The following is a 271,356-nucleotide window of genomic DNA, read 5'->3' on the forward strand; positions in this document are numbered from 1 at the left end:
TCTTACCAATGGCAAAACAAGTCAAAACGAAGGTTGAAAGAGTCTCAAAAGCATGTTGTATCTGCTAGTAGCAAACTGTGAGTCATATTATTTTTTTGATCCTCTGCAAGAGTACAAAATGGGAAATAATTTTAGATTCTAATAGTGTTTCTTTCCTGTTACTTAGAGTTTTGACTTTATAATTAAAATTCTCAACTTTCTCATTTGTCACATAAGTATCTTATCCATATCTTGAATGTTAGTTAAGTCATGACCATCTCCTGGGAGGGGCTCATCAAACACAAGGTCACACCAAGGCAAGCCGTATGATATGTATTGAATAGCAGTTCACAGGAGCCAAATCCAATGAAGAGTGGAAAAACCCAAACCCAATTCAAAGTAAGTGCTGGTATCCATGTGAGATAATAGAGGTCACTGATGATCAAAATTAATACATCTTAACAAAATGACAAAATAATTAAACAGTGCTTCTGCATAAATATAGGAACATGATTAAAAAATAATCTTAACCTAGGCACTATTACTGAATTCAAAACAGTGCAAGCCAACACATATATATAATTACAGATTATATCTGTCTAGCCTTTATACCAAAGAATTGGGAAACAGGCACCAAGAGATACCAGAAACCTAATGATAAGTTTCAGCAGCTCTACTTACCCCAGTACTTTCCTTACAGTAAGAGACCATGGAGAAGCTGAAGTCTGTTTGCTGGCACGTTAGGTGGCCATAGTATCTTGTATAATTCAGAGTTCAGCTAAGAGAGATGAAAATCATTTCCAAACCATACTAACTGTTGAGACTGTGAATTTTACCCTAATTCTACCCAAATACAAACCACCAAATAGGCTACCATAGATTCATAGATGCTGACAAAAGACACAAGATTCCTGGGTCCGAAACAAAGGATAGTTTACTAAGCATAGCTGTATAGACAGTATCAGCATTTGTGCTGGTACCCTGAGCCCCAGTTACCATAGGGTGATATGAAGAAGGCTGGGTGATTATACACATGTAATGGGGGCGTGATTCCAGAAAGCTTTGGAAACCGAAATCTTTTATAATGGGCAATAAACCTAGTCAGATTATACCCTGGAGGGAGACATATTTATTATACTGAAGAATAAACAGACTTGACCTTGTTCCAGGTAGAGACATTACCTCAGTCATCCAAGGCTGTTCACTACACCGTCTTTGAAAAGGTAATCTGAAATAAAATTAGTTGGTGCCCTCTGCTTAGAAGATGTACAGAAACTTAAGAGACCCATGGAGAATTATGTCTCAATACTGACCAGGCAGGAAAATTCCATTCTGAGTCATAATTCACACAGTTCTTCCTTTAAAATCTCCAATTGCGGGGGCATCTGGGTGCCTCAGTGGGTTAAGCCTCTGCCTTCGGCTCAGGTCATGATCTCAGGGTCCTGGGATTGAGCCCTGCATCGGGCTCTCTGCTCAGCAGGGACCCTGCTTCCCCCTTCTGGTGCCTCCCTCTCTGCCTACTTGTGATCTATCTCTCTGTCAAAAAAATAAGTAAAATCTTAAAAAAAAAAAAAAAGAATTTGTTTTAAAAAAAACCTCCAATTGCACAGCACCATCTTCCTTAGAAATTCTCTACATATCACTCCAGTCCCAAATTGTCCTATTTTTCTTTTATGCTCCCCAGTGGCTTTTCCATACTGAGTCTACTCCTCCTCAGTCTGTTTTTGCTCTCCTGCCTGAGCTATTCACTCCCTGCCCCAGATCTTAGGTTCACCCTTGACACAGGCGTTTAGCTCATGCCTTCTGGCAAGATGCTCCCACAGATAAACCTACCAGTAGACTTCCTAGTTTGTACTGGGACTCTGGTACTGGCCTGATAAGGAACTCCCTCCCCTCAGAGAGCACATTTTAATATGAAATTGACTATTTCTAAGGCTGGTGACTGGTGTTGACCAGATAATTATTACAGGCAACTGGGATTAGGTTTGGCCTCCTCTAGCCTTTATTTTTCCTTTAGTGAATTTTCTAGGGAAGGAGTAGAGTCATCCTGTGCATATGCAATTTTGGTTAATGCTATTTACAATAGTCTTTCAGTCTGCAAACCCAATATGTTTCCATAGAAACAGATCTCCATCTGAAATGCATCCAATCAATTCTGAAATTATCATTCAAAACACCTTCATAAATTGGAATGAATCCAACAGGTACCTAGAATGTCAGTATGTAGGAGTAAGTTGCTTTTATCCTTTTATTTAATTATTTTAAAGATAAGAAATGCAGAAAGGAACCCACCATAGATATAGACAAATATACAAAGATAGTCACTCTAAGTAAGAACATTTCTTCTTGATTATTTTATTCTTGAAATGGCTTTAAACTAGAGCAACATATGCCATTCAGAAATGGCAAGATAGTTTCAAATGACTAAACAGAATGTGATGGCTCATTTAAACAGCATTATTCTTCTTGGCAAAAACAAAAACAAAAACAAAAACAAAACCCTGCAAATTTATTTATTGGAAGGATTTCAATTTTTAGAGTGGATTTTTTAATACTGTCTTGCACCTCTTGCCTCCTTGAAATTATTTTTGCCAACTTAATATTCCCAAATGGAAAATTATTAGGAGTTATATAATCCATGAAAGGGGAGTCACAGGTCTATAATAAGAATCCAAAATTTCCAAGTTTTAGGGACAATATCAGAAACTTTTCTCCCATCAAATTTATGACAAGAAGAATAAAAATAAAATTAGTAACCATCAGTAAGATTAATCTATCCCAAACGATGATTAGTTTGGCACGGGTAATAAAATTTAAGTGTTTCCCAAATCTCTTCGTGGAGTCCACATTATTTTATTAAAACATCACCAGGAGAACATTAGTAGAGTCTATCAACAGCATTGTTCAACAGAACTTTCTGCAGTGATAGAAGTATATCGTGCTGTACAATATGGTAGGCACTAGCTAGTGAGCACTTGAATGTAGCTAATTTGACTAAAAAGCCAAACTTTTTAAAAAAAAGGTTAACTAATCTAAATTTGAATTATGACAAAAATTTAAAAAGCTAGTGGCTTCCGACAGCACACCTTTGTAACTTAATACTCATAGTTTATACTCAAGAGTTGGAGTCAAATTTACAAGGTTCAAACTCTGGCTTCCCTACTTTTTCTCTGTTACTCTTCTCTTCCACCTTGTTGGGTTGATATGAAGATTCAGTATGTTATACTACTTGCTATATAAATTTTAGCAATTATTGTTGTATCTCACTTCCATAACTCACTAGCCTTATATTCAAGTTTCCAACCCCACAGAACCTGGATTATTTCATCTGCAAAATAGGATTAATACTTCCACTGCATGGAATTGGTTTGGGGATTAAAAGAAATGATGCAATGGGACACCTGGGTGGCACAGTCAATTAAGTAATCCAACCCTTGATTTCGGGTCAGGTCATGATCTCAGGGTTTTGAGATCAATGAGCCCTAGATTAGCCTCCATGCTGGCCGTGGAGCCTATTGAAGATTCTCTCTCTCTCTCTCTCTCTCTCTCTCTCTCCACTCCCCCACCCCCCTGCCCCTACCCCTGTTCACACATGCGCTCAATCTATCTCTCTCAAAAATGTTCCACTAAAGGGTTTAGCACATGCCTATCACATGGGCGCATGCAATACATATTAGATGCTTTGTTAAATTATCATTGAAAAAATATTTTAACATCAGAAATTTTTGTAAATTGTGGGAGATACTAGAGAAAACAGAGACGATTATAATGATTTAGACTGGATGAACCAGTTCAAATTTGTTCACCAGCAAAATTTAAGACTATAAACCCAGAGATTCCACAAAGATTCAAAAAACACATGAGATTCATCAACACATTCTGCCAACTTTTTCTCAGTTGTAGCCTCATTAGTAAAAAAACATATTTTTTTCTTTTTCATATGTATTCACTTTGTCTTAGTATGTATTACTCTGTCCTTATTTTCAGTACATGGTAGCACAGGAAAGTCAGGTAGAATAAATGTATCATTGCAGGAAATTCTGTTTCAAATTATTCTAAGAATATCATTCTAAGATATTCAATGACATACCCAGCTCTAAAAACAACATATTTATAGTCACAACTTTACACATCTCAAAAGATTTCTTAACACAGTATTCAAATAAATCAATAATTCCCACACATATATTAACTTCCTCTCTATTTATATCTTAAATACAGTACCAAATGATAAAACACCTAAAACTTAAGAGTTCAGAGAAATTTTTCACCCATTATAAAAATGTTTCTTGAAATATTACACAAAGACATGGAGTCTGGAAAAATGTGAATTGGAATGCTGGTAGTTGTGGCTTAAAACAGTTTTATTTTATAAATGGACCTGGTGTGCTCGTCTCATCATTTTTCTGGCATCTCAACAGCAGACAAGGAAAGTTCTTGTTTGTCCAGCAGTGTCTCTTTGGTGGAGTTTAAGTAGGTCAGAGCAAGAAGCAAAAAGCTTTCCTTTCATTGAGAAATTAAACTCAGAACCTCCTTTATATTTAAAACTACTTTCACTGTACAGTTGCCCAAAAACAAACATGTAGCAGACCCTTTGCTCCCAGGTGAATGTGCTTACACATTCTGAAGAGACAACATACCTTCAGTGTTGGGACTGAAGATTTCCTGGAATATTTGGACTATGTTGACCACAATTTGGGAAACTGCCCATCTGATATCAAAGACATGGCAATATGTGCTTGTATATACTTGTACTCCACCATGGCTGTCCAACCAGCAGCCTCCCCTTAATGAGTAGTCCACCTCTGTCAGAAAAGGTCATTTGGCCTTTGATCTTTGGCCTTTGTACTTTGAAGTACAGATTGGAGTAGGAAAAGGGGGGAAAAAAAAAAAAAAGAAAGAAAGAATGACCAGAATTAAATTTAGAGACATCAGGAAGATGACCCAAATCTAATTTTTCCAAGTCCTCCAGACTGGCTTTCTAGCATCTGGACTTGTCTGTCAGGAGGGCAAAGATCACATTTGGAATAACGATTTTATTGATCTGAACTTTCAACTAACACCAACAACCATGATAAAGATTTTGATAATAATACCTACTTACATGGGGTGCATGGGTCGTGTAGTTGGCTGAGCGTCTAACTCTTGGTTTCAGCTCAAATCATGATCTCCCAGTCCTGGGATTAAGACTCGGCACGGTCTGCTTTGGAGTCTTGCTCCCTCTTCTTCTCCCTCTGGCCCTCCCCACTCATGCTTGCTCTCTATCTTAAATAAATAAATAAAATCTTTTTAAAAAATAAAAATAAATAATATTTAAATACCTTATTGTGCTGGCATGTATCATGCAGATAGTAACTGGGGTCTCCTTAGTCCTTGAGTTCTAGATAAAATTGCCCTGGTTTGTACAATTCCAAAGCCCTTCCTAGGACTTTGATGATTTGGGGGTGATTACGTTCATGAAGTCTCCTCTACTCTTGGATTCTTGCATCCATGGAATGTGTCTCTGCTACTAGGCATCAATTTAGACAGAAAATACAAACCTCTCATCAATTTCCACCATTCATGTGATTAGTAGAACTGACTGGAGGTCTGTGTTGGAATTGGGGACCGGGGGCACATATGGAAAAAGGTTATTTCTCACATCAAATCTATCATCACCTTCCTGTTCTCTCAAGTTGTCTCTGGATCCTACCATCAGGCAGTGTGACCTGTAAACCTAAGATAATTAAGGGACAGCTGGAGAGGGATGACTACTACAGGCAGGTGACACTAGGAGAGACTGTTTGACACCAACAAAATTCTAAGCAGTGGTCATGATTCTTAAACCTCTGTGAAGCCAGAGCCTTAATTTCCTTCACTGTGGAGTAAAACTGGATGTGCGGCTCAGACCATTTGTGACCTAGATTAGGAAATATTAGTATAGCACCCTATGGGAATGATAAGAAGGAATAAAATTAAATGGCCATAAACCTAGGTAAGCCAAAAGACAAACTCTTCACCTCACACTGCCCCAGGTAATCATGGCATCATTAAGAAAAGTCGCTTCCACACAGGACTGAGTCATGTTCTGGGGTGGAGTTCAAATGAAATCCTCCAAGAAGTACCAGCATATCCAAGCATCAACTACTGCATCTTTGAGGAAGACATAAATGAGAAAAATGGCCAATACACAGAGTGGGGGTGGATACTTCACTTACCAGACCACAGTCTTTATTTCACCACCAAAAACAAAGAAGAAAAGAAAAGAAAAAAAATGGAAAGCTTTTAGTTATTACTGCAGCGTAAGTCCAAATTCTTGATAAGGAGTAAAATTTTAGTTTAAGATTTATCTTCCCATTGAAACATGTTGTGTGAACTACTTGATACTGGCTTTTTCAAATGCTAAATTGCTTTTATTTCCCACTATAGTAGGGTTTTGGAAAGAATCCCATTTAGAAAGCAAGCCATTAGGGCAGGGAAAGGAGTGTTAACACACAGGAATCAGTACATGGATTTAAGAGAGCCTGGTAACCTTGATTTAAGTGCTAAGCTAAATATGGTTTCTCATCATATTTCTGTACTTGTGAGCCAACACCGCAGAAAAGCAAACTGAAATGAATGAATTTCTTTGATTAATTTTCTAGTACAAGACAGTTTAAACATCACATTGGTGATGTAATTTAAATTATAGCAGATGGAAATGGCAGAGTCCTTAAATAGATTCCTGCACACTCTCTCAGGATTCAGAAGTCTCTTATTTAAGTACCATAGCCTATCTTAACGTGATTTACTTGTTGATATCTGCTACGCATAATGAGCTGCCAGATTAGAGGGCGTATGACTCAGGTGATCCAGATTAATAATGCCAAAGGAAAAAATAAATATACTATTCCTACAAAATATTTTATGGTGGTTTAACCAGGGAAAGGTCTACCAGACACCCTAACAGGAGTTCTCCAAGTAAATAGTTTTGGGGATTTGATGTTATTATTTGATGTTTGATCCTTACTCGGACACTCATAATAAGATACTTGCAATACGAAGCAAGCATGCTAGGACTCCTACCACTGCAGAACTAAATTAAAACACTTACTTAACATAAACTACAGTTCAGTGTTGGTCTATGAAGTCACCATATCTCTCTACTCTCACTCTGTCAAACTCATTCATGGTGATTAAAGATGAAGGCAACTCTTTTCCTCCTCAAGCTTCCTTACCTAAGTTTACCTCCCTGGTTCAAGCCAGAGAAGTTCTTCTGGGTCTGTAAGGCTGCTGAGCATTTGCTCAGTACTCCCGGTCACCAGCCTATGTAGTTACTCTGAAACCCGAAGGCCATAAACCATGGAATGCTTTCCAATCTCCTTTAGCTCCCTATTTTCTCTAGAAAATCTCCTATTTTCTCTTTAGTTTGCCTCCCCTCTCTTATTCTTACCCATGCATTGACAGATTTGTGGGATTATGTTCTATGATAGACAGAATAATGGTTCCCCAAGGATTTTCACCCGCTCATCCCCAGAACCTATGAATGTGTCATGTTATATGGCAAAAGAAACTGAAAATGTGATTCAAGTTATGAATCTTAGAATGGAGAGATTATCCTGGATTTTGAAGGTACACCCAGTCCAGTCAGTGGAGAAACTAAAAGTAGAGAAATTCCTCCAGCTGGAGTCAGAGAGATGCAGCAGGAGACAAAAGAAGTCGAGGAGGCATGATGCAGAAGGGGAGGTCAGAGAGATTCAACACCTGAGAAGGTTTTGACCCACCATTTCTGGTTTTGAAGAGATCTGTTTGGCAGGAAGACATAGAGAAAATGCCAGATGTGTCTATAAAACCTTTTTCTAATACCTTAGGAAGTATAAAAGGTCAGAATATTCAGTTGCCAAGTGCTATTTGAAGAGACTAAAGGTGTGATAGATCCCTTCAGCCATATCATCAGAAGCCCTAGAGATGAGATTATCCAAGAAAGACCTATGTATGGGCACCTGGGTGGCTCCATCAGCTAAGCACTGCCTTTGACTCAGATCATGATTGCAGGGTCCTGGGGTTGAGCTCCGACTCAGGAGTCTGCTTCTCCCTCTCCCACTGCCCCTCCCCCTGCCAGTGTTCTCGTTCTCTCTCTCTCTCTCTCTCCCCCCTCTCTGAAATAAATAAACAAATAATAACAATTAAATTTTTTTAAAAAAGACCTGTATAGTGAATCCCCATGACATACATGGGAAACTCATGAGGCTCCTGAGAGTATTATGACGGCAGAAATACTGCTACTGAGGCAGAGAGAGTACAAAATGAAAAGAGATTGTTAGGACCCTACAATCCCACTTGCAGAAAACAGGGTGTTAAAACTACTCAGTTGCAAACATGTGCTACCTTTCGTGAAAAGGGAAGCATGACTCAGAGGAAGCAACCAAGAGCTGAGAAACACAGAAGATTATTTTCCCTGGACCTCAATATCTAATGGAGTTTGTATGGCTGTATTTCAAAAGTATTTGGGACCAGTCATCCCTTTTATCTTTTATATATCCTTTTATCTGTCCATTTCCCCTTTTTTTGAACCAGCATGTCTGTAACTATAATCCAATGTCTATTACATAATCTCATATTTAGGATAAAATAACTTGTTTCTTTAGTTTCACAAGACCAAAGATGAAAAGGAATTGTGCTCCGAGAAGAATTTTACCCAGAGTTTCACTCATACCTGATTTAGATAGATTGGGTGATTCGGTCTGGAATTTTAGAGTTGTTGAAATTCTGCACTTGAATTAATACTGTAATGGGACGAGATCTTTGGGCATCTTGGAATGGGCTGAATGTATTTTGTTATGTGAAATGGACATCAATCTTTGAGGGCCAAAAGGTGGACTGTGGTAAGCAGAGTAATAAACTCCCAAAGATTTTCTTGCTCTAATTTCCAGAACAGTGTTGCTTAATAGCAAAAGGGAAGACATAATTTCTGCGTCAATGTGATAATGGTTATGGACATTAAAATAATGATATTGTCCCAGAGTATTCAAGTGGGCCTAATGTAACCACTTGAGTGCTTAAAAGTAGAAGGGGAAAGACGATGAGGTCATCAGAGCAAGAGAGCAGGAAAGAAGCAAGAAAGATGAGACAAGTAAGAGAGGACTGAATCCCCTGTTGTTGGCTTTAAAGTTGAAGAAAGGAGGCCAGAGGCCAGGGAATGTAGCCGGCCTCTAGAAACAGAGAACAGCCGTGGTTAATAAGCAGTAAGGGCGTAAAGACCTCAGCGCTATAACCACATGGAACTGAATTTTGCCAACAACCTGGATGAGCCTGGAAGCAGATTCTGCCTCAGAGACTTCAGGTAAAATCCTAGGTTAGCCAACACCTTGATTTCAGCCTTGCGGCACCCACAGCAGAAAAACCAGCTGAGCCGAACAGACTTCTGAGTAACTTAACTGAGGAATCATATATTTATGCTGTTTTAAGCTGCTGAGTTAGTGATGGTTTATTGGTAACCATAGACAACTAATACATATTCCCTTACATGATTAGATTATTATTAGACTTTGATCCTCTCTGCTTTTCTAGTAGTATACTAACAATGCCTCCACGCCCTCGTGTTACTTTCAATCAAAAGATTATCTTAAATAATCTTGTCTTTCACGGAAGTCATTTCAAAAATTTGGTTTGTACCTTGCGCTGAAAGTTAAAACACTCTCTTTCATTTTGGTGCTGCTTTTTATTTTATTTTATTTATTTATTTTTTTGGTGCTGCTTTTTAGAAGAATCAATTTGTAGATTTAAGATCTAAAATGTACCTATCCAAAATTAGTCAAATCACGAGACTGTAGTACTCTTAAGAATTTCTCCTTTGGGTTGTAAATGGTGAGTTTGAGTTCCAGAAGATTAAAGTGGGGTGCTGAAAGAGAGTGAGCAGCTAAATCGAGAAGTAGGAGTTCTAGACCAAGTTTGATACCAAATAGCTAGGCAGCCCCTCACAAATCTGTTTACCTCTCTGGTCCATTTTCTTACTTGTTAGAATAAAAGGGGTGAGAAATCAGGAAGGCTTCCATAATTAGGTACCCCTTCAATGAAATCTGAAGTACTGGTAGGCATTAATAAGGCAAGTGGGGTGGGGTTAGGTGCGGGGAGAACAAGAGTCCAAAAGGTTTCGCATATCCGGTTCTTTATACCACATTCTATAACACTTTCCTGATGAATTCAAGGAGCAAAAAAACAGAGCCCAAATGGCCTATAAATTGGTTTAGAAGAATTCACACCGCTTACTGGCAGTGTTATCTCTGCGGAGGGTTCAAAGGAAAGAGTGAGAGCTTCGAGAAGTTTTTATTCGAGTCCTGGCTCTGCCACTTATTAGCTGTGTATGTTTTTAGATCCTTCAGTTTCCTTATGTGTAAAGTGTAAATGTTGTGCAAGCGTTGCTTAGGAGAGATCTTGGCACATTTAAATTCACTGAAGCCCTGAATCGCAGTGTGCTAGTATTTGGAGATGGGGCATTTGGAGGTAATTAGGTTTAAGTGAGTTCATGATGGTGGTGCCCTCATGATGGGCTTAGTGCTTTCAGAAGAAGAGACACCAGGAAACTTGCTCTGTCTACCACATAAGCACCCAGTGAGAAGGCTGCCATCTGCAAGCCAGGAAGAAAGTTGTCCTCGGGAACTGGCCATGCAGGCACCGTGATCTCAGACTTCCAGCTTCCAGAACTGCGAGAAAATAAATGTATCTTGTGGAAAACACCCAGCCTGTGATATTTTGTCATGGTAGCCTGAGCAGATTGACATAATAAGTAAGAATTTTAGTTTTTGTTCTATAACTGCTATTTTATTGAACTTTTATGTGATAATACATTAATGTACTATTTTATAATTTAAAATGAATAAAGCCAAATCAAAGGGAAAAGGCCTATAATTCCTTTGAATGATACCTTCAGATATCTCTTAAACTTCAGAATTGGACAAGCTGTAGGTTGAAGAGCCATCAGTGAAAGACATCAATGGACAGTTTAATCAATATTCACTCTCAATTTGTAAGAGGTCTCATTGATCTACTTGTCAACTTTAAAGTGATATAATTAACAAGTGCTGCAGGGAAAAGATCCTTCAGACAATATCAAAAACTCAAGAGAGTACTGAAAGGTGGCTCTTCTGATGACATTTAGAAATATATATAAAATTCAGCTATTACTTAAAAGGATGACTTTCTGAAAAAGGAGTGCTCAAAAATTTAACAAAATTCAGAGCTTGGAAGTCATCTGTGGAACTGCTAATATAGTACTGGATAAAATGTTTGAAAGAGAAATTATAAGCTGCCAAATTAAACCTCTTTTTAAAAAAAGACAACCGTATGCCTGTTACCAGAATATAACTTAAAATATAATTACTGCAGTCTTAGAGCTTATGATTTAGTGGGTCAGACAGATATTAATTAAACAATCAAATAAATTAGGATACAATTGTGAACAACAATTTGGAATTTTTTAAGTTTTAGTTTTAATTCCAGTTCATTAACATACAGTGTAATATTAGTTTCCAGTGTATAATTTGGTGATTCAACACTTATATACAATACACTGCACTCTTCACAAGTGCCCTCCTTAATCCCCATCACCTATTTCATCCATCTCCCCCCTCCACTTGCCCTCTGGTCACTCTCAGTATGGTTCTCTATAGTTAAGGGTTTCTTTCTTGGTTTGCTTTTCTCTTTCTTTTTTTCCCCTTTGCTCGTTTTGTTTGTTTGTTTCTTAAATTCCACATACGAGTGAAATCATATGGTATTTGTCTTTCTCCGACTGATTTATTTTGTTTAGCATAAAACTCTCTAGCTCTCTCCACATCATTGCAAATGGCAGGATTTCATTCTTTTTTACAGCTGAGTAATATTCCATCATATATATATATATATATATATATATATATATATATATGTATATATATATTCTTCCTCTTCTTTATCCATTCATCAGTCTATGGATGCTTGGGCTGTTTCCATAATTTGGCATGTAGATAATGCTGCTATAAACATTGGGGTGTGTGTGTCCCTTTGAATTAGTATTTTTGTATTATTTGCATAAATACCTAGGAGTGCCATTGCTGGATATTGTAGGATAGTTCTATTTTTTTTTAAAGATTTTATTTATTTATTTATTTGACAGAGATCACAAGTAGGCAGAGAGGCAGGCAGAGAGAGAGAGGAGGAAGCAGGCCCCCTGCTGAGCAGAGAGCCAGATGCGGGGCTCGATCCCAGGACCCTGGGATCATGACCTGAGCCGAAGTTAGCGGCTTAACCCACTGAGCCACCCAGGCGTCCTAGGATAGTTCTATTTTTAACTTTTTGAGGAGACTGTTTTCCAGAGTGGCTTCACAGTTTGCATTCCCAACAGTGCAAGAGGGTTCCCCTTTCTCCACATCCTTGAGAACACTTATTGTTTCTTGTGTTGTTGGTTTTAGCCATTCTGTCAGGTGTGAAGTGATATCTCACTGTAGTTTTGATGTGTATTTCCCTGATGATGACAATGTTGAGCATCTTTTCAGGTATCTTTCGGCCGTTTCTGTGTCTTCTTTGGAAAATGCCTATTCATATCTATTGCCCATTTTTAATCAGATTATTCATTTTTTGGATGATGAGTTTTATAAATTCATTATGTATTTTGGATACTAACCCTTTATCAAATACGTCATTTGCAAATATCTTCTCCTATTCCATAGGCTGCCTTTTAGTTTTGTTGATTATTTCCTTCATTGTTCCAAAGCTTTTTATCTTGATGAAATCCCAGTACTTTATTTTTGCTTTGGTTTCTCTGAGGCATATCTACAAAGAAGTTGCTACAGCCAATGTCAAAGAAGTTGCTGCCTGTATTCTCCTCTAGGATTTTTATGGGTTCAGGTCCTCATTTAGGTCTTTAATCCATTTTGAATTTATTTTTGTATATGATGGTCCACTTTCACTCTTCTGCACATTGCTCCAGTTTTCTCAACACCATTTGTTGAAAAGACTATCTTTTCCCCATCGGATATTCCTTCCTGCTTTGTCAAAAATTAATTGACCATATAATTGTAGGTCCATATCTGGGTTCTCTCTTTTGTTCCATTGATCTATGTACCTCTTTTTGTGTCAGTATTACACTTTTTTTTCAATGTCTTTCACTAATTTTTATTTTATCTTTAAAATGAGAAAGGTAATGTAAAATTTTGTTCTAACGGCCCATGGCTCTGAATAAGAAAAAAGGGTAAGTTTTATCACCTGAAGCAGATTACCTTCAGACAGGCTGAAATCCAACAGCATTGATGGTACTTTGCCACTTGTGTGTTTGCTTTAGTCTTTTGTAGACTCCCCTCCCAATTTTACATTTTTTAAATTAACATATAATACGTTGTTTCTTTCAGGGATACAGGTCTGTGATTCCTCAGTCTTACACAATTCACAGTGTTCACCATAGCACATATCCTCTCCAATGTCCATCACCACAGCACCTCATCCTCCCACCCTCCTCCACTCCAGCAACACTCAGTATGATTTCTGAGGTTAAGAGTCTCTTATGCTTTGTCTCCCTCTCTGGTTTCATCTTGTTTCATTTTCCCCTCCCTTCCCTTATGACTCTCTGTCTTATTTCTCAAATTCCTCATATCAGTGAGATCATGTAATAATTGTCTTTCTCTGATTGACTTATTTCACTTAACATAATACCCTCTAGTTCCATCCATGTCATTGCAAATGGCAAGATTTCAATTTTTGATGGCTGCATAGTATTCCATTTTGTGTGTGTGTGTGCGTGTGTGTGTGTGTGTGTGTGTGTATATACATATATATACCACATCTTCTTTATCCATTCATCTGTTGATGGACATCTAGGTTCTTTCTATAGTTTGGCTATTGTGGACATTGCTGCTATAAGCTTTCGGGTGCATGTGCCCCTTCTGATCACTACATTTGTACCTTTAGGGTAAATACCCAGTAGTGTGATTACTGGGTCATAGGGTAGCTCTATTTTCAACAGTTTGAGGAACCTCCATGCTGTTTTCCAGAGTGGCTGCACCAGCTTGCATTCCCACCAACAGTGTAGGAGGGTTCCCCTTTCTCTGCATCCTCACCAGCATCTGTAATTTCCTGACTTTTTAATTTTAGCCATTCTGACTGGTGTGAAGTGGTATCTCACTATGGTTTTGATTTGTATTTCCCTGATGCCGAGTGATGTGGAGCACTTTTTCATGTATCTCTTGGCCATCTGGATGTCTTCTTTGCAGAAATGTCTGTTCATGTCCTCTGCCCATTTCTTGGTTGGATTATTTGTTCTTTGGGTGTTGAGTTTGATAAGTTCTTTATAGATTTTGGATACTAGCCCTTTATCTGATATGTCATTTGCAAATATCTTCTCCCATTCTGTCAGTTGTCTTTTGGTTTTGTTGACTATATCCTTTGCTGTGCAAAAGCTTTTGATCTTGATGAAATCCCAATAGTTCATTTTTGCCCTTGCTTCCCTTGCCTTTGGTGATGCTTCTAGGAAGAAGTTGATGCAGTTGAGGTCAAAGAGGTTGCTGCCTGTGTTCTCCTCAAGGATTTTGATGGATTCCTTTCTCACATTGAGGTCCTTCATCCATTTGGAGTCTATTTTGTGTGTGGTGTAAAGAAGTGGTCCAGTTTCATTCTTCTGCATGTGGCTGTGCAATTTTCCCAACACCGTATCTTGAAGAGACTGTCTTTTTTCCATTGGACTTTCTTTCCTGCTTTGTCAAAGATTAGTTGACCTTAGAGTCGAGGGTCTATTTCTAGGCCTTCTATTCTGTTCCATTGATCTGTATTTGTGCCAGTACCGTACTGTCTTGATGATGACAGCTTTGTAATAGAGTTTGAAGTCTGGAATTGTAATGCCGCTAACTTTGGTTTTCTTTTTTAACATTTCTCTGATTATTTGGGGTCTTTTCTGGTTACATATAATATTATACTGTTTTGATCACTACAGCTTTCTAATATAACTTGAAGTCTGGAATTGTGATACTTCTAACTTTGTTTTTCTTTTTCAAGGTTGCTATAGCTATTTGGGGTGTGTGTTGGGGGGGTTTCATACAAATTTTAGGATTGTTTGTTGTAGCTCTGTGAAAAAGGCTGTTGGAATTTTGATAGGGATTATGATAGATTGCTTTGGGTAGCAGAGATATTTTAACAATATTGGTTCTTCCAATCCATGAGCATGAACTGTCCTTCCATTTTTTTGTGTCCTCTTTAATTTTTTTTTTGTTTTACAGTGTTCACTTTTTCACTTCTTGCATAGGTTTATTCCTAGATATTATTTTTTGTGCAGTTGTAAATGAGACTGATTCCTTAATGTTTTCTTCTGTTGCTTCATTATTGGTGTATAGAAATGCAACAGATTTCTGTACATTGATTTTGTACTCTACAACTTTGCTGAATTTGTTTATCAGTTCTAGCTTTTTTTTTTTGGTGGACTTTTCTACATAGAGTTTCATTGCATCTGCAAATGGTGATAATTTGAGTTCTTCCTTGCTGATTTGGTTGCCTTTTATTTCTTTGCGTTCTCTGACTGCTAAGGCTGAAACTTACAGTGGTAAGAGTAGATATCCCTGTCTTGTTCCTGACTAAAGAGGAAAGGCTCTCAGTTTTTCCCCATTAAGGATAATATTAGCTGTGGGTTTTTCATATATGGTCTTTATTATGTTATGGGATGTTCCTTCTAAACCTACTTTGTTGAGGGTTTTTACCACAAATGGAGGTTGTACTTTGTCAAATGCTTTTTCTGCATCTGTTGAAATGATCATATGGTTCTTATGTTTTCTTTTAATAATGCGAGGTATCACATTGATTGATTTTCAAGTATTGAACCACCCTGGCAACCCAGCAATAAATCCCACTTGATCATGGTGAATGACTCTTTTAATGCATTGTTGGATTTGGCTTGCTAGTATTTTATTGAAAATTTGCACATCCATGTTCATCTGGGATATTGGCCTGCAGTTCTCTTTTTTTTAGTGGAGTCTTATCTAGTTTTGGTATTGGGTAATGTTGGCCTCATAGAATGAATTTGGAAGTATTTTTCCTTTTCTATTTTTGGAATAGTTTGAAAAGAATAGATATTAACTGTTCTCTAAGCATTTGGTAGAATTTGCCTGTGAAGCCATCCAGCCCTGGACTTCTGTTTGTTAGGAGTTTTTTGATTACTGAATCAATTTCTTTGCTGATTATCAGTGTGGTCAAGTTTTCTATCTCTTCCTATTTCAGCTTTGATAGTTTATATGTTTCTAGGAATGTATCCATTTCCTCCAGCTTGTCTGATTTGTTTGTATGTGTTATTTTGTAATATTCTCTTACAACTGTTTGTATTTCTGTGGTGCTCTTTATTTCTCCTCTCTCATTTATTATTTTATTTTGGGGGGTCCTTTCTCTTTTCTTTTTGATAAGTCTTGCTAAAGGTTTATCAATTTTATTAATTTTTTCAAAGAACCAGCTTCTGGTTTCACTGATCTGTACTATTACTTTTTAGTTTCTGTATCATTTATTTCTGCTCTAATCTTCATTATTTCCTTCCTTCTGCTGTATTCAGGCCTCATTTGTTCTTTTTTTGTAGCTCCTTTAGATAAAAGTTTAGATTGTTTATTTTTTTTAATATTTTTTATTTATTTATTTGACAGGCAGAGATCACATGTAGGCAGAGAGGCAGACAAAGGGAGAGAGACGTGGAAGCAGGCTCCTTGCTGAGTAGAGAGCTGGATGCGGGGCTCGATCCCAGGACCCTGGGATCATGACCTGAGCCAAAGGCAGAGGCTTTAACCCATTGAGCCACCCAGGCGCCCCTAGATTGTTTATTTGAGATTTTTCTTGCTTCTTAAAGTAGATCTGTACTACTATATACTTCCCCTTGGAACCCCTTCCTTTTGCTGCATCCCAAAGTTTCTGGACCATTGTATTTTCATTTTCATTTATTTCCATGTATTTCTTTGTTTCTTCTTTGATTTACTGGTTGAGCCAGTCATTGTTTAGTAGCTTGTTTTTTAGCCTCCATGTACCTGTGGTCTTTTCCATTTTTTTCTTGTGGTTGACTTCTAGTTTCACAGCAGTCAGAAAGGTGCATGGTATGACTCCAGTCTTTTTGTGTTTGTTGAGGCGTGTTTTGTGACCACTATGTGATCTATTCTGGAGAATGTTTCATGTGTACTTGAAAATAATGTATATTCTGTTTTTTAGGATGGAATGCTCTAAATATATCTGTTAAGTCCATCTGGCCCGGTGTGTCATTCACAGCCATTGCTTCCATGTTTGTTTTCTATTTTGATGATCTGTCCATTGATGTGGACTACTATTATTGTATTATTATCAGTTAGTTCCTTTATGCTTATTACTAATTGTTTTGTATATTTGAGTGCTCTAACTTGGATTTTATTGTCTATCCCCTCTAAGCAATTTGTCCATAGTACTTTTTACTTATTCTTATTAATCTTGTTTGCTGAGATCTTAAATCAACCTTTCCATCTACTCTATGTAAAGAGTTATACACAATGAAGAAATTATTATATAGAGCACAAAACACTGGTTTGAAAATCAGTTCAGTCCAGCTCTGCCACTAATTAAGTAAATTTGCAGAGTTCTCTAGACTCTGTAAAATTAAGTGGTACCATAGATGTCCCAGTAGAGTCCTCCAATTTTAAAATCATATGACAGGGGTTCCTGGGTGGCTCAGTTGGTTGTGTCTGCCTTTGGCTCAGGTCATGATCCCAGAGTCCTTGGATCAAGCCCCATATCGAGCTCCAAGTCAGGCTCCCTGCTTATCAGGGAGCCTGTTTCTCTCTCTCATTCTTGCCTGCTTGTGTGCTCTCTCTCTCACTCTCTGTGTCAAATAAATAAAATCTAAAAAAATTAAAAATAAATTATATGATAAATATCTTTTCAATCCCAACATTATTTTGGATCCCAACAATTTGCTATTTCATAACAAATAAAAGCTGTGTCTCCTGTCAGGGAAAATGGACTTAAAATTATTGATGTATAAACAATTCATACAAATAAGTAGTAAGTAAGAAAAATTTTAAGAACACAATAAGCTTGGCTTTAAGAAATATATAATAAGAATGTTCAGTATAATAACAAAGGTTCAGTTGTGACTGGAAGGATGGCTTATGCTGTGCAATGCTGAAATCTTTTTCCCCATAGGCCTTTAAAAACAAAGCAGATTCCAAATTACAGTGGGATGGCTTAAGAAATAGGAAAGCTGAGATAACATAACAACCAGCTTTCAACCTTCTGAACATTTCTGAGACATTTTCTTCATACCTAAAGTACGTTTTCCATAAAGGAAGAGTTCTTTTTAATTATCCAGGGACATACATTATTAATTAAATTCTTTCTTTGAATCATAATTTGCACTAAAATCCCCAGAAGTAAAAAACGTGTATGAGAATTTGGAAACTCCACTCAAGAGGTCACTGCAAGGACATTAAAGGGCATTTACTTTGTTTAGATGTGATGTGCTTTATTAGGGCTGATTCACCCTTACTGCAATACTCTGGGGGAATTAAACACATTAATCTAATTATGAGATTTTCACAGAACTCTTGGAAGAAAGGCATTCACCAAATTTCAATTATTTTTAGAAGATCCATCTTTGAATTTAATTTAAAATGTGATTAAGTTCCCTTTTCTGTTATCTAAACTAAGGCAAAGGCATTGTTTAAGTTTATTCAAAGACAAAAGAATAGCATTATTAGTGTTTGGTTTCTTCATGTAGCTTACATTTAACAAAAAATTGTCACATAGTTTTCTTTATATTTAATGATATTATTTTCTCACCTAAATACAGGTTTAATATTGGACAGTCTTGAATCCAATAAGGTATAAACATTACACATTTTATATTTTCCCAATCACTGCTTTCAAATCTACTTGGTCAAATTTCTTTTTCCCGACCCTTAACAGCATCTCAGGCAGACCCTATAGCTTTCAGGTCACTCTGAATATTTTAAAAATCTAGTCCAGGCTAGGATACTTAAAATTTTCACCTTTTATGTAGAGTTTTTAACCTTGCCTTCCAAAGTCCTGGCCAATACATGTAATGTGTCAAGGTCATAATCTGCTTTTATACTCCTTCAGAAAGGTGAGAACAGAAACATGCTACTGAGGAGAGGGGGATGGTACCAAGCCCGTTACTGCTCATTGCATATTTACCTGCTCCTAGACATTTCCTACCCCTCATGCATCAAGTTGGGGAATACAACTAGTAGCCAAGTGAAACATAAAGGGAAATGAGATGGCTCTTCTGGTCTGCACAGTTAACATTAAGAGTATCTTCTAGGGGCGCCTGGGTGGCTTAGTGGGTTAAAGCCTCTGCCTTAGGCTCAGGTCATGATCCCAGGGTCCTGGAATCAAGCCCCGCATTGCATCGGGCTCTCTGCTCAGCAGGGAGCCTGCTTCCTCCTCTCTCTCTGCCTGCCTCTCTGCCTACTTGTGATCTCTGTCTGTCAAATAAATAAATAAAATCTTAAAAAAAAAAAAGAGTATCTTCTGTATGTATGTATACTCTCTCCTTTGGCTCTGTGGCTGAAAACAAAGGATTCAAGTGTAACATGGTACAGTTGAATTAGATGTTGCTTGGGTCTCTGAGTCGTCATGAAGAGAAGTAGCCTGCCCAGCCTGCATCAGATTGTGATGTAACGGGATATACATCCTTCCTTTACTAAGCCACTGAGAGTCCAGGATTTATTTATTTATTTATTTTTTTACCACAACGTAATCTATCATGTATCCTTTTTAATGCAAAGATAGACTGGAAGGTGAGGCAAAAAGAGTAGGCTGCGCTGGCTCTGACCAAAGAAATGAAGGAGAAAGAGTAAGTACATGCAGTGACAGCAAACTCACGTGGGCTTGTTTGCACACTGGTGAGAAGGAACCAATAAAGAAATTGGCAGTGTAAGGAAGAGAGTATATCATAGGTGGGCCGCTTTTTATGAAGGGAAATGAAAGACTAGGATTAATACCACAAGGGAAGAAATAAATCTGGAAAGGAGTGTTTGCTCAATGAAAAGAGAAAAGGAGAAAACAAAAAAATTAGATGGAAAAATTATTAAAATTTGCAGAAAATCTAGTAAGAGAAAAATGGACCACTTTTGCTGTCTTCTGATAGAGGTATAATCAAGGGAATTTCCAAACGACCTGAGCTTGTATTAACCTTCTCTCACATACTTAAATTTATTCAGCTTTATCCCCACAGACCACACTTAATGCCTATTCTTAAGGTACACCAAGCCTGATATCTTCTAAATCTTATGTGCTTTTAATGCATTTCTGGGCAGAGTTACTCATGCTCCTTGCACACTAGCAATATCATAAATTAGAACTGGGAATTACTGAGGTATGAGTTTACCAACCTGAACTAGATGAAAGTCTAACAGAATTAAGCACAGGTTTTATAGGAAGGTATTTTGTTTGAATTGAGACCCAAACAGAAGAAAAAGTTGTATTTCACTTGAAAAAAAAAGCTGGAAAAAAACACAATTTACAGAAAAGTGTGATGTGCTTTGTATTAAAGAGACTGGCAGGGTTCAATAGAGGGAGGGAAATGCGCCAGATCTAAAATTCTGGTAGGTTATAAAATACCCCTCTTCCTATTTCTGCTCTCTCCCACTAAATTCCTAAACCAGTAATGACCAGGTCAGTGGATAATTGGACATAGAAATTTTCTGTTCCCAAGAAATGAGTCAATAGATTTGAAAATACTAATTTATTTCGTATGTGCAGGAATCACTCTCTAAAATCAAGGGATAATTATCATGTCTTGTCTTCAAGAGATCAGTCTTTAACTTCTTCAAGGGTCCTATTTTAAGAGCACAGAATAATTATTTAGTTGGCCCCTTCATATAACTGGTAATCAAACCCTCTACCTTCCTTTCCAATATCTCTTTTTAAAATTTTTTAAATTTATTTTCAGCATAGCAGTATTCATTGTTTTCGCACCAAACCCAGTGCTCCATGCAATCCGTGCCCTCTATAATACCCACCACCTGGTACCCCAAACTCCCACCCCCCGCCCCTTCAAAACCCTCAGATTGTTTTTCAGAGTCCACAGTCTCTCATGGTTCACCTCCCCTTCCAATTTCCCCCATCTCCCTTCTCCTCTCTAACTCCCCGTGTCCTCCATGCTATTTGTTATGCTCCACAAATAAGTGAAACCATATGATAATTGACTCTCTCTGCTTGACTTATTTCACTCAGCATAATCTCTTCCAGTCCCGTCCATGTTGCTACAAAAGTTGGGTATTCATCCTTTCTGATGGAGGCGTAATACTCCATAGTGTATATGGACCACATCTTCCTTATCCATTCATCTGTTGAAGGGCATCTTGGTTCTTTCCACAGTTTGGCGACCGTGGCCACTGCTGCTCTCTCTTATACCTGCCCACAGTGTATTACACTCTCTAAGCCTTTCATCACCTTATATCCAGATCCTCTAGGTCTTCAGATCTCCCAGTGTTCCAGTCTATCCTAGATGCCTTCTTAAAGCACTGTTTTTACCATGTCATTCTCAGAATTAAAACTTGCAGTTCCTCCCCATCGTGTACAGTAGAGAGGTTATTTACCCAGCATTTGGGGATGGGCTTCAAGGGGATTTTTGAGAGCACTGAAATTCTGTGCAAACTTTTTTTATGCTATATGTTACTTTGCTGGTAAAATACTCAGTTTTCTCATATCCTATGGGAACCCCTAAAAAAGGTTGAGAATTACCAATATAGAGAGCAAAATCCGAACCCAATGACCAGCATACAAGAAGTGAGAAAAAGCCTGCCTTTCACTAGTGACCCCTACGTCAGATCTTCTGTTGGGTTAGTTCTCATTCTATTCATTCATTTATTCATTCACTCAATGAACATTCCTCAAGCACTTTTAAGACCCAAACATGATTACAGACACAGAGGATGTATAAGTGAAAGAACAGTTTCATCCTTAAAGTTTTTCTAAGCTCTCATCAGAACACACCTCTTGTGCAGGAGGGGAATTAGGTCTTGAGCAGGCCTAGTATTTCAGGAATTGAAACAAGGTATGAGGGGCACCTGGGTAGCTCAGTTGGTTAAGCCTCTACCTTCAGCTCAGGTCATGATCCCAGGGTCCTGCTCTGCAGGAAGCCTGCTTCTCCCTCTCCCACTCCCCCGTTAGTGTTCCCTTTCTCGGTGTCTCTCTCTCTCTCTCTATCAAATAAATAAAAATTTTTAAAAAAGAAGAAGAAACAATGTTTGAGAGTGGGTTAAGAGAAACGGCCCTTAGCTGTCAAGAACAAAAGGAGAATAAAAGTAATGTTCGAAGAAACCTCTAACACAATTCCAAAGGGGAGTGCTGGATAAAGAAGTGAGAATCAAGCAGTAGCAGACGCCAAAGCTCAGCCAAGCTATGGAATTAATGAATTCAAGAAGATAAACAGAAGATGGAACCAGTGAAAAGAGACTCTGGAGTGCCCGTACTTACAGCCGGGTTCCTTACTATGTCGCCTCCAGATGTGGCAGTGGGAGAGGACACAGAAGGATGCCGAGAGAGTCCTAGGAGCTTTACGGTGGTGTCACACACAAGCTGACCCTTCAAAGAGGAGCAGGATATTGTCAGGTGGACAGGGGGGAAGGCAGGATAACCCATAAAGGGAGCATTAAATGCAAGGGCTCAGAAACTTGACACAGCATGTTTTGAGGAACAAAAAGTGGTTTAGTACAAATGGAGGTGTGGGGTAAATTATTTAGAGATGATGCCTAGTAACCCTGGTATGTAGACATTTGACCTTCCAAAAGAAAATTAGATTTGTGATCCAGAATGTCAGAACGCTCAAATCGAGCCCCTTGATTTTACGCAGCAAGAAACTCGGGTTTGGGAGGATATTTGCCTCACCCAAGTTAACTGACGGCAAAGTCAACACCGCATTTCTCACCTGCCAGTTTAAGTTTTATTTGATGTATGCCCCACAGCCAGCTCTATAACCTGATCCAAACCATTTGGACTTCTACCAGAATTAGACATTCAGAAGAAAAGCCACTGATGACTATAAAGTCAGAGGGTGGGTGGGGAAACTTTCACTTTAGTAGTTTATAATACTGAACAGCTTCGGAGATTCTAATAATAAAAAAAAATAGTAAGACGGGAAAAGGGTGAGGTAATCCTGTCATCTCTGTCCATATCAGAATTAGGGCCTAGCATTGTGTCTGGCTTCTAGTCCATGCTGTGGTGGTAAATGTTTAACAACCAGCATTCAGAGCAGGAAGGGTGGAGGTTCATTTATAGGGTTTTCCAATTTCGGTGACGTAAATACTTCCTTCGTGGCCAATCTTAAGCTACCCATGTGATGTAACTGAGATGCTAACAGTTAACTCTTAGGAGTCAGTACAAGCTGGCTGAAAGATACCACTACTAGAAGATGACAATAAACACCTAATAAATCCATCAACCGGCAATCACTCCCATAGAACCTCCAGCCTTCAGTCAAAGTTGAGCCAGGCCTGCCCATTTGTGTCAGACAAAATAAAATAGTTACTCTATCTCACTAAAAATGGTACACTTAATAGAAAAATATAAAGAGATGAAACCCTGCCTTTCTCGTACAATAGTACTAACCTACTCCTCCCTACCTCAGCTCACTGTCTTCAACTTGACCTTGCTCCCAGCAGTGGTGCTGACCATCACATTTCCAGGAACAAGTGTGACAAAAGCATTGGCCAGAACTAATGGAGAGATTCTCTTTAAAGTACTTAAATTGGGGGCGCCTGGGTGGTTCAGTAGGTTAAAGCTTCTGCCTTTGGCTCAGGTCATGATCCCAGGGATCAAGCCCTGCATCGGGCTCTCTGCTCAGCAGGGAGCCTGCTTCCTCCTCTCTCTCTCTCTCTGTGCCTCCTTGTGATCTCTTTCTCTGTCAAATAAATAAATAAAATCTTTAAAGAAAAATAAAATAAAATACTTAAGTTGTCTAGACTTGATTCTGAAGTCATGTTGAGATTAGGCAGATGGAAGTCATGCATAAATCAATGCCAAGTGTGACACTCAGAGAGAAATACCAGGTGATGAGAAGAAATGGAAACTTGGTGACATTCCCAAAGCAACCGATAGAGAAGCAGAGGCTCCTTAATTACTATTACATCACTTCTGGTATTGCACCTTTAATGTGGCTAAAGCTGAATAATAAGTTCTGGATAAAATACTGCAGTTTGTTGTCTCCCCTAGGAGATGAGCCATTCAGTTCCCAGCCATGCTAAAGTGGGTATTTGAAAGATCCTTTAAGAGAAGTCATTCCAAGGCTAGAGAATCATGCTGGGATTTCCTATGTAGGCTTTCACCACTCAATCAGCCTACCTGGCACTTCTGTAACACTCATTGAGAGGTTTTCTTGTTCTCCTAGTTTTTCCCTTGTGCTCTCATCTCCCAAATTGATGTTGAGTGAATCAGCCCACACTGGCAGCTCTCTGCTGCCCTCTTCTGTCACTAAGTGGTAATGACTCTAGTGGCCCCATCTTTTGGACAAGAATTCAAGGTCACTAGAAATCTTCTCCCTCAAAACTGGTTATTCTCCGTTCTTTACCTTCCAGCTTCAGTATGCTTCTGTGAACTCTTGACACCTCTTTCTGCTTTTTACTCTGGCTTCAGAGACAATTACCTTTCGTGGATTCTTTCATAATTTCTGTGTTGACACTTGTGAGTTCTTCCCTAAATTTCCACTTTTTTCTCATTTTTCTTTAAAGATTATATTTATTTATTTGACAGAGAGAAGGAAAGCAAGCATAGCAGGGGGAGGGGCAGAGGGAGAGAGAGAAGCAGGCTTCCGACTGAGCAGGGAGCCCATTGCGGGGCTCAATTCCAGGACCCCGAGATCATGACCTAAGCTGAAGGCAGATACATAACTGACTAAGACATCCAGGGCTCCCCCCAACTTATTTCTCATTAATAATGGATATCTTCAAAGAGATAATTCAAAATATCTGCTTCTTTTAACCCATATTGACTCCTAAAAGAAAATCACCCCCTTAATCATTTTCAAACAGCTTTATCTGAAGTCACAGTTTTCTATTACAAGACCTAACATTTCTACATTTATATTAGAAGACCTAACATTCCTGTATTGTTCCCTCCTTTTCTTTTCACAATCTTTATTTATACAGATTTCTAGGATAAGAGTTAATTGTTTAGCTAGCTGGTGTGGCCCTGGCATTCAAATGGCTAGAGTATAAGATCCAGACCTCTCGGGGACAAATTATGTAGATCTTTCCGAAAAAAATAAAATATAATTTACCATGTGGATTTCCAGCAAATTTCTGAAAATTCATCAAAACTAGAAAAATAGTGGGTGACCACAACTCAAAATCAGGAAAATATATACACAAACCGAGATGATAGGGAAAGTAAGGCTATTGTCTTGGTGTGGGCATTGGCAAAGGGTTTGCTATGGAAACTCCTGCCCTAGTTCATGTGGACATAAATTGAGGTTTGCAGCAAGAAAAGATGGCTCTTACCTCCTGGAATGCTGCTGAGTCCAGAAATATTGAGGACAACTTGACAACTTCTTTAAATTCTGTCTCAGTCCTAAAAAGCTAGTGATCTACAATTACAGGATTGTGGAAAACATTAGTGATAGTAGAACATAGCAGCACTTAGTCAATGGCATTTGGACAGAAAGAGGACGTACTAACCATGTCTTCTTTATTTTTTTTTTAAAGATTTTATTTTTTTTTTATTTATTTGACAGAGAGAGATCACAGGTAGGTAGAGAGGCAGGCAGAGAGAGAGAAAGAGGGAAGCAAGCTCCTTGCCGAGCAGAGAGCCTGATGCGGGACTCAATGAGTCATGACCTGAGATCATGACCTGAGCCGAAGGCAGCGGCTTAACCCACTGAGCCACCCAGGCGCCCCCTAACCATGTCTTCTTTACTGGCCTCTTCCCTCCTTTCCCTACACAACCCTCATGTACAACTTTGTAATTTACAAACACAGACACATGCTAATTATTCTATTTTCTAAAGTGCTGGGAAGATTCGGTCTGTCAATATCAGTTCCAAAACGGATGATCTATCCAGGATTAAGTTCTAAGCTTCTCCTCTCTAAATTCATCCATAATAATAAGATTTTGGTTCATTTGAACATAAATGCTGCAGCTGAGTATCAGAATGCAGGATTTATTAAAATCCCTACCCAAGTTATTACTGAATGTGTTGCCCACATGTCTGATATGACTTTCCTAAAAGTAAATTAACATTTATTGAGAAGTGAGCTAAAATGAGTCCACAATGTAAATGAATCACTTCATTTCTATTTTAAATAATTGTACTTCATATTACCTTTTAAACTAACCTCAGGCATTTCCTTTTTAATAAAGAAGTATCTTTCAAATCAGCCTTCCAAATCACATTTTATACTGACATATTTTATGAAAGTAGACCACTCTGAAGTAAGCATAACTTATTATGAGTAATGTAATATGCCTACAATAAATCTGCTTTAAATTTTCTTTATCATAATGTTTCCAGTAGATAAAAACATTACCAACACTGGACTTCATATATTCTAAAGAATGCGGCATCTCTATTCTTGATTTTTTTAAAGATTTTATTTATTTATCTGAGAGACAGACACAGCGAGAGAGGGAACACAAGCAGGGGGAGTGGGAGAGGGAGAAGCAGGCTTCCTGTAGAGCAAGGAGCCTGATGCAGGGCTCGATCCCAAGACCCTGGAATCATGACCTGAGCCAAAGGCAGACACTTAACAACTGAGCCACCCAGGCACCCCTCTATTCCTGATTTTCGATGTGATAAACATAATTTCACCCATAATATAAATAACCCATGAGATAGAGATTCATCCCTCTGTACATGTGGGAAAATATATTCAATCAATTAAATCTCAGTTTAAAAGAATGAATGTAACCAACATTTAACATGTAGTATGTATCAGAACTCAAGACTGAATGTAGGTAATAGTACTGACAGAAATTAACAGATTCTTCATTTATCTTCTATTTATACAAACAGATATTATGCAAACAGATATGTGCTTATAAAATCTAGTTTGCCTCAATTATAAGTAGCTAGGAGCGAGTAATAAATTTGTATGTCTTGAATTTACAGGTTTTAGATTTCAGGCAGTCGACACCAAGATTATAAAAGAATGATAGAGTCATAAAATCCTATGTAAACACATAGTTCAGTGCTTTGAATTCAAAAGTAAACATAAAGGTTAGTCATTAATTTGCTGATGGTTCTGAAAATTTCTTGACTATCTACCAACATCTGTAGGTTTAAAGCTGTGTTGAAAACCGTATTTCTTCAATATGGCCACTAGATGGCAGGTCTTGGAGACTCGGTCTTGGCCTACAAGTAGTTGAAACAAAACAGGAAACAAAATCTTTATGGGTAATGGTAGGCATAGAGGAATATAGTTAATAGTACTTTGGGTCAAAGAAGAAAAAAAGAACTAATCATGAGTCTTCCCTTATGCCAGATTTAGGTTTCCCACATAAAGATTTCAGGATACTAGAATTTTGCAACTAGGCATACATGGCACTGGGGGAAAAAAGTGGTGGTGAAAGGTAAAAATGTTTTCCCTGAAATTTGTCTGTTTTTCACTAAAATAAATATTACAATAGAAGAGCAATAATGGGAATCTATAGAGGTTAAAACCTATGGCTCTCCTCTCCACTCACTTGGGAATGAACACAGAAAAATAGAAGTATGCAACTATTAGGAATGTACTCCTACAGATTAATAAATTAGTCGAATTTCGATTGAAGCCAACTGGAGACATATTGAGCTATTTAGGTGTCTTTAAATCCAACTTCTTATTTATAAATCCCAACAGTAAATTTTATTCCAAACATTTTAAACATCTTTCTTGAAATAAAATTCACATACCATACAATTCAACCACTTAAAGTGTACAGTTCCGTATTTTTCAGCACCGTCACAAAATTATACAACCATCTTCCCAAACTAATTTTATAACATTCTGTCCCCTTTAAAAGAATCCTTGTAGCAACTGGCTGTCAATATTCACCCCTTTACTATTCACCTCAGTAACTATTAATTTACTTTGTGTGTCTATAGATTTGCTTATTCTGGATTTTTCTTATAGATGGAATCACACAGTATGTGGTCCACTGTGACTGGCTTCATGCCAGTTTTTAAGGTTTTAATGTTTTTAAGGTTTATTCATGTCTCATATATCAGAACTTCATTCCTTTTTATGGATGAAAATGTTCCATCATATGGATATACCACGTTTTCTTTATCCACTCATCAGCTGATCAATATTGAGGTTATTTCCACCTTTTGGTGATTGTGAATAATGTTACCATGAACATTGCCATACAAGTATCTATTTGAATCTCAGTTTTCAAATTTTGGGTTACATACCTAGGAGTGGAATTACGGGGTCATGTAATTCTATGTTTAGCTTTTTAAGCAACTGCCAAACTGTTTTCCAGGGTGGCTGCACCCTTCCCACCAGCAATGTACAAGTGTTACAAGTGTTACTTAATGGAGGTTGGTTGTTTGTTTCTTAATAGCCATCCTAGAGTATCTGAAGTGGTATTTCATCATGACTTTCATTCATTTCATTTTTTGTTTTCAAAAACCAATTTACCTATCTCCAACTTCATTTTGATTTGAAAATGTTACTTATGAATTTAAAAATTATCAAATTTTATAAGACATGACACTGCTAAATCATGAAATTCTTATTTAAATCTATTCATTTGGCTCTTGATAAAAATTATTATTAAAAAACTTGTTAAGAAGACCACCCATACTAAGATAGCATGTAACTAACTGGTCAAATTTTCTCACAAGTGCTGTTTTTCAAATTTGACAGCCATCTGTTAAAGGTAATAGCAGATGACACACAAAATGCTGCATGAATTTATTTAATAGTGATAAACAGGGGTGCCCAGGTGGCTTAGTCATTTAAGCATCTGCCTTCAGCTCAGGTCATAATTCAGCGTTCTGAGATGGATGGAGCCTCCTGCCCGGCTCCCTGCTCAGTGAGGTCTGCTTCTCTCTCTCTCCCTTGCATCCTACCCCCCACCCCAGCTTGTGCACGGATAAATAAATAAATAAATAAATAAAATCTTTTTAAAAAAAAAAAAAAGGTGATATACAATGTGGTGTGGACACCTACTACCATGCATTATTGAGGACTGTACCAATCACCTACATCAGCTAAGCCGATGTAAATTTGCTGCCTGGTCGAAGGCCGCAAATTTAGTCAGCTACTTAATCTGGATTCAAACTGAGATGTCTGACTTTCACAGGCAGTTTTGCTGGCCTCTGCATTGTGTCCTGTGGAGGCGATAGGATCGTATTCAATTTCCCAATGGAGATTTAATATCTATGTCTGTAGACCTACATAACACCGAGGAAGCCCAGAGACAGTAAGACTTCCTATTGCAAAATGTGTGCCCGCCCAATATCTTAATACCAATACACGTATGGCTGTAAGAAATGGAACAGAATGTGAAGCATGACAGTATTCATTCATTTGTCCTTTCCTTTATTCATTCCTTCAGAAGCATTTAGAGAGGGGTGATCCTATGTTACCCAACGCCCTAGGCACTGAAGACACATCAAGGAACAACAAAAACCTCTGCACTGGGGGACCTTCCCTGTAGTGGACAGACACAGAGAAGAAAGACAGGAACCTAAAAACAAAATAAGCTCATTTTTCACCGAGAAAGAAAGAAAAGAATTCAAAAGAGTGATGAAATAAAGAGCTGTGGCGAGGTGGGGGCTACACTGGCTCAGAGAGTCGGACGAGATCTCTCTGTGAAGGTGACATTTACACGTGGGCCCAAAAAAGACGAGAAGGAGCCAACGATGTCAAGATCTGAGAAAAGAGAGGGCCAGGCGAAGGGAACAAACAAAGCAAGTGAAAACACATGGAGATGAGGACTAGCAGCTGCTGCCGGAGGAGGCGGATGGCTGCAGACGTTGGAACGGAGGGGATGGCAGTGAGCTGCGGGCGGTGATTCCGAGGTACAGGTGAGCCCAGGTCGTGCAGGCCTGTCGGCCATGATAAGGAGTTTGGGCATCAGTCTAATTGCAGGAAGTAGACTGTAGAGGATTTTAACTAAAATAATAATAACAATAATAACAACGACAACAACATGACCAATGGATATGGTAGAAGTGATTAAATCCAGGATATATTTTAGAAGTAGAACCAGAATATCTTGCTGAGATATCACACAGTACAGATAACAGAAAGAAAGGAGCTACATTTATGAAATGGTCTTAAATTATAAAATACAATTCATACTTGTTTTTTGTAAAACAGAAAAGAAATGTAAATTTCCTAAAAGAGTTGAAGTTAAAATAAGAGGAAAAACTCTGTTTCTCACTTTTCCCCTCTGGAGGAAGATTTAAATTTTCCATCACTACCTCAGACTGTGCATTCCAACAATTTTAATCACACCGCGCCTCTGCCAGGAATGACACACAGTTTATTATATTTATTGTGCTATGTATGGAATATTGCTCTAAGTAAAAAAAAGGATAAACTACTTTGCCATAATCACCAAAGGGCTTTTCATTTAAATAGTTATGTGTGTTCCTGGTGGCCGACTTATCTAGGGATAGCTGCTCCATAGTCACAGCCTCTGTCTCTGCAAACTACTTGACCTATAATCCCCGCCAGGAACCAGGCTGACTCCCATGTTTGTACCATGTAATTTCATTCCCTAACCCCAAGATGTATGTGACTGGACCAAGATTACCCATGGCTGGCTAATTTATTGGCAGAGGATTGATAGAACAAAGACAAAAAGAGCCCACTTGAGGTATAGCTTCTGGAACTGAAAGGCCATAGAGAAAGAGCTTGAAACCAAACCACAGCAAAACAAAGCCAAGAGCATACTATAGTTATTGGAGAGCAAAAACGGGGAATTAGTGGGCTGGAGAGAGGGAAGGTGAGGCTAGTATGAAGGCAGTAGAAAGCAGCAGACCAAACACAGAAACAAGTGTGCCTGTAGACTCAGAAGTCAAGAATCCTTTGGTTTGGGTGGGTATCTTACAACTAGAATTCCTGGCTGAGACACTCCCATACTCCATTTAAAACATGATGCTATTTACAAATACTTGGCTTTCACTTAACTTTTTTAAGATTTATTTATTTATTTTTAGAGAGAGAGCAAGAGAGCGGGGTTGGGGTGAGGGGTAGGAGGGTTAGAGGGAGAGGGAGAGGAAATCTCAAGCACACCCCATTGCTGAGTGCAAAGCCCAACACGGGGATTAATCTTATAACCTGAGGTCGTGACCTGAGCCCAAACCACGAGCTGGACGCTTACCCAACTGCATCACCCAGGTGCCCTTCACTTAATTTTTTTTTTAGGAACAAATCTACTGCAAGGCCTGGCTTTAGGATGGCCACTGGTGGATATTGTTTACCAACGATCTCTCTTTTCCATTTCAAAGAAACAATGGTTCTGTCTCAGAGTATGAGTCTTTTGAGATAGCGTCAGACTACTGAGGTCATGAAACCCTCAGTGATTCTAGGAAAGGGAAGAAAGTTAAAAATTACGGCTCTTTTTCCCCCAAAACCCTTAACTGATGTTATTCCATGCCACTTAAAACTTTCATGATGGCCACAGAACTAAGAGTGAAAACTATACCAAAGGCATTTGTTTCTTCAGGTCAGTTTTATTTGATCTAGACCTAGTTTGCTCGCTGAGATTAGAATATGTTTGGTGATAAGGTGTAGTATATGAGACTTACAGGTATATTATCACATTGTGCTATATCATGGGGCCAAAAAAAATTAAAAAGTGAATGGCTATCACTAGAAATATGTGGAACCTGATAAGGAAAAGGAAGTCTGGAATGGGACAAAGTCCATAGATAATTTTAATCAAATGGAGCAAAACTCAAGTAAGAAATATTCTGGGCACCAAAAGATCCGAAATAGAAACAAGGACAATGTGAATATTTTTAATTGTATATTCCCACCCATATTATATTCCTGTGTATATCCTATAAATCACTTTGCCATAATCACCAACGGGCAATAGCCGTGACTGCCTCTAAAGTAGCCATCAGGGACCAGGAAAAGTCAGAAGGAACTTGAACTTTACCCAAAATGTCTGATTTTGTTTTTTTATAAGAGAGTATGTTCTATAATTAAACGTTTTCTAATTATATAAATTTAGAAAAATATGGGGGCGCCTGGGTGGCTCAGTCCTTACCTGCCTGCCTTCGGCTCAGATCATGATCCCAGGGTCCTGGGATTGAGCCCCACATTGGGCTCCCTGCTCAGCAGGAAGTCTACTTCTCCTTCTCCCATTCCCCCTGCTTGTGTTCCCTCTCTTACTGTATCTCTCTCTGTCAAATAAATAAATAAAATCTTTTTAAAAATGTACAAAGAAAGGCTTTAAATGAAAAAACTTCCTAAAATCATAAGAACTATGCTAATGTGAAAACAGTTGCAAAAATCCTGGATGCAATGTTGCTCCATTTGCCAATGTACGAATCTATGGAAATTGTGGCTAAAGGCTTACAAATTCATACTACCAAATTCTGACACAAAACTTTTTTTTACAGGGCACCTGGGTGGCTCAGTGGGTTAAAGCCTCTGCCTTTGGCTCAAGTCATGATCCCAGGGTCCTGGGATCGAGCCCCCCATGGGACTCCCTGCTCAGCAGGGAGCCTGCTTCCCCTCTCTCTATGCCTGCCTCTCTGCCTACTTGTGATCTCTGTCTGTCAAATAAATAAATAAAATCCTTAAAAAAAAACCAAAAAACTTTTTTTTACAAGTCCCTCTAACCAATTGTTTCATTGAAATGGGAAGGGATGAAATCTACTGCTAAATGAGTATGCTGCATTAATTAGGAAATGCGAGACTCCACTGGAGTTTCAGTGTTCAACAAAAGATGAACAGTTCTGAGCTCTTTCTCACCCAACATTGGTAAAATCTGAAAAGATGTCCCTGTGAAAAAGCTGGTAAGAGATCAACTAAAGTGGCAGTGCTGATGGAGGACCCTCACTCAAAGCTTTAATGCTTTATGCTTCTTGGGCAGTAAGTTAGCAGTGAACAATCAGGATACAATGGATGGTCGGTAAGTTGTTCAAAGAATTGCTGGTAAGAGCACTAGCCTAAAGCTGAAATACCAATCTTGTCATTTTTCAATCACCCTGTTCACGCCACCTTGTTATTTAACACATAACTGAGATTTCTAACATCAAACTAAAAATTTCCCCAACCCTTTATCAGAATACTAATCATACTTTCAAAACATAATTTTAAAAAGAGAAGAAAAAAAAAGAGATGATAAGAAAAAAGAATAGTGAGAAATTTACTTGCTAGGGTGCCAGATATCTCAAAGCTTTCCAAAAGCATGACCTAATCTAAAATGTTCTAGACGTAAAAGATAAAGTCATATTTATTTCCATTAACCTTGTAAACATCTTACCTACCTCACTGAAGGTGTTTAGAAGGAAAATCTGGGAGATGAGATCATGATTTTCAGGCTAAAATAAAACACCATCTGAAAAACACCATGAAATGTTACAAAATTTTTCAGAATGTCTAAGACAAGGAATATAAAAGGAAATTTCCTTTGGAATTCTTACCTTCTGTTTTTAAGGAATGAAACACAAATAAAGACAATTTTTAAAAGCACTCTTTTTTTTTTTTCAGTGTGCTTTTGTGTACACCACCAAATCACAATTAATAGGATAATGGACTTCCAATTGACTTCCCATTAATAACTGCAGTTTTGTATACATCCGTCCATTCCCTTAGACAGTGCCCATGAGCCCCAAGCCATGCATTTGCATGGTGGCTGGAGATAGCCTAGGAGCAGTGCTACAAGCACCAAAGAGGGTAGATCTCACTGGATTCTGGGAGAATTAAACTCATGATCCTGACATCTGTTAGGTTATATTTCACTTATTTGTGGAGCATAAAAAATAACACGGAGGACATGGGGAGATGGAGAGGAGAAGGGAGTTAAGGGAAATTGGAGGGGGGAGATGAACCATGAGAGACTATGGACTCTGAAACACAATCTGAGGGTATTGAAGGGGCGGGGGGTGGGAGGTTGGGAGAGTCTGGTGGTGGGTATTATGGAGGGCACGGATTGCAAAGAGCACTAGGTGTGGTGCATAAACAATGAATTCTGCTATACTAAAAAGAAATTAAATTTTTTAAAAAGGTTATAATCAAAGGAGTTTATAACCAATAACTGCTTAAGTAAGAGCTGTTTTCAAAAATAATGATGGTATGGGGGTGCCTGGGTGGCTCAGTGAGTTAAGCTCTGTCTTCAGCTCAGGTCATGATCTCAGGGTCCAGATCTCAAGCCCCGCATCGGGCTCTCTTCTCAGCAGGGAGACTGCTTCCCCATCTCTCTCTGCCTGCCTCTCTGCCTACTTGTGATCTCTCTCTCTCTCTCTCTGTGTCAAATAAATAAATAAAATCTAAAAAAAAAAAGAAGAAGAAGAAGAGTAGAAGAATGATGGTATAAATAGTATTTCAGAAAATAAAAGTGTATTATTCAAGACTTGGATAGTAAATAGTATAGAATAAATTTCTGTTTTCAAATCATGTCCAGAATAATTTCTTGTTGTTGTTTTTAAGTTTCAGATAGCTTTTGGTGATATAATCTTGAATGTATTTTTTAAACCTAAAGCTTTGTTTTTGTGTATTTTAAAAGTCTATCTTTTCAAAAAATAATCTGTTTCAAAAATCAGTTTATAAGACTCTGTGAGTTAAAAATTCATTATTATGGAGAACCATAATAAGCTAAATGCAGTGGCCAGAAAAACCAGGAGGAGGAACTGTGTTGTTTAATTATATGTGCTAACTGGTGTATGCTATGGCACCCAGATATTTGGTTAAGTGCCAGTCTGGATGCTGCTGTAAAGGTATTTTTTAGATGATATTAACATATACAGCAATGAACTTAGAGTAAAGCAGATTATCCTATATAATGTGGGTGGGCCTCATCCAATCATATGAAGGCTTTAAGAGAAAACAGACTGAGGTTCCTCAGAGGAAGATGTAAATCTGTCCGCAGTCTGCCTTTGAACTCTAGTTGCCACATTAAGTCTTACCTGGGTTTCCAGCTCCTGGTCTACCCTGCAAATTTGGACTTACCAACTTCTACAGTCATGTGAGCCAATTCTTTCAGATCTCTCTCTCTTTCTTCATTTCTGTTCCTTTGTTTCTGTCTCTCTCACTACACACACACACACACACACACACACACACACACACATCCTACTCATCCTCTTCTGGAGAATTCTAATACAGGAACCAAAAAGAAACACTTCCTCCCTTGTCTTAGCAGGTTTTTCCTCCTAGAAAAAAAAGGGGGGGGGCCTGGGGGGACAAAAAGACAAATACCTATCCTATGATTACTTTTAAATATCTACATCTCCATGAAAAAAGTGAAGACAAAGATTTTGGATTCATTTTTCCACAAATGCTTGTAGGGTATCCACTCCAGAGCAAGGCCCTGCACTGCCCCTGTTCTCCTACAGAATGCAGCATAGAGTGAAAGGGACAAAACCTCAGTCTTTGTGGAGTTTGCTGTCTAGTAGCAAGATGCAGATGATAGACAAATAAATACAAAATGGAGGAAAACTCAAAAGACTCCACTCCAAATCTTCTAGAACTCATACAGGAATTCAGTAGTGTCAGGATATAAAATCAATGCACAAATCAGTTGCGTTTCTATACAACAATAACAAGACAGAAGAAAGAGAAATTAAGGAGTCGATCCCATTTAAAATTTCACCCAAAACCATAAGATACCTAGGAATAAACCTAACCAAAGAGGCAAAATATCTGTACTCAGAAAACTACAAAATACACATGAAAGAAATTGAGGAGGACACAAAGAAATGGAAAAACGTTCCATGCCCATGGATTGGAAGAAGAAATATTGTAAAAATGTCTATGCTACCTAAAGCAATCTACACGTTTAATGCAATCCCTATCAAAATACCATCAATTTTTTTCAAAGAAATGGAACAAATAATCCTAAAATTTATATGGAACCAGAAAAGACCTCAAATAGCCAGAGGAATGTTGAAAAAGAAAGCCAAAGTTGGTGGCATTAGAATTCCAGACTTCAAACTCTATTACAAAGCTGTCATCATCAAGACAGTATGGCACAAATACAGATCAATGGAACAGAATAGAGAGCCTAGAAATAGACCCTCAATTCTAAGGTCAACTAATCTTTGACAAAGCAGGAAAGAAAGTCCAATGGAAAAAAGACAGTCTCTTCAAGATACGGTGTTGGGAAAATTGCACAGCCACATGCAGAAGAATGAAACTGGACCACTTCTTTACACCACACACAAAATAGACTCCAAATGGATGAAAGACCTCAATGTGAGAAAGGAATCCATCAAAATTCTTGAGGAGAACACAGGCAGCAACCTCTTTGACCTCAACTGCATCAACTTCTTCCTAGAAGCATCACCAAAGGCAAGGGAAGCAAGGGCAAAAATGAACTATTGGGATTTCATCAAGATCAAAAGCTTTTGCACAACAAAGGATATAGTCAACAAAACCAAAGACAACTGACAGAATGGGAGAAGATATTTGCAAATGACATATCAGATAAAGCGCTAGTATCCAAAATCTATAAAGAACTTATCAAACTCAACACCCAAAGAACAAATAATCCAACCAAGAAATGGGCAGAGACATGACAGACATTTCTGCAAAGAAGACATCCAGATGGCCAAGAGACACATGAAAAAGTGCTCCACATCACTCGGCATCAGGGAAATACAAATCAAAACCATGGTGAGATACCACTTCACACCAGTCAGAATGGCTAAAATTAAAAAGTCAGGAAATTACAGATGCTGGTGAGGATGCGGAAAAAGGGGAACCCTCCTACACTGTTGGTGGGAATACAAGCCGGTGCAACCACTCTGGAAAACAGCATGGAGGTTCCTCAAAAAGTTGAAAATAGAGATACCTTATGACCCAGCAATCACACTACTGGGTATTTACCCTAAAGGTACAAATGTAGTGATCAGAAGGGGCACATGCACCCGAATGCTTATAGCAGCAATGTCCACAATAGCCAAACTATGGAAAGAACCTAGATGTCCATCAACAGATGAATGGATCAAGAAGATGTCATTCATATATATATATATATATATATATATATATATATATATATATATATACAATGAAATACTATGCAGCCATCAAAAGAAATGAAATCTTGCCATTTGCAATGACATGGATGGAACTAGAGGGTATTATGCTGAAGGAAATTAGTCAATCAGAGAAAGACAATTTTCATATGATCTCCCTGATATGAGGAATTTGAGAGGCAATGTGGGGAGCTTCAGGGGGGTAGGGAAGGAAAAAATGAAACCTGATGGGATTGGGAAGGAGACAAACTGTAAGAGACTCTTCATCGCAGAAAACAAGCAGGGTTACTGGGGGGAGGGGAGTAGGGAGAGGGTGGTGGGTTATGGACATTGAGGAGGGTATGTGCTATGGTGAGTGCTGTGAAGTGTGTAAGCCTGATGATTCACAGACCTGTACCCCTGGGGCATATAATACATTATATGTTAATTAATAATTAAAACTAAATAAATAAATAAATACACAATGGATTAAATGGTGTAAGTGTTAGGAAGAAAAGTAAAGCAGAAAAGGAAAATAAAGAAGACGGTTGCTATTTTAAATGTAGTATGCAGGGATGGCCAAAAGTATATCAAGCAGAAGGGGGCTCCAAGCTCAGGAAAGAACAAATGCAAAGGTGCAGGGAGGACATGTGCCTGGTATCTTCATAGAACAAGAAGGCCAGTGTGGCTGGAACACAGTCATCCAGGGAGAGAATCATGGAAGATTAAATCTTTCTCGAGTGAGGTGGAAAGCTATTAGAAGATTTAGACAAAGGAGTGATGTGATGTGACATGATTTGGAACAACACTCTGGCTGCTTTATGGAAGATAGATTATAGTAGGGCAAGTGAGGACTAAGGGAGGCCTTTAAGATGCTATTGGTGACTACAGTCCTAACGTAGGAAATATGCAATCCCATCAATACATGGACAGCAGAATTCCAAATTAGAGATGGCTCTTTTGGAAATACCAAGGTTTGAAGGCTACCATTGATTATGGCATGGAGGGATGATCAAGGCTTATGCATAAACCAAAGTAAGCATTCTTGGAAGTTCCTTGGCAGGGGATAGGCTGGAGGATCCATCTGAGACGCTGTAATTACCCGGACTACATTTATAATCACAGTTAAAAGTGCTTGAGATGTTCAAGATTCACAGCTATAAAGAAAGGGTGTGGGACCAAAAGGGACATAGTGTGCTCTGCAGTCTAAAAAAAGGGAGCAATGGCTTTCCTACTGTGTCTCTAGAATTATCCCAGATAGGCAAAATGTTGGCCATGTTTTCACATTCAGTCTGTCTTCTTGGCACATATATCCTTATAACACAGATGATGCACCAGGCTGTCTTGGCAACAGCCATTATGATCACCCACCTTAGTCTTCTTGCACTGACTCAATGCTCAGTAACAACCAGATTACAATGTAGCTTCCCATGGAGATGTTCCTATGAGGTGTATTCTTACACTAGTGATTATGAACTTTAAATTCTGCTTGACATTTATGCTTTTCAGTATCAGTTAATAAACAGGTTCAGTGTTGTATTTATGTTAATGTTCTAAGTCTGACTGATAGGAATCAATATTCTTAGATCTGAATGCTCAGAAAATTTCAGATTTTTGTCTTGCTAAACTGAGAATCAGACTCTAAATCCATGGCAGTGCTGCCCTGAGAGGTAGCCTCTCAGATTATTTGAGTTGTTCTTTGACAAGAGAATAAGAGTTTATTAGGTGAAGAACTCAGGAGGAAAGCTAAAAGAATGAAATGTGCAAAACCAGAGACAGGAAATGAAGGTTTGTGTTTATATCATCATTTAACATAAATAAAGCAGAGATTGAGTATCTAAACAGTGTTAGGAGAGAAGTTTGGAAAACTTGTTTGGGGTGAGAATATCCCTTGAATGACATAATGAGAAGTCTGTATTCTTTCCTAAGGCCAAGGAGAATAGGAGTTAAGGGTAAGCAGAAGAGAAATACTGAGGAGGGGAGCCTGGGTGGCTCAGCTGGTTAAGCATCTGCCTTTGGCTCAGGTGATGATCCCGGGGTCTTGGGATCAAGCCCCATGTCATGTTCCTTGTCCAGTGGGGAGCCTGCTTCTCCCTCCCTCTTTGTCCCTTCTTCACAGCTTGTGCTGTCTCACTCTAGTACTCTATCCAAATACACAAATAAGATCTTTTGAAAAGGAAATATAGAGAAATAGAGATACGTTTTAGGAAAAAATGTCTGGTGATGGTGTGGAGGATTAAACCAGAGTAGAGAAAGACTGGATGAACTGTGATGAGTTAGGACGACTCTCAGTGGACAACCACATGGACCTGAATAAAGGCAGGTGCAATGAGTACAGAGAGGATAGACAACAAACAAGAAAACACAAAATAAGCCACATGTGAATATTAATGGAGAAGCAAGGATAGATTTTGCTTAGCCAAATAACTGGAAAGCAAGCTCACTCATTGAGATAGGCAACGGAAATGGAGATGCAAGTTTTAGAAGGGGTATATTGAGTTCAGTTTTAAACATGTTGATTTTGAAATGTTTGTGAGTCATTCAAGTGTAAATGTCCAGAAAGCAATGGAACACAAGTCCATAGTTCAGGAAAGATACATAGACATAAGCTGTAACTTTGGAATTTGCTATACAATAAGCAAACTGAGAGATGTCAATGAGTTAGAATTTGACAGTGGTGTGGACAGTTCAGGATGTGAGGTGTAAGAAGATTAAGAGTGACATTCCAGATCCTTGCCAGGACCATCTCAGTGGGGTGATGAGGGCAGAAATAAAATTGCAAAAGCAGTAGGTGAACACAACTCTTTCAAGACATTTGGAAGACAAGAAATCAAATGGCAGCTTGTGAGGGAGGAACAAAGAAAGCTGAAGACTAAAGACTCTGAGTCTATTTCTTCTTCCTAATTCCCTCAATCCAATTAGCAAATATGTCCTATTGATATTTCATGCACATTCTTTTCAAGACTGACCCTTTCTCACTCTTGGTTGTTTGTCAAGCCTTCTTGGTTTGTCTCTGATCTGCTTCCAATCCTCTGAACTACTCTTCCTGCTTCTTTTTGCTCTTCTCTCTGGCTGTACACAATACACTGGCTGCCAGACTAATCTTCTAGAATATGATTCTCCACTTAAAAAACTTCGGGGATTCCTCATTTTCTCTAATTTGCACTTCAGCCTGACGTTTGACATTTGATGAGAATTGGTCCTCCCTATTCATACTATACCCACCTCCTACCCTGCTTCACCCAAGATAGACGTATCAACTATTCTCCTGTTTAAGCATTGAACGTAATTTTCCTTCTAACTGGTATATCATCTGGCTTTTCTCAGGTAATAAATCCCACCTGTCTTCAGGAATCATGTTAATTTCCAAGTCTTTATGAAAAAGGAGGAAAAAGAGGTAAGAATAATTACTAAGAAATTTTATCTTATTACCTTTTTGGTGGGCTGGAAAGAAGGAAAAGGGGAAATCACTTAAGAAAATAAATAACAACGTCTGTATTAATGTAGCGATCAATAACCACACAATTTTGAAAATAGTATCATTCTTAAATATGCATTTATATATTTTCAGTATTTAAGTCACTGATTTACCCCAGATTATAATGTCTTGCTTTCACAGTACCATAACAATTGCTGTATTTAAGGATTTCTAGTCTCCTACGGAATACATAGGTGAATAATTGCTCTTTGACAGGTTTTGGACCCAGTTTTGCAACTCAACCACTGAACAAAAGTACCCTGGGAATGTCTCAAAAATACATTCCTGGAGATTCTCTTCCCACTTCAGTTGGGGGCTACATACCCTCAACTATAAATCTCTGCTTTGTCAATCTTCTCACTGATGAGTGAGCAGGTAGCCTCAGGTAGGAGTTTGAGAACCACTGCAGAGTATGTTGAGTTGGAAGAGTCAAATCTGTTATGAAATGGCGGGTTGGTTATTCCCAATGAAAAAGGAAACACACAAAAAAATGGAAACAATTAGTTGGGTGACTTCAATTCTTCCGAATATAAAGAATATCCCCCAGGAAAGTATTAAATGGTATAAGGAGATTTTTCCTCCTAAAAAGTCACATAAGAATTTGAAAAATATGTAAGGAATGCAATATCAAAGTAAAAATAAATCAGCCAACAGACTGTCTCCAATCTGTTGGATGACATATTTAGCATATTTTATAATTAAATAAGCTGACTTTTAAAGTTGTTTTGAGAGTCCAAACAACTACTTTGTTATCCTATTATGACTGCATGGCTCTCTATATTTCTTGTCAATCATACTGAAACTTCTGTGTTCTTTAGACGGAAGCTGCTGCTTTTTCTTGTAACACTGTATTAATACCACTTAATGACACGGTACAATTCCATAGAGGCAGTCATCTTTTTATTCAGTTTATGAACACCAAATAGTCCCAAGCTGTTTTGATGACTAGTACCTTAGACCTGTCTAATTGTCGTTTTACTCCTAGCAATGATAGTTGGCATCTTAAACTTTAATGACTTTGTGTTTATTTTTATTAACAAAAGAAAATAGAACTCTTTGAAATAAGTAGGAACTCAGCTCTGATGAAAGATACTTAGGTACCAAAGCTGAAATCCTATCCAGGGATTTTTAAAATCAGAGTCACGTCCCATCACTTGCTTCATTAGCCGTCACTCATGGACAGTGTCAGAATCACTTGGGGCTCTTATCAAACATACGGATTTCCACACTGAGAATTTTCATGAGGTCCCAAAAAATCTGCATTTAACATAAGAACTCAGGATGGTCCTTGAACTCCAGTTTGAAAATTACTAACCAACCACCTCACTTCGGCATAATGAAACTGAGCCCAGGAGGTTAAATTACTTACCCAGGGTCACATAGCTAGATAAGGACAAGCAAGTGTGGAACTGAGGTAGCCAAAGCCCCAGCTCTGTGCTCTTCCCACCCTGACAGCCACTCTGACTCCCCTCCCCCTGAATTTCCTCAGCAGGAGCATTCACCTCTCCAGCCCTCCCATGAAGAAAAGTTCACACACAGTACTCTCTAGGTGCTGTAGAAGTTACCAATGTATAAACAGTAGAAGAAAGGCTGCTCTCATAAGGGGAGTACAAATTGTGCAAGCACCAATGGAACATTACAGCAAAATGTCAAGAGCTTGGTGAGACAAAGACTACCATGATACAGCAAGTTTACTTACTTACTCACTTAATGTAATTGTAATCACAAAAATAATAAAAACACGATTAGATAACGGACAACTAGATATATCTAAATTTGATAACTAAATCCCAGAAAGGCTACACCTTGAATTTACCTATCTTTCTGAATTTCAACTTATTCTCTGTGAAAATACATCCTATGCTAAACCTACAAACTAGGCAGGATTATCCTGAGTACAGCAACATTATATGAACAATGTTTCATGCAGTCCTAACACATGGTAGTTACTGGATAAATGTTACAATTATTTAAAATATTACATGGTGGACTCCTACCACAGGGAGATGACAATTACATACATACCAAAGTAGAGTCGTTGATGCTTCCCATCACCAGAGCACCGTAGAAATTAAAAACATAGCAGAGTGAAGATAGATTTAGGAGATTTAAGGGAACACTTATGTATAATAACAGGGATGGAGCTAATAGAATACAATATTGAACAAAAGCAAGACAGAGTAACATAAACACTGTGATTGTAAACATTAAAAATAGGCAAGACTAAACTGTATTTGGGGAGAATGCATAGTTAGGAAGCAAAACCATGAAGCAAAGCAAGGAATTAATGAAAACACCAAGACAGTGATTCCCTCTAAAGGGTACAGAGGGACTTGCCATGAGGAAAGACACAGAAGGGACTTCTGGGATGACGGCTACAGTGATTTGTTTTGTTTTTGTTTTTGTTTTGTTTTGTTTTGTTTTGTTTACCTAAGTGGTAGCTACATGAGTATTCCTTTTCACATAATTGTCTATTTTTGTGTTTCATGCATTTTTTATTTTACAGTAAAAACTCTTAAAGGTTTTTAAAAGACAACTTTAGTAGATAAGACCAAAAGGAGGCACTAGACATTCTTATTATAGACATTTGAGTTGTCTCTCCACATGAACTACTAAGATAATATAGTACAGCTGTGCAACAGGTTTATGTAAATATTTATTTGTGTACTGGCCCACACAATTCACCCTGAAGGTGTGAAGTTTAATTGGAAGGCATTTGATCAGAGGTTGCCAGGATCCATGCAACGCAAATATATAGCCAATCTAATTCCATATGACTTACTAGTTGAATGCTGATTCTATTCCTCATCAACAGAGTCTTAAAAATAGTCATGTTTGCTTGTTCCAACAATGCTTTTGGTCAGTTTCTATGGTTCCCAACTCCATAAGGAGAAATAATATATGTCCTAAAGGGAAAGATGACTAATTTTCTGAACTTTACAAGGGCAAAAGTTGTTGTTTTGCTACATGGGCTAAACACATCGACAGCAAAAACAAATGCAAGATATTTTCAGACTAAACTAAAACTTTAGCTGAGACATTAGAAGATGAAAAAATAGTCAATGGCACTGGTTTACTTGAATTGACTAATTCCATCTTGACACCTAGACGAGACTGTTTTGGATGTGGTTGGTGCCCATGGTGCTGTATCATTTGCTTTAAGTTACAGAATAGCTAGAAACCTAAAATAAAAACAACTTGGTCACAGTGTTAATGACGACTGCTTCCAAACAACTGAATATAAATGTTTCTAATTTCCTGTGGTTTCTTATGAGAAGTCAGAAAATGGACCTGACTTAATAATATGTTACTTGAAAATTAATTAAATAATCACATTTACTTTAATTAAATCTGTCATATAAACAAATCAGTACAATTTATATGCACAATTTAAAGAATAATAAAGAAAACACCCATGTACCTACCACATAGAATATAATAAAATCTTTGTTTCCCTTTCTCCCCCATAAAAGAAAACAAACTATTCTCAACACCCAAAGAACAAATAATCCAATCAAGAAATGGGCAGAGGACATGAACAGACATTCCTAATTTTATAAATATCACTCCATGCTTTTCTCTGCAGTTTTGCCACATGTATGCAGTATGTATCATTATGCACTTTTTTTAGTTTTACACTTTTTTAAAGATGTGTTTATTTATTTGAGAGAGAGAGGGAGAGAGCTTGAGAGGCAGTAGGGTGGGGGAGGAGCAGAGAGAGTGGGAGAGAGAGAGAATCTCAAGAAGATGCCCTACTGAGTGCGGAGCCTGAAGCAGGGCCCAGCCTCAAGACCCTGATCGTGACCTGAGCCAAAACCAAGAGTTGTATGCTCAACTGACTGAGCCATCCACGTGCCCCCTAGTTTTACATGTTTTTACACATTATATAAATGAAATCATGTGGTAGCATTCAATCAATTTTCTTTCTTCAGCATTATATTTTTTAGATTTACCATGTTGATAAATGTATCTATTCATCATTTACTTTCTTTTTTTTCAAAGATTTTATTTATTTATTTGAGATAGAATGAGAGTGAGAGAGAGAAAGAGAGAGCACACGCATGGGGAGCAGCAGGCGGAGGGAGAAGCAGATCCCCGCCAAGCAGGAAAGCCGATGCGGGGCTCGATCCCTGGACTCTGAGATCATGACCTGACCTGAAGGCAGAGGCCTAACCAACTGAACCACTCAGGTGCCCCTTCATTTATTTTCAATGTTTATATTCAATTGTATGAATATGTACCATAAAGTACTCCTTTTTGTATTCATGCAGAAGGCATTTGGGTTGTTTCCAGTTTGAGTTTTTCTTTTGTTTTTCCTATTAAAAAAACAATGCTATAAACATTCTTAGACAGGTCTCTTGCTGCCCATGTGCAAAAGTTTCCTATGAGTCAGTAACTAGGAGTGGAATTCCTAGATCATAAGTATGCATATCTTTAACTTCAGCAGATAATGCCAAGTTATTTTTCCAAAGCGGTTGTACAAGTTTATGTTCTTGAGTGTTTGAGTTTACTTTTTGATCCCATTTATTCAGTTACAAATAAAGAAACAGTATGTACTTTCCTTTGTAGATTCTCTTGGTTCCAAGTATCAGAAGCAGCCTTTAAAAGGAGAAATTGATTGGCTCACATAACCACACTGTAAAAAGGTTAAAGGTAGAGTTGGCCTTGGGTGTGATTGCAGGTAGAAATGTGAGTTTCATCAGGACTTCTCTAACTCTCATTTCTGCTTCTCAGTGGTTGTGCTGGCCTCATTCTCTCAGAACATCTCTCCACCAAGGAAGGGACATATTCCCTTCCTTCCAGTTTCTCCTCAGCTCTAGATTGAAAAATCCTGACAAGATCTATGATGGGGTCAGCCTCAGTTTCAAGACCATACTTTAAATTAATGACCACTGTGGCCAATGGGTGAGGCCCTCTGATTAAGTCACATAGCCATTTACGTGGCCAGAGGATTAGAGGCTTTGTGGAGGCCACATAAGGCACAGCTCTCTCTCCACTGACCGAGGCATCACCTGTGGAGGCACCACAGGTATGAGATGTGAGATTGGGAGGTATCTGAGAGGTTGAGCCTGTCCTCCTTGACATTGAACTTTAACCAGAAGGACTGTTTGAACTATAGGGCCAGAGTAAGTTTTAAATATCATAGGCTTAAATTTTTTTTTATTACTTATCAGAAGCTGAAAGCTTCAAATAGATCTGAATTGTTATAGACAGAAACAGATAACATATGTTCAGCCTAACTGAGCTGTGGAATAACACTATATGGCTTTTAAATTCCTGCTTCATTCTTCTGGTTTAGGCAGTGCTAACACAACTTTCTCTCAGCCTCTCCTGGCTCCATACTCTCTTGTCTCCACTTGATCCCCTCTCTGGCTCAGCTTTGGCATCACAGAGCCTTGGCTTCAAGATACCTTGTAGAGTCAGCATCCACGCTACCTGGGAATGAGAAGAACAGTGCATCCGATGGTGTCATTATTTCCCCCACATTATTTCCATGGACACCAGCCTGACTTTCCTCTCCCAATGCCCCCCTGAAGGCTTTCTCTGGCCACCAGTGGCCACTCACTCTGAACACACTGAAGGTTACAAATGCCAAGGATTTAATGCCCTTTGGAAGCAGTCCTCAACCAATGACCATATGTGAGACAGTGGATAGATACTTTAGCTCTGTCACCTTTGGTGTGGGCTAACCTGAGGTATGCATTCTAAATTATTCCCTAGAGTCCCTCAACAGGATTGGACTCCAGTTGTCCACAGTGGTAACTTGATTTATCATGCCTATATGAGGAGGCCTCTACAAAATCCCAATAGTAAGAGGTTCAGGGAGCTTCCAGGTGAGTGACACATCCACACTCGGAGCCTATAACATCACATCTCCACAAACAGAAGCTCTGGTGCTTGGGATCCTCCCAGACCTCATCCTACATATCTCTTCCTCTGGCGTTCAGCTCTATCCTTTATCATAGCCCTTAATAAACTGACAAATGTAAGTAAGCATTTCTCTGAGTTCTGTGAGCCACTCAAGCAAATTCACTGAACCTGAGGAGGGGGTCATAGGAATCCCCAATTTGTATCCAGATCGGACAGAATTTTTGGGTAACCTGAAGATCGATGACTTGTGGCTGCCATCTGAAGTAAAGTCTTGTGGGACAGAGCCCTTTACCTGTCAGCTTGAACACTGTCTCCAGGTAGGTCCCATCAGAACTGAGCTAAAGTGTGGGATACTCAGCTGGTATCCTAGAGAATTGCTTGATGCCTGGAAAAACTTCCACATGTTTGGTGACCAGAAGTGTCAGAAGTGAAGTGTTTGGAACAAGTAGTAAAGGGGATACACAGGAGAAGGGAGATCTGGGTTTTTCCCTATAAAGGAGGAAAACAATTGCATTCTTCTGCACAACACTTTTACTGGCTTTCTTCTCTTTCATTTAATTTCTCCAATAACCTTTTGGTGTACCCTGGAAACACATCCCACATAAATTCTCCTATACCCAAATCCTTTCCTTGCTTCTGCCTCTGGAAGGCCACAGATTAAGTCAACAGGGACACTAAAACTTAAGAGCCTCTAAATATGTGATCCTGTTTTGCTTAAGTTGATGGCCCGGATTTCTGCAGAGGATTCTGAGAGAGAAGCTTCTCTCAGAATCCTAAGTAGGAAACGGAAGCAAGAGCTATCTACCTCTCCCCCTTCTTGTTACCCTCATTTAACTAATGCATGCAAAATTAGGACACATGTTTCACTATCCCCCCCCCCTTCTCCTCTCCGTTCCATGCTGGAAAACAGGCAGTTTTTTTTTTTTTAACTTTCTCTGTACCATATATTCCTTCTACTGTTCTACTGTCAGGAAGCAAGCCTCCTGTGTGTAGATCATAAAAAATTTCACCATCATTGGCTGAGAGGTATCCTTTCTATATCACATGAGAAATCTAAGTGCCAGATCATCCAGATTCAGTCCTTGGCATGTTAAAGGGGAGGATTAAGGAGTTTATAAAATTTTCCCTCAAAGCTTGTTATATACAATTTTTTAATTTCAGAAACTATCGCTGGTTTTCATCTTTTATTCTTTCCAAGACATCCGTTTCCCTGATAGAAACATAGACACCGACGAAAAAGTACAAAGAAAAGGAAGCCAAAGTCAAACAAAGAACACAGAATTTCAAGACCTTGCCTAGAAAATAGGTCAATATCAAAGGAATAGTTCTCCCAGGATTCAAAGAAACTAAATTACTTAGTTTCTGTTGTTCTAAGTTCTTAGATTTTTCCTCATCACAATTCTTCAGTTTTCAGTGTACTATTTCCTGTTATGAGATTATTCAAAGTAGTTTATTTTTTATTGTTGGTTTTCAAAGAGAGGCAGCCTGACCAGTAATGCCTTTCTAAAACTTGCCATTCCTTAAAAAAGAAAAAAAAAAGAACCCAAAAGACTAACAGATTAAAAAAGAGGCGAAGAGAGAACAAAACAGAAATGAAAAGTGAGTTTATGGACCTCAGGTCAGGAATGAATAGAAGAATAAAATGAAACTATTAGAGGGGTGAACTTGTGGGAATCAACAAAAAAAATAGATATGGATTCAAAAAAGAGGACAGGCTTGAGGAAATGCCAAAATGAAACAGAAAAGAACAAAGACATAAAGTTATAAGAAAGAAGATGGCAAATACAGACAACGTACAAATCATCACTCTTCTGAAAGAAAAGAATATGTTAAATGCAAAAAAATTCAAATATATATGGTCATACCTTATTTTATTGAGTTTTGCCTCATTGAGTTTTGCAGATAGTGCCTTTTTTACAACAGAAAGCTTTCTGGTTGGGACGCCTGGGTGGCTCAGTTGGTTAAGCGGCTGCCTTTGGCTCAGGTCATGATCCCAGCGTCCTGGGATCGAGTCCCACATCCGGCTCCTTGCTCTGCAGGGAGCCTGCTTCTCCCTCTGACTCTGCCTTCCACTCTGTCTGCCTATGCTCGCTCTCGCTTGCTCTCTCTCTGACAAATAAATAAATAAAATTTAAAAAAAAAAAAAAAAAGAAAGCTTTCTGGCAACCCTGCCAACGTTGAACAAGTCTATCGGCACCATTTTCCCAATAGTATTTGTTCTCCTCCTATCTCTGTGTCACATTTTGGTGATTCTCTCAATATTTCAAAGAATGTTTCATTATTATATTTGTTCTAATAATCAGAGATGGTGACTTGTTGAAAGCTCAGATGATGGTTGGGATTTTTAGCAATAAAAAAGGCAGCTTGGCTTTTGTCAAAAGGAAGATGCTCTTTCTACTGCAAGAGAGAGAAAGCTGTGAGGATGTTGTGTGTGGAAGCAGTAAGTTTGTAGATGGCAGTTAGTAAAGCTGAAGTTTTTAGTTTTGTCTACGCTGCTTTAGTTTTGTCTATGAAGTAAGAGTAAGGCCTTCTATGGCCAAATATGGGAAATTGGTACACAGCGAAGGTTAGCAATAGAGGATGACAGGCTGGTAGCCAGAGAAGGCCCTGTCCCCCGCTACCCCCAAAAAGACCACATTGAGGATACAGAAGACGTTGAATGAAAAGCATAAGCCAGAGAATTGCAAATATTAAAAAAAAAATTTTTCACAGGATTTTCTTTTCCCCTAGCAGCTCTTCCAGTATTCCGAACACAGAAACAAGATGGTTAGACAGATACAGGATGGAGAACTTGAGGTAAGATGTGACAAGCAAAATTTATAACTTGGCTACTTTTGCCAGAGTACAAAGTAGGAAAAATTAAATTTGTTCCATTTCAAGATTTACCTATCAGAGTAGTGTTGGTTTATGGTACAGAATGCCTGTACCCTGTCTCATGCCTCTATTGTCCAATGAAAGGATTTTAATCCTATAATAAAATCTCTCATAGCATACAATGAACACTATTTCCTAGAATTTTTAAAAACAAATAAGAAGGAAGTTTGAATATGCTGATTAACATGCAAGCCAGTTATTAGAAAAGGAAAGCATAGTTGAAAGATTATTGTTTTAATATCCTTTCAGCTATCTAAAAGATTACATAACTGATTATATAATAAGCTATATAAAGTACAAGGCTTAGTCAGAGAAACATGTCTCATACCTGACTTTTCATACTTAGTGTAAAAGTCTGGAGAATCTTTTTTATCCCCTATCTGATTGTGGTTTGAAACTCGTACCTCCAGCAAAACAGACATGTTAGAATCAATTATTTCAACTAGTTCATGTAGATAAATGCATTTTAGTTCAATTTTAACATTCAGTAGCAGTCAGTAGCATTCATGTATTGTTTTACTACAATACATAGGCAATCCCCTCATTGATCTTTTCAACAAATAATTTATTAAATACCCCAGACATCATCCACAAAGCAACATATGGCATTGGGATTGACAATAAAGCTGGCCAATAGGTAGAATTGGTACTTGCCCTCTTTTCAAAGTGTCAGCTGTCAGTATAAAAGTACCTCGAAGAAATGGCCAGTGAATGAGGGACAAGACAATTTATTGAATGGCAATGAATCAAACCGAGGAAAACAAAAAAGGAGAATGAAGAATAGTGGTAAGGAAAGAAGTAGTAGAATGATCAGGTGTATGTTACAAATAAAATTTTCAAGGCAAATTCTTCAGAATAATCCAGCTGTGAACAATGAGTCTTCTAGGAGCTGCCACTGGGCTTTAGTTTCTCATACACTTCCACTATCCCTGGAATGGTAGTGCAGATGTAACCCCTCTCCCCACTTTTATTTTCTCTCAAAACAAAAGAGGTCAATGAAGAAAAGTTAAAGGCTGCATGAGAAAAAGTTTATAATAAGACAACATGGGACGCCTGGGTGGCTCAGTTGGTTAAGCAGCTGCCTTTGGCTCAGGTCATGATCCCAGCGTCCTGGGATTGAGTCCCACATCAGGTTCCTTGCTCAGCGGGGAGCCTGCTTCTCCCTCTGCCTCTGCTGCCACTCTGCCTGCCTGTGCACTCTCGCTTGCTCGCTCTCTCTCTCTCTCTGGCATATAAATAAATAAAATCTTTTTAAAAATAAAAAATAAATAAAAAATATAAAAGACAACAGAGGAGTTCCGTGTCTCAAGGAAGAAAAGGGAAATACAGGTCTTGACATCACACAGACTATAAAGATAATAATTAGAATTAGAATTGATAGGGAAAGAACTTTATTCCTTAACACTTTTCATTATGGCATGGTTTGTATGATATAGATAGATATAGATAGATAGATAGATAGATATCTAGATAGATAGATAGATAGATAGATATAAAATTACTTTCAGCATCCTCTTCCCACCATCATCTAGATCAGATGTGGGTAGGAATGATTTTCATAATTTTATTCTTAGTAGATATCCTATCCCATAAAAACCAATGGCTCTCTGATAACAAGTGCATATATGACATCTCTACTCATGACAGTAGGATAAACTTTCTAATTTGACTAATGTAAACTATGACACGGATGTCTTTTATAGTCTACAATAACCCATTCATCTTTACTAGTTATATTTTTCTATATTTTCATTCTTTGCTACTATTACTTGAATTTAAGAAAGTTGCAATGCAAAAAACAAAAATATGGTTTGCAATTATATTTGAGGAGGAGAGTACTAAAATTCTATTGATACTTGGCAAAAGATTAACTCATAGTTGCTTGCATGACCTTATTTGATGCCTAGTAAACTACACTGGATTCCTAAAACTCCCTCTACTTAATCTCAACTTCAATTATACATGCTATTTTAATAAATTATTCATTTCTATTGTTCTGAGTTCTTAAGGTTTTCCACATCACAATTCTCTGGCTTCCCCTGGCTTATTTCCTGTTATGAGATTATTTAAAGTAGTTTGTTTTTATTGTTGTTTTTCAAAGAGAGGCAGGTTGACCAGGGGTGCTTAGGGATGTTTCACAATGCTGGTTCTTTCCTGTATACACACACCCACACCCACCTACCCACATACACACACACACACACACACACACACACACACACCCCTTAGGTACGATGAAGCTGCCAAATATTTAAAGTCTTCAAATCACCCTTTCTGGTTCTTTTTTCTTCCTTTTGGGAGTACCTACTGCCCTTCAATTATCCTACATCCTGCACTCTCTCCTCTTTCTTACAAAGAGCTGGATATCAGTCACAACTCCTCATACTGTTGAGTTACAGTGTCCTACTTCTGCATATACTGGGTACAAAAGCAAAGAGAAGAGGTAAGCTTGCCCCTTAGCTTGGTAGCCTCAATCCTCCTGGAACACCAGTCCTCTTTCTTACAAGTTACATCCTGTCTGTAGACAGACTGGCCCAACAACAAAGCTATATCCATCGAAGTGAAACTTGCCACAAAGGGTGTGTGTTGGAGCAGAAGGGTGTGGGGGAAGGGAGGGAGTTGAAATAAGAGCATGGATTCTTTAAAGAGATAAAATCCAACCTATCAAAATTCTATATATACTCAGGCAAAACTTTGTGATTATTTTTTAGTGATAACAATATCAGCATATTCTAGAAAAGATAAACTTGCTAAAACATCATTAAGTGAGGGGCGCCTGGGTGGCCCAGTCATTAAGTGTCTGCCTTCAGCTCTGGTCATCATCCCAGGGTCCTGGGATGGAGCCCTACATTGGGATCCCTGCTTGGCAGGAAGCCTGCTTCTCCCTCTCTCACGCCCCCTGCTTGTGTTACCTCTCTCTATCAAATAAATAAATAAAATCTAAAAAAAAAAAAATCATTAAGTGAGAGATGTATAATTAAATGTTATTGAGAAAAAATTATTTTGAGGTTATTTCATACATTTAAGTTTAATGAAGTCCTGACTATCTAGAACCACTACCAGCACACATTAAGTAAACATGAATTAGGTGACTGGGTGGTACTCAAATATTTTAGATTGTTCATTCCTTATTTACATTTGGTTTTATGTGCAAGAGTGTTCGTCTCCCTGATTCAAAATGCAGTGACTTTTAATGGTGCGGAATCATTTTTTCTAAGGCTGCAGGATAATTTATTTTTGAAGAGCTGAAATTTGCTAATATTTCAAAGCATCATTTATTTTTTCAGGGAAAGAACTAGAAAGACTGGTTCCAAATTTAAAATGTCAAATCTGGTAGTTTAGCATTCAAAAATGAGTAACTATATGGAGTTTCCAGTGATATTTTAAAATTCATGTTCTGGCTATATGTACCAGGATTTTTTTAGGCAAAATCATAGTAAGCATACCAAAGTGAGCTGACAGTCTTCATTCCAAAATGTTCCCTCATATGGTTTCTGAACCATATGGCAGAAATTTGATACAGATGACTAAATTTGCTGTCATCTTTAATTATTGTTAATTGTAAAACCAACAGAGAGCGCTAAACTTTAAACACCCAAACCTTAGAAACAAAACTAACATTAAGCTATATAGAAGTACCCTCTCAAAGTACTCTTTTTCTTAAAAAAGTAAAAATAGCTGTGCCTGGATGGCTCAGTCAGTTAAGTGTCTGCCTTTGACTTGGGCCATGGTCCTGCGATCTTAGAATTGAGCCCCACGGCAGGCTCCCTGCTTGGCAGGGAGCCTGCTTCTTCCTCTCCCTGCTGCTCCCCCATCTTGTGCTCTCATTCTCTAACAAATAAATAAGTAAAATCTAAATAATAATAATAATAATAAAAGTTAAAAGCAAAGGTCAGAGATGAAGGGAAGAAACAGATACTGAGTGAGACTAAATGCCAGCCAGATTTTCTGGGCTAGATGCTTTACATACCTCAGATCATGTAACAATATAGTTAGATAGGAAATGTTCTACAGCAGAGGTGTTTAATTTTTCTAAAGTAGCGTGAATCTTGACTCACATGTTCATAATGCAAAGATTATTTGCTCTGCCCTATGTTCCTCTTGCACAAGATTTTCTCTCTTTTATAAGTTCCATTTCTTGATTCATCACCTGCCTCTGGGTTGTTGTGGTACAATCTCCAAAAGACTGGTTTAGTACTAATGAGTCATGTTCTCTTCCCAGTCAAGTGAGCAGGATATCAAAGCCTCTTTATCTTTCTGGGTGGATACAGAGTCATTAAGCATAAATATGTCCTTTGCCAATAGACTCGTGGGTTGGGTTTAGTTATTAACTTGGCGAGCCTCCACCCAGCTAACTATTCTAGGAAATCATTTGATGAGTCAGGTGTTTTATATTCATATTTCAGCAAATCAGTAATCTCCCTAAATACTGCTGCTGAAGGCTGAACGCCCTGGAAAGTTTACCATCATGGCTTCCTTAGTGAACTACCAACCACAAAGGCTACCAGACCAAAACATGCATTGTCAACAGAATCATTTTTTGGTTTCTTTTAAACAACATTGTCTGTTTGTTATAAAAGGTCAATAAAACTTTGTTCATTTCAATTTGATGAGGCTGTTGCAAAGCATAAAATAGTGTCCTAGCTTAGGGAGTGTAGAAGTGGGAAATTGGAAGTGTGGGTCTATGATGATTAAATGTGACCCCAGATTGAGAAGTTCCTCTTCCACCTGGAAGAAAAACAGCACTGGGAGCGTGTGCCCTTCTTTCCACTAAAAGAAAAGACTAGGCCCACAGGTATGTTTTCTGTAGAGCAGCCTGTGGTGTGACAACACCAAGTGATACAGATTCTGTGCCATTTCTCCCTCCAGCCAGGCATACACTTGATTCAAAGAAGAGCCTGGAGGGGTGGCGGGTGGGTGAGGCTTTGAGGAGACACAACAAGTTGGGCACCTCCTTTTTCACAGAAGCAAATATGATCAGTTCTTACCTACTTGGGAGCTGAGGACACCCTTAATCCATAAAACACCATAAGAAATATTTCATTTCCTAAATTCAAGGACATAAAGGAATATAATCTTCTTTAGGAAAAAAACTCTGCTGAAATCAAATGAGTCCATTTTGTATTGAATACTTACCATGCAGTTGGTGCTGAGCCAACAAAGCACCTTACACACTTTTGCTCACAGCAAAGCTCACCATAAGTCCGTAAAATAGCCATTATTCACCATTTCAAAGAGGAAGAAACTTAAGACAATAATTTGCCCAGAGGTCCACAGTTGAGCCAAAAATTAAGCCAAAGTTAAGTTTGTTTATTTTTAAGAGTCAGAATTATTGTAAGTATATTATATTGTCTATATAGTAACTAAATAAAACTAATGTAACTAGCATGCAGCCTGCATAATCTTATAATCAGTTTGTATTATATATATAATAACTTGTTTTGATATAAAAATTTTACCATTTATATTTTTTAAAAATCACTAGATGATGAAATTTTCAAAGTAAACATTCTATGACAAAGAGAAATAGCTCTGTCAAAACATAGCTGCAATTCGTAACATGAGCAGCATCAAGTATCAGTTTCAAAAGACAAAGTGAACATATTTGTCAAAGATGTGTTGTAAGGACTTAGGTGTTCTTCTTTATACTTCTCTCTATATTTTTATGTGTTTGATATATTTTACATAGAAATATGTTTATAAAAAACAGATCAGTACTTAAGCAGAATTTCTGACCATTATCCTTTCTTTGACTATGCCTCAAGTAACCTTATGCTCTGACTTTGTGTCTAAGCTCACAGACATAACCAAAAAGAACAGAAAAGAATATGTGTGAGGTAAAAGCCTATCTTAAGTAATTTTTTTTCTAGGAAGATATAAGACTCAGGGTCAGATGATTTTTAACAATAAATCCTTTTAAAATCCCATGCAATATAAAAACAACAAAACTTCGAATTTATTTTACAAAGTTAGTACAAACCTGATACCAATAGGTGAAAAATGCAAAGAAAAGGACAAAAAGGGCATAAAGGAAAAGAGATAAACAAAAAGGAAAAGAAATTAAACACAATACATTTATGAATATAGATGAAGACAAATGTTAAATAAAATTATGGCAAATTAAATTTAAAAACACAGTAAAAGAAAAAATCAGCCTCCACTAAGGAATTTTTACTCTCATGAGATGGAAGGAAAATTTAATATAAATGGCTAGACATATAACACATGGCATTTATGGGTCAAAGGAGAAAATTAAAATAGAAATCAAAAGGGCACAATGGAATATTACTCGGTCGTAAAAAAAAGAAAGAAAAAAGAAAAGAAAAGAACGAAATCCTACCATTTGCAATGACATGGATGGAGGTAGAGAGTATTATGTTAAGTGAATTTAGTCAAAGACAAATACCATACGATTTCACTCATGTAGAATTTAAGAAACAAAATAGATGAACATAGGAGAAGGAATTAACCTTTATTTCTATTGGATAACAAGTAGTAGTTCTCTAGAAAAACTGGCTCAAGCTACCTTAGTTAAACCCCCTTCCTGATTCCATTTGCTCCACCTGCCCTTTTGTTTTTTATGCTAGTATTATTATCATTCCAGATGCAGAGTTTGTAAACCTATCTAAGATTTCTTAGATAGTTACCAAAGAATTTTAATCATAACCATGATAGCATAATAAAATTTGCATTTTAGGAAAATCACTCAGAAGGGGTAGGATGGTTTGAAGGAGCATAAACTGAAGCAGAAGACATTTAGAGTAAACTAAAAGAAGAGGAAGAAGAAGGAGAAGGAGAAGAAGGAAAAGGCAGAGTAGGGGGAGGAAGACAAAATGGAGGAGGGCTAATATGGGGCCTTGTTATTCTCATTGAAATACAGTTTTTCTTTCCTTCTTTTTTTTCTTCTTTTTTAATTTAAATTCAATTAGGCAACAATAGAGTGCATCATTAGTTTCAGATGTAGTGTTCAATAATTTATCAGTTGCACATAACTCCCAATGCTCATAACCCAATGTTCACGTGTCCTCCTTAATGCCCATCACCCAGTTACCTCACCCCCCAACCACTTCCTCTCTAGCAATCCTGTTTGTTTCTTATAATTAAGAGCCTCTCATTGTTTTTCTCCCTCTCTGTTGACTTGCCATTCAGCTTTCCCTCCCTTCCCCTACTGTCCTGCCCTGTTTCTTATATTCCACATAGAGTAAAACCATATGATAATTGTCTTTCTCTGATTGACTTATTTCACTCAGCATAATACCCTCCAGTTCCATCCAGATCTATGTAAATGATAAGTATTTATCCTTTCTGATGGCTGACTAATATTCCGTTGTATATATGACCACATCTTCCTTACCTGTTCATCTGTCAATGGACATCTCGGCTCTTTCCACAGTTAGGCTATTGTGGACATTGCTGCTGTGAACACTGGGGTGCAGGTGCCCCTTCAGATCACTACATTTTTGTCTTTGGGGTAAAGAGCTGGTAGTGCAATTGCTGGGTCACAAGGTAGCTCTATTTTTAACTTCTTGAGGAACTTCCATACTGTTTTCCGGAATGGCTGTACCAGCTTGCATTCCCACCAACACTGTAAGACAGTTCCCTTTTCTCTGCATCCTCCCCAACATTTGTTGTTTCCTGTCTTGTTAATTTTAGCCATTCTGACTGGTGTGAGCTGATATCTTATAGTGGTTTTGATTTGTATTTTCCTGATGCCAAGTTATGTGGGACATTTTTTCATGTATCTGTTGGTTATTTGTATGTCTTCATTGGAGAAATATCTGTTCACATCTTCTGCCCATTTCTTAACTGGATTATTTGGTTTTTGGGTGTTGAGTTTAATAAGTTCTTTATAGATCTTGGATACTAGCCCTTTATCTGATATGTCATTTGCAAATATTTTCTCCCATTCCATAGATTGCCTTTTAGTTTTGTTGACTATTTCCTTTGCTGTACAGAAGCTTTTTATCTTGATCAGGTCCCAATAGTTCATTTTTTCTTTTATTACTCTTGCCTTTAGAGATATGTCTAGCAAGAAGTTGCTGCAGCTGAGGTCAAAGAGCTTGCTGCCTATGTTCTCCTCTAGGAGTTTGGTGGATTTGTCTCATATTTAGGTCTTTCATCCATTTGAATTCATCTTTGTATATGGTCTGAGAAAATGGTCCAGTTTCATTCTTCTACATGTGTCTGTACAATTTTCCCAACACCATTTATTGAAGAGACTGTCCTTTTTCTACTGGATATTCTTTTCTGCTTTACTGAAGATTAGTTGACCATAGAGTTGATGGTCCATTTCTGGGATTTCTATTCTGTTCCATTGATCTCTGTCTGATTTTGCACCACTACCATGCTGTTTTGATTATTATAGCTTTGTAATAGAGCTTGAAGTATGGCATTGTGATGCCCCAAGCTTTGGTTTTCTTTTTAAACATTCCTCTAATATTCCAGGTCTTTTCTGTTTCCATACAAATTTTAGAATTCATTCCGGCTCTGAAAAATGTCGATGGTATTTTGATAAGGATTGCATTGAATGCATAGATGGCTCTGGGTAGCACAGACTCTTTTAACAATATTTATTCTTCCAATCCATGAGTATAGAGGGTTTTTCTATCTCTTTATGTTTTCCTCAATTTCTTTCATACGTATTCTGTAGTTCTTAGACTACAGATCTTTTACCTCTTTGGTTAGGTTAATTCCTAGGTATCTTATGGGTCTTGATGCAATTGTAAATGGGATTGATTCCTTAATTCTCTTTTTATGTCTCATTGTTGGTATATAGAAATACAACTGATTTCTGTGCATTTATTTTTTTGTCCTTCCACATTGCTGAATTCCTCTGTGAGTTCTAGCAGTTTTGGGTGGGGTCTTTTGGGCTTTCCACATAAATTATCATGTCATCTGTAGAGTGAGAGTTTGACTTCTTTGCCAATTTGAGTGCCTTTATTTCTTTTTTTGCCTGTCTCCTGAGATTAGTACTTCTGTTACTATGTTGAACAACAGTAGTGAGAGTGGGCATCCCTATTGTGTTCCTGCCTTAGGAGAAAAGCTGTTTTTCTCCATTGAGAGTGATATTTGCTATGGGCTTCTTTGTAGATGGCTTTTATGATATTGTGGTATGTTCCCTCTATCCCTACACTGTGGAAAGTTTTAACCAAGAAAGGATGTCATATTTTGTCAATTTGCTTTAATTGAAAGGACCATCATGTATCACATTGATTGGTTTGTGAATGTTGAACCACACATGCAGCCCAGGAATAAATCCCACATGGTTGTGATGAATAATCCTTTTCATGTATGGTTGGATCCTATTGGCTACTGTGTTGGTGAGAATTTGGGCATCCATGTTCTTCAGAGATATTGGTATATAATTCTCCTTTTTGGTGGAGTCTCTGGTTTGGGGATCAAGGTAATGTTAGCCTCATAGAATGAGTTTAGAAGTTTTCCTTCCATTTCTTTTTTTTTTTTTAAGATTTTATTTATTTATTTATTTATTTATTTATTTGACAGGTAGAGATCACAAGTAGGCAGAGAGGCAGGCAGAGAGAGAGAGAGAGAGGGAAGCAGGCTCACTCCCCACTGAGCAGAGAGACCGATGTGGGGATCAATCCCAGGACCCCAAGATCATGACCTGAGCCAAAGGCAGCAGCTCAACACACTGAGCCACCCAGGTGCCCCTCCATTTCTATTTTTTGGAACAGTTTCAGGAGAATATGTATTAGTTCTTCTTTAAATGTTTGATAGAAGTCTCCTGCAAAGCCATCTGGCCCTGGACTATTGTTTGTTGGGAGAATTTTTATTACTGTTTCAATTTCCTGGCTGGTTATGGGTCTGCTCAGGTTTTCTATTTTTTCTTGTTTCAGTTTTGGTACTTCAAACATTTCTATGAATGCATCCATTTCTTCCAGATTGCCTAATTTGATGGCAGATAGTTGCTTATAATCTGGTCTTAAAATTGTTTGCATTTCCTTGGTGTTGGTTGTGAGCTCTCCTCTTCATTCATTATTATTTTGGGTCCTTTCCCCTTTCTTTTTGATAAGTCTGGCCAGAGGTTTATTGATCTTATCCTTTCAAAGAACCAGCTTCTAGTTTCATTGATCAGTTATACTGTTCTTTCGGTTTCTATTTCATTGATTTCTCCTCTGATTTTTATTATTTTTCTTCTCCTGCTTGGTTTGGCTTTATTTGCTATTCTTTCTCCAGCTCCTTTAGGTCTAAGGTTAGCTTGTGTATTCAAGACTTTTCTAATTTTTTGAGAAAGGTTTGTATTGCTATGTACTTCCCTCTTCGGATGGTCTTTGCTGTATCCCAAAGGTTTTAAGCAGTTCTGCTTTCATTTTCATTTGTTTCCATAAATTTTTTAAATTCTTTAATTTCCTGGTTGAACCAATCATTCTTTACTAGGATGCTCTTTAACCTCCAAGTGTTTGAGTTCCTTCCAAATGTCCTCTTTTGATTGAGTTCAAGTTTCAAAATTTTGTGGTCAGAAAATATGCAGGGAATAACCCCAATATTTTGGTACCAGTTGAGAAGTAATTTGAACCCAGGATATGATCTGTTCTGGAGAATGTTCCATGTGCACTCAAAAAGAATGTGTATTCTGTTGCTTTAGGATGAAATGTACTGTATGTATCTGTGAAGTCCATCTGGTCCAGTGTGTTATTCAAAGCCCTTGTTTCCTTGGTGATCTTCTGCTTAGAAGATCTGTCCATTGCAATGAGGGGGGCTGTTAAAGTCCCCCACTATTATTGTTTTATTAGCAATATGTTTCTTTACTTTTGTTATTTGTTGATTTATATACTTGGATGCTCCCAAGGTAGGAGCATAAATATTTATAACTGTTAGATCTTCTTGTTGGATAGACCCTTTAAGTATGATATAGTGTCCTTCATCATTACTACAGTCATTGGCTTAAAATCTAATTTGTCGGAGCACCTATGTAGCTCAATCTGTTAAGCAGCTGCCTTCGGCTCAGGTCATGATACCAGGGTCCTGGGATTGAGCCCCATGCCAGGTCTTCTGCTCAACAGGGAGCTGGGTTCTCCTTCTCCCTCTGACTGCCACTCTGCCCGCTTGCTTGCTCTCTCTCTCTGTCAAATAAATAAATAAATCTTTTAAAATTATTTAAAAAAATCTAATTTGTCTGATATGAATATTGTTACTCCAGCTTTCTTTTGATGTCCATTAGCATGATAAATGGTTCTCCACCCCCTCACTTTCAATCTGGAGGTGTCTTTAGATTTAAAATGAGCCTCTTGCAGATAGCATATTGATGGTTCTTACTTTTTTATCCAATGTGATACCCCATATCTTTTGATTGGAGCATTTAGCCCAATTACATTCAGAGTAACTATTAAAATCTCTTAATTTAGTGCTATTGTGTTACCTGTGAAATACCTGTTTCTGTAGATTGTTTCTGTTTACTTCTGGTCTATGTTACTTTTGGACTCTCTCTTTACTTACAGGATCCTTTTTACTATTTCTTGCAGTGCTGGTTTAGTGATCAGAGATTCTTTATTTTTTGTTTGTTCTTTATTTTTCCTTTCATTCTGAATGACTTGCTGGATAAAGTATTCTTGGCTGCATGTGTTTCTCATTTAGCATCCTGAATGTATCATGCCAGACGTTTTGGTCCTGCCAGGTCTCTGTGGATAGATCTGCTGTCAGCCTAATGTTTTTATACCTGTAGCTTAAGAACCTCTTGTCTTGAGCTGCTTTCAGAATTTTCTCTTTATCCCAGGCATTAGCAAACTTTGGTATTATATGTTGGGGTGTTGATCTATTTTTATTGATTTTGACGGGGTCCTCTCTACCTCTTGTAGTTGAATGCCTGTTTCCTTCCCCAGGGAAGTTCTCAGCTATGATTTGCTCAAATATACCTTCAAGCCCTCTTTCTCTTTATTCTTCCTCCAGAATCCCAATAATTCTAATATTATTTCACTTTATGGTATTGCTGATTTCTTAAAGCCTCCCCTCATGGTCCATTAGTTGTTTTACTCTCTTTTCCTCAGCTTCCTTCATTTCCATCAATTTGTTTTCTATGTTACTGACTCTCTCTTCGGCCTCATTTACACTAACTGTTAGAGCATCCAATTTAGACTGCATCTCAGTTAAAGCATTTTTTATTTCAGCTGATTAGATTTTACTTCCGCACTAATAGATTCTCTAGTGACTTTTATGTTTTTTTCAAGCCCAGCTAATAATTTATAATCATTATCCTGAATTCCAGCTCTGACATTTTACTTATATCCATATCAGTTAGATCTGTGGCAGAGAATATTCTCTCTGGTTCTTTCTTTTTTATTTTTTTTCATATTTTTTAAAAAATTTTTTCAATTTATTTATTTTCAGAAAAACAGTATTCATTATTTTTTCACCACACCCAGTGCTCCATGCAATCCGTGCCCTCTATAATACCCACCACCCAGTACCCCAACCTCCCACACCGCCGCCACTTCAAACCTCTCAGATTGTTTTTCAGAGTCCATAGTCTCTCGTGATTCACCTCCCCTTCCAATTTACCCCAACTCCCTTCTCCTCTCTAACATCCCTTGTCCTCCATGATATTTGTTATGCTCCACAAATAAGTGAAACCATATGATAATTGACTCTCTCTGCTTGACTTATTTCACTCAGCATAATCTCTTCCAGTCCCGTCCATGTTGCTAAAAAGTTGGGTATTCATCCTTTCTGATGGAGGCATAATACTCCATAGTGTATATGGACCACATCTTCCTTATCCATTCGTCCGTTGAAGGGCATCTTGGTTCTTTCCATAGTTTGGCAACTGTGGCCATTGCTGCTATAAACATTGGGGTACAGATGGCCCTTCTTTTCACGACATCTGTATCCTTGGGGTAAATACCCAGGAATGCAATTGCAGGGTCATAGGGAAGCTCTATTTTTAATTTCTTGAGGAATCTCCACACTGTTCTCCAAAGAGGCTGCACCAACTTGCATTCCCACCAACAGTGTAAGAGGGTTCTCCTTTCTCCACATCCTCTCCAACACATGTTGTTTCCTGTTTTGTTAATTTTGGCCATTCTAACTGGTGTAAGGTGATATCTCAATGTGGTTTTAATTTGAATCTCCCTGAGGGCTAATGATGATGAAGAGAAATAAAAGGTATCCAAATTGGTAATGAAGAAGTCAAACTCTCTCTCTTCGCAGATGACATGATTCTTTATATGGAAAACCCAAAAGACTCCACCCCCAAACTACTAGAACTCATACAGCAATTCAGCAACGTGGCAGGATACAAAGTCAATGTGCAGAAATCAGTGGCTTTCTTATACACTAACAATGAAAATACAGAAAGGGAAATTAGAGAATCGATTCCATTTACTATAGCACCAAGAAACATAAGATACCTGGGAATAAACTTAACCAAAGAGGTAAAGGATCTGTACTCGAGGAACTACAGAACACTCATGAAAGAAATTGAAGAAGACACAAATAGATGGAAGACCATTCCATGCTCTTGGATCAGAAGAATAAACATTGTTAAAATGTCTATACTGCCTAGAGCAATATATACTTTTAATACCATTCCGATCAAAATTCCACTGGTATTCTTCAAAGAGCTGAAGCAAATAATCCTAAAATTTGTATGGAATCAGAAGAGACCCCGAATTGCTAAGGAAATGTTGAAAAACAAAAATAAAGCTGGGGGCATCATGTTACCTGATTTCAAGCTTTATTACAAAGCTGTGATCACCAAGACAGTATGGTACTGGCATAAAAACAGACACATAGACCAGTGGAACAAAGTAGAGAGCCCATATATGGACCCTCAGCTCTATGGTCAATTAATCTTCGACAAAACAGGAAAAAATACACAGTGGAAAAAAGACAGTCTCTTCAATAAATGGTGCTGGGAAAACTGGAAAGCTATATGTAGAAGAATGAAACTCAACCATTCTCTTACATCGTACACAAAGATAAATTCAAAATGGATAAAAGACCTCAACGTGAGACAGGAATCCATCAGAATCCTAGAGGAGAACACAGGCAGTAATCTCTTCGATATCAGTCACAGCAACTTCTTTCAAGATATGTCTCCAAAGGCAAAGGAAACAAAAGCAAAAATAAACTTTTGGGACTTCATCAAAATCTAAAGCTTCTGCACAGCAAAGGAAACAGTCAAAAAACCAAAGAGGCAACCCACGGAATGGGAGAAGATATTTGCAAATGACAGTACAGACAAAAGGTTGATATCCAGGATCTATAATGAACTCCTCAAACTCAGCACACACGAAACAGGCAAACATATCAAAAAATGGGCAGAAGATATGAACAGACACTTCTCCAATCAAGACATACAAATGGCTATCTGGTTCTTTCTTTTGTTGTGACTTCCTCCTTCTAGTCATTTTGCCCAGAGAAGAATGGATGAACAAGAGAACAAAATAAAAAAAAATATCAACTGTGACCCGAGTGAAATACACTCTAGACAAATCCAAAGAGATCAGAAACCAAAAAAGAAAAGAAAAAGAAGAAGAAAAGAGAGGAGGGGAGAGAGAATATAATTTCCCTGGTGGACAAAATACGGTGATCCTCTTGGTCCTTAGTGTATTTTGTTCTGTTTGTTAGAAGACACTAAATGCCAAAATTATAAAGAAAGCAAATAATAATAATAATAATAATAATAATAATAATATATAATTAAATGCAGTGAAAGGAAGCCCAAACTGAAGATTATATCTATAAAATGTAAATGTAAAAATGAAAGTTAAAAAAAGACTTAAAAAACAAAGAGTTGATAAAATAAGAAACTAGTTGAAAAAGAAAGAAAAAGAAAAAAATTTTAAACTGAAAGGTAAGTGAATCATGAGGACAAAACCTTGAATTCTATATACTATTTCCCCGTAATGCTGGAGTTTTGCAGTCTGTGTGTTCCATAAACTTCACCTGGTGTTCCAGCTGGTCTTCTGGAGAAGGGGCCTGCTATGCTGATTCTCAGGTGTCTTTGCCTGGGTGATGTTGCACCACCCTTTGACAGGGGGCTGGGCTCAGTGTAAATTGCTTCTTGATACTTTAAGTGGTTTTTGTTTCTTGAAGGCTTTCTGTACCTCTTTAGAAGATGAAAATAAAAATGGCCATGCCATGATCTCCAGCCACAGAACTCAATGATCATGGCCCCCTCTCTTCAATAAACCCTCAAGGATAAGCAGTCTTCACTTCTGTGTCAAACTCTGCACACTCCTGTGGTGCGCACCCACAAAAATCCTCCAGGGAAGGCAAAGCATTGCTGTATTTCTACCCCTTGCAAGGCCCCCCACAGAGAGGGGCCACCCAATTGTGCCACCTTTTGAATTTTATGGCAAACCAAGCTGAGAGCCCTCTCCTGGGCTTGCTAATTGTAACCAGTTTCTCCACATCAGTGCTTGGGAATCTGCTGGCTCAGGCACCCCTGTTCTTTCTAGGATTCCTGAGAACACATGTCCCACATAGGATTCCAGGGTTCCTGAGACCACACTGTCCCACATGGGGACAGTGTTTGTCACCTGAGCACCTTTCAGGTAAGGATGTCTCTCACTGGAGCAGACTACTAAAGTTTCCAATTTTGCACTCAGTGGCTATACCACTTTCTGGAAGCTGGCTTATAGAGACTCCCTTTGTCCACCATTTATCTTTTGATATACCCCCTCTCATCCACTTCTCTGTACCTCCTACCTTGCAAAAAGTGGTTGCTTTTCTATTTGTAAAATTCCAGCAATTCTTTTCTCACATCTCAGGCTGAAATCATAGGTGTTCAGAACAATTTGATAGTTACCTAGCTAAATTTAAGGGACCAGATGAAATGAGGTCCCCTACTCTTCCACCATCTTGCTTCCCTCTAGTAAAATATGGTTTTAGAGAAATTACTATGGTCAAGAGACTTGACATATCAGTTTAGGAATGTTAAAATTCTGTTACTGTCTTATAGAAATGAGAAGAAGATGAGTTAAATAATATCTTCATTTAAAATTAAAAACCAGGGGTGCCTGGGTGGCTCAGTTAGTTAAGCATCTGCCTTTGGTTCAGGTCATGATCCTGGAGTCCCAGGATCGAGCCCCATGACTGGATTCCCACTCAGTGGAGAGTTTGCTTCTCCCTCTGCCCCTCCCCCTGCTCATGCTCTCTCTCTCTTTTCCACTATCTCTTTTAAATAAAATCTTTAAAAATACAAATTAATTAAATTAAATAACAAATCATCAAACATTGAGTTTTATACTCTCCCTCCAGGTAAGAAAAATAATTAATTTGTTTACAAAGGATTCATTAACTGATTACAAGCAGGACTAATTTTGTTACTTTATTATTGTATTGTGTCTAGTAAGTCTAAAAATAATAGATTAACTCTTTAAGGCTTAAAAAAAGATAAGTAAGTTCTATTGAAATTGTTTTCTGAGAGGCCCAGAATTCTAAATTAAATACTATCTTACCATTCATTCCTAATGAATTGTTTTATTAAATTAGATAAAGTATGTGAAAGCATAAAGTGTATTTATTGAAGTCTGCTTTGTACAAGGCACTAAGCACAGGTAGAAAGAGAGCAAAACATTTTCTCCAAATTAAAGAAACTCTTATACTAATACACATACCAAAAAAAACTCAATGAAACGTGAATATCTTTCTATGCCAGAATAGTACATAGGAAGCATTTGTGATTGTTCCATAAATTGTCACTATGGTCAGAAAAAATAAATCAGATTCCAAACTGAAGATTTATAAATAAATGAGAAGGCCAGAGTGCCTATATGGCTCAGTCAGTTAAGCATCTGACTCTTGATTCCGGCTCAGATCATGATCTCGGGGTTGCAAGAGCAACCCCCATGTTGGGATCCATGCTGGGCATGGAGTCTGCTTAAGATTCTCTCTCTCTGGGCTCTCTACTCTGTTCCACTGGTCTATGCGTCTCTTTTTATGCCAGTACCATGCTGTCTTGGTGATCACAGCTTTGTAATAAAGCTTGAAATCAGGTAACGTGATGCCCCCAGCTTTATTTTTGTTTTCAACATTTCCTTAGCGATTCGGGGTCTCTTCTGATTCCATACAAATTTTGGGATTATTTGCTCCAGCTCTTTGAAGAATACCGATGGAATTTTGTTTGGAATGGCATTAAAAATATACATTGCTCTAGGCAGTATGGGCATTTACCCCAAAGATACAGATGTCGTGAAAAGAAGGGCCATCTGTACCCCAATGTTTATAGCAGCAATGGCCACAGTCGCCAAACAATGGAAAGAACCAAGATGCACTTCAACGGACGAATGGATAAGGAAGATGTGGTCCATATACACTATGGAGTATTATGCCTCCATCAGAAAGGATGAATACCCAACTTTTTAGCAACATGGACGGGACTGGAAGAGATTATGCTGAGTGAAATAAGTCAAGCAGAGAGAGTCAATTATCATATGGTTTCACTTATTTGTGGAGCATAACAAATATGGAGAACAAGGGGTGTTAGAGAGGAGAAGGGAGTTGGGGTAAATTGGAAGGGGAGGTGAATCACGAGAGACTATGGACTCTGAAAAACAATCTGAGAGGTTTGAAGTGGCGGCAGTGTGGGAGGTTGGGGTACTGGGTGGTGGGTATTATAGAGGGCACGGATTGCATGGAGCACTGGGTGTGGTGAAAAAATAATGAATACTGTTTTTCTGAAAATAAATTGGAAAAAAAAAAAAGATTCTCTCTCTCTCGGGACACCTGGGTGGCTCAGTGGGTTAAGCTGCTGCCTTCAGCTCAGGTCATGATCTCGGGATCCCGGGATCAAGTCCTGCATCAGGCTCTCTGCTCAGCAGGGAGCCTGCTTCCTCCTCTCTCTCTCTCTCTCTCTGCCTACTTGTGATCTCTCTCTGTCAAATAAATAAGTAAAATCTTAAAAAAAAAAAAGATTCTCTCTCTCCCTTTCCCTTGGCCCCTCCCCACCCCTAAAAAAAAAGAAGTAGACCAAAATAGGCCCCAAATCTACTTTAGTCATCCCCTTCCTGCTTAATGAAATATTCTGAGAAAACATCAAAATATAATAAAAGGAGTGAAAGCAGTGAGTTGCCTAGAACTGACAAGGTTAATCCTAGCCCTCATTCACACAGTTTTTCAAATCTGAAAATGTAACAGTAGTCTTTAGTCTTTTCATTTTACTAAATTGACAGGTAGAAGAATAGTCCTCCCTGGGAAAAAGTAAGTATTTATGAAGTAATTATTTTCTGCATTTAGATGTAATCCAGCTCATTCCTTTTCTACTTTATGAAAGTATCTTTAAGAGAAAGCAAATTTTCAGGAAGGATATCTTCAATCTTTAATCCCTCCTACTTTCTTATCTTGATGCTGTGGTAAAGACAATCTAAAGTAAAAATTTTCTAGGAAACTGAAGACCCCCTTATTTTTTGCTAAGATATTAGAAAGTCTGGTGGCATCTAATTTCTTTTCTTAGTCTATTTGGGCTGTTATTTAAAAAATCCTTATAGACTAGAAAACTTACAAACAACATAAACTTATTTCTCATAGATCTAGAGGCTGGAAGTCCAAGATCAAGTTGCCAGGACAGTCAGTGCCTGGTGAACAGCTACTTCTTTGTTCACAGATGGAACTTTCTCACTGTATCCTTACATAGCAGAAGGAGAAAAGGAGTTTTGTCAGGCTGCTTTTATAAGGGCACTAATCCTATACATGCAAGTAGAGCCATCTATGATGAAACTTCCTAAAGTACTCATAAGGGCTATGCCTTATATTAGGGAAAAATTAGTCCTACACTAAATTCTGCTGTTATTCTACCTAACAGAGCATAAACGCAAAACTTGAAAGGATCAAACTGTTTCCAAGTAACTTAGTTGAGCTCCAGGACAAGCTCAAGAATATTTATAGGAACATAAAAATATTTGACACCCAACAAAGTAAAATTTACAATATTGGCAGTTAAATAAACAATTATCAGACACTTGGTCAGAATAATACCATGCATCAAAAGGAAAAACATCAATCCACTGAAATTGACCCAGAAATGGTACCAATGACAAGATACAGATTAGTAAACAGGACATTAAAAGACATAACTGTATTCATATACCAAGAAACTAGAGGAAATATTGAACATGTTAAATAAATATATGAGAAATATAAGAAGTTGTATCAGATGAATTTCTCTATTCTACATGGCAAAACCATTATGTATGAAATGAAAAATAACCTGGAAATTATTATCAGCAGAGTAAACATATAAAAGAAAATATTACTGAACTTGAGGATATAGCAATAGGAACTATCCAAAACGAAACACAGAGGCGGAAAAAAAAGAAGAAAAATAAAACAGAGCAAAAATAAGCTGTAGGACTACTATAAATCATCTAAAATATGTGTAATAGTAGTTCCCCCTAAAAAGGAAAGTAAGGTAGAAAGGAATATTTCAATAAATAATGGCCAAATGTATTCAAAAACATTATGAAAAACATAAACCCATAGATCTATGAACACGACAAACCTCAAGTACAAATATCATGAAGACAATTACATCAGGACACATAATGATCAAATTGCTTAAAACCAGGAATGAAGAAAAGATGGGGGTAGGGGGACATATTACACAACCAGGAACAATGATAAGGATGACTGCAGATTTCTTGTTGGAAACAATGCAAGTGAGAAGACAATAGAGCAGCAGCACCTTAAATCATTGAAAGGAAAAATGTCAACCTATAATTATATACCCTGTGAAAAAACAAAGTGAGGAAGTTTTAAGACATACAAAAGCAGAAAGTATTCATGACCAGAATACCTGCAGTAAAAGAAATGTTGAAAGGAGAACCAGGAAAGATACCAAATAAAATCTAAATCAACACAAAAACATGAAGAATTCTAGAAATAACAACTATGTGGGTAAGCACAAAAAAATTCTCTAATTTTTAAATGAAAAAAAAAATTGGCTGTCTAAAACAAAAATAATACATTGTTAAAGTTTATAACACATGTAGAAATACATGTAAAATGTAAAATGTATAACAATGACTCGAAACCTGGGAGGAGGAATGGAATTATGCTGTTGTAAAGGTTTTATACTAAATGCAATGTGGTGTAGTATCATTTGAAAAGAGATGGTAATAAGTTAAAAATGTATAATGATCACCCGTAAAGTAAACTCTAAAATACTATAATGAAGACCAATAGCTACTAAGCCAACACAGAAAATAAAATGTAATTTTAAAAAATTAATACAAAATAAGACAAAAAAAAATAAGGAAAAGGGATAAAGAATAGGTGGCACAATCACAGGCCTGTACCCCTGAAGCAAATAATACATTATATGTTAATTTTAAAAAGAGAATAGATGGCACAAATAAAAAAATCAATAGCAAGACAGTAGACTTAAATCCATGCATGTACTAGTAGACTACAAGCAAGTGGTCTAAACATTCCAACTAAAAGGTAGTTTGGATTAAAAAAGAAAAACATATCTATATGATATGTACCTTCAAGAAACCCACTTTAAATATAAAGATACATATAAAATGATAAAAAGTGATATATCATGATAACAAGAGTTAAAACAAAGTTGGAATGGCGGTATTAATATAAGACAGAGTAGATTTTAGAGCAAACAAACAAAAAGTCACCAGGAGCAATAAGGGCCATTTCAAATTGATAAAGGGAAAAATTCTTGAGATGACCTAATGATCCCAAATGTATATGCACTTATTAAAATGACTCAAAATACATGATAGTGGGCAAAAACATCAAATCCACAATTATAATTAGAAATTTCAACACTCAACTCTCAATAACTGATAGAACAGATAGAGAACCAATAAGGATATAGAAGACTTCAACAACACTATCAATCAACTTTACATAAATGACATTTCCAGAATACTCCACTCAATAACAGCAGAATACCCACTTTTCATATGTGCACAGAATATTTATGAAAATATCCCATATTCTGGGCCATTTTTAAAAATGCCAAAAAATTGGGCGCCTGGGTGGCTCAGTGGTTAAGCCGCTGCCTTCGGCTCAGGTCATGATCTCAGGGTCCTGGGATCGAGTCCCGCATCGGGCTCTCTGCTCAGCAGGGAGCCTGCTTCCTCCTCTCTCTGCCTGCCTCTCTGCCTACTTGTGATTTCTCTCTGTCAAATAAATAAATAAAATCTTTAAAAAAAAAAAATGCCAAAAAATTTAAAAGGATTTGAGTCATACAAAATATATTGTCAGACCACAATGAAACAAAATTATAAATCAATAAGAGAAATATCTCTAAAATGCACTCAAATATTTTAAAACCAAATACCATACTTTTAAATATCCCATGGGGAAATGATGGAATAAAATTGGAAATTAGTATTTTGAACAGAATGAAAATGAAAACAAATCAAGATTGGCAGGATTTGGCTAAGACAATATTTAGAAGCATACTACTAACACCTATATAAAAAAGAACAAAGGTGTCAAATCGGCACCCTCAATTAAGAAACTAAAACAAGAACAACCTGAAGCAAGCAGAAGAAAGGAAATAATAAAGATCAGAGTGGAAATTAATGAGGTAGAAAACACAAGAACAAGAGATAATATCAAAGAAACAAAGCTGATTCTTGATAAAGATTAATAAAATTGGCTACCTTCAAGCCAGACTGATTGGGACAAAGAGAAGGCACAATTATAACAGTATTAAGAATGATAGAGATAACATCACTAAAGGATCTACATTTATCTAAAAGAATAATAACGGAGTATTATAAAAAGTGATGGCAATAATTTGACAACTTACTGAAATGAAATGTCCCCTGAAAGACACAAACTATCAAAGTTCATTCAAGAAAAAATAATAACCACAATGCTTTAGGAGCACCTGGGTGGGTTGGTTGGTTAAGCACCTCTCTTTGGCTTAGTTCATGATCTCAGAGACCTGAGAGAGGTCTCTCTCTCAAATAAATAAGATCTTTTTGTTTTATTTTCTAAAAGATTTTATTTATTTATTTATTTGACAGAGAAATAGCAACAGAGGGAACACAAGCAGGGGGAGAGGGAGAGGGAGACACCTGCCTCCTCCTGAGCAGGGAGCCTGACACACTGGATCCCAGAACACTGGGATCATGACCTGAGCCGAAGGCAGTCACTTAAGGGACTGAGCCACCCAGGTGGCCCAATAAAAATCTTTTTTTAAAGAGTAACCATAATGCCTTGTATCTATAAGATAAATTAAATTTGTAATTCAAAGTTTTCTCAGAAAGAAAACCTCAAGCCTAGATGGAGAGGAAAGTAAGCCCATGGGCATATATACTTTTCAAGAAGTTTCTGCAAAAAGACATTGCCCAGAAGGTAACTATTTACTCAGTTTTCAGATCACTTCAGGTTGCATTGTTTCTAAAGAAATGGGGGGGGGGGTGTTTAAGTAGTTTTTAAAGACATAATGGAAATAATGAATGAGATTTTTATTTCCTAATACAAAGCTTTCCTTTTCTGTACCCATGATAAATTTGCCAACTGCTACATATTTCAAATAAATTGAAGGTTAAATGAATTTGGTAGTTGACAATGAAAGAAATAAAGCATAATGATAACTTTAATATAGAAAAATGACTTATTATAGCTTTTTCCCTTTCTGCTGCACTCCCACCAATATTTCTAATGTAAACATCTAAGAAGTGGAAGAGTTTTTCTGCTTAAGAGATTTAAAAATATGTGTAGTTAATTTTGCATTGTCTATGGAGATTGACACAGGAGATTCAAGTTGTATGTCTTGTTTGTTGAGACAGACTTGAGCACTGATTATGGATGTTCCTTGTTAAAGATCAATTGATATGTTAATCTATCATTACTTCTCATTACCCCTGCCAGTGACAGGAACAATCATAAATGAGTAATTTTTAAAAATCTTTTTGGGAAAGATCTTTTTAATAATATCACAATATTCTCATGAAGCAGCTTTTTATTATGATACCCATCTTACAGATTAGGATGCTAGAGAAGAAAGTTATGCAAACATATAAAGTAATAGATATTAGAAAGATTTTGAATTTTTGACTATATGCTCAATTTATGAAATTACTAGTATGGCTGTAAGGTTCTCAACTTAGGTAAAATGGCAGGGGAGGAGAGTAATTAGAAACTGGAAGGTTCAGAGAACAATGGAGCTGTGTGTGATTGGGGAAAGGGGAAAAGGATGAGTCTAATTTGAGATATGTTGAGTAAGAAGAGTCAGTAGTATGTGATAAGGTCTGATATGTGATGAGGTCTGATATGAAGCAGAAGCTCTCTGAGTGGAGTTGGCTTAAAGGTCAGTATTCAAGATAGGAATGTCCGAGTCATCAGAAAAGTGAGATTTTTTTGCTCTAATATGTTTGCTATCACAGATCAAATGGTAACTAGTATAAATATTCTTTTTTTAAAAAACAAGCTTCAAGCATATAAGAAAGAGAATAATGCAGAAATCATTTCATTACTATTACTTGATACTAGATAATTATACTTTACAGGAATGATTCAGTGGGATGGTGGTGGGAGGAATGTCTGCTGTCTGACAGATTCTCGCTGAATGATCCAAGCAGACAATCTGTCTGGGAAATCCAGATGATCTGAGTTGCAACTCAAAAGTCACTGCTTGACTGCTCCTTTCACATTGTATAAAGAAATTTTTTGCAGTTTAATCAGTTATGTAGCGATCAGGCTTTTTTTCTGTAATATCATTATTCAAGACTATTGTATAAGCATTTTAGTAACTATTTCACACAGACTGAACATTTTTTTCCTTGAATACATTCACCAGGTTCAAACTCAGAAGAATATACAATAAACAGTCTTTCCTCCCTTCACCAAGCACTTCAGGCTCCACGTTTCCCTCTCACAAGCAACCAATGTTATAAGTTTTTTTAAGAAGAAAAAAAGTTTAATGGTTTGCTATTACATTACAGGAAGAAAAAAATTGGTAACTGAGTTTTATATGGTAGTTCCTCCAGAAAGACCATGACTATTAAGTCATGAAATAATGTTACAACATTAAATTCTGAAGTAATACATTTGCCTTTCTGGTTTGTAGCTGTTAATAACCCAAGAAGGAAGTTCTGTTATGAGACTTTGTTTTGCCCTATCTCTTATTTGTTGTTAAAATTATAAAACTTTTAAAAAACTTACCCTTGAGTACAATGGGCACTCACTCAGCTACAAATGATTAAATCTATACACAGAGACAAGAGTGACTTCCCCAGAAGGGAGGTTATTATTTTATTAATTTTTATTAATATTATAATACTCCAGTTAATTAGAGAATATTCCCTTTCTTATCAAACATAAAAATAAAAATATTTTCAAAGGACTTTAGAATTCCTTGTATGAAATGCCCCAAAGAATCATATTTCTGGAAAAAAGTGGAATAATTTTGACTGTATCATTTTTTAATTTAAAATTTGAAGTTGATAGTGACCTACTGAAAACAGTAAGAATATTTTAAAGATCATAAATCCCAGGAAGGAAAATTTTAAGCAAATTCATTACTTGCTTAGTGAAGTAATATCTAGCAACAGACAAATACAGACATATTTCCATGAGGCTATTTCCAAATTTGCAATATTCATTTCTTCTCACATCTCAATCTTTAGCTGAGCCAAAGATCTCTCCTTTGTAAGGGAGAGATAACCTGATCATCTGTGCAAAGATAGTTTCTTATTGCATAGTTTTGTTCAAGCAATCGCTTTCCCTTTTTACCTGCCCCCTAGACAGACAGACAGACACACACACACACACACACCCCTTCCCACTTTATTAACTCTCTGGAATCATTTCTCTTGGAAGTCTTTCCTGACTCATCACCTCTCCCAGCCTAAATTGGATTAGTGCTCCTCCTCTGAGCTCCAGTAGTTTCCATGTGCACCTATCTCTGGACTACACACATTACATCATAAAGGAATTATGCAAACACTTCACCCAAGTTCTGTTTTATTCATGTTGGTATCCTCCAAAATTAGTACACTGTCTGGCACTAGATGATTTAAAAATGTGATCTGAATAAAAAGAGCACGTAACAGAAGAAATCTTGGCACAGAGTATATTTTAGGAGAGGCATAGATGCGGAAATGCAAATAATGGGATATTTCATATATTTTCTAAGAGAACTAAATATAAAAACCTTTGTCTTGAGGCTATGAATTCAAATCATAAAACAATAAAGGTCCTTATGAGAAAGTTATTAAAATGGTATTTGGTTATTTTAAAAAAGATTAGGAACCAGAAAAGCAGATCATTGATGCAAATGCTAATATACTGGTTATCATAGGATTACAGGGCACTCACAATCATGATAAAGATACATACTAAACTGAAGAAAAACCAGAGGTTGTATTATATTCAAAGCTTGTCCCTCAAATGACCTAGGCTGCAAGGCATCATCCTTACAGAGGGTCCCTTACACATGGTTTGACTTAAGATTTCTGTCTTTAACATGGTGAGAAAGTGGTAAGCATTCAGTGGAAACTACATTTCAAATTTTGAATTTTGGTCTTCTTTTCAGGTTCGCAAAATACAGTGTGATATTCTGTCATGATACTGGGCAGAGGGAACAAACCACAACTCCCAGTCAACCATGCAATCCTGAGAGTACACTTACAACTTAAAATACACTTACAACCACTGTTTTTCAATTTCAGTATTCAAATTACAAGAAATGCTTAACCCTTACTATAAAACAGGCTTTTTGTTTAGATCATTTTGCCCAACTGGGGGCTAAAATAAATATTCTGAGCACATTTAAGGGAGCCTAGCCTATGATGCTGTGTCTGTTAGATTATTTCATGCATTTCCGACAGTATTTTCAATTTATGATGGTTTTTATAAGGTCATAACTGTCGTTAAGTCACGGAGGAGATATATTCCCAAACAAATACAAACGCTTTTCTTTTGAACTCATTCTTATTGTAGTAAAACATACATACAAAATGTACCATTTTAAACATTTAAGTACAGTTCAGTGCCATTAAGTACACTAATAGTTGTAATAATCGACACTATCCATCCTCCTATTTCACTTTTAACACTGAAGCCACAATTTCCTTTTCCCATTAACTGTGCTTTAGTAACATACTGAACTTCATGCACGACAAAAGGTTCTGCTGGATTAGATTCAGAAACTGGGATGAAGTAAATCACTGAAGGATTATCTTTCACGGGCTATCCAAATCACAGGCTTCTTTTAATGAAATTTCAAAGCTAAAGAACACTTCATCGTCTCCCTCCCGCCTTTGTGGGCATCAGTAACCTAGCAGTAACCATAGCAGCATCCCTATCTCTCCAAAAATGCAACGAGTCCCTAAAAGCAGCAGTCACGAGCCAGAGCTGGACTCCCGCAGCTTCCTTTCCTACTGCGCAAGGTGAGTAGCGCAGGGAGTGGGCTCTCTATCCGGGACCGCAGCCAAGAGGTCAAGAAGACAGAAGAACAAAGGACAATGTGAGAAACAGAGCTGATGTCTTAGCACTCCCTCCTTTTGCCCTCCTCCGGAACTCTTCTCTTCAGCATAAAATGCAAACAGACTCTTAACTTGTTTCTTTAAACTCCCGGCACGACCCCTCTACTGGGGTTCGCGCGTCTTATTGACGCAAAACTCCCGTTCTCGCGAGAACTTGGGAGCGAGAAGCGAATAGTGCGGACAAATCTCTTGAAATCTCAGTTGGCGCTGGAGCTAAAGCGGCGGTTGAGAGGCTTGGAACCGGGGAAGGGGCGGGGCTCAGTGCCTGGAAGGGGCGGGGCCTCGCCTTAGAGAGGGGAGGGATCAAGGGAGGAGTGGGGAGGTGAGAGAAGGCGGGGGGCGGGGCCGCGGGGCAGAAGACCTGTTGATCGCAGGTAGTGCTGGCAGGCCGGGGTTCCCTCGGGATTGGGGCGACTGCGCATGCTCGCTGGCCGTTTCGGGCCAGTAACCGAGCGGCGGTGACGAACCGGCTCCTTCGTTGCGGCGGTTGCGGTTGCTGCGATGGCGATGTGAGGGGGCCCGGGGCGGGATGGTGCTGACCCGGGTAGGGCCGTCTTTTTCCAGCAGGACAACGAGCTCCTCCGTCCGACAGGCGGTGGAGGAGGCCGAGCCGGGCGAAAGGTAAGCCCCTAACTGTCCTCTCCGCCTCCCCCGGCTCCCTACACCCAAGACCCCTCCCTCTTTCCCACGGGCCCGGCAGGAAGCGGCCTCCTTCTCCTTGTCCCCGCTCGCCCGCTCCAGCCCTTCACTCGGCTGCTCCAGCTCGGAGCCCGGCCCCGGGCCCGCTGAAGGTCGGTGGGGACGGCTGTGCAGAGTGCCCTCCGGGTGGCGAGGGGCCACGGAGTCGCGCTCTCCGGGTGCTCCCTGCTGCTCCTGCCCCTGCGGCATGTCCCTCGGCCGGCTCTTCCTGAACCGCACTCCTGTACCCAGACGTCGCCTGCCCTTCGCGGTCAGCTGGGTCCTGCGGCTCTGTCCTCTCTTTATCCCCCTTTGGTGGTTATGCTCTTTCATCCCCTCCTCCCACGTGCCCTTTCGCTCCGCTGGTCTCCCTGTTGAGGCAGTGGATCCTTTTTGCTCCCCTTAATTTCTCCCATCTCACCGTGCATCCCTAGTTTGGCTCTTCTTCCCGACTCTCCTTACCCTCACCGACCAAGTTTGCCTCTTAACAGTTTCTTCCTTAGCTCTCTTCTTTCCTCGTTTCAGCACTTCGTCTTCCTTCTCTTTTGTGAGTTTCTGGTTGTATGTGTGCTTTAACATCGGTTTGCGCTGGAGTTCATTCTGTGCCCCCCCCCCTTACCTTCGCAGGCCCTCACTCTCTAATTTTAGCTGTCTTTGGTACCTTGTTTCATCGCTTTCTGTTTAATGGCTTCTGTCCCCCCCCCCCCGTCCTTTTCCATTATGATCCTGTTTCCAGTATTTAATCTTGGGCGCTTGCTTTCCCCCCTCTAAAACCGTTGTGGGGCTTTTTTATGATTTTTTTTTTTTGCTTTTGCATAAATCGAGACTCTCTAATCTATTTAACTTTTCATTAAATCTCTGAAGAGTTCAGTCTCTTCTGCTTCCTACATACGCTAGGTGTCCACTTAGTATTCTTAGTTCATCTTATAGTTTAATCAAATCTCTTCATCTATTTTCTTTCCTGACTGGAAATTATCAAGAGTGGCAGTAACAATAAGCCTCTTACATTTATTCATTGAACCTTTAATTTTTAAGAATTATGTTTACCTTAAGAGTCAGAAGAAGCAATGAGTATAGATTTCATGAAAATATAAAGGGTTAAGATTTGTTAAAGGATGACCTGTAAACATAAGTTTAAAATTTGGAAATTTTATTGTCCTTTAGTAAAGACAGTGGTCCAAGAGCTAATCTTTAATGAAATTTAATAATTTATTTTATGAAATCCATTATTAATTTGATGTTTTATATATTATTGCAAATTATTGCATCATTTTCCTGAGGGTCTCTGTTCTCTTTAATGAATGCCTATGATTTACTATATTTTTTTAAGATTTTATTCATTTGATAGAGAGAGAGATCACAAGTAGGCAGAGAGACAGGCGGGGTGGGGGGGGAGGGAGTGGGAAGCTCTCTGCTCCTCACCAAGCAGAGAGCCAGATGCAGGGCTCCATCTCAGGACCCTGAGACCATGACCCTAATTTAAGAATAGATTTAGTGTGCCTGCAGAATGAAAGATATGTGAGAACAGAAGTATTAAATTTTTGAATTGGGGAAAAGAACATTCTAACCAGTGTTGGGGCTCCCCCTTTTCATTTACATAAAAGCTCTCGGTATAAATAATGGTATAGTATTTTATTTTGAAGGCATCTGCTGAAGCAGATACTTTCAGTGAAGTTGTCTTTTTTCTAAAGTTGAAGATAAACTGGATTACGTATTTCGTTCTGGAATCTCAAAGCAGTCCACAAACAGTAAATTCTTCCTTACATTGTCTGTGTGAGGTAGGAATTAAATTTTTCTGTTTCTGTTGTATACAAGGAATATACCAAGGCAAAAAAGTACAGTTTCTTATTCAGATTGATACTAGAGATAAAAGTAGAGGGAAGGGGCACCTGGGTGGCTCAGTGGGTTGAGCCTCTCCCTTCGACTCAGGTCATGATCCCAGGGTCCAGAGATCAAGCCCCACTTCAGGCTCTTCGCTCAGCGGGGAGCCTGCTTCCTCCTCTCTCTCTCTGCCTGCCTCTCTGCCTATTTGTGATCTCTCTTTCTCCCTGTCAAATAAATAAATAAAAATCTTAAAAAAAAAAAAAAGTAGAGGGAAATACAGTTTAGTATCTAGTGTCTTTAAGCCACACCTCTATTGGTTGTGAGTTGTGAGTGGTAGGAGGTGATGAATTCAACTTTTAAGATTTTCTAAAAATGATTTTTCCAATGCAAATAGAATTAACTGCTATTTCTGAAGGAAGCTTTCCCACCTTTCAAAGACAAGTCTTTTTAAGTAACAGTTAATTTAAAAAAGTAAAAATGCCTACAAATTCTTGTTATTTTTTTGGTTTTTGGTGTGTGTGTGTGTGTGTGTTTTCTGTGCTCTGAGAAATTAAGAACTTGTGGTGGACAACAGGCACAGAACTTGATGTCGGAAGATCTAAATTCTTATGATGACTCATGACATTAATTTGTAGAAGCCACTTAACCTCTATAGCTAGTTGTCTCTACCTATAATAAGTGGGTGATGTTTCAGTAGCAAAGTAAGCCTTATTAAATATATTTAGGGCCACCACAGACAAAAATTGCTATATAACTACTTTATTTCTGTTTTAGACTGCGTATCATTGGTTAAATTCCAGATCAAATTGGTATTTAGATTTTTAAATTTGAGACTTCTATGAAAAATCTAGTAAAATGCTGGTGAACTGTGTACTATCTTATATTAATGTTCATATACAGTTAAGCCGATGCTGTATCATTCAGTATATAGAATTAAAATGCCCTGTGCCAGGATTTGACACTGAAAAGAGATGTAAGAATTATTCATACATCTTTGGTTACCTCTGTAATTTTCTGTTGTCTTATATTTGAGCTTTGTTTATTGTAGATATAGACTCTTGACAGTGGGCATTGTTTAGGGACTAGGAAGGGCAAGGATTTCCTTTGCTTTGATTCTATGTATTGAGGAAAAACTGCTTAAAAGTGAGTTTTGTGATATATTCATGTGTGTATTTAAGTGAATGGATAGACATGGGAGCATATAGGTTTGAAATAAGTAATGTGTTTTTTGTTTTTCTTTTCTTCAAGTTGTTTGTCAGGAAGAAAGTTTAGAAATGAATAAAAATAAGAAGAAGAATGGTGATACCAAAAAAAAAAGTTAATGAACCAGTGACTTTTTGAGAAAAGTTAGAAAGCACAAGTTGTTAGGTAGGTCTAGATTTTTCAGAAGGAGTAGAGTGAAACAACTCCACAGTGGGTTTCACCATTTTAACAAGTACATACTTAGTTATCAATAATGTGCTAAATTTAATAAAAATTAGCTTCTTTTTTCCTAACAGGAAGATAGAGGTGTCAGGCCAATATACGAGATTATACCAGGTACCTCCTTCTTATTTTGATGAAACAATCTTTATGAACTCTCTCTCAATCAAAACAACATTCTGAGAAAATTATAGTATATCCCTTTCATGGGATTAGTTCTCTTTAGACTATCCATAATATAGCAAGTATTTCTAAATTATATTGTCAGTATAGAAGTCTGTAATTGATAGTATTATGGAACATTTCTGTTAAGTTTTACGAACTGTCCTTTTTCTACAAATCTTAATATAATCAGACCTAGAAGTATTCCTTCATTGGAATCCTCTTGAAGTTGTCTTACAGGGTGCAGCTGCTTCATTCATGATTGTTTTTAGATCAGTGGTATCTCTGACATCTGCTCTTTGATGTCTCCCATTGCCAGCTGGAAATACTGCTAACTGTAAATGTCTGAACAGCAAACTCAGGCGTTATTGACAGTCCCAGTTTCAGACCTTGGAAGCCTATATTCCTTTGCTATCACTTTTGCCTTTTGGAATTAAGGACCCCAGATTTTAAAACCATCCTCATTCTTTCTCAGGCTTACTGAAAATTAGTTCTTTTCCTCAGGTAAGATCAGATTAGAATGTAGGCTGTCTCCAGTCCATTCTGTAAAATTAACTTATATCAAAGTATAATAATAATATAATAAAATGCTTGCCAAAGGCTCATTTTTATAGAAATAGACCTTCAGGCAGGGAGAACCAAAGAAATGTCTTTAAGGAGTGTAATCGTAGAAAAAAATTCTAAATAAAAAGTTGAAATAATCACAGTCTCCTTTTTCCCTAGTTTTTCTCAGCACCTAAGATCTAAGATGATCTTAATTGGAAGCCAGCATTTTCCCTTTAAGGTCTGATGGCCTATAAATGACAATATTTTTATTTATTTTTTTTTCTAAAAATTGAGATAGAATCTTGAGATGTAAGGAATTGTTGAATCACTATATGGTACACTAAAGTTAATACAACACCTAATGTTATCTCTATTGGAATTTTGTGAGTCTGGATTAGAATATGGATCTCTCTGGCATCAAAATCACTGGTAGACTAAAGAAAGCAAGCAAGCATAGACTTCTAAGAAAGCATAGTTTGTTTCTTAGAATATTTTTCAGAGGGAGGATTGTAATTCTTTTTGTTCTAGTTCTGAGCTTTGTCTGTTGAGATAATCAGTAAGACGAAATATTTTAAGGGATGCTGGGCAGATTCCTGAACTAGGTACTAGTTAATGATTGTGGTTCTTTCTGAATTTATCTTCATATCAAAAGAAGTAACTAATTTTTGATCATTTGAGATATTCTTTTTTTTTTTTTAATATTTATTTATTTTAGAGAGAGAGCATACAGCAGGGAGAGGCAGAGGGAGCTAGAGCTAGAATCTTTTTTTTTTCTTTTTAAAGGGAGCTAGAATCTTTTTTTTTTTAATTTTTTTAAAGATTTTATTTATTTATTTGAGAGAGAGACAGTGAGAGAGAGCATGAGCGAGGAGAAGGTCAGATGGAGAAGCAGACTCCCTGTGGAGCTGGGAGCCCTATGTGGGACTTGATCCCGGAACTCCAGGATCATGACCTGAGCCGGAGGCAGTCGTCCAACCAACTGAGCCACCCAGGTGTCCCAGGGAGCTAGAATCTTAAGCAGACTCCTCACTCAGCACAAAGCCCCATGTGAGACCCAGTCTCACCTCTGAGACCATGATCTGAACTGAAACCAAAGGTTTGACATTTAACTGACTATGCCACCCAGGTGCCCCCATTCTTGATTTTTAAAGTGTATAATAACATGGGGCGCCTGGGTGGCTCAGTGGGTCAAAGCCTCTGCCTTCAGCTCAGGTCGTGATCCCAGGGTCCTGGGATCGAGCCCCACATCGGGCTTTCTGCTCCATGGGGAGCCTGCTTCCTCCTCTCTCTCTGCCTGCCTCTCTGTCTACTTGTGATCTGTCTGTCAAATAAATAAATAAAATCTTAAAAAAAAATTATATTATAAAGTGTATAATAACATGATATATTCAGAGGCATACTGTATTATATTACTGGCAGATTTGATTTATGGCATGAATGTGTCCCTGAAAAGTTTATATAAGCTGGTTTCAATAAATTAAATTTTAATTTTTTTTTTTAAGATTTTATTTATTTATTTGGCAGAGAGATCACAGGTAGGCAGAGAAGCAGGTAGAGAGAGAGGAGGAAGCAGGCTCCCTGCTAAGCAGAGAGCCCGATGCGGGGCTCGATCCCAGGACCCTGAGATCATGACCTGAGCCGAAGGCAGAGGCTTAACCCACTGAGCCACCCAGGCGCCCCTAAATTTTAATTTTTTTAATTAAATTTTTAAATCACTAAATCTTGTTTCTCATTGTTAGTATAATATAAGAGGACCATTAAGTGTCCCATAATGGGCAATAAAAGTTTCTGTCTCTTCATTCTCATGTAATAAGTCAACCATGGGAATACTCTCAGAAGTCACCAACATTCTTTCTATGTTTTAAAAAATATTTTTCCTTTGGATTTTCTATCATACTAACACAGTTATCCAGAGTGAACAATGTTTTGTTTTGAGAATGCTTACTTCTTAATCTAAGTGCTGGTTCTAAGATTAGTAATAATATATTTCTCTTTTATTTGACAACTACAGTTCAAAACCAAATTTTAAAGGAATTAGGAGAGAACAATGCCTTTAAAACTTCAGATTTCCTGTTTTTGGGTGTGGAATGTCAGAAATTTGAAGATTTCATAATTAGTAATACTAATTACATGGAAATTAAATGTGGTTAATTTATCAAGTGTAATTTTAGTGCTGTATTCTGATTTCAGTTGTAGGAGCATATTTATTTTATACTTGAAGATCTTTCAGTCTATTCCTATAACAATTCAGGTGTAGACTTTTTAATTATGCAAGTTTAAATTTAGGCCATGTGGGGCGCCTGGGTGGCTTAGTCGTTAAGCATCTGCCTTCAGCTCAGGTGGCTTGAGCCCCACATCGGGCTCCCTGCTCGGTGGGAAGCCTCCTTCCTCTCCCACTTTCCCTGCTTGTGTTCCCTCTCTCGCTATGCCTGCCTCTGTCAAATAAATAAATAAAATCTTAAAAATAAAAAAATTTAGGCCATGTAGTTTGGCACATTTGAGGATTTTGTCCTTTTTCCATTATTTCCTAACTGTGATCTTGCATACACTTTTTGCTCTTTAATTTCCTCACCTGTAAAGTGGAGTAATGATAGTTCTTTCAGATTTTTGTGAGAATTAAATGAAATAACATAGTTAAAACTACTAGTGTAATAGTAGGTACTCCAAAAAGTTCTGAATATTTATAATTGGTTCCAATTTGATACTGCTGTTTGGTCTGTATTTTGATATCAATAGAGAAACATACAGGTTTTTAAAATATGGTTTGCCTGTCAAGTTGTTCTCATTATCCTCCTTTCTGAAGGTCTCCTCTTCTCTCTCTAAAAGAATTTAGTACTCTATTCTCTTAAATATTTCTATAATTTGGGCATTATAGCATATGGCAGGCCATCAAGAATTCTGAGTCAGCAGTGGCAGCAAAAGTTTCTAGACCAGTGTTCTTCCTTAATTTACATGTCCTTTCTACTGTAATTATTCTGATAAGTTCATCTTCGCTGTGAATCACTTTTTATAAAATGAGAGATGTCGCTGATGCAAGTGTGTTGTGCGTGTGATAATTGTGAAGGCAAAAAGAAAGTTAAAAACTGTCCAAACGGTGGGATCTTCAGAGTCAGGCAAGTGACAGGTGGCTTGGCCATTTTAGAGCAGGTTGTAATTCAGTGACTTAGCGTGTTTAGCCCCTGTAAGAGGGAGCTTACAGAGCTGGGCAGGGTGTCAGGACCTTGGCCAAATAAGAAGGGAAATGAATGTAAATCAAAAAATAAAAATATAGGGGCACCTGGGTGGCTCTCAGTCAGTTAAGCGTCTGCCTTTCGGTTCAGGTCATGATCCCAGGGTCTTAGAATCGAGCCTCTCATCGGGGTGCCCACTTCTCTCTCTCCTTGGCTCGTGCTCTCTGTTACTATCTCTGTCTGTCTCTCAAATAAATAAATAAAATCTTTAAAGAAAAAAAGAAATAGAAACATTGCTCAGATTTTTAGACTTGAACCACCCAATGGAGATTTAACAATCTCAGATGACCAGAATTACGAGATGGCAGGATTAGAGATGCAAGGATAATCCAGGTATCACTGGTTGATTGTTCTCCGTGTACTACTGTATGGTCTGACTTGGTGAGGATTAGCTCCAAGGCTGTAAGGGCCTGAGCCTGTATGGATTGGAGTTCAGTTATGCCCTAAGTGAGTGGGACTCAGAAAATGTGGCAGCTGAGCACCTCCCCTCCCCCAAGAGACCCATCTTCTACTCTTCTCAGTTTGCTATAGAACTTGACTGTTATAAGAATACTTTATTCACAAGGTGGTAAGAGTGGCATTTTGAAGACTTCTGGGGGTGCCCGTATTTGAAGTTTCCTACTTATTAGGAGAAGGCTCAAGAAAATGGATACAAAACTGACTAGCTAGTAGTAAGTGGATTGAGGTAATCTCCTTCTTTGTTCCCATCATGTTTCTATATAACATATTTAAATTTAACTATACATATAAGATACTATTTCCTCCATTGGTCCCAGATTCTAAATGCCAGTCTCTGTCCCTACATGTCTGTCATTGTGTGAACCTCTCATCCATTTGGGCTTAAATGTGATGTTCCTTCATTTGGTATCAGTTCCTGTATGTCTACCATAATTTGAGTTTCTCGGTGATGAATATGAACATATAAAGATGTGTATATTTTGTGTACAATATGGCCCCTACATGCAAGTTTACTGTGTTAGCTAGTGTTGACTGAAGAAACTGATTTTTTTCCTAAAGTTGGAAGACAAAGTGAACGTATTTTACTCATTGAGAAATGGTATATTGATTGCCAACATGGAGCCTTTCTAAAGGATTTTTAAGGCTAGGTTGGCCCATAGGTTATTTTTGCCTTATGTAGTATCTTTAGTATCTTCTGCATAAGATTAGGCATCATTATTCAGACTGTCGTATTATAAGCTCTGAACCCATTTGTGTCATGGCTGCTAACTTGGAAATAGAATTTAGAAGCTGGAGCTATTTGGCTCTATAATTGGTAGAAGCGATTCCTTTATTCCTTAGGTTGGCAAAGGGAGTGTCTTAGAGTTTCCAATTCATTCAGCTCCTTTGCTGTCTTCCTTAGGAGAAGAAAACATCCTCAGGGCATATATTTTGGGTCCACAGTTTGAGTTAAGGCTACTGTTAGGTTTTTTATTTCAGTGAGAGGATCTGATCATCCCCTGTGGTCTCTAGTTCATCTTTAGGAACCTGTAAGCTGTGCCTCTTAGTTTCAGATGTTTCCACATCCTTTTAGATTTCTGGTAACACTCATGAAGTCAGACTGAGTTCACACTGGTTAGTGGTTAGCTGTTGTTCTAGGATTAGTGTAGATGATGGAGTATCTCCCACATCTTTCCATATATCCATACCTGGACTCCCTTTTGTGGTCTCTCAACCAATCTGATTGGAGTGAACATGTCTATAGTCTTAGAAACTATGCATGATTTTTATGTACCTTGTGTTATTTCTGGGGCAGTTACTATACATTCCAGGAGTTAAAGAGATGGCTTGGTATTCCTAGACTAACATACACATTCAATAGATATATGTGTGTGTAATTTAAAACTTTCCAGTAGCTACATTTTAAAAACTAAAAATAAATGGTAAAATTAATTTTTATAATTTATTTTACTTAACCCAACATATCAAAAATATTATTCAAGATGTGTTCAGTATAAAAAAAATTAATGAGGGGCGCCTGGGTGGCTCAGTGGTTAAGCTGCTGCCTTCGGCTCAGGTCATCATCTCAGGATTCTGGGATCGAGTCCCGCATCAGGCTCTGCTCAGCGGGGAGCCTGCTTCCCTCTCTCTCTCTCTCTCTGCTTGCCTCTCGGTCTGCTTGTGATCTCTCTTTGTCAAATAAATAAATAACATCTTAAAAAAAATTAATGAGACATTTATGTTCTTTTTCTATACTATCTTTGAAATCTGATGCTTAGAGTGTATCTCAGTTAGCATTACTACATTTTTAAAAGTTCAAGTAAAATATAGCCCTATCAAACAATAAAGTTATGTTCAATGAAAAAATATTTTATACTGGATTTAAATATAAATTACTGTAATTTAAATATAAATTAAATTTATATTTAATTTGGATTTAAATATAAATTCCTTTAAAATTAAAAATTCAGTTCCTCAGTCACACCAGTCACATTTTAATTGTCCCATAGCCACATGTGCCTAGTGACCACTGTGTTAGAGCAGTTATAGAGGGCCAAGAATGTCTTTCAGAGTAATAGGTAACTTTGTTTCTTTGGAAATAAGCTAATTTTTACTGAGGTATTACTAGGTGATGGTCAGATTATTCTCCCTGTCAGTATAAGTGACTTTTAGTATTAATTTCCCATTTAGTATCAGAATCGGTTTCTGTTTGAGGTTCCCTTTTGGCTTCATTGGATTGGAGTTTGTCGTTTACTCAGCTAAATTCTCTCTTAGGGACCTAGGAAATGGCCCAAGAAGAAGCCCTTCTCAAATTATTCCGTTTAGGCTACTTTGCCAGCTCCAGAAGAGCAGAAAGAACAATTTAGTTTCAGTTTAAGTCAGTTTATTCCCATAGCTTAAAATGCTCAGGTTAAAGTGACAGATTCTAAGCCAGCAAGCAGGCTATGTAGAAGAGCTGTGAAATCCATGGCTTGTTGTGGAGCAGAGAGTTCCTTATAGCGCAGTGTCCTGCAGGCATCCTCTGGGTAAAAAGGAAAGAAGGCTTTTCTTCACCTTCTTTCATTCTTAAAAGAGGGCAGACAGGATTTTTCTGTTTCCTGAAAAGTCCTTTCCCAAGGAGGATCTGAATGGCATAAGAATTTGTATGAGTGATTGCAAACTCTGAACACATTTGTACTGTAAATGAATTTGATTTGAACTACACAGGTTTTGTTTTGTTTATTTTTAACTAGTTGACAACATCTAAAGTTTAGGAGATTACACCTTTAGGAAAAAAGTTTCCAATTTCTCTTTGAAAATTTAGAAGCCTCTGACAGTGTGCTAAGCCAACAAGAATTGGCTGTACCTGAGTGACAGTTGCTCCCTGTGATGGGAAAAAGGGCAGTTTATTTTATTTATTTTACTTTTTAAAGATTTGATTTATTTATTTGACAGACAGAGAGACAGCGAGAGCAGGAACATAAGCAGGGGGAGTGCGAGAGAGAAAGCAGTCTCCCTGCCAAGCAGTGAGCCCAATATGGGGCTTAATCCCAGGACCCTGGGATCATGACCTGAGTGAAGGCAAATGTTTTATGACTGAACCAGGAGGCACCCCAAAAGAGAAGTTTATGAAAAAAAGAATCAGACAGATCCACTTTGACCCCGAGAGTCCTCTGGTTTTTCTTGCCTTTCTCTTTTTGCCTGCTCTCCTTTTCCTTTAGTTCTTCTTTGGAATTTTTCTACCAATACATAAACATAAAAATAATTGTTTTCTGTTTTTTGAGGGGGAATGAAAATCAGATTTAGCAGCATCACACTGTATATATCTGTATATGTATTATATATTTCTACTTAGGGAATAATCAATAAAAAGAGATGGACTTGAAGAAAATTAGACAGTAACAATAGAACAAAAAAGACAGCAGGGTACAAGAAGAGCAAGAGAAGCTGCTAACAGACCTAGAAGATATGCTGGTAAAGGGATATTACTATAAATAAAAGTTTATTTTATTATAAAAGTTTATTCATGTATGTCTCTGTTTTTCATATATCAGTGTAATTTCTTTTTTTCAGGTTGGTTGTATTTAAGTAGAAAAATAATAACAGTTAATGCTATGGAAGAGTCAATGTTAATTTATTAAATCTTTGTTAAATGTTAAATTGAGTATATATTGTGTGTCAGGCAGTGAGGATATAGCTATGAAGAGAGTACTCAGGATTCTTACCTTTATAAAGCTTACATGTGAGAGGGGAAACAATAAAAACTAAAAAAAAAAATCTTTAGTTTGTTAGATGGAGATAAGTGCTGAGGGAAAATATAAGAGAGGAAAGAGGGTGTGCACCCTGGATCCTACCCAGATGCAAGAACTCCACAATTGGGAGGGATGCCCAAAATATGGAGCGCTCTCTCAACATACTTTCATGATAAAAACTTCAATAAATTATTTATGGAGGAAAGGTACCTACACATAATAAAGGCCATATATGACAGACCCACAGCTAACATCTTACTCAGTGGTGATAAGTTTAAAGCTTTTCCTTTAAAAAGATCACTACTTTCATTCAACATAGTGCTGGAAGTATTAGCCATAGCAATTAGGCAAGAAAAAGAAGTGAAAGGTATCCCAATTGGAAAGAAGACTTAAAAATGTCACTATTAGCAGATGACAAGATACTACATGTATAAAACTCTTAAGACTCCAGTAAAAAACTATTACAGCTAATAAATGAATTCTGTAAAGTTGTAAGATACAAAATTAATACATAGAAATCTGTTGTGTTTCTATACACTATCAAGAAAATGATCCCATTTACAGTTGCATCAAAAAAGAATAAAATACCAGGTGGTGCAGCTGGTTAAGTGTCCAACTCTTGGTTTTGGCTCATGTCATGATCTCAGGGTCATGGGAATGAGCCCTGAGTTGGGCTCTGCGCTCAGCACAGAGAGTGCTGGAGATTATCTTTTCTCTTCCTTTTGCTCCTCCTACGTGTGTGAGCGCGCATGGCGCTCTCTCTCTCAATAAATAAATCTTTAAAAAAAAAAAAAGTGCACCTGGGAGGCTCAGTAGGTTAAGTGTCTGCCTTTGGCTCAAGTCATGATCCTGAGGTCCTGGAATCAAGCCCCATGTCAGGCTCCCTACACAGCAGGGAGCCTGCTTCTTCCTCCCCCACTGCCCTTCCTCCCACTCATATGCGTGCGTGCTTTCTCTCTCTCTCTCAAATAAACAAAATCTTAAAAATAAATAAATAAATGTTAAAAAAGAATAAAATACTGAGGAATAAATTTAACCAAGGAGGTGAAAGATCTGTACTCTGAAAATTACAAGACATTGTAGAAAGAAATTGAAGATGACACAAACAAATGGAAAGCTATATCATGCTCATGATTAGAAGAATTATTATTGTTAAAATGTCTGTAGTACCCAAAGCAACCTACAGATTCACTGCAATCCCTGTCAAAATACCATTGATATTTTCCACAAAACTAGAACAAATAATCCTAAAACTTGTATGGAACAACAAAAGACCTCACACATCAAAGCAATCATAAGAAAGCTAGAGGTATCATGTGTCCCGATTTCAAACTATACTACAAAGTGATAGTAATCATATCAGTATAGTCCTAGCATAAAACAGACATACAGATCAATGTAATGGGATAGAGAGCCCAGAAATAAACCCATTTTATAAGGTCAGATAATCTGTGGCAAAGGAGAAAGAAATATACAGTGGGGAAAAGACAGACTATTCAGTAAATGGTGGTGAGGAAACTGGACAGATACATGCAGAATAATAAAACATTTTATTATACCACATTCAAAAATAATCCCAGATGGACCGAAGACTTCCAAAACACTTCTAGAAAAAAAATAGGCAGTAAGTTTTTTGACGTTGGGCTTAATATTTTTTGGATATGTCTTCTCAGACAGTGGCAACAGTAGCAAAAATAAACAAGTGGCTACATCAAACTAAAAAGCTTTTGCACAATGAAGGAAACCATCAACTAAACAAAAAGACAGCCTACTGAATATGAGAAGATACTTTAAAATGATGTATTTGATAAGGGGTTGATATCCAAGATGTAGATAAAGTCATACAACTGGATAGCAAAACAAAACAGGAAAATAAATAAATAAATAAAACAATCCTATTTAAAAAATGGACAGAAAAGCTTAATTGACATTTTTCCAAAGAAGACATATGGAGGTCCAACAGACACATAAACATATGCTCAACATTAGTTGTCATCAGGGAAGCACAAATCAAAATGGTAATGAGTTGCCACCTCACAACATTCAGAATGACTAGTATCAAAAAGACCAGAGATAACAGGTATTCAAGAGGAAGTGGAGAAAAGGAATCCCTTGTGCACTGTTGGTTGGAATGTAAATTGGTGCTATGGAGAACAGTATGGATGTCCATCAAAGCATTAAAAATGGAAATACTGTATGATCCAGTTATTCCACCTCTGGATATTTATCCAAAGAAAATGAAGACACTAATTCCAAAAGATAAATGCATCCCTGTGTTCATTGTAGCATTATTTACAATAGCCAAGGCATGGAAACAATTCTATGTATCAGTTGGTGAATGAATAGATAAGATGTGCTGTGTAAGTACAATGAAATATTACTCAACCATAAAGAAGAATGAAATGAAATCTTGCCATTTACAGCAACTTGAGTGGACCTAGAGGCTATTTTACTAAGTGAAATAAGTCAGATAGAGAAACATAAATACCACATTATTTCACTTATATATGGTATCTACAAAACAAAACAAATGAGCAAAACAGAAACAGACTCATAAATACAGAGAAAAAAACTGGTGGTTGTCAGAGGGGTTGGGGGTGGGGAAATGGGCAAAATAGAAGAGAATTGAGAGGTATAAACTCCCAGTGATGAAATAGATAAGTCTCAGGGATGTAATGTTCAGCATAGGGAATATAGTCAATAACGTTGTAAGTTTATATAGTGACAGATGGTAATCAAAACTACTGAAGTGATCATTTTGTAATGTTTAAAAATAGCACATCACTATGTTGTATACCCGAAACTAATATATTAATGTATGTCAGTTATAGATCAGTAAAAAATGAAATAGCAATTATTTAAGCTGGTAAAGTCTATGTGTTTATGATGGAGAGAAGAAAAAGAATCTATGAAGAAGAGTGAATACGATTTATTCTAACATTTTTAGTATCTAAGGTAATTTTACCAAGGGGAAGAGGTTTTTTTCTTTATGCAATAAATTTGGAGTACAAACAAAACTATTCATAGCATATCCAAACATTCTTTTTTGCCAATATAATTTAAATAGTTCAAGTGTGTGTGTGTGTGCGTGCGCGTGTGTGTGTACAGATGCACACATGCACATTTCATATATATATATACATATATATTATATATGTATTTTAAAATACATTTTAAAATACTTATATAATACTATTTTAAAATAACTTCTTAGGTAGAGGTAAATGATTTCTGGAGCTATATATATTATATATATATAATACATATATACATATATATACACATATATATAATACATATATATACATATATATAATACATATATATATACATTATATATGTATTATATATATAGCTCCAGAAATCACTTACCTCTACCTAAGAAGTTATTTTAAAATAGTAGGTTTTACATCTTAAAAATTAATTAACTTAGAATATTTTGAGTATTCATGAAAATTGTTTCTGAACCACTGAAATAAGAAAATACTCTGATTTTTGTCCTTTGAAATATACATCAGTGAATCTTAATGTTGATATCAGTGAAACTGAATGAAAAATCTCTAAAACTTATTTTGAATAAGCTTTATGCAAAATATAGATCTTTTAGATAAATTGAGATTGTTAATGAAGCGCAACTTTCCTTAAAATGGACTTCTTTATGTCTATTTTGTTTGAAATGTTATTTTTTTCTTTTTTATAGGGGGAACAATATATTTTCAATTAGGAACAGTAACTGGAAGTACAAGTTTGGTTATTTCACAATGTTAAAATGAAGCTTTAACCAGCAGAGGTAAGAATCTGTGATTTCTTTTGTATTTGTCAGTGGATCAGAATATTTGTTGAATTTCTGTGTAGAACTATTTCAAAAACTATGAAAGGTCAGATTTTATCTTCTTGCAAGCTAACAATGTTAGCCTGCTACAGTGCCATGGATGTGGGCAGAAGACATGAGACTCTTAGATATAAGAAAAGGCTGATTTATACTGAGTAGTAGTAGCAGTAGCTACAGGACCAGGCAACACCTGCATATCAGTAGGTTGTATTTTAGGAGAGGAACCTTAAGCTAATGGGACCTGGATCTTTAAAATGGATAAAAAGTTTGCCTGACTTACGCCTCAGGAGGAGACTCTATCTATTAAAAGGACAATAAACAAATTTGCCCTTTGTTCCAGTATGAGACACTATCTCTGACTTCTAAGGCAGTTTGCTGATCATGCATCCTTGAAAAATAGTCTGAAACAGAGGTAGTCAGGGTCTGCTTGCAAAATATGTGGAAACACAAGACTCTAGAGAATTGTCTTTCAACACTTTCTTACTCTGAATTGTGTTTTAAAGCACATTATTATTGATAAAGGTGATTGTTAGAGTACTTTTTTGAAATAGTGAAAAGATGGAAACTACTGAAATACCCAACAATAGAAGATGGTTTAAATTATAATATTCACAGTATGATAGTAAACAATTGAAAATAATGTTGTAGGGGTGCCTGGGTGGCTCAGTGGGTTAAGCTGCTGCCTTCGGCTCAGGTCATGATCTCAGGGTCCTGGGATCGAGTCCCGCATCGGGCTCTCTGCTCAGCAAGGAGCCTGCTTCCTTCTCTCTCTCTCTCTGCCTTCCTCTCCATCTACTTGTGATTTCTCTCTGTCAAATAAATAAATAAAATCTTTAAAAAAAGAAAAGAAAATAATGTTGTAAAAGTACATTTATTGACTCATCAAAAAATTAGATGAAATAAACATTATAAAATGTACATGTAGCTTGATCCCGTTTTTATAGAAATTTTACAAAAGCATACACAGGTGAAGAAAATTATACCAAAGCATTGTTGGTATATATTCTGTCAAGGGACAGAATCATGAATGTTTTTATTTTTGCTTGTCTGTATTTTTTTTTTAATTCCTTAAATGAATATTTTGGGCTTTTGTAATAAGGGGAATTTTTCTTTTGAAATTTAAAAACAAATAGTAATTTAAGAAGTTCACCTAGCAGAAAAAACCTTTATGAATTTAAATGGGGATTAAAGAGTACTAATTCTCTTCATGACTTTGGAGTTGCCTAGATGTACAGTGTAGAACCAAAAGAGAATAATTAGGTCACTTAATTTTTTTCTTTACTATTTTATCTGTGATAAAGTCAAGCATTTCTTTTAGCAATTTGCTGTATTATTTATTATCACATAGATGTCACAAAGGAAAACAAATGTTTAGAAAATGCGTTCTATTAGAACAAATCTTAAATTATAGATTATTGCTATTTAGTAAATATATAATTGGTAAGTAAATGTAGTTGATTCTGGTGCTGTTTAGTTGGGACAGGCTAAGTTAGGTACACTGAATTAATTTGCTTCATTTTTATTTTCTGCCTACTTATCATAGTTTGAAATATGTCTGAATATTAGTGTTTTTGTAAGTTGGCATTTTTGTCATTCTGCTTCTCATGATTTTTTTTCCCCGACTTTTACCAGATTTGTCTTCTGAGTATAAATTGAAAATGACTGAAGTTCAAGCAATGGTAGAATTCTCTGTAGAGCTAAACAAGTTCTACAATGTGGATTTATTTCAGAGAGGGTATGTATTTTAATGTGAAAATTACATATTTTGCATAAGAAATGAGGTACAGGTTTTCATTTAAATTTAATTACATACTTACATTCCAGCATATATAAGGGAAACAGTGAGGTGTATTCAAATAATTATTTTCTTAGAGAAATTTTAGTTTTAAATAGATGTTTGAGAATTATTCAAGTGGATTTAGTGATGATGCTAGATATATGTAATGTATGTTTATGAATTTGTACTGGGCATTGAGGGGACTTCTGTGAAAATGTGTAAGATCTCATTTTTGCTTGTAAAAGCTTATAGTGTATAGGGAAAATAAAATATATGCACAAAACAGCTAAGTAGAAACGCAAAATGATAAGTCTTCAAGAAGTGTATATAGAAAGTGCTCTAGGAATCAGAACAGAGAGATATCTTTCTGGGTTAGTAATGTTAGGAAACGCATTATGGAGAAATAGGATCAAAGTATGCTTAAGACTTGTATAGGCAAAAGGGGCACCTGGGTGGCTTAGTTGTTAAGTGTCTGCCTCCGGCTCAGGTCATGATCCCAGGTCTGGGATAGAGCCCCACTTCAGGCTCCCTGCTCAGCAGGAAGCCTGCTTCTCCCTATCCCACTCCTCCTACTTGTGTTCCCTCTCTTGTGGTCTCTCTCTCTGTCAAATAAATAAATAAAATCTTAAAAAAAAAAAAAAAAAGACTTGTATAGGCAAAGGATAAAGTGAAAAACCCTCTTGGTAGTAGAGAGTGGTATGAACCAAGTCTTGGAAATAGGAATTAACATGTTTTTTAAAGAATATTTAGGAGATTGAATATTCTTCAGGAGAATTGCAGAAGAAAAGATAGTAAAGAAAGGAGAGGTATTTGTGAAGGGCTCCTAATGCCTGGAGAAGTGTTGACAGTAGGGATTTGGGCAGTCATCAGCGGTTTCCAAGTAAGAAAGAAATTATCACTATTACTACAAGAAGCCTTTACTAACATGATGAAGATTTTGTTATAGGAGACTGATGGTTGTGTAGAAGAAATAGAAGCATAGGGGACAGTTCGGAGGAGTTTGCAGTAACACAGGTCCTTGAAGGTCTGCACTATGAGTCATAGTAATGAAGCTGTGACTATCACTAGTACGGTGAGATAGATTTTCTGTTTGGTTTTTGTAGTTGTTTTGTTTTATTTCTAGCTTGTCTTGGCTTTGCCATCTTGATAAAAAATAAAAGTGACTGTGCTCTGTTTTACTCCTCATGGTCTTTCACTCCTCAGCAGGACAGGCTGGGCTTGCTTTCATGGCAGAAACAGAAGTCAAAGAAAGAGCAGAAGATGCAGGACTTCTTGAATTGGCACTATTACTTCCACTCAATTTTTTTGGCTAAGCTAGTCATAAGGCCAGTCCAGAAGTCTAGGCTGGTAGTTCTTAGGCCAGTAAAACTTAATTAAAAATTATATGAGGTTTCTGTATGTCTGATACAGTTCATTCCAAGCTCTGAAAACGACACCCACAATTGTCTTTTGAGACATGACTATTCTCTAGATATAATCACTGCTATTTAGGGATCTGAAATCTGTGGGATCATACCCCTCAAACTTCCTAAAAGCCCTTTTGTCAAACTGAGAATGTCTACTTAGACACTGCTTTAATTTCTCTAGAGATTTGAAGAAAGGGATTTATAGCTACTCCTTTGAAATTATGTTTGTCTGTGGCAGCGTTTTATTTTGAAAATCACCCGAAGCTTAGACCACTTGGTGGGACTTCTTGAAGGGAAACAGGACAAGATTATGGATCCCCAAATTAGGCACAAATGCAATTATTTCTTGAGAACAATAAAAAAAAAATTGTAAAAAAAAAAAATCTTTAGGGAGACTGAAAATGAAAACCAGTTTTGTTTTCCAATGTAACAAGTCCTGGTCCATCTATATTCCCTCCAGATTCTGTTTGCAAAATAACCAGTTCTTTCTTTAGCTCATCCCATTCTGGCAGCACTTGATTATACTTAACAAGGAGTAACCAATTGACATGTTCAGCATTCTCCCTGGAAATTAGCTTGCTTAAGTCCCAAAGTTTTTTAGATACATTGTCTAACTTCTTCTAAGTTATTGCTGATAGTGTATTTACCAAAAGTTTCATCACTGTATAAAATGGGTTACCATTTTTTAAGTCTCAATTTACTCATTTTTCTTGCATAACTCTAACTGTTACTTTGGTCCCAAATTCAGTGCCATATATTTTAAATTTTTGTTATGGTGCACACTGTTTCTTGGTTACTGCTTTTTCTGTGTTATTTATGTATTGTCACAGTAATGCAGCTAATAACAAACACAAAGCTTCAGTGGCATCACAACAATAAACATTTATTTTTTGCTCACAAGTCTGTCACTCAACTGGCAAGTTGGCTGGGTGCTATCTATTCCAGAATGGCCTTACCTCGGTGGACTCAGCTCTGTTTTATGATCTCTTATCCTCCAGCTTATTCTTGCAGAGGAGCCAAGGTCCAAAGAGAAACAAACTACAAGACCTTTTACAGCCTAGGCTTGGAACTAGCATATTGTCATCTCTGCCACATTATATTGGCCAAAACAACATTTAAGGCCAGCTCAGATTTAAGAATAGGGAACTAAATTCCACTTTTTATTGGAAGTCACATTACAAGATGTGTGGACACCAGGATGGGTAAAAAAATCAGACATTTTAAAAACCATTCTACTACTCACTTTAACATTTTTTATTTTTGTGTTATTAATTTCTGTGAGGCATTTTGGGGAAAAATAGTAGGATTTAATGACTAATTCCATATGGAGGATGAGACTGAAAAAGCATTAAAATATATATGTTGAAGTATGAATATATGTGATATCTAAAATTACTTTGAAATGGCTCAGTAAAGAAAAGGTATAGATGAATCACATATGGCAAAAATCTTTTTGTTAAAAATGGGTAGTGGGCATATGGGTTCATTGCTCTACTTTTTGCAAATTGGGTATTTTTAATAAAAAGTAAAAGATAATATTGAAGTTTTAAATCTTACTGACTTACACATTATTAGTAATGTTGGAATAAATAAGGAAATTGAAGATTAGTTCATTTTGATATACTGAGTTTGATGTGAGATATCCAAGTGGAGATAATTCATAATTAATTGAAGGTTTGGAACTAGAGATAAAGATTAAGTGAATTATTATTCCATTTTATTTCCAATCATCATAAACATAGTATGTGTAATTGCTGCTTTCATTAGTTTTCTCTTAATCTACAATTTGGTTTCCCCATCCATTGAGGACTTTTGAAGAATATAATTGTGTTTCTGATCTTTCAAGTCTAATGGTTAGAGGATCATTGTTTTTAGATACATTGCTTGACTTTTTTTTTTTAAGAATATTTTTGCTTTCTGAGGTATAATTGACATACGATATTATGTTAGTTTCAGGTGTACAACATAGTGATTTGACATTCATTTACATTGCAAAATGATCACTACAGTAAGTCTATTTATGATGTATCACCATACAAAGTTAATACCATATTATTGACTTTATTCCCCATCTTGTATTTACATCCCCATGACAAGCAGGGGGAGCAGCAGGCAGGAAAAGAGGGAGAAATAGGCTCTCCGCTGAGCAGGGAGCCCAGTGTATGGCTCGATCCCAGGACCCTGGGATCATGACCTGAATGAAAGGCAGATGCTTAACCACTAAGCCACCCAGGCGCCTCATTTATTTACCTTTTAACTGGGCGTTTGTACTTCTTAATACCCTTCACCCATTTTGTTCCCCCACAGCGTTCCTCCCCTCTGGCAACCATGTCTGTTCTATATATCTGTGAGCTTAAGTTTTGTTTTCTTTGTTTCTTAAATTCCATATGTAAGTGAAATCATGCAGTATTTGTCTTTATCTCACTTAATTCAATTAGCATAGTATCCTCCAGGTCCATCCATGTTATCACAAATGACGAGATAAGCACTTTTTTATGGCTGAATAGTATTCCATCGTATATATATCTTCTTTATTCATCAATCAGTGGACACTTAGATGGTTTCCATATCTCAGCTATTGTAGATAATTCTAAAATGAACATAGAGGCGCATATACCTTTAAAAAAATTTTTTTTTCATGTTCTTCAGGCAGATACCCTGTAGTGGAATTGCTGGATCATATAGTAGTTCTATTTTTAATTTTTCCAGAAATCTCCATACAATTTTCCATAGTGGCTGCACCAGTTTTTACTCCCACTAACAGTGAACAAGGGTTTACTTTTCTCCACATCTTCAGCACTTATCTTTTGATATTTTGGTGATGGTCATTTTAACAGGTGTGAGGTGACCTTTCGTTGTGATTTTAATTTGCATTTCCCTGATGATTAGTAATGTTGAGCATCTTTTCATGTACCTATATAGCTTCTTCGGGAAAATGTCTATTTAGATCTTTTGCCCATTTTTTCTTAAAGATTTTATTTATTTATTTGAGAGAAAGAGCATACAAGTGGGAGGCAGAGTCAGAAGGAGGGGGAGAAACAGACTCCCCACTGAGCAGGGAGCCCCGTGCAGGGCTCAATCCCGGGACCCAGAATCATGACCTGAGCTAAAGGCAGAGTCTTAAGCAACTGAGCCATCCAGGAACCCTTCTTTTGCCCATTTTTTAATCAGATTGTTTGTTTGGGCTTTGTTTTGTTTTATTTTTGTGGGGTTGGTTTTTTTTTTTTGGTTTCTTGTTTTGTTTTATTTTTGCTATTGAGTTGTAAGAGTTCTTTATAATAATTTTGGATATTAATCCCCTATCAGATATATGATTTTTAAATATTTTCTCTCACTTAGTGGGTTACCTTTTCATTTTGTTGAGTTTCCTTTGCCTTGCAGAAAGTTTTTAGTTTTATGTAGTTGCAGTTGCTTATTATTGATCTTAGTTGCCTTTCCTTTTGGTGTCATAGTCAAAAAAATCATTACCAAGACCTATGTCTAGGAGCTTATTGCACATGTTTTCTTCTATTTTACTTAATCTTTAGTTGGAATTCTCAGCATGGGAAGTTGAATAGCTCCTAGAAAGCTTTGTTCTCCTCTGGTTCCAAGGCTCCTGTGATTCCGCTTTGATTTTTGGTTTTAGTCATCTCATATTTTCAATCTGACCTTATCTTAATCTCAACTAATTACCTCTCTCTGTTTGTGGAGTTTTGCCTTGTTTCTTTAAGGCCAAATTGTCACTTTCAAGGTTATAGATTTAATCGGCTAGCCTTTCATTCACTCCTCTTTAATTCTGGCTTTGTGACTTGACCATATGTTCTCTTCAATGCTCTACTTTGTTATAAGTAAATAGTAGTAATATAATTATGTATTTTAATCTTTATATTATTTATAAATTTGATAATTTGAATTACTAGCTGGAAAATTATTAAATAAAAATAAACAAAATATTTAATTCCTTGTGTACATCTAAACTAATCCCGATTTGTTATCTTGATTTAGCTTTTAGTAATCCTTTGTGTCTTTTGTGTGTGTGTGTGTATAGATGTGTGTATCCTCTATTATATAAACATACTTGAGTATAATGTTAAAACACAAACCTAATGCTTACCTCAAATTATTTATTCTATATAAGGTGTTATTACTAATGATTGGTTGAGTTCTATATATAGATATAAGTATTATAAAAGCCTGTAGAATAAATAAAGTATATAAACAAATAGCTCTGATCTTGAAAAAATGCCAAATTCTTTAAACCAAATACATGTCTTTGTTTTGTAATTTATAGTATTAAGCCAGTTTTCAAAAAAATTTAAATCTGTATTTTCTCAAAATTATGGTTAAGAATAATTTATGTTTATTATGTTTTAAAAGAAAAAAATAAATAACCAAATTAGGCCGTGAAAATCTTAGAAGTCTTATTATCCCTCTGGTTGCTATGACATTCTCTCATTTAAAGTAAGAAATATGAATACAGTTCTTTTGTTTTTCTCATTCACCTTTTTACTTGCTGGTTTCCCTTTGGGTCTTATTGAGTTCTGCTAATATTTGACGTGGATATGATGTATTGTTTTTCACCAGTAATAGATATTATGGGAGGGGCGTCTGGGTGGCTCAGTTGTTAAGCAGCTGATTCTGGATTTCAGTTCATGTTGTGATCGCAGAGTCTTGGGATTGAGCCTGGCCTTGGCTCCATGCTTATCACAGAGTCTGCTTGTCCCTCTCCCTCTACTCCTCCCCCCACTCATGCTCTCTCAATCTTTTTCAAATAAATACATAAAATCTTTAAAATAAAAAAATAAATCTTTAAAAATATATGGGACACTGATATAAGCAGACTAAATTTGTTACTTAATATGTACAGATATATAGAAATTAGGGCTTGCATATTTTAAAATATATATTGAAATGATTTTTTTGGTCTATTTTCCTTTAGTTTTTACCAGATACGTGCTTCTATGAAAATTCCACCAAGAGTTCCCCACAGAGTAGAAGCCAGTTTGTTACATGCAGCAGGTAAGCCAAGGAATATTTTTAACTTTTAAGAGAAGTCTGAAGCAACATTATAATGGTAATAATAACTTTTAATTGTTTTTATTTTTCTAATTACAAATACACTGTCAAGTATCATTATAATAAGAAATATATTTGAGGCCACAGTAAAACAAGCTTGATTATAGGTTCCTTGTCTTTCTCTCAGATTTCTTATGATGAGCATATGAAAGAATGTATGTGAAATTTCCACAAAAACAAACATAAGTAGAAGTCGTGTCAGTTACATCATGTAAGATGTAATTTTTAAAAATACACAGCGAATGTGGACATATAATTTGATATATGATTACAAAGGTGTTTTACTATAGTTTTATAGTATGCCTTTGAGAATATTTTTTTAGCCGTATTTTTGGTCTGGGTTAACTCATTAAAAAACGAAATGCAGGAAGTACTTTTTTCTTGGCTTGGCATACATATTGAGGTGTAATTTATTGTCAGTTGGACTTTTGTAAGTCTACTTTCCATGAAGCAGAGATTAAAATAATTAATATTACAAGACAGATTTGGTCCTCCCTTTATGAACTTCCTTAATCTAGTAAACTAAATCCCTTGTCTATTTTATCTTATAAAGCTGCCAGTTGAAAAAAATAGAAAGACTTTTTTTTCTGGACTCCCTTTTTATTTTTTCAGCTTTATTGAGAAATAATTAACAAATAGGATTTTATGTATTTAAAGTATACAATATGATCTGTTGTATATACATTATGAAATAATTACCACAATCAAGATAATTAGCATATCCATCACCATACATAGTTCACTCTTTTGTGTGTATGTCATGAAAACCCTTGAGATCTACTCTTTGAAAATTTAAGTATACAAGACTTTATTATTTATGTAGTCACCATGCTGTGCATTAGAGCTTATTCATAACTGAAAGTTTACACCATTTGACCTATGTCTACCCATTTATCTCACCGCCCCCCCAGCCCCTGGCAAGCACAGTTCTGCTGTTTCTATGAAATCAAATTTTTTGTTTTGTTTTGTTTCATTTCATTTCCACATGTAAGTGATTCCATGCAGTATTTGTCTTTGTCTGTCTGACTTATCTCACTTAGTGTAATGCCTTCCAGTTTTATCCATATCGTTGCGGATGGCAAGATTTCCATCTTTATGGATGAATAAGATATCCCTTTCTCTGCCTACCTCTATGTGTATGTATGTGTGTGTATGTGTGTGTATGTGAGAGAGAGAGAGATACCACATTTTCTTAATCTACTCATCTGCTGACAGATACTTCAGTTATTTCCATTATCTTGGATATTGTGAATAATGCTGCAGTGATCGTGGTAGAGTAGATTTCTTTTCAAGATACTCACTCCTTTCTTTCAAATATATACCCATGGGCTGGATCATTATGGTAGTTGTAATTGTAATTTCTTGAGGAATTTCCATACAGTTTTCCATAGTGGCTGAACCAGTTTTCACTCCCACCAAAAGTGCACAAGGGTTCTCTTTCCTCCATGCCTTCACGAGTACTTGTTATATTTTGACATTTTGAAAATAACAGTTCCAAAAGGTATGAGCTAATATCCTTTGTGGGTATATGTGTGTTTAAGATTTATTTATTTATTTATTTATTTGAGAGAAAGTGCACATGCATGAGCAAGCCAGGGGAGGAATAGAGGAAGAAGGAGAGAGAGAATCCCAAGCAGACTCCCTGCTGAGCTTGGAGCATGCATCAGGGCTCAGTCTCCACAACCCTGAGATCATGATCTGAGCCCAGATCAAGAGCTGGATTCTTAACTGACCATGCCACTGAGGCACTCCATCTTTGTGGTTTTGATTTACATTTTCCCTGGTGGTTAGTGATATTGAGCACCTTTTTGTATGGACCTCTCAGTCATCCGTATATCTTCTTTAGAAAAATGTCTATTCAGGTCTTCTGCCAGTTGTTTAATCGGATTTTTTTTTGCTATTAAGCTAAATGAGTTCTTTTTCAGGTATTAATCTCCTTAGATATATGTGATTTTCAAATATTTTTCCATGTTTGATAGGTTGTTTTTTAATTTTGTTGATGATTTCCTTTGCTCTGCAGTAGCTTTGTAGTTTGACATATCCTAATTGTTTATTTTTGCCTTTGCTTTTGGGGTCAAATCCAAAGAATCCTTTCCAAGACTAGTGTCAAGGACCTTTTCTTCTTTCTTCTAGAAGTTTTATGGTTTCAGGTCTTAAATTTAAGTCTTAATCCAATTTGAGTTAATTTCTGTGAGTGATATAAGATAGGGGTGTAGTTTCATTCTTTTGCATGTGGATATCTAATTTTCTCAGCACCATTAAAAGGCTATCCTTTCCCCATTATATGTTCTTGGTACATTGTTAAAGATTAGTTGATCATGTGTGTATAGGTTTATTTCTAGACTCTATTCTCTTCCATCGGTCTGTGTATACCTGTTTTTATGTCATTATCATACTGTTTTGATTACTGTAGCTTTTTATTAGTAATATTATAGCCTTGAAATCAGGAAGTGTGATGTCTCTAACTTCTTTTATTTTTCTTAAGGTTACATGGCTATTCAGAGTCTTTTGTGGTTTCATATGAATTTAGGATAGTTTCTTCTGTTTCTTTGAAAAATGCCATTGAAATTTTGTTACAGAGTGTATTGAATCCATAGATCATGTGGGGTAGTGTGGACATTTTAACAATATTTATTCTTCCAATCTAAGAACATAGGATATCTCTCCTTTTATTTGTGTTTCCTTTAATTTTTCATCAGTGTCATTGTTTTTAATGTACACATTTTTATCTCCTTGATTTAATTTGCTCCTAAGTATTTTATTATTTTTGATTCTATTGAAAATAGAATTTCTCCCAGTTTTAACTAATTGAGCAATTTTACTCAATTATTTATTTATTTATTTATTTAAATAATTGAGTGATTTTGCATTTATGAAATAAGCATGCACAGAACAGCTACCTTTTATTTATTTTTTTATTGAAGTATAGTTGACATATAATGTTATATTACTTTCAGGTAAATAACACAGTGATGAGATTGCTTTCTTGGTTTCTCTTTTGAATGGTTCATTATTAGTATATAGACAAGTAACTGATTTTTTATTTTGAAGATTTTATTTATGTATTTGACAGAGATCACAAGTAGGCAGAGAGGTAGGCAGAGAGAGAGGGGGAAGCAGGCTCCCTGCTGAGCAGAGAGCCCGATGCAGGGCTTGATCCCAGGACCCTGAGATCATGACCTGAGCTGAAGGTGGAGGCTTCACCCACTGAGCCACTCAGGTGCCCAAGCAACTGATTTTTATATGTTGATTTTGTATCCTGCAACTTTACCAAATTTGTTGATTAGTTCTAACAACTTTTTGGTGGAGTCTTTAGATCACGTCATCTGCACACAGATAATTTTACTTCTTTTTTTCCTATTTGGATGCCTATAATTTTATTGTCAAATTGCTATTGCTAGGACTTCCAGTACTATGTTGAATAGAAGTGGTGAGAGTGGGCACCGTTTCTAACTTCAGAGGAAAGATTTTACCTTTTCACCATTGGCTATTATGTTAGCTGTGGGCTTTATTATGCTGAGGTACATTTCTTCTATACCTACTTTATTGAAATTTTTATCATGGAAGTATGTTGAATTTGGCCAAATGCTTTTTCTGCATCTACTGAAATGATCATATGACTTTTATCCTTCATTCTGTTAATATGGTATATCATGTTTATTTGAATATATCAAATCATCCTTCCATCCCAGGGATAAATTTCTTGACCGTACTAAATGATCCCTTCAAAAGTACTCTTGAATTTGGTTAGTATTTTGTAGAGGTTTTTACATCAGTGTTCATCAGGATATTGACCAGTAATCTTTTCTTGTAGTGTATTTGGCTTACGTATAAGGGTAGTGCTGGCCTTTTTTAAAAAATATTTTTTTAATTTTTTTTCAGTGGTCCAAAATTCATTGTTTATGCACCACACTCAGTGCTCCATGCAATATGTACCCTCCATAATACCCACAACCAGGCTTACCCCCCCACCCCACTCCACAAAACCCTCAGTCCGCAGTCTGTCGTGGTTTGTCTCCCCTTCCAATTCCCCCGCCTTTTCTTTTCTTTTCCTTCTAATGTTCTCCACATTATTCCTTATGTTCCACAAGTAAGTGAAACCATATGATAATTGACTCTCTCTGCTTGACTCATTTCACTCAGCATAATCTCCTCCAGTCCCGTCCATGTGGATATGAAAGTTGGGTATTCATCTTTCCTGATGGAGGCATAATACTCCATTGTATCTATGGACCACATCTTCTTTATCCACTCATCCATTGAAGGTCATCTTGGCTCTTTCCATAGTTTGGGTATTGTGGACATTGCTTCTATGAACATTGGGGTACATATGGCCCTTCTTTTCACCACATCTGTGTCTTTGCAGTAAATACCCAGTAATGCAATTGCAGGGTCATAGGGTAGCTCTATTTTTAATTTCTTAAGGAATCTCCACATTGTTTTCCAAAGTGGCTGCACGAACTTGCATTCCCATCAACACTGTAAGAGGGTTCCCCTTTCACCACATCCTCTCCAACACTTGCTGTTTACTGTCTTGTTGATTTTGGCTATTCTAACCGATAAAAGGTGGTATCTCAAAGTGGTTTTGATTTTAATCTCCCTAATGGCTAGTGATGATGAACATTTTTTCATGTGTCTGTTTAGTGCTGGCTTTTATTTTTTTATTTGACAGACAGTAGGCAGAGAGTCGGGCAGGGAGAGAGGAAGGGAAGCAGTCTCCCTGCTGAGCCGAGAGCCCGATGCAGGGCTCGATCCCAAGACCCTGGGATCATGACCTGCACCGAAGGCAGAGGCTTTTAACCCACTGAGCCACCCAGGTGCCCTAGTGCTGGCCTTTTAAATTGAACTTGAAAGTGTTTCTTCCTGATCAGTTGTTTGGAAAATTTTGAGAAGGATTTGTATTCATTCATCTCTCACTGTTTGGTAGAATTCGCCAGTGAACTCATCTGGTCTTGGACTTTTATTTGTTGGAAGATTTTTGATTACTGATTCAATCTCTTACTTACTGGTCTGTTCAGACTTTGTTTCTTTATGATTCAGTCTTGGTAAAAAAAAAAAAAAAAAAAAAAGAAGAAAGAAAGAAAATTATCCATTCTAGTGCAATTTATTGATTGATCTTATCCTTTGTATTTTTGTGGTATTAGTTGTAGTGTCTTTCATTTATAATTATATTTATTTAAATCATTTTTTTCACATTCTAGCTAAGGGTTTGTTGATTTTATTTTTTCAAAAACCAACACTTGGTTTTGTTGATCATTTTTATTGTCTTTCTAGTCTCTATATGATTTATTTCCACTCTGATCTTTCTTATTCCCTTTCTTCTGCTAACTTTGGACTTAATTTATTCTTCTAGTACCTTGAGGTGTAAGGTTAAGTTGTTTGAGATCTTTCTAGGTTATCTGTATGACAGAAATATTATATGTAATTAATGTCATTTACAGAGTACCTTTTTTTTTTAAATTATGACAAATAGTATTTCAGAAATACCCAATTAGAGTACTTTCTTTTTAAGTGGTTTTTTTCCTTGACACTGTAATTTTGGTTAGTTTTTAATTAGTTGTAAATCCAGATTTAGTCATTATTGCTATCTCAATTTCTAATACTATTAACTTTGTGTTACTGACTGAAATGTCCATTGTCTGATAATTTATGAGTGTGTGGAAGATGGCTCAGTGGGTTAATAAGCCTCTGCCTTCAGCTTCTGCCTTTTGGTCATGATTTCGGGGTCCTGGGATCTAGCCCCACATCGGGCTCTCTGCTCAGCGGGGGGCCTGCTTCCCCCAACCCTGCTTTCCTCTCTGCCTACTTGTGATCTCTGTCAAATAAATAAATAAATAAACCACCCAGGTGTCCCTTTATGTATATTTCTGAAAAACTTTTAGAAGAAGAAAAGAAGTTACGATTCTGTGAGTTGCAGAAAGGAAGGTTAGATGTGGTAGGAATTAGATGGTATTATATACAGCTTATTGCAACACAATTAAATTATTTCCAGTACAAAATTGTGCTGACAATGAGGGGTTTGAGTCAGGAAATAGCTGTCATCTCTAATAGCATCAGTCATAAAAAACAGTATTTATAGGGCTGTTGAAAATTGATTAATAAGAAAATATTCAGACTTCTACAACAAAGAAGTCATTGCTCTTCTAAGAAACTGGCCCCAGTTTGAAATGTTAGAGCACTATGTACAATTTTGATAAAAGTTCAAATAACAACTCACCATTCATAATAATGATACATATTTTTAAGGAAGCATACATTGTTTCATTTGCTTTTTAATATCTACCCATCCCTCTTTCTAAAAAAATAATTTTATGAAAATAATACAAGTAGTTAAAAAACTTACTAGTCCAGAAATATTTGTAGTGAAAACATAGTTACTTTTTTAGATGCATCCACTTTTAACTATTCTAGTTCTTTTTCTCTAGTTCTAATAGTTTCCTTTATGTAGATGTTTTCACTTCCTGGTATGATGAATGCAAATGAATAGTAAACTATTTCCTCCTCACTTCCCCCTACTTTTGAAGAGATACCATTATTTCCATATCTTTTTTTGACTTTGAAGTTACTGTTAAATAATATATTCTTTAAGCCTCCATTCCCTATTTTAGCCAATATGACAAACCCTATTTTGTAATATAAGGATATAAGCAATCTTACCTCTTTTTTCAAATTTTCTCTTTTCCTCCCCCTTTTAACCTGTTAAGTATATCCTTTGTTTATAATACTAATGTTGCTAACATTCAAATTCTGTTTTGTAACTATAGTTAAATCCTAATGTGCTCTGTCTCTGGGTTGATTCCAAATGCTCAAAACAAGTAAATAGCATTTTCATTTTTATGATAACATGAGAGGGGAAGTGTTTATAAAATTGAAATGACTATCCAGCATATAGAAAGAAGATGTTAAGTTTCTGGCAAGACAAGACAAATCTTCCTTACTTTCCAGTTATTTGTGTTTGGCCAGAGATTTTCTAAGGCCATCTATTCTGGATAAAATTCTTTGTGTGTACATGCATTCTTACATACCACCATGCAGTGCTTTTATAAAGGTGATAGCAGTCAAGAACAAATTAATATCAAGAAAAAAGGAAGTCTGTAAATAAAGGTTAGCTTCAAAGTAAGGAGGGGTTGTCCCAGTTACTTTGCCTTGGGAGTAGTTAATTGACCACTTGAAATAAAGCTTCAGATATTTTGACATGGAAGAATCAATCATCTGTTTCTCCCCTATTAGTTGTTTCCTTAAGCCTTTCTCAGCCACCATTGTTTCAGGGGCCTTTGAAACCCACTGAAATATTTTCACAGTTTTGTTGAATTGTTAAGATTTTTCATGATTTGACCCTATCCTACAAGTCTAACTTTATTTCCCACCATCTTCTTGTGGATTCTCCCTGTGGAACCACTTCTATTTTCTCAAATTTGATGTGTTCTAACTTACCTCATATTTTGTGCATGTTTTCCCTACCTCATTATTTCCTTTTTTAAGCTGTAGATAACTCCCAGTTAGAAGTTTTCTCTGCTATGCTTCATAGCATTTTCTATAAACATCTTTTACATCTTAGCATGTTATAATTTATTATTATTTATTTATTATAATACAATCAGACATCAAGTATCATTAAAGAAGAATGCTTTTTAAAAATGAAGAAAATTGGGGCACCTGGGTGGCTCAGTGGGCTAAAGCCTCTGCCTTCGGCTTGGGTCATGATCCCAGGGTCCTGCTTCTCTGCCTATTTGTGATCTCTGTCAAATAAATAAATAAAATATTTTTTAAGAAAAAATGAAAAGTTAGAGCTAGAGACAATTCATTTCATGTCGGGAATCTACTACTCTTAACAGTAACTGAATAATTTCCGTAATCATGAAGGGAAATCAGAGTTAGAGCTTTCAGTAAGTTTTGTATAACTTGTGAAACTTAAGTCCATTTTGCATTAGAAGCCTCCATTTTGCTTTAGCTAGATTCACTAGTTTCTTTCTGTCACTTCCATTATTTGTCTTTTTACCTGGCATAACAAATAGCGATAATTACATTGGCATTTGCTTTAGCCTCCAAAATAGGGAGTTAAGAGATTATCACACTGTAGTACAATTATTTGCTTGAATGTTTCTATTCAAACTAGATGGGGAACTCTGAACAAGGGCAGGGTTCTTATTTATGTTCCTATCTCTTAGTTCCCAATATTTTAGAAGCTTAATTAAGTTACAGTTGAATGAATGCTCAGTTGTTCACAAAATAAATAACAGATATCAATGCCAGCTGTTCAAACCAAAGGAAATGGAAATATGAAAGATAGTGATAGGAATAAAATATAAAATATAAATAATCATGACTTAATATTAAGTGTTTGTAAGCCTCTATCACTGGTCTCTAAAACTGTAGATCTGATGTTTGGTTTAGCAGATAACTGATAGGCAAAGTGAAAATAGAGTTCTTTTCAACAAGGAGTTAGGGCACTAAATTAAGAAGTTAAGTGAAAGTTCAAGTATCTGATAAGTACTTGCTGAGGGCCTATTATGTGTAAGATGTAGTACTGACTCCTAAATTAAAGCAATGAAAAAGATACATGTGGTTCCCAACCACATGGATGGAGGTTATCATCTAGGAAATACTAAAAAACAGAGAAGGTTTCAGATTCAAGACAATAAACAGACTATACACATATGTTTGGATCTTTTTGTTTCTGACTCTTTGGTAATAACAATATAAAACACAAGAAGGAGTAATGAAATAGTTCAGGATGTTTTTGCAGGACAGAAAACAGAAGTGAGAGCTGAACTGCCTTTTGGGACACCTTCCCTCAGGGATTTGAGGGAGGTACAGCAGATGAAAGGAAGTAAGAGTGGGCCTGAAAATAGGGATTAATTAAAGGTTTGTAATCAAATCGCTGTGATAGTTGGGCATCCCCGATTTAACTGCAGAATGTTAGGAAGATTAAAATTTACCTTAGGACAAAAACCCCAGGACTTTCTCTAAATAAATTAGCATGGGATCATAACATATTAACACTTCAGAGGAAGGCACTTATTCTTTTGTATGTGTGTTTGGTAAAAAGCAAGTAACGTGAAATCTACCCTCATCAAATTTTTAAATGTTCGGCAAAGCGTTGCTAACTGTATGCATATTGTTGTCAGCAGATCTCTAGAACTTTTTAACCTTGCATGGCTGAAACTCTGTACCATTGGATAGCAGTTCCTCATTTCTCCCTCCTCCCAACCCCTAGTAACCACCATTCCACTTTCTTAGATAAGTGTAACTATATTAGATCATTCATATCAGTAGAATCATGTAGTGTTTGGCCTATTTCACTTAGCAGAAGTCCTCACAGTTCATCCATATGTTGTAGTATAGAATTTTTTTCTTTAAGGTTGAAAATATTCTATTATATAACTGATTTTCTTTACTCTTGCATCTACTGATGATATTTAGGTTGTTTCCACCACTTGGCCATTGTGAATAATGTGGCAGTAAACATGGAAGTGCAGATAAATGTTCAAGGCCCTGTTTTCAATTCTTCTGGATAAGTACCCAGAAGTATAATTACTGGATCATATGATAGCTCTATTTTTAATTTCTTGAGGAATCTCCATACTGTTTTTTATAGTGGCAACACCATTTTACATTGCCACCAACAGTGTACATGGGTTCCAGTTTCTCCGTAAGTGCTGACCCTGTACATAATGCTATATGAACTAAGAGGTATGAGACATGGACCTTGCTTTCAAGAAGTTTCTTTTTCTTCTTCAGATTCTCTTCCTGTCTATCTTCATTTCACTCTTTTTTATAGTTTCAACTGAAATGCTGTATTGTCCACAAAGCCTTTCCTGAGTTCACAGTCTAGGTTTACCCTTGTAAGATAACATAGCACTCTATCCTCTGTCATGCTCAGCACAGATATAACTTAGAGAATTAAATGAGGGCAGGAAGTATTTTTTCTGTTTGTTTGTTTTCTTTGGTTTGGTCTACATAGCTTAGAACAATGCATGGCACAGTAACTGTATAATAAGTAATTAAATTTTTTTTGTGAAATGTGTCATACATTTTTAAAGATCATATAACACATTATTTTGTTAAATAATAGAATGAATACCCAAATAGTCAACCCTTCATTTAAGAAATAGAACATTACGGGGCACCTGGGTGGCTCAGTGGGTTAAGGCCTCTGCCTTCGGCTCAGGTCATGATTTTAGGGTCCTGGGATCGAGCCCCGCGTCGGGCTCTCTGCTCAGGAGGGAGCCTGCTTCCCTTCCTCTCTCTCTGCCTGCCTCTCTGCCTACTTGTGATCTCTCTCTGTCAAATAAATAATAAAAACCTTTAAAAAAAAGAAAAAAAAGAAATAGAACATTACTAGCACCATAAAAGCCTCCTGTATAGTATACCCCTCCTAATTTTTGTGTTAATCATTCTTTTCCTTTCTATATAGTTTTATCACCTATGAATGTTACCCAAGTATATATCTGGTTGAGTCTGGAAAAACTGAGTAGTAAGCACACCCAGTTGTATAAGAAAGCTGCAGTATCACTACTATTAAAAGGAGGCTCTCTGAAGGAAAGCTAAGTGGAGTCTTTGGTTTATGGTATGTTTCTGTATAGTTAAAAAGTTCTAAGACTCCCCTTTGGGGAAGTTAGTGGGCAAGGTCAGGAGTGAATTGTGTGAAATTTAGAACTCACCACATTCAGGACTTCTGGTAAGGTTGTAATGTGATGAAGTATTAGATATCCAACACATGGAGTAGGCTGATTTGCATTTAAACTTGCTATTTAACTTTTCCTCCTTCAATTCTCAGGAGCAGGTCAAAGCAGAAAACTGTTCAGTAAAAAGACTGCCCTCTTACGATATAGTCAATAGGGAAGAAACTTCATCAGTGCACCCTTAGACAAATCAAGCAGTGAAACCAGTCTGGCCAAGTGTTTCTTCTTAGGGTAAAATGGTACCATGGCAGTAAGGATCTTTGAGATGATGGACCTCAATCAACATAGCTGTTTGTTGAGGCTCACAATCCAATATTTATTAGTCATGTTCTTTAAGGCAGAAGATCAACATAGCCATTTGTTGAGGCTCACAATCCAGTATTTATTAGTCATGTTTAGTAAGGCAGAAGATTCTTTGGAATCTTCCTTTACCATCTGCCTAGGGATTCCCTTTGCCTCTCTTTCACAGTATATTTATTTACTAACATCTTTCTTTCTTGGTTTACTCATTTTGGTGGATCCTATTTCAATATCTTGTTGAGTAAAGTGGCATAGGAACTTTTTGAAACCCTACCATGTCTAAAAATGTCTTCATTCTCTTGTTTGAAAGTTTAGTTAAGTATAAAATTCTAGGTTGGAAATCTCTTTTCTTCAGAATTCTGAAAATAATGTTCCATCGTCTTTTGAAAGGTTTGTAGCATTGCTATTGAGAATTCCAAAGTCATTCTGATTGTTGACTCTTTGAGTGACCCTTTTCGCCCTTTCATGAATCTCATAGAATCTTCTCTTTGTTTCTAGTGTCCGGATGGCACATAATTATGTACCTTGGGTCTCTGAATATTCGTTGGGTCCTTTTAATCTGGGAAACATTTGCTTCAATTCTGGGAAATTTTCTTACTTTGTTAATGATTTTCTCCTATTTTTCTCTATTCTTGCTTTCTGGAACTTTTGTCATTCATATAGTGGATCATAATCACTGGTTCTCTTAATTTTTAGGGTTTTTTTTCTCCTTTTTTCTATTTCTGCCTTTCTTCTGTACTTTCTGTTGTACTTATTTCTCCAACTGTAATCCCTTTTTGAGCTTTTTGCTTTTGTTGTTTCTCCTTTTTTACCTTTTCCTCTGTCTTCCTCCTTTCTTTCCTCGTTTTCCTCCTTATCTTTGATCCCTTCTCCTTTTCTTTTAAAATCCAAATAGTTGTTTTCTGAGTGTTCTATCACAGCAACATTTTCTTGTTTCATGAACTACAGTATCTTTTCTCTAAGAACAATATTGATAGGCATTTAAGTTTTTCTTTTTCCTACAAGTTTTTTTTTTATTTGTTTTTGTTTTGGTCCCTAACTTGCATGGTAGAAGCTTTCTTCCAACGTCTGATAGTCCTCAGTTGTATATACATGACTGAAAACAAAAAAAATTAGAACTTCTGAGAGCATAGTTGGGACTTGTCTCGTTGACCTTTACATAGGATGATGTTGGTGAGCCATTTGCTAAGGAATTTCTGTCAGTTGTCTATAGATCTTTTTTTTTTTTTTAAGATTTTATTTATTTATTTGACAGAGAGAGAGATCACAAGTAGGCAGAGAGGCAGGCAGAGTGGGGGGTGGGGGGAAGCAGGGTCCCTGATGAGCAGAGAGACCAATGCAGGGCTCGATCCTTGGACCCTGAGATCATGATCTGAGCAGAAGGCAGAGGCTTTAACCCACTGAGCCACCCAGGCACCCCTCTGTTATAATAGATCCATGTAATATCTGTTAGAGATGTATTGGGTTGGTCAGATTCCATGTGTCAAGAAATGTGAAGAATCTCAGATTTTATTCTATATATTGTTGAAAATAATTCTTCATGCTTTCCCATATTTCTGTATATCTTGTAAGCAGAGACACTAAAGGACTTCTGTTCCAGACCAACTTTATAAGGATGTTTATATTAGTGAAGAGCTTTGGAAGATATAGGTAGTGTCTCTGGATCATAAGCTAGATTTGGTTACTGTACAGTATAATAAACACAATGTCTCCCTCTAGTTCAAAAATTAGACAGGTTTTCATATAGCTCCTTGTAAAAGATTAAGGTTTCCTAAGCTTAGAGGTCCTCAGCTGTGACCTAAAACCCACTGTATGTGTAGCAGCCACCTGGGCTTGCCTCTGTATCACCCCCATGGAACTTGGGTGAATAAGGACAAGGGGAACTAACTGATGTGATTGATCATACAGTTCATGCTGCTTGCTGTCCTATAAGTAACAAAGTCCTTTGTCTCTGACCCAGGAGTCTCCTGTCTTCTCCCAGCACCCATGGAACTGTGACAGGCTAGCTTATTAGCTTCTAAGTAGAATAAAATCTTAGATTCCTTACACTTCTTGAAATGCCAGAGAAGATGTTTTCTATTTCCTTCCTGGAGAGTAAATATCTAACTGCCAGGCTCTGGAAACGCAGTAGAGAAGGAGTGTGTATCTCCGCATTCAGCAGTCAGTATGCCCGTGTTCATATACTGGTACTCTCAGTTTTGCCACATGACTTTCAGTTCAGAAGGCCTTTGTTTTATCTTCTTCATGGAATAAACCTTTAGGCTTCTATGAAGTTAAAGAAGGGGCAGGAACCTAATGGCATATAGTTGATGAGAGGACATACAGATAGATCTGTTCTGTTCTTTGCTTAAAGGTCACCTTCTCAATTCTCAACTAAGCATTGCCTGACTTTCTTTTTAAAACTGCTACCTTTCTTATCCTCTTTTCTCTTTACTTCATAGAACTTACTACCTTGAAACATAGTATATCATTTACTTATTGTTTTTGTTCTTTATCCCCCCTCCCATTAGAGTGTAAACTCCATTAGCCCAGAGATTGTTATTTCTTTATTTTGCTGTATGCCCCCAATACCTAGAAAATGACCGTTATGGCACATACTAGATATTCAGTCAACAAATATTGCTGGATTTTGTTGATTGGATGAGTAAATGAATGATTAGGAGGAACTTGCATATCTTTTGCCCATTGCTCCTGATTTGAGAATAAAGAGTCATTGGCTCATCTTTTTAAAAGCTTTAAGTGTTGATATTAATTGAGGATATAGGTAATTTTCTCAGAAGGTTAATTACTATCATTCCAAAGCAATTTAGAATAATGTATTTTGTACACAGTTTCTTATTCCTTTGTTAGAGTCCCTTTTAGGGGATTTCTAATGACAGTGTTCCTTTTTTCTATTGGAGTATATCTATCCCTCTCACTCAATAAATGTTGGATATAGTTTATTGGTAGAGCCAATGAAGTTGACTAAAAAATAATTTAAAAGGGGTGGGCTGTGAAATAGGAACAAAAAATGTGTGATGTCCAGGGTAGCCAAATGAAGAAGTATTTCAAGAGTGAGAGTATGTGTAACTATTTCTGATGCTGATTCTAAGTCAAGTAAGATGAGGTCTGAGAATTGACTGTTGTATTTAGCAAAGTAGAAGACAATAGTGGTGCTACTAAGAGCAGTTACGTGGGCCAGAATCTATTTAACATGTGAATTAATTACTGTTGTGTAAGAATTTACCCCCAAACTTAATTTAAAACAAACATTATGTCATCGTTTCTGTGGGCCTGGATCCAGAAATTGTTTAACTGCTTTCCTCTGGATCAGGGTCTCTCAAGAGGTCAGTTCGTTCTCCTGTATTCACACAGATTAACCATGGGACTTTGTTGGAGAAATTGTACAGGGATGTGATACCAGGAAGTGAGACTTAACTGGGAGCCATCTGGGAGACTGGCTGTCACAAAAAGGGACTAAAGCCAGAATGAGGGGATGAATTGGGAGATGTTGAATACCAAGGAATCTTTTGAGGGGTTTTGCCAGAAAAGGGAGCGGAGAAATAGGTGTATCTGTAGGTAGATGTAGTAATGGAGCTTAAAGAATTTCCCTGATTATTTTCTCATGAAATATGAACGAGGGCTCTCAGTTGAGACAGAAGGACAAAATAATTTACAAAATAGTACTCTAGAATTGTGGAGAGAAAATGGATTTGGAAAATATAGTATGATTGCTAAGCAGCATTGAAGGTCTATTCGAGATTATTGATCATGAATTAAAGTATAGTCAGAAGAGTTGTGTATTTTTTCCCAGCTACATTCAGCCTGTGGGTACACGTATGTATGTGGATACAAGGGTGGGAAGTTAGATTTTTAAAGGTTGAGATTTTTCTAGGCAGCTATGAGTGATAATGATGAAGTATGAAATTTAATATGGGTAAGGAGGGAAGGGAGATCTTGAGAGAAAGTACAAGGATCCAAAAAAAGTAGTGTAAGATTTATGGAACCTACTAAATGGGGTCAAAAGATTGCTGAACTTGTGGTATTAGAGAGAATAAGCTGGAGAGAGGATGTTGATTGAACTTTAAATTAAAGAGGGATTGCAGTCACTCGTAATGTAAAAATCTAAGGAATGACCATAGGAATGAGAAGCCAAGGAGGGCTAGAAGGCAAGAACACTTCAAGGAGAGGAAAAAGAGAACCCAGGAATTGTGATGGCTAGAGTAGTTTTGGAAAAAGTGACCTTATATTAGGAAATAAAGCCTTCAAGAAATGAAGGCTTTCCAAAGGGTTTGTAGTGACTGCAAACATGAATGAGACGGTGAATGATACTGTCCAAGAGGTGCAAAGCTAGTGGTCGGGGTAGTTTTAGAAAGGAGAGACCAAGAAAGTCTGAAAGCATTAGTAAGGAACAAAGAAGCTCCAGGTTCAGTAGTAGGAGGAGTGTAGAAGCCCCCACTGAGAGGGCTGCGCAGGAGTGGCATCCTTAGGAAATCAGTAGCAAAAACTTGTGCTTTTTGAGGCAGCAGATTCTAATTTCACATTACATGAGTGCTGTTAAAAAAAAAAAAATCTACTTTCCATTGAGGAAAATTTCTTCCCCTTCTCCGCTCTTCTCTGAAATATTACAGAACTTTGATCTACTTCAGATTGGTTTTCTTTCCACTTGGTTTCCTTTGAGATATTTGAAAACTGTCTCAGAATTAGCAAAAATTTTATGTGTGGTACCAATAACTTTTTTTCCTGAACCATATCAGAGTAATTTACCAACATGATGCTCTATCATCCCCACATTACTTCAGTATTTATTTCCTCCAAACAATAACATTCTCTCCTACATAACCCCAATAAAATCAAGAAATTAATGTTGATACATTGCTACCAACTATCCTTAGCCCATTCAAGTTTTGCTAGTTGTTCCAATAAAGTCATTTTTTTTAATTTTCATTTTTATTGTGTTATGTTAGTCACCATACAATATATCATTAGTTTTTGATGTAGTATTCCAACATTTCATTGTTTACGTATAACATCCAGTGCTCCATGCAATAGGTGCCCTCCTTAATACCCACCACCATGCTTACCCATCCCCCTACGTCCCTCCCCTCTAAAACCCTCAAGTTTGTTTCTGAGTCTACAGTCTCTCATGGTTTGTCTCCCCCTCCAATTCCCCCCCCCTTTACTTTCCTTTTCCTTCTCCTAATGTTCTCCACGTTATTCCTTATGTTCCACAAGTAAGTGAAACCATATGATAATTGACTCTCTCTGCTTGACTTACTTCACTCAGCATAATCTCCTCCATTCCCATCCATGTTGATGCAAAAGTTGGGTATTCATCATTCCTGGTGGCTGAGTAATATTTCGTTGTACATATGGACCACATCTTTATCCATTTATCTGTTGAAGGGCATCTTGGCTCTTTCCAGTTTGGCTATTGTGGACATTGCTGTTCTGAATATTAGGGTACACATGGCCCTTCTTTTTTACTCCATCTGTATCTTTGGGGTAAATACCTAGTAGTGCAATTGCTGGGTCATAGGGTAGCTCTATTTTTAATTTCCAATAAAGTCACTTATAGAAAAGTGATCAGTTCAGAATCGTGGATGATAATTAATTGTTATGTTTCTTTAGTCGGCTTCATTATGGAACAGTTCCTCGGTCTGTTTTTGACTTCTATGACCCTGAAACTGGTAAAGACTATAATCCTATTAATGTGTAGGATGTCCTTTAGTTTCCATTACTCTCTTATTTTTCTCATGATTAGATTCAGGTTATGTGTCTTTGACAAGAGTGTCTTCGAAATACTTTATGTTTGTCTCATTATATCCTAGCTGGTGGTACATGATTTGTCACATTACTAATGATGTTAACTTAGATCATTTGATTAAGTCTCCTTAGACTGCTCCACTGTAAACTTACTCTTTTTTACCTTCAAAAGGTCTGGGTTTTTTTTCATTCATTCATATACACGTCTCATACAGACTTAAGAATTTCTATATTATTCAGTGGATATTAATGTATTACTATCATAATTTATTTTTTTTAATTTTTTATTTTTTATAAACATGTATTTTTATCCCCAGGGGTACAGGTCTGTGAATCAGCACTCACCAAAGCACATACCCTCCCCAATGTCCATAACCCCACCCCCCCTTCTCCCAACCCCCCTCCCTCCAGCAACCCTCAGTTTGTTTTATAAGATTAAGAGTCACTTATGGTTTGTCTCCCTCCCAATCCCATCTTGTTTCATTTATTCTTCTCCTACCCACTTAAGCCCCCATGTTGCATCACCTCTTCCTCGTATCAGGGAGATCATATGATAGTTGTCTTTCTCTGCTTGACTTATTTTGCTAAGCATGTTACACTCTAGTTCCATCCATGTTGTCGCAAATGGCAAGATTTCATTTCTTTTGATGGCTGCATAGTATTCCATTGTGTATATATACCACTTCTTCTTTATCCATACATCTGTTGATGGACATCAAGGTTCTTTCCATAGTTTGGCTATTGTGGACATTGCTGCTATAAACATTCGGGTGCACGTGCCCCTTCGGATCACTATGTTTGTATCTTTAGGGTAAATACCCAGTAGTGCAATTGCTGGGTCATAGGGCAGTTCTATTTTCAACATTTTAAGGAACCTCCATGCTGTTTTCCAGAGTGGCTGCACCAGCTTGCATTCCCACCAACAGTGTAGGAGGGTTCCCCTTTCTCCGCATCCTCGCCAGCATCTGTCATTTCCTGACTTGTTGATTTTAGCCATTCTGACTGGTGTGAGGTGATATCTCATTGTGGTTTTGATTTGTATTTCCCTGATGCCAAGTGATATGGAGCACTTTTTCATGTATCTGTTGGCCATCTGGATGTCTTCTTTGCAGAAATGTCTGTTCATGTCCTCTGCCCATTTCTTGATTGGATTATTTGTTCTTTGGGTGTTGAGTTTCCTAAGTTCTTTATAGATTCTGGACACTAGTCCTTTATCTGATATGTCGTTTGCAAATATCTTCTCCCATTCTGTCAGTTGTCTTTTGATTTTGTTAACTGTTTCCTTTGCTGTGCAAAAGCTTTTGATCTTGATGAAATCCCAATAGTTCATTTTTGCCCTTGCTTCCCTTGCCTTTGGCGATGTTCCTAGGAAGATGTTGCTGCAGTTGAGGTCCAAGAGGATGCTGCCTGTGTTCTCCTCAAGGATTTTGATGGATTCCTTTCTCACATTGAGGTCCTTCATCCATTTTGAGTCCATTTTTGTGTGTGGTGTAAGGAAATGGTCCAATTTCATTTTTCTGCATGTGGCTGTCCAATTTTCCCAACACCATTTATTGAAGAGGCTATCTTTTTTCCATTGGACATTCTGTCCTGCTTTGTTGTGGTCTGAAAATATGCAGGGAATTATCCCAATCTTTTGATACTGGTTGAGTCCTGATTTAGGATCGAGGATGTGATCTATTCTGGAGAATGTTCCATGTGCACTAGAGAAGAATGTGTATTCTGTTGCTTTGGGGTGAAATGTTCTGAATATATCTGTGATGTCCATCTGGTCCAGTGTGTCATTTAAGGCCTTTATTTCCTTGCTAATCTTTTGCTTGGATGATCTGTCCATTTCAGTGAGGGGAGTGTTAAAGTCCCCTACTATTATTGTATTATTGTTGATGTGTTTCTTTGATTTTGTTATTAATTGGTTTATATAGTTGGCTGCTCCCACGTTGGGGGCATAGATATTTAAAATTGTTAGATCTTCTTGTTGGACAGACCCTTTGAGTATGATATAGTGTCCTTCCTCATCTCTTATTATAGTCTTTGGCTTAAAATCTAATTGATCTGATATAAGGATTGCCACTCCTGCTTTCTTCTGATGTCCATTAGCATGGTTAATTCTTTTCCACCCCCTCACTTTAAATCTGGAGGTGTCTTCAGGCTTAAAATGAGTTTCTTGTAGGCAACATATAGATGGGTTTTGTTTTTTTATCCATTCTGATACCCTGCGTCTTTTGACAGGGGCATTTAGCCCATTAACATTCAGGGTAACTATTGAGAGATATGAATTTAGTGCCATTGTATTGCCTGTAGGTGACTGTTACTCTATTTTGCCTCTGTTCCTTACTGATCTACCACTTGTAGGCTCTCTCTTTGCTTAGAGGACCCCTTTCAATATTTCCCGTAGAGCTGGTTTGGTGTTTGCAAATTCTTTCAGTTTTTGTTTGTCCTGGAAGCTTTTAATCTCTCCTTCTATTTTCAATGATAGCCTAGCTGGATATAGTATTCTTGGCTGCATGTTTTTCTTGTTTAGTGCTCTGAAAATATCATGCCAGCTCTTTCTGGCCTGCCAGGTCTCTGTGGATAAGTCAGCTGCCAATCTAATATCTTTACCATTGTATGTTACAGACTTCTTTTCCCGGGCTGCTTTCAGGATTTTCTCTTTGTCACTGAGACTTGTAAATTTTGCTATTAGGTGACGGGGTGTGGGCCTATTCTTATTGATTTTGAGGGGTGTTCTCTGAACCTCCTGAATTTTGATGCTCATTCCCTTTGCCATATTGGGGAAATTCTCCCCAATAATTCTCTCCAGTATACCTTCTGCTCCCTTCTCTCTTTCTTCTTCTTCTGGAATCCCAAATATTCTAATGCTGTTTCGTCTTATGGTGTCCCTTATCTCTCGAATTCTCCCCTCGTGGTCCAGTAGCTGTTTGTCCCTCTTTTGCTCAGCTTCTTTATTCTCTGTCATTTGGTCTTCTATATCACTAATTCTTTCTTCTGCCTCATTTATCCTAGCAGTGAGAGCCTCCATTTTTGATTGCACTTCATTAATAGCTTTTTTGATTTCAACTTGGTTAGATTTTAGTTCTTTTATTTCTCCAGAAAGGGCTTTTATATATCCCGAGAGGGTTTCTCTAATATCTTCCATGCCTTTTTCGAGCCCGGCTAGAACCTTGAGAATTGTCATTCTGAACTCTAGATCTGACATATTACCAATGTCTGTGTTGATTAGGTCCCTAGCCTTCGGTACTGCCTCTTGTTCTTTTTTTTGTGGTGAATTTTTCTGCCTTGTCATTTTGTCCAGATAAGAGTATATGAAGGAGCAAGTAAAATACTAAAAGGGTGGCAACAACCCCAGGACAATATGCTTTAACCAAATCAGAAGAGATCCCAAATCGTAAGGGGGGAGAAAGGGGATAAAAAGAGGTTCAAAAAGAAAGAAAGAAAAATAAATAAAATAAAAGAATTTTAAAAAATAAAATGAATAAAGAAAAATATAAAAAGGAAAAAATATATATAGTAGATAAACTAGTTAAAAAATGTTTAAAAAAAGGGTAAAAGTTAAAAAAAATTTAGCAGAAGAAGAGAAAAAAAATGAAAAAGAAAAAAATTAAATTAACTGCAAGACTAAAAAAATCACAGGGAAGAAAAAAAAGAAAATCACAGGGAGAAAGCCATGAATTCCATGCTTTGCTTTCTCCTCCTCTGGAATTCTGCTGCTCTCCTTGGTATTGAAACCGCACTCCTTGGTAGGTGAACTTGGTCTTGGCTGGATTTCCTGTGGATCTTCTGGGGGAGGGGCCTGGTGTAGTGATTCTCAAGTGTCTTGGCCTCAGGCAGAATTGCACCGCCCTTACCAGGGGCCAGGCTGAGTAATCCGCTCGGGTTTGCTTTCAGGAGCTTTTGTTCCCTGAGCGCTTTCCGTAGAGTTCCGGAGGATGGGAATACAAATGGCGGCCTCCTGGTCTCCGCCCCGGAGGAGCCGAGAGCCCGGGGCCCCACTACTCAGTGCGCCCTCAGAGAACAGCGCCCATTTACTCCCATCTGCCTGACCTCCGGCCTTGCTCCGAGCTCACCGAGCCTGTGACCCGTTCAAGGTCACCCTGAGCTGTGATCTTACTGTCGGCTCTGTCTCTGAAGCCAGCTTTCCCGTTCCAATACCCGCACGTTCTGTGACACTCAGACACTCCGATCCTTCTGTGACCCTGCGGGACCTGAGGCCACGCTGACCCCGCATGGGCTTCGCCCTGGTTTAGCATCTTGAGCGATGTCCCTCAGTGGAACAGACTTCTAAAAGTCCTGATTTTGTGCGCCCTCCGCTTGCCGGGAGCCCGCCCCTCCTCCCCCCGGGGTCTATCTTCGCGTCGCTTTGGATTCACTTCTCCGCCGGTCCTACCTTTCAGAAAGTGGTTGTTTTTCTGTTTCCAGAATTGTTGTTGTTCTTCTCTTCGATCTGCTGATGGATTTGCAGGTGTTTGCAATCTTTAGATAAGCTATCTAGTTGATCTGCTAGCTGATGTAGTCTCAGCCTGCTACTTCTTCGCCATCTTGACTCCTGCCCCCTATCATAATTTATTTTGATGCTCCGTTCATCCCCATAATGACCAGGGTAACCTCTTCAGTCTAGCTTCCATGTCCTTTTGAAGTGTCCCCTCCCTCATTCTTTCAGCACTTCTTTACTTTTTGGTATGAAAAGATGATCCAGACTTCTTTTGCCCTGTCTATGCCCCAGCACTGGAGTCATGAATTTCTGCAAAAGCTCTGGTTCCTTTAATGGAAGAGTATTATGAAACCAGTATTTGAAGCTGTGTTGCTCTCAGGCCCTGTGAGTGGACAGAGCTAGTGAGTACATGTATGTACTCATATACAAATTTATACCTATCTTTATCTAAATATATACTGCAAATACCGTGAGTTCACATCAGTATTTCTAATTTCAGTCTGTTACAGGATTCATTTTACACTTATATCTATTTTCCATATTTGTATATCCTTTCTCTGAAAGATTTCAGTGAGAAATTTGACTCTCGTTATCCTTACTATATTTTCTTATTTGAGCGATCACTCATAGGTGCCGGTCTCTTGTCACTGCTCTCTCTCCCTCGAGATCTTCTCCTTACACCTCGTAGGCGTCAGCACCTCATGCCAGGTCACTTCTCTGTGTGGATGCTCTTCCCATACCCGCTTGACTGTGCTAAGTCTTTGTGCTAAGAGTTCCTACTGTAGGGATGTTGGCCTCACCTTACTTTGCCTCCGTGAGAGTGTATCAGGTTGCCACTGCCCACACCCACCCTCACCACCGTTCATCCTTTTTGGACTCCTGGCCTTGTCCCTGGCTGCCTGTCTGCAAGGACACCCTCCTCACCTAATTTGGGCTCCAGCACCCCCCCCCCACCTGTAGCCTTAGGTGTTCTCCCACATGGTTGCCCTTTTCATCTTGCTTGGGCTCCCAGTACCTCACCCTAAGTCAGCCCTCCACCAGAATTGCCCTCTTCATCCTACACAGGCTCTGAAATCAGGTAATACTTCATATGGACACCTACTTATTCCCTTTAGACTCTGGCATCCCACTCTGTGCTTCCTGCTTTGCAGAGATGCCCACCTTATTTAAATGTTTAAATTCCTCCTTGTTGTAATGACCTGATACCAACAACCTGGAAGGAGGTAATCCAATCTTTATAAATAAAGGGCACGGTCTTCACAAGACTGAGCTCACTTCAGACATAGGGTCACACTTCAGGGGTCCACAAGCTACCCACATTTCTGATTAGATGGCTACAAATTCAGGGTTCTTATTACCCCTTCAGGTTTGATAAGTCACTAGAACAACACACAAAACTCAAGAAAGCACTCAACTTAATTATGGTTTTATCATAGCAAAGGGATACCTAATAGAGCCTGCCAAAAGAAAAGAAGCATAAGCAAAGGGCAAAGTCTGGGAGAGTCCCATAGTTGTGAAGCTTCTGTTGTTCTCTCCCCAAGGAGTCAGGATGTATTTACCCTCCCAGAAAGTTTAAATGTGACAGTATGTGAAATATTGCCAATCAGGGAAGCTTACCTGATTGAATCATTGCTCAGTCTCCAGACCCCTTTCCCCTCACTGGAGTTTGGGTTCACATGATGTGTCTCAAGCCCCACTTTCTAGTCACATAGTTGGTCTATTGTGGCCAACCCCTATCCTGAGTCATCTCTTTACCATAAACTCTCTGGACCCAACATGAGTAAACTCCACTACCACCACGACCACCACCACTAGGACCAAGCCCTGAGCCTTAGGTGTTCTTCCATGTGGTTGCCTGTCCTAGGAAATTCTAAGAATTTAGAAGCCACTTCCAAGGGATTGGGACAAAAGCCAAACAAATTCTTTATTCCAAGGGATTAAAGGTTACCACTCAGCAACCAGGACAGTGGCCAATCAAATGCTTTTTTATGCATCTTTGGAAAACTAAATTGCTTCCTTCTGGGAGTACAGATCAATTATTCCTCATAGAGTATCTACCTTGAGGGGCACCTGGGTGACTCAGTTGGTTAAGCATCTGCCTTCAGCTCAGGTCATGATCCCAGGGTCCTGGGATTGGTCAGGCTCCCTGCTCAGCCGGGAGTCTGCTTCTCCTTCTGCTCCTCCCCACTCCCTGGATTGTGCTCCCTCTTTCTCTCTCTCAAATAGATAAGTAAAATCTTTAAAAAAAAAAAAAAAACAACCCAAAACTACCTTGAGATTTCCTGATGTACGTTTTCAGATTAAAATAAATTATATAACATTTTTATAGTGGTTATCATTTACTTCTTTTTTATATAGAAATTGTTAAACTTTCAGAAATGTTCTAATACTGCTATAGAAAATGATAACAGCACTGGAGAGTAATATAATCAAACTTAAGGTATTTAAAAGTATTAATTTACTTCTATTATATTTTTCCTTTTTACCTGTGAGTTACGTATCTTATTTGTTTTAGGTATGACTTTAGCCTTTCCAGCTTCAGTTCATGATTCTCTGATTTGCAGTAAAACATTTCAAATTCTGTATAAAAATGAGGAGGTTGTTTTAAATGATGTCATGATCTTCAAAGTTAAAATGTTGTTGGATGAAAAAAAGGTAAACATCTCTTCATATATATTTAGATAAATATTTTTTGTAGAGCCTCCAGGCATATTTCTAACTTTAAGTATTCAGCAAACCTTATGCTGTAATTTCTCTTCAGATTGAAGAAACCCTTGAAGAAATGAATTTTTTGTTATCCTTGGATCTACACTTCACAGATGGAGATTATTCGTAAGTAGGCTATTCAAACAATTAAAAATCTTTGACTGGGTGGCTCAGTGGGTTAAAGCTTCTGTCTTCGCTCAGGGTCCTGGGATGGAGCCCCGCATCGGGCTCTCTGCTCAGCAGGGAGCCTGCTTCCTCCTCTCTCTCTGCCTGCCTCTCTGCCTACTTGTGATCTCTGTCTGTCAAATAAATAAATAAAATCTTTAAAAAAAAATCTTTAGTTTCTCATAACTGCTACCTATTCTCCATTTTCTAGTTAGAATTTAGCCTCTCCCTTTCTTGTTTATTTGAACTACTTCTGTCTAATCATGGAGTCTCATAAGAGTAGTTAGGGCTACTCTTTTGTACCCATGTCAATTCCATGAGCCCCAGGTAGCACATCAGACAAGTTGAAGAAATAAATAATTTCCTAAACTCTAGAAACTCCACTGTTGGTATAATACCACTACTATGAGACGTTTAAATATAACAGAACTCTCTTTCACTGTATCACTGACCATCTTTCTTATGGCATAAGTAATGCCATCTTTAGGTAGGACTCTTAATATTTAGAGAGTTTTCAAGACTGATGACCTTATACCTTGCAGTTGTTTGTAGTTTGTTAATTCCTAGAGTCCTTGAGGAAATTTTAGGACTGGCTGTTCTGAACTTGCTCACACATCTGAACATGCAGTCATATATTTTAGGGACACAGTGTGCTTGTGTTCATTTAAAATAAGTATCAGATTTAACTTTTTTAATTAATTAATTAATTAAAACTTTTTTTGCATTGATTTTTTTTTGCTTATTTTTTTTCCAGTATAACAGTATTCATTATTTTTGCACCACACCCAGTGCTCCATGCAATCCATGCCCTCTATAATACCCACCACCTGGTACACCAACCTCCCACCCCCCCGCCGCTTCAAACCTCTCCGATTGTTTTTCAGAGTCCATAGTCTCTCATGGTTCACCTCCCCTTCCAATTTCCCTCAACTCCCTTCTCCTCTCTAACTCCCCTTGTCCTCCATGCTATTTGTTATGCTCCACAAATAAGTGAAACCATATGATAATTGACTCTCCCTGCTTGACTTATTTCACTCAGCATAATCTCTTCCCTCATTTTAAACGAATTTATAAAAGTACTTCTTGAAAACTATACATAAATTTAGATAACACTTGTAGAATAAATGACTAAGCATTTACCTTTTGAAAGGTCTACTTGAGATACCCTCTTTACTGTCATGGAGAAATAAGAATTTTTTTTATGTGGTAGTTCTGCTCCTTTGTAAAACTTGTTGATTACAAAGAATTCCTTAAGGGATTAAATTTTAAACCAAATCAAAATTTTGTAAATGAAGTAAGCTGAAATGAGTAAGTAGTTTCTTAACTATGGTACTTATAATATATATATGGGTTAAAATACATATACACACGCACACAAACACACTTTGGAAATCATTCTCAAAACAATTGTTTTAATTTTTTATGTGTATAAATCTAATAACAGACTAAATATCTGTGATCAAATATCTACCAGTTGCTTGCTTGCTTTCAAGCAGCACTTAAAAACAAAATTTTATACAATGAAAAATAATTTTAACTATCTTTTTGAGATTTATTACTATAGGATTTGACCTATGTTATAGTATAGTCTTAGAATGAACAGTATTCTCTATGGAATAAAATTTAGTGAAAGACAGAAGTAATTCCTAATCAAAAAAGATGCATTTTATAGGGGCATTAGTTAAAAAACAGTACATATCATGGACTGGTAGAAAACTAAAGGTAAAATCCGATTATTTTCTTATTACTAGATTTCCAATTTTTGTCTAATGCAAATGTAATGCTTTAAAAATTATTTGCATTTTAAATTTTAAAAAACTAAATAAGTAACTATAAAATATTAGCCTTTACTGAATATGCCATACTTACATGCAGATTGTGTTGCTTTTTCTAGGGCAGATGATCTGAACACCTTGCAACTAATAAGTAGCCGAACATTGAAGCTGCACTTTAGCCTCCATAGAGGCCTTCATCATCACGTTAATGTTATGTTTGATTACTTCCACCTTTCTGTGGTGTCCGTCACAGTCCATGCATCATTGGTTGCACTGCACCAGCCACTAATAAGGTAAATTTAACCAATACTCTGGTCCTTATTAATGTAATATCTTTTATTTTATAGTGTAAACGTATACTTTGATAAAGATAATTGAAGTAATAAGGAATTTCTATATTTATAATTATTAAATAAATGCTTCCATTTTATACTAGAGTAATAAAATAACATTTTAGAGCATGAGAACATTAGATTGGTAACTCTTTTAATACAGAAATATAGAACAATCTTTGTCAAGTAAACTGACCAAGAAAAATAGTGCAGTGTGGAAGTATACATACAGCATTGTTTAGTCTGTACCTGTGTTTTTAAGCAATGCTGTACAGTGTTCATACTCTGAAAAAGTATATTTATTTTTTCTGTTTCTTTGTCTCATCTGGATCACATAAAATTTTCTTAAATCTGTGCTATACAATAATTCTTGTTTTCTAAGTCATTAATCAATTTTGTGGCTCTTTACTAATAAAGTTTTTAAAGTATAACCTGTATCATTTGAATTTAAAGGAACCTAATATTCTAGATTATAATAAATACATTCAGATAGTTATTTTTCTGCCCACTTCCATAGGGAAATGGATTGTTTTTCATTGTATAAGAATACGTTTCAAGCTCTTCAGTTTTTTACAATACAATATCATCCTTTTGTGGTATGGGCAATAGATGGACACTTTCAAAATCAGTGACTTATATGAAAAGACTCCAAATTGATTTGATTTCTGAACTGTCTACAGTTTTTGTCAGTTTGGATTCCAACAACTGATACTTCAGGGTTATAATGTTGAACTGATAGATCATGAAAACTAAGTAGGTAATTCTGTATAATTACCCTGAGAATATATAGAAGACCAATACAAATTAACATAATGTCCACAAGTAACAGCTTCCCATGGTGCGTATCCTTACATTCTTTTACCTCTTCCATTGTGTTGTCCCATGGTTGCCTTGAGAGCACAGGGCCAGGAGGAAGTCTTCCCCTTTCCCCTAAAGACGTGCTTTGCTTTCCTTACTCTGTAGTTAGATCTGTAACTGTTTGTTGTGCTCTCTTTGTCTTACCTCTTAAACCTTTGACAGCTTGTTCTCCCGGTTGCTATAACTTCTGTACAGGACAGTGTTCCTGTTACATAGTTTTATTATAAACTTTAAAAAATGTTAGATGTTAATTGAATAAATTAATATGTAACAACATGATAGCTGAATGAAACTTCTTTAATAAGAAAGTGACTTTTTGAAATTAAACTTTCAAATAAGTAGTATACAATATTACTTTTTAGGTTTTTAATGCTTAAAGTTTATTGATAAGATACATTTCTTTAGTTTTCTGAATCTCCTGTTGTAGTTTCAGTAAGAATCCTAACTGAAATATTTGAACCGTTCCTTTTTCTTTATAACTGTTCATTCTTTCTGTATAATGCTTAGTTTCTCTTCTGAGAAATGTACAAACAATTCATAGAGGTTAGCTCAGTTATTCATGTTGCTTGCTAAGGCCTGGACTAGAGTTAGTGATATTTACATCACTAATCCTAGTGAGTTAAATGTGTGCTTCCTCTTGCAATGCAGCAGTTTTTGCCACAGACTAGTAGGAGAAAGAGGCAGCTCATCTCCTAGAGACCGTCTACTGGAAGAAGACATTTTTGGCTCAGAATTAGAAGCCAAGAGGATTAACTGTTGGCTCTGGTTAGTGACTGGGAAAGACACTGAGGTGCTGCAGCAGCTGAGGTTGCTGTGCCTTACCCAGCTGCCATGGGCCTTTGTATCCCCTCTCTTGCGGCTAGAGCCTCGCCATGAAAGAAGCAGGATCTCTCCCTGCCTTTTTCCTTGCCTGTAAATGAGAGGTTGGAGAAGGGAAGCAAGGAAAGGGTAAAGAAGAGCTTTATGTTGGTGCATGCTGGTAGAGGGGTCATGTTAAGGGTAACATTCCTCACTATGCTTTGACAAAGTTTTTCCTGAAGTTTCATTACAGATGGGCTTTTTTCCCCTCTAAACAAAATGAAACAGTATTTTACAATCTCATCTTTTTAAGTGTTGTTTTTATTAAAACAATTTCTATGATTAACCCAACTACAGACCTTAAATCAATTATTTGTAATAAGTGGAACCCTACAGAAGATTTCTTGGTTTTTTTACATAACCTATTTTTATATTTGAGCTTTTTAAATTATAAGTTTTTATGACTCAATTCTGAAAAACACATTGTAGTAAGTGTAATTTACCATTGACTTGCACCTCCCTTCTTTGCTGGGATATGGATATTTAATATTTGCAAAGCAAATTGATTTTGCAAATGAAGACTGCTTTCTGCTTATGGCAAAGTTGATTCACTTTTCTGTCTTTTCCCTTTTGCCGAACTGCCAAATTGTCCAAATGCTTTGGCCTACTTACAATTAGCCAATACTTTATCTCAAAATTGTGTATGATTTTAAACATTCAAGCAGAATATGCTTATTGTATAGAATCTATAGTATATTAAATGTAATGTTAATACTAACAGCAGTAGTTCGTATAATATGGATTGAGACAGTACCTTGAACTACTTGAAAATTGTCTTAATGGTGTTCATAGACTTGTAGTAAAGGGAAAGGAAATATCTTCTTTTTGAAAAAAGTAGATTTAGTAATTTTTCTTTTACTACATTTATGTAGGAAACTCTTTCTGTAAGTAGAATCAATATACGATTTTTAGGTTTTTAAACTCGGTACCAGTTCTGACAGTCCAGTATTTCCAAATTAAAGCTTGATCCTCATTTGTCGTTTAGCTACTCTGGATCCCACAGTTTTATCTTTAGAATTCTTTAAGACTTCCTGAAGCCTGATTATGGAGAAGTTCTCTCAGGCATCTAGTCTTAGTTTTTTATATATTCATTGTCTTTTCATAATTATTCCAGTTATTTAAAGGAAAAAGTTAAGAATACTCTAGAAATTATAACCTTGCAAATCCCTGCTCTTTATTCTTATAAGATTTTCTTTTGTAAACATTTAACATTTAAATAGACTGTTATGGCAGTAATAATGTGTAATACTTATTCCTCCAGCTTTCCTCGCCCTGTGAAGACTACTTGGTTAAATAGAAATGCACCAGCACAAAACAAAGATTCTGTGATTCCTACCCTTGAAAGTGTGGTCTTTGGTATTAACTACACAAAACAGTTATCGCCAGATGTAAGAACTAATACATTTATACTCCCTTTTTTCCCTCTTATCTTAAGTGAAGTGTTTTTTAATTGTTTCATCTGTGAATGTGATTTTTTTTATTAATTGTTTGAGCTCAACAACTTACAGATCAAGTTAGATATGATCTTAACAAATTATTTATTGCAAAATTTAACCTGATAAAGATTTACCAGATTTAATGGGTAGATATCTTTGACAGCTAGTGCCTTTTTAAACTTGTTACTACCACTTCTTGCTCCCTTAACAGAACTGGTAAATCACTCAAAGGAGCTCGTAAAGATCAGCTGCCAGAATTGAGACCCAGCTTGCAGTATTACAAGTACAATTGCTATTCCCTTGGAAGGAGAGGGGCTTATGCTGTAAAAGCAGAGTATCTGTCCCTCAGTGCAAATGGAATTTGAATCTCAAATTTTCAAAAACCATAATTTAATCTGCTTGCTTTAAAAACCCACTGTAATTGAAATTTTTAGAGTCACATTTTATGTTTTTAAATAACTTATATGAATAAGAGCAACTCCCTACAATATTGCTGATTTTTTTGTGTGTGTTTTCAAATAATTAACTAATAAACGCTTGGGATTCTTTCCTTTAATTTTCTAAGTTTCAAATGTAATGTATTTAGAGTTTTGGTAACTAACACTCTATATCCCAAATCTGTTCTTTGTTTAGGGTTGCAGCTTCATCATTGCAGACTCCTTTCTACATCATGCCTATCATTTTCATTATACCCTTTGTGCCACTTTGCTGCTAGCCTTCAAAGGATTGCACAGCTACTTCATTACAGTAACAGAAGAGATTCCCTCTTGTCAGAAACTAGAACTGGGTATGTTAAAAGTAGTCAGACCTAACATATAGTTCAATTCTTCTCTTCATTCTCATTTTGCTAGTTAGCTGCTTTGCCATAGTTTTTCTATACTAAAACTATAATGTTTGTATGCTTCAGTTTTACTTCTCTCTCAATTCCATCTTTTTTGACTCTTGATAATTACTTTCTGCAATTGAAAAAAATTTTTTTACGATATTGAGAAATAACTTCTTGGTGTTAAGTTTGAAGTGAGTCTTTTGATAGCTTTTTAAAAAATATATGTCAATATTCTACTCCTATTAAAATCAGAAAACATACTAGAAAGCAAACATAATTACCTACAGAATTTTGGAAAAATAAACTAAATCTGTGCTTCTAAATTATTAACAATCTAAGCAGATTGTAGGTGCTTGAAACATTTTTATATACATTTGGCTTTAAGTGATCTCAGATCTTAGTTCTTTTATTTCACATCAGAATAATAACATTACTCAATTTTAACATTTTGAAATTTATTTAGATCTCTAAAAAATCAGCCTTGGTTTTAGTCCAACAGTAACATCTGCATATATGTTATAGTACGCAATAAAAAATCATATTGCCTTTATTTTGTATATACCATTTATAGATTGCAACACGTATTGTGCACAGGATAAATTTTGGGGATGAGCAAAAATAAGTTTTTATTCAGACCTTTTATGATAGTTTAAAAAGCTTTTCTTTTCAAACATCAGGTAGTAGCTTATAATAAGCACATTTTAATTATCTCTTCAGAATAAATTAATTTTATCAGTATATACTTGAATAAATCAAGAATTACTTTTAAATTTTACTTGAATTAATCAGTGTTCTTTGTTTATTTCTTTGTTTCTTAAGGATCTCAGTCTTAACAATATTGATGTACTCTTAAAAATAGTCACTGTTACTGAAAATAATTCTTGGGCTTGAGAGTAATTAGCCTATTTTTATAATTGCCTATTTAGGGATACAAAAGAATTGTAAGAATATGTAATGATTTGTAGCTCACTTAAATTCAGCTGTGAGAAAATGCTGGATATTGTGCCATTGCCTATCAGCAGCTACTCCAGTGGATTTGATTAACAGATATCGTTCGGTTGACCATTTGGAATACTTAATTCAAGTATCCCAATGTTTATACAGAGGTACAAGCAATAGGGAAAAAAAATTTTTTTTACTCATATTTTCTTACCCAAGACAAAAATGGTGGAATCCTTTTGATTACTGTTCTCTGAAATACTCTTCTTCCTTGCTATTTTGTATACTTAGAATTCTATTTCCCTTAGGAAAATCTATTTCCCTTGGGAAAATCCCTTAGAAAATGAAAGAAATGTTTGTAAAATAGAACTAATTTAGGCTATCATTATCCTCAACTAATGGAAAAATTATGCTCCATATATTTTTTAATTTGTTTTTTGGGAACTCCAGCACATTTTCTTAGAATCACATTTATAAATTTTGGTTAGTGACCAAACTACCAAACTATTAAACCACAATATTAATGAAGGACAGTACACTGTACTTGAAAAATGGAATTATAATAAAAGTGGTATGGAACTCAGAAGCCAATGTATGATGGTATTTCTACAAGAGAATTTGTTCATTGTTTAGATGTTGAATGATGTAGTAGAATTCATGGAGGCATTATCTTGTAGTTTAGAATGCATGTTTAGCTATTTCTGTCACTAGTTTTGGGACTGTATATACAAAGTGGATTTCATTTGAAAGATAGGGTGATCAAAGGGAACCAGATGTGCATGACTAGGAGGAAAGATAAGGACATCCAAAAGGCAGAGGGTGTAAAGTAGCTCTGGGAGTGAGACTTCTTAATGGTGTGAGTTCCTTGGGATTTTTATGGGCGTCTACTTTGTCAGGTCCTGAGCTAGATGCTGAGAAAAAAATATGGTCTCTCTCTTTAAAGAGCTTTGACTTCTCCTCTTCCTCTAATAAGTGATCAGTCCAGCATGGGGATGAAAGGAGAAACTCATCCAGAGAGATGGGATTTCCTGAGTTTTTAATACAGAGAGTCGTATATGAGGTGGACCCATAAATGCCTATATAAGGAAGACATCTATTTGCATGTAATATTCAAATAGACTTAACATGTAATACTTGAGAATAAAAAACACATGAATCACATTTTAACTTAGAAAAAAATATTTTTCTTTAAAAAGATATTTGCTGGTAAAATATATAATTAGTAATTAAAATGAGCATCTCTTCAAAGCACAGATTTATTTCAAATACACAGTATTAGCACAATTACTAGTTTATTAATCTAAGTCAGCATGATAATTCATTTATCAGGTTTTAAATTCTGTCATGGTAAGGATGGATTTTATGTTATATGAATTCGTTTGACCTTACACATGTAATATAATATAGAAAATACCATAATTAAAAGCCCTTCCTTATATTTAATTTCAGGAGTTAGTTACAAATGAATATAAACTTTATTCCAGATTATTTGATAAAATATCAGAAACCAAATTCTAAAGCAAACCTAGACTCTAGTCTTAAAAAAGCAAATAATAGTGATAAATAAAATTACTAGTATCTCACACATCCTACCTACTCAAAATATATATGTTGAATAAATGAATTAATGAAATGGCACAATACAGTTTTTGTTGTTACTTGAAAAGTATATAGACATCAAAACAAAGATGATTACAGTTTCCTAGGAATTTTTAAAATCAAGACTCATCTTCAATAAATATTTATTGGTAGCAATTTAGGTTATTCTTAAAATTTTCATATTTATATTTTCTGTTTATTATAAATTTTAATTTATCTTGAATGTATCTTCTAGGGAACATCTAAAAATTCTTTTAACTATTTAAAACAATTACATATTCTGAATTATTAACATTATTTATTTTTATCCTAGCAAAATTAAATTCAAGTACTAGATAATACTTCCATAAAACACTGTTGACTAAATATCATTATATTCACAAGTTTTAATAAGTGGATATAAAGTAGTTTCGGTTTTCTTTCTTTTTTTTTTTTTTTTTTTTTTTTAAGAAAAATTCGTTTATTTTAGAGAGAGAGCAGGGGACAGGGGCAGTAGGAGAGGGATACAGAGTCTCAGGCAGGGTCCATGCCAAACATAGAGCCTGACTCAGGGCTCGATGTCAGGACCCTGAGATCATGACCTGAGCCAAAACCAAGTGTTGAACAATTAACCAACTGCACTAGGCAGGTACCCCTAAAATAATTCTTGAGTAGAGGATGTTTGTTGTATTTCTTTACACTATTTGATATTTTTCTTGAGTTTTCAATTAAGTATGTACTTAAAATCTTAAACTATATCGTGCTTTAAAAAATGTGTCTAAATTCTATTCCCTCTTTTAAAATAACGCCTTAAATTCCTTTCTGCTTTTGCTATTTTCTTTTCTCCTAGTTGAATGATGTACATTTTCTTTTTTTTTTTTTTTTTTTGGATGACATGTAGTTAAATACCGGTTTGGTACAAGGAGCTCTTACTGGAAATGGAAGTCTGGAATCTAGGAAGTTCTGGAATCTAGGCTTTGGCAAATCATGTAATCTTTCTAGGCCCTAGTATCTATACTTGTAAAAGCAGGGGTTGATCTAGCTCATCTCTGGGATCCCTGCCAGCTCTGAAATTCTGAGTTCAAGAAATTAAAACATAAAAATAATATTGGATTATGAAATGTTGAATGGTACATCATTTAAATAGAAAAAAAGAGCAAAGCAATATAAACTTGAATGTACATCATTTACAATTCTAATAAGCTAATTAACTGAAATACTCTGCTTTAGTGTTCTAACTGCACTCTCAGATCAATACTAAGTCAACTAATAAGAAGTTGGAAAATTCTAGTAAACTTTGTTGTAAAAGGAGTATTAGTAACTAGTGATGTGTGCAATCCTTATAACTAGCCAAGGCCAACATGCAGGTCCTTTATGAACGCCTTCTCAGAAGAAAACAGCCACGAACCCAGAAAGACACCTCTCTAGGTATGTTTAAAATAGGTTAAGTAAGTAATCCCTTTTTATTAGTATGAAACTTTGCTTTAAATTAGTGTCAAATTTCATAAATATGTATTTATTAATATAGAATATTTCTACCACTATTAGTTTAGAACTTCTAGAATCAGTTTATTTGTAGATAAGCTTTGGTTAATTTATTAATTTATAATATTGCAGTTTGTAATTAAAACTTGAAATGGTAAATACAAACCATGGCTTTTTTCCATATTCTTTTTACAGTTCCTACAAAGAGCACTATTTGGAAACCATGTTTATTGCCAGAATTTGTTGGTTTAATGTTATTAAAGAAATAAAGAAACCACTTCAGTATCTAGTTTTGCTTTTTATGTCAATTTGGATTTATTTTTTTATTGTTCTAAACTTAACAAACAAAATAGTATCCAAAAAAGGAAAATAATATCAAATCACCACTATTCCGATATTACTATTTTCAGGGAAATATTCTGATCTCATTATTTTATTTATCTATTTCCCTGTATATTTTAGACTTTCGTTCTTATATAGCAATAATACTTACTGTCCTTTCATAAGTATATTGAAGGTTTTTATTTTGTGTTGCATAGACGCATTGCAATTTTTAAAAAAATTATGAAAAGCTGTAGAAATAATAAAATCATAGTGTTTGTTTCTTGGTTTTCAGAGTATGAAAATAAGGAAATTAAGGAGAAGAAATCTTTCTTATTACTTCTGAGATGAGAACTAGCTCAGAAAAATTTAAGTTAGGCCAATTTTCATTAAAACTTTTAATGGAAAAACTGATCATATTATCAGGAAAGAAAAAAGAAAGTTTAAAGATGTATTTATGGTCATTATTTTAGAATAAATTTTTATATTCTTATATAAAATGAATATAAAATTAAAGAAGTCATAGTATGAAATTTTAATCATTTCTGACATGTTTTAGTGTCCTTTTAGCAATAAAAATATACTTCATGTTTAAACTATTGTATTGCCAGCCTATCAGTTTACATTTGAGTATTCTAAAATTCTAAGTTAACTGTACAGGATGCTGCTTATATAAATCCTATATAAAGAAGGTCCCAGTTTTTGGTTGGGTGGGAAAAGACCTGATTCAAACCACAGTGGAGTTAATTAAATAATATTTTCATTGAGATACTAGCCTTAACATCTAATATTATAATGGCATTTTCTGAGCTATGTTATAAATATCTGTTGAGTGAATGAATAGATGAACGGATGGGTGTTTTAAAAAATAGATTTAGTCTGCATTTACCATTTGACCTAGCATCCTCAATTTTATTAACCTATATCATAGAAATATGAGTAACTAGTATGTAAAGATTTATGTATAAGCATGTTTATTATAGTATTATTACTGACAAAACACTGAAAATAAGTACCTATCAATTGACAAAGATTAGAATATGGAGGAAATCATAAGGCATTCACACTAAGGAATATTATGCAGCTATTAGGAAAAAAAAAACTTTAGGGCTGCATACCAGATTTCTGTGTAGAATTGCTGAGAGAAAAAAGCAAATTGCAGAAACGTGTAAAATACAATCATATCTTTGTAAAAAAGTGACTCCAAACCTCCATACTTTATTTTATTGTACTTCACAGCCACTGCATTTTTTACAAATTGAAATTTTGTGGAACCCTGCATCAAACAAGTCTGTTGGCAATACTTTTCCAACAGCATTTTCTCACTCCATGTCTGTGTGTTATATTTTGGTAATTCTCACAATCTTTCAAATGTTTTCATTATTATTATATTTGTTACAGTGATCTCTGCTCAGTGATTTTTTTTTAATATTTTATTTATTTGACAGAGAGAGATCACAAGTAAGCAGAGAGGCAGGCAGAGAGAGAGAGAAGAGGAAGCAGGCTCTCCACTGAGCAGAGAACCTGATGTGGAGCTCAGTCCCAGGACTCCTTGAGATCATGACCTGAGCCGAAGGCAGAGGCTTTAACCCACTGAGCCACCCAGGCGCCCCTGTGCTCAGTGATTTTTGATGTTACTGTTGTAATTGTTTTGGGGGCACCAAGAACCACATCTACATAAGATGGTGAACTGATTAACAAATATGTGTTCTGACTGCTTCACTGATCAGCTTTTCCCTCATCTCTCTCTCTCTTCTTGAGTCTCTCTATTCCGTGAAACACAACAATATTGAAATTAGGCCAATTAATAACCCTACAGTGGCCTTGAAGTATGTAAGTGAAAGGAAGAGTTCCACATCTCATTTTAAGTCAAAAGCTAGAAAGGATTAAGCTTAGGCAAGGATGATGCCTTGAAAGCTGTGACAGGCCAGAAGCTAGGCCTTTTTCACCAACCACTTAACCAAGGTGTAAATGCAAAGGAAAAGTTCTTGAAGGAAATTTAAAGTGCTGTTCCAATGAACACATGAATGATGAGAAAGCAAAACAGCCTTGCTGCTATTATGGAGGCGGTTTTATTTATTTATTTTTTAAAAGATTTTATTTATTTGACAGGCAGAGATCACAGTTAGGCAGAGGAGCAGGCAGAGAGAGGAAGGGAAGCAGGCTCATCTCTGAGCAGAGCCTGATGCGGGGCTCGATTCCAGGACCCTAGGATCATGATCTGAGCCAAAGGCAGAGCCTTTAACCTGCTGAGCCCCATATGGAGGCAGTTTCACTCATGTGGAATTTAAGAAACAAAACAGATGAGCATAGGAAAAAAGAGAAAGAGAGAGACAAACCAAGAAACAGACTCTTAATTGTAGAGAACAAACTAATGGTTACCAGAGGGAAGGTGGGTGAGAAAAAGGGTAAAATAGGTGATGGGGACTAAGGAGTACACTTGTGATGAGCCTGGGTGATATATGGAAGTATTGAATCACTATATTGTATACCTGAAACTAATATTATACTGCATGTTAACTAACTGGAATTTAAATACAAACTTAAAAAAAAAAATCAAACCAGCCACAATATTTCCTTGAGACAAAACATAATCCTAAGCAAGGGTCTAACTCTCTTCAGTTTTATGAAGGCCAAGAGAAGTGATGAAGCTAAAGAAGAAAAGTTGAAAGCTACTAAGATTGGTTCATGAGGCTTAAGTAAAGAAACTGTATCAATAACATCAAAGTGCGCAGGATGACGAGCAGGTGCTGATGGAGAAGCTGCAGCATGTTCTCCAGAAGATCTAGCTGAGATAAGAAATGAGGGTGGCTCACTGAACAACGGATTTTTAGTGTAGACAAAATAGCTTTCTACTGGAAAATGATGCCTTCTAGGACTTTCATAGCTAGAGAGAAGTCAGTGCCTGGCTTCGAAGCTTCAATGAACAGGCTAACTCTCCTATTAGGGGCTAATGCAGCTGGTGACTTTAAGTTGAAGCCATTGTTCATTTGCCATTCCCTAAATCCTGGGACACTTAAGAATTACGCTAAATGAACTCTGCCTTTGCTCCGTAAGTAGAGCAACAAAGCCTGGATGACAGCACATCTGCCCACAACATGGTTTACTTGGTATTTTAAGCCCACTGATGAGACCTATGGCTCAGAAAAAAACATTCCTTTCAAAATATGACTGCTCATTGATGGTGCACCTCGTCCCCCAAGAGCTCTGATGGAGATGTTCGGTGAGATTAATGTTGTTTTCATGCCTGCTTAACACAGCATCCATTCTGCAGCCCGTGGATCAAGGAGTCATTCTACTTTCAAGTCTTATTATTTAAGGAATACATTTTATAAGGCTGCAGCTGCCATAGGTAATGGTTCCTCTGATTGGATTCAAACAAAGTAAATTAAAAACCTTCTGGAAAGGAGGCACCATTTTGATGCCGTAAAGAACATGTGTGATTCATGGGAAGAGGTCAAAATATGATCATTAAAAGGAGTTTGGAAGAAGTTGATTCCAACCCACATGAATGCCTTTGAGGAGAGGAGCTCAGGACTTTTGTGGAGGAAGTGCCTGCAGATGTGGTGGAAAGAGCAAGAGAACTAGAAATAGAAGTGGAGCCTGAAGAAGGGACTGAATTGCTGAAATCTGTTGAACAAACTTGAGCAGATGAAGTTCTGCTGTGGGTAAATGCTAAGAAACAGCATCTCATGCTACAGAGGAATCTTTCATGAAAGAAAGAGTCCATGGATGTGACAAGCTTCATTGTCTTATTTTAAGAAATTGCCATAGCCACCTCCACCCCTGATCAGTCAGCAGTCATCAACATCAAGACAAGACCCGCCATCAGTGAAAATATTACAACTCACTAAAAACTCAAATGGTGGTAGTATTTTTTTAGCAATGAAATATTTTTAAATATATGTACATTTTTTAGACACAGTGCACATTTAATAGGCTACAGTATAGTATAAACATAACTTTTACATGCATTTCTGATGTTTAGGGAAACTAGAGCATTTATTTGACTCATTTTATTGCAATATTAACTTTATTATAGTCTGGAAGCAAATTTTCAATATTTTTGATGTGTGCCCTATGTAAATGTATATTTGAAAAATATGGAAGGATATGTTTTACACTGTAACCTTGGATTACCAGCAGGAGCCAAATTTAAAAAAAGGATTTATGTGAGACAATAATTCACTTTTATACAGTTATGTATAATTGTATATATGTAAATAAACTTTAAAGAGAAATTAAAATAGAATTTTAAACTCATTTGAAAATCCTAAATGATTTTGAAATCAATTCTAAAATTTTTAAGTTTTGCTTTGAAATATTCTTTAAGATGTTTGCCTCATCTTGAAGTAGCTCTTGCTAGCCATAATGCAAACATACCAGCTTAATGCATTTAAACTCCTGTATGCAAGGACTAGAAAAATGTATCAAAACTCAGAACTTTAGAAAGTTCTTCATTTTTTAAAAATTTATAGGTAGGATATCTAACTTACTAAGATTAATTTTACTGATTTTTTTTCCTATCAAAGGAAAAGCTTATGAGTAATGTGAAAACAGACGTTGACATATGGAAGTTATGACTTTAATACGGGTTCTGCTAGCTTTTTTTTTTTTTTTTTAATTTTGGAAAACCTGTATTAGAAGCTATTGATTGACAGTAAAATAATTTGTGAAATATTAGCTGATTTCCTTAGTCATCAGTGGATTGACCAAATTTGCAATCTCTCTCTCATATCTAGTTACAACTTTATTTATCTATTTTGTGACTTTGAAACTATATGTGTGTCATACTGGTTTTAATTACTAGTGTAGTATTTGTTGTTCACATGATAGGTTGGTTGTTTTTACCAAATATTTATTTTTTATTTTTTTATTTTAAAGATTTTATTTATTTGACAGAGAGAAATCACAAGTAGGCAGAGAGGCAGACAGAGAGAGAGAGAGGAGGAAGCAGGCTCCCTGCTGAGCAGAGAGCCCGATGCAGGACTCGATCCCAGGACCCTGAGATCATGACCTGAGCCGAAGGCAGCAGCTTAACCACTGAGCCACCCAGGCGCCCTGTTTTTACCAAATAAATGTAACTTTATCAAATTTAAATGTTTTTTTTATCAAATATTATACACTAAAGTCTACCTTATGAAATAATGATCTGATGAATAAATTCAGGGATGTCTCTGAATCTGTTCTTGCCATTTTGTGAGAATGACCAGTTAACAAGGTTGTGGAACAACAAGGTTATGGAATTCTGTGTAATTACAGCTATGCTAAAATAGTTCTTGTAGGAGAACTCATTTTAGTTTGATTTTTAATTAAAAATTAGGTGTATCTAAGCATATTTTAGGCCTTAGTGAAATTCCTTCCCTGTAAAAAAATGGCGAGTAAACCTTTCTGTTCTGTTAGTTTCTGTAGTCCCTTATAAATATTATCGTTTTAATTATAAATTAATCTGTACACTTCTTGTGGAGATTATAGCATACATTAAATATTGGATTGTATGGAAAAATTTTGCCCCAGTTTTAGGTTGTCTTATAGAAAACAATGTATTAAACTAAACTAAAAACTTAATTATTGTTGAAAAGGATTTGTCATTCATTACCATTAAATAACCTATGCTCCAGGTAATTTTTAAATATGTTTTGGCTATAAAAATTAATTTGACTTGAATTTTTTTAGGAACACCTTTTCTAAAAAACAAAAAAGCATGTATATATCTAAACAAATGCTAAACTTTATTGAAATTTACAGTGTATGAAATGCAATAAAACCTAATTATAAGTTTGATCTTTTCTGTGATGCAGTTGTGCAAGTTACTTTAGGTCCACAGTCAGTATTTCCTTGACAGTGTTAGCCTCTTATGAGACCTGGAACACTGATAATCAGAACACAGAATTTAATAGTTATCATGTTACCTGCATGATTAATGTGTTCATGTCAATATCTTACATTGAAATTCACTTCATTGAATATAGTCCAGATACTTCTCAACCTTCTGGTTTTTTAAAGGTAATATATGCTTAAAGACCTGGGCTTGAACTGCACAGGTACACTTATACATGGATTTTTTTTTTTTTTCAAAAGATACAGTATAGGATCGTAAGTGTATTTTCTCATGATTTTAATATTTTTTTCCTCTAGCTTATTTTTATCAGAATACAGTATATAATACATATAAAGTATAAAATAATGTATTAATCAACTGTTTGTTATTGATAAGTCTTCTCCTCATTAGTAAGCTATTAGTAGTTAAGTTTTAAGGGAGTCAGAAGTTAATACACGGATTTTTTTACTGCAGTGGGGGTTGATCCTCCTAACCCCTATATTGTTCAGGGGCCAACTGTATTTAGATAATTTCAAAAGAGTTTTCAGATCTAACATTGAAATATTTCCTCTAATTACTCTTTACTCCTTTCAGAGGAAATGGATGTAGAAGCTCGACTTACTGAACTATGTGAAGAAGTTAAGGTACTTGGATTTCTTTAAATTAACATTATCGAGTTATTTTAGTGGATTCTGTTTCCTATTCTAAATATTTCATCTAAGAAAACTTAGTAATGATTTATCCTTCCTCATGGTAGGGATCACAACTTAGTTGATAAAAGACTTTGGCTTCAGCATAAAATTAAATCTTTAAAATGTACTTTTATTCTGCTTATAAATGAAATAGCAAAGACGATTAACTGTCAAAAGCGTGCACTTTTTTCAGTTTGTTTACTCAGAAGAATTTTTAGACAAATTTTTAAAGCATCCTTAAACTTCTATATTTTTATAAAATGATAGTTTAGAAATAAAAATTGTTTTATTTCAATAAATCAGTGTGTGTCTCAGACCATTTTTCCACTAGTTTATTCTTGAAATTAAATTGAATATATTTTTCTTAACCTCCCCTCTTTTTTTGGTGATGGAACTAAATGTTCTATTTTAAAAGTTTTAATTTTAAGATCACTATGTATTTCACTCTCAGTTAGCTACATTAATGGACAAAATCAGATACTTGAGTCAAACAACATATATTTGGCTTTGGAATGTATATCTGTATGTAAATTTGAATGAGGTCTAGATCCCTTTGAAAAGGTATCTACCTTCTCCTTATACAATTATACATTTGCAGGATATACAAGTAATTAACGTATACTCTCCTAAAGGCTTTCCTCACAGCTCAAATAAGATAAGTATTTTCATTAAGAATCATTAATGTTGTTATAATAGTTGCCAAAACACTAAACATTTAGAAGTAATCTAAGATGTATGCGATTAATGTTAAAAAAAAATCTGCACTATTTCACTGAGATATTTGAATAAGTAAACACTTTCGAACGGAAAGAGAAATAGTTGCTGGAAGATATGTTTTTAACTTAATAATTGATGTATCCGTATCAAAATACCATTGGAAATGTTAAAATTTGATTTATTTTAAAGCTCACTTGAAGAAAGTAATAATGACTTAGGAAAACTTTAAAAATCCATATTATTGTAGAGGGACTTTCCCAACTGTATGTGAAAATGTAAATAAAACTATAGTCATGGAAATATAGTATGACTTCTCTAAAGAATAAAAAGACAAGTAAATGGAACTGAGTATCACTGAAACAATCATGTCTAAGAACTAAATATTTGATGAACTATCACAAACATTAGGTTCTCTAAGTAGTATGGTAAAATTAGTTCTTTTTACCATGTTATAGAAATTCTAAAAAGACTAGAAATGTTAAATGACCTCCAAAATTAGGAAAAACACTTGTATATACACGTGTATGTAAAAATCTGATCTTGGGATATGAAATAATTTCTTCAGAGTAATAGTAAAGAACAAAGTATGATATTGATGATTTGAAACTTTTTTAAAACAAATACATGGTAGATTGAAAAGTTGAAAGCAAGCAATATACTTGGAAGAAACTATTTGCAGTATTTAAAACTGGCACATGATTAATGCTCACAGGCTATAAAGTGCACCTATGTATCAGTTTCAAAACACCCTGTGAAAAAGGGATATGCCTATATTTCACAAAAATCTAATACATTTGCATAAACATGAATATAAAGAATTGCATTATTACTGTAAATTCCCATGTAGCCTTTTAAGAGAATTAGGCAAATTTCTGTATACTGACATGGATTATCTAATTCAAGAAATATTTATTGATCCATGATGCCAGGTACCAATTTCACGCTGAAAAGCTCTTCAGGATACATTAATTAAAATGATTGGAGAAAAATATGAATATGATTTTATATATGTTTCAAAAGCTAAAAGCTGTATATGAATTTGATCGTGTGTATATGATTGCATATTAAATATTTAAAAGGAGATATATGTAATATATACACATAAGATACACATATATTACACATGTGTATATGTATTCTAAACTTAATAATACAGAAAAGAGTTGCATGAAGGATGGGATTATAAAGGGAAATTTTTATTCTTTGCTCTATATCCGTCTATGTTAAATTTTAAAAATATGTGTATTCATGTATTACTAATAAATTTTTTAGGTACGCATATTTAAATTTCAGTATATAAATGGACATCATATAGTTTAACATCAACAACTTAGGGTAAATTTTGGCAGCAGATAGACTAGGTAAAAAATTTAATACTTGAAGAGTTCTTACAAATCAATAGGAAAACCTGATACTTCCCATTTTTCAAGTTTGCATAGGATACCCATTTACAAAATAGGCTAATAAATGAAACATACTCACTTTCACTAGTTATCAAACAAAATTTTAAATGTTCTCATATCTTTTCTAAACTGTCAGATCGGCTGTGATTTTCTAATAATGTAATGCTTGTTGAGCTGTGGTAAGATAGAGATTCTTTTATATCTCTCATAGATCTCTCACCTTGGAGATTTTTTTCAGAGACTGATTTGGCAGTATATATCCAAAGACAGAGTATTACTTTTCAGTCAGTATCAAATGAACAATCAGACTCATATACATTATAATTTAAAATATATAAGAATATTAGCCTAAGTAAATACCAATGATAAGAGAATGGTTAAATGAATTATGGGATACTTGCAATCTAAAAAAGTTACATAACCTTAAAAATGTGCTTTCAGTAAATGATTGACGATAGAGGAAAATCCTCACTCAACGAAAATGGCATAATAGTTTATGATTCTAGAGTTTGTGTTTATAAGTGAAAAAATGAAAGGCTCTACACTAAAATGAACGTAATTTTCTTCTTTATCTATTTTCGTAGTCTATTTAAGTAAGCAATATTTTGTAATCAAGATTAGTGACTGCTATGAAAAAGTGCATGTCCATGCAAGACAAGATAATGAATGTTACTTGGGAAAATACTTTACCATTGTAAGATCTTATTATTCCTGCCTTTATACATATAAAACAGCTTGTCAAACTTAATCCTAATTTCCTTTTGACATAAAAATATTATTATTTATATTTTGAGACATAAAGATTTATGTAAACTCGAGGAGTAATTTATTTATGTTTGGAAGGATGCTTTCTTAATAATGAAAGTACTGAAGTCCTCTCAGAGCTTGGTCCCATGATTTCTGAAAAGTAAAATTAATAATTGCAAGGTATCTAGACAGCCTTGCTCTCGGGGGATTAAAAAAAGAATTGTTTACATTATTCAACCTATGGCGAACTAACAATTATTTCTACTTGTGTGTAGATTTATACTAAGAATAGCACTGCTTGCCTTACACAACACTTTCTAGTTACTGTCAAGTGCTTATTCAAGTCTTTTTCTAAACTCCGTTGAAACTGTTCTTGGAAGAAGGCTGCATGCTTCCATTTATTTTAGAGAGCACTTTAATCTTCTCTATGTTCTTAAAAGAGACGTGAAAAACTTGTTAGTTTCATTCCTAATACATCTATAAACTATTTCCTGGGGCAAAATACATCTGTAGGTTTATTGTACATTGATGATTCAATATTTATTACATGTTGAGTCTGTTAGCTTCCATTCCAGAATTCTGGAATTTTTCAACATTTTCTGAGTTTGTCCATAAATTTGGGGGCCTTTTCCCTTATCTGAAGCCTGTAATTCCTTATTCATCCATTCATTTATTCATTTACTAAATATTTAGTGACTACTGTGTACTGGTAACCAAAGTCACGAGAGTAAAAAGACATCATCCCTTTCCTTCTTACTAATTTTGCTGAATTTTTGTTTTATGTCCTCTCTGAGTTAATATATATAAGTAGAAGCTCAGTTTGCAGGGGGGAGAAGAAAAGCCTGCAGAATTGCAGGCTTCAAAATGAAGTAAAAATAAACTGAGTAAGGATCTATCATATGTCATAAGCAACATTTGGAGTTTTTTGTTGTTGTTTTTTTTTTTTTTAAGAAAGGAAGGGTAAAGATATAATTAGCACTCTTTAGGATATACTGAACTAGAATACCTTCCTTTTCACATCCAAATATAGTCATCTAGTAAGTGATGGGTCTAGAGCCCTGGAGAGATGTGATGCAGATAGAAAGATTTAGCAGTCATTACTATATAGATGGTATGGCTTTCAACCTTAACCTGAATAGACTACTTCTGCCTTCTTTAGGATGGGGAAATGAAATCAGCATCTATCTATATACTTAACGGTAGATTTCCTAGTATTACTAGTAATTGAAGGCAAATTTTTCTAGCAAGATATTATCTGCCTGAACACTGCTGCCTCAGTGAATTAACAAAAAGCTTGTCCTCATAGTAAAAATGCTTGTCCAAAAGAGAGGAATCATTCCGATTTATCATCTTTTATTATTCTTTGTCCAAAAATCCTTACCTATTCAAGAAATACAAATGCCTTATAAAAGATTTTACATTTCATTGTATAATTAATTTTAACTTGTATCATCAGTTTAGGTGAATATTTAAATAAATGAGTAATTTAATACCACTATTAGAACACTCACAACAGTATATCAAAATTGTTTACCCACTTTTCTTTCCTTACTAAACTGAGCTTCTCATATTAATCTTTGAGTTAGATCGGAATGTGGGCCTTAGCATTTAAAATGTGCTCAGTAAACAGTGGGTAAATGGAATTGTTAGAAAAGAGAAGTGTTTGACGACTCTCTAAGAGAATTACCATACACAATATGGAACCTTAGGAACATAAGAGTGAAGGAAAAGCAGTTAGTACTTTAGAAGGTATCTCTCTCCCTTCTGAAGAGTTATAGATCTTTTAATACTTTACTTAGCAGATTGGAGAAAAAAAAATCTTATTTTAAGATTTTATTGTCTTCTAAAAATTTTATAACTTTCATCATGATTTGTACATTGTTTAAAATTCCCAGAATTCTAGGGTTTGAAGTTGATCATGCTCTGTAGAATCCTGATTTGTAATTTTAAACTATATTTGACATTATTTCAGTAACAAGATATCTCAGATACTGAAAGATCAATTAAGTTGTTGAAAATTGCTACAGTGACTATCACATAGGAAAAGCCATTGGTCACTTGATCTCTACACATACAAGCACATGCACATACACACACACACATTTCTTTTTAAAACTAAAAATTTGCTTTTGTATTAATGTTCTCAATAACACATTATATTTAGACATGGTAAGTCTCAAGGAGCAGTGAAGTTCTTTTCTTGTCATTTCAGAAAATAGAAAATCCTGATGAACTGGCAGAACTTATAAATATGAATCTTGCACAACTTTGTTCACTTCTAATGGCTTTATGGGGACAGTTTCTGGAAGTTATAACGCTACATGAAGAACTAAGACTTTTATTAGCACAAGAGCACCATACTTTGAGGGTAAGTTAAAAAGCGATGTTAGAATATTTTGATGTAGAAAGTTCTTATGAATAAAAAGACTGATATTTACCCATATGTTGATAAATTGGAAAAGAGACATTTACTATTGTGTTACTGTTTGATTTCTTCTTTTAAATATTTTATTTATTTGAGATAGAGAGCAGAATGAGAGAAAGCACAAGCAGGGATGAGAGGCAGAGGGAGAGGAACAAGCAGATTCCCTGCCGAGCAGGGAGTCTGATGCATAACTATATCCCAGAACCTTGGGATCATGGCCTGAGCTGAAGGCAGCCACTTAAACTACCAAACCACCCAGCACATGCTCTATCTTAGTTACAATCCCTGCCAGTAAGAAAAATCATCCAAATGTAACCAAAACAAAAAAATATTTTGTTACAGTCTAGCCCCTGGAACCTGAGAACAGTATTATAGCCAGATAGCCAGGTGTCCTTAGGAATAGAAATCAGGAACAAGAGAGCCACCTTAAACTTTAGAATCTTTCTCTCCAGCTTTTCCTCCTTTTGCCTCATTTAGGGATGTGTATTACAAACCCAGAAGGTCAGGGGGAGTATAATCTAGACATACATGTTTACTGAAGGCTTACTATGGACCTTGTGCAGACATTTCTGTACAATTTTATTGTATAACTTATCAAGAGGCTTTGATATACTAAATGTCTGACTGCTTTTCCAGTTATCTGCTTAAATGTTCTGTACACACATTAATTTTCCTGACCTACTTGCAGGTCCTCAAAAACACTAGTTTTCTTGTTTCATTTTTCTTTTCTTAATTATAAAACATGAAAATCAGAAAAGTGCATAAAACATGCACATTTTAACAATTAATTAAAAGCACATATCCTTTTAACTCTCACCCAGATCAGGAAATAGAAAATTGTCAACAGCGCAAAGGTCCTCTGTGTGTTTTCCAGTGTCTGTTCCCACCCTGACATTGAGAAATAATCACCATTCTGTCTTTTGTGATGAGTTTATCACTTCTCTTTTAGTTTTACTATCCATTTATGCATACTAAATAATACAAGTTGTTTTAGTCTATTATGTTATTCTGCCTATGTTACTGAATTCTATATAAATGAGATCATGCAGTGTATATTATTTTTATCTTGCTGCTTTCACTCAAGATTGTGTTTGTGAGATTAATTTGTTTTTGTCAGTAGCTATAGACTGTTTATTTTCGTTGGTGTCGTATATTTCGTTTGCATATACCCACAATTAGCGCATCCACTCTATTGTTGGTGGACATTTGGATTACTTCTAACTTCTAGCTACTACAAACCAAACTACTACAAACATTCTTGTGCATATTTCCTGGCATGCCCATTTCTCTGACTGACTTGTAAGGGAAATTGCTGTACCATAGGATATGCATAACATCAGTTATTTACTAGCAGATGCCCCACTCTTTTCCAAAGTGGTGCCAGTTTTCACTCCCACCAACACTGGATGAGAGCTCTTGTTATTCCACATACTCCCAAACTCTTGATTTTGGCAAATTTTCAAAATCTGGCTGGTCTGGTACCATTGTGGTTTTAATTTGCATTTCTCTGATAACCTGTGCAATTGAGCACTATTTTATGTGACTATTGGCTGTGTAGATTACTTATTTGTGAAGTGCCTGAAAATTGTTTGACCATTTGTCTAAAGGATTACCTTTGTTTTTCTTCTAGATTTGGAATACTTTTCTATGTATTCTAAATACTGGCTTTTGTTATATTTTTGTAAATAAATCTCTTGTGTCACAATTTGGCTTTTTTCACTGTCTTTGTGCTGTCTTTTGATAAACTAGAGGTCTTAATTTTAGTGTTAGTGTAGGTAGAAGACCAGAGCAGAGGACAGACATAGACTTCTCCATACTTGGACATAATAAATGCAGATCAGCAGGGAAAAGTTCGGATTTTAGATAAATGATGTTGGGACAATTAAGTGTTCATGTGGGAAAATACTATATAAAATTCAATTCCAGGTGGCTTGAAAACAAATATGAAAGCCAAAATCATAAAACTTATAAAATATAATAGAGAAGTTACAGAGGAATTACTAAAGTAGTACAGAATCTTTTCACCAGTATCAAAGTTACTATTTTGGCATATTTTCTTTAATCATTCCTTCTTTTATAATTAGGTACATACATATACACATACAGATGTACATGCATTTTTTCCCAAATTATTTGTTAATTGGAGGCATCATGTTTTTTTTTCTTTAAGATTTTATTTACTTGAGGGAGAGAGAAAGAAAACGGAGGGAGAGGGAGAAGCAGACTCTTGAGCAGAGAGCCTGATGTGGGGCTTGATCCCAGGATCTTGAGATCATGACCTGAGCTGAAGGCAGATGCTTAACCTACTGAACTACCCAGGCACCCCAGCATCATGTTCTTTTATCCATAAATACTTCAGGGTATATTGACTGAGAACAAAGGTACTTTCTTGCTTAACTATACTAAAGTGATCAATTTTATGAAATTTAATTTTGTTACAATTCTGATACCTAATGTAAAACTCATTTTAAATTTTATCATTTGTCTTAATAATGTCCTTTGTGACTTTTCCCCTTTTCCAGGATCAAATTCAGGATCACACATTGCATTCAGTTGTCATAACCCATTAAATTCTTTAAACTTATTCAGTCTGAATAGTTCTATTTTCTTTGTCTTTCTTGAAGAGTATTGGCCAGTAGTTTTGTAGACCATTGTTCAGTTTGGATTTCTGTGATGTGTATTATGTTCCTTGTGGTTCAATGCAGCTGAACAATATTAGTGGAAATACTATATTTCATTTTCAATCAGTTTTGATAAATTATGTTTTTGAAGGAGTCCTAAACTTACTAATTTATTGGCACCAAATAATTATAATATCCTTCACTTATATTTTTAACATCTGTAGTATCTGTAGCATTTTCCTATTTTGTTCCTGATATAAGTTATTTGTGTCTTCATTCTTTTTTTCTTGATTGGTCCCACCAGAAGTTTGTCATTTTATTAGTTTTTTCAAAGAACTAACCTGATGTTAATTCTCTCTTGTGCATTTTGTTTTATTAGGTTTGCTTTTGACTTTAGTATTTCCTCTCACTTTCTAAAGGTTTATTTTACTCTCTTTTTAAAACTTCTATAAGTAGATGGTTAGCTTATTAATTGTAGTATTTCCTCTTTTCTGTTACACACATTTAAGTTTATAGGCTCCCCCCTAAGTACTGCTTTAGCTACATTCCACAAGTTTTGATATGTTGTACTTTTTATCATTTGATTCTCAATATTTTCTAATTTTTGTGAGCAATTTATTCTTTGATTTAGGGTTATTTAGTTTTTTTTCATTAATATATAAAATGGCTTATTAAAATAATAGATGCATCTCCTCCATTTTCTGTATATAAACAGAAACAATATGTAGGTCAATGACAGGACTCCATAGGAACTACTTTATATACACTAGCCCCAAATGGGAAATCTCACAACATACCAATAATAATTTGTTTGGGAAATCTTTGATTTAAAGCAATAAAGGTAAATAAAACTATTATGAAGTCGGGACGCCTGGGTGGCTCAGTTGGTTAAGCAGCTGCCTTCGGCTCAGGTCATGATCCCAGCATCCTGGGATTGAGTCCCGCATCGGGCCCCTTGCTCGGCAGGGAGCCTGCTTCTCCGTCTGCCTCTGCCTGCCATTCTGTCTGCCTGTGCTTGCTCTCGCCCTCTCTCTCTCTGATTAAAAAAAAAAAAAAAAAACTATTATGAAGTATACACTAGATACGTTTTCCTATATTAGGAGTTGTCATTTTTCCCTTCCTTAGAAATCCAAGAAATTGAGTGCCTTCCCACAGTCAGTCTTCTTCTGAAATAAAGGACCAGTGATATTTCTTGTCTAAAAGTTACCACATGTTTGTATCTTGATACGTGTTGTATCAAGTAACTCTGACATCCTGAATTAGAGGTTAACACTTAGCCCAGAGGTAATCATCTACAGCATGGACATGAGGAGGACTAGTAATTTTTCAAAGGAGCGGCTGCATAATCGGCTGATTTTGGGTGGTTTCTATTAGAAGAATGGTAATTGGAGTATTCACATTATTTCTTTTGGATGACTTAAGCATGGAACACAAAAGAAAGAGACTCAGTTACTAAACAATGGCAGAAACCAAGAGAGAAAGAAGGTCATAGGCAAAAGCCATGAGACAGTAGAAACCATGAATAAACCAACTACTATAAGGCAGGGATGAAAGTAAAAAGGGTTAAAAGCAAAGCATAGAGAGTGTCAGAGATAGAGAAAACATGAGAAGAGAGGAATGACCAGAAAAGGGAACAACAAATGCTTGCTTCTGAAACAACAGTTACTAGAGTGATATTAGGATATTAGTGTAGTTATTATTTACTAAATGGCAATGAACAGCATTCCAGTTTCGTAAGAACTGGCTATTTGTCTACAGAGTCAGCTCCCTGGGTGTCCTTACTTTATATCCTTATAAAAATCCCACACATGCTGAGGTAATCTGACTATATCTTTGTCTCTTGCTAATAACTAAAGTGCTCTTTATTTCCAGGGATGTATTTCTTTGTTTCTAAATATATTAATTTTCTAGTTGTCTTTTTATGGTTGATTTCTGGTTTATCTTCATTGCACTTAGGAAACAGTCTGTGATTTAGTACTTTAATATTCTTTGACTTGTTTTACCTATATTAGGAATGTATATTCATCATGTTGCTGGGTTAAGTGTTCCAAATATGCCTGCTAGGTTACGTTTATAAATCATTCTGTTCAAACTTTTCATATTTTGAATTTACAGCTGCTAGTGCTATCAACTATTGAGAAAAATGTGGTAAAATCTCCCATTTTGGCTATAAGTTTGTTCTTATTTGTTGTTACCAGGTAGTAAGGGACAGAGATGGGATTCAAACCCAAGCACTATGACTCCATAGCCTGCATTCTTTACCACTTGATTTGCTGCCTGTCAAAACAGAGAAGAGAATGATAGTAAGGATCAGAAGCAACTTTGTAGCATGATGTTTTAGGGGGTTGTCTGAGGTAGAATAAGAACCAGAAGGTAAAACCTCAGTAGAGAGAAGCTGATAAATACAATGTTGAAAAAAGGGGGCAAAGAAGGAAGGCCAAGACAAAAATTGGGTTTATGGGAAATTCAGATGCCAAAGATAAATTGAAAATTGTCCAATAAACTTCCTTTTTTTGCCCCATTCTAGATTAACAAAATAGGGCCCACTTAACTCCTAAAAGAAATAAGGAAGGGTAATTAAGACACAGCAAAAAAGTGCCCTGTTGTTACTTAACCAAGTATAATAAACCTTGCCCTATCATGCCCTGCCCTGCCATATATATCACAAAAACTGTGGAAATGGTGGTATATTATGTCCTTTATTTCCCATTTATGCAGTTAACAGGAACTTTGTTCATAAAGTGTATCGGTATTCTGAGAATACACTGCTTATGCCTACAGCAACCAAAATAGTCCAAAGGTCATTCATTATTTGTATTGAGACGGAGTTGGCTATAATAAAGTCTGTAGGCTGTCTAATGTAGTCAGAAGCAGCACAATTTATCTAAGTCTCAGAAGTGAACATATGATATGGAATCTCTTACTGCGCTGAAAGCAAATAGGCAAAAAGTTGGACTAAAAAGAGGAAATGTAAGTCTCTACTTATAAAGAACAATGTAATTAATTATTTTGACATTTGTTCTACCATGTTATTTGATATCAAGATTCAGAAAGTGAGATTTTCTGATTCTTAGAGAATTAAGTCATCCAGACTTACAGAATTCTGTAGTCATGTGGCATATATGTTCACATTAAAACATAGAGACTATTCATAAGTGAATGAATAGTACCCCGTATTACATAAAAGATAAAAGGCAGTGATGGCACTATAAAATGTCCCTTGTTTTTATCTCACTCACAATAACAAAAATTTAGCATATATCCATGAACAAAAGTGACCGTGAGAGCTGTGGGATCCAATACTATATACCAAGGCCTCCCACCCACCTGTGGACTGGATAATAAGCAGACAGGTTTCGGTCTTGACTGGACCCTGTAGTAGCATGTTTTCCAGCTCTTGCTCGTCTTGGCTACAGTCTGGGACCTTCTGGGGAGCACTGACTTAGGCAATTACACAGGGTTGTGAGGAAGCCTTTGTGCAAGTTCAGCTTTCCAGAGAAGTTCCATCATTCACTGAAGCAAAAAAAAAGTACAAGTTTGATTGCATTCGAGTTCTAGCAAAAGGAATAGCTCATCTTTACATACATCACTTTTCACCCAAGATAGCACAGCTTTGATCTACGAGAATCCTTCTTGGCCTGTGGTTTTTCCTGCAGAGAAAAGGGAGAACAGATGAGTGAGGATCCAGCTTGTCTAGCTGTTCAGGCTATTACCAAAGAGACTTATCTTTCCTTCTCACCCCATCTAGATCACTAAATCAGGAGCTCCATGGTTGGGGCACAGGGTGGAAATAGACAGGAAGGTGGCAGATGGGACTCTAAGAAGGCATTAAAGGGACTCATCGTACTCACTACATCAGAGACTCCATTGAAAGTCTGCCTATGAACTTCACCTGTGAATCCCTCCAACTGGCCATGAGAACCTCCACCATCCCACATGCCCTCATCCACACTCTTCCTTCTGATCTGCAGGTGGCTCCCTGTGTGCACGGCTGAAGACATTAGTGAGAGCAAGCTTTAGCAGATCTGTAGCTGCAGGCCAGGAAGACCACAAAGGAGCTGTAGCACCACATTTGGGAAATAAAGGTGGGGGTCAGCACTCAGCCAGGTGTGTGGCAGGAAGGGGAGAAGGAGTATAATACTAAAGTCTACCACAAGAGGGAGCAAGAAATGTGAAGCAAATATATCCATAGAAGGTCTGAGAAAGCCTCAGAAATTCTGGCTGGACTGAAGAGAGGTATTTCTGCCCTGAAGACAGTAAATACTGGAGGAGGTGGCTGCTACTCCAGATGTTCAGATAGCAATGCAAAACTGCAAAGAGCACAAGGGGCGCTGGTCCCTCGGTCAGTTAACATCTAATTCTTGATTTCAGATGTGTATTGTGACACTGAACACCACATCTGACTCAACACTGGTCATGGAGACTGCTTAAGATTCTTTCTCTCCCTCTGCCCACCCCCCAAAAAAGAAAAACCCAACTCCAAAGGACATGAAACACTGACATCACCAAAGTATCATAATCCTCCAGTAACTAAACCCAAAAACATGGAAATCTGTGATTTACCTAATAAAGAATTCAACATAACTATTTTAAGGAAACTCAGTGAGCTACAAGAAAACACAGAAAGGCAATTCAACAAAATCAAGAAAGCAATACACAAAATGAGAAGATTAACAAAGAGAAATCCTAAAGAACCAAAAGCAAATTCCGGAGCTGAAGAATTCAGTTTATAAAATGACAGATGCAACAGATAGCACAGTCACAGCAGAATGGACCAAACAGAAAAAAAGAATCTATGATAAAAGATAGGAACATAAAATTCCAATCAGAGGAGAGCAAAGAAAAAAGAAAGAAAAAGAGTAAGGAAAGCATGCCTGATCTATGAGAAACCATCAAAAGAAATAATTTTTAATAATTGGAGTTCCAGAAGCAAAAGAGAGGGAGAAGAGGCAAAAAAGCCTATTTAAAGAAATAATTACTGAGAGTTTCCCAAACATGGGAAGACATTTGGATATCCAAGTACATAAAGTTTATAGGTCACCAAACCACCTAAAGAGATCTTCTCCAAAATACAGTATAATAAAACTGTCAAAAATCAAAGACAAAAAAAAATCTTGAAAGTTCCAAGAAAAAGAAGATTGTAACCTACAATCAATGGGGGTGTTAGCAAAAACCTTATAGAGCAGAAGAGAGTGGGATGATAGATTCAGAATGCTTAAAAAATATCTGCCAATCAAAATACTCTTTCTGGCAAAGTTCTCTCTCATAAATGAAGTAGTAATAAGGATAATCCTAGACAAAAGCTGAAGTAATTCATCATTATTAGACCTGCCTTACAAGAAATTCAGAAAAGAATTTGCAAACTTGGGGCACCTGGGTTGCTCAGTCAGTTAAGCGTCTGCCATTGGCTCAGGTCATAATCCCAGGGCCCTGGGATCAAGTCCTGAATCGGGTTTCCTGCTCAGCAGAAAGCCTATTTCTTCCTCACCTCTCCCTCTGCCTGCCACTCTGCCTACTTTTGCTCACTCTATCACTCTGTCAAATAAATAAAATACTAAAAAGAATTTGCAAAGTTAAATGATAGGGTACTAGTTACAACATAAAAATCATGAAAATATATAACATGCCAGTAAAGTAAGTGTATAATCAAATTCACAATACTCTAGTATGGTAATATGGTATGTTAATCCCTTAATCCTAATGTAAAGGTTAAAAGACAAGCATATTAAAAATAACTACAGCTACAATAATTTGTTAATGAATACACATTATTAAAACTGGTATATTATGACATCAGAAACAAAAGGAAGAATAAAAGAGTTTTTTAATGAGATTGAAATTAAATTATCAGTGTAAAATAAACTATTACATCTATATTAATCTACAAGATGTTTTATGTAAGCCTTATGATAACCACAAAGCAGAAAACTACAGTAGATCAAAAAAGATAGAGAAGAGATGCAAAGCATAGCACTGTTGAAAATCATCAGTTCACAAAGGAAGACAGCAAGAGAGGAAGAAGAGAACTATAAAACAGCCAGAAAGTAACTAATAAGGTGGCTTTAGTAAATCCTTACATATCAGCATTCACTGTAAATGTAAATGGATTGAATTCTCTAGAAGTCAGAGAATGTCTGAATGGATATAAATAAATAAATAAATAAAATAAAACCAACTATATGCTGCCTACAAGAGACTCACTTCAGCTTTGAGGACCTACGTGGGAACAAAGTGAAGTGATGGGAAAAGATTCGATGTAAACAGAAACCTCAGAAGAGTAAAGGTAGCTACACTTTCTTGTTGCTGTTTTTTGTTTTTTTGTTAAGGAAAGCTATACCTAAATCACACCAAATAGACTTTAAGCCAAAAGTAACAGGAAACAAGGCCATTATATAATGACAAAGGGGTGAGTTCATGAAGAAGATCTAACCATTTAAAGTATATATGGACCCAGCATCGGAGCACCTATATATACTAAGTAAATACTAACAGATCTGAAGGGAGAAATAGAAAGCAATACAGCTATAGTAGGAGACCTCAGTACCTCACTTTCGATAATGGATAGATCATCCAGGTAGAAAATCAATGAGGAAACATTGGATTGGACTTGAACCATAATCAGACCAAATGGATCTAACAAACGTATGTAAGATACCTCAACAACAACAGAACACATGTTTTTCTCAGGTGTACACAGAACATTCTTCAGGATAGATCATATGATAGGTCAAAAAAGTAAGTCTTAGCAAATTTAAAAAGATTGAAATCATACCAAGTATCTTTCTCAACCATAATAGTATAAAACTAGACATCAATTACAGAAGGAAATCTGAGAAAATCACAAATATGTGGAAGTTAAACAATACTCCTGAATAACCAGTGGGTCAAAATCTCAAATAACTAACTTAATTTTTCACATCAAGGAACTAGAAAAGGAATAAACTAAACCCAAAGTTAACAGAAAGAAGAAAATAACAAATATTAGATGAATAAGTATTAAAATAAGAAAAATAATAGGAAAAATCAACAAAACAAAAGAACTGGTTTTATTGACAGAATAAAATCAACACCTTTAGCTAGACTGAGAAAAAAAAGATGCAAATAATTAAAATATGAAATGAAAGAGGAGACAGTACAACTTAAAACCACACAAATACAAAGGATCATGAGAGACTAACATGAAAAATTATAAATCAATAAATTGGATAACCTAGAAGAAATGGATAAATTCCTAGAAACATAAACCTACCAAAACTAAATCATGAAGAAATAGAAACATCTGAACAAATAATGAGTAAAGAGATTAAATCAATAACCAATAATTATTCAGCAAAGAGAAGTCTAGGAAAAGGTGGCTTTACTGGTGAATTCTACCAAATATGTAAATGAATTAAAGCTAATCTTTTTCACCAAAAAATCAAAAAGGAACACTTCCAAACTCATTTTACAATGCCAGCATTATTCTGATAACAAAGCCAGATAAAGAGAATACAAGAGAAATAAACTACAGTCCAATATCCCTGATGAATATAGAAAATTAAACATGCAAAAATTCTTTTTTAAATAAGATCTTATTTATTCATTATATAGAGAGAAAGAGAAACAGAGCACAAGCAGGGGGTAAGGCAGAGGGAGCAGCAGACTCCCCACTGAGCTGGGAGCCCAATGTGGGACTCGATCCCAGGACCTGGAGATCAAGACCTGAGCCAAAGGCAGATGCTTAACCATCTGAGCCACCCAGGTGCCCCAACATGCACAAATTCTTAACAAAATATTAGCAAACTAAATTTAATAGTGGATTAAAAGGATCATACACCATAATCACATGGGACTTATCCCTGGGATCAGGATGGCTTGATATACTCAAATCAATAAAAGTGATACACCACATTAATAGAATGAAAGGCTAAAATCATATCATCACATTAATGCAGAAAAAGCATTTGACAAAATACAATATCCTTTCATGATAAAAACTCTCAACACATTGGGTATAGAAGGAATATACCCCAATATAATAATAACATGACAACCCACAGCTAGCCTCATACTGAATGGTGAAAAGTTGAAAGGTTTTGCTTTAATATCACAAATAGGACAAGGGTTCCCATTCTTATCATTTGTATTCAACAAAGTACTGGAAGTCCTAAACAGAGCAATGAGACAATAAAAGGCATCCAAATCAGAAAGGAAGGTGTAAAATGTCTCTGATTGCAGGTGATATGATCTTACATATTTAAAAAGAAAATGCTTACCACTCCATCAAAAAACTGTTGGAATTAATCAGTTTCAGTGAAGTTGTGGGATGTAATATCCATATATAAAACATAGTTGGGATTCTGTACACTAACAATGAAATACCTAAAAAAAGAAATAAAGAGAACAGTCCCATTCAAAATAGCATCAAATAAAAAAAAAAAACTACTTAGGACTAAATTTAAGCAAGGAGCTATAAGAGCTTTTACTGAAAATGACAAGACTTTGATGAAAGAAACCAAAGACACAAACACATGGAAAGATAGCCCATGTTCATTGATCAGAAGAATTAATATTGTTAAATATCCATACTATCTAAAGCCATCTATAGTTTCAGTTCAATCCCTATTGAAATTCCAATAGTATTTTTCACAGAAATATAAGAAACACAGTTCTCAAATTTATATGGAACCACAAAGGATCCCAAATAACCGAAGCAATACTGTGAAAGAAGAGCAAAGCTGAAGGCATCGCATTTCCTGTTTTCAAACTATACAACAAAGCCATAGTAATGAAAACTATGGTACTGGCATAAAAATAGACAATGGAAACAAAAGTCCAGAAATAAACCCTTGCATATATGGCCAACTAACATTTGACAAGAGAGCAAAGAATACTCAATGGAGAAAGGGTGGTCTCTTCAATAAGTGGTATTGAGAAAACGAGATAACTACATGCAAAAGAATGAAATTGGACCCCTATCTTAAACTGCTCACAAAAATTAGCTCAAGATGAATTAACAACTTAATAACATAAGACCTGAAACCATAAAACCCCTAGAGGAAAACATAGGGGAAAAGCTCTCTGGTGACATTAGTTTTGGTAATGTTATTTTGGATTTGACACCAAAAGCAGAGGCAAACATAAACAAGTGGAACTACATCAAATTAAAAAGCTTCTGCAAAGCAAAGGAGATCATCACCAATATGAAATGGCAACCTAATGGATGGGAGAAAATACTGCCAAGTCATATATCTGATAAAGGGTTAATATTTAAAATATATAAAGAATTCATGCAACTCAGTAGAAAAAAATCTGATTAAAAAATGTATAGAAGAGCTAAATATCTATTTATGCAGACACATACAAAAAACCAGTAGATATATGAAAAGATGCACAATGTCAGTAATCATCCAGAAAGTGCAAATCAAAATCAAAATTAGTTATCACCTCAAACTTGTTAGAATGAGTGTTACTAAAAAGTCAAGAGATAACAAGTGTTGGCAAGGATGTGGAAAAAACAGAATCCGTGTGCACTTTTGGTATGCATGTAAATTGGTGCAGCCAGTATGGCAAACAGTATGGAAGTTTCTTAAAATAGGACTACCCTTTGATCTAGCGGTATCACTTCCAGGAAAAGAAAATGGGATCTCAAAGAGATATCTGTGCTCCCATGTTTATTGCAGCATTATTCCCAATAGCCAAGAAATGGAAATAACCTAAGTGTCCATCAATGAATGACTGGATAAAGAAGATCTTCTATATACAGGTTTCCCCTGATATCTGAAAGTTTGCTTTAATGCCGCTATGCTTTTATGAAAGACCTACATTGGTTACCTGCTTTCACTGACCAAAAGAAATAACAAAAAGTTTTGGTTTTATAAAATGATCATTGCTGTTTCGCTTTATGCCATTTCAGCTTAAGAAAGGTTTCATTAGGAATTCTTTGTTATTGGATATTGAGGGAAACCAGTATATACAATGGAATATTATTCAGCTATTAGAAAGGACATCCTGCCATTTGCAACAACACAGATGGACCTTGAGGGCATTATGCTAAGGGAAACAAGTCAGACAGAAACAAATACTGTATGATACCACTTATATATAGATTCTTAAAAAACTGAATTCATGGAAACAGTGATTAGAATGGTGATTACCAGAGGTGGAAGGAAGGGTGGTGTGAAATTGGGAGCTATCGTTCAAAGGGTACACACTTTCAGTTATAAGATAAATTATTTCTGGGGATCTAATATGTAGCGTGGTATTTTAGTTAACAGTACTGTACTCTGTACTTGGAAGTTACTAAGAGAGTAAATCTTAGTGGTTCTCACCACAAGAAAGAAATGGTAATTATGTGACACAGTGGAGGTATTAGCTAATGCTGAGGTGGTAATCATCTTGCAATATGTAAGTCTATCAAATCAACACACTGTACACCTCGAACTTACACAATGTTTTCTATCAGCTATCTCTTGATATAGCTGGAAAAAAAGAATAAAGTATTTATTATAAGTGAAAGATATCTTTGTCACTTCAAACTGAAATATGGATTATCAAGTGAGATAACTTATAAAAAGCAAAAATAAGTTGAAATTAAAATGAAATTTTTATGTGTCAAGAACTGTAAAGGACCTGAGATCTGTGAAGAACTTACAAGCAAATAAGATAACCTCCACAGAATGATTAATGCTAGCAGAAGATACGAGATCAGAGACAAAGGACTTTGTTGCAGCAACTCCAGTAACCTTAGTGTTATCATTTGCACTTCTTTCTTAAGCCCCGGTTTCCACACCCCAACATAAAGAAAGCCAGGTTCACACTAGTGTATTGCATTGCAGGAGAAAAAACTTTGTGATTAAGGGTCCCAGATACTTTGTAATGGACGTGGACATGCCACCTTTGTTCCAATGCATGTCTTTATCTACCAAGACTGTAAGCAAACCTACCCTTTGCTTCTAAGGGAGAGGTGTCTCTACCTTCCCAGGCTGTTCTCAATACAGAGATCCTTGAAAAGAATGAGGACAGTCATTGATTCTGCTCACAGGACTTGCAAAAATGTAAGAGACCTTGAAGAATTGTCTTTTGCCAGTGTCTTAAGGAGAACTCATTTTCACTGTCCTCAACAATTTTACTGATCTTTATTTTAGTACTTTTCAAAAATGCCTCTTCTGTTACACTGCTTCCCAGTGTACCAGCAGAGATGCCATATTTAATGTATGGTAGCTTGTACCTAGAATTATAAGTCCAATGTTAAGATGAACATATGCCCTTTACAGACTTGGAGAGACAGGTTTTGTGCTTTGTGCTTTGTCTTAGCATCACAAGTCTTGTTAGGGCTGATGGAATAGGACAAAATAGCAGGCATTCTTTCAGGGACAGCTTGAATAAATACTTAGTTCTGTCTTGCCAAATACCTTGGGTTGCCAGATAAAATACAGAGTACCTGATTAAATTTTAATATAGGTAAACAAATAATTTTCAGTATAAATATATCCTATGAAGTGTTTGGGAAATACTTATACTAAAAAAATTATTTGTATTTCAGTGTCCTGTGGGGTAGAATTGCCAGATACAACAAAAATAAAGGACGCCTAGTTACATCTGAATGTTAGGTATGCAGCGAATAATTTTTCTATGTAATTATGTCTCATGCAACCCTATCAAATAGTATACCAAAGCATCAAAGAAGGATTTACCCTGGTTTTATATATTTTTGGATGAATGAAATAGGTCTTACGGAGGTACAGAAATGGAATGGAAGTCCTTGATTAAGGAGAAAACTAATTTTGTAGTTAAGCTTAGGAAGGTTAGTAATCTTGTGAGAAAACAGAACATGTAAACATATGGCTTTACTCACCATGTACTAATATCTGTAGTCCTAATCTAAAGCAAAGAAATCCAAGTTGATATCGTGTTTTTGCTGTTTGATTACTTAATATTCTATGGTACTGCTCATTTAAACTCTTCCATTTAATGAACCTTTCCTTGGACTGTAAAATGAAAATGTTTTACTTTATAAGGCTTCATAAAATAATATTTCAAACTATATAGTCAGAATTAGAGAAATCTTCATTTTTCATTGATCTCTGTACAGTCCTCTAATTATTTTTTTTTTTAATTTAGAGAGCATATCGGGGAGGGGCAGAGAGAGAAAGGGATCAAAAGAATTCTAAGTAGGCACTACACCCAGCACAGAGCCCGACACAGTGCTTGATCTGATCCCGTGACCCCAAGATTATGACCAGAGCTGAAATCAGGAGTCTGGACACTTAACTGACTGAGCCACTCAGGCGCCCCCTAGTTTTGTTTTGTTTTTTACATAAAATTTACATAACATGAATTAACTATTTCACATGTACAATTTAGTACATTCACAGTGTTGTGCAACTATCACCTCTGCCTAGTTCCAGTCCAGTTTTATCACCCCAAAAGGAAACCCCACACCCATTGAAGAGTCACTCCCCATTTCCTCCCCTTCTGCCACCCGTTCCCTAGCAAACACTAGTCTGATTTACCAAATCTGGATGTTTCATATAAAGATAATCATACAACACATGACTTTTTGTATTTGGTTTCTTTCACATCATTCATCCATGTTGTAGCATGTATCAGTCTTTCATTCCTTGTTAGGTTTGAATGCCAACCGAAATGGATGGCCATTGGGTTCTTTCCACCCTTTGACTATTATGATGAGTGCTTCTGTGAACATTACTGGACAAGTACTTGTTTGAATTCTTGTTTTCACTTCTTTGGGTGCATACCTAAGAGTAGAATTTCTGAGTTGTATGTTAATTCTATGTTTAACTTTTTGAGGATCCTCCAGACTGATTTCCATAAGCACTTACACCATTTTATATTCCTACTGGGAGTGTTCAATGGTTCCAATTTCTTCACATCCTCACAAATATTTACTTTCTATTATTTTGTTATTATTACGGCCAACCTACTGGGTTGCAAAGTGGTGTTTAGTTTTGGTTTTGACTAGCATTTCACTATGACTAATGATGTTGAGCATCTTTTTGTGTGCTTGTTGGCCATTTTTAAACTTCTTTTCGAAATGTGTATTCAAAGAAGTGTATTCAAACTCCTTTACCCATTTTTTAATTGGTTGTCTTTTTGTTATTCGGTTGCAGGAGTTCTTTATATATTCTGGAAATTAGACTTATCAGATATATTATTTTCAAATATTTTCTTCTTTTTTTTTTTAAGATTTTATTTATTTATTTATTTACTTAAGAGAGGGAACGAACAGAGGGAGGGGCAGGGGAAGAAGGAGAAGCAGACTCCACTGGGCAGGGAGCCTCATGCCAGGCTCCGTCCCAGAACCCTGGGATCATGACCTGAGCTAAAGTCAGTGGCTCCCCCACCCCATCAGATATATTATTTGCGAATATCTTCTTCTGTTTAGTAGGTCACCTTTTTGTTTTATTGATGGTTTCCTTTACTGTGCAAAAGTTTTTTAGTTTGATATAGTCCCAAAAGTTTAATTTTGCTTTTGTTTCCCTTGCCAAGGAGACATACCCATAAATATGTTGCTAAAGCCAATGTCCAAGAGAGTATTACCTATATTTTCTTCTAGGAGTTTCATACTCAGCTCTCACAGTTAGGACTTTATTTTATCTTTGTATCTGTTGTAAGCAAACAGCCCAGTTTTATCTTTCTGAATGTAGCTGTCCAGGTGTATATTCTTGGCTATATAGGCATGGGTTTATTTTTGAGGTCTCTATCCTCTCTTGTTGATCTGTGTTCTGTTTTTATACCAGTGCTATATAGTTTCAGTTAATATAACTTTGAAGTGTATCTTGAAATCTGGGGTTGTGATGTCTGTAACTTTTTTCTTTCTCAAGGTTGCTTTGGCTATTCAGGATCTGTTGTGGTTCCATACGAATTTTAGGGTTATTTGTTTAAATTCTATGGGAAAAAACTATTGGTATTTTGATAGGGATTGCATTGAATCTGTACATTGCCTTTGGTAGTATGGACATTTTAATAATATTAATTCTTCTCAGCCATGAGCATGGGATAGTTTTCCATTTGTGTCATCCTCATTTTCTTTCATCATCCTAGAGTTTTCAGAATACAGGTCTCTCACCTCTGGGTTAAATTTATTCCTAGCTATTTTATTCTTCTTGGTGCAATTTTACACTCTAACCTTAAACCTAAAGGTCTAGTAAAGGAAGTCCAAAGATAATAGAGGAGAGATGTAATAATTAGAATGAAAATAAATGAAGTTGAAATTAAAAGGCAATTGAAAAAATCAATGAAATCTAGAGCTGGTTCTTTGAAAAAATAGACAAAATTGATAAACCTTTAGCCAGACTCAAAAAAAAAAAAAAAAAAAGAGAAGATTCAAGGAAATAAAATCAGAAGTAAAAGAGGAGAAATAACAACTGATGCCACAGAAATACAAGGGTAATAAATAACAAAGCTATGAAAAGTTATATACCAACAAATTGGACAACCTAGAAGAAATGGGTAAATTCTTATAAACTTAAACAGTCTTCCAAATCTGAATCAGGAAGAAATAGAAAATTTGAACAGGTCCACTGCTAGAAACAACATTGAATCAGTAATCAAAAAATTACCAACAAACCAAAGTCTAGGACCAGACCTTCACAGGTGAATTCTACCAAGCATCTAAAGCAGAATTACTGCCCATTCTTAGATGATTCCAGAAAATAAAAGAGCTTCCAGACTCATTCTATGAGGCCAGAATTACCCTGATACTGAAATCAAACAAAAACACTACAAAAAAGAAAACTACACCTGAAGAACACAAGTGTAAAAATCTTCAACAAAATATTAGCAAACCAGATTTAACAATGCATTAACAGTATCACTCACTGCTATCCCTGGGATTTATTGCAGAGATCAGGGACGGTTCAATATTCATAAATCAATCAGTGTGATACATCACAAGACAGGATGTAGAAATACATACCATATAATCTTAAAAGATGCAGAACAAAGGGGGAAATTGGAGGTTGAAGATCAGTTGACTAATGAATTGAATCTATTTCTTGGCCTTCTTTTCTCTTTCATTGATTTCTTATATATCTTTCCATTAATATCGCCCTAACTTGATTGTGTTATTGTAGTAAGTCTTTCATCAGTCACGTAATTAGTTGTACATTCTCCAATTTTTTTTTCTTTTTGAGATTGTTTTGTCTCCTCCAGATCCCTTGTATTCTATGTAAATTTAAAATCCGCTGGTAAGTTTTTATTTTAAAAAGTCTTCTTTGGATTTTAGTTTACATTGCATGATTGCATAATCTATAGATCAATGTAGAGAGAATTTTCTCTTTCATCATATGTTGTGGACATGTTATAGTTCCCTATTTAGGTGATACCTTCTTTTGTGATGTCTCTTGGAAGTGTTTTGTAGTTTTCAGTGTCTTAAATTTATTCATAAGTTTCTTATATTATCTGATGCTATTATAAATGATCTTTTTATTTCATTTTCCAAACAGTTGTTGCCAGGATATAGAAGTGCAATTGATTTTTGCATATTAACTGTATACCTCTATGACCTTGCAAAATTTATTAGGTGTCGTATTCCACAGATCTAAATTAAATTAGGTCAGGTTTATTAATGGGTTGTTCAGCCAATATTCTGTATTGTTGTTTCCCCTCTGTTTTAGTACTTAAAAATAGGCCATTATCTTCTGGCCTCCATAGTATCTGATGAGAAGTCAGTTGTCATTTATGTTATTTTTCCCCTGCAGTTATTGTAATGATTTTTTCTTTATCTTTGGTTTTCAAAGATACTGTGTTTTGACTCTGTTTGTGTCTGTTTGACTCTTATGTGTTTTGTTGCAGTTTTCTTTGAATTTTGACTCTGATGTGTTTTGTTGTAGTTTTCTTTGAATTTATTCTTGCTTGGGATTCATTGAGATTCTTGGATCTGCATGTTTATTTTTTCTTCCTAATTTTTACAAAAATGTTTAGCCATCATATCTTCAGATATTATTTTTTTCTGCCCCAGTCTTCTCCACTCCTCTCCTTCTGGTACTCTAATTTCACCTGTATTATATGATTTCAAATTCTTTTGTTTTTTTAATCTGTGCTTTTCAGATTGAATATTTTCATGATTCTAGTTTTGAATTCAGTCTTTTCTGTAGTGTCTAATCAGCTCTTAATCTCACCTAGTAAATTTTTCATTTCAAATGTATTTTTACTTCTAAATTTTTTTTTAGTAGTTCCATTTTTCTGCTGAGGCTCCGTACCTCTTCATTCATTACAACCAACTTCTTTCACTCATTGGGCAATTATAATCATGACTTAAAACTACTTGCCTGGCCTTCTTGTTTATAATTTGGCATATAAGAGGCTTAGACATAATCACTTCCACCCTAACAACGAGAAAAAAGCTGAACAAACTGGGTATCAGCACATCTTATTAGATCTTTTAAAGAACTGAAGTCACAGGGCAAACTCCTGCCCCTCAAATTGGAGTTAGATAGCAAGTTACAGAGAATCATATCTGACCAGAGCAGAGACCAACCCACAAGCAGAAATGGCCCCTGGAGTCAGTACTGGGGTAGAAAAACTTAAATTACATTTGATGAATTTCTGGTGGTTCAGTATGAACAAGCTTTAAGTGTAATTTCAAGGGGGCTCAGTCCTAGAGGAACTTGACACTTTTTGAGTTTTACCTCTGGGAACTGAATCAGGTTCTCGTGGTGAAGATTAGAGAAAATCCCTTCTCCCATGCAGGAGGGTATGAGAGTGAGAGAGGTAGCTGTTTTAAAATACATCCAGAGCATTCTGTCCTTAGAAAGACTTGTCTCAACAGAAACTATCTTTCCAGAGCCCAAATGACCTGGGAATCCAACTCCAGTCTTCTTTAGCCTTCCACATGGGGGAAGGGAAATACGCAACTTACCATTCATTATTAGAGAGTTTCAAATTAGAACAATGAAATAACACTACATACCTATAAGAATGGATGAAAGTTGAAACACTGACAACACCAAATATTAGGGAAGATGTAGAGCAACTGGAGCTCTCATTTGTTGCTGGTAGGAATGCAAAATGGTACAACAAGTTCAAAAGACAATTTGGCAGTTTCATATAAATCTAAACATATTCTTACAGTATAATCCAACTATAATGCTCTTTGGCATTTACTCGGATGAGTTGAAAACATGTCTGCACAAAAACCTACACACAGTATTTTTGGCAGCTTTTTCCATAATTGTTAAAATTTGGAAGGAACCATCATGTCCTTCATCAGATGAATGGATTAAAAAAATTGTATATCCATACAGTGGAATATTATTCAGCAATAAAAAGAAATGAACAAACCACAGAAAGTGAAAGAGGAACTTGAAAGTATATTGCTAAGTGAAAGACCCAATCTAAAGGACTGCCTACTACTATCTGATTCCAACCATATTACGTTCTGGAAAAGGAAAAACTACAGAGACATTGAAAAGATCAGTGGTTGCCAGAGGTTCAGGGGGATTTAGAGAAGAACAAATAGGTAGAGCATAAGAGATATTTAGGGATAAGAAACTATTCTCGATGGTTTGTGATGATGGACACATACCATTATACATTTGTTAAAGACCATACGGTGTGTACCATCAAGAGTGAATCTTAATAATGTAAACTATGGATTTTAGTTAATAATAAGTGTCAATATTGGTTCATCAATGCTCCAAAAAAAATAAGTCTATTAATTATTTTTTAAAAAGGAAGTATATGCCTGCTAATTCTGACATCTGAATTATCTTGGAGTCCATTTCTATAGATTGCTTTTATCTCATTATTGTAAGTTATACTTTCCTGCTTCTTTGCATTTCTAATGCACGTTCTTTGATTCTTGAAACATTTGTTCAATGCATTTTGTCCAGTTTTATAGTTTTCAGGAAGACAAATCCATTACCAATTCCTCTGTTGTGATAGAAGTTAAAATAGTGGTTTTCAGCCATGGTTGTACATTAAAATCATCTGAGGAACTTTAAAAATTACTGGTGCTGAATGAGGCCCAGGTATGGGTAATTTTTTTTTTTTTTTTAAGTTCTCCAAGTAATTAACAGGGTTAGGCTGTTACGTATGCTGTTCCTAGCATTCTTCTAGGAAGAGTGGTAATTGAAATATGGTTTGTCTTCACTGGAGTCAGGTTGCATCTGCCAGTGGAAGGAGCGTCTTTTTTATATTTGTACTTTAGAACTGCTAAAGGGTTTAGTGGGACCCTAGAATCTAATTTGCAGCAACTAGTCTAGACCTCAAGTCTAGAGGGTCATGGAATTGTTCTTAGCTTTTATTGAGATTTTAAGATCATAAAATGTTATTTTCAACTGTATCACTGCTTTTTATGCTCTAGAAGAGGGAAAGAGTTTGAAATAGATTGCATAGCCATCATTTCCTACTCAAAGATCTCTTTACAATAATGAGTTATTTACACAAAACATTATGAAGTTTGCATTTTTACAAAGAGGTACTTATCTATAAAACTTCTTGATCTGGTATTCCTTCAGTATAATATGTATGCATTGTTTATATGTGAACCTTAATAGATTAAGCTATATTTTTCTTAATAAAGTAGAACTACTTTCTGAAAACATATTGTTTATTTATAATATTTAATTTGATACTTTTTACTTCCTGTTTTGCAAGGTTTGGGCAGACTTCCAATGTTACTGTAATTATTGATATAAGCACAATGCATTATAGATTTTATATATGTGTATATATATAAATATATTAATATATACATATATAAATATAAATATATAAATATGTATATATATAAATAGAGAGAACATACCCATTTTTTTCAGGAAATAAGTTTATCCCAAAGTGCATTTTGTTATTATCTGATACGTGCTCCTAAAGGATTAACTCTTCCCTTAAATTATGTTTTACCATCTTAAACTTTCCAATGTGCTTCATGGTCCCCTACCATCTGAAATAGAGTATACCAAACCTAATTTAGCCTTTTCAAAATGACTTATCATTATGCATTTTATTTATGTGATCAAGGGTTTAATACCCTGGTATTCCATGCTATTAAAAATGTCTAAAGGGGCACCTAGGCACAGTTGGTTAAGTGCCTGACTGTTGATTTTGGCTTAGGTTGTGATCTTGTGGATTTTGAGATAAGCCCGAGTTGGATTCTGCACTTAGCAGAGAGTCTTCTTCAGATTCTCTCTCCCTCTGCTCCTCCTCCCAGCTCGTGTGCTCTCCAAAATAAGTAAATAAGTCTTTTTTAAAAAGTCTAGATATTAGATCCTCCATTAAAGTATTCTAAGTTATATTAATTTTTAATCTATTTGTCTGTTTTTATGGGAATGTTTTAGGTTTATGTTTTTAAGGTTTATCTAGGTTTATATTTTGTTTCAGTAACAAGTTCTCTGCTAATTGCCTAGTGTACTTACATCTACTTATATATATCATGTATATTTTGTAATTCTTTTCCCTTTGTCTCATTTGTTCTTTTAATATGCTGTGTATTGAAAAGTAAATATAGATCATCTTTGTGTATAAAGGGAGCTTTTAAAATACCCTACCAAAAGTACAGTCTAAGAACTTAAAGAATAAACATTTGTGAAGGGACCATTTTCTTCAAGGCACATAGATAATATATCAGATATTTAGATCTTGTACTGAGGATTTGAGTATAACTTGGATAGCCATGTATAAAATATTTTAATAAATGTATTATGAATATATTATAACAACTATGTTAATAATAAATATTATATATTATAAATACTACAGTAAGTACTATTCTGATTTTATTATATATTTTATCATATTATTATATAAATACTATTTGTAATATATTTTTATAGTATAATAAGTTTGTACTATAATGAATACTATTTAGCAATTAAAGTATTTAATGGTGAACACAGATAAAGGAACATTTAACTCTGTAAAGTGTTGATGAATACCCATTTTGAATGCTCAAGAGGCTTTTTTCAACCTTCTAGCTATTTGCTAAATTTTGAATAGTCAATAATGCCAAATAAGTGAATTTTTAAAAATTGGGAGTAAATATACAAAATTTGTTTTACAAACATATATACCAAAGTAGTAATATCTATATTACTCACCCTAAGTTTGAATTTGTAAATTTAATATTTTTTTAATATATGTCTTTTGCTCCATATTAAGTGGTGCTGCCATCAGGTGGCAGTCATACCTTAGTTATGGCCACAAAATACATTTAATAGACTTAAACTCATTACACATTGCCATAGCACAAAATTATGGCAGGAGAAAAATTAGACAAAGAATTTTATGTGGGTGCATAGAGGAAAGGAAAGGTTTTCTGTTAACAGGGAGTCTTTATGCAGAAGAGATAAGTGGTTTGAAGCATAAGATTTGGAATTTCTTAAATCTTTATTTGAATCCAATATTAATCACTTGCTAGCTATGTTATTTTGCCAAGTAACTAACCACTTTGTCCCTGTTTCCTCACTTATTAAATGAAGACATATCCACTTCATAGGGTTTTCCTACAGCTTAAATAACAATGAAAAGAGGGGCACCTGGGTGGCTCAGTGGGTTGGGCGTCTGCCTTTGGTTGGTTCATGATCCCAGGGCCCTGCGATTGAGTCCTGTGTTGGGCTCCTTGCTCAGCAGTGAGCCTGCTTCTCCCTCTCCCACTCCGCTAGCTTGTGCTCTCTCTCTCTCTCTCTCTCTCTCTCTCTCTCTCTGTCAAATAAATAAAATCTTAAAAAAGGAAGGAAGGGAATTCAGGGTCCTATTGGAGTCAGAAAATGCTTCTTAAATAAATTAACAATGAAAAGTGCTTATCATAGAGACTGGTAGATAGGATGCTGTCAGGAAATGATAGTTATGAGGCGCCTGGGAGGCTCAGTCGGTTAAGCATCCAAGTCTTGGTTTCAGCTCAGGTCATGATGTCAGGGTCTTGTGATTGAACCCTACATCATGTGAGCTCCACACTCCAGGGATTCTTTCCCTCTCCCTCATCGTCCACCTCTGCCCCCTCCCCTGTGCATGGTCTCTCTCTCAAATGAATAAAATCTTTAAAAACAAAAAAAGAAACGATAGTTATGAATCACAGTAGGTAAGGAGAGAAGGAAAACCTACTGGTTAGTGTTGCAGGTCCATCTACAACTTCAGGAATCCAGAAGGCTTCAGGCTTCTGTTCTTCACACATTATAGCCCTCAGGGGGAAATATCTCTCAACGATAGAAAGTACAGACACAAATTGCATTCTTCTCATAGATGCCTCTCACATCATCCTCTCCTTAACTCCTTCACTGACTTGTTCCTCTAAAGACCCAGTCTCATCTGCTTAGGGAAGCAAGTTTATTTAGTAAGTCAGAAATTTAATTGGCCAAATCTTGATGTCAAATAAAACATATCTCCAGTTTATGTTTAAGACCAAAGAACCTTAATTCGTATTCTCTTTTAGAGAAGAATCTTAGATGCAATATAATTTTGGGATGTATTATGTCTCTCCTCCCTGTACCTTCCAAGCAAAACATCTTTTCCATGTCCTTACTGTTGCCTCATATTGCTCCAGTAACTGACAGCCTTTCCTTGAATAATTAAAAATGAAAGGATCACAATACAAATATGATGAAAGAAATATTCAGCTAGCCAGTACTTACCAACTACTTGCTTCTGTAACATACCCAGGTAAATGTTTTGGGGGATAACGAAGATCATCAAAACATAGCTCATACTCTAAAGAACATTATACATTAGGAGTGAAGACAATTCACATATATGGTTATTTTAAGGAAAAATATGATGAATGTTATAATGGCAATTATAATAGCTTACATATGTATATACTTACCAGACTACAAACTGCTGTCACAGACATTATCCTGTTTATTCTTCATAGTAACCCCAAATGTAGAACAAGTATCAGGTATCAGATGACTCATTTTCAAATTTCAGAAGTGAAATGCCTCAGAGTCACAATACCAGTAGGTTGGTTAGTCAGTTTAGTTGGCATCTACTTGCATACCTGGCACACAGCATGATGTAAGTGCTGGCTGATTCTTACCATTTTTAACCATGTGCTGAGATAGTGTGCTGAGCACTGTTCTTCCTACTGAGGCATAAGGGTCAATGAGACAAACTGAATCCTTGTCTTGAAGAGGATAAATCGTGGATCCATAATGTAAACCTAAATTTCTCACTTTACATTTTATTGTTTCTTTTATTTCATGAAATACTAAAATACAGTACTTAGGCAACGTTGAGGATGGAGATTATAGGGGTGGTTATGAGAGGTCTAATGGAGAGAGGTTTCTTTTCCTACCAGCAATTGACCTTTTGATTGTACCATGTTATTCATATTCCCTTTTGGATTTTTTCAGGTACGCAGATTTTCTGAAGCATTCTTTTGTTTTGAACATCCAAGAGAAGCTGCCATTGCATACCAGGAACTTCAGTGAGTAGAGCAGATCCATACTTAAAATGATTTCACCTCCTTTTATGTAAGATACCTATCTCAGAATTTATCACATAGAATATATGTGATTTATAATAGAAGAAATTAGAATTTAAAGTTCAGAAATTCCCTATTTCAACAGTTGGGTTTAATTTTATGAATTACATCATGGAATACCCATATCCTATAAAGAAGCATATTTTCCTATTGTCCACACCCCCTATATCAGACTTCCTAGAACCTTGGTGGTCCCATACATCTCTGGTTCCAGCCTTGTATCTTTATTTTCACAGGTCAGAATCTCTTACATTCATCATTATATGTTACAGATTTTCACCAGTGATCTGACTGACACTGCCTTTTGTTATGTAAATGATTTATAGTAAAATACCCAGAATAGATGCCTTCCTACTCAGTATGTTTAGATCTGGTTTTCTTTGGCTTTAAAGAATGTTTTGAGAATGTTATGCTGAGCAAAAGAAGTCAGACATAAAGAGTAAATATATGATTCTATTTGTATGAAGTTCTGGCACAGGCAAAAACTATGGTGAATGAAAAAAAGAGCAGTGGTTGTCTTTGACTCGGGATGGGACTTTGACTAGAAAGACATGAGAGAACTCTGAGTAGATGGAAATATTCTGTATCATGTATCCATTTGTCAGACTCATAGAGCGAAAATTCATATATTTCAAAGAATGTGAATTTCACCTCAAGAAACTGGAAATAATAATAGAGTATGGGGCATGGACAGGTGTAGATAAAGCAAGAAAAGCAAAATATTAATTGTTGAAGCTGAGTGATGGGATTTATTACACTATTCTTTTAATTCGTTTGAAATTTTCCATAAGAAAAGCCTTTTTTTTTTTTTAAGTATTATGCATTAGGGGCACCTGGGTGGCTCAGTCTTTAAGCATCTGCATTCGGCTCAAGTCATAATCCCAGGGACTGAGCCCTGCATTGGGCTCCCCACTTGGTGGGAAGCCTGCTTCTCCCATCTCCCACTCCCACTTCTTCTGTTCCCTCTCTGGCTGTGTCTCTCTCTGTCAAATAAAAAAAAAAAAAAGTATCATGCATTAGAAAGTTATCTACCTTGTTTAAAATAGCTGTTAATGGTATTTACCAATATAACTTAAGTACACCAGTAGAATGGAATATATTTTTTCCAGTAGTATCATCAGTCATTAGTAGGCAGTTGGAGCTTTTGACATTTCTCTTATATGCTATTCCCAGCAAATTAGTAAATTCAGACATTAAGCATAAATGACTCATTTTGAAATAACATTAATATATGTAGGAGAATATAATAGATATTTGTTTATCAACAAACCATAATTTTATAAGTCAACTATTTATTGTCAACGAACCATAATTTTCATTGTAGCTGTTTTTATCTCTGACCAAAGAGCTCTTTCCTAAGGAGGTTATATCTTGAGGACTGCAAGAGGATAGGAATGGTCAGGGAAAGAAGAGGAGAGGGCGGAGTCTCTAAAGTAGAATTCAGTATAATTTTTTTAAATTATAGTCTGACATAAATATTTTTCAGTGCTCAGAGTCATCTGCAGATGTGCACCGCCATCAAAAATACTTCCTTCTGCAGTTCTCTTCCACCTCTGCCTATTGAATGTAGTGAATTAGATGGAGATCTCCATTCATTACCTATTATCTTTGAAGATAGGTATTTAGATTCAGTTATTGAAGGTAAGTATAATCTAAAATATGTAAGTAGTTTGTGTCATTTGCTGTATATTCTTCCTAATATATATAAAACCCTTCCCTAATGTGGGGCCATTTTTCCCCTCCAATTTTATTTATGTTTGAGGATATTAGAAGGTTGTAGTCAGTAAATGTAGTCTTAATTTGAGTTCTCACACCTTGTTTTAAACCTGAATCTTTTTTTCTTTGGATAAAAGACTTAGATGCACCCTGGATGGGAATACAGAATCTTCAGAGATCAGAGTCCAGTAGAATGGATAAATATGAGACTGAAGAAAGCTCTATAGCGGGACTTTCTAGCCCAGAGTTGAAAGTCAGACCTGCTGGTGCCTCCAGTTTTTGGTATGCAGAAGGTGAAAAGCAGCTAACAAAATCTCTAAAAGGAAAGAATGAAGAATCAAATAAATCCAAGGTTAAGGTTACTAAGCTCATGAAAACAATGAAGCCTGAAAACACCAAAAAAATTATAAAACAGAACTCTAAGGATTCTGTGGTTTTAGTAGGCTACAAATGTTTGAAAAATACAGCATCAAATGATCTCTTTAAATGCTTTGAAGGCAATCCTTCGCATAGTCAGAAGGAAGGTCTGGATCCCACAATATGTGGATATAATTTTGACCTAAAGACCTACGTCAGACAGACAAGCCAAAAGGAAGCTAGCTTTTTGCCAACAAATACAGAGAGAACTGAAAAAAAGTCTCCAGATATTGAAAATATGCAACCAGACCTATTTGATCCTTTGAACTCTGGCAGCCTAAATCTTTGTGCAAATTTGTCCATTTCAGGTAAACTTGATATCTCCCAGGATGATAGTGAAATTTCACAAGTGGAACACAGTGTGGCATCCAGAAGTTCATCAGACGATTGCCCTGATCATCAAACAACCCCATCTTCAGGAGCTAGAACAATTGAAGTAAAGCCCTGTGATAAGGATCCTTTCAGTGGAGAGAAAATAACTGTTAAAATAGGACCTTGGACAGAGCTTCGACCAGATGAACTATTTGTGGATAATTTACAACTCCCCAACTTTGAGTCCTTAGAATCTAATGGTAAATCTAAATCTATAGAAATAACACTTGAAAAGGAAGCTTTGCAGGAAGCAAAGTGCTGTTCTATTGGAGACTCATTAGCTAAGTTAAGAAGTAACCAACCTGCTTCTGCAAAAGAATATCATGTTGTAGTAAGTGGAGATACAATTAAGTTACCAGATAATAATGCCACGTATGCCTCATCTAGATTTTCAGATTCAGGTGTTGAAAGTGAACCAAGTTCTTTTGCAACACATCCAAACCCTGATGTAGTATTTGAAACTGTGCAAGGACAAGGTCCTTACAATAACGAAAGATTATTTCCTCAGCTTTTGGTGAAACCTGATTGTAATGTAAAATTTTCATTAGGAAGTCATTGTACTGAGAGTACAAGTGCTTTAAGTGAAATACAGTCATCTTTGACATCCATAAACTCTCTGCCTTCTGATGATGAACTGTCACCTGATGAAAATTCTAAGAAATCTGTTGTGCCTGAATGCCACCTAAGTGATAGCAGAACTGTGTTAAATCTAGGACCAGTTGAATTGCCAAAATGCGACAATAGTAAAAAATCAAGTATTATTTTGCAACAACAGAGTGTCGTATTTTCAGGGCATTTGGACAATGAAACTATAGCAATACATTCCTTAAATTCAAGCACTAAAGACCCTTTGCAATTTGTTTTTTCAGATGAACATACTTCCTGTGATGTGAAAAGTAGTTGCATCTCCAAACCTAACTTGGACACTATGTGTAAAGACTCCCAGAGTCCTGATAAATCTAGTAACTCTTCAGGGACAGCAATTACATTAAACTCAACACTGGTTTGTTTAGGTACCCCTTGTGCTGTTTCAGGTTCTGTTTCTACTAATACAGAAGTTAGAGAAGAGGAAACTGTGAAAAGAAAAAATGGCGATACCTTAAATCTCAAAGATATAAATTCAGAAGCCCAAACAGTTAAAAATGAAACTCACCTGGGTACAAATGATCCTCTTTCAGCCAGTCCTGATATGGTAAAGCAAGGGCTTGTGGAAAATTATTTTGGCTCTCACAGCAGTACGGAGATTTCTGACATATGTGCGGTTAGTTATAGCAACTCAGTTAGCCCTCAGAAGAAAATTTCTGAAAAAGAAATTAGTGATCTTCTTCAGGAACAGGGTAAAGAGGATGAGGAGGAAGAGCAGGATCAACAAATGGTTCAAAATGGGTATTACGAAGAAGCAGATTATTCAGCTTTGGATGAAAAAGTAAATGCTCACTATACAAACAGAGATGCACTAGAAGAAAGACTTATAAATTCTGAAAAAATAAACAGTGACTACCTGAAGGATGGTGTAAATATGCCTGCTGTCTGTACTTCTGGTTGTTTGTCCTTCCCATCTGCACCACGAGAATCTCCTTGTAGTGTTAAGTGTTCTTCTAAAAGTAAATTTGATGCCATTACAAAACAGCCATGTAGGACTTCTAACAACTTCACTTCATCAGTTTCCTGGTATGAGAATTCACCAAAGCCTCAAATTCAAGCGTAAGTAATGGAGCACCATAACATGTGCTACCAAATGTATGTATAAAAAAATCTATCTGTATCTATGTCTCTGATAATCTATTTCATGTTTTCTGGTTTCTGTAATACAAAAAGTGCTTCTTTGATTACCTTTCTAAAAATGGAGAAATGAATTCAGTGTGCTCTTTGAAGACCTGTAGTTCTCCATCTGTCTTGTTCTATAAGCTAGACATTTTGATACAAATTTTCCATCAGTGGTTATGTTAGATGTATGGAATAACTGGGGTTAAAACTCTTATTTTCATCAGTACCTCATTTCTCCACCATTAACTCTCAGATGGGTTAGGTTCTGCCACAAGTACATGTGGCAATATTAGATAATGAATAATAAATTAGTAGAAACTTGCTCCACCTACCAGACCCAGGTTATCTCAGCTAAATCTGTGGTTTCCTGGCTCGATATTTCATGGACCAGTTCAATACTCAGAAAAATTTTGAGGATGATAGAGGTTTATTAGCATGGCACTGGTTCTCAAACTATTCTACTACCTTATTCCAATTGGAATTATAATCCGTAGAGTGAAAGATCTAGGCATGTCTATAATAGATTTTCCAAGTTCCTAGATTATTCTGATTTCTATATATAACTAAGACCTCATAGTGCCCACAGCTAGTGAAACCGATGAGGTGATAATGGCCTATTAAAGAACTGTAATATGCTAGAAGACTGAAGGTTATACCACCTGCTGGCTACCTCAGACTTTTCTGAGTTATTGATAAGAACAATTTATGTCTTCATCCAGAGTACCCTACTCCATTTAGTAGAATTCATCAGCTTCCGTGAGTTTTACTTTTATCATTTCAAATGATACAGTGTTAAAATTGTTAATAATTTTTGATGTTTGCAACCCCAAGTTGCTTAGACTTGTTACTCATTCAAAATGAGTATACGTCACCAATTATATGTAGTCATATCCCCCTCCTGGTTCTGTTCCTTTCTATTGGTATTTCTAGAGGAAAAATAGAAATAACTTAATAACTTAGTAGATTAATAGTTTAATCTACTAAGAACTGTAACTACCATTCTCAGTGTTACACTTTAGGTAGACTAGCTCCTTACTTTCCATTTATGTAAGATTAAAAAGCACATATTTTCATTATTTTAAAACCAAAGATTACTCTTCTGCTGTTTCCTAAATTCAGCATGTTGTCTTTTTCATTCTAAAAACTGAATATAAAACTTAGTAAGGAGTATCTCTTATAATATTTTGCTTCAGCTTCCTCCAGGCAAAAGAAGAATTGAAGCAACTTCAACTCCCTGGGTTCATGTACAGTGATGTTCCTCTGCTGGCATCCTCAGTCCCTTATTTTAGCATGGAAGAAGAGGATGGCTCTGAAGATGGTGTACATCTCATTGTCTGTGTACATGGTTTAGATGGTATGTCCTGTCTGTGGATAAAACCCATGGCAACTCAATATATTTTCTTTTCATCTAGTTTAACTTAATCTTTGACTGAAAATATTTTAAATTGGTTAAATCTTAAATACATTCTAAAACAAAATATGCTTAACTTTGCTAAGTATAATGTTATATTTCCTTTTAAGTAAATTTTCCTTGGAAATGACATCCATCCATATACTAGCATTTTATTTCTTTTAACTTTGGGTTTTTCTGTCTTCTATTGTTGGTTTTCTCAGCAGTCACCTCATGGCAATCATTTTGTCTCCCTTTGATAGTCAGTCTGATGCCCGTTTAGTCTGAAGCTTTAAACCTTATGAGCTAGAGAAATCAGTACTAAGAATTGAAGATTTACTAATTTATTAGGGTACAATTTAAATCCTGAATACCTGGCTTTAGTGCTCTAGTTTTGTGGCAGCTATTTTGGTTATTCAACAGACTGTTTTTTCTAGATTAGGAACTATGTTAGAAAATGCCAAATACCTTTAGACTAGCATATTATTACTACATTATGATATAAATCTATAAGAAGAAATTGAAGAAAGATTTTTGTGGACATAAAAATACTAAACACAGATCTAAGCTAGTAAATTGTTATGAAATTGAAGATTTTTTAAAATTTTTAAAAGATTTTATTTATTTATTTGAGAGAGAGAGGTAGTGAGAGAAAGTATGAGCAGGGAAGAGAAAGAGAAGAAGGTTCCCTGTGAGCAGGGAGCCTGACGCAGGGCTTGATCCCAGCACCCAGGGATCATGACCTGGGCCAAAGGCAGAAACTTAACTGACTGAGCCACTTCAGGCTCCCCTGAAGATTTTTCTTTAACAAAAGAACTTGACTCTCCAGGAACAAATGGGTTTTAGAAGGGAGGAGGGTGGGGGGGTTGGGTGAGCCTGGTGATGGGTATTAAGGAGGGCACGTATTGCATGGAGCACTGGGAGTAAAACGCAAACAATGAATCATGGAAAGCTACATCAAAAACTAATTGTGTACTGTATGGTCACTAACATAACACCCACACACATACACACACACAAAGAAGAACTTGACTCTCAAGAAATAAAATTATCTCAGGGTGCCTGGGTGCCTAGTTAAGCATCTCTCTTCAGCTCAGGTCATAATCCCAGGACCCTGGGTTTGGCCCATATTGGGCTCCCTGCTTTTCTCTCTCTCCCCCCTGCTTGTGTGCTCTCTCTCTCTCTCTAATAAAATAAAATCCGTAAAAAATAAAAGAAATAAAATGTCTCCAATACTAACCTCTTCCCCTGCAAGTAATGAAATTTTCAAAGGATTATCACCCAAGAAAGATTTCTTGGCCCAGTAGAATCTCTGGCATATTCTTCTTTGAAATTTTTAAGAAATACGTTACTTATTGTTATATAATTTGTTATAGAAATTGTTCCAGAATAATGGGAAAAATTATGGAATGCAGCTCATTTTATTCTTTGAAGTTAACCTAACTTTGTTACCAAATCTGGAAAAGATATCACACCCACATCCCAAAGAATAGCTGGCCAATCTGACATAAATACAGTTAATAATACTCTAGCAATATTGCAGAAACAAGTAAACAGATAAGTAAATAACAAAATTTTTAATGGTCTCCAAAAACCTCTAGCAAGTTGAATCAATGTATTAAGTCACTATAACAACTAGGATTTAATTCCCAGAATGCAAAGGTAAATATATGTGAGGAAATTTATTAATAAAATATACCTACATCCACTAATCAAGTAAGAAACTATTGATAAAATTTTTACAATTAAGCACCAAACTAAGTTTTAAATAGCATTTATTAATGTGACTTATTCAATGTGATTACTAATGCAATTTATTAATGAGATTAAGCATATACATTCTCAGCCAGTGGAAAACATTTACTTTGTAACACTAGTGATGTTCCTTATAAAATCAGGAATAAAATAATTATCTTTATTAATGCATGAAATACCTAAAAGATATAAATATTGGAAGGGTAAAGTAGAAACTCAGCAATTGATAACATGTTTATATTCCTAATTAAACCGAAAGGAATTAACCAAAAAGCCACTAAACTAATTTTTAAAGATAATAATTTTTTAATTTATGTGTTACATCTAATACATTTTCAATATTTATAGATATCTTTTAAGTTGTAATTAAACTTCTTTAAGTTATTTAAATGGAATTATGTTTCTGAGCCAAAGGCAGGTGCTTAACCAATTAAGCCACCCAGGTGCCCCCTGGAATTTTTTTTCTATTCAACTATTACAAAACCATGAAAAGAAAGTGAACAGGCCCAGGGGAATTCTACCAAACATTTAAAGAATTAATTCTTATGCTCCTGAAACTGTTCCAAAAAATAGAAATGGAAGGAAAACTTCCAAACTCATTTTATGAGGCCAGCTTCATCTTGATCCCAAAACCAGAAAAGGATCCCATCAAAAAAGAGAATTACAGACCAATATCCTTGATGAACACAGATGCGAAAATTCTCACCAAAATACTAGCCAATAGGATCCAACAGTACATTAAAAAGATTATTCACCACGACCAAGTGGAATTTATTCCAGGACTGCAAGTTTGGTTCAACATCCGCAAATCAATCAGTGTAATACAATACATTAATAAAAGAAAGGGGGCGCCTGGGTGGCTCAGTGGGTTAAAGTCTCCGCCTTCGGCTCAGGTCATGATCCCAGGTCCTGGGATCGAGCCCCGCATCGGGCTCTCTGCTCAGCCAGAGGCCTGCTTCCTCCTCTCTCTGCCTGCCTCTCTGCCTATTTGTGATCTCTGTCTGTCAAATAAATAAATAAAATCTTTAAAAAAAAATAAAAAATAAAAAAATAAAAGAAAGAACAAGAACCAAATGATACTCTCAATAGATGCAGAAAAAGCATTTGACAAAGTACAGCTTCCCTTCCTGATCAAAACTCTTCAATGTGTAGGGATAGAGGGCACATACCTCAATATTATCAAAGCCATCTATGAAAAACCTACCGCAAATATCATTCTCGATGGAGAAAAACTGAAAGCTTTTCCCCTAAGGTCAGGAACACGGCAGGGATGTCCATTATCACCACTGCTATTCAACATAGTACTAGAAGTCCTAGCCTCAGCAATCAGACAACAAAAAGAAATTAAAAGAATCCAAATCAGCAAAGAAGAAGTCAAACTATCACTCTTTGCAGATGATATGATACTATATGTGGAAAACCCAAAAGACTCCACTCCAAATCTCCTAGAACTTATACAGGAATTCAGTAAAGTGTCAGGATATAAAATCAATGCACAGAAATCAGTTGCATTTCTCAACACCAACAAGACAGAAGAAAGAGAAAATAAGGAGTCAATCCCATTTACAATTGCACCTAAAACCATAAGATACCTAGGAATAAACCTAACCAAAGAGGCAAAGAATCTATACTCAGAAAACTATAAAGTACTCACGAAAGACATTGAGGAAGACACAAAGAAATGGAAAAATGTTCCATACTCATGGATTGGAAGAACAGATATTGTGAAAATGTCTATGCTACCTAAAGCAATCTACACATTTAATGCAATCACTATCAAAAGCCCATCAATTTTTTTCAAAGAAATGGAACAAATAATCCTAGACCAGAAAAGACCTCGAATAGCCAAAGGAATATTGAAGAAGAAAGCCAAAGTTGGTGGCATCACAATTCCAGACTTCAAGCTCTCTTAAAAGCTGTCATCATCAAGACAGTGTGGTACTGGCACAAAAATAGACACATAGATAAATGGAACAGAACAGAGAGCCCAGAAATGGACCCTCAACTCTATGGTCAACGAATCTTCGACAAAGCAGGAAAGAATGTCCAATGGAAAAAAGACAGCCTCTTCAACAAATGGTGTTGGGAAAATTGGACAGCCACATGCAGAAAAATGAAATTGGACCATTTCCTTACACCACACATGAAAATAGACTCACAATGGAAGAAGGACCTCAATGTGAGAAAGGAATCCATCAAAATCCTTGAGGAGACCACAGGCAGCAACCTCTTCGACCTAGGTGCTACAACTTCTTCCTAGGAACGTCGCGAAAGGCAAGGGAAGCAAGGGCAAAAATGAACAATTGGGATTTCATCGAGATCAAAAGCTTTTGCACAGCAAAACCAAAAGACAACTGACAGAATGGGAGAAGATATTTGCAAATGACATATCCGATAAAGAGCTAGTATCCAAAAGCTATAAAGAGCTTAGCAAACTTAACACCCAAAGAACAAATAATCCAATGAAGAAATGGGCAGAGGACATGAACAGACATTTCTGCAAAGAAGACATCCAGGTGGCCAACAGACACATGAAAAAGTGTTCCACATCACTCGGCATCAGGGAAATACAAATCAGAACCACAATGAGATACCACCTCACACCAGTCAGAATGGCTAGAATTAACAAGGCAGGAAATGACAGATGCTAGCAAGAATGCAGAGAAAGGGGAACCCTCCTACACTGCTGGTGGAAATGCAAGCTGGTGCAACCACTCTGGAAAACAGCATGGAGGTTCCTCAAAAAGTTGAAAATAGAGCTACCCTATGATCCAGCAATTGCATTACTGGGTACAAACGTAGTGATCTGAAGGGGCACATGCACCTTAATGTTTATAGCAGCAATGTCTACAATAGCCAAAGTATGGAAAGAACCTAGAGGTCTATCAACAGATGAATGGATAAAGAGGAGGTTGTATATATATATATATATATATACAATGGAATATTATGCAGCCATCAGAAGAAATGAAATCTTGCCATTTACAGCAGGGTGGATGGAACTAGAGGGTATTACGCTTAGTGAAATAAGTCAATCAGATAAAGCCAACTATCATATGATCTCCCTGATATGAGGAAGTGGAGATTCAACGTGGGAGGTTTGGGGGGTAGGAAAAGAATAAATGAAGCAAGATGGGATTGGGAAGGAGACAAACCATAAGAGACTCTTAATCTCACAGAACAAACTGAGGGTTGCTGGGTTGAGGGGGGTCAGGAGAGGGTGGTGTGGTTATAGACATTGGGGTGGGGGGTGTATACTGTGGTGAGTGCTGTGAAGTGTGTAAACCTGGTGATTCAGAGACCTGTACCCCTGGGGCTAAAAATATATGTTTATAAAAATATTAAAAAAAAAGAGGAGACCCAGAAATATGACTAAAGTCTCAGCACAATAAAATATATAAGAAATTTAAAAAAAAAAGTGAACAGGTTAAATCTGAATCTAAAATGCATTCAAAGGGTGCCTGGATGGCGCAATTGGTTGAGCATCTTAACTTGATTTTGGCTCAGGTCCATGATCTCAGGTTCATAAGATGGAGCTCTGTGTCAGGGTCCACACTCAGTGTGGAGTCTGCTTCGGATTCTCTCTCCATCTTCCTCTGTCTCTGCCCCTCTTCCTCACTGTCTCGCTCTCTCAAATAAATAAATAAATCTTAAAAAAAAAAAAAAAACGCATTCAAGGTTTTTTAAATAATCAACTATAGTAATGATAGGAGGAGTACTTCCATAAGTCATTCACAGTGACCACAGCCAGTAGTCTCCAAAGCTAACAATGAATAAAAACACCATCAGGTGGGAAAACAAAAGCATCAATGTCACCAAAATTCCTAAGAAGTAAATTGTTGAATTATACTGGATGGCTGCTTGAAATCAGCCTTGACATGGAAATTGAGAACACTATTTCAGGTTGTACTGTCTGTTCAAAACTGGCAGCGAGCATATACTTCTCTTCAAATATACAATGATGTACTTTGTACATTTTACTTTATCTTGTCCTTCAGACGTAATTTTTCATTTTCTTTATTTTCTAGGTAACAGTGCAGATCTCCGATTAGTAAAAACTTACATTGAACTTGGACTGCCTGGGGGAAGAATTGATTTTCTTATGTCTGAGAGAAATCAGGTACAATATTATGACAGTGTTTTCAATGGAAGCAAATATTTTTTGTACTAGTTTCTACCTAATTGTTTACTACAAAATGCTTATACTAATAGAAATAATTTTTCTGATTTGTATGAAATTTCACATTAATGCATATACTAACGAAATTGAAATGAGATGATTTATGATTTGGCTTATGAGCTCTTCACATGCACAAAATTTCTAGAATTTCACATTTCTATGCAAAAATTTCATTAATTAAACCATTATAAATAACCTTAAGTTAAATGTGGGTATTGGGCAAAAGAACTAATGAAGCAAGTATTATTAATAACACTGAATTTTTTCTTTTCCTGGAAATTTCACTTTTTGCTCACTTCATATAATGAATATTATTCACCAGCTTCTCTAAAAACCACCCATCTTAACCATATTTTCAGCACCTAAATCAAAAATAATGTTTATATTGTTTTTCCTGTGATTATTCATATTCACCATAATATATGTCTGTTTTTCTTTATTCAGAATGATACTTTTGCTGACTTTGATAGTATGACTGATCGCCTTCTGGATGAGATCATACAGTATATTCAGATATATAGCCTAACAGTCTCAAAAATAAGGTAACTTTGATAATTCTCTGTAATATTAATTAACATACCTTTATGTCTCTATGAATTAAACAGAAAACATTAAATAGAAACAGAAAAATTAAACAGAATTTGTGGTAGTTTTGTTGCCCTGTTATGAAATATAGGAGACCACAATTCAGTTTGCCTAATTTAAAGAGAAAAGGAAAAATTTTAAAAATTTTAGGGAAAGACCACATATGATTCCATTTATATGAATTATTCAGAATAGCAAATCTCTTGAGACAGGAGTAGATTAATGATTACTTAGGGCTGGGGGAGATGGCAGATGGCACCCGTAATAGCTAAAGGATTCAGGGGTATTTTGAAGTGAAGAAAATGTTCCAAAATCTCTTGTGGTGGTTGCACAACTTTGAATATACTAAGAACCATTAAATTATACATTTTAATGGATGAATGTGTGTGTGAATTGTATCTCAATAAAGCTGTTACCAAAAAGAAAGATTTTAGGGCAATGGATATATACAAACAAATGAAACAAAAAATTACTTTCAAGTTCTCCTAACTCTACTTTGTGAGTCAGTTTTCCACAAGCAAGATGGTCAAAGCAATATGTGTCTCATAATTCAAGCAGATACTGTGGGTAGACATGGGCGATAGAAAAATATTTGTTTCCTCTGGTACAGTAGGACTTAAAGAAAAAGTCAAAACTAATCTTTCTGCCTCAAAAAGTAGAATAATGGTTACCTTCGTATCTCAACTAGGTTATAGGAAGAAACTGGGCTCTTATAACCATAGGCTTTTGAAAGCGTTTGTTTCCAGTTTGAATTATGGAGAGTAAGCACTAAAAAGAGAGATAAATAGGTTTTTATTTGAAGTCATTTAAAAAAACATTTATTTTAAAATGGGTGGAGATGCAAGTATGTTAGGAGGGAGGAGAGATGTATTTTCTTATTCTAATTCTCTTCATTTATGGATTTTAAAATACATTTTATTTACTGAATTTTCTACAGTGATCTTATATTCCTTTTATTCACTTATTATATTATGATGAGAAAATAATATTTCAGTTTTCATTTATCCACAAACACATTACCTCTTTTAGATTAAATTAGTAGTTATAATTAACCATTATTCAAAAGCCTGATCTGGTTAATTGAGGACTGTTAGTTGCAATCATAACTCTCACCCCACAGCTTCAGGAACTTCCAATTTGGGAGGGAAGTTTATCCTGAGCTACTCACTAGCTATATCGGTAAACCAGTTTAAGACAGCTTTCAAACTCTCTTCTTGCATTGTTAATTATCCCCAGGGACTAATATACCATCTATTGCATAATGATGATAAGTAAAAAGGCTCTTTTGATTTAAATCATTCCTTAATAAAGGTGAGATGCTTTATAAATTTTAGGGTATAGACCAGAAAGTAAATGAAATGGGTATATAATTTTTCCTAAGCTATCCTTTATAGGTACAATTTCATTATTTTGCTTTAAATCATGACTCAATTAGTAGTAATTGGCACGTGTGCCTAAGGAGGCAAATTTATCATCTAGTTAATTTATAGTTACTTTTAAAATGTATTTATTTCTAAGCAGTTATAACTATGAATTAAAATGTTCATATAAGTAATATCTTATTTCAATAAACATTTAAATTATATAGTAGAAATTTTCTACTACATTCTCACATTTTTTTCCTTCAAAATATAAGTTACATCATTTCAAAGTATCAGAACATAGCTTTAAAACATATTAGAAATTTCCAGATACTTGGTATGTCACATCTGTGTATAGAGGTATCAGCTTTAATTTTTTTTTTTTAAATTAATACTATGGGAGAAATGTCTTTTTTTTTTCTTAAAGCTTTATTGGACATTCGTTGGGCAATTTAATAATCCGCTCAGTGCTTACAAGGCCAAGGTTTAGATATTACCTCAACAAACTTCATACCTTTTTATCTCTTTCTGGACCTCACCTTGGTACACTCTACAATAGCAGTGCTCTTGTTAATACAGGTAACAAGTTTTATTGTTCAGTATAAAAAATATGGCATGGGGAGAAAATTTAAATACAAATTTAAAGTTTTCTGATATTTATTTAAAGCTGACCTGTCACATACTTGGAATTTTATGAAAAAAAAAGATGTAGAAATTTTTCTGTTTCGTCCTGTACATGAAATAAATCAATAAAAGTCATTTCAGAAAATGAATGTTATCATATTGAGATGATATGTATCAAAAGTGACAAGAGTGTTTTGAACTAATTTTTATTAAACTATCTAAATATTTTCAGTATATGTTTATCTTAAAAACAGGCTATTCTGTTGTTCCATCAGTTGAGCAGATAAAAATTAAATACCTATATTTAATATATTATAAAGTTACAGAATATTATATATAGAATTTTAACTCTGATTTTGGTTTGATAACAAAGGGATGTTATGAGAAAATAATTTCTAAAATATTTTAAAACTTAAAAGGAAAGTTAAGACAATTTTGATTAGAATGAATATTCTCATCAAGAAAGATCTGATACTTAATTTGCCTTTTGTTTGGTATGGTTTTTTTCCCTTAGATTTTTTTAAGTAGTTTTTATAGTTTAGTCCATTGATTCCCATTGTGAGAATAAAGTAGATTATATTCTGTCTCTCTGCATTGAGGCTTGAAACTCTTACTTCCATTTTCTCTTTCACTTTCATTGACAAAAAAACCATTCTATTTTCCTTGTATCCTGTTCCAGACTATGGTATCCACAAACATCTAGTTCTAGATTTTTAGTTTTTTAAAAAAGAGGGCATGAAAAAGATGAAATCTATAAGTAATGTAAAATAGAACCCTATGTAAATAGGATGCAGTACTTTGAATTTCTTTTTTCACTAAACTGTTCCCCAAATAGGCTTACAAGATTTAATCAACTAAAGAGGTTTTTTTCTCTTTTCTTGCCCTGTTCCCCTCTCTAATATTAGAAACAATAAAAGTGGAAATTAATATTTTGCACAATCTTGAAAACCTGTTCCAGAGAATGATTAGGGTTTCTCTTAATTAAGGGGAAGATGCATTTAAATATGCATAACTGATAATACAAAGAAATACAATTAAATATGAAACTTAAGAGGTACCTCTGGCTCAGTTGGTTAAGCATTCAAGTCTTCATTTCAGCTCAAGTCATGATCTCAGAGTCCCTCTCCTCTGTCCCTCCCCAATAAATAAATAAACAAACAAACAAGCAAGCAAATAAATCTTCATAATATTCAGCTATTACTAGAAAACATTAACCAATTGCTCATTGTAAGAGTTAGTCCTTATACAGTTTGTCTACCATATCTATATTTATCTCTAGACTAAAACACTCAGTGCTTAAGCGTTTGGATCTACTACTGTGAAGTTTTTTCCATCTGTGCTTCTTTATAATTTGAAAAATATATCTAAAGGTACACTTTCCCCAAATTTGTCCTTGAATCATTATCTATTTCATTAGTGAATGTGATCAAAATAGCAAGCTCTCTATCAACCACCATTTACCCATAGTTAACTTAAATGTATGTGTTTATATTTGTTATCAGAAAAAGGAAATAATTTACAAATATATTTTTTATTAGTTAAGAAAATGCTAGTTTGGTAGATCTCATTTTTGAAGTGAAATATATACTAAAATTAATAATCTTGGCATATGCTACCCTGTATTTCCAGTATTATTCACATATCATTTGTAACTCTGTAGGTCTATGGTTCATGCAGAAATGGAAAAAATCAGGTTCTCTTTTACAACTGACATGTCGAGATCACTCAGACCCTCGCCAAACTTTCTTATACAAGCTTAGTAATAAAGCAGGTAAGTATATAGTTAACAGTTTTGAAAAACATTCACTTGAAAATCTTTTTTAAAAATCAACCTTTAGCAAATTATCAACATGTCTTTCTGGTGATTAAAAAACTATTAATCAGGGCACCTGGGTGGCTCAGTGGGTTAAAAAACTATTAATCAGTTATAATTTTTTAATAATGAAATAGGAGTTACAATTAACATGGTTGTTTGATTTTTTTTTTTTTACATGATCATATTTGTGTTGTATAAACACAGGTACTTTGAGATTATCCTAGGGGCACTTGAGTGGCTCAGTCCAGTAAGCGTCTGCCTTCAGCTCAGGTTATTATCTCAGGGTCCTGGGATCAAGCCCCGCATTGGGCTCCCCCATCTCTCTCTGTGTGCCGCTCCTCCTGCATGTGCCTTCTCTCTCTCTGTCTGTCAAATAAATAAATAAAATCTTAAAGAAAGAAAGAAGTTATCTTAAACTTTTTAACATTTATAATTCAGTACCAATTGTGAGTCAGTTTTTGAACTGGGCCTTTGCATGTCCTAGCTCTTTGGTCCTCTTGCCCTAGTCCTCAACCCTTTTAAATAAACTGTCACATATTCTTCTGCCTTCCTATCCAAGGACTATAAAACTTTTCTGTAAAATATCAAAAACTATTTGAGGAGGAGGGAGCCAAAGGAGAGAGAGAGAAAGAGAGAGAGAATCTTAAGCAAGCTCCATACCCATCACAGAGCCCAGCTTGTTGACCCAGTCTCGCCATCCTGAGACCATGACCTGGGCTATAAAATTAAAAAGAGTCAGACGCTCAACTGACTGAGCCACCAAGGTGCCCCTAGAAACTAAACTATTTATAGTTATTCCTTCTACAAATTCCCATTACTGGATGAATCTTGTTACTCATCTCTTATTAACTGATTATTAGATATATTCCCCATCTTGCTTTATATTCCAGGCTTTCACAACCTGAGGTACTCAACTACTACTTTACCAGTTTCACACTTATGTCTCCCTACCATATTCTTTCCACTTTGTCTTTTGAAATCTCTATTTGAGGGGAAGAGACGGACTTCATATTCTTCTTTGAAGAATGCTGTCTCTAGTCTTATGAACATGGAGACATAAGTGAAACCTGGATGCTTCCCACCACACCCCAATTTCCCCACTCCCCTTGGCTGTAGAGCAAAAGCTGGCAAACTTTTCCCCTAAGGGCCAGATAGTAAATATTTTGGCTTTGCAGGCCATGTGATCTCTGTTGCAGCTACTCAGCATACCGATGTAGGACAAAAACAGCCCTAGACAATACATAAGCAAATGGGTGTGGCTCAGATCCAACAAAAAATTAAAAACAACAACAACAACAAAAACACTTTATCCCCCCCAAAAAAGGCAGCTGGCCAGATCCCACAAATCATACTGTGCTAAACCGTTCTACAGGAGAACCTCAATTTTTTATTTACTGAGTACCACCTAGAGTGGAGAAAATAGTCCTCGTGCTTTCCATTTCGAGCTGCAATCATTATTCCTCTACTGTCATAAAACTATCCTTTGAGGTTTGTACCCTCCAGACCCTGCTGCCTTTTGGTCATCTTTAATACAATGATCTCCTGGTCACTGCTCACATATTCAGTGAGATCTCTCATAAGAATTCATTGACAAATATACAGTTATGCTCAGGAGAAGATATCATTCTTCAATTTTTTTTTTAAAGATTTTATTTATTTATTTGACAGAGAGAGATCACAAGCAGGCAGAGAGGCAGGCAGAGAGAGAGGAGGAAGCTCCCTGCTGAGCAGAGAACCCGATGCGGGGCTCTATCCCAGGACCCTGAGATCATGACCTGAGCCGAAGGCAGCTGCTTAACTCACTGAGCCACCCAGGTGCCCCCCATTCTTCGATCTTAATATCCATAATCTTGGAATCATTTTTGGTGATTTGATGAAGTCAACCCTTTAGATGATTATCAAGCATGAAGAACCTTTCTCCACTGTGGGAATGTTCCATTCTACTCCATGTTAAACCCATACCCATGGCTCTATTCCATCCCTGAAATTTCACACAGTATTCTATTCTGAGACTAAAATATCCTACCCTTCTTTCTCACTCCCTTATTCTCATTTGCTTTTTAGACTATTTAAGATCCCTACTCAGTTTCTTAAATTACCTTGTCCTTCATGGTTCTCCTCCCTTCCTGATCTATGCCAGCCTACATGAATTTTTATTTTTATATACACTTTTATTATTCATACATTATTACCATGTGTTTTTCCATCTTAGCCATCCAGCAACCTGTACTACTGTTTCTTTACCTGGCTTGTTGAGCTCTACCAAAATGGATCATGCAGACATGCAGATCAGTACATCAGTACTAGTGTAGATCCAGGACATTCCCAAGTGGTTAACTCTGATCGCTTCCTAACCATTTCCTAGAAGCTTTTCTGTTTTGTTTTGTTGTTGTTGCTGTGTTGTTGTTGCTGTTGTTGTTTTTAAGATTTATTTAGTGAGTGCAGGTAGGGGGAGGGTCAGAGGGAGACAATCTCAAACACACCTCGCTGAGTGCCAAGTCTGATGTGGGGCATGATTGTACATCCCATGAGACCATGACCTGAGCCAAAACCAAGAGTCAGACCGTAACTAAGTGAGTCATCCAGGTCCCCCAAAGCTTTTCCAGTTTTTTACCTCTTAGCCTTAGATTTTAAACTACCACTGTTACCTTCACTTCTATAAATGACTTTGTTTCCTACTCTATCTATGAGAGTCAAGCCATCAAGTGAGAACTTTCCTACTTCCTTTCTTTTTACCTGCAAACATTAGCACACTTGTGCTTTCCTCCTAGTTCAGTAAAATATATTTTATCTGTGGTCCAAGAATAATTTCCCTTTCTGTTTTAGAACCTGTTACTTCTCTCTGTCTTTAACTCTTCCTCTTCAGTGGCTTATCTCTTAACATATCAAGTTATTCCATTTTCTCCCATCTTATATCATAGTAATAATAAATACCTCCTTTGATCCCTAATTCTGTATATTGGTATTTCTCTTTTTTATATACAAATTGAGCCTCTTTTAAAAAAAAAAACAAAAACAAAAAAACAGTTACTTTCACTACTTCCTAACCTTTTATTTCACTCCAGTATAATCTGATTTCTGTTCTCACCATTCTGTTGAAGGTTGCCTAGCCAGTTATCTTTTTTCTTAATTTTATTTGAATATGCTGGCATTTATGACTATTGAAAATACCCTTGTTCTTTTTTTTTTTTTAAGATTTCATTTATTTATTTGACACAGAGAGAGAGAGATCACAAGTAGGCAGAGAGGCAGGCGTGGGGGTGGGAGAAGCAGGCTCCCCACTGAGCAGAGAGCCAGATGAGGGGCTCGATCCCAGGACCCTGAGATCATGACCTGAGATGAAGGCAGAGGCTTAACCCACTGAGCCACCCAGGTGCCCTGAAAATACCCTTATTCTTGAAATACTTTCCTACCTCCCATTCTGTATCAGCCTTTCCTGGTTTTCTTTAATGTTGGCTCTCTGCTTCCAACACAGATTTCTTTTCTCTCCTTGTGCCTTAAATAGAGGTTCTTGGACTCCATCTTCTGTCGTCGGCTCTCACTCTATACATTCTTCTTTGACAGCATCATTTCATATCCATCTTCACCATCGGTAGCTCAAATATGTATCTCTAGTTCAGTCCTCTAGCTGTATTCTAGACTGATACATCCAGTTGCCTACTAAGCACATTTACTTAGATGGTTCATGGTTATCTACCTCAAATGCAGTGTTTTCAGATACCTCACCTTTCCCTTCAGATTAATTTCTCTTCATTCCACAACTACCACCATCTGCCCAGCCAAAAACTTCAAAGTTGTTCTTTAGACTCCTCTTTTCAATATCCCCACACACATCTGCTTAGTTACTAAGCCCTGAAACATTCCGCCTTCTTTTTATAGCTCACGGAGTCTTCTCTTTCTTTTCTTTGTCCCACTGCCTTAGGTCAACCACAGATTATTGCTGTGGCCTCCAAACTGATTATTTGTCCTCCAAACTGGTTACTCTCCTCCATCTCATTTCCTCATTAGATAAAATTATCTTCTAAAAATTAAATCAGACCATATTGCTCCTGTTTGAAAATCTTTTCATGGTGTGTTGTGGCTTTCAAGATGGTTTAAATTCCATGGCTTAGGGCATCACATCCTTTAAAATCTGGTTCCTGATTCTTTTACTGATTTCAAATCCTACTCTGCCCAGGCACACATCCTTTGCTTTAGATATGCCGTGCGCTATATGCTTGCATTCATCCATGCTTTCTCTACCACCATTCCTCCCCATGTGTTTACTCATCTGTTTAGAACCAGTTCTCTCCGTCTTCTAAAATTAGACACCATCTGCTATTAAAAGCTTTCTTGAGTCCTTCTCTGATTTAATGCTCCTCTACTCTCAGAGTATCCAGTAGATTGCCCAGTATTCATGTTTATATCCTAGATCTTACACCTCCAAACTGAGCTCATTAATGAATTCCAATCTTCATTTGCATGCTAGACATCTCTACTAACATATGAGACATATGTCTAAACCTGAATATATTGTCTCCTTTTACTAACTCTTTTTTCATTATTTTTTAATGGTACTCTGTCTTCTAAATTACGTAGTTTGAAATACTTCGATGTCATCTTTAACCCCTCTTCTTTGCATTCTACTTCCCAAGATTGTTAATATTATAACTGATCTCTCATGGCATTATATATGAACCTCTTTTACCATACCTGCTATGGTTTATCTCATATAATCATTTTTATGCACCTTAACCTCCTTTCCAGTAGTAGGATCCATTTGTGACAGCACATTCCTACTCCCCACATAAACACTCAGTATTTACTATAGTTTTCCCCCTTACCAGGTGTTTGGTATAAACTTGCTGCATCAGCAAACAATTTTTTTCAAACATTTTCCATGTCCAAAATCAGGTCAATATTATATGGTAAGCCAAAAATCAAATCTATATATTTGGTGACTGATAATTCCAAACTGGAAGTGACTTGAACTTGTAATTTAAGCCCTGGCCATTTAAATCTATTTTTGTCTATATTCTCATCACCCATGTCCTCCATTCTGCTTTTGAAACATTTGATGTAAACACTGGATAGATTTACTAATTGAATAATGCCCACTTCAGTTGAGTGCTGTATAAGCTTTTTCAGGATTCTGCCTTAAATGTTATTAACGTGAGAAAGAGATGCTGGAATGATTATTTCATGTACTGTCTGTTATTAGAATCAGTGAAAGAAACATTCTTTTATAGGTCAAGTTTTATGTTTTGTTTCTAAGAGTACAAAGCAACAATAAGTTACATATAGTGCACAGAAATATTTATTTGATTCACTAATATATAAGATATGCCTACAAAGCAAATAGAGTATATAGTTCTCACATGGGAAAAACTTACTGACACTAACTAGAACTATTGTGTTCTAGGTATATGAAGTTTGTACTACTGCTGTTAACAGACTAGAAAATAAAGGAAAGGCAAAACTCTATAAATGTTCCCTGGAGTCTTTGTATTTATACTGTATTTTATGAAGTAAAATTAGCAAAAGGAATAGTAGCCACATAAGAAAATAAAATCACTAAAGAAGGCATAAATAAAATTTTACTACAAAAATTCTATAATCCATGGCTTTTCCTATTTGTATTATTTCTAATTATTGATAGATGTGAGTAGATCGTTTGCACTTGAGTTATTTCTTGCCTTAGAATCACAGCAAGACTTGTTCGTACCTTCCTTCCAGTTGTACCAGCCCAGTAACTGTTTAAGAGCCAGACTTTAAATCGCAAGTAGATTATTAGTCTTAGCTGAAAAACTGAGTAGGACGCTTAATCTAAATAGACTTCAGTTTCTTCCGTGGTAAAATGGGAATAATAGTATCTTCTTCACAAGACTATGAAAGGATTAAATGAGATAATGCATGTGAAACAATTACCGTTTTGAATAGCACAAAACTCAATAAATGTTAGATGGTAAAAATAGCTCTAAACGAAGAGATGCCTGAACTAAAATGATAGTGGTATTATAGATTATAGAAATTTGCTTTCACATTACTATCACAAATCTGTTGTAGGAAATTTTTATGACAGAACTATTAAAAATACTGACTATAAAAAATTACTCAAATGACATATTCAAATTATATTTATGTTTCAAGATTTCTACTTTTACTCAAATATGAGTCTTTTAGTATGCATCTGAACTGAATTAACATGAAAGAATACAGTTTTCTAATAATTATGAGCAACGCATTAGATAATACTAAAGTATAATAATAAATAACAATAGCCAACACACATATGGCACTTAACTATAATCCAGGTACTAAGCATGTTATACATATTAGTTTATTTAATCTTAGTAAGAATATTATTGCCCCATATAGCAGGTTAGGACACCAAAACATAGAAAAGCTGAGTAACTTGACTCGAGTCATAAAGCTAGTAAGCAATTATGCATGTTCCAGTCATGTCATGTTTAGCCATTACTGCACATTTTCAGGAACTTTAGATGCTGTTTCTAATTGCAGTTTTAAATACCAACAAATGATCATTAATTGATTTTTAAATTATCACAGAGATAGAGCAATTCTCTATGCTTTTCCCCGGTTTATTCTGTTTTGTTTTTTGAGGGATTTTTTTTTCATCTAGAAAATTATGAGAAATGAGTGGTCAGTTCCTACACCTGTGTATGTATTTGCATGTGTGCGTACACACACACACACATATATCATTATATAATAAATATAACTATATAATAATTTATAATTTTAATGTTGTAATTAATTTATTTACTAAGTAAATATATTTGGAGTCACATCAGAAAGATAAATAAAATAGGAAAACATAAAGTAACATTTACTTAACTGATAGGCTAGCCTCAAGGGTTTTTGTTTTTTTTTTTTTTTAAGATTTTATTTATTTATTTGAGAGAGGGAGCACAAGTGGGGATGGGGTTGCAAGGAGAGGGAGAAGCAGACTCCTTGCTGAGCAGGAAGCCCTGTGCGGGGTTGGATCCCAGGACCCCAACCAAGATCATGACCTGTGCAAAGGCAGATGATTAACCAACTGAGCCACCCAGTGCTCCTCTCAGGTTATTTTTAAATAATCAAAAGCCCTAGTGATAGTTTCTCTTTTGTATTTTACTCTATGTATTTAAAAAAAAAATACTTTCTATAATTTACTTTTATTTTATAAAATATTTTCAGATGTCCTTGTTTAATTATTGCTTCTGTTTCTTCTGAACAGCGAATTTCCTGCTCTTTGGGAAAGCCTAAAATAACCCATCTGAGGCAAACTCCAACCTACTATTTTCCTTTTTTTATTTAAGCAAAGTCCCCACCCTGTGGGTCTTCCTTTTCAAAGTCTTCTTCTCTGCAATGTATCAGTAGTTAGTAACTTCCCTTAATTAAAAGCTGTTTATTATTTTAGAATTAAGCATTTTGGGGCACCTGGGTGGCTGTCATTAAGCATCTGCCTTCGGCTCAGGTCATGATCCCAAGGTCCTAAGATTGAGCCCCACATTGGACTCCCTACTTAGCGGGAAGCGTGCTTCTCCCTCTTCCACTTCCCCTGCTTGTGCTCCCTCTCTTCCTGTCTCTCTCTCTGTCAAATAAATAAATAAAGCATTTTTAAAAAACAAATAAAATTTAAGAAGCATTTAAAGGCATAAAATAATTTATATGATTTCTAAAACAATTGAGAAATGTTATATTTTTTTAAAAATCATATATTTATTAAGTAAGCCTTTTTTTTGTTTGATGAACACAAAAGATCTAGTAAAGTGTTAAGGAAATGTTACTTTTCAGAGGAAATTATCTGTTTTGATTAAGGTGTTACGATCATAAACATTGATTAAATTTTATAGCAACTTTTGACCAAAAAACCTTATTGATTGCATTCTACAGATTACCAGTATAGTTATGGCATACTAGTGTCTCAGTATTGAATATCAAAAGAAAGAAAGAGGAAGGAACTAAAATAACATAGAAAGTAAAATGTGTATTATGCATAGATTTGGTGACACCAGTGATGAACTAGTCAAGATTACATAAAGAGAAAGATCATGGGCATTCTTGCATTATATAACGAGGGCTTAAAAATAGCCAAATGAAAATCTGTTCATTGTTGGAATTGCAGAAACAAAATATTCTTATTTTAAGATTTTCCCCAAAACACCTGCTTAGCATCTCTTTACCAGCTATTGAGTTCTGACTAAGAAAATATAATAATTAAAGAAATCTCCTGCTGTGCTACTATGGCACAAGATAATCTTTTCTTCCAGCAGATTACAGAGGTGTTTAATAATAGTTATCAATTGATATGCAAGTTACATTTGTATTTTGTTTTTGAAAATGTAGGAAAGAATCCGCATCAGCTAACATTTGGGGAAGCAAATTCTTTCAAATGTATTTAAAATAAATGAGTAAAACAAGAATAGTCTAATATTTCTTAGTATGTGTCCATTTTAAAAGTACAGGGTTTTCTTTACCTCAGCACTATTGACATTCTGGGCTAGATAGTTCCTTGTCATCAGAGGTTGTCTTGTGCATTGTAAGATATTTAGTAGCATCCCTAGACTTTACCAACTAAATACCAGTAACACACACCACCCTCCATGCCTTTATCCCCACATGCCCCCTGGTGTGACAACAAAAATGTCATCAGACACTGCTTAATGTCCCTTACGGTGCAAAGCCACCAGTTTAGAACTACTGCTTGAGCCAATTCCAGAGAGTAAACAGAAAATGAGTCAGTATGAATTGCTTTAAAACTCATTAAAATTTTTAGGGAAAAAATGGGTTGCCAGCAGTATCAGGAAGACTAAGATAATGAAGATGAACGTTACTATACCATGACAATGTTCAGGCATAAGTTATATTGTTATACAGTCCAGAATAATATTGAAGATTTACTTTAACCTTTTTCTTGGTACATGAAAAGTAACTAATATATTCAGAAATTTTTTAGCTAAACTATTTCATTCTGTAATGGGGAACTATTGCTTTCCTAAGTTAGAGGTAACTTTTCAACCTAGAATTAGCCATTTCAAGGGCTGAGTGAAGTACTAACCCAAGGGGCAGTTAACTAGATCATCTTTGAGCAGGTGGAATACGAAGGGGCAGCGAAGGTAACTTGGAATATAAGAGTCCCAGTAAAGACTTCAGATACTTTCATTTGCTAGACTTCAGTATAGATGAAGTACTTTTATAATTCCCACCAGCACCCCTGGAGTTGTTTCACTGAGTTTCTGCCCTCACTAGCCAACAATGCTAGATAGGAATTAAAACCAAAAGATTCAAAAAGAGTTATAGTCTATTGAACTAAATTGGTTCTTTGCTAATACAGAAAGCAAACTTTCCATGCAGAAGTACAATATTAGAATTAATACCTTGTTGAAGACCTGATACTAAAATTAGACTACTGAATTTAAAATGTATTTTTAAAGTATAATACTGTCTTAGAAATCACATTTAGAAATGACAGTATATTTATATCAGTGTCAAGATCTTCGATTTTATTTTTTTCATCATCGTGGAATCTGAGAATTAAAGATTTTCTTAGAAATCCCTCATCTGGGGCGCCTGGGTGGCTCAGTGGGTTAAGCCAGTCTCAGGGTCCTGGGATCAACACACTCCCACCCCCCCACCCCCCATCCCCTGCCTGCCTCTCTGCCTACTTGTGATCTCTGTCTGTCAAATAAATAAAATCTTCAAAAAAAAAAGAAGAAAGAAAGAAATCCCCTCATCTAATCTTTATTGAATTTGCCTATTTCCGTTCCACCAAGCTGCCTGAACCTGCAGAGACACAGACACTTCCCTCATGGAGCTCAGCTTGAAGCACTGATTCTCAACCCAAGTGTCATTTCCTTGTAGAAGCATGTCAGAATTTCTGCAAGGAGCTATTATTTTGAAAAATATATTTAATATAACTTTTTAATGTAATGCCTATTATTCTTACAATATATACTATAGAAATAAAGCAGTGCCAAGAAATGGGGTGGTCATTGCAAAGGAGTATAAAGTCCAAGAACAGGTTCATTGATTTTTTTTTTAAATAAGAGATATTACAGTATTTTGCGTATTAATAAGAATGGCCCATACAATGAGAAAATTGATGATACAAGAGAAGGATGGGACTCCTAGAGTCATGTCCTTAACTAGGCAGGAGGGAATGGCCCCCAGCATTCTAGTGAAAAGGGCTGGCCTAGGGTGAGAACATGGACAGCTCATCCATAGAAGAACAAAGGCAGAACATGAAGCTATAGTATGGTAGGTTGGTTTGGTTAAGGTGGGAGTATGTGGAAGTTCTTTTCTGATTCTTCTATATTGTCAGTGAAATAGGAAGCAAGGTCATAAGGTCAGTAAAGGGGGGATAGAAGATGCTGGCCATTTGAGGAAAAATAGTCATTTAGGAAAGTACAAAAATGTTGCCTAGCAAGGCTGCCACAGCGTGTGCACTGCACAGCTCCAAGGAGTGTTATTCGTGTCGACTGTAATATGAATGGAGTTGTACAGTATGACAGCCCTTTATGGAGAACACAAATATACATCTGAAAGATAAATGAAAAAGCCAACTGTGCTGTTACATAAGCTGGTTTCTTGCAGCTTGGGATAAAATTTCAGTGAACAGTATCATACTTAAATTCAAAAAGCACAGGACTGGGGCACCTGGGTGGCTCAGTGGGTTAAGCCACTGCCTTTGGCTCAGGTCATGATCTCAGGGTCCTGGGATCAAGTCTCGCATCGGGCTCTCTGCTCAGCAGAGAGCCTGCTTCCTGCTTCCTCCTCTCTCTCTCTGCCTGCCTCTCTGCCTACTTGTGATCTCCGTCAAATAAATAAATAAAATCTTTAAAAAAAAAAAAAAAAAAAAAGCACAGTACCAGGGCACCTGCATGGCCCAGTCGGTTGATCTTGGGATCCTGGGGTGGAGCCCAGGGTTGGGCTCCCCACTCAGCAGGTTGTCTGCTTCTCCTTCTTCTTCTGCTCCTCCTCCTGCTCCTGTTCTCTCTCTATCTCTCTCTCTCAAATAAATAAATAAAATCTTACCAAAAAAAAAGCACCTAGAACAACTTGGGCAGAAGAAAAGATGATGTACTGTAGGACAGTGGCTTTCACATTGTTAACTTGTTTACCCCTTAAAAGAATTTTGAGAAGGTATGTACCCCTTGTAAAATTTTAGGGTGACACCTAAAAATATTTTCTATAATTTTTTTTAAAGATTTTATTTATTTATTTGAGAGAGAGACAGTGAGAGAGAGCATGAGAGAGGAGAAGGTCAGAGGAAGAAGCAGACTCCCCACGGAGCTAGGAGCCTGATGTGGGACTTGATCCCGGGACTCCGGGATCATGACCTGAGCCGAAGGCAGTCGTCCAACCAACTGAGCCAACCAGGCATCCCCTATTTTCTATAATTTGAAAGAATGGCAAAGGATACATTTTCTGACCTTTCAGGTAGTACATATTTGCTATAATTATATTTTCATAAAAACATAAAACAACTCATTCATTTGAGGTTACAGATTTAGGCCATTTAATTCATAGAAAATACATGCCGTAAAATCTAATTGACAAAGCTGGTTCTTATTGTCAATAGTTAGGTTAAACTTTTTGTCAGAAATTTTAGATTTCATTCATATTTTGCTTTATTCTCCCAGAGAATTTTATACCTGAAGCCATACACCATAATAACATCTGAAAGAGATTGGAAAAATACCTTTCTCTGATAAAGTGGGAGGACAAGTCATTTTTAGGAAAGCACTCATACAGAAGTTGGGATCTAGAATTCAATTCCCTTAAAAGCTATACATGCCCATCCTCACCATCTAACGGGCTTTTTTTTAATTGTAGTATAATTAACATATAGTGTCGTATTAGTTTCAAGTATGGAAAGTCTTTACCCCTGAAGATAAGTAGGTACCAGTAAGACCTCTGCTCCAGGACACATAGATGATTCCCAGAGTAACTAATGTTACATTGGTGTCAAATGATGCCAAAAGTAGAATTCATTGTCAACATGAAATGTGAGATTGAAGGGCAAAAATCAATTTTTCTTAATATGTTTCTAAAATTTTTTAAATATGTTTGCATAATTGTATATTATAGGCATTTGATTATTCCACTCGTATCCCTAGAATTTTATATATCTGTATTGCCACAAAGTGTTACCTTCTCATTAAGAAAAAAGGAGAATAGCCTTATTTGTGACATAGAGGGTATAAACAGCCTCACCTGCCTGAATGTGGATCTAGGATCTCTCATTATTAGGATCCTAAGTTCCAAGAGAGAAATGGGCATCTACAAAGACTTCCTATATTCTGGATCCACAGTAGTCTCCACAATTGGCCTGTCTCTAAGATAGAATTTGAATTTTGAAAGGCAAAAAGTATCAAAATTTTACTCTGGAATATTCAGAACAAAATTATATGCCCTAAACTAAACACACCGATTCTAATATATTATGATTATTGGTTTGTATCATATTTAATAACCACATGAATTTCTTATTTTTTATATATTAGTTATTTACTTATTATCAGAGCTACAAAGTGAAATTAGAACATTACTGGTATTAAAGTAGTCAAGAACCGGGTTTCAGTACTTAAGTGAATTAATTCAAAGTATCACAAGCCCTAAATTCACCTACTTTACCAAAATATAAAAATAGAGGGACCTGACTAAAGTCTGTAGATGGATCACAAAACCCATTATTATTATTATTGAAAAGTCATAAGTGTATATGCTCTTGACATCATACTTAAATAAAAAGAAAATAATAATAGCTAGGCAAGGGTCAAATGAAAATTTAAAAAGTCAGCTTCAAATGATTTCAGGTAGGGTGTTTTGTTTGTTTTTATGAATAAGTATTGTTTTGTTTCTTTGGGCAAAACTATATATTAAGGAATATCCTTTAGAAAGTAAGAAAGTTATAAAATACTTCCTATAGAACTTTAGCCCACATATCTAATCTCACTCATGCCCCCACACCTTTACATCACAATCCTTGCCAAGCATACATTTCTTATACCAGCACACAAACTACATAGGAGGGTTTTTTTTTAAGAGTATATAAAAATTTGAAGAAAGAATTCATCAGATGTAAAAAGCCATAAGTTTATGGCGCCTGGGTGGTTCAGTCAGTGGACCATGGGACTCTTGGTTTCTGCCCAGGTTGTCAGATCAAGCCCCTTCACAGCCCCCACCCTCATGGAGTCTGCTGCTCCCTCTCCCTCTTCCCCTTCCCCTTCCCCTGTGTGTGCACAGCCTCTCTCTCTCTCTCCCTCTCGGATAAATAAAAATATTATTTATTTATTCGAGAGGGAGAGAGCATGAACTGGGGGAGGGACAGACGGAGAGGGAGAGGCAGATTCCTTGCAGAACAGGAAGTCAGGAGGCGCAGCTCCATCCCAGGACTCTGAGATCATGACCTGAGCCAAAGTAAGATGCTTATCAGACTGAGCCCACCAGGTGCCCCATAAGTAAATAAAATCTTCTTTAAAAAGCCAAAAACTTAGTACTACTGCAGAAATAAAAATTTCCAGTAACTTAATATACTAATTAAGTTATTTTAAATCTGGTTGCATTGTAATTCATTATTTTTTTTCATAGGGCTTCATTATTTCAAAAATGTTGTGCTAGTGGGATCTCTACAGGATCGCTATGTTCCTTACCATTCTGCCCGCATTGAAATGTGTAAAACGGCTTTGAAGGACAAACAGTCAGGTAACTAAGTGAATTAAAAGTATTTCATCTCCATTTCTCTGACAGTGCATCCCATTGTGGTTGTATTTTTATTTTACCAGTTACAAATGAAGTTAAAACTTTTTTCATGTTTGTTGACCTCTTTTTTTAATTCTTTGAAATGCCTGCTTATGACTTCGAATCATTGTTTGATATGGAGTTATCTGTTTCTCAATAAAATTCTCTCTATATTCAAAAAATATATATCAAACAGTTCTAACTACACATGAGCTTTTTCTCAAGTTTTTCTTGTAGTCACTTTCTCTCTTCTTTTTCATATCTTTCTTTTTACTCTGTTTTCCACCCACCAATATTAACAGCTATCCTTCCTCTCTTTTTCTTCCTTCCTTTTCTCCTGCCATATGAGATGATTTTGCCAGTGAAACAGTCATTCCCATTAAAGAGTCTTTTTCCTAATTATAAATGCTGTCCATTTTGCTGCCTCAAAAGTAATCTGTAATTTGATTTCTTCTGGATTATTGGGATTGGTAATTATGGTAGTGATCAGGCTGCATGTTCTGCTCTATCTTGCTTTAGTCAAAGATGGCAGCAAAGACTTACCCCACTTTAATAAAGTAATAAAGATTTTATATATTTATTCTCTTGCTCTTTTTGAATTAACAAAAGAAATTTAAATCACAGCTATTTAAAGCCAGAAGGAGACTTGAGTTCTATTTGCTTATTTTATAATTGAGGCCCAGAGATGCTAAGTGGCTGATCTAAAGTCACTGGTGATTAATTAATTACAGGCGTAGAGCAAGAACTTGGGTGTCCTACCTTCCTGTACTTGTTCAGTTCCTTTTTTGGAATGAGGCTGGTTTTTAAACAAACTCTTAATCCTTTGCTTCTTTCCACATTTTAACAGTGAACAGCTTCTTTAGACAGGGAATCTCTCTTATACACATTTGTATTGACATCGTCTAGTATGTTGCCTGGCACATAGTAGATAGTCTAGTCATTTGATAATTATCTTTTCTTAGTATTTTATGACATTAGAATAACCTTTTTCCCCCTTAACTTCTGTTCTAGCAAGGGACTTAGAGAAAAATTCAGAGGAGATTTAACCTTCAGATGGGTCACAGAAACTAGAGAAATGTGCTTTGTTTTAACAGAGATTCTGTGCCAGTGGGAGACAGGGGAAATCTAATAAAGACAGGTTTGGACTTCTTCCTATGTAAAAAATATTTTTCAAACAGCATGGAACCAGAAATCCAGCTTGAATAACAGTGAAAATTAAAAGAAGGAGGTGGGAGTAAAAAGTTTTCTATGAATCTATGTGATGTTAATGTCTCTCTTAAATGCCTCTCTCTCCTTTCTCTGAATGTTCTTCCACTTTTCCTTTCTCATGATTCCACAGGAATAAACCCTGCCTCTCCTCAGATATTTGATACTTTCCTCCCTAAAACTCACGGGTTCATGGATATGTGTTAGTGCTCATCTATGATAATATTAGCAATGCATAAGCATTAAAAACTATTTTGCCCCTTATAAGACAGTTTGTACGTTATGTATATCTAAACTTTATCTTTTATACTGTGAATGACCTCAATAAATTCATTGTAAGAATTAGCCAAAAAAAGGGAAAGAGAAGCACAATTTTGGAATTACAAGCAGAGTCAACATTAAATAAACCCTTAGACCGAAAAAAAGATCTTGTTTGATCTTTGAGTCAAACTCACATTGTTCTTCTGACTGTAGGAAGTTGCTGTTTTTTCTCAGAATAATGCAGAAATATGTGGAATACTGTTGAACGCCACATAAACGTTCTTAAAGTACTTGCTATAGGTTCAAGTTTTAAAAGTTATAAAAGGCAAAATGTCTTTTTTTTTAAATATCGTTGACATATTGTTACCTTATTTTCAGGTGTACAAGATAGTGGTTCAGCTTTTCTATACATTACACTATACTCATCACAAGTGTAGTCACCATCTGTCACCATACAATACTGTTAGAGTATCACTGAACATTCTCCATACTGTGTAAAAGGCAGAATGTCTTAGCATGGCTACCTTATTTTCATCATGATTTAACAAGTCATAAGTGACTTAATATTGAATAAAACTATTTGCTCTGTTATATCGATTGCTTTGATTAAAAGTATCAAATTAATAAGAATTTACAATAAATTTGATATTTTAACTTGGCCAAATAATGTGGTTATTTATATTTTTTATAAAACAGTCTCAAAAATGGTAGTCCAAGAAAAAGAAAACCTTTTAAAAGGCATTCTTCTGCTTTAAATAGGAATAACATAACTAAATTTCATTAGTTATATGGAAGTTGGCATAGATTTTTTTTTTCAGTTACTCATGTTGAACTAATTTTCCTATTTTCTCTTTGTTCCATAGGCCAGATCTATTCAGAAATGATCCACAACTTGCTTCGCCCAGTTCTGCAAAGCAAGGACTGTAATTTGGTTCGATATAATGTCATCAATGCATTGCCCAATACAGCTGATTCACTCATTGGGAGAGCTGCACATATAGCTGTTCTTGATTCAGAAATATTTTTAGAGAAATTCTTTCTGGTTGCTGCCCTTAAATATTTCCAATAGGATAAAAACACTGTTAGAGACTTGATAATTACCTCATTCAACAATGATTGAAACAATGTATTATATTAAACTGTAGATGCGGTTAAGTTCTAAGATATATTTATACCTTTTTATATGGAAGATAATTTATATCATCCATGTTTAGAGCTTTTTAAACATCAACTTTACTTTCTAGGTAATGTGGCTGTGCAATATTTTTTTAATTTTATCTTTTTACTTTTCTATTACTTTTTCATATATTTTGCTACATAAGTATTTCAGTGAAACTTTAAGCCCATCTGTATATCTGATTGTTTATTATTGGCTTTCCACAATCCTTACATCAGACACATTATATTAGAGGCCATGTATTGCAAGAATAGCATGGGATTTTTAATTTTCTAGTATTGGGGTATTATTTAGTTAATTATAAATTTTACTTTTAACATTTTACTATGTTTTAACTGGAAATAAAATTATGGCTGCTAAAGTATATTTTTTGAAATCAACTCTAGCCCTGTCAAACCAGGTAGTTCATATATGACAACGTTATAAAAGTTTTCTATAAAAGTCATTATTACTGTTGCTATTAACATATGTCATGCATATTAAAATATATTTTCTATGGTGATTTCAACATTATTTCTCATATTGACTTTTATTACTGGAACTTTTTCATGTTCATGTTAGCAGCATCCAGAAGTTTTTGAATGTTTGCCCTCTGCTTTGATTTAGTTGGAATTTTGCTACATTTAGTAGTGTTGCTTGAACTTTCTGACTACATTTCTTCAACTCTTTTCATGTATTTTTCTCGTATGTACATAATAATTGAGTGTTGAAATTTATGAAATACTTTTATGAATTTAGATAATTTTTAAATATTGTTAAAATTTGTTGAACTAAAAAGTAATGTAAATAAAATAATTCATGTTAAAAATGGAACAAAATATTTACATGTTTGGTGATAGAGATGCAAATGTTTTTGATATATGGAGATGTTAAGTCTTTTGACTTTACTAAAGGTGCTGAATAGCATTAAATTCACTATTTTCCTTTCCTGTTTTACTTGTGAAAATAATAATGCACTAAGGGTGGGTAGGTCTGTTTGCATTTGCGAGTTGTGATGGACAGAGGTTTTTGTAAGGATGTGTTGTATAATTGATGCATGTTTTATTTTTAACATTGTGTTATTGCCTCTGATGTTAATAAATGAACAAATGACTATCTAGAGGAACAGCTAAAACACTTGCTTATTTTCAGAATGCTGGGGTGTATTTTTATTTATAATTGGATAGACTGTGTTAATTAATTGTAAGACCAGCATGATTATATAACTTACAGCCTTTGTATTTTTATAATTTATGTCTTTTGCATATATTAAGTAGTTAAAAGGTATTTCATTGGCTCTCCATAATTCTTTACTTTGTAAAAGTATTTGAAAATCTAATGAATTGACTAAGCAATAATATACCAAGTGCATTATAACTGGAAAATGTAAATATATGCATTAACCACCACATATTTTTGCCACACACATTTTTCATCTTCACATACCTTGACCCTGAGTTTGAAATATGCTTATTCTAAGTTTGAATAATCTTCCAGGTTTATCAGAGGATTCATTCATACTCATAATCATGTAATTGTATTTGAGGGTAAATTGTGCTTATAATCATAGTTGGTTGATTGGTTGTTGGTTATTTTGACAGTTTTTAGAAGCACATCAATGATCATGGTTTAAAATCTACCAGATTTCACTTTTATTTGCCAGGGAAACTATCATACGTTATTCACCTTCAAATTCGGATTGGGGTTCTGAGGAAAAGGGGATGTGATTGTCTGAAACAATATGAAAGTATAATTGACTTTTAGAGACTCTCATTAAAGTATATACCCATATGAATTCTTCTTAAAAACAACAACAAAACAATTATGATTAAGTTAAGCAGAAAAATAGTTTAATGGAAGAAAATTAGGTAGTTCACAGAATTGCTGGAAATGCTGGAGAATGGACTTTGGAAAACAGACAGAAGCCAAGGGAAGCTAAATGACCAAAATCATAGCCAAGTTCTGACCTCAAGAAGAACTGGAAGCTTGTGTATATGTCTACTGTTAGTGGTGCCTCTGAAAATTAGATTCCAAACACTCCATATTCAAAGTCTGATGGGAATGTCCAGCTGACAAAGATTATTCTTGTGCCAGCACTGAGGCTGTCAGGCATCAAAGAGAGCAAGTATGGCTGACCTTTACAGCCTCCACAGTAGAAGATAGGACCATTTCTCTCACCAGATCCACCAAACACATGAAATGGTTTTGATGACTGAACACCAAATATAGAAACATCAGAGATCCACTGTAGTCCCGTCTCTTTCCAACATCTACCTATACCACTTCTACCATATTTACACATTTACATTATACTGACATAATACTATTATCCCTCATCTACTCTCAAGTCCACAATCTCCATGTGGTGGTCATTCCTTCTCTAATTGTGTAATGATCTTGTCTCAATAGTATGTAACCCATAGACAATACTGCCACCTAACCACAACTACCCCTATATATAATAATAGTATAAAATATGAAAGAAAAGGAATATTATTAAATATATAAGCATATGTATATACCAATGAGGAAGAAAATATAACTAGAGCAGGGCTTTGCCAACTTCCTTGCTGAGAATCACCTGAATTGCTTGTTAAAAATACAAATTCCGGGGCCCTATTACAGATGAACTGAAACAATAACCAGGAGAGGGTATATGGGCAGCAGCATGCTTAGTCTGTCCCAAAGGCCTCTGATTTAAATTTGTAAAAAATTATGCTAAATACAGTCCTCCATTCTGCCACTGGCCATGAGGCCAGATGGTTATGACTTCTCACCATTGCCACTTACTCCGTTTCCCTTGTGTTCAACTAGTAACTTGGTGGATGAAATTTCTTTATCTAATGCTTGATCCAAGAATTTGAGGCTTGAGTGGTCTTGCCTATATATGGTTGCAGATGTTTGCTTAATTTTTATAATTCAGCATGGTATTATGAGGAGGTATTCCAGGAGAGAAGATTTCCCAAGCTCTAATCAGACTCCTCTCCCTCCTCCCTTTTCTTCCATGGTCATTAGGGCCAATCACCCCAACTAGTGCCATAACTATTTTTTCTAACTCCTTACCTAGAGGAATGAACTAAAATGACCAGATTACAATCCCAAACTCTAATGCAGAGAAAACATTGTATCCCCCTTATACCCTACTCTGACTACAAAAAAAAAAAAAAATATGGTGTACCAACAGAATCTGGAATCATGGAGATTGATGGCAAGAGCAGTGAAGGGTCTAAGATTTTATCCTACTTGTAGGCTTGCTTGCTATAGTTAAATGAATGCTGACAGGAGACTCCCGGGTATAAAAGACATGATTATGGAAAAATAACCAGAACATCAGCATATTTGCACTTGCTCCTGGAGCCCCAATTCCCACAGTGATTGCCAGATGACACCTGTATACACAATGGGTTGCATCACGGGAGAAAAGTCCAGGGCCAGGGACCACGCATTTTTTGAGCAAGCAGCAAACAGGCCAGTCTCTTTTCCTCAAGGGAAATAGCAGTTAAATGGTAGTAATGCTGTATTTAAATGCCTATATGACTAACTACAGAAAGTGCTCAGTTTCAGGAGATGGATAAGCCTTGAGCAATAATCTACAGGAATGCAGGACCCTTGGCAGATTGTCCCTCCCCACAATAGAAAGCAAAATATATGGAAGGGTATCCGATGTTACAAGATACTAGTCCTTCTAGTACTCTTTGGATCCTGTTATTCTGTCTGTAGAAGAGCTAATCACCAAAAATACGATTAAGTCACTGGAAGCATATGCCAAATCCTTCAGGACAGCATCCCAAAGTGTATTTTCTCACCTTGTTCCAAAAGTAAAAAGTTTCGGTAGGGTTAACTACTTGCTTCTGGGCTCGTGGGATATATGATAAGGCTTGTTAATGCCACAGGCATCAATACTCTACATTTTTCACAGTAAAGTGAGTTCTTTGGTGAGAAGCAATGTTGTGTGGGATGCTATATAAGATGTACATACTATAAGGTATTCAGTAAGTCCACAGAAAAAATGTATAAAAGAAGCATAAGTCAAGGAAACCAATCCAAACACAGTATAATTGTCCCTCTACAACAAGTTGCTACTTCCTTCATTATAGTAGGATTCCGTTGTAATCAAACCTGCCACCCAGGCTGTGTAGTCCTATATCAGAGGACAGGTTGTTCACTGCAAGTAGCGATGCTAGCCAATTAGTCTTGGCAGGGAAAAAGACTATGTTAAAAATTTATGTATCTCTATTCCACCGTGGCTACCTGATAGTGGGTCCCAGCCGTGGTGGGAAAATGAGGCTGACTGATGTCTACGGAGTGGGTCACTGTGGTAGGCAGCCTCTAAAATGATCTTCAGTGGTCTGCATCTGCTGGTATTCACCCTTTGTATAATCCCCACCCTTTTGAGAATGTGTTGGATATACTGACTCACTTTTAATAGAATACATCAAAAGAGAAAATACATCATTTCTAATGATAGAATACATCAAAACTTGAAATGAGATTACAAAAACACTATGGCTTCCACTTTAGCAGTCTTGTTCTCTCATTCATTCTGTGGAAAACCAGCTGCCATATTGTGAGATGACCTTTGAAGAAGCCCACATAGCAAGAACTGAAAAAGGCCTCCAGCCCAAAAACCCACAAAGAATTAAAACCTGCCAATAATCGTACCAGTAAGCTTGGAAGCAGATTCCCCTCAGCCTTAGTTGTGCCTCTATATCAGACTGGAACCCCAGCTAAGAGCTTGACTGCAACCTCCCTCAAGATCTAAAGCCTGAGGCACACTGGCTTCCCCACTTCTGACCCACAAAAACTGAGATAAAGTGTTTACTATTTTAAGACAAAATTTTGGTTTAATACGTTATGGAACAAAATAGGTAAGTAACATCAAAATCTTATTCTGATTAAGAGCCCTTCTGAAAAAAATGAAACACGGTGGGATCAGTAGGGAGACAAACCATAAGAGACTCTTAATTAATCTCACAAAACAAACTGAGGGCTGCCGGGGGTAGAGAGGGTAGGGAGAGGGTGGTTGGATTATGGACATTGGGAAGGGTATGTGATATGATGAGTGCTGTGAGGTGTGTGAGCCTGAGGATTCACAGATCTGTACCACTGGGGCAAATAACACCATATATGTTAATTAAAAAGTTTATTAAAAAAAATAAAATACCAAAAAAAAGAGCCCTTCTGAAATGGGAGCCTTTCCTTTTTTTCTTAAGTAATGAGATCCAAATATTCTTATGTTTGGGGGTGATTTTGAGAGGTCCTATTCCAAAGAACTATTTAAAACCTTTACAGTCCCAGTCCTTGATCAAAACTTCACTAAACCAGTGCCGATGAAATCATGTAGATCTTTATCTCAAGCCATATCCCTTTCCAGACAAAGTATAAAGGATAAAGTTTTAGCCTCTGAGATCTCTCTCTCTCTGCTGTTCCTTGAGGGCCTCTGTTAAATGGGACTCTAAATGCCAAGGCAGTCCCTTGATAGCTGAGTTAGTATATTTAGCAGAGCCATTCATAATCTGGCTTTGAATGTTTTTCCTCAGTCAACTGGTCACAAGGAACTCATCATTAAACTTTAGATATGAACTAAGGGTCAAAAATGTTTGTGGGAGCTAACTGCTAATGGAAATTGCTTGGGTTTTGGTTCTGGCCCTGTATATAATACTTTTATTTTTTTTAAGATTTTATTTATTTGACAGACACAGCAATAGAGGGAACACAAGCAGGGGGAGTGGGACAGGGAGAAGCAGGCTTCCCGTGGAGCAGGGAATGGGGCTCCATCCCAGGACCCTGGGATCATGACCTGACCTGAGGGCAGACAATTAACGACTAAAACACCCAGGCGCCCAGTATCTAATACTTTTAGTAAAGGGGACTCCTTCTCTAGGAGGATCGGGTAACTCCCAGTTTATGATGAGAAACTCAGATTGCATAGCTACCTGATGTCACCTTCTCAGACATAACCAGGCCCAACAACTAGCCAAGAACTTTACTGAAAACTTAAAAAAAAAAAAAAGTAAAAATAAAAATCTAGGGCTCTGCACTGTGATTCCGTAAGGATTTCCACAAGTTACATAAAGCACCTTGATCTGCCACATATGCTCCAAGTGTCATTGGAACTGTTGGAATTTATGGGCCAACTGGCAGAGCTCCTCCCACGGCAGCCTGGACCAGATGGCAAGCCTTTTCTTGCTCTGCTCTTCACTCCACACTGTCATCTTTCAGGTCATCTGGTCAGTGAGTCAGAACTGACGAATTAGGAGTTCGCTGAACGACTAGATATTTAAGAAATAAAAGAACAGTAAAAGGAAGGTGCAAAAGAGTAAAAGGTGCTTCACCTTTGTGTACTATAAAAGAGATCTTTCAAGAGACCTCTGCCTCAGATTAAGAGGAATACACCGAATTATATTCCCTCGTCCAACCTCAGCCCTGATTTGGGGTTTTAGTCAACACAGAGAGGTCAGGGTGGTTTGAGTCGCGAGAAAGCGGACGCTCTCCACGAACCTTTCCTACAGACAGCGCCGGACTCGGACGCTGATTCCGAGGGTGAGCTCGGGGAAGCCCCGCCCCGGCCCGGCCTCACGCAGGGCCCACGCGTCCAAACGCAGGCCACGCCCAATCACAAGCAGGCCCCGCCCAATCACAAGCAGGCCCCGCCCAATCACAAGCAGGCCGCACCTTCCGAGAGCTCCGCCCCTCCTGCGGGGTGGACTTCGGTCGGCTCCGCTGGCTCCCCGCCTCCTTGCTGGACCCACGGGGACGCTGCGGGATTTGGCACCATGTCTGTTTCGAGGCTGGTTCGGTTGCTCGGCTGCGTTCCGGCCACCGCGTGGAGAGCGGCAAGTAAGACGCCCGGCCCCGGGGCCGAAGTCGCGGGCGGGGTCACGAGGCCCCGGTGCCGCGAGAGAGTCCTCCCTCAGGGAAGTCGCGTGTGTCCCGGGCTTCTGAAGGCGCAGGGGGCTACAGAGCTGCTCTTTTTCGGCTCGGCCACCCACGTCTTGGTCCTGGTCAGGTCCCTTCTCCATGCCGGATCTCAGGGGTGGGACTAGGGCTAGATCACGGCACCCAAGCCCTTCCAGCCTGGGCACCCGCTTCCTTCCGGTCACTGGTCAGGAAGGGCAGCAACACCTTCGGGGCTGTTTACTCGGGAGCCCTCAGCGCGCACTGCTCTTCGGTGCTCGTGAAATGAAATGGAAAAGACGGCCCTTGGGGAACGAGACCCATCATTTACTTATTTAATTTACATCAAAAAGGATTTGTGGCAGTTTGCAGTATTAAAAAATTGGAAAAGTGCAGAGGTGGGCCAGAGTAGCAGATTAGTATAATAAAAATGAGATAAAGTCAAGAATTGTTAATACAAAGCAAGTATGCATGTTTTCAGTAAAAACGAACCGTTTTAAACCCATTTTTGTTGGAAAGCTTTCTCAGTATTTTAAACGTAACCCACAGAGTATGCTAAACTTAGTTCTAATTGAGGACATCCTGGAGAAATTGTGTAAGTTGGAAACAAAACTACTGCCTCTCCTAGTAATGGGCCCCAGATTTCTATACAGTTTGTTTTTTGTAATCATTTCTCCGCAAACGTATTACTTGTAAATTGTAAACATTATAAATGGTCCAGGAGTTAATAATAAAGTGAAAGTCCCACTTTATCCAAACTCCAAAGTAGTGACTGTAAATGTTGTTGTGTGTTCATTCACCGTCCCTTCTCACTTGTTAACAAGAATGAAGTGTTTGATACCAAAAATGTATATAACACGTTTAAGTTATAAAGCAGAACTTACATTTATGAACTCATTTTCCAATTTAAGAAACAGAATATTTCTCTTACCAAGAGCTCCTGTGTGCTTCTTCCCATTGGAGTTGTTACTTTATATGGTTTTGGTCTTCATAGAAATGACTTCTTACCATTTGTATTTATTTTGCTTGCATTTTTCAACTGACACTATATTTTGAGATGCATCTATATTGATGTGAGGTTGTAGTTAATCATGCAGTTGCGAGAATGTATCATACAGTTTTTCCATTCTTCTTCCCAGTGGACATTTGGGTAATTCTGGAAACACCAGGGTTGCCTCTACACATTCTTGTTATGGATGCTCTAATGCAAGGAGTGGAATTCCTGGAACATATGGTATAGGCCTTTTCCATTTTATAATACGATGCCAAGTAGTAAAGGCATTTCCATTCCTACTGGCAATTACGTACCTACCAGCAGAAACATCAGTTCTTGTTGTTCCACATACTTGTCAACATTTGCTAATTATCAGAAAACTTCATTTTTGTCTGAATAGGGTGCTGAAATGGTATTTTTGCTTCGGGATTTTATATCCACTATCCTAGCTAAATTACTTAACTCTTTTAACTTCTCTAATTAAAGAAGTTGAGCATCTTTTCAAATATTTATTAGCTTTTTTGGGGTGAAATTTCCTCATTTTCTTAATGGATTATTTGTCTTTCTTATTTATATTCTTTACTAATATTCTTTACTAATATTCTGTACTTTCCTAATACTCAATACTAAACCTTTTTGAGTTGTGTAAGTAGCAAATAGCCCAGTTTGGGGGCTGTTTTTGTTACACCATCATGGGTTTGTTGTTTTTTTTTTAAATCATATATAATAGCAGAATAAAATAACAGAGCTGCATGTATAATCACACAGCTTCAGAAGAAAGGTGTCTTTTTTTTTTTAAGAAAGGTGTCTTTTGAGGAACACATAATCATAATTGTAATCATGTCTTGATCCTTTTGTTTATTGTCAGTGCTTTGTGATCTTGTCTAAAAAAGCCTTTCCTACCCTAAAGTCAGCTACTCTGTATTTTCTTTGCAAAGGTCTGTAGTTTTGCTTTTTATATATAAGCCTTTATTCTGTCAGGACTGATTTTTGTGTATGATGTGAGGCAGGGAATCAGTTTCAGTTATTTTCCATGTCAGTAATCTGTTGTCCCAGGTCCCTATATTGGGCCTTTTCTTCCCTCATATAATGCCAACTCTCTTCAATCAAGTTCTCATAAACATATAGGCATGGATTTATTTCTTGGCTCCATTTTCAGTTCCATAGATCTATTTGTCTATTCCTGTGCTGAAATCACCTGTCTTAATAACCATACCTTTGAAATAAATCTTTTTTTTCCTAAAGATTTTATTTGTCAGAGAGAGAGCAAGCACAAGCAGGGAGAGCTGCACGAGGAGGGAGAAGCAGGCTCTCCCCCAAGCAAGGAGCCCAGTGCTGGACTTGATCCCAGGGTCCTGGGATCCTGACCTGAGCTGAAGGCAGACACTTAACTGACTGAGCCACCCAGGGGTTCCAACTTTGTAATAAATTTTGATTATGTAATAGGGCAAATCTTCCCATTTTGTTTTTCAGAAGTGCCTTGGCAATTCTTAGGTATCTGCTTTCCATATCAATTTCTTTTTTTTTAATTTTTAAAGATTTTATTTATTTTATTTGACAGACAGAGATTACAAGTAAGCAGAGAGGCAGGCAGAGAGAGAGAGAGAGGAGGAAGCAGGCTCCCTGCTGAGCAGAGAGGCCGATGCAGGACTCAATCCCAGGACCCTGAGATCATGACCTGAGCCGAAGGCAGCGGCTTAACCCACTGAGCCACCCAGGCACCCTGTGATTTGACTAACACTGCTCAATATTTTTTTGAATTGTCATTTTGTGATTGCTGCTTATGGATAGAAACATAATTTACTTATTTGTTGCTTTTGTATCGTATAACCCAGCTAAATTAGGTTATTAATTTAAATAATTTATCATAGCTAGGTGGGGAGGGTATTTGCTATGTAGGCAGTTATATTAAGGGCAAGTATTAAAAATCTAGTTTCTCACTTTCTAACATATCTTTTTCTTTTCTCTTGCTTTTCTGTCTTGTTCAGATTTCTAATAACATGTTATCTAGAAGTGATGATATCTTGTTTGTAATTGTAAAGGGAATGCATTCATATTTCAAATGTCATATTAGCTGTAGATGTGCCTTTATCAAGTTAATGAAGCCCTATGCGGTGTCCAAAGGGTTTTTATTGTTTTTTATGTATTTGTTTGGTTTTTAAGACTGAATAAATCTTGAAATTTACTGAATTCATTTTTCTTCCTCTTCTTGGGGTGATTATATCATTTTTCTCCTTTAAATCTGGTGAGTTGGTGAATTGTAGATTTTTCTAATGCTAAATACTCTAGCATTCCTAGAAGATACTGTAATTGATCATGATGATTATATTTTTAATATGATGTTGGATTTGGTATGCTAATATTTTGTTTAGAAATTGGCCTATTGGGGCACCTGGGTGGTTCAGTCAGTTAAGCATCTGCCTCTGGCTCAGACCCTGGGATCACCAGGGTCCTGGGATCGAACCTCACATCAGGCTCCCTGATCATCAGGGAGCCTGCTTTTCCCTGTGCCTGCTGCTCCCCTCTGTCTCTCTGTGCTCTGTCAAAAAAATAAATAAAATCTTAAAAAAAAAAAAAAAAAAAAAGAACAAGAGCAAGAAGAAGAAGAAGAAATTGGCCTGTAATTTTCCTCTTTTGCAGTTTCGTTTTCTGGTTTTGAAGCTTAAGTTATTCTAGCCTCATACAGTGAATTCAAGAGTCTTACCGCCCTTTTCTCTTCCTTGTTATGTTTTGTTTAAAAAAATTACTCATTCTTAGAGGGTTTGGTATAACTCAAGTATAAAACTATAAGCACTGATGGAATATTTTAAATTACTGGTTTAATTTCTTTAATGGTTATTGCATTCAGTCAGCTTTGATAACTTAAGTTTTTCTAGGAAAGTGTTCATTTTTTACGCTTTCATTATATAGGCATAAGCATAAAGTTCCCTTTTTTGAAAAATGTTTGCTCTCATATATAATTATGTAGTCTCTTCTCTTCATATTCTTTTTTTTTTTTTTTTTAACTTTTTATTTTTTATAAACATATATTTTTATCCCCAGGGGTACAGGTCTGTGAATCACCAGGTTTACACACTTCACAGCACTCACAAAAGCACATACCCTCCCCAATGTCCATAATCCCACCCCCTTCTCCCAAACCCCCTCCCCCCAGCAACCCTCAGTTTGTTTTGTGAGATTAAGAGTCACTTATGGTTTGTCTCCCTCCCAATCCCATCTTGTTTCATTTATTCTTCTCCTACCCACTTAAGCCTCCATGTTGCATCACCACTTCCTCATATCAGGGAGATCATATGATAGTTGTCTTTCTCTGCTTGACTTATTTCGCTAAGCATGATACGCTCTAGTTCCATCCATGTTGTCGCAAATGGCAAGATTTCATTTCTTTTGATGGCTGCATAGTATTCCATTGTGTATATATACCACATCTTCTTGATCCATTCATCTGTGGATGGACATCTAGGTTCTTTCCATAGTTTGGCTATTGTGGACATTGCTGCTATAAACATTCGGGTGCATGTGCCCCTTTGGATCACGACGTTTGTATCTTTAGGGTAAATACCCAATAGTGCAATTGCTGGGTCATAGGGCAGTTCTATTTTCAACATTCTGAGGAACCTCCATGCTGTTTTCCAGAGTGGCTGCACCAGCTTGCATTCCCACCAACAGTGTAGGAGGGTTCCCCTTTCTCCACATCCTCGCCAGCATCTGTCATTTCCTGACTTGTTGATTTTAGCCATTCTGACTGGTGTGAGGTGATATCTCATTGTGGTTTTGATTTGTATTTCCCTGATGCCGAGTGATATGGAGCACTTTTTCATGTGTCTGTTGGCCATCTGGATGTCTTCTTTGCAGAAATGTCTGTTCATGTCCTCTGCCCATTTCTTGATTGGATTATTTGTTCTTTGGGTGTTGAGTTTGCTAAGTTCTTTATAGATTCTGGACACTAGTCCTTTATCTGATATGTCGTTTGCAAATATCTTCTCCCATTCTGTCAGTTGTCTTTTGATTTTGTTAACTGTTTCCTTTGCTGTGCAAAAGCTTTTGATCTTGATGAAATCCCAATAGTTCATTTTTTCCCTTGCTTCCCTTGCCTTTTGCGTTGTTCCTAGGAAGATGTTGCTGCGGCAGAGGTCGAAGAGGTTGCTGCCTGTGTTCTCCTCAAGGATTTTGATGGATTCCTTTCGCACATTGAGGTCCTTCATCCATTTTGAGTGTATTTTTGTGTGTGGTGTAAGGAAATGGTCCAATTTCATTTTTCTACATGTGGCTGTCCAATTTTCCCAGCACCATTTATTGAAGAGGCTGTCTTTTTTCCATTGGACATTCTTTCCTGCTTTGTCGAAGATGAGTTGACCATAGATTTGAGGGTCTATTTCTGGGCTCTCTATTCTGTTCCATTGATCTATGTGTCTGTTTTTGTGCCAGTACCATGCTGTCTTGATGATGACAGCTTTGTAATAGAGCTTGAAGTCCGGAATTGTGATGCCACCAATGTTGGCTTTCTTTTTCAATATCCCTTTGGCTATTCGAGGTCTTTTCTGGTTCCATATAAATTTTAGCATTATTTGTTCCATTTCTTTGAAAAAGATGGATGGTACTTTGATAGGAATTGCATTAAATGTGTAGATTGCTTTAGGTAGCATAGACATTTTCACAATATTTATTCTTCCAATCCAGGAGCATGGAACATTTTTCCATTTCTTTGTGTCTTCCTCAATTTCTTTCATGAGTACTTTATAGTTTTCTGAGTATAGATTCTGTGTCTCTTTGGTTAGGTTTATTCCTAGGTATCTTATGGTTTTGGATGCAATTGTAAATGGGATTGACTCCTTAATATCTCTTTCTTCTGTCTTGCTGTTGGTGTAGAGAAATGCAACTGATTTCTGTGCATTGATTTTATATCCTGACACTTTACTGAATTCCTGTATAAGTTCTAGCAGTTTTGGAGTGGAGTCTTTTGGGTTTTCCACATATAGTATCATATCATCTGCGAAGAGTGATAATTTGACTTCTTCTTTGCCGATTTGGATGCCTTTAATTTCCTTTTGTTGTCTGATTGCTGAGGGTAGGACCTCTAGTACTATGTTGAATAGCAGTGGTGATAATGGACATCCTTGCCGTGTTCCTGACCTTAGTGGAAAAGCTTTCAGTTTTTCTCCATTGAGAATGATATTTGCGGTGGGTTTTTCATAGATGGCTTTGATGATATTGAGGTATGTGCCCTCTATCCCTACACTTTGAAGAGTTTTGATCAGGAAGGGATGCTGTACTTTGTCAAATGCTTTTTCAGCATCTATTGAAAGTATCATATGGTTCTTGTTCTTTCTTTTATTGATGTGTTGTATCACATTGACTGATTTGCGGATGTTGAACCAACCTTGCAGCCCTGGAATAAATCCCACTTGGTCGTGGTGAATAATCTTTTTAATGTACTGTTGAATCCTATTGGCTAGTATTTTGTTGAGTATTTTCGCATCTGTGTTCATCAAGGATATCGGTCTATAGCTCTCTTTTTTGGTGGGATCCTTGTCTGGTTTTGGGATCAAGGTGATGCTGGCCTCATAAAATGAGTTTGGAAGTTTTCCTTCCATTTCTATTTTTTGGAACAGTTTCAGGAGAATAGGAATTAGTTCTTCTTTAAATGTTTGGTAGAATTCCCCCGGGAAGCCATCTGGCCCTGGGCTTTTGTTTGTTTGGAGATTTTTAATGACTGTTTCAATCTCCTTACTGGTTATGGGTCTGTTCAGGCTTTCTATTTCTTCCTGGTTCAGTTGTGGTAGTTTATATGTTTCTAGGAATGCATCCATTTCTTCCAGATTGTCAAATTTATTGCCGTAGAGTTGCTCATAGTATGTTCTTATAATAGTTTGTATTTCTTTGGTGTTAGTTGTGATCTCTCCTCTTTCATTCATGATTTTTTTTATTTGGGTCCTTTCTCTTTTCTTTTTGATAAGTCGGGCCAGGGGTTTATCAATTTTATTAATTCTTTCAAAGAACCAGCTCCTAGTTTCGTTGATTTTTTCTATTGTTTTTTTGGTTTCTATTTCATTGATTTCTGCTCTGATCTTTATGATTTCTCTTCTCCTGCTGGGCTTAGGGTTTCTTTCTTGTTCTTTCTCCAGCTCCTTTAGGTGTAGGGTTAGGTTGTGTACCTGAGACCTTTCTTGTTTCTTGAGAAAGGCTTGTACCGCTATATATTTTCCTCTCAGGACTGCCTTTATTGTGTCCCACAGATTTTGAACCGTTGTATTTTCATTATCATTTGTTTCCATAATTTTTTTCAATTCTTCTTTAATTTCCCGGTTGACCCATTCATTCTTTAGAAGGATACTGTTTAGTCTCCATGCATTTGGGTTCTTTCCAAACTTCCTTTTGTGGTTGAGTTCTAGCTTTAGAGCATTGTGGTCTGAAAATATGCAGGGAATAATCCCAATCTTTTGATACCGGTTGAGTCCTGATGTAGGACCGAGGATGTGATCTATTCTGGAGAATGTTCCATGTGCACTAGAGAAGAATGTGTATTCTGTTGCTTTGGGATGAAATGTTCTGAATATATCTGTGATGTCCATCTGGTCCAGTGTGTCGTTTAAGGCCTTTATTTCCTTGCTGATCTTTTGCTTGGATGACCTGTCCATTTCAGTGAGGGGAGTGTTAAAGTCCCCTACTATTATTGTATTGTTGTTGATGTGTTTCTTTGATTTTGTTATTAATTGGTTTATATAGTTGGCTGCTCCCACGTTGGGGGCATAGATATTTAAAATTGTTAAATCTTCTTGTTGGACAGACCCGTTGAGTATGATATAGTGTCCTTCCTCATCTCTTATTATAGTCTTTGGCTTAAAATCTAATTGATCTGATATAAGGATTGCCACTCCTGCTTTCTTCTGATGTCCATTAGCATGGTAAATTCTTTTCCACCCCCTCACTTTAAATCTGGAGGTGTCTTCGGGCTTAAAATGAGTTTCTTGGAGGCAACATATAGATGGGTTTTGTTTTTTTATCCATTCTGATACCCTGTGTCTTTTGACAGGGGCATTTAGCCCATTCACATTCAGGGTAACTATTGAGAGATATGAATTTAGTGCCATTGTATTGCCTGTAAGGTGACTGTTATTGTATATGGTCTCTGTTCCTTTCTTATCTACCACTTGTAGGCTCTCTCTTTGCTTAGAGGACCCCTTTCAATATTTCCTGTAGAGCTGGTTTGGTATTTGCAAATTCTTTCAGTTGTTGTTTGTCCTGGAAGCTTTTAATCTCTCCTTCTATTTTCAATGATAGCCTAGCTGGATATAGTATTCTGGGCTGCATGTTTTTCTCGTTTAGTGCTCTAAAAATATTATGCCAGCTCTTTCTGGCCTGCCAGGTCTCTGTGGATAAGTCAGCTGCCAATCTAATATTTTTACCATTGTATGTTACAGACTTCTTTTCCCGGGCTGCTTTCAGGATTTTCTCTTTGTCACTGAGACTTGTAAATTTTACTATTAGGTGACGGGGTGTGGGCCTACTCTTATTGATTTTGAGGGGCGTTCTCTGAACCTCCTGAATTTTGATGCTCGTTCCCTTTGCCATATGGGGGAAATTCTCCCCAATAATTCTCTCCAGTATACCTTCTGCTCCCCTCTCTCTTTCTTCTTCTTCTGGAATCCCAATTATTCTAATGTTGTTTCGTCTTATGGTGTCACTTAATTCTCGAATTCTCCCCTCGTGGTCCAGTAGCTGTTTGTCCCTCTTTTGCTCAGCTTCTTTATTCTCTGTCATTTGGTCTTCTATATCACTAATTCTTTCTTCTGCCTCATTTATCCTAGCAGTTAGAGCCTCCATTTTTGATTGCACCTCATTAATAGCTTTTTTGATTTCAACTTGGTTAGATTTTAGTTCTTTTATTTCTCCAGAAAGGGCTTTTATATCTCTCGAGAGGGTTTCTCTAATATCTTCCATGCCTTTTTCGAGCCCGGCTAGAACCTTGAGAATTGTCATTCTGAACTCTAGATCTGACATATTACCGATGTCTGTATTGATTAGGTCCCTAGCCTTCGGTACTGCCTCTTGTTCTTTTTTTTGTGTTGAATTTTTACGTCTTGTCATTTTGGCCAGATAAGAGTAAATGAAGGGGCAGGTAAAATACTAAAAGGGTGGCAACAACCCCAGAAAAATATGCTTTAACTAAATTAGAAGAGATCCAAAATCGTGAGTGGGGAGAAAGGGGATAAAAAGAGGTTCAAAAAGAAAAAAAGAAAAAAAAAAGAAAAGAAAAAAAAAATTAAAAAAAAAAAAAAACACCTGAGAAAAATGTAAAAAAGAAAAAATATATATATTAGATAAACTAGTAAAAAATCGTTAAAAAAGAAAAAGGTAACAGTTAAAAAAAAAAAATTTTTACCCGAAGGCGAGAAGAAAAAAAAAAAAATGGAAAAGAAAAAATTAAATTAACTGCAAGACTAAAAAAAAAATCACAGGAAAAAAGCCATGAGTTCCGTGCTTGGCTTTCTCCTCCTCTGGAATTCTGCTGCTCTTCTTGGTATTGAAACCGCACTCCTTGGTAGGTGAACTTGGTCTTGGCTGGATTTCTTGTTGATCTTCTGGGGGAGGGGCCTATTGTAGTGATTCTCAAGTGTCTTTGCCCCAGGCGGAATTACACCTCCCTTACCCGGGGCCGGGGTGAGTAATCCGCTCGGGTTTGCTTTCAGGAGCTTTTGTTCCCTGAGCGCTTTCCGTAGAGTTCCGGAGGACGGGAACACAAATGGCGGCCTCCTGGTCTCCGGCCCGGAGGAGCCGAGAGCCCAGGGCCCCACTCCTCAGTGCGCCCTCAGAGAACAGCGCCCAGTTATTCCCGTCTGCCTGACCTCCGGCCGCGCTCCGAGCTCACCGAGCCTGCGATCGGTTCAAGGTAACACCTAGCTGTGAGCTTACTGTCGGCTCTGTTTCTGTAGCCGGCTTTCCGTTCCAATACCCGCAAGCTCTGCGACACTCAGACACCCCCGATCCTTTCTGTGACCCTGCGGGACCTGAGGCCACGCTGACCCCGCGTGGGCTTCGCCCCGGTTTAGCCTCTGGAGCGATGTCCCTCAGCGAAACAGACTTTTAAAAGTCCTGATTTTGTGCGCCGTTGCTCCGCCGCTTGCCGGGAGCTGGCCCCTCCCCCCGGGGTCTATCTTCCCGTCGCTTTGGATTCACTTCTCCGCCGGTCCTACCTTTCAGAAAGCGGTTGTTTTTCTGTTTCCAGAATTGCTGTTCTTCTTCTCTTCGGTCTGCCGATGGATTTTCAGGTGTTTGCAATCTTTAGATAAGCTATCTAGCTGATCTCCGGCTAGCTGAAGCAGTCTCAGCTTGCTACTTCTCCGCCATCTTCTCTTCTCTTCATATTCTTTATTTCGCCTTCTTTTGTTTTTTTCTTATTAGCCTAATCAAAGACTTCACAGCAGTTTTAATCTTTTTTTTTTTAAAGATTTTATTTATTATTTATTTGACAGAGAGAGAAATCACAAGTAGGCGGAGAGTCAGGCAGAGAGAGAGAGAGAGAAGCAGGCTCCCCGCTGAGCAAAGAGCCCGATGCGGGGCTCGATCCCAGGACACTGAGATCATGACCTGAGCCGAAGGCAGCGGCTTAATCCACTGAGCCACCCAGGCGCCCCCAGTTTTAATCTTTTAAGGGAACCAACTCTTGGCTTTTGTTTATTCTCTCACTTGTAAGTCTTTTACTTATGTTATCATTTTCTTCTCTCTGGTTATTTTCTTTCCATTTTCTGTGTGTCTCTCTTTAAAACAAAACTAAAAATATGGAAACGGTGCACCTCATGGCTTGGTTTGGACTATAATAGCAAATTACCATTGACTGGGTGCTTTAACACCAAACAGTTCTGGAGGCTGGGAAGCCTGAGATCAAGGTGCCACACATCTGGTCTCTGGTGAGAGCCTGCTTCTGGTGAGAGGACAGATGGCTGTCCTCTCGTTGTCTCCTCATGTGCCAGAGAGCAGAAAGCCACAGAAGGCTCTCATATTTCTTCTTCAAGGGGCACTAATCTTGTTCATTTGGGCTCCACCCTCATCACCTAATTACTTCAAAGGAGCCCCACCTTCTAATATCACCACATTAGGGGTTAGAATTTCAGTATATAAATGAGGGTGGTGAAGGGGACTCAAATCTTCAGTTCCTAACATTGATCTTTTGCTTTTATGTGTGTTTGTTGTTTTTTTATTTTCTTTTAAGAAACATGCATGGTAATTAATGGAGCTTCTTACATGAACAACATGTTGGCTGGATTTTGTTTTATTTTGTTTTTTGGAATCTGACAGTCTATACCTATTTAACTGGAGAGTTCAGATCATTTGTAAGTCATAATTATTGATATAATTGGCTTTATTTCTAACATATTTTTACACCTTCTGTTTGTCATACTTGGTTTAAATTAAATATTTTCTTCCATTTTTTTTTTTCTCTGCTGGTTTGGAAGATATACATTACCTTTTATTGGTTACCCATGAAATCTAAATGCATGCTTAAGGAAATCTGAAGTGAACACCTTCTCCTAAACAGTGCAAAGTGTAAAAATGCTTTGAATTATTATCTTTGTTCAGCCTTTTAGGTGTGTATATGTGTGTGTTCTCATGTATATGTTGGGATGGTATTGTGGTATTGATAACATGACATCACAGTTATTATGGTTTTATATAATCAATAATAAAACTTTCATTTTCTCGGGGCGCCTGGGTGGCTCAGAGGGTTAAGGCCTCTGCCTTCGGCTCAGGTCATGATCTCAGGGTCCTGAGATCGAGCCCCGCATCGGGCTCTCTGCTCAGCAGGGAGCCTGCTTCCTCCTCTCTCTCTGCCTGCCTCTCTGCCTACTTGTGATCTCTGTCTGTCAAATAAATAAATAAAATCTTAAAAAAAAAAAAAAAAACTTTCATTTTCTCTCTGTTCTTATCTCCTTTTTATCTCTTTGTTCTTATCTCACTTTACTTTTCGGATCGTTTTCTTTTTTTTTTTTTTTTTAATTTTTATTTATTTATTTATTTATTTATTTATTTATTTGACAGAGATCACAAGTAGGCAGAGAGGCAGGAAGAGAGAGAGAGAGAAGAGGAAGCAGGCTCCCCGCTGAGCAGAGAGCCCGACTCGGGGTTTGATCCCAAGACCCTGGGATCATGACCTGAGCCAAAAGCAGAGGCTTTAACCCACCGAGCCACCCAGGCACCCCTGGGATCATTTTCTTAAAGTACATTGCTTAGAAGTCCCATTCATGACTGTCTTTTGTGGTAAAGGTTCTTCATGTTCTTTTGATATAGGTCTTATTTTTAATCTGAAAATCTGGTTTCTTTAACTTTGTGCTTTTGAAAGGTAGTTTCAGTGGGTGTATCATTTTCTCATAGCTCTATCTTCTGGCTTCTATTATGGCTATGGAGAAGTTATCTGTCCAGTTTTTTCCTTCATTAGTAATCTTTTATCTGGCTGCTTCTTAGATCTTCTTTTGATCTGGCTTCCTTTTTTTTTTTTTTTTTTTAAAGATTTTATTTATTTATTTGACAGAGAGAAATCACAAGTGGGCAGAGAGGCAGAGAGAGAGAGAGAGGAGGAAGCAGGCTCCCTGCTGAGCAGAGAGAGCCCGATGCGGGACTCGATCCCAGGACCCCGAGATCATGACCTGAGCCGAAGGCAGCGGCTTAACCCACTGAGCCACCCAGGCGCCCCTGATCTGGCTTCCTTGTTGGGGTTGTTCATTTTATATTGTGTCCAGATGTACTTTTTTCCCTTTAATTTGGCATCTTTGTGCTTCGTGTATCTGAAGATTCCTGTCTGTTTTACCTCTCATGGTATTTTCACTATCTCCTTGTGGAATTATAATTAAACATTTGTTAGACCTTCTCATTTTATCCTCTGTAAGTTTGAACTTCTCTTTGGTTACTTTCATCTTTGTCTCTATGCTTTTTCCTGCATAACTTCTTCAGAACTTAATTCTAGATCACAGATTCTCTTCTCAACTTTATCTGTTCTATTTAGCCCTTTTATTGAGCTTTAAATTTAAACTGTTACATTCCTAAATTTCTTTGTGTTTTAAGTTGGCCTTTCTTAGTCTTTTACTTATTTCTCCCTTTTGGCCTTTTTCCCCCTTGAACACATTAAATAGTTACATTCTGATTTCAGTGATGTCAGTATGTCACATCTTTATGGTCTGGTCCTATTGGTTGATTTCACTAACTCTTGCTTGTGATGGCTTGTTTCCTCAAATTTTACTGGTATTCTCTCTTGAGACTTGCATGAGACATGAGTTGAGAGGGTATTTCTCCACAGAAGATTTGCTTCCGCTCTTCCCATGTGTCTGGAGCACTTCACCTTGACTTGGGTCCACTTTATATAAGATGCTCCCCTTGGGCATTTTTGGACCATGCTGATAGTGTGTAATCAGGCATAAACATAGTGTGGTCAGCCAGTAGTTTAAAAATTTCTGTAAGGGCTTCTTTTTTTTCATTTCTGCTCGGAATCAAGGTTGAGATGGATACTCTTCCCTCCTTGACTGTTGTCTTCATTAGCTGGAAGTTTGCTTCTAGTTCCTTGCTCTTTTGACCAGCAGCATGAACATCACCTGGAGATTGTTAAAATGCAGAATCTGAGACCTCACTCAGACCTGCTCAGAGTCTACATTTTAACAAGATCCTCCAAGTATTTTATATGCACATCAAAATCTTCAGGCTCAATTTCTCTTCTGAGTGCTGAGCCTCCCGGGGTCCTGGCCTCTAGCAGGCTTTTGTTCGGCTCAGGCCCAGAAGACTCCTCTCCCTGCTGCTCTGGGAGCTCTGGGCCCCAGCTGTAGGTGGGAAAGACATAGGATAGGTAGTGGTTTAAGTGTTTGGTGACCTCACTGAATAGTTTTGTTGGTTTATCGTTTTATACTTTCTTAAAGGATCTTTGATTAAGAAATATTTGTGTGTTTTTTCAACCTTTTTAAGTGTCTTATAGCGATAGGTTTTTAGGCATCTCTAATTTATCAGATTGCCAGAAACAGAAGTTGTGAAAGCTTGCTTGTTGTTTGTCTTTTGTTTTCAATCAGTCTTTTTTCCTTTGCTTATTATTCTTTCAGAAGGTCATCTTCTTGTTTGTAATGTGCTTGTAAAGAGTTCTAAAGAGACCTTTTTATTTGAAGATTTTATTTTTTTTTAAAGATTTTATTTATTTATTTGACAGACAGAGATCACAAGTAGGCAGGCAGGCAGAGAGAGAGGAGGAAGCAGGCTCCCCACTGAGCAGAGAGCCCGATGTGGAGCTCGATCCCAGGACCCTGAGATCATGACCCAAGCCGAAGGCAGAGGCCTTAACCCAGTGAGCCACCCAGGCGCCCCAAGATTTTATTTATTTATTTGAGACACAGAGAGAGACAGCGAGAGAGGGAACACAAGCAGGGTGCAGGGGGAGAGGGAGAAGCAGGCTCCTTGCTGAGCAGGGAGCCCGATGTGGGGCTCGATCACAGGATCCTGATAACCTGAGCTGAAGTGAAATGCTTAACGACTTGAGCCACCCTGGTGTCCCTTAAATAGTCTTTGGATAAGGCCAAACCACCCCTTGAAGAAGATGACATGGGCTTTATGGTGGTGATTTCCTTGTTTCTCAAAGGATGATTTTTGCTTTAAGTTTGTCAGCTATTGCCCATGCAATCAAGATAGTCAGAAGCATGCTAAAGGCCACAATGTAATACAAATATTAACATCCAGCTAACTTTTGTGCACTGTAGGGGTTAGTGGCTGATCCCCTGCACCATAAAAAAATCCATGTATAACTTTTGACTACCCCAGGACTTAACTACTGATAGCTTACTATTGAGTGGAAGCCTTGTGATAACATGAACAGTTGATTAACACATATTTTGTGTATTATATATATTATATGTTGTATTCTTACAGTAACGGATAGAGAAAATAAACGTTATTTTAAAAAGTCATAAGGAGGGACGCCTGGGTGGCTCAGTTGGTTGGACGACTGCCTTCGGCTCAGGTCGTGTTCCTGGAGTCCCGGGATCGAGTCCCGCATCGGGCTCCCAGCTCCACGGGGAGTCTGCTTCTCCCTCTGACCTTCTCCTCGTTCATGCTCTCTCTCACTGTCTCTCTCTCAAGTAAATAAATAAAATCTTTAAAAAAAAAAAGTCATAAGGAAAAGAAAATACATTTATAGTGCTCTGCTGTGAAAAATCCACGTATAAGTGGACTTGTACAGTTCAGACCTGTGTTGTACAAGGGTCAGCTGTAATTACTGTTGCTTAGTACCTGTATTTGATAGGCAGAATCCATAGGAGTGGCGCTGGGCCTCCCCTTCACGTCTTTGCTATTCCTTATGATCCAGTAGACCCTTTTCTCTCGCTGTCCGCCCTTCAAGCTACTTGTATGTGCCTTACTGCCTTCACCCCTGCCCGGTGGCTGTGCACGGACTTGATTCCAAAGCTCTAAAGCGTGTGGGTACCAAAGAGCACAATGTCCCGTCTTATCTTGTATGATACAGAAATGAGAGGAATTCTCCTCCTCCCCAGTCTGTTACACTGTTAACCTGTCTACAAAAATAATTCTGTTTAGGCCACTATGGTCTCAGAGTCCTTTGAGAAAATTGGTCTTTTAGCTTTTCCTTGTAACCTTTTTTTCTAAGATAAAGTTTCTTCAGAAGACCAGGGACGCCTGGGTGGCTCAGCGGGTTAAGCCTCTGCCTTCGGCTCTGGTCATGATCTCAGGGTGCTGGGATTGAGTCCCGCATCAGGCTCTCTGCTCAGCAGTGAGCCTGCTTCCCCCTCTCTTTCCCTGCCTCTCTGCCTACTTATGATCTCTCTCTCTCTCTTTCTCTCTCTGTCAAATAAATAAATAAATAATCTTAAAAAAATAAAGAAAGAAAAAGAAGAAGAAGTACTCAAGACCAGATCTACAGACTAGTTCTCAAACTTCTCCTTTGCTACTCCTCTCTCTTTTCCCACAGTACACTCATATTCCGCTTCTTAATCAAAAACCCTTTTGCACATTGACTTCTGTATCCTACGGTTAGGCTCAATGGAGACATACACCTTACTCCCTTTCTCTGAGCTAGGCTGCAGGACAAGTAGAAATATCCTGGTTCTGGGGAGGATACAGACTCAGTGAGGTTCAGGAACCATCTTAGGGTCAGTCACATTGCTAAAAGTAGGATGGCTGGCATTGGAACCCATGTGTGATTCTAGTGCCCTTTGCCCTTAGTTTGCCAGTTTTTTGTTTTTTTTTTTTTAACTTGTCCATGGTATTACTCAAGGAAAGGGCCAAGCTGCTGTAACAGTTCTGCTGATGGGACAGGCAGGACAACTCTGCTTTGACAGGTAATTCGGGGATCATTGTTCTTTCCATCTTGTTGCTGCACCGTCTGTAGGCCAGTGCCGCTGATCAGCCCCATGTACAATAGTTGAATTTTACTTGTTATTTACAACCTATGTTCTGAATGGTTGGACATAGGTTCTGAATGGGCACTGTCTATATCATACAAGTTATTAAATATTTTACGTATCCCCTCCCCTGGGTTTTGTCTGCATCTGCATGGTTGAAGCTGGGTCACTGCCATGTCTGTATTATAACCCAAAGAAGTGGGAAAAGACATCCAGGGCAATCAGCTTTTTGCAGAAGTGGGGCAACCCAGAATTTGCACCTTCACTTCCAGTCACAACCCATTGGTGACCACTTGGACATGTGGCTGCTTGGCTGCAGGAATGCTGGGAAATGTCTTCTCTAAGCAAGTGGCCCGGTGCTTAGCTTAATAGCGAATGAGATGGGAGTGGGAATCTTAGAACTGAATGGAAGAAGGGAAAAGAAGCTACTTGAGACAGTAGGCAGCTTCCACCACATCTACCTAATGTCACTTTTTCAGAAAATAATTTTGTTCAAACTGATCACAATTACTATAAATTTAAGACCGTTAGACCTGCCCCATTGGATTATTGTGAGGTTTAATGAGGTGTCATGTTTTCAGCCCCTAGTACAGAGCCTGACACATAGGAGGCATCTAACCCATGTTTATTACTTGTATTAGTTACATTTAGTACATCTGTATCATTTCAGAGGCAAAATTTTTAGCTTCAGATTATGTCTGCATTATAATTGGTAGTCAAGACTATTTTGTGCCATTTTTTATAATTTTGTGCAAATGCTTAGGAATTTCTACAGATTTGGAACATACCAAGATTAATTTTTACACTGAATATCATTTCAAGCATTGAATTAAGAGATTTTTTTTGATTTGCAAAACAACCAAGCCTAAAACAGAAAGTGCTAATTTATTGTATTGAGTAGAGTCTGAGTGCACAGTAGCAGGTGGTTACTGGTAGTTAAATAAATACTTGGCTGATTTTTAGGCTTCAAAGTAAGTTATTTGATGTACAGGAAGACAGACTTGCTTTGTAACCAGATGCAGAATCTAGTCATTAGCCAGAATAGATGAAAAATGTGTCCACATTTAGAATCTAATTTATAACTATTAAAATGCTTTCCATATATCTATATTAATTATTAAGGAATTATGATGACTTAGAAACAGCCTTTCATACTTTATAAATTTGTGATGGATTTGTTGATGGATACATAGTTGGACATTAGATAATGAACAGAAGTTTCTATTATGGAAGTTGGCTAAACTTCCTAAATTGGGTTATATTGATGTCACATTCTAAAGAATCCTATATTTTAGATAAGAAGTGACTAACAAAAATCCTGTGATTTGGACTGGAAATACCTTTCAATTGAGCATGGTTTATATTCCCCCAAATCTTCAATATAGTATTTTTTAAATAGTCACAACAGCCAAGATCAGCTTGTTGTATGAAATATATTAATATAATCAGATGCTCGTATTTCTATATTTTCCATTTCTTAAATAAAAGTAAATGCTGCCTTATAAGATATTGTTGCAAGTTTTCCTCTTTAGCCTTTTCATATATGTTTAAATATTACTATGAGGACATAATAAAAAATTCAGTATGTCCTTAGATAATGGAGTGGGAGTTTGAAGGCAAAATGGTCTGTACTCTAAATCAATAAGTAAAAATTTTAAATAAATAAATGTTTTTATTTTAAGTGCATAGAAATTTTTGTTGATCCACAGTTTTTCTCAGCCAATTAATGTCACAAATATGTAGTATTTTATATAAGTGACCATGTAGTTGGGAGAAAACTGTACTAATTCTGCAGATCATTGTCATAGCTTTATTAAAACATTCAGTTGTGTATTTTTTTAATCCTTGTGTTTTGTGGGCTCTTGGATCTGTGGGAGAATGATTGTTTGTATTCTAACTGGTCATTCAAACAATAATTTTGCTACTCCCTGAGCTATATGCAGTAGATATGCAAATGAACAGCCACTATTTCAAAATTGTTAATACAGTTTGTATGTAATGTTAACTTTATGTACTCTTACAAACAAGTCTTACATAAATTCCAAGTTGGCTGTGGAGGGTATGTACATATAAAAAGAGAGAAAGATATATATGTACAAATATTTATAGGCATATATATATATACACACACACACACATATATATATGTGTGTGTGTATGTATGGCTGTTTGTATATATATAATTGTTTTTAAGTAATTCGTGCACCCAGCATGGGGCTTGAACTCACAACCCCAAGATCAGTAGTCATGACTGACTGAGCTAGCCAGGAACCCCTATATATAATTTTTTAAAGCAGATGGTAAGGTGATGTCATGATAGCTATAATATGAATAAAATACATATAATAAAAGAAAATTCTCATTATTTGTAATGCTACCGGGAGCTTCCAGATAATACTGTAATGATAATATTAGATAAAATTTGTCACGATGGTAAAAGCTTTGCATGAATTGTCTTGTTTAATTTATTTAGTAATTCATGAGATAGGTACTGTTACCTTTAATTTAGAAGGGAGGAAACAGATGTAGGAAGGGTAAGTCACTTGACCAAAGGTCGAACAACTAAAACTGCATTAGTTTCCTGCTGCTGCTATAACCAGTTGTCACAAACCTAGTGGGGAGGTGAGAAGTCTGAAGTGGGTGAGAAGTCTCTGGACTGACATCAAAGTGTTCAGACTGTGTTCTTCTGGATGCTCTAGGGGGACAATCTCTTTCTTCCCTTTCCAACTTCTCAAGGCTGCTGAAGTTCCTTTCCTCTATCTTCAAAGCCGGCAGTGACCATTACGGCTGTCTTATGCTGACGTCCTTCTGGTTCTCTCTTCCAGTTGTCTCTTCCCCTTTTAAGGATTCTTGTGACTACAGTGGACCCACACAGATAGTCCAGGGTAGTTGCTCTAGTCTAAGATCATATGATTAGCAGCCTCAATTCAGACTGCTACCTAAATTCTTTACCATGGGACCTCACCTCTTTATAGTTTCTGAGTGTGAGATTCCAATCATCTTTGAAAGCCATTATTCTGCTTACCACAGGGGTGTAACTAGAACTGGTCCCCAACTCTGTCGGCCTCTGAAGCCATTCCTTTAGGAAGTTCAAAACCCACCCCCGAAGTCATTTTTTCAGGATGGTTTTGTACTCACTGAACATGATCTTAACAAGGGTTGGATAACTTTCATAGCAGTTTAGAAAGTTTAGCTTTCTCCATATGACCGATGGAGAAGTGATCTCATTTTTATGCTGTAAATGCCTAGTACATTTTTAAATGTTTAATTGGCAGGAAAAGAGAATCATGATTAGGATTCAAATATAAGAATACTAAATATAGTCTCTTGTAATTTAAATAGTAAATATTGTCATTAAAACTTTGTATACTTAGTTAACACTTCATATCTTATTTCTGTTATTTAGAAATTCCTGTGCTTCACACAGGAATCAGTATTTCATATATATATAAGTTTTTACAATTTTGATAATGGTTAATTCATTTTAAAGTTCTTCTTTTTAAACTGATAATATTGGTTGCCTCTGAGAAAGGGAAATAGCTGTTTAAAAGATAGAGGAAAGAATTTTCGTTGTATGTCCTTTTGTACAAACAAAACAAATAAATAAACAAATAAAACAAATTAATAAAAAACAAATAAATGTTAACTTTTTAAAGTAGAATAAAAGAACAGCTTCTAATTTTTCACGGTCTCCACTCTCCAGGATCACCCCTCTCATGTCATTCTGTGAGGAAAATGAGTTCTCAAGGAGAAAAATCCAAACCTATCAAACAATCTCTTAAGAAGCCAAAGTTACCAGAAGGTCGTTTTGATGCACCAGAAGATTCTAATTTAGAGAAAGAACCACTGACAAGTGAGTATGGGCGTACCTCACAGATATTACATGTTTGGTTCTAGATCACTGCAATAAAGCAAATGTGGTGGTAAAGCAAGTCAGATAACTTTTTTGACTTCCCAGTATGTATTAAAGTTATGTTTACACTGTACTGCAGACTGTAAAGTGTGCAATAGCACTGTGTCTAAAATACATATGTATGTATGTGTGTGTGTGTGTGTGTGTGTGTATATATATATAATATATATATATATATGTATATAAAATTTAACTTAAAAACACTTTATTGCTAAATAATACTATCATCTGCGCTTTCAGTGAGTCCTAATGTTTTTCTGGTGGAGGGACTTGCCACAGCGCTAATGGCTACCAACTGACTAGGGTGATACTTGCTATAACAATTTCCTAAAACAAGTCAATAGTGAAGTTTGGCACATTGATTTATTCCTTTCACGGAAGATTCCTCTGTACCGCGAGATGCTGTTTGGTAGCATTTTACCCACAGTAGAACTTCTTTCAAAATTGGGGTCAGTCATCTCAAACCTTGCCACCTCTTTGTCAGCTAAGTTTGTGTGATACTCTGTACCGTTTATTGTCATCTGAACAGTCTTCCCAGCATCTTCACCAGGAGTAGAGTCCATCTCACAAAACCACTCTCTTCACTCGTCCATAAGAAGCAACTCCTCTGTTCAAGTTTGATCAAGAGATTGCAGCAGTTTGGTCCCATCTTCAAGCTCCACTTCTAGTTCTAGTTCTCTTGCTCTTTCCACCACATCTGCAGGCACTTCCTCCACAGAAGTCCTGAGCTTCTCTCCTCAAAGGCATTCATGTGGGTTGGAATCAACTTCTTCCAAACTCCTTTTAATGGTCATATTTTGAACTCTTCCCATGAATCACACGTGTTCTTCACGGCATCAAAATGGTGCCTCCTGGGGGTGGGATTATGGACATTGGGGAGGGTATGTGCTTTGGTGAGTGCTGTGAAGTGTGTAAACCTGGTGATTCACAGACCTGTACCCCTGGGGATAAAAATATATGTTTATAAAAAATAAAAAAATTTTTTAAAAAAATGGTGCCTCCTTTCCAGAAGGTTTTCAGTTTACTTTGAATCCATCAAAGGAACCATTACCTATGACAACTGCAGCCTTACAAAATGTATTCCTTAAATAATAAGACTTGAAAGTAGAATGACTCCTTGATCCACGGGCTGCAGAATGGATGCTGTTAAGCAGGCATGAAAACAACATTCTCACCGAACATCTCCATCAGAGCCCTTGGTGGATGCGGTACACCGTCAATGAGCAGTCATATTTTGAAAGGAATCTTTTTTTCTGAGCCATAGGTCTCATCAGTGGTCTTAAAATACCAAGTAAACCATGTTGTGGGCAGATGTGCTGTCATCCAGGCTTTGTTGCTCTACTTACAGAGCACAGGCAGAGTAGATTTAGCGTAATTCTTAAGTGTCCCAGGATTTAGGGAATGGCAAATGAGCACTGGCTTCCTCTGAAAGTCACCAGCTGCATTAGCCCCTAATAGGAGAGTTAGCCTGTTCTTTGAAGCTTCGAAGCCAGGCAATGACTTCTCTTCTCTAGCTATGAAAGTCCTAGAAGGCATCATTTTCCTGTAGAAGGCTATTTTGTCTACACTAAAAATCCATTGTTCAGTGTAGCCACCCTCATTTCTTATCTCAGCTAGATCTTCTGGAGAACATGCTGCAGCTTCTCCATCAGCACGTGCTCGTCACCCTGCGCACTTTGATGTTACGGAGATGTCTTCTTTCTCCCTATCAGCAATAAGACTGTTGCCTTTCTTATCACTTGTATTCACTGAAGTAGCACTTTTCATTTCTTTCAAGAACTTTTCCTTTGCCTGCACAATTTGTAAAAAAAAAAAACAAAAAAAACCCATGGTATCTGTGAAGCACAGTAAGATGAGGTATGACTGTATGGTAAAGCAACTCGTAATTTTTTTTTTTAAGATTTTATTTATTAATTTGACAGAGAGAAATCACAAGTAGATGGAGAGGCAGGCAGAGAGTGAGGGAAGCAGGCTCCCTGCTGAGCAGAGAGCCCGATGCGGGATTCGATCCCAGGACCCTGAGATTATGACCTGAGCTGAAGGCAGCGGCTTAACCCACTGAGCCACCCAGGCGCCCCATATCTCGTAATTTTTGAAGTGTCATAGAAGATATTTTAGTTATTGAGGAAAATAGGATGAAATATGTTGTTTATAATTCTTTATTAACATAAGAAGGCATATTTCACAATGAATAAATTAACCATATTCACCATCACTAGGTTTAAAAGAATAGTTTAAAAGAAAGTGTAGGTTTAAAAGAATAATTTCCAGGGGACGCCTGGGTGGCTCAGTTGGTTAAGCATCTGCCTTTAGCTCAGGTCATGATCCCAGGGTCCTGGGATCAAGCCCTGCATTGGGGGTCCCTGCTCAGCAGGGAGCCTACTTCTGCCTCTGCCTGCCACTCCCCCTGCCTGTGCTCCCTCTCCCTGCAACAAATATATAAATAAATAAATCTTTTTTAAAAATAATAATTTCCAAGCCGCTCACAGTGATTGGCTGTTTTATTTATTATAGCCCATTATTCACATTATGAAGTATACGACTTGAGACCTGTTTGAATGCAAATAACTTGATAACCACTTGAGTAGACTCAAACAAAAGGTAGTACAGGTTGTCGCTGGACTACAAGGTACACAGGTGGCATACCCCAAGGCAGTGATGCTGCTAGGCTTTGAAGAAAGATGAACCTTGGGACTAAACACTGTATGGAAAGCAGGATATTCTCCCTCCTCTTGTCCCTGGTCACTTCTCTACATCATTTTCTGTCATCAGACTCCCTTCCAAGTCCAATGGGCAAAGGAACTACTCCTAGCTGTTACTCAGGTCAATAGAACAACTAGACCAAAGTTAACAATTGTTATTTTCTAATTCCAAAATTCTTTTTTTTTTTTTTAAAGATTTACTTATTTATTTATTTGAGAGCAAAGCCTGAGGATGGGGTGGGGGTAGGGGAAGGAGAGGAAGTGAATCTTGAACAGACTTCCTGCTGAGCGCAGAGCCTGAGGCAGGGCTAGATCCCAGGACCCTGAGATCTCAACCTGAGCCAAAGCCAAGAGCTGGTTGCTCAACCAGCTGAGCCACCTAGACACTCCTAATTCCAGATTTCTTAAGAAGAGAGTTCGTTGGCCAAGCTTGGATCAAGTGTCTAGAGCTAAATCAGAGTGGCCAGTGGGGAGGGTCACAGATGAAGGTGGTTATTCTCACCATAGCCATGTGGTTGGAGAAAGAGAAGGGGAAGTTTGGAGAAAGAAGAACTTTTTTGAGGGTGGTGTGGTGAGAGACTAAATATTGTTTTGCATTTAATATATACAAAATCTGACTCATGTCTTACAGCTCTGTTTTTTAAAGTGCTACTTATTTTCATTCTGTACTCTTTGCTATCTTTGAATTGTGAAACATGTGCAAGTATTACCTAGTCAAAAAATAACGTTTTAAATAGCATAAACATAAACATACCAGTTTGAAATTTTGGGAGATGGGCTGCCCTGCTTGTCTCCTGAGAGTTAACCCATCTATGTAGTGAAGCATCCTAGGCAAGAAGATATCAACAGAGGATACAGGGACCTTTTATCTGGACCTCTTCAAAACATAAAAACTTTTCTTTTTGTTCATTCAGTTAAATATTTCAGTTTATAGCTTTAGTTAAAGCTTAAATTATAGCTTTAGTTATAGCTAAGTTAAAGCTTAGACTTTACTAAGGCCAGTCTGAAAACTAAGTCAATCAGCCAAAATGATGGAGACTTTTAAGAAGCATAATCTAAGGTAAAATTTTCTTTCATAGTTTTAGCCAAGCACAAAAATCTAAGAGGAAATTTTTCATTAAAACATTATAAACAAAAGTAGCAATCCCAGAAGTAAACCCTCACATGTATGCTCAGTTGGCTTTTGAGAAGGTTGCAAGATCATTCAGTGGGGGAAAAGACAGTCTTTTCTATATGTGGTGCTGGGAACACCTGAAATCCACATGCAAAAGTATGAAATTGGATCCTTACCTTATACCATGTTTAAAAATTAAATATGTTAAAACCCTTAAATTAAGAGATAAAACTATGAAATTCTTAGATGAAAACATTGGCGGAAAATCATGATACTAATTTTGAAAGCAGTTTCATGGTCATGACACCAAAAGCATAGACAGAAAATACAAAAGTATATAAATTGGACATTATTAAAATTAATAAATTTTATATCAAAAGATAGTATCAAAGGATATTATCAAGAAAGTGAAAAGTTAACCTATGGAATTGTGGAAAATATTTGTAGAGCATGTATCTTGACAAAAATACTGAGAATAAGTAGAAAACTCCTACAACTCCACAAAAACAACTCAATTCAAAAATGGACAAATGACTTGAATATACATTTCTCCAAATAAGATATACAAATGACTAACATGCACTTGAAAATGTGCTCAACATCACATTCTCTACATCACAGGATGAGATACCACTTCACACCAACTAAGATGGCTACAATTTAAGAAAAACCAGAAAACAAGTGATGGCAACAATGTGGAGAAATTGGAACCCCTGTGTTTCTGGCGGGAACATAAAGTGATGCAACTACTATGGGAAACAGTTTGGCAATTTTCAGAAAAAGTCAGCTATAGACCCCAACAATTCTAGGTATATATCCAAAACAATGGAAAGCAGGGACTTTAGCAGGTATCTGTATACCTTTGTTCCTAGCAGCTTCATTCATGGTAGCCAAAAGAAACAGCTCAGATGTCCATCCATAGATAAATGGATAAACAAAATGTGGTATGTGGAATACTATTCAGTCCGAAAAAGGAATGGCATTTTGATTCCTACAGTATGGATGGACCTTGAAAACATTATGGTTATGTAAAATAAGCTAGACAGAGGGACAAATATATGATTCCACTCAAATTAGGTACCTAGGGTAGGCAAATTCATAGAAACAAGATACAATAGTGGTTATCAAAGTCTGGGGGTGGGGGGAAAGGAAAGGTTTTTGCTTAATGGGTACAGAGTTTACCTTGAGGATGATGAAAAACTTTGGGGTGTAGTACAGTGGTTACAGACCATTGAGAATGTAGTTATTGCCACTGAACTGTATACTTACAAATGGTTAAAATGATAATTATTGTATACATTTAATACAATAAAAAAGAAAAATACATTTTTTTAAAGATTTTATTTATTTATTTGACAGACAGAGATCACAGGTAGGCAGAGAGGCAGGCAGAGAAAGAAGAGGAAGCAGGCTCCCTGCTGAGCAGAGAGCCCAATGCAGGGCTCAATCCCTGTACCCTGGGATCATGACCTGAGCCGAAGGCAGAGAATTTAACCCACTGAGCCGCTCAGTCACCCCGGAAAAAATACATTTCAAAAGATAATCATCTGTTTGACACAATGCTAGGTATTCATTGTAACTTTTGAGTTGCTGAAATGTATTTTGAACATACCATCTCTTAGAAGCTGGTCTAGTAAATATCACCAAACCCAGCAAATGCTTTTCAATCCCCATTTTATAGGAACTGCCCGCAAGCTTCGGCATTGTTAACCACTGCTTCTGGAAATCTCCTGTCTTGGTTTTGGTTATGCTTTGTCCAGTTCTCCTCCTATTCCATTTCTTCCTGAACTCTTTTTTAAGCTCTTCTACCTTCTACCTACCAGAAGCAGAGATTCAGAAATCTGCAGATAGTTCTTCACTCCTGCTTCCTCCTGTGTCCTGGCTCCTAGTCTTGTTGGTACCACCTTCTTAACATTTGTCAAACACCTCTCCTCTTATCTGTCCTACCAAAAAAGCCCAAATTCAAGCATCTGTGGTTCTGTTGGTCTGTCCTCTTTCTGTTTCCTTCCTTCTAGGCTTGTCTCCCTGCTTCTGGTATATACGTTGTTCTAAGAAAAGTATATAGGTTGTCCCTTTGCAGAGAGTAGGCTTCATTATTAAGATAATAAAGGAAGATTGTTTGCAGCTGAGTACACTGTTTGATGCAAAGGTGAATGAGGAAAATGAGATACAAAAATAACTGTGAACAGGATGTTGTGTGATAACCAGCTTAAGAGATGTGCAAAGAAGTTCAGAAAAAAAGAGAAAAGAGATAACATTTGAGCTGGGATATAAAGGTACAATAAAATCACAAGTAGTTAAGGAGTGGTAGGAACATGTTTCAAGAAAGAAAGGTGTGGTCAGAGAGAAAGAGGCTAGGGAACATGGTACCTGTGAGACACGGCCAGTGGGCCTTCTGGCTGCAGCATAGAGTGTACATAGTGGATTAATAAAATCTAAAGCTAGAGAGGTAGATACGGCTCAAACTGAGAGGGCCTGAGGTACCAGGTTATAGCATATGGGCTTTATGCAGTGGACAGTGAGGAAAGCTCTGAATGTTTTTGAATGGAGATTATTTTAATCAGCTTTACTAAAGTATAATCTGTGTATAATAAAATTCACCCATTTTAAGTAAACACGTTGGTGAATTTTAACAGTGTTTATCGTCATGTAACCAACACAAAGTATACAACGGTTCCATCACACAAGGAGCCCCTAGTGCCTCTTTATAATTAGTCTCATTTCCCCATCCCTCTGGCAACAGTGAATCTGTTCTCTGTCACTGTAATTTTGCCTTTCCTAGGATTTTATATAAATGAAATCATATAGTACATAGTCTTTTGTGTCTGGCTTATTTCACTTAATGTGATGTGGAGGAGGGATTCTGTTTTATAAAGATTAATTCATCCTTCTCAGCAGATTAGGCTGACATCATGAGAGTCAGAAAACAGATGAGTTAGAAAACGCTTGTATTAGTCTAGAATGTGACTCAGCATGACTCAGGGTGGTACTAGCGAGAGTAAAAAGTTTCAGAAAACTGCAGGTTATTATGAGGGTGAAAATTAGGTTAAAGAAACATGAGGTGAAAAGCCTCCATAGAAGTTGTGGTTGGAAAGAAGAAAACTCAAGGCTGTGGGACTTGGAGAGAGAACATATTCAGGAGATAATGAAATCAATGCAGATAATGTAAGTGGACATGAGAATCACTAGGAAAGAGGACAAGGACCTCTGTGTTCCCAGTATGTGAGGTTACTGGTATGAGTATTGATAGGAAGGATAATGGGGAGACGTGAAGCTGTGAACCAAGTGTTGATCCTATCCAAGAAAACAAAAAGTCTTTATTACCAGATTGGAGCAAAGTGTTGGACAAGTGAATGGTGTAGAATTCAAAAGAGGAAAAGCTATAGAGGTTTGGTGGGAGATAAGAAGCTGGAAGTAGCAGTGAGCCACAGGAATGTCTTGACATTTTCTTCCCTCGTGCTGTGGACTGAATTGTGTCTCCCTAAACTCCATTTCAAAGCCCTAACCCCCAAAGTGGTGGTATTTGGAGATGGGGCCTTTGAGAAATAATTGGGTTTAAATGAGGTCATGAGACTGGGGCCTCATGATGGAATTCGTGCTCTCATACCAAAAGACACTGGAGAGCTCACTGTCTTTCTCTTATGCCTTGAGAGGACACAATGCCATCTGTAAGCCAGGAAGATAGTCTTCACCAGAACCCAGCCATGCTGGCATCCTGATCTCAGACTCATAGCCTCCAGATAGAAGAAAGTTAACTTCTGTTGTTGAAGCCGGTCAGTCTGTGGCAGTTTGTTATGGCAGCCCAAGCTGACTAAGGCATTCAGCGAACCCTGGAGATATGGGAGACAGAAGAGCTTCCCTTTGAGGCTTTCAGAGAAGTCCAAGGATGGAGTGTTTTAGAAAACAGAGTGATAGGTGGGGAAGAGATTATTCATAGTGGAGAAGGAATTTTAAAAATAGATAAGTATTTGAAAGTTTTCAAGGTAAATTTTCTATTTTCTTTTTCCTAGAGCAGGACTACATGATTTTGGCGATGTTCATTTAGCTTTATAAAGAGACAACAGCTTAAGAATTGGGGTTTTCTAATAGCTGATTCTTCTTTTGTTCTTCCCATATACAGAGCAGTAGTTTATGGGCTGAGAACAAGACTGCAACCAGAATGTCTGCATTCAAATTCTGTTTTACCACAGTAGTAGCGATGTGACTAGGAGAACCTTCCTGAACCTCTTTGTGCCTCATTTTCCTCATCTGTAAAATGGAGACCATAATTGTTCCTGTCCCGTAGGACTATCATGAGGACAAAATGAGTTACTGTGAATAAAGTGCTCAAAAGTAGGCCTGACTCAAGATGGATGGTCCTATTATGAACACACAGTATTAATAGTAATATCTGTTATATCCATAAACGGCAGTATCAGCCAACTACTTGCTGAAGCCAAAACCCTATGAAGAAACACAAGAGTTCTCATAGCTAAAATTAATTGAGCATTCTTATGTAGCCAGCACTGAGCTAAATAAATCCTTTACAGGCTAAATCAGGTACAATTGTTGTACCCATTTTACTGATAAGAAAACTGAGGCACTGAGCCAAAATAATCTTGTTTCAAGACCTTTCAAACGTTATGGATTTGTACTCTATATTCCCTGCATTCCTTTCCTTCTCTTACAATCCATCAGCATATATGCAGCTAACTCCCCACATTGGGGCCTGAGAACATTCCAAGAATTCTAAGTAATTAATGTAGGTGATAAGGTCTATTGAATATGACAGTTGTATCCTGAAGTGATTTCTCAAACTTGGGAAAAAGTTTACAGTTCATTTAAAAGACTGCATAGCAATAACCTAGTCAGTGGTATCTCCTGTAATCCTGTCTTCAAAATTGGCCAGAATGCCTTTCTCATCTCTGTTGACTACTGTTTTTGCATCTTCTTCTGTCTTTCTTTAGAATTCCCAGATGATATTAATCCTGTTACCAAAGAAAAAGGTGGACCCAGAGGCCCAGAACCTACCCGATACGGAGATTGGGAACGAAAAGGACGCTGTATTGATTTTTAAGACACATATATTACTAACTTCACTATCTTTTTCTGAATATGTAGATCTGAATTTATTTCCACTTGTTTGCTTTCTGTATATCCTTTAAGTCATTTAGTTTCTATAATGTGTTTAAAAACATAAATAATGCCTTGAAAGAAAATATGCTGCTTTAAAGTAAAGAAGGGTAATTTAAAAAAAAAAAAAAGTAAGAAAGGGGAAATAGTTCTGTATTAGCACAGTGTTACTTTAAGTAAATTGGAATATATAAATGATGGTTAGAGCTGCAAACTCATTTCATCACATTTCAGTTTTATCAGCTTCTTAAAAAATGCAAATGTAAATAAAACAAGTTTTAATGATTTTTATTGCCACGTGCTAGGTAACAGTGACTTTTTATGTGTGAGTTAAATAATACATTATAGTTTGGTAAGGCCATAGTAACAACAGAAAATCTAACTCAGACCAGATTACTTGGTTCAGATCCTGGCTCTGCTACTTATTAGCCATGTGATCTTGGGAAAGTTATTTAACTTCTCTATACCTCAGTTATCTTCATGTATAAATTGGAATTAATACTAGTCCTACCTCATAGGGTAGTGGGAAGATATTTAAATGAGTAAGTACACGTAAACCACTTGGAACAGTGCATAGCACATAGCTCTCGCTGTAAGTGTAGCTGTCCTTCAATTTTAAATGTATTTTTCCAAGTCTCTAGGGGACTCTATGGGGAAATATTAAGAAACCAAGTTTGGAATACTTGAACTGAAATTGTTTTATATGAATATAGCATTAAAAATCATTAGTTGGAAAATTAGTGATTTTTTGCATGAATGGACTGAGCTGAATACATACTAGTTTGTTAAACATAAAATTTAGATACAGAGGGTCAATAAAATTTAGATACAAAGCAGAGGATGAAATGGGCCAGCTTAGTCAGTTTTGATGACTCAAAAGCTCTTCTGTTGTGGCCTTTGGATAACTGGGTCATGAAAAAGTCATATCCAGTTTACAGCTGTGGAATGAACGAAGACTTGGAAACAAATCGCCTAAGGCATCCTGTCCTCTGGCTTTACTCAGTCCCAGAGACTGAACCTTTAGCCCCCAGGCTACACTTAAATTACCTAGGAAGAAAGGGTTTGCAGGGTCTGTAGAAGACAATGCAGTGGGCTGACAATGTTTTTTTTTCTAAAACAATATTTATTTTCGTTCCTAAATTATTTAACTGAATTGATGACCGGAACAAAGCAAAGAACGGCCATGTAGTCATTGTATTCAGGGATTTTTATACACAGCTTATTCTGTATAGTGACAATGAACGAATATAGATTGTGATGTCTACTGAGCCCTAAAGAAAACTGCTGGAGGAAGGAGGGGTAGAGCAGTCAGGGAATAGACGCAACAGCACAGAGCCAGTCACTGGCCTAATCGTAGCTCGCTTGTGTAAGCAGTGGAGGGGGTTGTATAAAAATGTGAGTTTGAGGAATTTTCTCTCATTTGATTCACTCAATATTTAATTTCTAAAAATCTTATGAAGGATTCTCATGAGAATATGGTTTTTTTAGTCATGTATAAAATGACCAACTATTGCTACTAAAAACTGTGATATGACTTAAAGTGCAATCTTACTTGAGAATATTGTAGATTATAGGCAATTTATGTGAAGAATATAAACTTTCTTAAAAGTGTATTCTCCTCAGAAACAAACTAAGTGGTGTGGTAATTGGGCCTAGTCATTCGGTCTTTGTATCGGTTCTCATTCTCTCAGTCAACATATGTCCTTCTAATGGCAGTTACTGTGTATGCTGCTGAGTAATAACCACATTCCTTTAAAAACATTCTGTCAATTAGTCATCGTTCAGTTAGCCCACATTAGTGAAAGTTTTTATTAGGTTAACGTTCCAGAAGTACTTACTTCAAATTATTTTGTATAGTTTCAACTGTGTGTGTGGTTTGTGATACAGGAGAGACAACTTAGATACTTCAAAAACTACTACAAAATATGTAACAACTGGAATGTTGTATTAAGAGAATCCTTAATCGGTTAATAGTAATGTGTTTCATGACAGCCGTCAAATACATAGGTACAATTCGGTGGCATGAAAACATTTATGGTCTTTATGTCCATCGAACATAAACGAAAAAAGCCTGAAGACCTCCAAAAGATGATGTAGCAGTAGTGGAAATGCACCACTCACATTTCCTTGTATGGGAAGCAGGGTTGACTGAGAACCCCAACTGCTGCCCCATGGGATCCGCCCCTGCGTTCCTGCTGAGGCCCCACTTCCCCCAGGCTGTTCCCAGCCAGTGAATGAGTTTGTTGGCCCATTCACGCTTGGCTCAAGGACTCCCCGTTAGCCTGCCCAGTACTTTCTTACGACTGTCGACTGTTGGCTGCCTAAGACTTCTTACACCAGTCCTCCTTTCCTCTCTCGCCCCATCACAGGTGTCAGACTCTGCCTACTTTCCTCCTTTATAGTTCAAAATGTTTCCCCAGCAAATCTCTTTCACATTTAATCCCATTTTAGCATTTGTTTCTCAGAGAACCCAAACTAACACATGTAGTTTTAAAAGAACAACTTATGAAAGAACAACTTATAGACAGACTCATATACCAAAGCTTGTGGCTTTTTCTAGTACAGTCATGGTCTAACCACTTAAATTTTACATTGCTTGGGGATTTCTGAGAAATTATAGGTTGTGCATTTATGGAGAAGGCTTGTACCATGGAACCTTGTACATTTTAGATGTTTGGGTAGAATTGAAATATGTTCGGCATTTTTCTTATTTTGAATTCAGTTACTGTGACCTATTACTAAACTTGAAGAGCCAGTTCATTGGATGAATAGTATGACTTAACAATGAATAAACTTAGTAACAGTAGTTGTCAATGATGTATCAGCAATTTTAATGATACTTTCAGAACAGGGTAGTAATTTTTATAAGTATAAGATAAGAGTGGCAGTGGACTTTTTTTTTTTTTAAGATTTTATTTATTTATTTGACAGAGAGAAAGAGAAAGAGAGCACAAACAGGCAGAGTGGCAGGGAGAGGGAGAAGCAGGCTCTCCACTGAGCAGAGAGCCTCACTTGGGGCTCCTGGGATCATGACCTGAGCTGAAGGCAGATGCTTAACAGACTTAGCCACTAGGCGCCCCATGATACTGTTTTGATTGAGGTATATTGAAGAAAAAACCTGGCTTCACACAGATCTGAAGTTAGAAAAGGGAGGATCTCACAGGTCCCCTGAAAGGTCTTGGGGACCCCCAGAGCCCTTGGACCACACACTTCAAGAACTGCTAAGCTGATCTAAGAAAGGAGGGTCCTAAATGCAGACTGTTTGGAAGGGCAAGCAGAACTGGCTGAGCCTCTAAGCCCAAGTTTCAGAACCACACACCAGCACTGGCTGGAGAAAAGAGCTTCTCCCCAAAATCCTAGTTGGCTGCCCCTCTCCCCTACAAGAACTTGCCACAGCCGCCACTGGAGAAGCCCAAGTCCCGGACGCTGCTGCCAACCACACTGACAAAGACTTGGTAGCTTTCCGTCCCTCATCTAACCTGTGTCTGCATCATTGTCCTATGTGGTTGGACACTGAAGTCAGATGCCTGCATATCCCAACGGAGGATAGGACATGTACTTTCATCGAATTCTGTGTGGGTTTGGGAGGCTCCACACTGGGGAGCTTACCAGATGTGGAGATGGCATTCAAAAGATTTTGGTCAGATGTTACTTGTTGACCATTGTCATCTGAGAAAACTAGTTGGGAATCAGCTTTATTGGGGCATCAAAGTGCAAGACATGTAAAATGTAATGTAGGCCTGTAAAAACGTTTGAATGGTCCCTAAAACACACTGAATGTCTGTCTATTCCTGCTCATTTGAAGAATCCTTCCCTAAAGATTGGACATCTGAGCCTGTAATTTCTTTTTATGCCACTTACATAGCCTTGGTTATTGAATACGAACATTAGTTATGTGAAAGTTGCTTAAAATTCAGAAACAGCCCATATTCATTTAAAATACAGTCTAGATATATATAGGCCCGCATTTCTAACTTGGTCGTAGCAAGTGGAATCTTTTCTAAAGCCTTGAAACTGCAAGTACTCCTAATTAGCTGTTGCTAGTAAAAAGGAATCACGCACAGATTGAGAAGGGAGATTTTTGTTGATGCAGGTGTGAGGAGGAGATGAAAATCAAACAAAGGAACTTTTAGAAGCAACTTAGAACAGTGGAAGCTGAAAACATGCAAGGAAGAAAACTAGGGAAATGTCCTTGCAGGGCTGTCTTAGCCCCTTCGGAAAAATCTGAATTTTTAAACACGTTATAGACTAGACTGTACACATTGTCTCTCTCTCTCTCTTTTTTTTTTTTTAAATTTTATTTATTTGCGAGAGAGAGAGCACAAGTCCAGGGGAGAGGCAGAGAGAGAAGCAGACTCCCTATTGAGCAGAGCCCGATGTGGGGCTCCATCCCAGTACCCTGAGATTGTGACCTGAGCAGAAGGCTTAACCAACGAAGCCACCCAGGCACCCCTGTAATCATTAGGTTTTTTTTTAAGATTTTATTTATTTATTTGAAAAGAGAGACACAAGGAAAGAGGGAACACAAGCAAGGGGAGTTGGAGAGGGAGAAGCCGGCTTCCCACTGAGCAGGGAGCCCAAAGTGGGCCTCTATCCCAGGACCTTGGGATCATGACCTGAGCTGAAGGCAGATATTTAAGGACTGATCCACCCAGACGCTGCCCCTCCCCCATAACCATTATCTTAAAACATTGTACATTTCCTAGCCTAGAGGTCACTGTACTCAAGTAGGCATCTTCAACTTTAGAGATACATAATGTTTGGATTCTTTGGTTTAACAGAAGATCTCAAATTCTCTCTCATCCCTAAGTCAATGACTCAGGTGAATCCCTTATTTTTTAAAAAAAAGCTTACATGGATTTTATTTTGATGGCATCCTCTCATTTTCGGCTGGTTAGAAATGTCAAACTTCTGAGTGGATTGGCCCATATCAAACCCAAACCCTTGATTATGTGACCCTCTGCCATTATATACCTACATAATAAATGTTTCAGCTGGGCAGAACAATCTTTTTATTTCCTAATTTTAGACAGATAGATTCATGCTGACTAGAATGCCCCCTGCCTTTCTTTATGAACATATCTTTTCTCTCTTCCTTCAGTTCTTTGCTGGAGTGAGGCTAGGTATAAATTACACGAGTGAAATAACTTTCTCTGCCTTAAAATATATATGTGTGTGTGTGTATGATCATGTTTGATTTTAATGTTTTTCCATGTAATGAATCCTGACCACCTCTAGTCAAGTCTGTCACTGCAGCAGCTCCTTGTCCCTGTCTCAGAGGCCATGGCAGCCCTGCATGACACCGCCCCGCATTTTTGTCTACTCCTGGTGATTGTGTTGACTTGGCCCTTGTCCTCTTTTCCAATGTTCTGTGCTTTTCTGTTCTGTGGGGGTTAGAATACCAAAAAGGATGAGGGTTCTGAGTGCACATTCTGCCAATTAGATGCACTCGATGGGATTTGAAAGGGGATGTGAGGCAGGGCTCACAGTCCTCCTGCTGCGAGCTCATACCTCGGGCAGGCACAGTGCTCAGACTCTGCATTGACCTGCAGTGGCACTGCAGGGTCTAGTCCCCAACCGTGTGGGGTCATGAGGCATCACAATAGTGACATCTGTGACTTCCGATTCCTGAGTCACTACTGTGTTAGCATATTGTACTGAACAGGTCTGCACAGAGACTTTTTTCTTCCCTTTTTTTAAATTATTATTTTTTTATTTTTATAAACATATAATGTATTATTAGCCCCAGGAGTACAGGTCTGTGAGTCACCAGGTTTACACACTTCACAGCACTCACCATAGCACATACCCTCCCCAATGTCCATAACCCCACCACCCTCTCCCTACCCCCTACCCCTGGCAACCCTCAGTTTGTTTTGTGACATTAAGAGTCTCTTCGCATAGAGACTTCTAATTCCCCACCCTGCTCATTGTGGCTTAAGTGATATCCACTCCCTGCCATAGGCTGGTTTGGCCATCTCTTTCTTGAAGTTAGTCCTGGAAGTTCATTCTAGTGTCTGCCCACCCAGCCCTTCCAATGTCGTCACTTCAATACCTTTCCATTTAGAGTAACTAGAGAGGTTTCTGTTTCCTACAAGGACTCTGACTGTCAAGGTATTTATCTGTGGGTTAGACTACAATGTCACATTCCATTTTGTTCTAGATTCTGCGCTTGCTTTTCTTTATGTACCTGGAGCTACTTGACCCCCACCCACATACCAATCCCCACTGCAGGCGACTAATAAGAGGTCCAGGAAGACAAAGAGAAACAGTGTAGAAATTATTAGAGTCAATGCAAGACTATTTAGTAGAATCAAAGAATATATCACCAGACTAAAGAGACCCTCCAGCACTGATTCCAAGTCAAAATGAAAACTCAGACTATCAGGGATAATAAAAAATCTTCCAAAGAAGAGGAAAAAATGTCACAAAGGAAAAAAAACAAATGGTACCAAGCTTTCCAACAGGATACTGGAAAATAGTGAAGTAATCTGATCCAAATTTTGAAAGTAAAATTTTTTCATTTAGAACTCAGTGCAGCCTACCATACCCATCACGTGCAAGCATAGAATATGCACAATCAAGTATGAGAATAAAAATATTTTCAGACAGCAAAGCCCAGGAAAGAAGTTTTACTCTCGTATGCTGCATTTTAGGAAACTGCTGGCGGATGTGCTTTAGCAAAAAAAGGCAGTACCGCCCCCCCCCTGCAAAAAAAAAAAACAAAACACATGGGGTCGAGGAAGAAGAGATTCAACCCAAGGGATGCAATAAAGGAAGATTCTAGAGCACAGCTGAGCAACAGCCCAGAGAACAACCAGTCTAGACAAGACAGACTAAGGTGGGAGATGTGTGGAAGGGAGATACGGAAGAGAAAGGAAAATGGAAGGGACATTCTTTAATTTGCTTGAGCAAGAAATAAATTGGAAAGCATCTGAGAAATGTTGGAGAATTTAAGAAACATCAACAAGAACCTAGAAAACTATGCAAACAAAAAGGAGACAATTTTTAAATTATTAACTCTAAGAAAAACACAACTTTGTACAGAAAAGGACATGTATCTACACTACACTGCCTGACTCAGAAGGTAACTGAGAACGCATGTAACAATTACATAATTATAACCGTTTTTAAAATGTTGATTTGAATATTTTTCAGTCATGACTTACTTTTTCAGTCAACGACTTACCAGTCATTATTTACCATGACTTACCTTATGGGGAGAAGGGGAAAAATTGGGCAGAGGATGATCATGTCGGAGAGCTGAATCTAGCACTCCATACTAATAAGAAGTCGGGAGGTAATTGCTAAAATTGATCAGTCCAGAGATAACAAAGTGTGAATGTCATGTAGAAAGAGGGAGGTAAATACTGGAAGAATCAACTGGAAGAATGGAGAGTGGTTGTCCCTGGATGTGAATTGGCTGGGCAGGAACTGCTCTTTTTCATTAGAAGCTCTAGTTCTTAAAATAAATGAATATATTAGTTGTCATATTAAGAACTTACCAAGGTTTCTTGGGGGGAAATTCAGAAAACAGAGTATAAAGAAGAAAATGAAAATGATCTATGAAACCTCTATACCCACTTAACCTTTGGTGAATTGTCCTTCAATGGTCTTAAATATATGTAGATTTATTTTTTATATAGGCATTATATTTTTATATAGGCATTATATAGCCAAAATTTTACTATTTTAATCTTCACTTTCTTAATCACAAGTGATGTTAAACACTTCTCCCTATGTTTGTCAGCCTTTTGCATTTTGTTTCCTCTGTTAATTGCTTTTACTTGTCTCTTACTCTTTCTTTTGGATATTGATCTTTCTATTATCAGTTTGTATGAGATTTTGCTCTTCAGTTTTGCTTTTTTATGCTGAAATGTTTATTTTTATGAGGACTTTTTCATTGTGGTTATTTTGGTATAATTTGGCCTCTATGACCTTAACTTATTAATATCCTTTCACAAATTCCTTTGGTGGTTCTTGCCCACAATGAAGTCCCAAGTTCTTTGTCCTTCCTGGTCTGGCCCTTGATATCTGTTTGGGGCTCTCTTCCACAGGCCTCCCTCCATTCCCATCAAGACCTATCATTCAAAGCCTCTCAAAAAGGCTTTCCAATATCTCCACACCTTGAGAGATAAACATGCTTTCGGTCTGAAATGGCTTTTCTTTACTGTCTGTCTAGAAAACACCTTTGATCTACACCTCACCTTCTTGACTATCTTTTCTGTGTTCTTTTCACATTCAACTATTACAAATGTATTAACGTGTTTTAGAATTAACTGTCAATTCTGTCTCCTTCATTGATATGTGGGCTTCCTTATCTGTCTTTGTTCAGCTTTGTATCCCCAATTGCAGCACAGTGCTGGGTATGTAGTAAACACTCAATGAATGTTGGCTCAGTGTTGAATAATTCAGTATTTGTGGTAGGCAGAATCCCACAATGGCCCTGAGGTTTCCTCCCCATGATGTACGTGTGCTGTCCCTCCCCCTCCAATGCAGGTAGGGCCTGTGACTATAATGAGATCGTCCATCTCTTGATTAGGTTGCATTATATGGCAAAGGTGTTGGAAGTTATTCTAGTGGTCACGTTACCATTGTGACAGACTCCACAGTAGCCAACTGGAGGAAAAGTCCCCTGCTGGCTGTGAAGAAGTAAGAGGCTAAGCTGGGAAGGTGCCATAAACTAGAGGCATATGGTGCCATATGCTAGAACCACGAATTCACTCTGCTGAGACCCTAAGCAGAGGGCCTAACTAACAGGTGCCTAGACTCCTATTCCAAGGTAGCTGTGGATAATAAGTGTGTGCTGCCTTAAGCCACTAAGTGTCTTGTAATGTCTTATGCAGCACTAGACAACTGATAGGGCATTCAAGCTGCTATTACTAGGGCAATGGGGCCTTGAATCACAGGAGCAATGACTAGGCAGGCTTTAAGACCTTATAGTTTCAATAACTGGATCCTGGTTTTGATTATTTGTATACAAAATCCCTCAAAGACCTGCCTTGCCAAACTCTCACCACTGTCTTTCTTAAGAGAAGCAAAGCCCTACTACCCATAGGCATTCCCTGTGCTAACCCCCTATTGACCAACAATTTAGTTACCGCTCTTGGATTCTTCTTGCCATGTTCTGTCCACATATACTAGCAGTCCTGTTACTTTGCAGTGACTCTCCCTTCCCTATGGAACCACATGTGTGAGCTACCTCTTACTATTCACTGTGATAACTTTTATATGCTGCATTAAACCTGCTTGACTGAACCCTCAATAACCTACAGTCTGGTCTTGTCACAGCCCATAAGGTAGATCTGTTTCCTTCTCAGACTCCCTTCTAATAGCAGTTACCTGGCCCAGTATTCTAGAATTGGGCCAGTTGGGTCCGTTGGGTGCTATAAGATGATTAATCCAAGTCATTAAAAGAACATTTAAACATATAATGCTATTTGCTTTAATTTAGAAAATATGATGAGAAACATTTTTACAACTTTGAATTGCTATAAAAGTGCCTCAAATTCTTCTGATTTATTTAATAAATAGTTGATTTATTAAATAAAAATATACTGTTTTTTTAAAATTTTATTTATTTATTTGACAGAGAGAGATCACAAGTAGGCAGAGAGGCAGGCAGAGAGAGAGGGGGAAGCAGGCTCCCTGCTGAACAGACCGCCCGATGCGGGGCTCGATCCCAGGACTCCGGGATCATGACCTGAGCCGAAGGCAGAGGCTTTAACCCACTGAGCCACATAGGCGCCCCCAATATACTGTTTTGTTTTTTTTTTAAACACTCTAAATACTAAAATATTTAGAATGTTTTATGATCTCTAATGTTGATAAAAGATGGATAACAGAGAGTTCCACTTGAGTTGCAAGGGCAAGTGATTTAAAAAGATAGGTAGTGGTTAGGGAAGGTGTAGATGGGGCAGGTCAAGTTAATGTGCTGCTTGAGTGAAGCTAGAGGGGCTGGGGAGGGCTGGCGAGTGCCACATCGTGAGGAATTCAACCCAGTAATGGACTTGGTCTCAAAATGTCTGAGACTGGGCCTGGTCTTAGCATCATTCATAACAGGATATGAGCTGAGCTCTGAGGCAGTTCCCCTCATTTTCTGTAAATGAACCAAGAACTTCAGGATACGTAAGACGGACCCCACTTACTTTTCAGAACCACTATATTCACTTAAACTACTCACATTGTGTTTAATTTTTTAAAGCAATCTAAAAAGAATTTACTAGAAACGGGAATCTGTAAATACAGCAAGTGCCAAAATAACAGAATAAAGCTTCTTTACCGTGTTCAGATGCCTTCCAAAACTTAGGATAATTAAAATGTAAGAGGCAAAAATAATTTCAGAAAAGAATAATGCTGACATTTTCAGATACTTCACCAAAGCAAAGCTCCTCTTCTGGTGTGTGGCAGCCTGACTTAGATGAGCACCGGGGGGGTGGGGGGGAATGAGCTGCTGCTGACTTCCTGCCAACTCCTTCACCCACCCCCACATGCAGGCAACCATAGACCTTGTGACCACACCAGGGTCAAGTCACTACAAAGATGCTCAGGCGTGAAATGTCGCATCTATTTCGGTAATTGAAATACAAGATTTTTCCTTATTTTCCCCTAGATAAATTTTTTAGGACGCTCTCAGAATCGGTTCAAGACCTACATATCACGGTTTAGTTTAAGCCCTCTCAGAAAATGTGCTTTTCTCCAAACTTTTCCATCCTGCTCTTTGTAATATTACTCACATTAGAGTCACTTCCAAAAGGCCCTCTAGAGGGCTACGTGGGTGGCTCAGTGGGTTAAAGCCTCTGCCTTTGGCTCAGGTCATGATCTCAGGGTCCTGGGATTGAGCCCCGCATCGGGCTCTCTGCTGAGCAGGGAGCCTGATTTCCCCTCTCTCTCTGCCTGCCTCTCTGCCTACTTGTGATCTCCCTCTCTGTCAAATAAATAAAATCTTAAAAAAAAAAAAAGGCCCTGTAGGTACATACTTGCACAGTTAATGGTATTAAGGCACATGTTAACACGTGTATAACTCATTAGGATGTGTTAATTACTTTCAATAAATCCATTGCCACTTGGCATTAAGCAGTGTCCCATGAAAAGAGACCAGACATCAACCTTATTATTGTTGCTTAAGCTTTTATTGTGGAAAATTTAAAAATACACAGAGGTAGAAAGAATAACAAAATGTGTCCCCCATGAATGTACCCACCACCCAAGTTTAACAATTATCTGTATTTATCAACAGTTACTAATTTTGTTTGCTTTTACGCACTTTTTCTCTCCTCTGAGATATTTTATGGCAAACAACTTACCACTGGCTGTGTAGTATCTTATAGAGAGGAGTTAAGAAAATGTCAGAGAATAAATAGGCCCCCCACTGGGCAGCCTGTCTAGCAGGTGGTGGGTGGGTGGGTGGGGGGCACTAGCAGAGGACTGTCAGCAGGAAGGAGGTACTAACCCAGGACAGGAAGCGGGGGCACTTCTGAAAGGCCAAGGCCACTGACTGAAAGGCCAAGGAGTTTTTTTAGATGTGTATTTTGCGGGGGGGGGGGGGGGGGGGAGATCTCAACTGCAAACCGAAAAAAGTGGTCTTGTTTTAAGGTTTTGTTTCATCTTAAGTAGAGGAAGATTGGGCCTGTATTTTCATTTATTTCAAGGTATTTATTTTAGACTTAAAATACTCATAATTACCCTGAGTTTAAACATCCTGTTGTAAACAGGATGGTAACGCACTGGTTCTCAGTTCCTCAAGTTAACAGCCAGTTCATATTTTAAGATGTATTTATTTATTTGAGAGAGAGAAAGGGGGAGGTACAGAGGGAGAGGAAGCCGACTCCCTGTTGAGCGCAGAGCCAGACACAGGGCTCCGTCTCATGACCCTGAGATTGTGACCTGAGCTGAAATCAATAGTCGGTGGCTTAACTGACTGAGCCACCCATGTGCACCTCTACAACTAATTCTTAAAGACCAAGGACAGTGATTTCACAGATTTTAGTAAATACGTTAAGAAGTTTCACCATCTTTTACATTCAGGAAAATTATTATTATTGTTATTATTAAAACAATTATTATGCATCTTTAATTATTTCATATATTAACATTTATTTTCCTTTGGAAAGGTGGCAGTTAAACTGTTTGGAAATGTCTATTCCTTACACCTCTGTTTCCAAATATTCAACATATAGTCTTTCAGATAACCGTTTTCTATCTTTTGTTTTGTTTTGTTTTAAAGATTTTGTTTATCTATTTGAGAGAGTGTGAGTGAGAGAGTTTGAATGGAGGGACAGGGTAGAGGGAGAGGAAGAGCGAGCTGGAGAAGCAGGCTCCCTGCTGAGCAAGGAGCTGACTCAGGACTCAATCCCAAGACCCTGGGATCATGACCTGAGCCAAAGGCAGAAGCTTAACTGATTGAGCCACCCCAGCACCCCGGTCCTTTGTCTATCTTTAAGTGTATATGTAACCCAAGTGACTCACGTCTCCTTGCACTAGCATGTTTTGTAAAGGGGGGTTGTTACAGGACAGTGTGTTATTCCTCACTGCAGAGGTGACCTCCTTGCCACTTAGCCACTCAGTGCCCGTCTGTGGCTCACAGTCCTGCCCATACCCCCATCACCCCTGCCTCCTCTCAGTGGGATGCTGATGTTGCCCGTCAGTGCGCAGTGGAGGGTGCTGGACCTCTGTGCCCCTTCCACCCCCAGGTGCTCGTATCATTCTCTCAGTCAAGGTTTGAGGTCACTGAGATCGTGTTTGAGGCAGCACAGAATAGGAAACAACCACACACTAACATGATAAGGTCAGCTGTTCAGGAAGAAAAAAATCCATTGAACTTTTTTGTTTTTTCACGCTACTGGTTTCCTTTAAGAATTGTAACCTCACCAGGGAAGAATAAATTCTCTATCCCTTCCATCAATCCAGTAAGAAGAGGCCAATATTGTGTTTTTAAGGCCAAAGATCTTTTTTATGTCTCTCTGCCTCCACCAAGGAAGTAAAGAGCTGTTGTGATTCAGGTGCTTTGAGATAGAGTAACCCGGGCTGTCTCTGGAGGGGAGGAGGAGAGGGCTCAGACTTTGGCTTCAGAAGGGAGCGTGACCCATTCATACCCCACTCCAAATAGCACTTGCTGGAAACACCTTTGAGGGGATGGACTGGGGACTGAATCCCCAGTACCCCAGGCTTGCGAGCTGCTTTCATTTCCTAGGGCTGCCACAACAGAGTATCACAAACCGTTGTGGCTTCAAACAACAGAAATGCATTCTCTCCCCATTGTGGAGGCCACAAGTCTGAATTCAAGGTGCCAGCAAGCCATACTCCTGCTAAAACCTGTAGAGGCAAATCCTTCCTCGCCTCTTTCTAGCTTCTGATGGAATGCCGGCAATCCTTCGAGTTCCTTGTTTTGCAGGCACACAGATCCAATCTCTGTCCTTGTGGTCAGGCAGACTTCTTGTGTGTCTCTGCTTTCACGTGGCCGTCTGTTAGAAGGACTCCAGTTATATCGGAGTAGGAGCCCACCCCACTTCATTATGACCTCATCTTAACTAATGACATCTGTAATGACCCTCTTTCCAAATAAGAGGGTGTTTAGAGGTTTTGAGGTATGTTTTGAGGTATCAGGGCTAAGACTTCAACATAGCTTTTTGGGGGAAGAAACATAATTCGACCCATAACAAGAACCATGGTTCAAGATACCTGGACCAAGCCTGCTATGGAGGAGGCAGCTGGTGGCTCAAATAACAACTGTTTTCAGCTTTAACCAACTAATGACCAGAAGCCCTCTATAAGTTTTCTGATCTGTGTAAGCATTTAGAGACTCTTTCACAGCCTTAAGAGGGTAAGGAAGCCTCCCTCACTCTACCTCCACCACCCCAAATAATATGACTACCCTTGCATTTCCTGGGGTGGGGAGGCCTGATTCTGCCTCAGAGTGCATGGGAGTGTATTCAGATGACTACAGTTGACATCATGGGTTCCTACTCCCTGGGCCATCCCCATTTCCAGCCATTTCTCACTGGCTGTTTTTTCTCTCTAAGTGCCTCATTCTTTCATTTACTTTGCACAGTTGCTAGTGTTCTACTTTTAGAATACTCTTTTATTTTCCATTTGAAACTTTTGCAGACTATATACATGTAGGCAAAAGAGCTACGGTTACTTCCAAGTCAAAAGTGCTATCTATTTCTATTTCTATTATCTATATACTATCCATTATTTGCAGTTACAATATTTCTTTAGCCCATGCTATATAAAATTTGTAAAAAGAACTTTTTCCAGGACATCTGGGTGGCTCAGTTTGTTAAATAACTGCCTTAGGCTCCTATCATGATTCCGGGGTCCTGGGATGGAGCCCCGCATCAGGCTCCCTGCTCAGTAGGGAGTCTGCTTCTCCCTCTGTCTGCCACTCTTCCTGCTTGTGCTCTGTCTCTCTTTCTGTCAAATAAGTAAATAAAATCTTAAAAAAAAAAAAAAAAAGAACTTTTCCCCTACCACACCCTATCAGCAGCAGGGAAAGGATAGAAAAATATGTTTCCTCTCCTCATAGAGTCAGTCCCTAGGCGTTGAGAATATGGAAGACTGGATTTTTTTTTTTTTCTCCCAGCTATATAAAAATCAAACAAATGCCCCATTTCTGCTCAAATTCATTTGAGATATTACCACACTGATTTTTCCTCAGTTTAAAAACTAGAATCTGTCTACAATTTTTTAAATCCCATAATAGCAACCTCCTACTCAGAGACAAAATGGAAACCTCTATACACTGTTCTGTAATCAAAGCATCTTCACACAGTTGCACATGGGGAAAATTGTCCAAGAAATAAGACAACAGGCAAACTGTATTTATAAAATCATATAAATATCATGTAAAAGTACTTTAGTTATACTTGATAATATAACTAATTACTGATAAAAAAATTTTTAAACCACTTTATTTATTGAATTTTTTTTAATTCCCCTTTAAAACAATGAAAAGGCAGGGCTGTAGGAAACTGCCTTTCACCCTCCCTTAATAGATAATCATTAAGATTTAACAATCTGAATACAAGATCGTTCTACAAAGTCTTCGATTAATTACATATCTCTTCAGGGCTGTGCATATTTCTGATCCAATGCCTGAATATAACCACAGCCTGCCCAGGGAAAATTACTGTGATTCATTGACTCATTTACCTAAAGCTTTATTAGCCATAGCCTATTAAAATGTGAAAGAGCAAAGGGAGGTGGTGGGAACCAGAGCATGATGCCTGGATTCTATTGAAGAGCTGAGAGCAGTGCCTGGAGTCTACTGTCCCATCGGAGTGGGACAAGCTGTGATCTCCTGAGGAACGGGACTATGCATTTGAGGATGGGTGCCGGATGAGGGTAAGATGTTTCTCTTAGAATCATGGCTCCCTAGATCATTTAAGTACTTTGTGAGTATCTTAAGCGCAGCCAAGCAAACAGGCAGAGACAAGTAGTGACCTCGCTGAGCTCACCCTCTGCTCAGGAACTCCAAGGCCAATACTTAGCTTTCTTGACCTCCAAGTCAGGGCTTTTAACCTTCTCCTCTTCCCTCCTTCATCTTCCCCCCACCCCTTCATTGCTTTTCTTGAAACTAAATTTAAAATGATTAATTTAGAAAGTTTTCAGTGTGAATTCATTTTTTGAGATTTATATGTTAGATCACCAATATCAGATTTTCTTCTGTATTTAGCCATTTCAAAGTATGTCATAAAATGTAGATGCAACTGAGAGTCAAGCAGATATATTTTTAACTTTAGAAATAGTGGCATTCCAGAGATTCTCGGCAAACCCATTTGTTTCTTAACTGCTTATAGAACTTAAAGGCATGCAGTCAAGAACAGTGTTAGATGCTTACTTGCCTGAATATGTTATCCTGGCCTCCAGCATCTGGATAGCACTATTAGTACTTCAACTCCCTCTGCCCCAGCAGCTACAGCTTGCATTCATTTCCCCGCACAATCATTACCTTCTGGAAGGCATTTAGCAGTACATCATACCCTTACACCAGGAAGTGCAAGCACTCACAGTTTAATGGCTAGTTACAAATCATTTCCATAAAGTTTATCAGTTATTTCTTGGGCTTAAAGTATTGATAGAAACTAAATTACATATTGGTAATTGTTTTTTACAAGACCATGCATTTTCCTGTATTTATTTAACTACTGCTAAGCCAAGCCAACCCAAACCAAACCAAAGGAAAAAATCCAGCATACTCGTTGCATTTTTCTTAAGTCAAACCAAGCTGTTAACAGGATGAAGAGTCAGTATACAAAGTATTCAATGAAAATTATCCGAAGCCACTCTAAAACATAACCACTGGAGCAAACCCATTTGCTGTTCATATTCCTGAGAACCAAGAACTGGAGAAACTCACTGGTCAACTCTTCATTTAACCACCTGTAATTTTTATAGTGACCGGAAAGTGCAAAGCATTTGACTCTTCACTCTCAGCTTCCCAGCAACCATATCAAGGACAGAATTACTGGGAGCTGGTTTATTGTGATCCTACAGTGGGCTTTTGGGGATGGCACATTCTTCATCTTCCCTGTAATGGCTGCTTTCCCCTGGAACTGTTTTTTCATCCAAGACAAACCTGTCCCCTGCTCTCTCCTGTCAACATCAAAGTTGTGATATTAAAGATGGACAAAACTCCCCCCAACTCTCTCTCACATAGGGCTCTGGGCCATTTTTGTTGGTGTCCTCGTGAACCCTCACCTCTTGTCTGTATCACGAGGACAGCACCCCTTGCACATGGAGTCCAGGGCCTGGGGCCCCCCTCAGCAGAGGGGGCTGGATAGTGGGGAGCTCCACACCTTCTCACAGAGCCTGTGGCTACTTTTCTACCTTTCCCAGAGGTACCACCAGCTCTAGTAAAGTTGATCAGAAGTTATAACTAGACACTGCTTATATATTATAAATCCCAGGTGTTATCTGAGCAGGGAAGAATAATTAGAAAATTAAGGAACTTATTTTTGTGCTTCACTTATGAGACGAATTGCTTTAGAGGGTCTTAAGAGCAGTTACACCTAAATAAAAACATGGACAATGCCTGAATCTTCCATTAAATCCCTGGAAGCCAGAAATTGAGGTTCATCAAATCCTTTTGGATGGTAAGATTTCTGGTCAAAGTAGAAAATCTTACTTAAGGAAATAAATAACCCTCATAGTAGAAGAATCATAAAACTTGTGATAAACCAGAAATTACTGTCTTCAGTCCTCTTATCTCATAGATAAGAAAATAGGCTCAGAGAGGGTGAGGGAGGATCACAGTCTCCAGTCTCCCACCCCTACCATAAGACTAGAGGAACTCCACCAACCATAACAGCCTCCCCTGTTCAGCCCTCCTTCATCGGCGTGTCCATCACCCAGTCAGAGAGCTGACCACCTGAGAGGTGGCAAATACTTATCTACTAGGAAACTGGCTGGCCCATGTCCCAGGAAGCTTTCAGAAGTTGGACTGGATTCTGATTTTTCTCCCTATAATTAAGAACTAGCCCTTTTCAAAGGAAAGATGGGCATATTTATTTATGTGCCAAACTGACATACAGAATGGCTTACTCTTCTGCACATAGTTTGGAAACTATGCACCATTCATTAATATGTTTGGTAGGATCATCTCAAATTTGAAAAGCAAATTGCCAGTCTAAACCAACATTTTAACTCCGAGCAGAATTAAATTTCAATTTGCGAGAGTGCTAACATTAGCTTGAAAACAAAATATACTAAAATTATAGGAATAAAAATAGACTATTACTTTTATTTGGTTTGTACCCATTTTTGTTCTTAGAATTACAAAAAGGAATACATTTGACAATTTTCTCCTACTAGTAGTATGTATACGTATGCATATATAATGTACAGAGGTAAACATATACAAACACATTAGGAATAGAAAAGTTGTATTAAACTGAGCAGGGAATTATTCCTAGGAAGTCATAACCCCCCACCCCCCACATTCCCACCCTTCCATATGCATTGATTGTTGTATCAGTTAAGATAGACTAGGATCTGCTGAGGTAGTAAATAGCCCTTAGGTTGGGGGCCTAAGGGTCTTTTTAAGATGCCAACAATCACAAACGTTTTTTGCCAAGATTATAATTTTTTTTTACTAGTATAACTGCCTCAAAAATTTAGTTGGCTCCTTCCCCCTTCCTTTGGTTGGGATATGATTAAGTGCTCAGCAGGGCTGGAGTCAGGGTCAAGGGAACTTGGTCAATGTGGTCTGTGTGTCAGAAGAGGTAGAGCCAGAGATACAGCCTGAATGTTTGGAAGGCTAATGCCAGATGGAGGGGTTGAGCAGATAAGTAAATATATTGAGGAATGGAGCCAGGCTTCTTACTGATGGAGAAAGAAGGCACAAATATGGTACACAGGAAGGCTAGAAGAAATGCTGGAGTATCAAACTGAAATTGGAGATAGAAGTATCAGTGTGACATTTGGTTTTCAAGGTGGATAGTTGATAGACTGGTATGTGTGTATATGTTCTCCTGTGTATGTATATACATACACATATCACTTAGCATGTTCTGCTGGGAGGACTTAGAAGGATTGATATTTCTGTAGCAATGAGCAAACTGAACTCCTAGATCTTGGTTTCTCAATACCATTTTTGATTCAAGGAACTAGTGCTCTTGAATAAATGGCTGGTTACAGGACTAAGGAAGGGAAAGTACAAGATGAACCTGGAATATCTAATTTTGCCAAAAAATAAGGCTGTGTCCAAAGAATAGTAAGCAGAAGGGCATAGGAGCCAAGCTTCAAATGTCTCCCACTGGCCAAATACAAAACATTTTGAGGATAAATGTTGATCTGTGTTATACTGTGGCAAAATATACTACTGCCTCTGATAATTGGCAAAGCAAATGATGTGTCTCTAGACTTGTAATTTTAGGGGAAGAGATGGGTTAGTATTTTCTGCATTTCCAAATTACTAAAGACAGATGGGTTCAGAAATAACTGGCTAGTTTACAAGCAGGAACCAAAGGGAATAGAGAGTCTAGAAATTCAGAACTTGTAGCATTGAAAGAGGCAACTGCTGCTTAACCCCAAGTAACAAAAGATGAAAAGTAAGATGTGTCTTGAGTTTACAGTAAGGATCAAACCAAGAATATGGCTCTCAAACTCAATGAATAGATGAGGTGGCAGCCCGTAAACCTTTCAGTTGATAAAAGGACTCAGGGGAATCAGACTAGAGTTCTTCAGTCCTTATCTACCACATCAACTTTATCACATTCACCATCCTTCTGTTCTTCCTCCATAACACACACACACACACACACACCATCACTTTTTCTGTACCCTTTGAGAGAGTAAATTACAGATATGATGCCTGTTATCCCTAATACTTTAGTGTTAAACTGTGTAAACCCCACAGCTAACATCATACTTAATGGCAAAAGGCTGAATGCTTTCCCCCTAAGATCAGGAATAAGACAAGGATGTCCGCTCTTGCCACTTCTAATTAGCATTGCACTCAAAGTTCTATACAGGACAACTAAGCAAGGAAAAAAGATAAAAGTCATCCAAAATGGAATAAGACACAAAATCAGGGTGCCTGGGTAGCAAAATCAGTTAACCGTCTGACTCTTGGTTTCAGCTCAGCTCATGATCTCAGGGTTGTGAGTTCAAGCCCTGGGTTGGCTCCATGCTCAGAGCAGAGTCTGCTTAAGATTCTCTCTCCTGTTGGTGGGAATGCAAGTTGGTGCAGCCACTTTGGAAAACAGTGTGGAGATTCCTCAAATTAAAAGTAAAGCTACCCTATGACCCTGCAATTGCATTACTGGGTATTTACCCCAAAGATACAGATGTAGTGAATAGAAGGACCATCTGTACCCCAGTGTTCATAGCAGCAATGGCCACAGTCGCCAAACTTTGGAAAGAGCTGAGATGCCCTTATATCAACAAAGATGGGACTGGAGATTATGCCGAGTGAAATAAGTTAAGCAGAGAGAGTCAATTATCATTATGGTTTCACTTGTGGAGCATAAGGAATAACACAGAGAACATTGGGAGATGGAAAAAAGTGAATTGGGGGAAACCAGAGGGGGAGACACACCATGAGAGACTGTGGAATCTGAGAAACAGACGGTTATGGAGGGACAGGGAGTGGGGAGTTGGGTGAGCCCAGTGATGGTATTAAGGAGGGCCCGTATGGCCTCGAGCCCTGGATTTGGTGCATAAACAATGAATCTTGGAACACTGAAAAAAAAAAAAAAGTTTCTCTCTCCCTCTCCCCTGCCTAAAATAAATAAATGAATAAATGAATAAATAAATCTTTCTTAAATGAAAGACATAAAACCACCTCTATTTGCTGATGATATGATATGATCATGTACATAGAAAAGATGAAGGGTTCTACTAAAAAGCTATGAGAACTAATAAATGAGTTTGGTGAGGTTGAAGGATAAAAGATCAATATACAGGGGAGGAGTCAAGATGGTGGAGAAGTAGCAGGCTGAGACTACTTCAGCTAGCAGGAGATCAGCTAGAATGCTTATCTAAAGATTGCAAACACCTGCAAATACATTGACAGATTGAAGAGAAGAAGAACAGCAATTCTGGAAACAGAAAAACAACCACATTCTGAAAGTTAGGACTGGCGGAGAAGTGAATCCAAAGCGACGGGAAGATAGACCCTGGGGGGAGGGGCCGGCTCCCGGCAAGCGGGGGAGCAATGGAGCACAAAATCAGGACTTTTAAAAGTCTGTTCCACTGAGGGACATCGCTCCAGAGGCTAAACCGGGCTGAGCCCACGCGGGGTCAGCATGGCCTCAGGTCCCGCAGGTTCACAGAAGGATCGGGGGTGTCTGAGTGTCACAGAGCTTGCGGGTATTGGAACGGGGAAGCCGACTAAGGAGATAGAGCCGACAGTAAGCTCACAGCTCGGGATTACCTTGAACCGGTCGCTGGCTCAGTGAGCTCCGAGCGCGGCCGGAGGTCAGGCAGACGGCAGTAACTGGCGCTGTTCTCTGAGGGCGCACTGAGGAGTGGGGCCCTGGGCTCTCGGCTCCTCCGGGCCGGAGACCAGGAGGCCGCCATTTGTATTCCCCGTCCTCCGGAACTCTACGGAAAGCGCTCAGGGAACAAAAGCTCCTGAAAGCAAAGCCGAGAGGATTACTCAGCCAGGCCCCTGGTAAGGGTGGTGCAATTCCGCCTGGGGCAAAGACACTTGAGAATCACTACACCAGGCCCCTCCCCCAGAAGATCAACAAGAAATCCAGCCAAGACCAAGTTCACCTACCAAGGAGTGTGGTTTCAATACCAAGGAGAGCAGCAGAACTCCAGAGGAGGAGAGAGCAAAGCACGGAACTCCTGGCTGTCTCCCTGTGATTTTTTAGTCTTGCAGTTAATTTAATTCTTTTTCTTTTTCATTTTTTTTCTCTTCTTCTGCTAAAGTGTTTTTTAACTTTTACCCTTTTCTTTTTTAACATTTTTAAACTAGTTTATCTAATATATATATTTTTTTTCTTTTTTATACCTTTCTTTATACGTTTTCTTTTTTTTAATTCTTTTCTTTTCTCTTTTTTTTCTTTTCCTTTCTTTCTTTCTGAACCTCTTTTTATCCCCTGTCTCCCCCCTCACGATTTGGCATCTCTTCTGATTTGGTTAAAGCATATTTTGCTGGGGTTGTTGCCACCCTGTTAGTATTTTCCTTGCTCCTTCATATACTCTTATCTGGACAAAATGACAAGGTGGAAAAATTCACCACAAAAAAAAAAAAAAAAAAAGAACAAGAGGCAGTACCTAAGGCTAGGGACCTAATCAATACAGACATTGGTAATATGTCAGATCTAAAGTTCAGAATGACAATTCTCAAGGTTCAAAAAAGGCATAGAAGATATTAGAGAAACCCTCTTGGGATATATAAAAGCCCTTTCTGGAGAAATAAAAGAACTAAAATCTAACCAAGTTGAAATCAAAAAAGCTATTAATGAGGTTCAATCAAAAATGGAGGCTCTCACTGCTAGGATAAATGAGGCAGAAGAAGGAATTAGCGATATAGAAGACCAAATGACAGAAAATAAAGAAGCTGAGCAAAAGAGGGACAAACAGATACTGGACCATGAGGGGAGATTTCGAGAGATAAGTGACACCATAAGACGAAACAACATTAGAATAATTGGGATTCCAGAAGAAGAAGAAAGAGAGAGGGGAGCAGAAGGTATACTGGAGAGAATTATTGGGGAGAATTTCCCCAATATGGCAAAGGGAGCAAGCATCAAAATACAGGAGGTTCAGAGAACGCCCCTCAAAATCAATAAGAATAGGCCCACACCCCGTCACCTAATAGCAAAATTTACAAGTCTTAGTGACAAAGAGAAAATCCTGAAAGCAGCCCGGGAAATGGAAATTTACATACAATGGTAAAAATATTAGATTGGCAGCTGACTTATCCACAGAGACCTGGCAGGCCAGAAAGAGCTGGCATGATATTTTCAGAGCACTAAATGAGAAAAACATGCAGCCAAAAATATCCAGCTAGGCTATCATTGAAAATAGAAGGAGAGATTAAAAGCTTCCAGGATAAACAAAAACTGAAAGAATTTGCAAACACCAAATCAGCTCTACAGGAAATCTTGAAAGGGGTCCTCTAAGCAAAGAGAAAGCCTACAAGTGGTAGATCAGAAAGGAACAGAGACAATATACAGTAACAGTCACCTTACAGGCAATACAATGGCACTAAATTCATATCTCTCAATAGTTACCCTGAATGTTAATGGGCTAAATGCCCCTGTCAAAAGACACAGGGTATCAGAATGGATAAAAAAACAAAACCCATCTATATGTTGCCTCCAAGAAACTCATTTTAAGCCTGAAGACACTCCAGATTTAAAGTGAGGGGGTGGAAAAGAATTTACCATGCTAATGGACATCAGAAGAAAGCAATCCTTATATCAGATCAATTAGATTTTAAGCCAAAGACTATAATAAGAGATGAGGAAGGACACTATATCATACTCAAAGGGTCTGTCCAACAAGAAGATCTAACAATTTTAAATATCTATGCCCCCAACGTGGGGGCATAGATATTTAATTAATTAATATCTATTAATAACAAAATCAAAGAAACACATCAACAATAATACAGTAATAGTAGGGGACTTTAACACTCCCCTAACTGAAATGGACAGATCATACAAGCAAAAGATCAACAAGGAAATAAAGGCCTTAAACGACACACGGGACCAGATGGACATCACAGATATATTCAGAACATTTCATCCCAAAGCAACAGAATACACATTCTTCTCTAGTGCACATGGAACATTCTCCAGAATAGATCACATCCTTGATCCTAAATCAGGACTCAACCAGTATCAGAAGATGGGGATCATTCCCTGCATATTTTCAGACCACAATGCTCTGAAGCTAGAACTCAACCATAAGAGGAAGTTTGGAAAGAACCCAAATACATGGAGACTAAACAGCATTCTTCTAAAGAATGAATGGGTCAACTGGGAAATTAAAGAAGAATTGAAAAAAATCTTGGAAACAAATGATAATGAAAATACAACGGTTCAAAATCTGTGGGACACAACAAAGGCAGTCCTGAGAGGAAAATATATAGCGGTACAAGCCTTCCTCAAGAAACAAGAAAGGTCTCAGGTAAACAACCTAACCCTACACCTAAAGGAGCTGGAGAAAGAACAAGAAAGAAACCCTAAAGCCAGCAGGAGAAGAGAAATCATAAAGATCAGAGCAGAAATCAATGAAATAGAAACCAAAAAAACAATAGAGCAAATCAACGAAACTAGGAGCTGGTTCTTTGAAAGAATTAATAAAATTGATAAACCCCTGGCCAGACTTATCAAAAAGAAAAGAGAAAGGACCCAAATAAGTAAAATCATGAATGAAAGTGGAGAGATTACAACTAACACCAAAGAAATACAAACTATTATAAGAACATACTATGAGCAACTCTACGCCAACAAATCTGACAATCTGTAAGAAATGGATGCATTCTTAGAAACATATAAACTACCACAATTGAACCAGGAAGAAATAGAAAGCCTGAACAGACCCATAACCAGTAAGGAGATTGAAACAGTCATTAAAAATCTCCAAACAAACAAAAGCCCAGGGCCAGATGGCTTCCCGGGGGAATTCTACCAAACATTTAAAGAAGACCTAATTCCTATTCTCCTGAAACTGTTCCAAAAAATAGAAATGGAAGGAAAACTTCCAAACTCATTTTATGAGGCCAGCATCAGCTTGATCCCAAAACCAGACAAGGATCCCATCAAAAAAGAGAGCTATAGACCAATATCCTTGATGAACACAGATGCGAAAATTCTCACCAAAATACTAGCCAATAGGATTCAACAGTACATTAAAAGGATTATTCACCATGACCAAGTGGGATTTATTCCAGAGCTGCAAGGTGGGTTCAACACCCGCAAATCAGTCAATGTGATACAACACATCAATAAAAGAAAGAACAAGAACCATATGATACTCTCAATAGATGCTGAAAAAGCATTTGACAAAGTGCAGCATCTTTTCCTGATCAAAACTCTTCAAAGTGTAGGGAAAGAGGGCACATACCTCAATATTATCAAAGCCATTTATGAAAAATCCACCGCAAATATCATTCTCAATGGAGAAAAACTGAAAGCTTTTCCGCTAAGGTCAGGAACACGGCAGGGATGTCCATTATCACCACTGCTATTCAACATAGTACTAAAAGTCCTAGCCTCAGCAATCAGACAACAAAAGGAAATTAAAGGCATCCAAATCGGCAAAGAGAAGTCAAACTATCACTCTTCGCAGATGATATGATACTATATGTGGAAAACCCTAAAGACTCCACTCGAAACTGCTAGAACTTGTACAGGAATTCAGTAAAGTGTCAGGATATAAAATCAATACACAGAAATCAGTTGCATTTCTCTACACCAACAACAAGACAGAAGAAAGAGAAATCATGGAGTCAATCCCATTTACAATTGCACCCCAAACCATAAGATACCTAAGAATAAATCTAACCAAAGAGGCACAGAATCTATACTCAGAAAACTATGAAGTACTCATGAAAGAAATTGAGGAAGACCCAAAGAAATGGAAAAATGTTCCATGCTCCTGGATTGGAAGAATAAATATTGTGAAAATGTCTATGCTACCTAAAGCAATCTATACATTTAATGCAATTCCTATCAAGTACCATCCATCTTTTTCAAAGAAATGGAACAAATAATTCTGAAATTTATATGGAATCAGCAAAGACCTCGAATAGCCAAAGGGATATTGAAAAAGAAAGCCAAATTTGGTGGCATCACAATTCTGGACTTCAAGCTCTATTAGAAAGCTGTCATCATCAAGACAGTATGGTACTGGCACAAAAACAGACACATAGATCAATGGAACAGAATAGAGAGCCCAGAAATAGACCCTCAACTCTATGGTCAACTAATCTTCGACAAAGCAGGAAACAATGTCCAATGGAAAAAAGACAGCCTCTTCAATAAATGGTGTTGGGAAAATTGGACAGCCACATGCAGAAAAATGAAATTGGACCATTTCCTTACACCACACACAAAAATAGACTTAAAATGGATGAAAGACCTCAATGTGAGAAAGGAATCCATCAAAATCCTTGAGGAGAATACAGGCAGCAACCTCTTCGACCTCAGCCGCAGCAACATCTTCCTAGGAACATTGCCAAAGGCAAGGGAAGCAAGGGCAAAAATGAACTATTGGGATTTTATCAAGATCAAAAGCTTTTGCACAGCAAAGGAAACAGTTAACAAAACCAAAAGACAACTGACAGAATGGGAGAAGATATTTGCAAACGACATATCAGATAAAGGACTAGTGTCCAAAATCTATAAAGAACTTAGCAAACTCAACACCCAAAGAACAAATAATCCAATCAAGAAATGGGCAGAGGACATGAACAGACATTTCTGCAAAGAAGACATCCAGATGGCCAACAGACACATGAAAAAGTGCTCCATATCACTCGACATCAGGGAAATACAAATCAAAACCACAATGAGATATCACCTCACACCAGTCAGAATGGCTAAAATCAACACGTCAGGAAATGACAGATGCTTGCGAGGATGCGGAGAAAGGGGAACCCTCCTACACTGTTGGTGGGAATGCAAGCTTGTGCAGCCACTCTGGAAAACAGCATGGAGGTTCCTCAAAATGTTGAAAATAGAACTGCCCTATGACCCAGCAATTACACTACTGGGTCTTTACCCTAAAGATACAAACATAGTGATCCGAAGGGGCATCGGCACCCGAATGTGTATAGCAGCAATGTCCACAATAGCCAAAGTATGGAAAGAACCTAGATGTCCATCAACAGATGAATGGATCAAGAAGGTGTGGTATATATACACAATGGAATACTATGCAGCCATCAAAAGAAATGAAATCTTGCCATTTGCGACAACCTGGATGGAACTAGAACATATCATGCTTAGTGAAATAAGTCAAGCAGAGAAAGACAACTATCATATGATCTCCCTGATACGAGGAAGTGGTGATGCAACATGGGGGCTTAAGTAGGTAGGAGAAGAATAAATGAAACAAGATGGGATTGGGAGGGAGACAAACCATAAGTGACTCTTAATCTCACAAAACAAACTGAGGGTTGCTGGGGGGAGGGGTTTGGGGAAGAGGGGTGGGGTTATGGACATTGGGGAGGGTATGTGCTTTGGTGAGTGCTGTGAAGTGTGTAAACCTGGTGATTCACAGACCTGTACCCCTGGGGATAAAAATATATGTTTATAAAAAATAAAAAATTATTTTAAAAAAAAGATCAATATACAAAAATCAATTGTATTTTTATTTATTAACAATGAACAAACCAAGATTACATTAAGAAAACAATTTCAGGGGCATCTGGGTGGCTCAGTCCATTAAATGTCTGCCCTCAGCTCAGGTCATGATCCTGGAGTTCCAGGATAGACCGGCTGGTCCAGTCGGGCTTCCTGCTCAGTGGGGAGTCTGCTTCTTCCTCTGCCCCTCACACTGCTCATGCTCTCTCTCTCTCTCTCTCTCTCTCACTCTCTCTCTCAAATAAATAAATAAAATCTTTTTTAAAAAGAATACTATCAAAGAGAATGTGATACTAATGAAGAAATTTCTGAAGGAAGTTAAAACTGTATTCTGAGAACTGCAAAACATTGTTAAAAATTAAGAAAGATCTAAATAAGTGGAAAGATATTTCCTGTTCATGCATTGAAAGATGATGTTGTTAAAATGGCAGTACTCCCCAAATTGATCTATAGATTGAATACAAACACAATCAAAATATCATCTTCCTTTTTTTAATAAATTGACAAATTGATTCCAAAATTCCATTAGAAATGCAAGAGACCCAGATGAGAAAAAAAAAAAAATTTAAACAAAGCAACTTGGAGGATTCATGTTTCCTAATTTTAAAACTTACTACAACTATAGGAATCAAGGCTGTGATACTGTTATAAGAATAGACATATTTATCAAGACATAGCTTTGAGAGTCCAAAAGTAAACCCTCACATGATCAATTGATTTTTTGATAAGGGAGACAAGACAATTCAATGGAGAAAGAATAATCTTTTCTCCAACAAATGCTGCTGGGAGAACTGGATATTCACATGTAAAAGATTAAAAGTCGCACCCGTCCCTTATACCATATATTAAATGTTAACTTAAAATTGATCATAGACCTAAATGTAAGAGCTAAAACCATAAAGCTCCTAGAAGACAACCTAGGCATACATCTTTACGACCTTGGGTTAGGCAATGAATGTTTTCTTAGATATAGCATCAAAAGTACATATAATAAAAGAAAAATAAACTGGACTTCATCCAAATTAAAAATTATTGTTTCAGGACATCATGAAAATGAAAGGCATCCCACAGAATGGGAAGAAATATTTGCGATTCATATGTCTGACAAGCGACTTCTATCCAGAATATATAAAGAACACTTACCCCCTACTAATAAAAATACAAATAGGCAAAGGCTCTGACTACATATTCCTCCAAAGCATATACACAAATGATGAATGAGTATGTCGAAGATGCTCAACATTTTCAGCCATTATGGAAATATAAATCAAAACCACAGTAAGATGCCACTTCACATCCACTGTGATGGCTATAATGGAAAAGAAAGAAAGAAGGAAAGAAAGAAAGAAAGAAAGAAAGAAAGAAAGAAAGAAAGAAAGAAAGAAAGAAAGAAAGACGAAGAAGAAGACCACTGCAAGTGTTGGTGAAGATATGGAGAAATTGGAGGTCTCATTCACTGCTGGTGGGAATGTAAAATGGTATAGCCACTTTGAAAAAATGTTTGACAGTTCCTCAAATGTTGAACATAGAGTTACGATATGACCGAGCAATTCACTCCTGGGTATATAACCAAGAGAACTGAAAACGTGCCCACACAAGAACTTGTATATAAAGAGTCATAGAAACAGTCTTCATAGCACATTTGTTATGTTTTAGATTTCTGCTAATTGCATTAGCAAGTGTGGTGCTTTGGTTTGCTTTTAACTGATTTCCAGGCGGGTAGAACATTTCTATACCATGTTTACCACTGTTTTTTGTTTTATGCCTTTTTTCATTTATGCCTTTGCCCACTTTCCCATTTTACTTCTGCTGAGTGGTCTTTTTCTTACTGATCTGTATATAAAGCAGGTCGTACCAAAAACAAGTTGCATTTGACAGGAAGGCTAGGAAGGTCTGGCATTTAGGGGACCATTGTAATACTTGGCCCAGAGTAAATAGTGAAAAATTAGGAACAAAGAAGAATCTCTGCTCTCATCGCTTCTGTTTAATAATGTAAATAGTGGAAACAACACTTCTTCTCAATAAATTGGAAACAACCCAAATGTCCAGTGTGATAAATGGAAAGTACACTATAGTGTATGCATGCGATGGAATATTATGACACAGCAATAAAAGGAACAAAATATTGATACAGGTTACATCATGAATGAACCCTGAACACATTAGGAAAACTACCTGAAAGAAGCCAAAGACAAAAGATCCCATACTGTAGAGTTCCATTTATATGAAATGTCTGGAACAAAGTGTACAGAGGCAGAACGTCTATCAGTGTTTGTCTAAGGGTAGGAAGGAGACGGGGAGTATGTGTTAGTGGGTGTGAAGTTTCTTCTTGGGGCAATGAAAATGTTCTGAGTTGATTATGGTGATGGTTGCTTAATACTGTGAATACACTAAACGCTCTTGAGTTGCATACATTAAATGTGTGAATTGTATGGGTGTAAATGATACCTTAATAAACATCTTTTAAAGTATGTGTTTATTAAGGTGAAACACTAAAAACCTGAAGTTTCCAACCAATTATAGTGTTTAAAACTTGTTGGCATTCTTTTTTTAATTTTTACATTGAGGCTACATAAAGTGCTGTGTTCAAAATTACTTCTCTCTGAAGTTATGTTCATTTGAAATACAACTAGGTTCTTTTTGTTTCTGTTTATATTCAATTTTAGAATTATGCCTATATTTAGTTTTATTTTTGAATGTTTAAAATATTTGTTTCCAAAATAAGAATTATACATGTTATGCTCAGACAAGTGTTCTTCCTTCCCTTCTTCTTTCCACTTTGATCTTCTTACCCCAGCCCCATGTATGACCAATTTCATTACTTTCTTGTTATCTTTCCTAACGCTCTTTTAAAAAAAGAAAAAAAAAGGATTTTATTTTTAAATAACTCCACACCCAACATGGAGCTCAACTCCACAACCCCAAGATCAAGTGTCGCATGCTCCCCTGACTGAACCAGCCAAGGGCCCCTTTCTAGCAAAAGATTTTTGAGAAGAAACAAGTAAAAAAAATGAAGGATTAAAAACTGAAAATATAACAAAATTGGATGACAGAACTCATATAAAATGGATAGACTTGCTCATTGAAAGATAAGAATCTCAGTTTGGATTACAAAGCAAACCTAAATATAAGTACCAAATAGGAGACGCACATAATCAGTCAGAGCTTGAAGGTAAAGGAATGGTCAAAGATAAATCAAATTCACACAAAAAGAAAATAGAGACTCCATTATTGTCAGACGAGGTTGAATTTTATAGGAAAAAGCATTAAACTAGACCAAGAAGGTCATTTAACAATGATAAAAGGGTACAATAGAAATGCATACAGATTGGCCCAGCAATTCCAGTTTTAGTTAAGAGGTATGTAAAGGTTAAGACTACAGTAATGTTTATAATAACAAAAAACTGAATACAGTCTCCCCCAATTTTTATCATTAAGATTGATTGAATAAATTATAACATAGAACCCTACATGGCCCTGGAAAATAATGCATAACCTCCAAGATATACCGTTAAGTAAAAAAAAAAAAAAAAAAAAAAAGGCAAGCTACAGAACAGTATGCACAGCGTGCTTTCATTTGCATTTCTATTGTGTGTGACTAGACATCTGGGAGATCTAGAAATTGCCTTTGGGGAGGAAGATTAGGGAATTGGAGCTCTAGGTTGAGATTTAAATTATACACACACACACACACATATATTTTATTTTTATATATTTAATAATAAATATTTAATACTTAATATTCAAATACTCAAGTAGGATAAGAGAATTCAAATAGTTTAAAAATATATGTAGATACATCTATATTAGAAGGTATATACCTACCTACATATCTTCTTACACTTTTTGAATTTTTCCTGCATGATTACCTTTTCACTTAAAAAAGAGTTAATTGGGGGGCACCTGGGTAGCCCAGTTGGCTAAGCATCTGCTTTTGGCTCTGGTCATGATCCTGGGATCCTGGGATCGCACCCCACTTTGGGCTCCTTCCTCAGCAGGGAGCCTGCTTCTCCCTCTGCCTACTGCTTCCTCTGCTTGTCTGCCTGTCTGTCTGTCTGTCTCTCTATCAAATAAACAAATAAAATCTTCTTTATTAAGAGCTAATTTTAGAAGGTTTAAAGATGAAAATCCCTTCCAGGCCCCAAATTCTACTGTATCATCATTTTGCATAACCCTGCTCAATAGAGAATCTCCCAAGAATACATTATAAGTTGAAGTACGAAAGGTAGAAAGTGATTGCCCATGTGATTCAAGTCTTAGGTACTGCTGAATATTTTGTAAACCATGTGTTTAATTTTGTCACCAGGGATTTATATATCATAGAATGTACCACAGAATAAGTCTGGTTATTTCTTCCCAAGTTGAAATTAATAGTCTACAAAGTCCAGTTTCTTGAAATAAGTGGAAAAGTTTTAGATGATTTCTACCTTTACCTAACATAGAAAAGGCATCATAATAAAAAATACATTCCTGGTTTTTGTCAGACTAAGGTTTGAATCCTGGTTTACCACTTACTTTCTGTGTGATCTTGAGCAAACATGTTCTCTCTTGTGATCTCAGACTCTTTTACATGAAAGGGGAATCATTTCTGCTCTGTTGGTCTCATGAGGGGTTGTAGGGATCCAGGGAGATAATGGATATGAGGAAGCTAATCCAGCCTAAGGGATTATTCATAATTTCACTACTCAGCATATGTAGACCATGTATTGAAAACACCCTAAAAGGGAGGAGCCAGATATTCCATTGTCAGTTCTCTAGAGTTTTCTGAGACGACAGATCAACTGAGCAGCCATAGGGTACTGGCTCAGAACACAGGAGGCGACATGGCTCACTTAAGTGTGTAAACTGATACCATAACGAAACATGAGAGATGAAGCTGTTTGTCATATACCCGATTCTGGCCTCGTGATGGAGGCCTGCAGGGATGGCCCGGAGCTGTTCCACTGGCAGCTCTGAACTTACATCGAAGGAAAAATTCCCTTTGTTCCTTCTGTGGGATCACATGCGAAAGAACATTCCTAATCATTAATCTGAGTTATTAAAGTTGCCTTTTGATTAGA

General features: G+C 36.9%; 2 protein-coding genes and 1 long non-coding RNA gene across 11 annotated transcripts; 2 read left to right on the plus strand and 1 right to left on the minus strand.

The window, feature by feature from the left end:
* The first annotated feature begins 76,276 nt into the window (after positions 1–76,276).
* FAM135A (family with sequence similarity 135 member A) lies at positions 76,277–204,530 on the plus strand. Of its 9 annotated transcripts, none has more exons than XM_082731298.1 (23): positions 76,281–76,306; positions 91,417–91,506; positions 93,181–93,283; positions 99,650–99,729; positions 123,461–123,600; positions 123,707–123,777; positions 125,711–125,884; positions 128,901–129,027; positions 129,709–129,862; positions 133,769–133,846; positions 140,640–140,689; positions 145,817–145,972; positions 170,946–171,019; positions 172,563–172,717; positions 172,930–173,781; positions 174,451–175,285; positions 176,542–176,702; positions 182,522–182,613; positions 183,118–183,215; positions 185,047–185,198; positions 186,904–187,014; positions 200,638–200,751; positions 203,118–204,530. In XM_082731298.1, exons 3-23 carry the CDS (start codon positions 93,207–93,209, stop codon positions 203,321–203,323), a joined length of 3,957 nt encoding a protein of 1,318 aa, XP_082587424.1. In that variant the 5' UTR covers positions 76,281–76,306; positions 91,417–91,506; positions 93,181–93,206; the 3' UTR covers positions 203,324–204,530. The 9 variants fall into 9 exon arrangements, with proteins under 9 accessions (XP_082587421.1, XP_082587419.1, XP_082587420.1 ...); XM_082731299.1 differs by having other exon boundaries at positions 76,284–76,306; positions 173,518–173,781; XM_082731293.1 differs by having other exon boundaries at positions 76,279–76,306; positions 172,930–175,285.
* Positions 204,531–208,655: 4,125 nt separating this feature from the next.
* LOC309865105 lies at positions 208,656–210,207 on the minus strand. Its single transcript, XR_014311956.1, has 3 exons — positions 210,086–210,207; positions 209,491–209,682; positions 208,656–209,399 (listed from the first exon to the last, which is right to left on the minus strand). It is a non-coding gene; the product is annotated as an uncharacterized lncRNA (long non-coding RNA).
* On the plus strand, positions 210,058–239,819 carry SDHAF4 (succinate dehydrogenase complex assembly factor 4). Its single transcript, XM_082731318.1, has 3 exons — positions 210,058–210,250; positions 230,385–230,534; positions 239,357–239,819. The coding sequence occupies exons 1-3, from the start codon at positions 210,187–210,189 to the stop codon at positions 239,464–239,466; spliced, it is 324 nt and encodes a 107-aa protein (XP_082587444.1). The 5' UTR covers positions 210,058–210,186; the 3' UTR covers positions 239,467–239,819.
* The last annotated feature ends 31,537 nt before the right edge of the window (positions 239,820–271,356 follow it).

The sequence above is a fragment of the Mustela nivalis genome, assembly GCF_964662115.1.
Source record: "Mustela nivalis genome assembly, chromosome: 5".
Lineage (NCBI taxonomy): Eukaryota > Metazoa > Chordata > Mammalia > Carnivora > Mustelidae > Mustela > Mustela nivalis.

Excerpts from the sequence above, each read along its gene's own strand:
- FAM135A (XM_082731293.1), top strand. The coding sequence starts at position 93,207 with ATGACTGAAGTTCAAGCAATGGTAGAATTCTCTGTAGAGCTAAACAAG. Across the intron at positions 123,601-123,706 it reads TGTTGTTGGATGAAAAAAAG|ATTGAAGAAACCCTTGAAGA; the intron begins GTAAACATCTCT and ends ATTTCTCTTCAG. Across the intron at positions 145,973-170,945 it reads AAGAGCACCATACTTTGAGG|GTACGCAGATTTTCTGAAGC; the intron begins GTAAGTTAAAAA and ends GGATTTTTTCAG.
- SDHAF4 (XM_082731318.1), top strand. The coding sequence starts at position 210,187 with ATGTCTGTTTCGAGGCTGGTTCGGTTGCTCGGCTGCGTTCCGGCCACC. Across the intron at positions 210,251-230,384 it reads CACCGCGTGGAGAGCGGCAA|GATCACCCCTCTCATGTCAT; the intron begins GTAAGACGCCCG and ends TCCACTCTCCAG. Across the intron at positions 230,535-239,356 it reads AGAGAAAGAACCACTGACAA|AATTCCCAGATGATATTAAT; the intron begins GTGAGTATGGGC and ends GTCTTTCTTTAG.